We start from the raw sequence: 236,447 nt of genomic DNA, 5'->3' as shown, positions 1-236,447 counted from the left end.
AACTAACCCTAACTAACCCTAACTAACCCTAACTAACCCTAACTAACCCTAACTAACCCTAACTAACCCTAACTAACCCTAACTAACCCTAACTAACCCTAACTAACCCTAACTAACCCTAACTAACCCTAACTAACCCTAACTAACCCTAACTAACCCTAACTAACCCTAACTAACCCTAACTAACCCTAACTAACCCTAACCCTAACTAACCCTAACCCTAACTAACCCTAACTAACCCTAACTAACCCTTGTTTGGCCTGTCACCCCAGTTAACCCTATCTACCCCTAACTGGTTTACCCGAGCTAACACTCAACAGCCCCCACCCACTACCTCCGCTCCAGATATCACAATCATGTTGCCTTTTACCCACATACCTGACGATGCTGATAGATTCAATTCGTTTTGGCCAACGTATAGCAACGGAATCGGGAATTGTACGCCGACAGTTCTCGCCCAACCTCAGAATCCTCTCCCAAATTGCCCCATCAGAATGCGTCCTGTACAACCACCGATCGTTATGATCAAATGATAATGGCCAGAATCACTTCAAGTCTGAAAACTCCCACCGGTTCTTCTGGACAAAACCTGACCTCATTCAGCTTCAGACCCTGAGTAATTCTCCTTGGAGGAGACTATGGATCACACCTTCGGTAAGACAATAGACCGAAACCTAACTTTGAGACACGGCGATATCTTTTAGAAGAAAAGATGCTACATCCCAAATCACCGAGAGCTCAAACCAAAAATCATGAGCGCCCTACATGATTCGAAGCCCACAAGCCACTTGGGTCAATTCAAAACTGCAGAGCATCTTCGGGCACTGTTCTTTTGCCCAAAGATGGACAATAATATCAGAGAATACATATAGAATTACAATACATGTCAAAGCAATAAAAACTCCAGTCATGAAAAGTACAGGATGCTATCACATTTAGAGGTCCCCAATACTCCTTGCAACTCCATTTCTATGGACTTTTTCGTTAGTTTGCCAGAATCTGAAGCCTATACCCGTATCGCTTTTATTATTGAACGCTTTACAAAAATCACCTACTTCATACCGCTCAAGACCGAGACAACAATCAAGGAACTTTCACATATATTCCTTCAAGAAATATGGCGACTACATGGACTATCCGAAGTAATCATTTCTGATCGGGACTTCAGATTCGAAAGCAAGTTCTGGCATTCATTGATCAAGCTTCTCGGAGTCAACCTTTGTCTGTCTACGGCATATCGTCCTCAAGCTGACAGGTGAACTGAGAGGGTCAATCAAACGCTAGAGCAATATTTCAGAAACTTTTGGTCCTACAAGTAGGACGATTGCGCAGGGTTACTGCCGCTTGCACAGTATGACTACAAAACGGCAACCCAATAGTCCACTAAAGTATATCAGTTCTACGCGAACTATGGGTTCGAGCCTGATTCCGATTGGCATTTGCGCAGAAGGAAGCTGGACAATGCCAATGTTTCCAGCGCCGGACTAAAGTTCAAGTGGAAAGTTCTTTGGAAACTATGAGGACTGATATTTTTAAGGCACAGGCCCGGCAGAAGAAATGGTATGACCAGAAGCATATTAAAAGTCCAGAACCTGAAGATGGGGATAAGGTGATGATGGACCGACGCGATATGATTGCCGATCGACCCTCAAGCAAGCTTGACTACAAGAAACTATGTCTCTTTGAAGTTGATGAAAAACTTGTTGTTGCGTTCTACAGTCTGAAGCTTCCCTCTCAATGGAACATTCATGATGTCTTCCAAATATTTCTGCTGGAGTCCTATCAGGGACTGAGATACCCGCAAAGCACTGAAGTCCCTCCTACTCCAGATGAGGTCGAAGGAGAATACAGTTACACTCTTCAAAAAATAGCTAATAGCCGATGGCAATAGGCTGGGCATTAGAAAATGTTTGTAGAGTATCGCATTGTTTGAGAGGGTTATCGTTCGGAAGACTCCTGGGAACCATACGAAATTCTGCAAGGAAGTGCCGACGAGGACATGAAAGAATTTCATCAAAAATACCCGCAAAAACCTCGGAAAATACGGTGAAACTCTAGGGATCCTCAAAACACGGCGTAAGTAGCTCTGTATCCCAGAAGAAATCCAGGAACAAAAACCAACTCTCCTGTACCAGGTTTTTCATCGGTCTGACAGAGCTCCTACCTTTAGTGGTATAGAGGACAGTGATCTCAATGAGTAAGAAGTCTTACAAGTCAAAAATAGGGGGCTGAGCAAGCCTGGAACAGAATAACAAAGATGGCTGATAGCACAGGGAACCCCGGACGGCAGTTCCATACCTAGTCAGTCGAATCTTTCAGGTTTCATATATCTCTAACCGATGCTCAAAGCCCATGTTTTAGCACGACAGAAATGATTCTGGAGGTGTCCCGGAGCTAATGGAAAATCTAATTCCAAAAACACGTTTTAATCCCCAACACCAAACTCTGGAGTGTGAAAGTGCCGGAATGCTCCTGTTTTGCTCCGGAGCATCTTTGGGGAGTGGGAGTGCGACTCAAGCTACTAAAGCAAAACTTCGGTTTACAAATACTCAAATCGGTTCTAATAAAGTTAGAATAAACAATTATTATCTGGTCGGCTGTTTCCAATAGTTCTTAAGATTCCGACCACAGCTTTCAGCAAATTGCATGATTTGACTCGGACAGAAGTTCATTCAAGGTGTCGTAGTTACTCTCCTCTCCCTTCATAAAAATAGTTGCTGTACCCCCGACTATCAACAGGCAGATTGTCAGTCAGAAGAAGAATTTGAGCAAACGTGCTGTATTCCTATAAGGCACTCGGTGTTGACCCAGGTTGGCCTCTCATCATCAACGGATCTTTAATAGAGATGAGACCCCTTAAAGTTATAATTTCCTAGACTTGGAAACGTTCAAACATACAAACTCCCTTTTCTTCTTTCTCAACGAGTATCATCAAAACTCGCTCTCTTTATTTACACTATTCGAAAGCAAATCACGGTTGTGCCTCCTCATAGCACGTCAGTCACATGTTTTTATCGATGGTCACTGACATGGTCGCATATGCTTCCACCATATTGGGTCTGTCCGTTCGATAGGTCATGACGTCTCTAAAGTTGTCAGACAATCTTTCCGCCAATTCATCAATCTTGACCCCTTTATTGTAATGCAAGTGGGACACATTTCTGATGAACTGCGAGTAGTAGGTGGCAAAGTCTCCTTTGCCTTGCCTCACGGGGACAAGTTGGCGGTGGATGGTACTTTGGGTATTTAGGTCTCTAAATGAGCCTTTTATGTGGGCGACAAAGAAGATGACGGAGGAAAAGAAGTTAGCAGGATTGGCGTTAACAAATTGTATTACCTGATCAAGGGCTCTTCCCTCCAAACAGCTGACCGCATGGATAACCTTTGCTGTCCCATTGCGGAACCGATTATGGTTGACTTCGTGCTTCATTCGGAGTTGGGTAACGAATCCGGAGATTTTGGTCCGGATGCTATCAAACTTTTCGCGGAAAGTTTCAGACCCAAAGGTGGAGACAGTGGTTGGTGCAGTAACAGCGAAAATGGGGATAGGAACATTGGGGGGGAGGCGATGTGGTCAACATTGAGGTCAAGGTTCACCTGTATTACTTGCTCTTCCAGGTAGCCAATGGTTTTGTGGACGGCGGAGAGCAGTGTACGAGCAATATCCCTCTCATGTCGGATGCTTTAAAACATACTTGGGAGGTGAGCAAACAGGGCAGCAGTATTCTATTCGTACTGATGGTTAAACTGCTTGATTTTGTTAAATGAGATCCATGTAGGTCGGTTGGGGGTGGACATGGCGTATGTTGCGGATTACGACGCAACGTAATCCTAGGGTGTTGGGTAGCGAGTATTCCGCAGGGTACGGGAGATGGTCATAGGGGCTGGTAGGTTAATCAGCGAGAGGGGTTAGAGAAACTTACAGATGTTTAGGTCTAGCGGTGGGAAGGTCGGAGAAGTGAGATGGTCTCCTTATAAAGGAAGAGAAAATAGTACTTGAATAGCAATAGCCAGCGTAGATTACCTAAGCCTTTGCGTACCAAAAGAAAAAGAAGAAAAGAGAGGGAAAAAGAATAGAATCGAGGGCAAAGACCCTTAATATACATAAAGAAAGCTTAGCAATCACAAATCCCAAGTAAGTCATACCCTTAAAATCGACGGAATCTTCTAGAAAACCATAGAAGTTTTCTGATCAATTCGACCCTTTGTAACCTACTATATTATTCAATCGATCCATGAAATCGGACAAGGTTTTAGGATCTGAATTGGATTACACTGATTACGCTCAAGCCATTGAGTGTTATACTGACCGCCAGTAAGCTCAAATATGATATTCTCAATCAAAAGCATTCATAATCCTAATTCTAAAGGCTTGGGGGAATTTGGGCGCATACTGTTAATAGGTAGCTGAGGTGGAAGAGATGTTATCTTGCGGACATCGTTAAATTCCTACCCGTTTACAAAAATACAAAATATCAGGATACACGTTATGAAGACTGTTATCAATTAAAACAATGAGTTTTAGAGATAAGTGCTGAATATTATTCACTCTCAAGTTCAGAATATGAGCATAGATTGTATATATTTCCGAATGGATTGGAAAGCCGCAACCTCGTGTTTTGGGAGAAGATATTTTGCAAACCGTAGTGCAGTATTCAATCTATTCAATATTGATCCAGAACATGGTATACCAATCAAGCCATCAAATACATTGAGTATCAATTTCAGTATTTTACTGTGCCAATAAATATTCATAGCTTTCAAACCTTCATGAACGATTGTAACAAATGAGAATTTGAATTTCTGATACACTCGCTGTCCTGCTACATACCCATTAAAGGATTGTAAATAATACAAAAGGTTTTGTTTGTGAATAACTGTTAAATTTGCTGTTTTGATAAGAACTTATCTAATATGGACTGGAATATAATTCTTCTGAGATTGCTGCAATCTGATTGGTTGACAGCAACAGGGGTGTTTTGTAAGCACGACACATCAAATTCTTGTTTTTGGTGCAGTTACCCTACCCGATTTTGTTCTGTTACCCTGCCTATTTTGAGATGGTTACCCTACCCGATTAATACGGTTGCCCTGCCTGCTCTGAGCCGTTACCCTAACTTTTTTGAGCGTTACCCTACCTTTTTTAGGCGTTACCCTGCCTGCTCAGAGCCGTTACCCTGCCTATTTTCCTGCCAAGCCCACACCCTAACCCTGATCTTACCCATGAGACCAGCCCAACCAACGGAACCCTTTATGATTAAATAATAAATATAGCTATTTAGTAGTCAAATATGAGCAGAATAGGCGAGAGAGACGAACAGTAGTTGGCGGGGAGTGCGAAGAGGGAGAGGGAATACCAGTAAGAGGGGGAGAGGAGGTGCCAGTGCGGTGGAGGAACGGTGAAGGGAGCTGGAATATATCAGAGCTGGCACTGGAGCCGGTACTGGAGCTGGTATTAGAGCTGGCACCGGAGCTGGCATATAGTGGAGCGGGCACCGGAAGGGGCATTGGAGCCGGCATTGGAGCTGGCACAGGAGCTGGCATCGAGGCGAACGCCGGAGTAGTCACTCGAGCGGTCACCGGAGCACACACAAGAGCAGGAACACGAGCAGGAACACGAGCAGGAACAGGGGTGGGTACAAGAGCGGGCACAGAAGTGGGCGTTAGAGCTGGCACCGGAGCTGGCACCGGAGCGGGTACTGGAGTGGGTACCGGAGCTGCCACCGGAGCGGGCATCAGAGCTGGTACTAGAGCTGGAAGCGAAGCGGGCACTGGAGCTTGCAGAGAAGCGGGCACTGGAGCTTGCAGAGAAGCGGGCACTGGAGCTGGCATGTATCTGAGCTGTCACTGGAGCCGGCATCTAATGGAGCTGGCACTGGAGTGGGCATTAAAGATAGCATTCGGGCAGCTCCGGCTAGAGCTGGCATATATTTGAGCCGAGACCGAAGCTGACACTGGGCCTGACCTTGATTTTAGCTCGCACCGGAGCGGGCGTTAGAGCTTGCACTGGACCTGGCATTGAAAATCGGAAATAGATCTCCAGGGCAAGATTTAGGCATTTATGTGACATGGCCGGGAAAACAGAACATGAGACGGCAAAGACAAAATCAACTAATTACTGGAGGTGCCTAGATACTACACATAGGTGGGAGAGAAGGGGACCTCGCGGTCGTGAGGTGGCGCACCTCTAGTAAGTATGAACCAATTATTAATGATATTAACCAAGTTCACTGCTAATTACTGATTCGAATATTTTCCTGACAGGTATCGACTCCTATTTAGTATTCAACCATCATACAGAAAGCTTTTCTTATCGGTATACACTTTACTTGCCATTCCGATTTGTATGCATACGTATCAAGCGATTGCCAAAAATCCTCACAAATCGTATTTACTTTTCCTGATTTACATTCTGTCACAACAAGTGTGCATACAAATCGAATCATAGCAAACCATACCAACAAATCTCAATTGCAAACTCTGATGCACTTTCTGTTCCGATTGATATTTATACCTTTCAAGCTATCACAAATAGTAGTAACCAATTTCACCATTAGTGTTTGCTTTACATGCTGTTCTAGTAGACATGCATATCTATCTAGCGATTCAATATTGCTTAGTAGTATCTAGAACAATAATACGATACAGCTCGAAGACTGGTAATTGCAAGCTTCATGGTTACGTATCGGAATTAGAATGTAGGATGGCATACTGAAGTGACACTTTTCTATCTTTTTTTCTTCAGGTCGTTATATTATTCTATTGGTACAAAATTCAATTTTTGGTCAAAATGTAACAGATCAATGTGTATTTGTTGGTGGTTGAAACCTACTTGTCGGTAGTTAGGGTTACAAGGGTTCAAATCTGATTTGGTTACGTGTAAAAAATACAATGTTCGGTAAAAATGAAATACATCAATGTGTATTTGGTGGTGGTTGAAACCTGGTTATTGATAGTTACGGTTACGAGCATTCAGTACGATGCAGTCATCAATCGTTGTAACCGTCCGATCAGTGGCAGTGCCGGGAGTGAACCAAGACAGGCCGTCAAGACTCACAGTGAGTTACCCTATTCGACAGCCCTCAACCACCACCTCCACCACCGCAATCACGACCACGACCCCCTGTACATGCATACCTGATGATGGGAATGTACTCGAGTCGTCGTGTTCAACCCATAGCCATGGAGCCCAGAATTGTGGGGCGACAGTTCTCGGGCAACCTCAAAATCCTGTCCAATATTGCCCTACTAGAACACTAACTAAATATTGCCCTACTAGATGTCTAACTAACAAACCCTAGATTCCGCCAAATACTATGCTAGCTCTATGAGACACTGAAGGGATCTTTCCGAGTAACTAGGGAGTAACCTGAATGATTTCAACTCCTTTCTCAACTTTGGTTCAAAACTCTTTGGCCCGTACATGAGTGACGATGAAGACCCAGCAACAGTCCCACTAGCAACAGTCTCCAACACTTCCTGAGAACACACCAGTAATTCACCGCAACCCATTGTACAGATGACCGTACTTAGGGTTGGTACTACCCCATCAGCACCTTATAGGGCTCCAGGAAAGAACATTGGCCGGGAGATCTAGTCCTAGGTCAAGTTCTCACTCGGTCCAACTCTAGTATAGTCCGCTGAATAGGCCTAGCATCATTAGGCTCAGGAATAGGCACAGTAAGCTCTACTACTCCCAAACCAGCACCTGTCAGTGCTTCACTGAAGGCTCCTGGACCGGAAACCCTTACATTCAAGCCCGATGACCCTCTCAATTCTTTTCTAGTGCAAGCCTGTCTGAACTAATAGACCACTTCTCACCAGTATGACAGAGACAAATTATACGTGAGTTATTGCCGATTGTCCGGGAGACATCCCCGACTGTTCAAGAAATATCCTCGAGCTCGAGGGCATTTAAGATGACTCGAGCAAGCAGAGCGAAAATGACTTTCGGTCTACTCAACCTACCTAAAGTGTACACTACCATCCATAACAGCCTAAAGACAGAAATGTAAAATGTAGGTTGGGTCAATAAAAATACCTCCAGATTGGCTGCGTTTAATGCCCTATGCCTCTACTTAATGAACCTGCCATTCCTCAATAGTTTTCTGCCAGTTTGAACTGAGGGTGACTCCAATGCCAGTAGAGTACTAGCGAGTACTCTGAAGTAGATAATCGTGGATGTTGGTACTAAGAAGAAGTTGTCAAGGGGACAGAAAGACTGTCAGTTCAAAGAGGCTACCAGTGATAGTGATCATAATGATGATGGTGGTGGTCAGATAGTCGGAAGATGCTCTCACAAAGGAAAAGAGCTTGAAGTAGTCTCAGAACTCGTTCGATCTTCCATATTGATTACGCTGGTGGACCCCAATACTCTAGAGGCATTCTTTATTCTCATCCCACCAACTAATTATAACTGGAATTATCCTCCAAACGAACCTTCGTTCATCGGAATTTTGAACAAGATAACTTTCCCCGAGTTATACAACTTGATCCTGAAGCACATTGCACTTGACAGAACAGTTAGGACTATCTGGGGGACAATTGAGAATATCCCTCCAGCAGCTGTTCCTCCCGTTCTGTGGGAGGAGGTACAAATTACTAATTCAGAGGAGCTCGAAGGTTGTTTGAAGAACAGCAATGCCAGGCATCAGAGGATATTAGCGGTCCTCTACAGAGCAGGTGTAGATGCTAACCGGGGTGGTTCAGAACCCCCTCCTGTTGAACCCAGCTTTCTCTCACATTGAGGAAGATGATTGTAACATGATCGATATTCCTGCAGAGGATTCAAATTACGAGGAGTGAAAGCTCTGGATAAATCCAAAATGACTGAGGGTAAATATGCCTAGAATTGATGCCAGTACTTAAAGGCTACTCCAGACTCTTGTTAGGTATCGCGATAGACAGCAGGATGCTATCGACAATTAAAACCATAATACATGGGGAAGTATCCTTTCGGTGTCGGAGTTGCTGACCCAAACCTCTTACAGGGGATAATCTGGACACTTGCAGGATAGCAGCTATGAGAGCTGCTGATACACTTATGGCTGCTGATGCTGCAGGTGCTGGAGGTGGTGGTAGTAGTGGTGGTAGAGGTGGTGGTGGTGGTAGAAGTGATGGGCCAGCTGGAGGTGGTGGCAATAGTGTTGAGGTTGATAATGGCGGGCATCATTAGTTCCTTTTGGTATAATCTCTAACTTCCCTTCCTGCAGAATTGTCACTAACCTTTTAATAGTTATTAGGATTACTCTCTGCTCACTCGCGATAGCTGCTGAGGTGCGGTACGATTTCGTATTTTGGATTTCCCTTTGTATATCAATGGATGGGTTATATCGGATAAGTTTAGATTAAATTAGATTAGATTAGATTAGTCCAGGTAGTAATTGCATTGCTTTTGTTTCAAACTCGAATCAAACTCCTAGATTGATTTCAGAGCACTCGGTAACATTTCAGAAAGTGCAGTAAAAGGAGTGATGATAAATGATCCAGTTGAGTACGGAGATAACGGTAACAGCGGATGATCCCTACTGTATGAAGATCAGTGGTGCAAATTTTCTCGGCAAGAATTGATTTCTAATTGAAGATATCGCAAGTGCTCCTACAGCACTGCGGATATTCCTACCAGTCATCGGAATGGCTCTCAATAATCATTCCACCAGTACAGTACCTCCTGCACTAAAGTACCCATGACTCTCAGCATGATCTGAGGAAGAGAGAGAGACTGATGAGTTTGAGATGTTTTACCGAACATTGACTCTACCGCTAGCCCATACTCGGAGTAGTCAATCGGTCACCGCCATTCACATAACTTGGAAAGGTCTTCTCCATTCTTCCGAAGCCTCTAATGAGAGGGGCAGTCCTCAGAGGGTAGAATTTCATCTCTCCGAGGATCATGCTGACAATTTTGAAGCACAGGAGCAGTCCGAGACAATTGAGGTGCCTGAGGTGGAAGAAATAGTTGATACCCGTTACTCAAACTATGATGATGCTCCAGAGAAAGTCCAAGAGAACTCTAAGGGGTATGAGGATGAATCGAAGGATGAACCTCAAGCCCTCCCTACCTCCCATCTTCCACTCGGAGGTCCCAAACTGTCGGAAAGAGACCTTACACAGTTCAACTAACTACTGCCAGAGCATTGGGCAATGCACAGAGGAAACCAACTGATGCGGTAGTGGAGTTCATTGCTTCTTCCGATGTATCAGTGGACGTGGTATAGGTTTGACTCTATCTCGCTCATTGATGCTTTTGAACAGGTGAGTATTACTGGCTAACGATTCAGAGGGAAACTCGAGGGGGCGCGAAAGTAATACGTAAACAAAGGAGAGTAGCACCCACTCCAGCACCGAGCCAAAATGTATCCTAGGGAGTAATTCCTGTATCCCAGACAGTACCTCCAACACCCTCTTAGTCTAGGCCCTCTGCACCTGTTCATTCTCATGAGTATACATCCTCTACCCCCCATATAGAGTTTTCCTCGATGCGCTCTCGATACGGAGAGTCGTTCCCCGCTTACTGGACATATCATTCTTTACTGCCTAGCTAGGTAATTGGCGAACATTCTGTGAGAAGTCGTCAGATTCCTTCAAGCCGACTTCACGGTCAAGGTGAATCGCAAAGAGTGTACGAGATCGAGTACCTTCCCTCACATAGGGAGAAGGACGGGAGTACTCCAATGCTGTAAAGCAACCGTATTTTGATTCCGGGAAATGAGGTTAGTTGTTACAGGAAAACACGAACACTGCTCCCAAGTTAAGGAACAAGGATAATACGAGTGATGGGTTGTGATGCGAGTACGGTCGGGTAACGAGGGAATAAGCATAGAAAGGTACCGAGGGGTTGTGGGGGCACCGGGTGCAACCACACTAGTATTAGGCTGTTGTGAGGGCACGCTTACTATTGGGTGTCTCACCCGGAACGGAATAGAAGCGGGGCTTATGGCTGCAGGCCATTCTACTTAGGGAAGTAGCTCTAGGACAATAGCATGATACAGCTCGGTTACCGGCAATTGCGGGGTTTATGGTTACGTGTCAGAATTGGAATGGAGGAACGGAACTATGCGGGGGCGCTTTTCTACTGGGGTTATCTTCGGGTTGATTATCTTATTCTATTATCGTTATCTCTTTAGTATTAGAAAGCGGGCCTTGGCATAGGTTCCAATATGTATAAATAGGGAGGATTCTGCCTCGTCTTAGTGGCATCATCAGTCACTCAGCGAGCGGAATCCGGTTTACAATATTACAAGTTTAAAAGCTACAGAATTACCGCTTAGCATTGGCATTTCCCCAAACACTATATTGTACCTTATCCACTACGCTATTATTTTATCGATCGCATATTATCAACATCCCGATAAGACAACTACTCGCTTAGACCAATACTTGAGAGTATTTTGTTTGTGGCGGATAGTCACCGTGCGCTCAAGTAAAAGAATAAGAAAGTAGCCTATTAGAAGGACTCTTTGATACCGTATGCATCCCCGAGTAGCAACAGCAGCTATCAACAACTTTACTTGCACCACCTCTTTTGTCGTTCGCAGAGGCAGTGCCGAACACCTCTATTGCGGATACCTTGAGTACGCCGGGTTTTTTGCCGAAGCAGGTACTACTTGCACGTTCGAAGAACACGACCCGGAGATCCTCAACTATCCCGAACTGTTCCCCATTAAAGTCACCCTCAGTCAGCAATCCCACGGATTAGCTCACTCCGTCCCTTGGTTCGTCGTTCAACCCTGGTGCAGAAGACAGCCACAACTCAGAATCGAGCAACTTAGCGATGTCAAGGGGTCATCAGCAACAAATGGAGGAAGACTACAACATGGAGAGCTCGATCACCGTGAGAGATCGAGGTATAGTCGAGACCCAGGCGAGACAGCGCCACAGGAGGGATCTGGACATGCCGATCAGCGACCTCTTCAGATCGACTCAGCCGGCCGCATCCTATGGCCAACCCCGCTCCCGCAGGAAAGGGGACTATCGAGACTATTCCCCGTACAAAACGCCAATCAGAGAGAGGTCTTCTATTCCGAGGCCCTCGGTCCCCAGGGTAACGGACGAGGACGAGGATACGGATATGGACGTAGAGGAACGCCGTATCGAGCACCCCTTTGGAGAAATCATCGGGCAGGAAATCGAACGGAGAGGAGCCCCAGTGGTTCAGCAGCTCAGCCGCGGACTTGGAGACCTCACTGTGAGCGTCCAAGACCTCCCCGCAATCAGGGAAATTACTCGGCAGCACGCTGCGCAGCTTACCCAGCAGCACGAAGAGCAGACCAGCCTCATCCGTGAGTTGCAGATGAAGTTCAACCAGGACCAAGAAGAACGGAAGCGCCGCGACGGGTATATCCTCGCGCAAGTGCGGGCAGAGACAGCCGCAACCACTACGAACCTCGGTCAAGTCTTGGAACAGATCGTCACCACTACTAGGGCCCACCAACAGCGGCAGGAAGAGCAGGCCCAGCACATAACCATGCTGGCCGACTGGATTCAAAGACTGCCGAAAGATGGCCCAGCCCAAGTCCCAGAAGGCGTAGCAGCCACACTAGCACAATTGGAAAGGACCATGCAGCAGCAGGTCTCCTTGGTAGATGGGTTCTCTGGAACAAAGACGGCCTTAGAAGAAATAATGGAGCAGATGAAGGAAACAGCCCGTAAAGTGGCTGCGGAAAAACCACTGGCCCCAGAGACAGGTGGCGGCGGATCAGGCCCACCTCCCAAACCACCTCCCCAACAACCAGTCGCCCCTCCAGCCGGCTCCGAATCCAGTGAAGACCTCGAAGACCAAGGCCAACAAGGGAAGCAAGGAGGTCAAGGAGCACAAGGTGGAGGTAACGGGGATGGCAATAAGGGAGGAGGTCAAGGAGCACAAGGTGGAGGTAACGGGAATGGCAATAAGGGAGGTAACGCCCCGGAAGCACCCGGATCATCCCCATCGGATTCCTCAGATTCGGAAGGCGAACGCCGCAAGCGGCTGGAACGTAAGAAACGAAGACACGAAAGGAGGCGCCAACGAGAGCAAGAACTCTCGCACCCCCCTCGCGCCACCATAGGTGATGCGCCCAAAAAGGCCAACATCCCCTTCTCCGGAAGAGCCGATCAAGACGTGAGACTCTGCATCGACTAGATGGAGATTCTAATCAGTCTCCAGAAGAAGGTCTAATGGGATAACGGCACCAAGATTATGTGGGCATCCCTCGAGTTTACCGGTAGTGCGGCAAACTTTTGGCGGAATTTTACGGAGAGGTTAGCTGTGGATAGCAGTATCGGAACCTGGGAACGGTTCAAGCAAGAACTCCGTACTCAATATGGCAACCGCACGAGTCAGGAACAGGCCAAGCAGAAGATGGACAGACTCCGGCAAACTGGTCCAATCGATGACTACATCAACGAGATGCAGAACCTAGAATGGGACGCACGAGTTGGACCAGTTGTCATGAGATCCATGATCCTAACAGGAATAAACTCCTCGCTGGAACAACGGCTCTCTAATGCGATTGAGGAGCCTAATGATTTCGTGGACTGGTTAGCCTGGGTACGAAAAGTCGGACGCAAGGACCACGAGGTGAAGGCTCGGAAAGAAATCCTGCGAGGTAAAGACCCTGTGAAACCTCGCGAGGAAAAAACGGAACGGCGGAAATCGCGCAATAATGCAAATCCTCGGAAGACTTTCCCCGCATCAGCCAACAACTCCAAGACCTCGGATGACTTAGGTGTTACCAAGGAAGAGAAGGAGAAATGGCAGAAGGAAGGAAAGTGTTTCCGTTGTGGTAGAGATAACCACTTCGTGAAGGATTGCGTGGCGACAAGTAAGGTCAGGTTAACGAACCTGAAGAGAAAAGAGTATCCTTCCGGAAGAAAGGACCACGGAAGGGAGGGTGATAAGAAACGGAAATTGGGGCCACAAAATGAGGCATTTAGGGCAAGGATTACGAATTTGTAGGACTAAATTGATTGGGTATTTCTAGTTATGCGGTGTTTCATTCTATGTTTTGTTACGGTTTTTATTTTTTTGGGAAAAAGACTTTTCTAAGGGATCGGGTTATGTTATGCTCTATCGGTTTTGTTATTTCGCGCGAATTCAATTCTAGTACACACACTCTGAGGATGGGGTTACACCCCAAAATGTCTGGGGCGTAAGCGTGGTACCATGATCTTCATCAACGCTCGAATCTTCTATATAAACTCCCTCGCCCCGCGCTCAGAACAAGAACTATCAACATCGACCCACTCATACCCAAGAACAATCTACCTTACCTTACACTTTTTAAACATATGAACATGTCTTCACATCACCAAGAAACCCGCCTTGAGATTGAGATCTCTTGGAACCACCCCGCAACTAGTACCCAACATGCAGGAATAGTCAACGCACTCCTAGACAGTGGAACGGAGGACTGGGTTATGTCCTGGAACTGTGTCCACCGTCTCAAGATCCCAACTCAACCTCGACCCAAGCCCCTCATCATCAGACAGGCTGACGGTACCCCTATGCCTAACTCCGGTACTCACATCACCCAACCCCTTACCCTCCGCGTCGGCATCCATCTAGACAGAGACATCGTCTGTGAGGTTGGCTCATTCGCAGGAGAAGACCTCGTCATACCACATCGATGGCTCAAGGAGCATCAACCTACTATACATTGGGGACAGAACAAGGTCACCTTCGACAACATCAATTGTCAAGTGAAGGGATGCTTCAGGACCATGTATGATATATACGAAGAAGACCCAGAAGAGCTGGTCATCAGGCTGTTGAGGTCGTCACCCGAGACACAGATGATGATCGAGCAACACCCCTTCTGGGCAAGGGCATTGGTAGGCGAGACTCTCGCTAGTGCTATACCGATGGAGTACCAGGACTTCGTCGACGTCTTCTCTAAGGAGGGAGCCGATCGACTACCTGATCACTCTGAATGGGACCATACCATTCCCCTTATGGAAGGAAAGCAGCCTCCATGGGGACCGATTTATGCGCTCTCCCCAGTGGAACAAAAGGCACTCCGGGAGTCCTTAGACGAAATGCTAGCCTCTGGCAAAATAGCCCCCTCCACCAGTCCGGCAGCAGCACCGATCCTGTTCGTGAAGAAAGCCAATGGAAAACTGAGGTTATGCGTAGATTTTCGTGTCTTAAATGCTATCACAGTCAAGAATCGCTACCCCCTTCCCCTCATGACAGAGTTGGCCGATTCGACGAAAGGAGCAGAGTTCTTCACCAAGATAGACCTGAAAAATGGCTATAACTTGATTAGGATTGCTGCTGGCGAGGAATGGAAAACAGCTTTCAGAACGAAGTACGGCCACTTCGAATATAGGGTAATGCCTTTTGGCTTAACCAATGCACCGGCGTCGTTCCAGGTCATGGTCAATACCATATTCAAGGATCTTCTAGATCAAGGCGCAGTAGTCTACTTGGATGATATTCTAATATATTCAAAGACTAAGGAAGAGCATACGACTCCTGTGAGGAAGATATTGGAGCGACTGCAACAAAACCATCTATACGGGAACCTCGAGAAAACGGAATGGTACAAACAGGAGGTAGAATTCCTGGGATTTGTACTATCAGGGAAAGGGAACCAGGTCTCGCCTAAAAAGATGAAGGCAATCACGGAATGGTTACCACCCACCAAGGTCAAGGAACTACAATGTTTCCTCGGATTCGCCAACTTCCTACGACGGTTCATCCACAGGTACTCCGAAGTTTGCCGACCAATGACCGAGCTCTTGAAGAAAGGTTCCGTATGGCGATGGAGCAGTGAACAACAAAGCGCTTTCGACGAACTCAAGGAGAGGTTTACGTCTGCTTTAATACTACGACACTATGACGAACACCGTGAAGCGATCATAGAAACTGACACGAGTGACTGGGCTGAGGCCGCGGTACTCTCTCAGGTGTTCGAGGACGGTATTCTACACCCGGTAGCTTACCACTCTCGCAAGTTCAACGAGGCAGAGGTAAACTACGAGATCTATGACAAGGAGATGCTCGCTATAGTTTCTGCTCTCTTGACTTGGAGACATTGGCTGGAAGGAACGGATATTCCTATCCAGATACATTCGGATCATCAGAACCTACAGTATTTCACAACGACCAAGAAGTTGTCGAGAAGACAAGCCAGATGGGCCGAAAAGATAGCACCTTTTCGCTTCAGGATCCATTACCGCCCAGGCGAAAAGAACGGCAAGCCAGATGCACTCACAAGGCGCCCAGAGTTCGCTATGGAAGGGGGAGTAATGCGTGAACAACCCGTAAAACAGTTGCTCAGCGCAGAACAATTTGCCAGGAAATCACGGACCAGCGTAGAAACTGGCCCTGAAATCATTGGCAACCCCGAAGAAGGATGGACTCCGTTGGATCAGTGGTACGACATACCAGGTACTGAGCTGCCTCAGCCACTATAAGACTGGTATGAACAGGACAGACAATGGGTTCGGAGAGTGTTCCGGGATGAACCTCTCCCTGATGCAAACCTTGAAGTCTTCGGGACGGAGGAAGCTGATGCCGTAATAACGGAGCTTGCCACTGAATGGACCCCGGGATCGAATGAGGCCACCCACGATGGTCTTTGGGTAGTGCCGGGATATGCGGTCAGACAAGTCATTGAGGATCATCATGACAGACCCGTAGCGGGGCATCTAGGAAGGGATAAAACCCTCGAGTTGATCGATAGGAACTACTGGTGGCCAGGAATGTCCACGGATGTAGCCAACTTCGTCAAGACTTGGGATGTATGCCAGAGAGCCAAGCAACGTCGGAGACACTTGTCACTCCCTCAACCCCTAGAGTTAGCCACCACACCTTGGACTGATATCTCAATGGATTTCGTAGTAGAAATGCCAAAGGAGAAATCAGGGTTCCGTAACGTATTGGTAGTTGTGGACCGTTTTACGAAAATGGCTCACTTCATTCCAATGACGGGAATCAACGCGGAACAGACCGCTAACGCCTTTGTCAAGGACATTTGGCGCTTTCACGGACTTCCTAGGAGCATTGTCTCTGATAGGGGAACACAGTTCGTATCGGCATTCTGGGCTGCGGTCACAGAACGACTAGGGATTCGTAGAAGACTCTCGACCTCGTTCCACCCACAGACGGATGGACAAACAGAAAAGACCAACCAGCACCTCGAATCCTACATCCGGGCCTACACCGCCGGAACAGGAAAGAAATGGAAGGACCTACTACCGATTTGCGAGTATGAATATAATAATGCGAAACACTCGTCGACAGGACAATCGCCGTTCTACTGTAACTATGGTTTCCACCCACAAACAGATTGGCCAACGGATGCGAAAATCGGACAGCTGGATGCCAAGGGAAGCACCTACCTGGAAGACCTTCTCCTAGCCCATGAGTCAGCGAGAGATACGCTGCAGAAGACCTTTGACAGGATGGCGTCAAGGCCAGGGCCAGCAGTTCAGCGGTTCACGATCGGTCAAAAGGTTTTGCTGGATACTCGGAACCTCGGCGGTTACAATAAATGGTCGGATAAGTTTACAGGCCCTTTCGAGGTTGCCGCGGCTGTGGAAAATAGGGCTTATAGATTGAATCTTCCGGTAGAATGGAAGGTTCATGACGTATTCCACGAGATGTTGCTAAGACCTTATCGAGAGGATCCCAACCCGGGCAGGCAACAAAACACACGAAAACGACTCGCAACACCCGACCCTCAAGAGGCACTCTCAGATGAGAACTTCAAACCAACCAAGAATACTCGGCCCTATACACGGAGTCAAGGGCCAGTCATCGCCTCGAGTCGGCCTCCGAAACGACAACGGACTAGGGAAGACTAGCTCGATACCTTTCCTACTCTATGACTTTTCCCACAGGGTTTTTATCATAGAGAGGTTTTAACGGTCGAGGGCGACGTCTAGGAAGGGGGAGTAGTGTTACAGGAAAACACGAACACTGCTCCCAAGTTAAGGAACAAGGATAATACGAGTGATGGGTTGTGATGCGAGTATGGTCGGGTAACGAGGGAATAAGCATAGAAAGGTACCGAGGGATTGTGGGGGCACCGGGTGCAACCACACTAGTATTAGGCTGTTGTGAGGGCACGCTTACTATTGGGTGTCTCACCCGGAACGGAATAGAAGCGGGGCTTATGGCTGCAGGCCATTCTACTTAGGGAAGTAGCTCTAGGACAATAGCATGATACAGCTCGGTTACCGGCAATTGCGGGGTTTATGGTTACGTGTCAGAATTGGAATGGAGGAACGGAACTATGCGGGGGCGCTTTTCTACTGGGGTTATCTTCGGGTTGATTATCTTATTCTATTATCGTTATCTCTTTAGTATTAGAAAGCGGGCCTTGGCATAGGTTCCAATATGTATAAATAGGGAGGATTCTGCCTCGTCTTAGTGGCATCATCAGTCACTCAGCGAGCGGAATCCGGTTTACAATATTACAAGTTTAAAAGCTACAGAATTACCGCTTAGCATTGGCATTTCCCCAAACATTAGTATTCCGGAGGATACTCACGATGTTTTTGAGAACACTGGCGACATTCCTACGAGCCAATTGACTCAGACGTCTGTGGTCCCTAATTTCAGCAGTTCAAATGTGCTGTCAGTGCAGGTTCAGAGAATTGAGAAGCAGTATAGCGTGTTAATCGGGGAGAATACTCTTCTATATTAGCTCTTTCCACCTGCAGCAAGACTTCGGTACTGGTAGTGAGTATGTGGGTAACTGCAAGTCGCTGAGTAGGGTGTAGAGTAGCCCTTGATGAGGTCGTTATTAAATAGGTGAGTGGCCCCAAAGGGATTAAGAGTGCTCTGGAACTATAATTGAGAACAATAGGTCAGGAGTTTGCACTCCCATGTCCGTTCCCAATTGATGCACAAGGTGAAAGGGTACCTGTCAGATTCTAGACCTACTGACTATGCTTCTTGGCTCCGGAAATTATCGATACATTGTATTTTAAATACTTCGATGGGGTAAGAATGCGAGGGGTTACAGATCCCGAATTTCTAGAACGGATATCCCTACCCTTATTGGCCTGATACCGATGGTGATCTGGCATGGCATTCTGGTATAGTTAACAGGGAGTTATTTGAAGCCTGATAATTTTAAGTCGCAGAATGATCTGATGCCCTCATTGATAAGGCGAGTGCTTTGGAGGCAATGGCGGATGCTCCCAGGGCAATACAGGATTGCCGAGCTGACATTCAAACTCGAGTGGAAACGTTCAACAGGATGATCAACACTTGGAAGGGAAGAAGTAAACAGAACTAGGAGCCAACCTTGAAGGTAATCAAAGATGCACTTTGAGAAAAGGTATGATACTTCTAGCTGCCAGTAATACGAGTGGTATTCTAAATACTAACCCTAACATAAACGAGATTAAAAGGGGGTAACTATTGAGGTGATACCGGAGGAGGGTTTAGCGACTACGATGAAGCGCTGGCTGCGGATCTCGATGTATCCCGAGATTCTCAGAGTACACTAACGAGTACTCCAGGAGGTCATGTTGGTTCCGACAACACCCAGGACGAAGTGATTAATGCCCAACGTCGCGGCATTGATACTGAAGAGGAGGGGGAGGAGGAAGAAAAGGAGATGAAATTACCTGTAATGGGAGAATAAGAGAGGGGGGGTGGGGCAGGATTTGTAGAACAATCGCGAGTTCTGAGGAAAATAGTGAGGGATTTGTTCTTTTCCGTATATTGTATTAGGTTAGTTAGGGTGTTGAATAGCGTATTGTTTTAGTATTAGGCGGAGAATCACGGTGTTGAATACATCAATTCTAAAAGTGCAGTCGCGAGTGCTCTAGAGGCAGTAGAGATCGTCGTGCGAGTGATGTTTTGGTCATCTTATGGGGGAATTGTGAATACAAGAGGCCAGTATGGTGGCAAGGTGTATTCCTGGAGAGAATGAGGCACCGAAATGTAGGAATCGGTACATCGGGTGTGACCCAGGTTTCAAAGGACCTGATCCGGCAAAGTCAGGAGGGGTCAGGGCAATTATTCTATCTGAGGGCCTACTGGCGGAGTCAGGAGTGCTCCAGGAGCAGTCAGGATACACAAGTGAGCAACTGGCATTCTCTGGGGACCTGACTGATGTCCAGGTTGTGCTCGACGCTAGTATTAGGTGTCGGGGCATGTTGGGCATACTAGTGTGCACTGGGGCGGACTAGCGTGCGATGGGGCAGACAATTGTACACCAGAACTCAACAGGAGTGCTTGCCGTATCTATAGAGAGGTAGTTTACCTACCGAGCACCCTGGGCACCCTGAGCGCCTTGGGCATCTGGCGAAGGCTGCAGGTTTGCTGATGTTATTCGTAGTTCATCTTTCTACCGTTGATGTTTATCGCGGTGAGTGTCAATACAATAGTGGTTTCATAGGCTTTTCTGACAAGCGATAGGGACTCTTTGTGATAAATGTAAACGCCTTTAGCGATAACCCACCATGGCAATGGTATCCGATTATTGCGGGCGCTTTCTCAGCTCTTGTCATCATTACTTCGATATTATTCATATTCCTTCCAGTATGGCATCACTACATAAGGGGATTAGCGGGATAGTTTGGATGAAGAACTGTCATCATCCAGTTTGTGAAACTGATGAAGAAGATTGACAAAAGCCTAGCTTCAACATTCTTGAACGATATCTCAGAACCTCCAGCCACCGGTAATACGCAAGCTGATGCGCAGGTCCCTATGGAACGGAAGCCATCTGACGAGGCGGATAAGGGAACATCGGTCTATGTGAGACTCCGGGAAATAAGGCAGAATCACGAAAACGATCCGGAGAGTATTGTACATTCTACTAGAGGGAAAGGAGCTTAGATTCATATGCTGATGCGGCGATATAACTGCCATTCGATTCATCGCAGGTAATGGTTGGGAGGGGGGGAGGCGATATATGAGGCGTAGTCAGAGACTCGAAAACTTTGGATGAGGAACTCGTAAGGTGGAAGGAGGAAATTGATAGGTGGGGATGGGGATACGGTGAGCAATTGATCCAATTTCGCTCATTGGTAGAGCGATATATTTGGACGTGTTTGTGTCGTATATAGACAATTTATGAATATTTCGAGGGCGAAGGTTTGGAAAAAATGAAGATGAAAGCTACAATATTAATGCGTTTATGTGCTGATTGTGCCTAATTTCCTATTCGGTCTTTCTCAACGTCCGTATCAGGACTGTTGATCTTGATGCTGTAAGACTTTTGGATATGCATAGTTGCAAAACCTTTAATTAGTATTTAAATTCGGGAAAGAAAAATTGCTAAACGTGAGGTTAACTAGAACTAGAAGAACGTGGAGACTTCTCTACTAGTGATAGGGACAAGGTGAGGCAACTCGAGACTTCGTGTTGAGATCAAATCTCGAGACTTAATCTCGAGATGAAGCAATAATTGCAAAGGCAGCGGCGAGACAAGACCGGAAAGACTTCCACTTAGTCTAAAGAGCTCTCACAAGACACAAACTGAGTTTTACCTCGGAGCTTTCATTAAAATAGCTTGAAAGCTCAGCTAATTGATCAAGTTAAAAGAAAAGTCAGAATTAGTTTCAGATAACCCTAACCCTGACGACTTATTATTATGAGCTCGTGTACTGACCTTTTCCGTACAAATTCTCAGGACTCCGTGAGACCACCAGACCACAAGCAAGATCAGACATCCCCCCAAGAGTGGCAGTATCTGGCCATCACAATCCCAATCTGAACGAGGCTACCATCAATTCAGTCATGTCTCGTGCCCGTCACTATCCTGTATCCGCTGTTTGCGCGACTAAATTATAAAACCACAGTGTATACTACTATCGGTATGGCTATTGAGTGGGCATACGTTTGTCCCTTCATTTATGTACCAAGAGTGACGAGTCTAAGAGTGTTATGAGACAAGTTAATGTGTTTTCTGTAGGGGATGGAGTAAAATAATTTGCAAAGGTTTTTATTTGGCCGTTGACGGGAGAGTTTGATTGAAGGTGTCGATGCTCTCTGGCCCCGCTGTCCGCCTTTCTGGTCTGGAAACTGTACATAAGGCTCTACCAATGTTATCGCGATCCCAACTAATACCGCACGATACTAGCATCAGTACCCCTACCATAACCAATCAACTTTCCCTGCACCTATGTGATTATGAAATATCACTCGTACCAACTCACCGCCCATCATCGATTATCACTCGGTAAAACCTCCCTATATATGAACCGCTTTCGTAACCATGGGGCGACCCAGAAGCACAACTCCACTATTCACAACATACAAAGCTGCAGAGTCGACAGTTTTGCTAGAGATAGCTCGACCCCGAAACTTCACTATTGACACTTCAACCTACCTGAGGCGGACCCTCGACCTTGACTTTTACCGGTGAGATTTTACCAAGATTCTACTTTGCTGTTTTTTTTTGTTTTATTTTATTTTCATTTTCATTCTAGTTTTGGTATTTCAGATGTTACCATAGCCGCAAGGCTGTATGCAATTGATGAATTAAACAATAATAAAAAAAAAAGAATCCAGTAGGTGAAATAATGTATTATGACTTGGCCGGCGTCAACCCTCCACCACAAACACGACCCACCTTTAGAGACCTCGGCCACCGTACCGTATATATTGAAACTTTACCATGTATAGCTTAGATTGAATCTAAAAAGAACCTTTGCACGGAATATGGGCCCAGGAGATCTACGGTCAATACATATGATCAAATGCTTTACGATCGAGGTCGGGAAATGTCTCAGGGAAATGTGCTTTTCTTTTGCGTTGGTAATGTGTAGGGATCAATACCCAGTCAATGTCCTTTTGTTCCTGCCGACGTCTTCGTGTAGGGAAATGAATCAACAAACGTATCAGGAAAGCTAGTTGTCGGTAAAGTTGTAGTTAGGGAAAGATGATTCATTTCCATCCCATTAATTTCATCATTGTAACGGCAATTAGGTATTTCTGGCTAGGTGATAAACTGGAACGAGGGAAGGAGGTATTGTGCAGTGGAATTAGGATTTGTAATGGGGATTTCTATTATGTTCTTTTGGTTTCTGTTACGCGAAGGTATTAGTCATTGTTGGATTATGGATGGATATATAAGGGGGCGTTGTCTTGTATTTTTGTTTGTTTTCCTTCTTCTCTTCTTTCCTTACGCAACCTCTGTATTTATCCCACGAATATTATTCTTTGTCCGCACTACGTCATAGGGCTCCAACCGGTTTATTATACCAGGCAGAGCCACCCCATAGTCCATAGCCAAAGTATACCTTTACGTCTACGTCCACGTCTACGTTACTGCCTAGGTTGTATTCCTTGGCATCACAGTTTATCGCCTACAGTCCCCGTGATACGTAGGTTGCGTGCTCTATCGCCAACCAATACAACACCATAGTTTACAATGTCGGAACATGCATCTATTGATTATCAACAACTCAGCGATAGTCTCCAAGCCCTTTTTCAAGCGCATCCACAGGTCGATGATATTGTTGGAACTGAAGCCTATGCACTTCTCCAACAATGCCAACATGGTCTTGCTCAATACGCAACGGATTTACAAGAGGTAGAAGCGGAGGCCGAGAGGGCGAGGAGAAGGTTTGAGCAAGATCTTGTTGCTGCCCGAGCTCAACAGGCTCCTGTTGAGGCTGTCGCCCCTGTGCAAGCACCCAACGAAGACAATGTTCCACCTGCACCCCCAGTACCACCCGTTACAGATACTACCTATCGGTCGGAGAAGCTTCCAGACCCTGAGGTATTCAAGGGGGATCGTGATCGAGAAAGGTTACACCTGTTTAAGCAACAAATGAAGATTAAGCTATTGGGAAATGCCGATCGCTATCCTACACTACAGTCTAAACTATCCTATGCATTCAGCAGATTGGAAGGCATTGCCGCCAATCAGTTTTTACAATATGTTGGCGAAGAAGGTATTGCTTTACCCTCTATGCTACGATTTTATGAGGTTTTGGATACTGCTTTCGGAGATCCCGATCGGATGCGTACGGCTAGGAGGAATCTTAGGAACATCCGTCAACGAAATCGAACGTTCGCCGATTATTTCGCTGAGTTTCAACGGTATGCTGCTGAATCGGGTATGGATGAAGTCTCTCGGATTGAGGCTTTGATGGAAGGAATTAATGGGGAACTGGACGAATCGATGATACACCATGAGACTCCTGCAACGGTAAATGCTTGTGCGACACTTCTGCAACGGTTGGATAATCGTCGCCGAGCGGCCGAAGCTAAGCGAGGAAGTAAAAAACCTTGGACTACTACTACTCCGGCCCCTCGTCCTTCACCAGCAAGTCCTGTTTCTGCTCCCCGCGCTGCCGCCCCAGTCGCCAATGTACCTGTTACTGAAAGTCATCCCTCATCCCGCCCGGGAGGTGATGTACCAATGGATCTATCTGGAGGGCGTCGTCGCCCCTCCCCTACCGAAAGAAATGCCCGCTTAGTTGAGGGCCGATGTTTTTATTGCGGAGGTGTTGGACATATGGTTAGGGATTGCCCCCAAGCGAGGGCAACTGGAAATCAACCAAGAAGGCCTGTGATGAGAGGAGCAGCGTTGACAGTGGAAGAGAATGATGGAAGCGATAACGAGTCGGCAAAAGATTTGTCCCTGCACTAAGTGGCTTAGCCCAGGGACCGTTTAAGGATTTTTCTAGGATGTGTATTTCTGGTTTTTCGGTATCAGAGGAGGAAATGGATGGAAATCAACTTGTAGTAACTTGTTCGATTTCACAGAATAAAAATTCTTTTATACCTACCTACGCCCTTATTGATACCGGAGCATCAGGATATGCTTTTATTGATGAATCTTTTGCACGCCACAACAACCTTACAATGACCCTTCTCAAAATACCCCGCCATGTAGACGTTATAGATGGAAGGCCTATTAAATCAGGAAAAATTACCCATATTGTCGATGTCTCACTAGACATTCATGGTCATCGGGAAATTGCGCCATGTTTTGTAACGAAGTTAGGACATTATCCGATTGTGATGGGGATACCCTGGATGCGACGACATGATGTTACGATTCGACCAAAAGAAAATCTACTTGTTTTTGATTCTCAAAGCTGTTGTCGATGCTGTTCACTCAATGGAACTGCAGTTATTGTTCATGGCATCTCGATTCCTTTACCGGAATACCATACGGTCATCGTTTCAGCAACTGAAAAATCTACGATCAACATTGAACAATTAGTACCGAAAGAATTTCACCATCGTCTCCATATGTTTAAAGAATACGATGCTTCAATTCTTCCACCACATCGACCGTCCCATGACATCGAGATAATACTGGAAGAAGGTAAAAAACCACCATATGGACCTATATATGGATTGTCTCAAATTGAGTTGAAAGCACTACGGGAATACCTTGACGAAAATTTACCTAAAGGATTTATTCGAGCCAGTGAATCACCGGCGGGAGCACCTATATTGTTCGTAAAGAAAAACGATGGAACTCTTCGACTTTGTGTTGACTATCGAGGTCTAAATGCGATCACAATAAAAAATCGATACCCGTTACCATTGTTAAAGGAAACCCTAGCTAAGTTGTCAAGAGCAAAATACTATACAAAGTTGGATTTACGTTGGGGATATAATCAAATCAGGATAGCGGAGGGGGATGAATGGAAAACAGCATTCCGCACTCGATATGGACATTTCGAATATACGGTAATGCCGTTTGGATTAGCTAATGCTCCTGCCACATTTCAACATTGGATTAACGATATTCTACGTCCCCACCTCGATCAATTCGTAACAGCATACTTAGACGATATCCTTATCTATTCCGAAACCCTATCAGAACATAAAGAACATATTCAAAAGGTTCTAAAGGTACTTGATGAGAATCATGTTCACCTTAAACCTGAAAAATGTGAATTTATGGTTCAAGAAACAAAATACCTTGGTCTAATTCTTACTCCGAATGGGAATAGAATGGACCCAAAGAAAGTCGTTGATGTTTTAGAATGGACCACACCGACAAACCTCCGTGATGTTCAAGTATTTCTGGGATTTGCAAATTTCTATCGACGATTTATTCTAGGATATTCGAAAATTGTTGCTCCGCTTACAGCTTTGACAAAGAAAAACGTTAAATTTGAATGGACGGATGAAAGGGAGGAAGCATTTCAAACTTTAAAAAAGATGTTTACAACAGCACCGATACTAGCTCATTTCAACCCGGATCGAAAAATTGTGATAGAAACCGATGCATCCGACTATGTTTCAGCAGGAATCCTATCTCAACGAGATAACGAAGGAATCCTACATCCAGTCGCTTTCTTTTCCAAGAAACATTCTCCTGCAGAATGTAACTACGAAATCTATGATAAAGAACTTTTAGCAATTATACGATGTTTCGAAGAATGGCGACATCACCTGGAGGGAGCTCAATTTTCAATTGAAGTTCTTAGCGACCATCGGAATCTTGAATATTTTATGACAACAAAATTGTTAAATCGTCGACAAGCCCGTTGGTCTGAATTTCTTTCACGCTTCGATTTCGTTATACAATTTCGGCCAGGAAAGCAAGGAACAAAACCAGATGCATTGACTAGGAGGTCAGGTGACCTACCTAAAGAGGGGGATGAACGATTGACGCATCAGAGTCAAGTGATTCTGAAGCGAAAAAATTTGGATACTAAGCTAAGTTTGTTCGCGGGTTCTTTGTCAAATGAATCCGCCGAAGGAACGTCCACTGTAGAGGAGTTATTTTCGAAAGCTTATCAAGTAGATAGTTTTCCAAATAAGGTCCTCAATATGCTTCGGAATGGCATACGCCACTCAAACAAAATCTCGCTTGCCGAATGTACGGAAGATAACAACGGTCGGCTGCTTTATCGAGGCATGCTATATGTACCGGATGACGATGACCTTCGACTAAGGCTTTTAAAAGAATACCATGATAAACCATCTGCAGGACATCCGGGTAGAGCGAAGACTCTGGAGCTTCTAAGCCGAGAATATTATTGGCCACAGATGCGGAAGTTCGTCGATCAGTATATTAGGAATTGCAATATGTGCACCCGTAGTAAGGCATCACACAATGCACCTTATGGAGTACTTCGCCCCATGCCAATTCCCGATGGACCCTGGACAGACGTCTCGATGGATTTTGTGACTGATCTTCCTGAGAGTGATGGGTATAATGCGATTTTGGTCGTGGTGGACAGACTAACCAAAATGCGGCATCTAATACCAACGACCAAAGAGGCAGATTCAAAGGAAGTAGCGAAGCTATATATCGATTATGTTTGGAAGCTGCATGGACTACCAGATACTATTGTATCTGATCGAGGAACACAGTTCGTTGCAGAATTCTGGAAGTCGCTTTGTAATCGGTTGGAAATATCACCAAAATTCTCTACTGCATTTCACCCCCAAACAGATGGACAAACGGAAAGAATCAATGCCGTAATGGAACAGTACCTCCGAAGTTATGTTTCCTACCAACAAGATGATTGGGCTCGAATGCTACCAATGGCCGAATTTGCGACAAACAACCATGCTTCCGAAACAACAAAGGTCTCCCCGTTCTATGCCAATTCGGGAAGAAATCCAAGAATGACTTTTGGCCCTTTGGAACATGGTCGAACAACGGCTGAGGATCAAGCGAACCGTATTGCAAGAGAAATGAAGGATGTAGTAGATTTCCTAAGAGAAGAAATGTTTCGAGCGCAAAGGATACAAGAAGAATCAGCCAACAGAAATCGAACTCCAGCTCCTCGGTACCATTTAGGAGATAAAGTTTTCCTATCGACTCGTCATATTCTAACCAAACGACCTTCCAAGAAATTCGACTGGAAACGTATTGGACCTTATAGTGTTAAGCGCATTGTTAATCCCTACGCTTACGAGTTGGAACTTCCCCGGTCAATGAAAATTCACCCAGTATTTCATGTTTCACTACTGTCACCTGATGCGAATGATCCTTTACCGGGACAACAACAGTTACCACCACCTCCGGTTGAGATCGAAGGAGAAGAAGAATGGGAAGTCGAAAATATTTTGGATTCGAGGAAACAAAGAGGAAGGTTTGAGTATTTGGTACGATATAGAGGATATGATGAAGCCTCCTGGCAACCACTATCGGACCTTGAGCATTCACCTGATATTGTCAAACGATTCCATGAGCGTTATCCAGGGAAGCTTAAGCCTACCAGGAGGTAGGCCTTAGAGGGGGGCGTGGTCTGTAACGGCAATTAGGTATTTCTGGCTAGGTGATAAACTGGAACGAGGGAAGGAGGTATTGTGCAGTGGAATTAGGATTTGTAATGGGGATTTCTATTATGTTCTTTTGGTTTCTGTTACGCGAAGGTATTAGTCATTGTTGGATTATGGATGGATATATAAGGGGGCGTTGTCTTGTATTTTTGTTTGTTTTCCTTCTTCTCTTCTTTCCTTACGCAACCTCTGTATTTATCCCACGAATATTATTCTTTGTCCGCACTACGTCATAGGGCTCCAACCGGTTTATTATACCAGGCAGAGCCACCCCATAGTCCATAGCCAAAGTATACCTTTACGTCTACGTCCACGTCTACGTTACTGCCTAGGTTGTATTCCTTGGCATCACAGTTTATCGCCTACAGTCCCCGTGATAATCATTGTCCCTAGTTTAAGGGATGGGTAAACGGATCATAAAGACATTGTGGAGGCGCGTGAGGTGGAAATAGATTGGATAATATATATTGGATGACTTCCCGTAGGCGTTTAGAGGCGGTTGGGGTGGTATTTCGAGCAATAAAGGTTAGAAAGCAACTTTTCTGATTTTCAAAATCTAAAGACTTGAACAGAGAGAAAGGGGGAGTGGAGTGGTCCGTTCAGGTTTCTAAACACCAAAAAACACGTAAGCTCCAGCTGAGGGTTGGTTGCAACAACTAAAAACCGCAGGTTTCTACGGGAAGGCGTTCTCATCCAGATTGAAAATCTAGCTCCTGAATCTCTTCTAAATTACTTCTCTGGCCCGGAAAATCATCCATTATGGTTGTGAGGAGTGACGATGTATGTCTGGCATTGAACATACATATATAGCTCATGGCCGTAGAGTAACTACATGTACTTACTCCTGTAGCTACTACACTATCATTTATGCCGGCGGTGGTAATCTTAATTAATTATCGGTCGATCTATTTGACAAAATTGGAATGTAAAAGAAATAGAAAAAGGATAATGAAGGGATTGAGAAGGGACTCGAAACCTCTTTTTGTAGTAGGCACAATTAATGGATGGAAATGCGTCCGGAACATGCATCGTTTGTGAATTCGACACTGCAGGGGCCTTTGACTTTAAGCATATGAACAAGCACCAGATTACCGGCCATTATTTGTGTGCGCGATGCGACCACTGACTCATCTCCCGAGAGTGGTAGAGATTGGCATTCCAGAGAAGGAGAATAAGCAAAGCCTCTGAGTAGGAGACAAAGTACCTTGATGAATATATTCATGTCTTCCAAGAGAAAAACCAGGAAACAATTATATAAGGAAACAATTACATCAAGAGAAAGAGCTGGACGTAAGAATGCATGTACATTTTTAATCCAACAAAATCTCCAAAGCATCCATGCTGGTGTAACAGTTAAATAACATGTGGTCCTGAACTATAACAAAAATGAAGCGTACCTACCCAAACCTCTGGTTTACATACAAACACTCCGCAATTTCGAGAATTCTATTCTCTGTAGTATCTATCACCCACACTCTTCCATGAGGAACAAGCTTTTTGTGTGTCGCAAGGGAATGAAACTTGGCCACATGGGTGTTGTGATACACTTTGTTCATTGAAAGACTATCGATTATAGACCCTAGGTATAAGATGTTGTGCTTCGAATACAAGGCGAATGCCCTGAAATCTTGGAGCACTCCGTAACTAAGAGCTGGAATGATGCCGTTCTTGTTGACAAGGGAGAAAGTCATGGTATTTGTCTTCTGTCGCATTTGCTCGTTAAGGGAGGCCGCTGGCTCGAACCCATAACATTCGATTTTCCTTCCAGGAACCGTCTTCCTGTTGGTCAAGAAACTACCATTGGGGGCTGGCTTCACAAGGAGGGGAGCTACAAGACCAACGACCCCCCCTCCAAGTGAATGTTCTAACACTAGCAACTTGTGTTCTGGGTTCACCACTAGTGCCTCCATCAGCTGTGAAAGCGGTAATGGAAAATCGACTACCCCTTGAGCAGCTTCTCACATCCCCCCATGTACCTGAAAGGTTTGGCCCCACAGGTCAAGGTCGGTATAAAGGAACCGAACAATCCTTCAGTGTGGCCTCCAGAGTTCCGGTCCCTTCAATGCCAAAATCACTGACTTCTCACGGTCATCCACAGCCTTAAAGTGCTTCAGCAATGCTTTCCCGCGGACTACCTTCTGGTTGATGTATGGCTGTACCTTATCCCGCGGAATACCCATTGTCTGCTATGAATTCTTCGTCCGTCTTGATTAAGGGGGTGTTTGTCCCGTAGGCAGCGTGGGCATACTTCATGTAATGCTCGAAACGCTTCGAAATAGGACTGTCCTCAACACGAGAGATATTCCGTGTATTGTATACCGGCTTTTTGCTCATCTCTCGCATGATGGAAATCACTGACAGAGCAATATTGATATCGGCGAACATGAGCTCCCCAGAGAACTCCTGGTATACCATCTTTGCGATTTCGAGGATAGAATCTCTTATGTGGGGCGGAAGGAATTGTGCAAGTGTTTTTGCAGCAACTTTCTGTGCTAAGGGATCATTTACAACGGTATCAACAGCACCTGTCACTATGGTGGCACCACCGCAACCCAAAGATAGGACTTGGCGTGTAGCCATATGGGTTGTGGAAAACATTGCTGAACAAAGTGGAAATATTCGATAATTATCGGTTGTGACTTGCTTCCGAGGCGGCACTGTGAGGGTGACAGATGATGTTGTGGAAGAATTCTGATGTGGTATTGACTGGAAATATATATAGCGTAGAGATAGTGGTTTAATAAAGTTATGGAGTCTAACGATCTACTGTCAGGATCTCCCTGCCAGCGAGTTCATTGCCTAGCGAGCGCCGTGCCCAATCTCCAAACCAATACCTCTTAGCTGCGGCTTTAGTGGCCGAGTTCTGCGTGTGAAGGACTTCAAACCTGGTAGGTGGTGAGCACATTTGGTAGAGAATGAAGGTGTCATACATACTTCATACCGGATCAAGATTCGTAAGCACATTATTACCTTCTGGAGCCAATTATCATGAAAACAGAGAAGCTTGATGAGACGTGCTCAGAGTATGGTGCAGCGCAGTAACACAAACTTGGCAGTGACGTGATCATAGCACATGGCATCAATTGAACTGATTTCACTCCCCACGATTGCCACAATCGATGTCCCAACACAGCCAGCTGAAACTCACTGTGTTCGTGTAATAGTAGCAGTTCACTCAATGTGACATAACGTAACGTTCTGGTACGCGGGTTTGCTTATTCACATGTTGCTTTTAATGACGCTACATACGTATTACGCTGCAGGTCAATGCATCGGGAAGTAATTTTCTTTGTGTTTAACTCATTAATTGCATTCAACACTTCGCAGTTCGAAGAGTAGCATTCACATAGTTGTGGAGAGACTATCCCTTGGACGGATGAAACTCTCAAATTCGCTGCTCCCCTTATTCAGTTGATACTAGCTCTATCTCTTAACTCGTGCATTTTTTTGATTGTCTGTATTACGATTACCGTACACAAAAAGCAAGAAAATTACCTGATTTGGTGCATGCACGGTCCAGGTTGCGAATTTGAGAGTTTTATCCGTCCCAGGGATAGCTAGTGATTCGAAAACGTCGGATAACTTCGTTGCAAGTACGTCTAAGTGGAACCAATTCCGAGTGAATGGATTTAAGGGCGGAGTAGTTTGATTGATAATGCTCTACGCTAGACTAGTAATTCTTGATTCCCTGTTCTTGTTTCCGTATTAAGTATATACCGCAAAATCTCAGAATCAAACTGGATTTGAACATTGGGCTCCAGATTGGTTAAATGTTTTTTGAGCCTCGATCCGACGAATCTAAGACGTAACTTTGGTCGTATTGACAAATAAGCAAGTGGTATACCAGCTCAGTCCGATTCGTTATTCCTGAGATTCTAGACTGTGGTACATTTAGGAGCGAAATTTATATTTGAGGACGGTGCAATTTGGTGCCAAAGCGTACAGGAAAACACTATCCCCCGTTGATCTGTATAGAGTATGGTTCAATCATGCAGGCGCAGTCCAGCGTAAAATCAGCCATACGATTTTCTTCGATGCCGATCATGTAATATCACTGGGTGCATTTGCTTATGGTAGGTACTGCGCGTTTACTTTTTTCCTTTTTCTTTCTGGTTTAATTCATGTAGATACTGCGCGTCATTTAGTAATTTGAATGAACTGGTGCATCGCAAAATCTGAGAAGTTTCGTTACAATACTGAAGGGTTATCCTACACTGAAACCTGCATAATCGGTGCCACTAGTTAGCCTCACCCCGGCCCTAGTCAAATAAAACGATATATTGTCAATTCATGACAGAGCGTTAATGTGAAGAGTAACCCGTGGTATATAAATGTATATCCCGCAGAGCAGGAGAGATGAGCGGGAGTACGCGAAGTCGGTGTAAATCCCCTTTTTAATTCTTCTCTCATGAGCTTTCTTTATCAACCTACCTCTTGGATTTGCCGGGAAGTATTCTAGTGAAAAAGGCAAGCAGCCATGCAGCAGCGTGAACGCCAAAAGCTTGCCATCTGCTGTAACGGAGCCATTTCAACTGTTTGGTGTATGAGTACACACAGGGCCCGGTTACATGCTGAGAGTTATTGTTAGAAGCCAGTTGCACGGTGATATGCAAGTACCGGCAGTGTGGTTAGCTACTAGCTGTTAGAGTAACTACATTCCGGGCGCTAGGAAGGGGATCTATTCATGGAAGCAATGACTGACGAGTCTATTCCTCGCCAGTGACTAGAAGACCGGCCAGAGTGAAGCTCTGATTGCCCGGTGATCGTCTGTATCCTCGGTGCATTGTAAGTCCGCCGAAGTGCAGGGACTATGCTAGGGAAGTCTACAATCAGCGAAAGTTCTATAGCAATGATTAAGCTTACACCTGAGTGGCAGCTCATTCATGCAGGCCCTCGGTTGTGTGGCAACCAAGGCTGCAGGTGTTACAAAGGCTTTGACTAAAAGGTGGTTGCCTTGAGTATCGGAAACACCTGCTGACGCTTAGAGAAAAGTGGGGTAGCGGTGGTATTGCTTCCGGCACCGACGAAAGGCTCACCCGGAACTTTAGTAAGGAGTTAGGAGCAGAGAATAGAGGCCTTCGGAGTATAAGTACTCAGGTTCATTCTCGCCCTTTAGTCCTGTTCTCTCGAGTCTTCATCAGAAAGAAACTAGGTTCTTATCGGTAGCAGAGCCCTTAAAGATTATTGAGTTCTAGCGATAGTATCTTTGAATAATCTGCAACCTGATTGTCTATCTCCCATGGCCGTCTCTATTCTATCTCATTTTATTCCTCTTAGAAAAGACCCCCGTTACATCTGCGGGGGAAGGATTCACTAATTGTACAGGTGTTCAATATATATCACCTGCTTGATTTGATTCGCCCACATAACTATGCTGGTAAACGTATGATACAATTCGATATTTTGAATAGTATTTTGAACATATATGCCGATCAGCTGATCAGAGGAGCCATAAAGCTTCATGAGAGAATGGTTCAAACATAGACATATCACTGGAGATCAATCTCCGCTTCGTATTTAGGAAGTTTGGCGAGATTTCATGTATACATACTCCACTCAAGTGCAGCTCAATGTAACCTTAATCGCGCAAATAGTGTAAAAAGTATCTTGAAATCAATACAGAATTAGACGTTTTTAGTCGCTTGCAACATTATTTGCACATACAAATTTATCATATGTGGGTGCATCTTGGCGCATTTTTGTATGTGTAAATAATGAAAGTTGCAATCGAGTAAAAGCCTCTATTGGGTGGAGAATACCGAGACGAGGTATTGGTTCCGTACATATTATAACCTGCGATTCACTCTCTTGTAATAGAGAGGTTTTGCTGCGGCCGACACCGGGGTTTTCGCATAGTGAGACAATAATCCTCACATCTTCAAAACGGTAACCAATATCGATAGACCAGCAATGTGTGAGCAGGGTGTAGAGGGGGATGTTATTGTATTACTTTCTACTACAGTAGCGAGTGTTGCTGGAGTTCTTTGCCTACACCTTTACACTCGTGGTCATGATCAGGATGTTTCAGAGTACCGGGAACCATTGGAAATCCCGATTGGTATCCCGTTTGACCTAGACCTTTTGAGTGAAGACTACTGTTTAGCTTTTTTCCGGTAAGCATGTACTCAGGCTGGTCCGATTCAATTCCCACATAACAATGTCAAACAGATTTACTCATTACAATATTCATCATATGTTGCGGTTCTTCAGGTTGGAGCAAATGAACTTGAGGGTGAAATATACATGCACTCTAGAAACAGCAATGTATCTTGTTCTCTACAGACTCTCCGGACCCTGCCGGTATAAGGAAATAATGTATCTTTTCCAAAGGTCCCACTCCTGGCTGTCAGTTGTTTTTAACGACACCATTACATACCTACTCAATCGGGATTTGAATAGAATGGGTTGGGATCAACAGCGACTTACACTTGAAATAATTCGCAGATACGCCAATGTAATTCAACAAATGGCGGGACTCGGAGTAGGAAATTATTGGCATTTATTGATGGTACTATGTGAGCAATATGTCACCCTACGGAAAATCAGAGATTTTATTATTCTACATACAAAAAATGTCATTCAATCAAATTTCAAGCAGCAACGATCCCCGATGGTATTATCAGTCATTTTACGGGACCTTGGCCAGGAAGTCGTGGTGATTGGAACATGTATATAGAATCAGGATTACAACAACATTTACGAGAACTCCATATTGGTCAAAGAGCAGAGGACTGCTGTTATTTATATGGAGACCCTGCATATTCACTTTCATATGGCGTTAAGAGAGCCTACAGAGCTCTCCCCCATCGACCACTGAATCCAGTATTACAAGAGCTTAACGCACTAATGTCAGGTTTTCAGGTTAGTGTTGAGCATAGTTTTGGAAAAGTTTTGACATTATGGGGTTTTAACGGATAAAAAAGTAATGTCAAAATAGGTCTTTCCCCTGTCGCAGCATACTTTACTGTATCTGTTTTACTTGCAAATGTACATAGCTGTATATGCGGTAATCAAACAAGCCAACGATTTGATTGTCAACCACCGATATTGGAAGAGTATTTGGGTTAAAGATATTTATTTGTATATATTTCTAAAGTTTTTTGAGCTCATCAAGTTTCCCTAAAATATGAGAGAGGAAATCCGTACTCCGTGCTTCCTCCACCAATCTGTCTTCATTCCTTTGTCGCTCTATTGTTATCCTATCCTCTTCTCTTTCCCTTGCCAACTGCTCCCGTAATTCCTGGAACTTCCTATCAATCCGTTCATTCTGCTGAACTTGTGGTTGTCTAGAAGCCACAAGCTCACGAACAGCTGTAACCATACCGGAACCCAAACTCTCCACCGCACCAACAACAGCCAGTGTATCAGCAGAACGCTCACTACTTATCACAGGTCTCCTATTCTTTCTCATTTTTCTAACCTCTTTCGCAACAGTCTCATCACTTTCCTCCCTATCAGAATCTAATTCCCCGTCCCTGTTCCTTTTTTCACCTAAGCGGACCAACACATTGCGACGATGAACTGCGGCTTCCTCTGTTTCTTTAGCCAAAGCTGAATTTCCTTTAGCAGTGTCCGATACCATTCTCTCCAATTGGTCCTCATGTGCAATCCAAGCATCAATTTTTTGCGTCAGTTCATTTTCCCGTTGAACGGTACCTAAAAGATCAATTTATTAACTACTGACGATCCAAAAATCATAGGTATGAGATTAACCTACCACTTTCCCTTTCCTGCATACGCACTTCAGCTCTTCTTCGTGCGACTATCAAACTAACTGTCTTTTGCGGGTCCTTGAGCTTTACACCACCCGACTCCTGTTCCAACAGTTCAGAAATCAAGAGCCAAAAAGCACTCTTCTTTCCCTGTACATGCTTCACCTGGTAGTCAACATATAAGTGCATGAGCACTACCTTTTCACCCTCAGTAATTGTACAGCGTGGTCTCCTACTACTACTTTGAGTGTTGACAATCACTGGGGACTGATGGTGTTGCGGAGAACAGCTTGATACTGTGATTGATTCCCCGGTTTCAATACTCAAGTTTTGATTTATATCATCAACAGAGAGAGCTGCATAGGCAGAGCCAAAGACGCGCTGCACTGACTGTTGTAAGGGAGTAAGGTTCTGTTCCATATTGTTTCTCTTTGTCCGTCAGCTATGATGGTGATCGCGTTGTTGTTGTCTTTTTGGTTGCGACCATGAACGCGATTTATATGCAGTTAATGCTACTCAATTGACTATCAAAACCACTACTAGTACATTTAGTTATTTGAATCCCATTCTACTATTTTCTCCTCAAGCAATTTGTTTAACTTTTCCTCCGAAAACTCTCCCAAACGCTTCAAACTTCTCTCAATTTTCAGCTTTATTGCAAATTTAGCTGAAGCTCGCTTAGCTTTCTCTGTATTCCTAGATCTCCATCCCGCAGAACTAATTCTCTCTTGATGCTTTTTTTTCTCCACTTTTTGGTTGCCAGTTAGCAGATATAGCAGATATTAGTAATAGATATAGAGAGAGTACATACCCGAGGCCTTCTGATCCCTTATTTTCTTAAGTGCATCATGAACTTCTTGATGTTTTGGATCTTTGGTAGCAAAATGGAGGAGAGGTTGCCAAACAGCTATATGAGAATCAGGCCGGTGACTGAAGTCTTTAAAACATGCTGGGCATTCCTTGAACTTTGTACAGTTATCCCTCCATTTCTCATAAGGGTTTTGATTTTGAACTGGAAGTGGGACTGAGGATTTCAAAGGCTTCTTCCTGATTCTGCCTATAGCTGTATAGCTATAAGGGGCAGCCTGTGTATTTGGCTTTGGGGTCGGCATTGTGAGGTTGAGTTGAGATGAGTGAGTGAAAGCAAACATGAGCCACATACAAAAGTGGCGAACACCAACATGATTCGCGACAACAGCGCGACCACCAGTACCCCAACGCGACCAGGAGCACCCCAGCGTGACCAAACCAAAACGGTTTTTGGGTGCTCAGTGCAGGCTTCGGCGCATAAGCGGATACAGGCGCGCAAAATTTCTCTCATTCTCGACCTCATAGACAACTTACTTACAGCATGCAAACGTACTCGATATCGGACGGCCACAGCAAAACCTCTCTAATAGCACATTTCACAAAACATTTACCTCGCGTTTTCTTACTTGCAACTGTACATATGATGTCTCGTTTCTTGATCCCCAAGCCTGGAATAATTCTTAGGAACTCCGCTTCATTAAGGATCGAAGTTAGCTGGTAGAAACAGAATCTGCTTCAAAGTCGCTGTAATTACAAGTTGCGCAGTTGCATACTCACGGTGTGCATATGCGAAAAATGCGCATCAATTGGCAGGCGGTTTCCTTCAAGTAATACGTGTTAGAGAAGTTTTGCACTCTCCGGCCAGATATGAGGTGCTGCCCTCAAGCTGGATGTTCAATGCATGAACATATAAAGAGTAGTTTCGCTTCTTCTGTTTTTCCTCTACCGAGCTAACGGTGCGCGGAGACCACCGACATCAGCCGTGCGCAGTGAATTTCCTGGCCGATGGTTGGGCAAATGTACCTACGTATGAACGCGCGTCTTGATGCTTGGTATCTTTATTCACCATTTCTAGCTAGTACCTAGCATGTGCTTTTATTGTTTAATTCCATAAAGTGCAGCGATTTACAGGCATTTGACGAATACACCCATTTGGTGAATTTGTATGTAGCAACCAGCCAGCAACCAGTCAAACTGCGAGTTTGACTAAGATATCCTGATTCTTATTGGCCGTAACCTTTGTTCGTCAAATGGGTGTATTCGTCAAATGTCTGTGTATCGCTGTACCCCTCTGTCTAGATCTTTGGGTATGCTCGGGGCAGTCCACAAGCACCTGAATATGCAACCTGCAAGTAGGTCTCGACCGGGGGTAAGGACTGGGGTTGCTATTGGGTAGGTCTGACTTGGCGGGTATGGGGAATATCAAGAATAGAGTATCAACGGTTCGAAGGTTTGAATAGTTTGAGGAGTAGTAGATTAATAAAATATACAACTAGAAAACTAAAATTGCAAAGAGTATCTACCATCTAGTATGACCCCCGCCAGCCTCAATCACTGCTGCAATACGTTTGCCATACTATCTACATATTCTAGTATCTCATCCTCTGTGAGAGCATTCCACTCTGCTGTTATCGATTCCCTCATTCCTTGTACTCCTATAAGACAAGGGTCTATTTGATTTATCCTGTTCTTCAAAAGATTCCATACATTTTCTATAGGGTTTAAGTCAAGTGAACATGCGGGCCAGACAAGAGAAGGCATGTTGTAATAGTCGCGTTGAGTCCGTGTTAAACTGACTCTATGAGCAGAGACATTGTCTTCCATCACCTAGACAGTATGATCTGGATGGACTTGATTTTCCCAATACCAAAAGGGCCACAGGACGTGTTGTAGGACATTCTCAATATAGGTTACTGCTGAAATTGTACCCTAATTGTCGCGATCCCAAAGGACAAGAGGTGCTTTTTTCCCGCCAATAATTCTGCCCCAAATCATGACTGAATTCTACTTTTTGAAAGTAGACGCGATACATGATTCAAGGTAATCTTCACCAGGGCGACGCGTAATCCATACATTACCGCGTGCATCACCTGACCAAATGTATGACTCATCCATCTAAATAATGCGTCACCAATCGTGAACAGTCCAGTGGCGATGAGCTTCAGCAAAGGCCAGACACCTCTCTTTGTGTACACTCTTCAAAAAGACCTTTTTGCGTGCAATTCTTCGATGATAACCCTCGCGTTCAAAGGCGCGTCGTAATGTCTTTTCCGTAGCCGATATTATATAAATCTCGGCAATCTCATTGTATCGTTTTTAGCGATGCTCGGCATCAAGAGTAGCTGTAGTTACTAGCTGACGGCGGAGTGGTGTAGTAATTTTAAGAGGTCGTCCCTTCTTCTTTCTTGGAGTAACAGGACCATTGCAAATATTCCAAACAATGCCGATTCTCACTTGTTGATTGTCTGCTATCTTTTGCAAGGTCTAGCCTGCCTCGTTACGCAAACACTGGATGTAACAACGCTTCTTGTAGGAGCACTCAGCGGTTTTGACCGTGACCATGATTGATTGTTTGCAGGGATAAGAAATAGAGTAGGATATCGCTATGGTACAAGAACTCAACCTACGGATTACATTTTTATTAGCCCCTATTGATACGATACTTGTTGTCCCCTCCTCCAATAGTAACCCCAGTCATTATCCCCCAGCCGAGACCTGCTTGCAGGTTGCATTTTCAGGTTCTTATTACCTGCCCCAAGTAGACACAGCCTAACCCTTTAGCTCTACAGCATATGCATCTGTTCAATTCCGTGGGTTCAATCACTTCAAAGCTGAAACAATCACAGCTTGTGAGTATCTTAACTGCAAAATTTCAAGGAATTCAATTGGTCCTTGCAGGTCTTAGATATAGATGATCATAAAGAAACAAGAATTTGAGTAGTGGATATATATATGGCCATGCGCCAGAAACTAGTACTCTAAAGGAAATATATATGTGAGGCGTATATCTACCTCTTAGTCAATCATTCTAGTAGACAGCCCTGCAAGTACAGAGATAACCAAACTGGGGATTTTCTACTGTACTCATCCCCAAATATTGTTTGATGATGTCTGGAGCAGATAGTTAATAGTCATGCGCAGCTGCACAGTACTAGAAAGTAGGCTGTTGGACCTTGAGAGATCTAGAGCGCTTCAAGTGTTTACACCAACCAAATAATTAATTGGCTGTAGATTGCAGAAGTGATCCATTGCCCTACATACGCCCCCAAACTATCTGTAATAATTGCTTATGATGCTGTAATTAGCTATAATGTACGAGTCTTAGATATGCTCTAGCTATATTGATGCATATACATATCCATACAGATGAATTACTTAGGCCCTCAGCTCACTCGACTCTTATATTGGATACATATATATACGCGGGGTCATGCATCCTCTCAAGCAATCGAGAACCCCTTCTCAACTCCGCCAAAACTTGATGAAGTGCGGGGATCCTCTTTAAACAAGAGACATTTCGCATGATGGCTTGGTTAGCCTTTATCAACCTCAACCACTGGGCCTTCTCTTCACTGACGAAACCCACCCTCACTGGGGGTCCTTTCATACAGGGTCCCGTCGGATATCGAGCTCGAAGGTCACCTTCCAAATACCACCAGCACCTGCTCCTCCTTCTCCTCTTCCTCCAAGCCATCATTTCTAGGCCGGCAAACCTCTTTTACCCCCACCATCTGCCCTTCAAGGGGATGTGCGGTTGGTGGCATACCATAGTCACTATAGCTGGGGTTTTTGGGATACTAGTACTTTTTTTTCTTTGGTCATGCTATTTTCCTTTATGTTATCTTTATTTTTCTCCTTTTTTCTTAGGCGGGGGTTTCCTTAGTCATCAACCTTGTAAGAGGAGTGCGGTTGGTAGCATACCATAGTTACTATAACTGGGGGACTGGCATTGGGGATAGGTCTTTACGCCATAGTTTATACTGCATGCGATGGTTGTACCTAGAAACAATTCAAATGACTTCTTTCATGGATCGATTAGTGGATATACGGGGTTATGCAGAGTCGGATTAGTCAGAAAGGTTCTATTGGGTTCTATCGGATTCTGTCCATCGTTAATGTATGAGTCATGTTGGATTTGTCATCGCTGGGATTTCCTTGAGTATATTAAGGGGGGTTTTGTTTGTATTTCTCGTTCTTCTTCTTCTTTTTTCTTTACGCAACGTCTTCTGTACCTACGCTGCCTATTGCTATACAATATTATATTCCTCTTCTTTCTTTAAGAAGACCACCGCCTCGCCCTCTCCTTGTCCCGTCGAACCTTACCAACGCTAGCGTTCCGTAGTACCCCTATTGCGAGTTCCCATACCGTCCCCTATTACCCTCTTCGTACCCTGCGGAATACTCGCTACTCATCCCCTTGAGAACTTCACACACACACACATACGCGGGGTCATGCGGCTCATGCCCTCACCACCTACAGATCCAGAGTAAACCAATCGGCCATCTTTGCACGACTAGCGAGGAAATCCGCAATGATGGGCACTTAATACTATATAATCGCAAACAACGACATGTGCGTGATACCATATTCTAGAGTATGATATGTCGGTTAACTCCGTCGCAAGATTGGCTACATGTAGGTTAAGCCATTTAATTTAGTCATAGTACCTAAGCTAACAATAACTATTGTCAGGCGGACCGCAGATCGCGCCGAACAGCAGAGGTATTTTAAAAACCAATTCCAATCTGGACAAAGAAGACGCCGAACAATTTTTACACCATTCAGCCCGATCGGACACCTCGCATAAAGTGAAGTATGTACCACCCTGGGTCTGCATCGAAGGGTCCTGCGCCGTAATACTCTATTCTACTCGTAAATTCATGAGGTTTCCGAACACGACTGCTATTGCATACCATATAAAAAGCGCTAAATCCACCTTTTTGTATGTCATGCAATATTGGTCGTGTTCGGAAACGCTATGAACTTACAAGTACAGCACCTAGTGGGTTCTGACCGATTGATCATAAGGCGTCCTATCTAGGCCCAAATGAGATTAAAAATAGACTCTATTCAGAAAGAACGGTCAATATCAGTGCTCTGAAACGGTGAGATAGTGATATTGATATCAATGACTCCCCCACGAGTGGAAATCCATCCGAAAATGCATCAGACTAATTTTGTGTGGGGAACATCGTCGGGAAATGAAGCAAATAGTAAAACAATTGTTAAATCGAATGGAAAATGTATTAAATATTGTATATGAGGAGATAATTAAATTTGAATGGGTGAATTTATTAAATTCGTATTGAGGGCCGGGAAAAAGAAATTTGGTCCGTACTTTACTCAAGCGTTCGTTACATAAATGGTCGCAACCAAATCCCTACAAGAATTCCGAACGCATGAGTACTAGTACAACACCTCTGTAAATTGATTTTAAGTGTTCTATTACGACTTTATATCTATTAATTTCCCTATTTTCTCAACTGTATATATTTATTAAAAGAAAAACTTAAAAAAACATATGGATGCCTATTAGTGTCGTTAATACTGTCATGACTATAAAAATGTAGTGCCCCTAGTGCGCTGCCCAGCTCATGCTAATTAAGAGACTCTAGGGCCTAGATCTGGTAGAATTATTATGGAAACAGGGGGTTTCTGACCAATGCTATCGTTCAATTCAAATCTTCGCTGAGCACATGCACAGAGATCTCCCACGCCACATTTCCACAATAAGTCTACCAGAGGCTGTATCTTCATGTACGTCGCTATCGAAGTACACGTATCAAAGTAACATAACACATATCACAATCACCTAAATCCGCCAGTATATTTTCGGCTAATTCAAAAAATCTCAAACAATACGTATAGCTCTATATGTTAAATAACACTAAGAAAAGAAAGGACAACATCCAACCCTTCATAAAAACCTTTAGAATTTATATTGCATACTCGGTATATCTATATGCTAATAGGATAAGCGGGAATAAATGAATTGATATTTCGACAGTATACGTATACATTTCAAAACAGAGCGCAATATTATTTCCCAATACCTGTTGTACGCTCTTTATAGCCAGATATATAGCTTGTATCCACATCATCACATATGAGTATTTAATCAACATAAAGCATCTAGTCCCCCATAACGCTTGCTCAGTTTTGTTTCTCTCATCATCACCGCCCACCCCCGCGATATCTTCAATATCAACTCTACAGATCTAACCCATACCTAATCTCAGCTTAACCATGAGTGTCATTGGAGATTTATGCACGCTTCGCACGGATATTCACTCCTTGTTCGACAAGAGCGCAAACAGCGATGAAAATATCTACGCAAAGATTCTTGAGGATCTCCTCCAGGCTGGAGGTGATTTTGCAAAGAATTCCGCTCTTATCGTCGAGATTGTGAAGGAGAAGATCTCGGGGAAGCCCATGGATGACCGCACAATGATTGTTCGTATCCATTGTAATTGAGATATATATCTACGCTATGCATGCGCTTACGAAATTGTGAGCTAGATGGAAAGAATGATACAGCTTGTTGCTGGACTTCCGGAGAGCTCATTTGCCCGTAAGAAGGTGACGGAGGTGCTCGTAGGTCAGCTATGGAACTCACTGCAACATCCGCCAGTGTCCTATGTGGGTGAGCTCTATCAGAACCGTCAGCCGGATGGCTCCTACAATGTACCGTATCCCTCGTTCCATTTTCTCTTTAGTATCTATATATATATATATGCTGTTCCGTACTGACGATCGTGGCGGTGGTGGCTTATGCCAACAGAATACATTGCAACCAAATCTGGGTAAGGCTGGAACACCATACGCACGATCCCTACGCCCATGCGCAATCTCATCGGTGAAATCATGCGGGGCGAAACCAGATCCAGGATTGCTCTTTGATTGTTAGTCTTGACCTTTGTGCATATGTTTGAGCGTGGATTTGAGTGTATTTGGCTGACAAGAGACAGTGCTCATGTCTCGTGGGGATACCTACGATGAGAACCCTGGCGGCATTTCCAGCATGCTACTATACCACGCTTCAATCATCACCCACGACATCTTCCGTACCGACCGCAAAAACCAATCGATCAATGAAACCTCGAGCTACCTCGATCTATCCCCTCTCTATGGCTGTTCCCAGGCTGAACAGAACAAGGTTCGCAGTTTTCGGGATGGAGAGTTGAAGCCGGACACATTTAGTGACGCCAGACTGTTGGGGTTCCCACCTGGAGTGAGTATGATGTTGGTTATGTACTCCAGGTTCCACAATTATGCCGCAAGAATGTTGGCTGCCATCAACGATGGTGGGAGATTTACACCGCCGAGAAATTTGAGAGGAGCTGACGCCCTCAAGTGGAAAGACGAGAGGTTGTTTCAGGTGGCAAGATTGTAAGTATCATTTCTAAGTCGTTGGCTATGTGACGCCGTAAGAGGGCATGACTGAATATATTTTGTTCAATGAATTTTTCTCATGGATTTTGTCCCACTTACATGGCTTCTTTGGTAGGGTCACGAATGGGTTATACATCAATGTTAGTCTTCACGAGTAAGTACCTCACCACATGTTTCTCCCCCCCCCCCCAACCTTCTTCTCTCTCTATCACCTCACTCTTCGCAAAAGAGAAGAAGCGGTGAAGGCTTTCGTACGGAGAGAACCGGCGAGAGAGTCACTTATTGTTATATAGTTACCTTCGAGGGATCGCCAACGTAAACTCCACCGAATCCACTTGGACACTGGACCCACGTGTCGAGATCGACAGAGCCTTAGACGAAGAAGGGGTTCCACGAGGTGTGGGGAATCATGTTTCGTGTGAATTCAATCTTCTCTACCGCTTTCATTCCGCCATCTCCGATAGAGATGCCAAATGGACTCTAGACTTTTACCATCAGATCTTGGGAACGAATGAAGACCCTAAGCTGACATCATTACCAAAAATGCTCGAGGCGTTGGTAAAGTTTGAAGCTTCTATATCCGAAGATCCGTCAACAAGAGTGTTTGGAGGGTTGCTAAGGAAGCCGGATGGTACATTCAATGATGACGATCTGGTGAAGATATTGAAAGAGAGTATCGAAGATCCAGCTGGTATGCCTCTCCAAAACGCTCAGATTTGATCAACCCACAGATCATGTATAATCTCGTTCCCGGTCTGGCTGGCTGACCTGGCGGGGTGCGCGCTTGGTGTTGCAGGTCGTTTCGGGGCGAACCATGTCCCGGACATCATGAAACCTGTCGAGATTCTCGGGATCATGCAGGCCAGATCCTGGCAGGTGGCGCCCTTGAACGAGTTTAGAGACCTTTTCAAGCTTAAGCGGTACGAGACTTTCGAAGATATCAACCCTGACCCGTATGTCGCCACTACCTTGAAAAGGCTTTACGGTCATCCCGACAATGTCGAGCTCTATCCGGGCATGTTTCTGGAATCCTCGAAGCCGAGAATGGATCCAGGAATGGGACTATGTAAGATATTGAACATCTAATTTTCTGCATAGATCACTGAATACAGCCCGCTGATGGGGATGAATTAACTCTATCGATATGCAGGTGCACCATATACTGTTACAAGAGCAGTTTTCTCAGACGCCATTACTTTGGTGAGAGGTGACAGGTTCTTGACACTGGTGAGTTGAGTTTTTTCTCTACAAGTAGCACATCCTCCAAGAATATCATGTTAATGACCTGTACGGCATCAGGACTACACACCCTCCAATCTTACCAGCTGGGGAATCACCGAGGTTGCCCAAGATTCGAAAATTCTTGGGGGCCCTAAGATGTACCATTTGATTCTTAACGCTTTCCCCAATCACTTCAAATACAACAGCGTCTACGCTATGCAGCCTTTTTATACCCCCAGGGAGAGTCGTAAATTCTTCACAAAGTTCAGGAAGATGGATCTTTACTCCTTCGACCCACCTGCCACACAGCCAGCAATCATCCCCATTGTGAGCCACGCCGCGCTCAGAGAGGTTCTCGCAGACAAGAAGAACTTTCGCGTCCCATGGGGTGCCAAGATGGCCTCTCTAGAGAGCTATATGCTCGCCTCTGACAGTGATGCCAGCGCAGAACAGAGAGAGGTTGTTGGTAGGTTGCTGTATGGTGTAGATGGAGCGATGCAAAAGTTCGCAGCATATACGGAGGAAATAACACTGAAGTTGCTACGACGGGAATCGTATGAACTGGGTAGACATTCTGTGTACCAAGTTGATATTGTTAAACAGTAGGCCAACCAGTTCTGTTTAGAGTGATGGGAAAGATGGCTGACTCTTCCATCACAGCATTGCGAACTATGCTGCCCTCCACTTTGCGGCAAAGCTTTTCTATCTCCCCCTCCTTTTCCCGCTAGGTACATCCTATACGGAACCTGAACTTCTAAAGGTCCTCTGCGATCTGACAGCATACGTGTTTTCGGATGCCGACCCAACCAAGTCCTGGGCTCACCGACAGGCCTCACAAGCAGGGACCAAGAAACTTTGCTCGGAGATGGAGGATATTGTTCGCCGCCTGACACCGTTTACATCTGCGGCTGCCTGTCCCGTTACTGGAACAACGCCTACCCCCCCGAAATCACCCCCAAAGACATTAATTGGTGGTGCCATCCGCTTCGGCGCGGGCCGGATTGCACAGCGCGCTGAACAGGCAAGAGCGGTAGTGGGTGTGGCAGACGCTGTTGTTACTAGCATTCTGACTGGAGGCTCGAGAGGGGAGGACACTGGGCCTCTGGGCGACTATGGTATTACCTTTGCACGAAGGCTGCTCGGTGCTGGGAAAGCAGCGCGAGAGGTTGCGGAGATTCTCGTTGGAACAGCAGCTGCCTTTGTGGCTAATACTGCGACCGCTGTGAGTAGATAGATCATTGACCCCTGATGCCACTCACTAACAACAAAAAAACAATACCACCAGTTTACTCAACTCATCGACTTCTATCTTGAGGCAGAAAACTCTATTCATTGGTCCGAGATCCAGCGCTTGAGCTCCTTGAACACAGCCCTTGCGGACAAGACATTAACCCATTACGTTCTTGAGGGCATGCGTCTCTCGAACTCTTTGGGCATCTTCCGAGATGTGGAGCCTGTTGATGGTGTTTCAGCCACTATAACACAAAATAATAACACTATCACTGCGAAGAAGGGAGATCGCGTCTTTGTCAGCTTCGTGAGTGTCCCCATCCCTATACTCCCCCTTTCCTCACCTCTTCCCTTTTCCGGCCAGATATCTATGCACTTATCGTACCCACACAGCTCGAATTGTTGGCTCATCAGGCACTACTTAAATGTAATAATAGGTGGCTGCCTCCCGAGACCCCAGTGTCTTCCCCTCGCCTCTCGAGGTCCGCCTTGATCGCCCCCTCGATTCGTACATCACGTTCGGCGAAGGCCCACACCAATGCCTTGGAAAGGACCTCAACATCGTGCACAGTCTCACAATGCTGAAGGTGGTAGCTCGATTGAAGGGATTGCGTCGTACCCCCGGCGATGAGGGAAGATTGAAGTACATTAATAAGCCGGGCGGGATCAAGCTCTACATGACCCCCGACTGGAGCCAATTTACGCCGTACCCTACCAGTAAGCCTTTCAGACGTTACCTATACCTCTCAGATAATGGCTTGGCTAACATGATGCAGCGATGAAATTGATGTTTGATGGGCCACCTTGAGGAATATACAAGGGACTGGGATAGCGTCACGTTACAGGGCTTAGTTACTGAACTACTGTGTACTTTTGTTTACGTATCAATTCAATGGATTTCTTGTGTGTTAAGCTTCTCACACATAATCGATCATGACTTTCGGAGGTTCACGAGATCTGATAACTTGTCGCCAATTGGGACTACTCAACCCAGTGAGAATAAACTTGTATCGAATATCTAACTCCGAGTTGTTGGATATGTGGGAATGAGCATAAACCCAGAGGTGAGTAGTAGATGTTGAGGATTAGAAGCTATCGGATATGTCATGTTTTCATATGAATTATATCCCTTCGTGTGTTTCAATGGCCTAGCGCTGATAGGCCACCATTGTCCGCTATTGAGTGAGCTACGCCGGGAACCAAAAGTTTCCGACATAATCCGCCCCGTTGGGTCCGGGGGCAGGAAACCTCAACTTCAACCAACTCCAGCTAATAGTTCACAACCCCAGCCAATAGTTCACAACGCCAGTGGATAGTTCATGAAACTCATCAAATATTTCTTGAGTGAGTTTCTGTTAACCATGATTTTGGAATTGATCTAACTATTGTCTAGGAGTGCTAGATCCAGCCAACTGTTTGGATAAGGTACCTAGCAATACTGTCTCCTCCTAACCAGCCGGGATCAAAACGAAACGATTATTATTGTACGGCAGCAAACTCATGGAAAACATCCAACCATAACATCAAAAAACAATGCTCGGACATCTCGACTAGTAAGGAAACGTGTATACGCTATAATTGGGATCATTATCCCTCTTCCAGTTCTCATATCCTATATAAAAGTTCTCGAACCACCTCCGCGTTATCACTTGCAAAACTTCACTCTTCTTCATGGGACTTTCAGGGTGCATCCCACTTCCCAGCGAGTCCTCAAACAGCGGCTGTAGAACATATTGACAGAAATGGCAAAGCGCTTCGATCTGCTGAGGCAAAATAGGCTTGCGATCCTCACGAACAACGATGACACTTCCAGCCGGGCTCTGCCATTCCATTGGTGCCCATCCCCACTGGCTGCTGTTGGGGTCAGCAACTAGGTGCAGGAACGTCGCGGCCTGATTGGTTGCGTTGTATTCCTTCCTACTTGTGTTCTTCAGTGATGTTTCACCCGGCGGACACCTGCTGATCCTGATGGGGAGCTCGATGCGTTTCGATATACTTGATACTGGCGCTCTGAATACCGGATGGTCTATGGAGAGCTTGATAGGCTCAAATTTTGGTCTTCCACCGATATCCTGGTCGCTGCGACAGTTGATCCTGACACCAGTAAATTGTTCTTTGGGGCGAACGTTGGCCGCGGTCTTCTTGACCAGACTCATATCGCTCAAGTTGTGGTTAGGGTAGGAACAAAAGAAATCGACGACATCCCGGAAATCAACCGTGTCGATGTCTATGTAACACCGGGGATCAATACTGAGGCCCGGCAACTTCATTGCCAGCAAAGGTCCGCTCCATCCATGACCAGAGGTACCTCTGGTAACCGCGACGATACTTTGGTTCAACTTGGACCCATCGATCAAGAATGTGTCGCGGTAGTGAACCTGAAGCTGATTTTGGAGATCGCGTGAACGGAGATTATTCCCCGTAATCCGGGACGAGCGATCGATGCCACCGAACTTTTCGAATTCCGGATTCTCATACCCGGTGCCATCATCTTCGTCTACAATCCACTTAGTGGGGACCCAAACAAATCGGGGGGTATTCGAGTCATCGGGAAAGAGGATTCCGCGTTTGAAGGTCCCCCCCCCAGGTGGTTTGGAGAACTTTTGGAATTCGGCACAGAGGATTTTGTGGACCGGCCAGTCGGCTTTTTGGCAATCTTTCGAGCAATAGGCGCTGCAGGTGCAGCTCTTGCAGCGTTGCGATGTCTTGCTGCCGCACATTGTGCATTGCTGCTCTGATGTTTGTGTGGATTGCATTGTCGGTAGAACTATCAGGTTTGCTTCGTAGTACTAATATGATCAAATGAGTAGTACTATCTATAGGAATGGTGTACTTTCTCGTTAGCAGCTGCCACTAATGATGATATATATATATAGGTCGAACTCACAAGATGGCTAAGGAGTTTCCTATTCTTGGCGGATATTCTAATGCTCGCAAATAAATCAGGGGGATGGAGAGCTGAAGGAGACCGAGATTACCGGAATTTCTTATATAGTTCGAAATGTAGGAGGCCTGAATCCTGTTGTCGCCGAACCAGGCAAAGCAAACCGGAATGTCAGGTCTGATGCCATGGTGGCACCACTCCCACTCCACCAAGCCTCGCCTACACCCCTACTGATTGTGCATAGATTAGATAATGGAGAAGTCTAACGGTTTTGGTACGACGCCAAGGCTCGTTTAGGCCCGCAAAGCTTAGCTCAACGCCTTGCACGGTAGAGGTTGGAAAAACCACGAGGCTTGGCAAAGAATGCCATTGATCGGGCGTATCTAAAATTGGCCTGGTAATGGTAGTATTTTGATACCTACCCTGTGAACAGATACTCCTATGTGTTCTCAGCGACCAGGTTGGCTATGTTGGTTGTACATACATACAATCGCGGTATGTGAATTGTTACCTCCATACATGTATCTTCCGAACTGACTGGATCCGCTCGGTTCACTTTTGCACTTTTGTAGTCAAACAAAAACTTGCCAAGAAAAGAGACCGAGTGAGAGGATATATTTCAGCCGTTCGAAATGGATGGAGACGCGAAGGAAGAGCCGGGACGCATCCGAAGACACACAGCACTCGCAGGTGTAGTTGTTAAAGTAGGTCACCTGCAGACAGGAAGTAAATCGAGCTGTAGAGCTGGCGCGAGCGAGTGCCGTGGGGTAACAACGGCCGTAATCAAGACGCAGAGTCAAAGGTACCTGTAAAGGTCATTGTACAAGTAAAAGAACAAAGAACAGTAGATTCCCAGGGAAAAAGAGATTGTATTCTCCTACTTAAAAATAAAGTCGGATATTGGCCGAGCCACCTCTCATGATTGCGCCAACTACACAAGCTAGTCAGCAGAACATACATGTAGGCAGACAGGCAAGCATCAGCATAGGCCCAGTAGACTGCTCTAGATAGAACTGTCTATATGACTGCAAAGGCACAGCGCAGCGACGTGGACCAGTCGATCGAGCGCCCAAACCTATGCATGGCAGAGTACACAAATGAGTACTACGGTATGTATGTTTCCTGATACTTAAAATTTTTTGTTTGCCTAACTTTTACTGATGGAAACACATAAGATCATGATTCCTATATCCACAATTCAACAATGGACTACTGCACCCGTATGCTTTTGTAAGGAGATCTACCTGCCAATGGGGTACAGTATGAGGACAGCATACCTGATGGTAAAAAGACTCATTTTATTATTTATACCTCCCTTAAAGCCTATCTAGGAAAACGCATTCAGAAGGGAAATCAAAATCCCGTACTTTTATTGTTGTTAAAACCGCGGGAGGTGTCTTCTATCAGGGGACGGGGCGCAGCACACTTGGTTGCAGAATTCTCTGATGAAAATTTACCAGACATAACCGATAATGAACTAAGTCAAGAGGAAGATTCAGATTGGGAGTAATAATTTTTTATTTGTATTTAACTAAAGATATTTAATATGTCCACAATTGAATCACCGGCAGACTTTTTTTTTTTTTGTGTGGGCGGGTTGTTAGGTTATCGTTGTCTCGTTGCCACCGAAATCCTTAATTGCACTTTGGTAGTTATGAGCCGCTGTAGCCAAGTGATCAGGGTTGGCAGGGTTAGGGATGGCAGCCGATGTAGAGTATATGCGGTACATGTGGTACATGCAGTACTTTTAGAGTAGAGGAATCGGAGGGAGGGCTGCACACTGCACACTGCACACTGCACACTGCACACTGCGTGACATCGATCGATACATACATACTAGGGGTGCGCCACCTCGCGACCGCGAGGTCCCCTTCTCTCCCACCTATGTGTAGTATCTAGGCACCTCCAGTAATTAGTTGATTTTGTCTTAGCTGTCTCATGGTCTGTTTTCCCGGCCATGTCGCATAAATGCCTAAATCTTGCTCTGAAGATCTATTTCCGATTTTCAATGCCAGGTCCAGTGCCAGCTCTAATGCCTGCTCCGATGCGAGCTAAAATCAAGGTCAGCCCCAGTGTCAGCTTCGGTGTCAGCTCAAATATATGCCAGCTCTAACCGAGGCCGCCCGAATGCCATCTCTAATGCCCGCTCCAGTGTCAGCTCCATTAGATGCCGGTCCCAGTTGTAACGGGGGTCTCTTCTAAGAGAAATAGAATAGAGTAGAATAGAGACAGCCGTGCAAGATAGACAATCAGGTTGCAGATTATTCAAAGATACTATCGCTAGAACTCAATAATCTTTAAGGGCTCTGCTACCGATAAGAACTTGGTTTTTTCTTTCTGATGAAGACTGGAGAGAACAGGACTGAAGGGCGGGAATGAACCTGAGTACTTATACTCCGAAGGCTTCTATTCTCTGCTCCTAACTCCTTACTAAGTTCCGGTGGGCCTTCCCTCAGTACCGGAAACAATGCCACCGCTACCCCGCTTTCCTCTAAGCGTCAGCAGGTGTTTCCGATACCCAAGGCAACCACCCTTAGTCAAAGCCTTTGTAACACCTGCAGCCTTGATTGCCACACAACCGAGGACCTGCATGAATGAGCTGCCGCTCAGGTGTAAGCTTAATCATTGCTGTAGAGCTTTCGCTTATTGGAGACTTCCCTAGCATAGTCCCTGCCCTTCGGCGAACTTACAATGCTCAGAGGATCTAGAGGATCACCGGACAATCAGAGCTTCATTCTGGCCGGTCTTCTAGTCACTGGCGAGGCATAGACTCGTCAGTCATTGCTCCCATGAATAGATCCTCTTCCTAGCGCCCGGAATGTAGTTACTCTGACAGCTGGTAGCTAACCACACTGCCGGTACTTGCATATCACCGTGCAACTGGCTTCTAACAATAACTCTCAGCATGTAACCGGGCCCTGTGTGTACTCATACACCACACAGTTGAAATGGCTCCGTTACACCAGTGCCAGCTCAGATACATGCCAGCTCCAGTGCCCGCTTCTCTGCAAGCTCCAGTGCCCGCTTCTCTGCAAGCTCCAGTGCCCGCTTCGCTTCCAGCTCCAGTGCCAGCTCTGATACCCGCTCCGGTGGCAGCTCCAGTACCCGCTCCGGTGCCCGCTCTTGTGCCCACCCCTGTTCCCGCTCGTGTTCCTGCTCGTGTTCCCGCTCTTGAGTCCGCTCCGGTGACTGCTCGAATGACTACTCCAGCGTTCACCTCGATGCCAGCTCCTGTGCCAGCTCCAATGCCGGCTCCAATGCCCCTTCCGGTGCCCGCTCCACTATATGCCAGCTCCGATGCCAGCTCCATTGCCAGCTCCAGTACCGGCTCCAGTGCCAGCTCTGATATATTTCAGCTCCCTTCACCGTTCCTCCACCGCACTGGCACCTCCTCTCCCCCTCTTACTGGTCTTCCCTCTCCCTCTTCGTACCCCCCGCCAACTACTGTTCGTCTCACTCGCCTATTTTACTCACATTTGACTACTAAATAGCTATATTTATTATTTAATCATAAAGGGTTCCGTTGGTTGGGCTGGTCTCATGGGTAAGGTCAAGGTTAGGGTGTGGGCTTGGCAGGAAAATAGGCAGGGTACCGGCCCTGAGCAGGCAGGGTAACGCCCAAAAAAGGTAGGGTAATGCACAAAAAAGGTAGGGTAACGGCTCAGAGCAGGCAGGGTAACCGTACTAATCGGGTAGAGTAACCATCTCAAAATAGGCAGGGTAACTGAACAAAATCGGGCAGGGTAACTGCACCAAAGATATGAATTTGATGTGTCGTGCTTACTAAATATCCCTGTCACTATCAACCAATCAGATTGCAGCAATCTCAGAAGAATTATATTCCAGTACATATTAGAAGATATGCACGGTATAACATGCATGTATTGAGATCATGCATGTATATAACCCGCCCCACGGAACCCAGGGAGCTACATACATGCACGGTATAACATATACCTATTCTATCTCTCTTCCTTACTTTTGATCTTTCCCTCGCTTAAGTGCTATACTGCACTCTGATCTACCTCACATAATTACGTTACCCAAAACAATACCAGCGCCCACTCGCTCGCGTTCGAGATCTTTAACCTCCTCAAAGCACACTTTGGCCATCTCAGTAACCCCCCAGACGTAAATGTCGTACCCGTCGAGGACATTGTCCACTGCGTCTGGGAACCCCTCGTCGACTGCGCTGCCGAGCACTCAGAGACACAGAACAAGCTAGCCGAGTTTATCCCCTGCTTCCTGAGCGAGCTCACCAACAACGGCTACGAGGAGGCTGCCGCCCCGCAGATTGTGAACCTCATGTGGTTCATGATGGACGACGCTAGAGGTTTGTCCCCCCCCCCCCCCCACCACCCCCAAGCTGTAGAGTTCAAGATGCGTGATACTGACACCACCTCCACCAACCATATATAGGCGGCCCCTGCGAGCTCGACACTCCCTGCGACATGGCCGTGGAGGGACACATGTACTGCTTCCTAGCAGAGCCCAAGCCGTTCGACGGCACCCCCGCCCAGAAGCGCGCCTTCTGGGCAAGCTACTGCCGCTTCTGCGCGCTCCTCGAGAAGGCCGGGACCGTGGACCTCAGCAAGGTACTCACCCAGGTGTCCGAGGGCGTCCTCTGGGGCGAGTCGGGCCCGAGACACAACCCGGACGCGGGGATGCTTGCCTTTGAGCAGGTGTTTGCCGTCTGCGGCGAGCTGCTGTGGGAGAGGGGCGGCCAGTGGAACCCCGACGGGGACCACGAACACGGCCCGGCGTTGACAAAGCGCTGGAAGGAGTATGAGTGGACCGTCAGGAAGGTGATGAACGATGAGGGGAGGGATGCGGAGGTCAAGGCACCGGCAGGGAGGGTCCTGGAGATGATGAAGGCGGTCAGGTTGGCGAAGAGGAAGGAAGAGGAGGACCAAGTAGTAGGGGGTAGATGGAGAGGGTGTGAATTTGGTACAAAGGTTCGAGCTCACATTTATTATCCGCCGCTCCTTGTAGGCAGACATATTGTATCCTATTGATAATGACCATGTGCCTGTTGCGCAGTTCCTGGAGTTTAATATCACACTTTTGAGCACCTGTTCGAGTCACAGGAGACGTCTTGTCGTAAAGAGCCTGTATCTAGACAACTATCTGTAGAGTATGCGAAACGTCACTAGTATAAAGGCACCGCACCCATACCAACGCGCCAAACCATCTTTATCCACTTAGTGACAATTTCTCCCATACCTTTACCGCCAAATCTCAAGGGCCGCATGGGCATTTTTCCAAGCCATACCAAGCTCCTACTGAACGATCCTCAGATATGCAGCTTCCCCCGGCCTGGCCGGTATTTGGAAAAGGTCAACCACTCATATTTTCCCGACAGACTCATCTAGTTCTGGCGCTTGAGGGTTCAATTCATTACCGCGTCTTAACCCTCCCAACCCCCGACAATAAAAGTGTCAAGCTCTGGGTTGCGGATTAATCGATAACTGCAAGATACCAACACCCATTAGCATGAGGCGGGCCAGAATTTTCGCATAGCCAGCCCTAACCCCTAGCGGCTCTTGGCGGGGTAATGATCGGGTGGCATGTTTTACCTTCTTGGACCGTAATTCCTGAGCTTAGGTTCGAGTCAAAATCGTTACGCCTCCGGCAAGATCGGGCAGGAAACTAAGCTCAACAGAGCGGGTGTAAGGGAGTTTGGAATTCTGTAGACTTTGAAGAGGTTCGTTTAATCGATTGTTTCTGCAGGGTCAGGGTCAGGGTTAGGTGAACATTGACTGGGTTTAGGGGTTTCCTCAGCGTTCGTAGGATTTCATGATTACATGTAAGTACATGTAGTTGTCCCCACGCCGTTAGAGAGGTTTTGCAGCTGGAGTATGTAAACATTAAGACACCAAATTCAAATTCCTGTAAGAGGGAGGACACATGTATCCTTGTGGTCTTGGCGGCTACGAGTTTAAGGCTAAATATGTAATTACTTGTACCCGATAGGAAGTTGATCGCCAGAAGTCAGATTACCGCGGTTTGGCGTACATGTACCGGGTGTTCACCTTTAGTCTGAAGAACTCTGCTTCATTGGTTGAAAATGCAGGGATTTTATAGAGAGCAACCAATTATCATCAATCACACTGGCCTTAGCGCACCAAATTTGTATGGGGGGAAAAAAGTCTGAAGAACTTTCATATATATTCACTCAAAAATCTAAATATTTTGCTAAAAATACAAAAAAATAACTGCAGAATAGCGCTGGCTCCCAGCTTCCCCTAGACAATATTCTGAGCTCATAAGCCCTTGTGGGGAGTGTTTTCTGATGAAGCTGGGTGCAAACAGCACTCAAATTGCGGTCTCGGAGGTTGCGTTGCAAAAGATGGGGCGCAGCCTATTCAAGTACTTTTTCTGGCGCCAAGTATCACTTTCTGCAGCTTCAACCAATCATACGCCAAAAAAGGGTTCTTCAGACTAACCCATAACCCCCGTACATACATCGTACATGCAGCTTTGTGGCCCAGCACGAAGAGTGACTCAACGAACTACATCATATGTAGGTACATCGCTCCGCTATATAAATCAACAGACCTACAAGAGACCCCTCACTACATTGCCTGAACTGGTTTATAACAAGCAATTAAACGTAACTGCAAGACTTCAAGAGATATATCTTTCGTGATGCTTCTTCAGCTTCCTACAGAACTGGTTGAGAAATGTGTCGAATTCGTATGTGCTCCTACTGGGCGTTTTGCAATCTAGAACGCACCCCACGACCTGCAGAAATGTATCATGGATATTCTCTAAGCACTGATCTACCTGTCAACAACGTCTTAGGCCGTCTTCCCTATCAACCCGAACAATACCAAAACACTGCTATCTCTCCTCCTCACCTGCCGCGCACTCTACAAGCTCACCATCCCTTGTCTCTACGACTCCCATATCCTGTATATCAACCGGAACCTCTACACTAGGTCCGCCGAAAGCAGGGACTACCGCTCCAACCTCTACCCGCATCACCCGCCGCCCTCCTTCGTCCGCCCTACCGCACTCCACACCCTACTCGTACTCCCGCGCAATCAGGGCAGGAGCTCGAGCCCAACGCCGGAGGGTTATAACCCCTCGTTCCCTTCAAATGCACTCATTAGTATCTTCAACCAACTTACCGCACTGAAGACCCTTGTCTATACCCCCAAACCCTGCCCGTGGGGGCTCGTTGCGTCAATCAACGCCCTGCCGCTAACATCTCTAACATGCAAGTTCGACTGCAATCTACTGGGCGACATTTCTATCGAGCGCTCTAGCTGGAGGCTCCGAAGTCTTACGCTAAGTGAGGTCGACACCTGCCCCCCAAAACTCAGATCCTTTCTTGGAACATATGCGGCAACCTTAGTAGAGCTATCAATGAGCTTCAAGAAGAATGGGCTGCCGTATACATACACTGCAGCGCTACCAAAGCTACCAAAGCTGCGGTGCCTAAGATTGCTGTCGTATGATCCCTCGGTACTGAGGGCTTTGCAGGGCTCGGTGGATTTTGGGAGGTTAGAGATTCTGCAGCTGGTTGGTCGGAGGGTGACAAGCGTGGTGTCGGATTCACTGAAGGAAGGGGGGGGTTTGTCGATGTTGAGAAAACTGAGTGTTCAGATGCTTCCGGGGGTGCTAGTGGCAGTCCTGGAGATGTGTACGGTGGCGCTAGAGGAACTGCATGTGGTATGGATAGACGATGAGGAAAGTACAGGGATGACGGCAGCAGTGGCGGAGGTGATGGCGAGGAGGTGTAAGGGCCTCAAGGCGGTGAGCTTGGATCTGGGAGGTAGTTTTCAGAGGATGTGGGGGGGATGTGAGATGGCAATGAAGGGGGAGGACTTGGAGGTTGTGGCCCGGGGGTGTACCGGGATAGAAGATCTATACCTGTCTGTGGATATGCATGTTTTTGTAAGTGCACTACTTCGCAGCGAACAGATATGTGAGCTCTGTTCACGAGGACATTATATCCCTCAGCATCAACCAGACGAAAAGAATTCCCTACAGCTAATCCCCGCATCCTCACTGGACCATCCCATCGATAACAAACAGCACCATATCTGCCTACTCCAACCCCTGGCTATGTAAAACCCAAGCTAACCCCCCCCCCCCCCCCCAAACCTCCTAGGCCTCTACCATCGACTCCCTCCCCTTATTCTCAGCCCTCCGCCACCTTTACCTCAAACTCCACGACTCCCCCGAAAGCAGTGAGTACGACAGCATCTACCACCTCTTCCCCCTCGTCTCGCACCCATATCACTTCGACCCACCACTCGTCCAAGACATCCCGGAAGACAAGATCGCCGCGACAGCATGGGCGCTCGATCAAGTTGTGGCTAAGCAGCGCCTAGACTTTGTCTCGGTGGTCGTCCAGGAAGATCAGCAAGAGTGGATGAAAGCGGAGGTATGTTGCTCCTTATTTTTTTTTTTTTTTTCCTTTGCTCCATGCCGTGTGGGACTGTGATAGGGAGTGGTCGGTGGTTTGGTTGGTTAGATCTCTGCTGATGGAAGGGTAGTGGGTCAAGCCAGGACTCGAACTTAAGCTTGCGGGGAAGGATTTGCACCTGAGCGAGCTAAGGAGATGCATGCCCTGGTTTCCGGTCGCAGGGATCGGTAGGTGGAACACGGCGTTCGAGCCAGTATGTTTTGGACATTGCAGGGAGAGCACGGGGGTATTGATTTATGGGAATTTGATGGAGGGCGGTGCTTGACTACCACAGGACCTGTTGTTGTCCGATTTAGATAGCCAGAGAGCCTTTCGGGAGGTATCTTAGGGATAGTATTTTAAGGGGATGCCCCTAACAATGAATGTTCTTCTCTAAACGTTGGAGGTTTTATAAGGATGGATGATGGCCGGAGAGATGCATTGTTGTGTCAGAGATAGAGTACCACGGAGGGTGTAGTAGCATTTGTATCGTATGCCCAGGCAAGCCCACCAATTCTTCATAGGGTGACGGATATATCAATGATACAGACGAGATATAAAACCATTATACCAACTCTAATCCTGCAAGCTCCTTGAACATCTCAGAGCCATGAAGGCAAAAGGCATCTCTAACAGTGGCCAGCTATAATACTTGCTTGCCCCATGCAACAACCCAGCCGCATTAAAAATGGACAGTAGTTGTAATACCTACCACATCTTTGGCCGTCGGCAGGCATGAGTGGTGTACCCCATACTTCACTGCTCGTGAGTGGGGTTTCTCCTGCCTTAAACGTCCTTGAAGGGCGTGCACACATCGCTGTGGTAAAACTTGCTCATGAAACATCACCCGACTAGCTGGACTTAATTATGGGCTCCGTTGCTCCAATTCGACGGCCCTTTATACTGATCGCCTAAGAATTTAATGAAAAATCAACCAATAGCAGTTTTCCGAGATACGGCTATGATCACCATGAGGGTCGGGCTCTCAATGCCGAGATGTCTCAAAAACACTCCCCGTCACTTGTAGGCCGGATCTATAGATTCGGTGAGATGTGGGAATATCTAGGATCTTTCTAGTACTGCCGTTCACGGGGTATTGACGGACTGATCCTTATCGATAAGCTTACTTGATAGGACTAGAGTATGCCACCCGGACGGGCCGGACCGTAATATTACAGGTGCATAAATAACTACATACATGTATCGCCGCCTTGGCATGCAAGGACGACAGGCCGAGCGCTTTATGGGGAAACACCTACATGAATGGATGGATTTGATCTGGAGTCTCACAGAGCGTCCAGAAGTACAATATTCCACGTGACTGCTAGTGTGTGTGTATTGCTGGCGATACAGCAAGGCTGCCTAATTAATGTCGCCCTGCGCGCTATATATATAGCTATTCCTTCAATATTAATCAAGCTAAAGGAGTACGAGTTTAACCCCATAATATATCCTCAGCTGAGAATTACACGTGCCGCGCGCGCACCCAGGCCTTCAAAATTCGAGAAGTTAAAGAGAGAGGTCTGAGATGGATATAGCTGGCCTCACTATCGCAGTCTACCACGAGGTATTCAATGTCTGCGTCTTCATCACCCAAACCATCATCGACGCCAGGAACCACGAGCAGGACTTTGGCGAGCTCGAGATCAAGTTCACCTACCACCACACAATCCTCCAGACCTTCGGGAAGCGCTTCATCCAGGGCAAGATCATATATAAGCTTGAAGACAGTGTGGTCGTGCAGATCAGCCAGATCCTGCAGCAGCTGAAAAAGGTGGTGGTGGCCTACCAGGTCGTGTCCGAGAAATATAGCGAGAGTCACAGAAAGAGCAGAACCGGATCCCCCTGGTGGAAGCGTCATGGCGGAGCGGACCGAGAGAAGCTGCGAGCCGAGGCGACCACAGCTGTGCTGTTGCGGCCGGGGAACACTGGCGGGAGTGCGATTAGCTCAGCCATGGCTTCGAAAAATCGCAGAGGGTTTCGAAGCCGCTTCGCACGAAAGAGGACACAGCTCGAGTGGGCGCTTTTTGATCGCCAGAAGTTGGAAAGCATCGCCGACGAGCACAAGCAATGGACGGACAAGCTGGTGGACATTATGAAGATGGCATTTCTTTTCTACTTATCCGGTGACGTTGTACAGACCGACGAGCTCGTGGACAGCGGTGATGCCCAGGCCTTGGGCTTCTCGAGCCTCACCTCGCGGCGGTTGTTGATTCTGGACCCGAGTCGGGGACACCAAGCCAATATCATTGACCCCAAGGAGATCGTCCTGAGTCGCTCGAAATCGACACCATCGACAACGTCTACCTCTATCTCCGCTTCCTCCTCGCAAAAGGGACAAGCCAGATATGCCTGCGGTACACTGAACATGCAGAAATGCTTGGTCGAATACAAACAGTACCCGGAATTCGGCAATGCCAAGATGAATCTTGATATCACACAATCACGGATTAGCTTCTTATCCCAGCTCCTCGGCGTATCCACAGACGCGGATGATAACAGAGCTACCCCATACGCGCCGTCCAATCTTCCGACCAGCCTCCACTGTATAGGCTGGTTCCATGAGCCTGACAAGTCACGATACGGCCTCGCATTCCAGATCCCAACTGGCTACGACGAAACGCCCATGACCCTACAATCCGCAATCAGCTCACTTAAAGCTGAGGCCCGTCCGACCCTTGGACAACGGTTTGATATCGCCTATACGATTGGGTACGCGCTCCTGGAGTGGCACCTCGTCGATTGGGTTCACAAAGGGATCAGCAGTGACAATATTTATCTCCTTCGTCGCTCCAGCCAGACGCAGTGGGACTTCTCGCTGGCCCGTCTTGGGGGGTTCGAGTATGCAAGGCCCTCGAGGGATGGGTCAAATGAGGCCTATACCACTGTGGACTTCAACACGAAGGTCTACCGCCACCCCGCGCGGCAGGGCGATCCGTCAGAGGGCTTCAACAAGAACCATGACATCTATTCCTTCGGCGTTCTGCTCCTGCAGATTGGGCTGTGGTCGTTAGTGCGTGAGTGGTTCTCGGATGTGCGGCAGACGCCAGACGCGATTAGGGCGACGTTGATGAAGAATGCGCGCACAAGGCTGGGTCATTACATGGGTCAGAAATATATGGATGCCGTGTTGTTCTGCCTAGAGGGAGCTTCGAGGGTGGAAGGGGATGATGTGAAACAGACAAGGCTGATGACCGCGTTTAAGCAGAATGTGATTGATGTCTTGGAGAAAGGACGGGTGAACCTATGATTTATCTAGCCCAAGGGTGTGCTAAAGTGTGAAATGGGGTTCTGAGGTGGTTGGGGTTCGAGGTAGAATTAAATCCCCTGGAGATTGACAGGATCTATATGTTATCAGTGGTACTACATATACTGACATGTAAGAGCATGTTTTCCTTACTGCGGAATGTAACAAAAAAGTAGGTCTCAAACGATGGATTGAGCAACAATTCTTCTTTAAAAGTTAATTTGCAAAAATTTCTAATGCTCATGTGTCAAACTTAACCATACAATTAATGAGTTAAACAAAAAAATAAAAAATATCAAACTTAACCCGCCTTCCACCCTGGCTTATTGCTCATGTACTATCGGCACCATAAGACCACAAATATGAAAGATTGAAAGAAAAATGATAGGCTAGTCCCCACTCATATGCAACCCTAAAACTGATATGACCCCTATATAACTTTGATTTCATAATTTCACCTGAAACAACAAGTAAGAAGACCGCCTACTCTTCTCAGCACTCCCTTCCCTTCCTCCTTTTTGATCTGTCCCTTCCAATTTGAATTCTCCGTAGTTTCTGTTTCCATGCTATTCGGATCTGGCTTCTCTGTGATATCTTGTGTGGTCGGTGGCGACGGCTGGGCTGGTGCCGTGTCGTCATCTCCTTCGCTTTCGTTTTCTTCGACAGTCATAGACAATCTAGTTAAAGGTTAGTATACTCAAACGTTCCATATTCCATGACATCAGGAAGGCTTACTCCGGGATGGGGGTAGATTTGTCGTCATAATAGACGACCACCTGCGCAGAGTCGACGTATATAACATGTGAAGCGTCCTCTTTCGACTTCACATATATATCCAAGACATCTCCTGGCCTGAGGTTGCCGATAAGGTCAGAGACTGCCGGGATGGTGCTACTTGGGTCCCAGATAATGCACTTGGTGCGTTCAGTTAGGCGGCCACAGAACATCCCCGTGGCAGGTACTATATGATGAGGATGGGGGCCGAGAGAGCCTAAACCTTCAGATCGCACTCCAACTTCAAGCCATGGATATTTCCCTTCGTCGAGCTTCTCAGGATCCACCACCGGCAGCCACCAAGGCACGTTGTTGTGGGATTTGATTCTAAACACGACACGCTGGACCTTCATCTCCATTCCCGGCCAAGGCTCAATACCGACCTGAAGATAAGGAGACCCGGCTACCTTTCCTGATACCGGTGTTCTTTTGTGTTTCTCCGTGAGTGTTGCCGGCCAGTACTCTGCGTAATCTAGAATCTTGTTAACCATCTCAGCCAATGATTCGGCACCGGGTGGTCGATATCTCCTTGACATCTGAAATCGCTGTACCAAGAGCGACCGAGCATCCGTAAGGTTTGGATGAGAAACGTGAACAATCCTCGAATTCCATTGATCTAGCTCGGTGTTGTCTCGCTCACCCCAATCACGAAGCATCTGGCCGATCCTGCTTTGTTCCGTCGTGCCCGCAGAGTTTAGAGCGGTAACCCCACCACTATTGGCTTTACCCGAGTGTTCCTCAAGCTGGGGAAGGGCCCCTTTTCTCAATAATAGCTCGACCTGTTCTTCGTTCCCTTTCTTTACTGCTAAAGATAACGCACTTTGTTTTTGGCTGCCCGAATCTCCCGTGAAATTCGGGCTTGCTCCACGGTCTAGCAATAGTCGGATCATATCAAGATCATCATTCCATGCTACAGCTGCCTGTAGAGCGCTTCCGTGAGGCCCCCCACCAATGTTCACAGGAGCTCCAGCGTCGAGGAGACATTTAACCAGTGCAGTATCCATCGTGCAGGCCGCCGCCTGTAAGACACTACCGTATTCCCCACCGGACACAGTCACATCCGCTCCCTTCTCCAATAGGATTTGAACCGTCTTTCTTTGCCCTCTCCACATTCGGTGCATCTCGGGATCTATAGCTGCTTGAAGCGCCGTCAAATACGGCCCCTCTCGAATATTCGGATTTGCGCCGCTGGCCAGCAGGGACATGAGGATTTTCGTATTGGCGTAATGGGCAGCGTACATCAGCGAGTTTCCAACATGAAGCCTTTTCCCAGAGGTATTCGGATTTGCGCCCATTTTGAGGAACAAGTCAACAAACTCAGCAGCATTAGCATATACCGCAGCTTCGAGGCAGACCTCATGCCCCTCGACCTGTTTCAGAGGATTGGCCCCGTGTTCAACTAGCAACTTTGCTATCTCAAAGTGACCTTTTACCACTGCCTCGGCAAGGGCGATTCGGCGGCTTTCTTCACCCTCGCTCTCTGTATCCACGTCGGCCCCACCGTCGAGGAGGATTTTAACAATTCCTATATTTCCAGTCTTTACCGCGTAAAGCAAGGGCATGTCACCCCCAGAATCCCCTGGTAATTCAAGCCGAGCTCCACCGTCCAGGAGAATCTGGACGATGTCGGGATTGCGTTCGTCGATTGCGTTGATCAAAGGGCTTCCGTGGCGTTTCAAGACTTCATTGACGTCCGCACCCATCGCTATCAGCTTCTTCACGGCCTCGGGGTCGTTTTCTCTAACTGCGGCATGAAGGTGCCCTCCATGTACGCCTGATGAGGAGGAGATATCCTGTTCTCCGGCCCGCGGGGCTACAGCTCGCGTGGCTGGTAACCGCCCTAGCTGCTGTTGATATGAAGGACAGCTACTCTGAACCACGGGCGAACGATACTTCTCCATGGGAGAGTAAACCCACCCACTCCAAGTCTTTCTGTAGGCACTGTATAGCGCAGGCCCGGAAGGCCTTCCCCCATCATTTCTAGAAACTTGGCCTGGTCTGTAATCCATGCTCAACCAATCAGGGCGACCTGGGAAGAAGTCTTGGATCGATTCCAGTGTTGAACCGAGATCCAATAATACCTGTATTGCCTCTGTATTATTCGATAATACAGCCCATCCCAACGGTGTTCCCACTGGCCAGGCGAACGGATAGTGAAACGCTTCGACATTTGCGCCTGACAATTGGCCCAAAACCGATTTGTTTACTGCGAGGAGTGTAGCGGTATTTTGAATATGAGCTTTTTCGAATACGAATAGCCAGTGGAGGGGTACAGTTCCAAACCGTTCGCTCTTGATAGTTGGATCGGCCCCATGCTTGATCAGGCAACAAACAGCTTTATAGGCACCGGCCATACAGGCCATATGAAGAGCGGTATCACCAATTCCGGTGTTTGAATCGACTGGGTGGTCCTGAACTAGTAGACTTTCGATTTTGATAGCATCGTCCAGAATGGCGGCGTGATGCAGGGGATGATGCGCCGACAACCAAGCCAAAGGATCATCAAGAAGACCCGAGGAACTGTAGACTGCTCTCACCTTTCCATGAGAGTCAGGAGAGATGTAATGCGTGTTATACCCCCCAGAGCTTCGAAAATGCCGAAGCGCGGACTCGTGCTCATCGGGGCTCTCAGAAGCCAGTTTCCATGCGAGAAGATAGCCGGTAGACACCGCATTCCATTGCCACTTGCGATCGTTGATCCGTACCAACTTGAGCAACTTGCTACGCGTGCCATCTAGTATTGCTGAGGCCACCGCCTGAGCAGGAAGGTAACCTTTGACGGCGGCAATGGCCGCACATGACCCCCGTTTCCGACGCTGAAGTATTATCCTGTCGGTGAAGCATAGTCCCAAGAGCTGAGCCCCCGTCAAATCATCCCCCACGATTTCTCCCTTCAGGTGTTCTTCTTGACTGCGATTGTTGGTAAACTCATCGATTCTACCCATGTATAGTCCCACTATTCGGTCATAAGCGTGTCGTGGGCACTGGTTGAGAAATCTGTGGATTCGTTGCCAACCGGGGAAAATTGGATACTTCTCGTTTATTGGTTCGTACTGCGGCGGAAGTGCGAATCCATCTTGGGTAGAGGCACCTCCGAGCATCATGGTAAAGCCCCCCAACCCGTGTAGCTCTCCCCACGGGGTGTTATCGTTAAACCGACCATTTATCCTATATATCTCAATTAGTAAATATAACCTCCCTCCAAGACCTAGCCGTATCCAGAGTTATCAAAGGTATATATATACCAAAAGCCCCTCTTGTCGAAAACCGACTCCTCCACATGCCTCAGCAAGTCACAGATCTTCTCCAGATCTGACGGTCGATCCGACGGTTTTGATTGCAGTAAAGATTCCAAAACGACGGAGAAGCGATCGATTGCCGTTCTCGGGATTCTTGGCCGGGATAGTGAGCGTTTAGCCAGCTCAAAGGTGAATCTCCCATGAGGGCCTGGTCCTCTCGGTAGTACGCCAAAATTGAAGATCGTACTGAAAACCACCATACCCAGGGAGAAATAGTCACACTTGACCAGCATGTCGGCAGTGATGCCCTCGTCGCTCGGGAGCTCGGGGGCCTGCCATCCGGGGGTCCCGATATTGAATACCTTTTCCGTCCGATCCGTCACTGACAGCCCAAAGTCGGAGAGCTTTGCGATGCAGAAGAAAGGGCCAACATCGTCGGGGAATACGAGGATATTGTCAGGTTTAAGATCGCCATGGATCACGCTGGATGAATGAAGCGCCGAGAGCCCTCGAGTGATGTCGAGGGCAAGTTCCCGCAACACCTGCCATGGAATGGCCCCCTTAAGGTTATAGTTATCCTTTGCCAGAAAGTCGCTCAAGGAACAGTTCCCATGCTCCAAAACGAGAAAGATATTAAGCGGCTCCACATTCTCATAGTGATTCAAAGAATGTTCTATCCCCCACGCAAGCAGCCTGACGATATTACGGTGGTTACGTATGGACTCGTTGCAGAGAGTCAGAATCTCAAGCTCTAGAGCATAGAGCTGACTCGGCGTTCCGAAGCCGACCCTCCGCGCCTGCCCCTCCTGATCTGCATATGCATCCTTCCCCCAGCCCAGCTTGAACACCGGGCGCTTTATGGCCACAATGACCTGATTCCGGCTAGAAGACCGCTTATTCGCCGGTGCGCCCATGAACGGCTGATCAAACGGCGGGAAAGAGTCGAGGGTGCCGTGCTTGTGGCCATAGACGCTGAACTGCGCACCGGAGCCCAAGTGCCGTCCATTGAAATGGATACCGCGCTGCTGGTGCGGGCCATCAATCTTGTTCCGGACCATGTGCTCGATGAGGCGTGAAAGGGTGCTCTCCTGGTCGTCCGTGCTCCACGACACGGGGTGGGAAGTGGTACTCTTGCTCACTAGGGGGGCGCCTGAGCTGACATACTCCCGCCTTCTGCGCTCGATGGAGGGGTCGAGGGAGCTTGATTTCGTGTGGTCTGTTGCGGAAGATGCGATGGAAAAGTTACGTATAAGCGAATCCATCTGCGGTTTGCGCAAGCTTCATGGAACTATCTAGGAGGTTTGTAGCGGAGAGCGAGAGTGGTTGTTGATTGATGTAGACACTGCACTGCACTGTACTGATGATATGAGACGTGATGAGAGAGAGCTATGTGGCTAGCAGGTACATACGTCGAGTCAGCTATGTACATACGTATACAGCCGAAACCAGCCCAGTCCGGCGGCCAGTTAGATCTATGAGATTCCCATATGCATTGCGTCTATGCGTGGTTGGCGCTTTTGCCTTGGCCAGGGCCGGGAGTGAAGGCGGCAAGCAGGACCGATCCAATGAGTGGATATATTTGCAATTGGGGCTGAGACAAACTCAGTGCAACATACACATGCATGATCATTGTAACAGTAGTAATTCTGCGGAGTAAACACCGTCTCTAGCGCAGGTGGTAACAAACTCTTGTGTAGGGCTTGATTTTAGATACATGTACATATATATTCCCATCTATCATTGCAGCTGTCCCCCTCACTCCTCACTCTACTGCATTCCATACGAGGCAGCACTCTCACATATCATAGAAACCCTAACCTCACCACCAATCGACATCCCCCGCGCTTATTCATATCCCTGGTAGCCCTAACCCTGACATGATCAAAAACAGGCCCTTCGATCATTGCCTGTGTCAAGCCACTAAGGATTAGGGTTCGGCCCCACAATACATGTACTTGTATACATATACCACGCTACCAGTGGCAGGCCTGGTCCCATTAAGTGTACACAGCACAATAGATACATTGCAATCTCTGCTACTCCCTATTCGTTCATTCTCCCATCGAGTCTTCCCGCTCTTGCTAGCGACATCCACTCTGTCAACGACAAAACGGCTAACGTCAGCCAAAGACTTGCTGGCCAACTCAGCTGAAGGACGGAGCGAGATCTAGAACGGAAGAAAAAAACAACTGCTGTCTCCACAGCCACAACGGCCTAACGCCTCATCACTACGCCGGGGCACCCGCCTTCTACCTGATGAGCAAGCTCAGACATGGGCGGACCTGGATGGATGGGGATAAAACTTCTACTTGCGGGTGCTGACACCGTGGTCTCGAAGCATTGATCTGTATACTGTGAAGAATATACTTTCTACTACATACCTCGGCCGCCACGGCTCGTCCGGCAGGTATTCAAAGAGTGGGGCCATGTATGCGCATTGTAGCTATATACACACTCTGAAGGAAGACGGTGCACTCACCGGCCCGCGATCGGTGATGTGATGGCGGTGTATATATGTATATATGGCTGTATGTATGTAAACCCATATGGAGCAAGAGCATTCCATATACAAGTATGTGTGTATGTATGTGTAAACTTCCATGGCGTAAAATCACATTCCCACATATCCCCCGTACATGTAACATTCATCACGATAGTTGATATAATGCTCTGTGTGAAGCGAGCCAAAAATAATTCCCATCGGCCGCCCTTCCATCCGGCAAGCACTAAAACCATATCGTATTGGCCAACACGCATGAAGCCGTATATATTCTTATAGTAGATACATGAAGTAGATATCCATACTTACATGTATACTACCCCTAGAGTACTACGTGTCAGCCGGACGAGCGCACGTGTACCACAGTATCTACAAGCAGGGATACACCAAGAAGACGCAGCTTCGACCCAGCACCCATGTTTCACTGCGTTAGGCTGCTCCCTCCCGTACCGTTGTTCAGTATCCGATCTCGGTGCGTCGCAACATGGTACGCGCGCACATGATTAGATTAATTTTACATAGACCTATGTCCCCTGCAGCGTCTACCTCGACACCGATCGAAAGCTTGATCAAACGACGACACGCATCCGGCGCCTGTTGTGGTACATGTATGATGTGCATGTGGCTATTTTACATGTAGATTATCTATACGGTGGCTGATGAACGTTTAATTGGAGAGCTGAAGTAATATAATCCATATGCGTCCATACTATATGTGTATATATATATATATATACATACTCTCATAATGACTTGAAGGTTTCATAATAATTAAGGGCCCGATATTAATTCTCTGTGTCGCTCTTGTGCCTTTCTACACCATCTGCTACTCTCCGCCTGGCCGGGACGGCCACTAGGGCCATATATAGACATAGATGCACATTCATATCATTATCTACGCACGAGGGTGTATTCATATAAGCAATGGGTATATTGGTAAAGTCTCACGATACGCTCAATGTGATAGAAAAACAGCTACAAGTATGTACTACATCGATCATGCATAGATCTACGTATCTACGCATATGGTGTAGTTTATGTCCATTCTTAACCGTTCCCCAATTGATTCAATGCATTCAACTTGTATTTACATGTGGTTCTGCTTTGTGAAAACATCTAGCTTTCCTTGATTTTCCTAGACCTCATCTAATTATAATACCATGAAGCCCTTCTAATAAAACCGCATATATTCGTACGGTTAATGGTAACAGCACATGTACCTCCTTTCCGCGATTGATTCACCCAACTTATCCCCGGGATCCGGGAACTACATGGTGCATGTTTCAATCTTGTAATACTCGATCCGCCGTTTCAACTGATACTTCTCATTAACGGGATCGATGTTTTAAACTTCCCCCTTCTATATATATACATGCTAATACACTCCCTCATGCAGACATCCTCAGGTTTATACTACACGGCGAAGCTGTCGTAGTCCTCTTCAAAGCACAAAACGGCTGTAACCAATCCCCTCAGCCAGGTGGTGGCCATCATGTCAGGAGACAATCCGGCCGGACGTGCGCCAGGGACATCTGCATAGCGTATTTGCGCTGTGCTGGTGGAGGCTGAGAGCTTTTCGGGGGTCTTATGTGCTGGAACAGGATTCGGGAAGACTAAAAGCTGACTACACGTAATAAGTCTGTTTTCCCGTCAATGAAAAGTTCCATTGTTCATTTTCTTTCGGGAAATTCGTTATTTCCTTCCGGAAATTCTTTATGTATTTTATTTTTCTTTATTCCTTTATAAATTTCCTTTCATGCAGTTTGATTTTCCGGATATTTCGCAAAAGAGCTGCATAATTTCACTTTCCGGAACTCTCTCTAGTATTCTGATATGATGGAAAGGTTTCACAACTATAAATAGAGAGCCAAAGTGGAAAATAAAATAAAAATCATCCGCCATAATATTAATAAATACAAGTGCCTTGTCACGTCATCAAATTGCACCCACCTTGACATTTTGTACACCCTCAATCTCAATCATGATATATACCGCTCGACCATCCCTATTCCTCCATCTATTCTGCAGGCAGCTAAGTATTCTCTTCTCATTCATTATCATCATCAGCAGGCTCTGATATATACACTCTTTTTTTTTCTTTCTTTTTTCTACACACCTGATCACCACACATTCATTCCCTTATTTCATTATCAAGTACCGGTTACTATATCATTTTATCTTACCAACACTCATTTCCCAAGCCATGAAGTTCACCACATCCTCCTCCTCATTCCTCTCTCTCCTCCCCACCCTCCTCCTCCTCCTCGACCCCTCCAGCGCCCTCGTCCTCTCCAAACGCGCCAACACCCCCCTCCTCTCCAGCATCGGCTCCGCCAACACCAGGCCCCAAGACTCCTCCAGGTCTGCCCCCAAATACACCATCGAGGTCCCCCGAGTCTCGCAGGCATGGTGCGGCCACACTCCCCCCGCCGACAACTTCACCCCCCGCCCCATGGCACTGCCCACCGACGCCGTCAAGCACCCGGGCTCCCTCCACTTCACCGACGCCATGATTCGCAACACCCTCGAAAAGGCCGCAGCGGTGGCGGTTAATGGCCAGGCCTTACAGTTCGGTTTCAACAAGTACCCGCGCACGTTCAAGAACGAGAACCGCGCGGACTGGTTGCCGCGCGGGCCGATGATCGCCGGTGCGCCGGGCGAGCTGTACGAGTTTCCGATCATGCCGAGTGGGGATCCGCCGGCGGTGGTGAGTGTTTCTTCTTTTTTCTCCTTCCTCTCTGTTTTCCCCCGGCCGAGGTGTGACTTGGGTTGTGTACTGACGTGGTGTGCGGGGTGCGGCAGACCGCGGGGGTGCAGGCGCCGGCGGGGAAGCAGGGCCCGTTTAGGGTGATTTACTCTGTTTCGGGCGAGAACCCGAAGGTGTTTAAGTTCTACGGCGTGGTAGGTTATATCTGGCTCCTTTATTCTCCCTCCCTTTCCGAAAGCCCGCCACTCCCGCCACATGATGCTAACTTGACACCTCTAGACCGAGCACCCTCCGCACTCGCCCAGAGACACCATCCTCTGCCCAAGCAACAAGCAGCCTGTCCCCTCCAAAGGAAACCCAAGCCAGAAGCCCATGCCCAACAAGCAGCAGAACGACGCCGCAAAGAAAAGCGCCCAACGGATCGCCGCCCAGAAGGCAGAAGCATCCAATTGGAGCGTCAAGCGACAGGTGAAGCGCAGGCCCGGGCAGGCATTGGACTAGAGCGCGATCGAGGGGAAGACGAAGGTGGTGGTGGACGATCACCCGACTGATATTTGAAGCGGGGGGGGGGGGGGCGGGGGGAGGATGTGTGAGGTCGAGAAACAGACTGGGAAAGGAATCGATAGAGTGGTGGAGCTAGGATATGTTGTGGCTTGGTATAGGGCGGATATTCAGATATTTTAGCAATTTACTTCTTTTGGGTACTATGCACGATCGGGACGGAATCGTTTTGAGCGTTTCTCGAGTACTTGAGCTCACTCGCGAGACGTTAAGACTCTGCATAATAACCCTCTGCCATGCATGACGGATGAAGTGCAATTCGAATAACAGCTAACCATGCCCAAACTTGTGTTGATCAATCCCTTGTTTACCCCTCTAAGCTTAGTGTTGCAGCAGTGCTCGCCATTCTCTTGCACGAGACCCAGTTTCTTCACCTCAGCGTAGCTTCGATAAATCGGCAAGTTTAACATTCAGACAATTAGGGTCTGGTTCGAGACAACACTCCGCAGGAAGTCAGAACGCAGTCCGTTTCCCTCCCTCCCTCCCCCCCACAGCGCTGGCCTCGCTAGATGTGACATCACATACAAGTGCGAACTCATGAATTAAAGAAAAAAGAAAAAAGGTGCGAACTCATGACATGTGACGGTCGAGTGATATTCCATGATGCACCCCCCGCCTGACCCATACTATGCAGCTACCCTATTTGCTAACTGCCACCTATAGCTACCAAGTCTGTTACCACGTGCAGTCATAAGGCTGACACCCTTCCAACTGTGCGTATATATGCATGATCACCACTTGGTTTACTCTAATCCCTAAGCTTTCCTGGTTATCGGCTAATCTCACACCACTGTGCTAAATGTGGTAAGCGTGCATGAATCGGGTGATAATTCATGATGGGTAATCACCGAGTGATCAAGCATGAAGCGCTGTACACGCGCAATTAGAAGATTGAGAACAGGGAATCAGATCCGTTTGCGCCAATCAATATGGAGTTATGGTCACCACTCAAATGTAATAACAAGTCCGTGAGGGCGATCAATCTGGGAAATCTGTGCTTAATGCATATATAGGGAGGTATTTTACATCAGCGGATCCGGAGGTAAGGTATTAACGTCATGCAGCCAATATATATTTATATGCAAACGTGGTGAGAAAAACTCTCCCCGTAAGCATATGAGGCAAAAGAAAATTGTTTAGGGAGAATCAACACAACCATGTAAGTATAAAACAAAGACAGACGCAACAAGAGGAAAGAAAAGAAAAGAACATCAAAACAAGCCAAGTATATATCATGGTGTAGATATACAATACACAGATGCAAAAGTATATGTATATCTTGCCCCAGAGCAAACGATGTCCCTCATAAATTGAGATAGAGTGAAACAATGAACATGACAAAAGGTAGAATAAAATATAAAAAATGAGGCACCGGCAGCACCATCTGCGTATTAGAAATGGCTGGTGATGATTCTCCTACTTCTCCCTCCGCAATGGCAGTGGCAGAAGTATCTGTTCTATGGGGATTCCCTGTAAGGCTTTGCCAAGTTTTGGGTTCACCCACATCAGAGGAATAATCCGGCGTTATTTGGGCACTATCTCTGGCGTCTTTGGTGTTTTGGAATTTTCCATCGTCCGTTTCGAGGGCTGTTTGGGCGCCCTTGACTCCAACGTCGCTTTCGCAAGCTCCCGCATCAGTGGCTTCCAGGTGTTGGTCGATCGGGCGAGTTCCTTCGTCGGTAGGCGTAAGGCTGGTTTCACCGCTATTTACGGAAATAGTAGCACAGACTGTGGTGACTGTCATACAGTCCTCAGGAGGCCCAGAATCTGAAGTGATACAATGGTTAGATTTCATGTCGGCAAGATAAATAGGCTATAGGGCAATTGGGAGCGGCGCGCGGAGAGGGGGAGAGGGGAAGGCAAACTAGGGAGAGAAAGGGAGAATTAAACAAGTTACCCTCAACCTCAAGCTCACGTGTATATAAAGGTTAAGAACCTACCATGACCGGCGGGGGAAATTGAAGCAGTTTCGATCATTCCCATGATTTGCAATTGATCCGCCCTTATTGCCCCATGATCGATTAAAACTTTCTGCATTGTGCTTAGGTAGAGAGATCTAATGTCATTAGGTGCAGATGACATGAGGTACATGTAGTCCAGCGGTGTCCTCCCTTGGATGTCCACAGCATTCATATTCACATTGTTCCTTTTATGCAAGAACAACAACTTGAGGGCCTTCATGGGTACATGTAATAATAATTTCCTAGGCGCCATAAATCTCCAATCTCTGGCTAAAAAACCGTCCAACTGAGCAATAAAACCACTACAGAGTTTATGTATGACCGACCGACCCCAATTGTCGCGTGCGTTCAGATCAACGTCTTCTCTAAGTAGCAACTCTAACGGTTCTAACCACTGCCTCAACATCCGGGAACACACTATGTGCAGCGGCCTTTCTCCCCCTTTGTTTTTACAATTAACGTCAAATCCCCTTTTGAGTAATAAATCACTTATGCGATTACGGCATTGTCTTATTGTATAGTGTAGCGCTGTGTCCCCCTCATCGTTAAGAGGTCCAAACAGGTTCAGGCCTTCGTTCTCGAGTAACGCCTCAAGAGCAGAGTCACTGCCCCCACGACATGCCGTCGACAGCGGCATCCAGGGGTATCCATCAGCAGCCCAATTCACATCAAGATCCTTTCTTCTTTGAAGCAACGTGCGAACGGTTGCCGCATCTCCAAAGCCGGCTGCATACGCAAGCACCCTCTGAGGTGTTTTTCCATCCGGGAATAGGGATATACTGAGGTCGGGAAGGCTGAGCATGGCGGCCATCTCCGCCGGTGATAACGTCACGCCATCCACTATATCTTTAAGGGCATTCGGTACGTCCCATTGTCTCTTTTGCTTATCTTCCCATTTTTTAAACCAGGGTCCCAGGAAAAGGCTCTTCTGAAGGCGCAATCCCTGGGATCTGCTATCACCGGTCAACCGGTTGAAATGCACGGCCCAATTCGATCTGGCATATTCATGAAACGAACTATCGCCGAACTTCTCAAAGTTGGCACGCATGAACACGTAGGAAAGGCAAACTTCGTGAAGGATATCATCACCATTTCTGGGGCCGAAGATGTACGGAGTGTCGTGATTTCTTCCAGAAGGATTGCTGCGGTATAATGCCTCCGATCGCATCCGCTCTAGAAGATACTCTTTGACGGAGAAATGCACAAAGTGAACAGGGTCAGAACCCGATCCTCCGCGGACTTCGATTAGGGAACAGCAAGGTTTCACTATTAAAGTTTGGATATTCAAATTGTTTATCTCGTAGTCTTGAATAAAGCCCGGTCGCTCTTTTGAGCCCTGGTCTACTACGTCCTTCATGCGCAGAGCACACAATAACTCCATGACGGAAAGCGGCCGGGTTGCGAAAAGCAGGATTTGCAGGATATCAAGCGCCCTTTGACAATTCTTGGTGGTCGTCTTAAGAATTGCTTCGATATTTCGTTGATATGCTCGCTCTAGGCCATCTGGCACAGAGTTAAGTACATCCTGGACGTCTTTATCCAGCATCCCCGGCTCGAGCTGCTCGTCGACAAGCCTTAACCGAAGGAACATCCCATCACAGCCTTCCTTGAGTTGATCAGATACCGCTTTTCTTCGGGAATCATCTTTGATCTTTAACGACTCGGCAATGTAGTTCGAAACCAATGCAATGTCCAGTAGAGTGTCTTCTTTTTTTATGGGGTACTCGATTACCCGGTGCACCTTTGATTTGTCGATAGGTTCATAAAGACCTAGACCAGATCTGATAGTGTCCAAGTTCCTGCTCACAATCAAGATCTTGGCTTCTGTGGACTGTTGATGTACGAAGTTCTTTCATGAAGCTTTGCAGAGCTCCTTTGACGGAGCACCGTGAATCAGGGTCGAAGTCCCAACACTCATCGTATCCGTCTATAACCAAGTAACAAGGTCCTAGTTTTTGAAGAATGGCACGGAATATTTTCCATAATACAGTAGGAACCGCGGATCCGTTCTCGGGTTTTGCCTCCTGAGCGATCTGCAAGGCAGTCTTTGATTGTTGCATTAACTGATAGACCCATGATCGGAGGATGGAAGTAGTCTGTCTCTTCTCTTCATAGGAGTGGTTGGACATGAAGAACGCGGTAGGGTATGAGGGGGAGTATTCCTGGAGATATTTGATAATGCTTGAGGCGAGATGTGTTTTGCCAATTCCAGGACCGCCATGAAGCCAAAGAACAGGAGAAGATATACCGATGGCTACATCAGGTGGTCCGAACCAGTCCAAGAAAGTCTGCCTGGAGCGAATCCAGGTGCATGTGCCTGTACGTGTACCGCATGATGCGTCATCGAGCTCATAATCCGTTGAAACAGCGCCGACCCAATTCAAAAGCTTGTCACGATCTTCTTCTACAAGTCTCGGCCCTGTTAGCTACTATTCCACGTATATATCCCCGAGTTGAGAAAATACTTACTGTCGATATGTGTTGTGACCTTATCTTGAAACTTGCCAGTCTCTTTTCTATCCTTCTCGCTCTGAGATATGTTCCCTACCATCGTTTAGTTCAAGGTCATCTAACTTGATATTTAGGAATAATGTTGTAGTTGATGCATACCTTTGAGAATCGATTCAAGTTTCTTCAAGCTGACCTCCATCTCCATAATTTTGACCTCAGAATCAGTACTATTATTGGGAACCAGGTTATCCAGCTTCTGAACAAGCGTTCCAACGTCCGTGAGGAGGCTCATAAAATGCTTCTTATCTTTTATCGCCCAGATAAGTTTTCTCCCGATAGAAGTTTTTCCCCTGCAAACAGCGGCACCAGCATTAGTCGCACCCGGCTCCTCCACATTATACGTGTTGAAAAACTTCTCCGCCCCTTTCCATGCATTCTCAAGCTGTTTGAGAATACTGTAAATCAGAGGATATTCGACCGCATTCTTCTCCAGGCAAGGATGACGTTTCGATTCATCACTAATTCCTACTCTGTCGCCCCATCGGGTGAAGATGAGCTTCTCGGCTTCAAACAGTATACGAAGCTTTTCCGAGTCGTCGTTAAAGTTCCGTGCATCATCGACCTGCTCGATGATCTGGAGACACACACTATACAACCCCACCACACCTACAACAGTTCCGCAAATCTCCATGGCTACGCGTGCGCGATGTATGGAGATGAGTCTGAATGACAAAGTGGTAATCTATACCAGATCAGCGGTCTACGGCGGACTTTATTCACGAGAGAGGCTGTACGGAAAAGAAAAGGTAGAGAAGACAGTTTAGAATAAAGAAGTCTCTTCTTTAGCTGGGGAGGCCCTAGCCAGTGCACGGTTTGCTAGAATCGCGAGTTCGTCTCCAGGTAACGCTTTTTTCGTAGTGTTTATGGCCGAAGAGGTAGGAGACAACGTGAGTGTGATGTTGATTGAAGGCTCTGGTGTTAAAGTGGGAGGTATCGGTGCATGCGAAGCATCCCAATATGATTGGACAACGTGTTCGTTTGATTGCCGTGCTCAGGTAGAAGTTCGAGGGCATGTCGTCACAATGCAAAACATATCGCATACTTTTAAGATTCCAGAACCCTTTGGGCTCCTTCTCGAGATGGTTTCAAATGTTCGTGTAAGAGGTGGATTCTTTTGTCGAACTGTTGAGTGGTTGCTTGGGTAGTAAAATATTAGTACTAGTGGAATTCATCACCACTGTATGTAGCTATCCCTTCGTCTGTCAATGCTGCCACCCTATAATAGAGGAATTAAATTTGTATGGGAGATCTGTTATTTGATAAGAGAGATAACGAGATCTGTTAGGAAAGCCACACCAGATTTGCTTTTTCTTGGGGTGGCAGCATTTAACTGACAGACGAAGGGATAGTAGGGTAGTGGCGCAGGAATATACCTAGTATGTATACATAGAGTAAATCCATGCATCCTCTCAAGCAACCGACAACCCCTTCTCAACTCCGCCAAGACTTGACGAAGTGCGGGGATCCTCTTTAATAAAGACCTCTCTTTGGCTTCTTTTGCCAAGACTGGTCGCTTCGATCCTTTTCCTCCCATGACTCGGGTCATATGAAAACAAGAGACATTTCGCATGATGGCTTGGTTAGCCTTTATCAACCTCAACCACCGGGCCTTCTCTTCACTGACGAAACCCACCCTCACTGGGGGTCCTTTCATACAGGGCCCTTAACCCAACCCTCTACCCACTGTGGTTCCCCACGGGGGCCTCACCTATTCAATCCAGTCGCCACCTCAACCCCCTCTGTTAGGCGCGAGGATTCGGGTCTTTTCCTGGAGCGGTGCAATGTTAGCTTTTCTTTTGTTTTGTTTTTATGTTGATTGTCGTTATTTTCTTTTTTCATTTTTTCTTAGGCGGGGGTTTCCTTAGTCATCAACCTTGTAAGAGGAGTGCGGTTGGTAGCATACCATAGTTACTATAACTGGGGGAACTGGCATTGGGGATAGGTCTTTATGCCATAGTTTATACTGCATGCGATGGTTGTACCTAGAAACAATTCAAATGACTTCACACACACACATAGAGTAAATCCATGTGGCGGTAAAACATATTCTATTGGTTGTCATTCATCTCGACGATCTATGAGACGCCCAATCAGAAAGACAAACCTCCAAGGCTTTAAAGCCACACGAGATATGAGGATTCATTGACAAAGATGCTCCATTTTCAACCCTAGCTTAATAGGCGCCGTGGTTTCGAGGCTTTTGATCGTAGAAAACGCCAAGAGTTCATGAAGTGAAACCATCCCTGCCCTTATATCAAGGTCCTGGCGGGCGAGCTAGCTGAAAGTCAGCCTTCCCATTAGCTCATGCTCAGGAGTAACTGTATGTCCCAAAACCTTTCCGCTCGAAAAATCGAAATGCTATCTTTAAAACTGGCCATGGCCGGGGGCACCATATAAACCAATCAGGTCGTGGAGATTAGCATAGGAGGGCGCGGAATTGGATTGTTTTGATCAACATAACTGTTTGAAAGAACCGTGTGAAGGAATCTTGTTCCAAATAGAGACTTTTATTGACGTATCGCTGATCATGAATGGTGATTTAGATTGATGACCTGAACCGACAGGAAAAGTAGGAGAATTCAAGGGTCCGGAAAGTGGAAGGAAATACCCAGATTCCCGATTGACAGCCGGTAGATAGTGTTCCTCGATCGCGGTCGATTAAAAAGAGGGGATGTAGGCATCAGTGGTGCTGAACCGATCATGAGAAATCACTCGCCACTATGGCACTATAATGGGTGTTGATATATCTAGGTGGGCGGCCGGTTGCGAGACCTGTAGCTAGAGGCCTCTAGCTACGGGTTGATGGCGTACTGCTCCCCGCAAGCAACGAAGCATGATATATATATAGCCACACCGTCAAATAATAAGGCCGAGGAGTGAAGGTGAGCTTAAATACTTTATAGCAATGGGATCGATGATGCCGAGGCCCAGGGTTCCGACATCCATTTGGTACGAATTATCACCACCACCAACATGCTTGCAAGCTCACTACAATGCCCCCCGTCTTCTAGGCGTGGGTTCCATCACTATCCGAGGAGTAGAATGGTTCGCTCAACAGAAATGTGGTCGCGATATATTCGTCTACACACGTGAACCTAAACACCGTCACAGCAGCAGTATTTAAAGTTTCAATCAACGTTTTGACTTCTTCAGACATGCAGTCACTAGAATCCAGTGCCGATCAGAGGAAAACAGGCGCAGGTTTAGAGTACTACAGTCGCCCGCTGTTGTAACGAACGCTCCCATACCGAATATTTGCTGTATCGAACCACTTGGGCTGGCTTTTTTCCCACCCCCAGCAAAGAGTTTGGTCTGCTGTACCGAACAATCTGCTATACCGAGCGGAAAGGTGCTCAATATGCACGTTCGTTATAGCGGCGGGCAACTGTACATGTACAAGTATTTAGAGTAGAGTACAGCGCCGTTGATCACTCGCGGAATCAACCATGCAGGGAAACTCTTGCCTCTCCTGGACACCCACGTGACTGCATGATTATTGCATGTGGCACAGGCATATAAGGTGCTCACCTTTCACAGCGGTCGGAAGACATGAACCGAGCGATATAGTAGGTACTGTCGTTCACGGGGTATTGGCGGATGCTGGGTGATGGCGGACTGGGCAAAAAAGAGACAGCCAAGCCAACTTTTACCTGCAATTCGCCAATACCCAGTATCCGCCAATACCCCGTGAACGACAGTAGATCTAAGTATATCTGAGGGGAATGTATAACTGGGGAAGGTCCGTTTGCTGGCTGGTGCGGACATTGAATTCTGCCCGACGACGGCTAGCTACGGGGGTTATCGCGCGACGTGGGCGGGCTGAAGGGGAAACTGAAAAGGCGGAATAAATATATATGTACAGCCACTCAGCAAAAGTGTTTGTGATTTAGTTTTAATGTCAGTGCGCAGTGTGGCGCACCCATGACGTTGATGTTATTAATGTAGAGATTTAAAACAACGAAAAATATATAATATAGTTCGTGACTATATGCATATAAAAGAAGATAGGTCATTGATCTTATTCTTCATTGATTCCGGGCTCCATTGGTCACTGGGAAGGTTTTCTCTTGGGGGGTTTTTAATGGCCCGCCAGAGTTACATATATAGAGAAATGTCTCACTCCGAAATCGGAATCGCGAATACTTTTGTAGAGTGGCTGTACCTACACTCACTGCGGGTCTGTCGGTGTGGAGATGAAGGACGAGGCTGATCGGGATGGGGAGAGAGTGTGCCTTGCTTGAGTGGTTTTGAGCCTGCACGGGGGACACTAGCACTGTGACACAGAACATTGTGTAACTACATGTACCTACGTTTACGGCCAATAAGAATCAGGATATCTTAGTCAAACTCGCAGTTTGACTGGTTGCTGGCTGGTTGCTACATACAAATTCGCCAAATGGGTGTATTCGCCAAATGCCTGTGAATCGCTGTAGTACTTGTGTGTGTGTTTTTCCAGTTATCGGTCTGACAGGACACGCAATTCAATTAGCCTACATACAATTGAAGATCTCTATATACACGTCTTCTCTCCCGCTGGGGTGTCGCGGCGGAGGAAGACTCAAAGAACCCCCCCCACCTCCCCGCTTGAGTCCCTACCCATGTTAATCTTTGCTCTACCACGTCACTCGCAAACAAGTATTTTCCTGACGTTTGTGGACGCGACTGATATTGCATGCCATACAAAAATACGCCAAGCTCATGATTTTGGGTGTATGCAATAATGGCCCAGTTCAAAAACGTCAGGAAGATACTACAGTCGCAACTCGATATGCCGGAACTCAATACACCGGATCCCTTGCTGTCCCGTACGAGGTCCTCTGAGAATATTATTTTTCCTACTGCAAAATCAATTTGCTATCCCAGATTTTTTGCTATCCCGTACGAAATCCTTAGAATCTTGGCAATCCGGCATATCAAGTTACGACTGTAGTAGAGGAGAGTGCAGCCGCTACTCGAGCATCCCCGCCTCTCCTGTATTTTCCTATTTAGCGCTAGTGTGTGTGCAACGTGCACAGCGGTTGCACAGGCTGTACCTGGTCCCACAACAGGGCCCAGCCTGTCAGGATGCATGAACCTCGAGGGGAGGGAGAGTGAAGGGCACATCCCGGGTATAACAGAATCGGGTCTTTCTCTACCATACGAGCCTGCGGTTCCATAGAGTTTCGCGATATTTGATCAATTGAGGGTGTGTGTACAGACAGTTGATGTACATATATTCTGGGCTTTCTGCACAGCGAAGACTCCGAGTAGTGCAGGTCCAAAAGGAGAGTGAATATAGAGTACACCCCGCGGCTGTCTTCTGATATTCACTGCGTGACATTGCCAGTGTCGTGAACCCAGCCGCAGCGGCACATATATACGCCCGTTATTATCGAATTGAGCGATCTTGGACACACATGTATGCGCATGTTACACACACTGAGAATAATTTATGGGCCTGTGTTCGAATTGGGGTATAAGAGTACCGTGTCCCCCCCCCCCCCCCCAATCCCCTCCCCTCTATCCCCTTCCATTCACATTCACATTCACCACCTCTCAACCGTCGTGTACTGTTTCTCTATCTTCCCATCAAATCCCACCCCTCAATCTCCAATGATGGTCAGACTACCCGCTGCTGCTGCCTTTTTGGCCCTTTCGGTCCATGTGCTTCCCGCCATCGGATTTGCCTTTCCCTCGCCGCAGACATCGGCAAATATGTGTACCAGCGAGTGCAGCGGTCTCCTCGACACCGTCACCGAATGTAACATATCGACCACCGCAACTACCTATACAGCGACCCAAGAGAGGTGCATGTGCAATAGCTCCTCTTTTAAAAGCACCATCGATCAGTACTGCTCCCCTCTCACATAGTCTCTTTCTTGGGCCATATTTCTTCTCCCCTCCTCTTCTACCATGAATGCTAACATCCGCCTCGCATAGATGCTTCGCCTGCATGGGGGAAGTCCTCACTTACCAAGACATGTGCTCCGCATATCTCAGCAGCTCGACCTCCTCCGCCTCCAGGTCCGCAACTAAATCTGCCTCTGCTTCTTCTGCTTCCGCTTCTGCAACCCGCACAACCTCCGCGTCGTCATCACGCGCCACCCAGTCCGCCTCTGCCACATGCGGCCTGTCTGATGCCTGCGTGGCCTTTGTTGATACACTCAGCGGTTGCAACATCAACGTGGCTGATATCCAGAATTCTATGACTGACGCCCAAATGGGATGTCTTTGCAAAGACCCGGCCACCTTCGAAGCCAACACCGCAAAGTAAGCCCTGCTCCGCTCTATGTACCGGTATGATGATACTAATGTTTTTCCAAAGCTGTATAGCATGTACTGGTGAGACTGTCAGCGGCATAGACAAGATGTGCGATTCCTATGCCTCCAGCTCTGGTCTCGCATCTGGCACCGCTTCAAGAAGCACCACGAGGGCCACAAGCACTGCGAGGACCACCAACACTGGTAGCTCCGGTGCTACTACCACCGCCGCTATTGCTGCCAACCCGACCACCACCTCTACAGGCTCTACATCCACCTCCACGTCAACCTCCGGATCCACCGGTGGTACCGGAAATGCTCTATCTCAGAACGGTGGCTCTAGGGCCGTGGCTCTTGGAGTGCCCGGGCTTGCGGTGCCGGTGCTCATGATGGCGGCGGCGGCCTGGAGAGTGGTGTTTTAGATTAGCAGCTTAGCAAGGACGTTATCGGGGATATTTACCCCTCTGCGATAGATGTATTTCATGTGTAATGTTTGCTTTTTGTAATGTAGTATTGCGGCGAACGCTCTCGTAAAGAAACTATTAATGCAAGATACAATAATACAAAGTAATGTCTGGGCTCTGGATTAAGCGTTGTAACCATTCTACAGTTTAGTTCGCAGCTTGGCAGCCGTCTTGGCTACCGCCGCCTACAGAATTAACCGTGGGCCAGAGAGAGACCAGTGTAAGATCCTTATTTAGCCCAGCCCGCACACTCCCCGATTCCCCTTTCCCTTTCCCATATGGCCAACCAATCGTTCGTCTCGCCATGCCCACGGGCCCCATTCGCGTCGATCACAGTGACATGCGATGCATGCATGATCTGCTAGACACACAAACAAGCCTCCGGCAAACCCTGCAACGGCCCGGCTGCATGCAGTAGGAACTGGCGAGCGAGGTGCGTTGGGCTGAAGATGGAGTTCTGTCAACTTCCGTGCATGCGGCTGAAGAGAGAATGGCTTTCCAAGTTGGAGTGCGGTACCGTTAATTCTCGAGCAATCCACTATATCCGTAGAGGCAGATGGTAAATCCGGACCAAAGAGAGAAAGGCTCGGCGCATATGCAGATAGGTGTAGGACAAGGTATGCGTTGGAGAGTGATGAGCCCGCGGCCATGATACATAGGTAGATCTGTCCGTAGTTATTGTAGTTAGGAACAATCATGGCGAGACTTACTCAACTTTCAGCAAGTGAACAGAATGCCGTTAAACATCATCATGTCCGAGTCCGCCCAGGACCAAAACCTAAGTCAATCAAGGACCGGGTCCTCCAGTCAAATGGAATCCAACCAATCCGGAAACAAGAGCGTTCATGGAGCCAGAAGCAGAAGATACGGGCTTTGGTGTTCCTCTATCATCATCGCATACCTCTAGCTACTAGTGGTAAATTGCGTTCACCAACACAGGCAGAGGCATCACTTCTGTTCAGTGTTCCTCAACGTACGTTGAGTGACTGGGTGAGAAAGCAATACCAGATAGAATTGGTAGCTAAGGGTAGTTCAGCACACACTGTACACTTACAACATACGATCTGTAAATGGCCTGAGCTAGAACGACAATTGTACTGTTTGTTTTTGGAGTGCAGAGAAAAAGGTCAAGCTGTTCGTCGTGGTTGGTTTAGATTGCATTCAGATGAGATTTTTCGAGAGCTGTTCCCTTCCGTTGGTACTCAGCTATCACTTTTCCGCTTTTCCAATGGCTGGTTTGCTCGCTTTTTGGGACGGTACCGTATCAGTCTTCGGTGTATTACCAAAACTGCTCAGAAAATTCCCGAGGATTACCGTAACTTGATTATCAGCTGGCTACAATTTAATCGCCGCAATTCTCAATTTGATCCTTATGAGTTTTACTCACACCGCGTACCTGTTGGTGGAGGTTTTATTCGACGCCAAAACTGAGACGATCTCGCGAACATCTGCAATCTTGATGAAACACCAATCCCTTTCGAGTACTTATCCGGTAGAACTTATAATCTAATCGGAGACAAAACTATATGGATTAAAGAAACAAGAAGCGGCTGGGATAAGAGACAGGCAAGTCTCGTACTGTGTATCTTTGCGGATTGGGTCAATAGGATACCGCCTATGATTATATTCCATGGACAAGGCAAAAGATTGGGCAAAGAACAAGCCAAATACCACCCCGGTGTTCTTGTTGAGTTCAACGATACTGCATACATGACGGAGGTTCTGTTCATCAAATATATTGAAATGTATTTGATTCCAGCATTGAATGGCAAACCTTCACTATTTGCTATGGACCTCTGCACATCCCATAAGACTCCTGCCGTCCTCAAAATCCTGCGATCAAAACAAATTACACCAAGCCTGATTCCCGCTGGATGCACTAGCTTAGTGCAGCCTCTTGATGTCTCAATTAACAAACCTCTTAAAGAATATATACGTACATTGACGGAGGAAGCAATCAGGGACTGTGAGGGTGTGGAGAGGGTTGAAAAATGGACTGTTAGTGATAGGCGAATACTTACTACATGGAGTGTTGGGGACGCTTGGTATCTTTTTGCAGTTGAAAAGGATGAATTGATTAGAAGGGTCTTCCGTAAAGTGGGTCTTTCTCTCGCTGCAGATTGCAGCCAGGACGAAGAGTTGGATATTAAGGGGTTCAAAAGTATAGAAATTGGCGACTGGAAACTATCTGGATCACTACCCGCAACTCTAACAACTTTCGAAAACTTATACCAACCCGTTCCTCTTGATTTTGCAGATGTAGATATAGAACATGATGAGAACGAGTCTGTAGAATTTATAGCCTATGGAGAATAATTATATATGTACATGCATGCACCTATCTGCATATGCGCCGAGCCTTTCTCTCTTTGGTCCGGATTTACCATCTGCCTCTACGGATATAGTGGATTGCTCGAGAATTAACGGTATTGGGGGGGGGGGGGGTGTGTGTGGTTGGAAAGATAGGAGGTTGAACATAGAGTTGACTCAGTGGAGTGTCACTCGGTTTGTCACTTCTATCGGGTGCACGCTAAGTGCAAGTGCAAGTGCCGATAGAAGTGCAGATGCAACCGCACGTGCAAGTGCGGGCGGAGGGCTAAGTGCAAACCCCAGAGATGCGCTGCGGAAAGAAGATGAGCGACTTGCCGGTATGGCTATTGGCGTTGGTGGGGTTAGTACTAGTCATGGAATATCACTCGTCTATGTATCCCACTGAGTTTTGAATGGCGATGGGGCCTGATGGGCGGGGGTGGTGGTTGCGAGTTTCGTGGGCTTTTATCGTGCCCAGGGTTAACTGTGCTACCGTCTTTAGCACTGTCAGTATCCGTTCCTTATCATTAGTGCAATCATGAATAATCACTCGCTGGCTTAGTGCGTCATTGATGATGATTCGGAATTGAATCATGAGCTAGCACTTGGTACACAGATCATGTAATGTCACTTTGATCACTTTGCATCACATATCACCTGAGAAATCAATCGTTCTCCATCACTTGCTGGAACTGCCATTAACTTGGTTTTGTGTATCTTTGTGGGCTGGTATAGCAATCATGGCCTATCATCCGGTAAACTTGCTGTATGGCCTTTCACGCCGTGTGAAGGCTATTCACTCTCACTGTGGGTCCGACTTCAATCCTAGGCCTGTTGTTGCTATATCCCGTAGAGTACTCATCCTGCGAAAGAAATATGCATTGATAATCATAGGCGCGATATATGACATTTTGCGGCAGAGACCAGATGTGAGGTCAAAATGTGAGACTAGAAGAGCCTTCTTTGGTTCTCAAGGCTTATCGCTAGACTACATTTTGAATTGAACATGGAACTGGAAAAGAACTTTGAATTACTAGGACCACACAAGAAGTGCGCTTGTACTGCTAGCTTTGCCTTATAAGGTGAATTCGAGCTGGCTAATGGATAGACCTACTGCCACAACTGATATACAGACTCTATCAATTTGATCACAGTCTATCACTCATCAATCGACGCAGGCGTAGTCAGCCCTTTACCCATCCCGCGCAATAAATTGAACCCACGGGTAATATCACTCGATAGCACAGGTCCCTCGCGGTGATAAAGAGAGCGTTTAGACGTTTTGCGCACCACAGCCCGTCACTCGCACGAGAAGAGGATTACAAACAGGCTCAAACCTCGATCACACAACCTGAAGTGCTCCCAGTTTGCTTTAAGCGCGCCTTATGTTGCCATAGGCCGCTCACACATACTCGACGGGAGATTCTACTAGTGGTGCACAGAGTTCCCTTTCTTATCATCGTCTGGTTTGACTTTGAGTGCATGTAAACCGATGCAGATGAGGGGATGTAAGGTATTTGGGGAAGATATGAACGTACGGGAAATATATATATAGCTATACCGGTCGCGAAGAAATTAAAAGCAAGGTGTGTGTTAAGGAAACGTACTCCTTTCTCCGATTTCCTGCCCTTGACTTTCATCCTATCTTGTCCAAAGCCTCACAGCTTGGTCTGACGCTAGGTTAAGACAGCCTAAATGGTAGATGACGAGTGGTTCTTGTTCTCAATGGACCAAAAAACCGATCGAGCTTTCTTGATTTATGGACTGGTATAGCTATATGATATAAATCATCGCCCAGAAATTATTGATATTATGAGCTACTGAGCGAATGATGGGATACCGAACTCTGTGTTTCAGCTCTACAATTTGCTCTTCCTCTTTCTTAAGAAATACTTCTTTCCCGCCGGTGGAGACACATCTTCCAGGCCATTAGAAAGGATCAAATTATACAGGTCCATACACCATGTCGGTGATGATTAGTGCGGTACTGTAACTAACGCAGTAACTTTCAGGATAATGATTTCCGCTAGAGGTTTCCAGGTCAAGATATCATTTCCAGCGTTCTCTTTGAATAAATGTAGTTCTTATGTGCCTGGAATGCCTCGCGCAACTCGCGCTTGAGCACCAGAGTGACTTTCTCAAGCGGGAAAATGCATAGCTGCTAAGGCTCATACACTCAAAGTCCTCGGGTAAGTCCTTTTAGAAAACCACGATAACCGATTGCCATACAAGCACAGCTCGACAATAAGAAAGTAGACATTCTTGTACATGTGATGTACTTACCGATTACAGGTATACCTACTGCATACTTACCCCTCATTATTTCAAACCTCCGTCCTGTTAGGCATAATGTGGTGAATCAACCTACCTCTCTGAGAAATTCATTTTGCTTTGCTTGGTTCTTAGGGGCGGAGGTCGCGCAGATGATGAATGGCTTTGGGCCTTGAAGGTAGTGGATCCACCTTGATTCCACCTTGGGGGGATCATATAGGTACTCAATGGACGTTGCAGTTTATCGCCGAGTTTGTGCCGTTTTACGTGAACAGCCTATATATACAAGAACGCGACTGATAATATATTGTGCATGTGCGGGGCATCCAATCCATACTACAAATGTAGACTCTTGGCAGGACCCGGATCAACAGGGCGGATACCAAATTCATTTACTGTCTTTGATCTTCTCGGACTTTATCAATCCTCAAGATAAAACCCCGATATACGAAATATCGGAGATAACTGACGCCAGCAGTAGAGTGTTAACTAATTGTGTAGAGCCCTAACCCTACAGGTCCATACTTGGCAAAGGCCTATCAGGACCGATATTCCCCTAATAACAGCACCACGCCCGAACCAACAGAGTTTAACTACATACTTGTGAAGAAGGACTAACAACATGTTTTCTTTGGGAGGAACCGTCATAAATCGTGAAAATCATTAACTAATAATAGTGTCCATCCAGTCGCTCGCTAAGTACGCATAGCACAAATTACATGATCCATCAGTCCTCAAATTTAGAGGCCTATTTGCGCCAGCACTGCGAGGGCTGCTAGCACGATACTTGGAACGTTACCGCCCATTGCATCGTTTCCATTATCCACCGCGCTGGCCACTGCAACATGAGTCGTGGTACTCGCTGTTGTTGGCACCCTTGTTGTGCTGGTAGATGAACGCGTTGTGGTGGTCCTTGTTGTGGAGTTCGAAGAGCTGATCGAGTCCGTCATGGTAGTAGAGGTAGAGTTGTCACCCATGGCCGTCGCGGTGGTTTGGTAACCACTGCAAATTGCAGCATATGAATCCGCGTACCCGGTTAACTCTGGAGTCGCGCGGATACACGTGATACATCTATTTCGCCCTAGGTTAGCGGACCAAAAGCTTGATACTTTGACTTGTGGAGCGTGGACTGACTCGTTCAGTGGTGTGTCAATACCGTCGATGGAACAGACACAGGCAGTTTGAGCAGTCGTAGCGGTGGTGGAGCCCAGGAAGTCAAAGTCGCAGACACTAAGACCCTGTGTGCGGAGTGCTGCACAACAGTCCGGATAGGTTTCGCTCTGGGCGCTCACCAGAATAGCCAGGAAGGGAAAGACGATCGTGAGCTGGATCAAGAGCATTTTTGTCGCGTTGATCATGAGTGGCTGTCGAAAAGAAGTAAAGAGAAAAGTGCAGTAATTATGGGGAGAGACATCGGTAGAGGTAGGTGCGACAGTTGTGCTTCTGGGGGGAAGCGGGAGGTGTACGTATGTGTCGAATGCGGCTGAAGAGAAACTTTGCCAATGGGAATAGCTCACGATAATGGGAGAGGCGCAGTATGCCAAGAGTCGGACTAGTTATTCTCAGCGGGTAAGCCCTGAAGGAAAAGGTGGGACAGGCCCGGACAGCAACCGGAGGCTCAGTAACGTTAACGCCGTTAGAATGCCCCGGCTCCAATCATGAGAATGTTTTGCCCTACTTCTACTGTTGTACATGCATGGCACTAGGCTTAAATTTCAGCAAGTCTATATAATTTTTACAAAAAGCAAAGTAGGCTTAAAAGTCATCCTATGAGGAAGTTCGAGGAAGGTCAGTTCGAGTCAATATAAGGCTAACAATTATGCTGGGTGGTTGTTAAGCGGCTAAGTCAGCAAACTTCCTTACTGAGGTAATCCTAATATAATATTATTACTCGGTGTTCATTATTATACCCTATCATATGGCCGGTGATTACCATAGAAGTCTACACTAGCAGTAAAAGGTATCAACAAATCAACATCTCGGAGCTATCCCACGCAAGGCCCATCACTTATCGCGACCACTCGCTCGCCGTTTTGGTTCGTAATGATCATCCGAAATTGCCACTAGCTAAGTGTCAAGATTGTACATAGGATATGGGGGCTAACTAGATCAGTATGGGATTGATGGCCATCAATCAAAAAATTGGGGCGTACTGTTTATGGGATTTGAATATCGCATCTCTGATCTGCAATTACTGACGTCGAATGGTATATCTTCACGTAGTTTGCTCGAGATCACATCTATCCTTCAATCAGTGATGAACTTGCTGTATGTATGTACCATACAAAAAGCTGCATATATGTACTATTTATTTAACTATTTATTTAACTCCCCCATGATGAGCTTCGATCATTCTCTCTGCAGTGGCTCCTACCAAGCACAGACATGTACAACCGTTTAATACTCTAGTAGCAAACTATGAGTGACTTTGTCGTTTAGTAGAGCCGTTTAGTATAAGTGACGAAGTCAATTAGAGTAAATGACAAAGGTCATTTGGTCTAAATGAATATAGGCTCAAATATTCGTAGATTGAGTTTACGCATGAATTTCATCAGCGTTTAATCAATTAAAGAGGATTATATGCCATGTTTTTTTATTCAATCGGCACTCTGTTACTGGGTAGATGCCGAAGGTATGATCGCCGGGGGGGGGTGCGACGTGCGAGCATGGACCGACAGAGCCGGAGTGAATACCACTAATAGTAAACAAAAATCCGACGGAATGTTTTATCAGCGTATATATATAGCCCATACAATCCCAAGTAAAAAAAAGTAGAGTTTTGGACCTCATCACTTCTCTATATCAACAGATGTCAGGAAAGGCCGCAGCACAAACGAGCGGAGATGGCGTTTATCCCTATATTATTTCTTAGCCATATTATCATCAACTTCATTGGTTATACTTCCCTCGCTACAAAAGATATATACTCACTACGTTGCGGAGTGAGCTGGTCATCACTATTATACCTAAGGGAGAGTTAATTAAGAATAAGGAAGGTTTAAGATATATATGGCGAGCGAAGTATCGATCCTGGAGCCCGAAAGAGCCAAAATTGAGATTGGAATGGAGAACATTCATTAGAAAACGACGGATTTACTCGATGGGGAGAATATGACTGATATAGGGAATGAGTCAGGTATGGTGCTATCTAAACCACCTTGCTGCCGGCACTGCCCGTTAGAAATGAGGGACATCAGAACGGGATCAACTCGAATGTCCCGAAGAGAGATGCACATTTGAAGAAGCCGTCCACCATACGGAAGTCTAAAAGCGCCGCGTTAAAGGACTCAGTGGATAAGGGACCTGCGAAGATGAACGTCTTCCTAGGGAATGAGAGGGAAGAACCTATCCTGTCAATCGAGTCTTTGAGGCTGTATTATGAGCGAAACGCAGACTACGAGGATTCTTCCTAAATATAGAGGGATGACCACCTTAAGAAAACACTAGACGGGGAGTGCCGGAGGTTGATGGTGATATATCGATACTCGAGAGGGGAGTAGATGTGAACGAACAAGTGTGCTAAGCCCGGGGTCTAGGAAGATGTCCCTACTGTCTGCCCTAATGGGGTAGAAAGGAGATTGTATGATATAATACGCCAAGTGTTTGAAGAGGGCGCGGATGTGAAATACCCGCCTGATGACGTTAGTGAAATGACCACCCCCCGAGGCGCGGTGTAGGTGGGCTTCGACAAGGTAATTAAGGTACTCCTAGACAGCGGTGTAGATGCGAACGCAGCACTACTAGCGTATTCGTGCGGAGGCACAGCTCTATACGCAGCGACGGATAGAGGTCTCAGCTAAAGAAGGCCACGAGGAAGAGATTGAAATTCTTTTCGGAGCGGGTGCAGATGTGAATACACCCAAATCTTCACCTTTCTGGCTCGATAGCAACAACTAGGGTACTCTATATTCAGGATGAATATTGGCGCGTTGTCTTCATATCAGCTCTGGTGGTGGTATGAACCAATTTTTACTCATCAAGTATCACATTCTCACGAGCCTACAAATTGTTGCCAAAGGTAACTCCGAAAACGATTTCAACTACTACTACCATCTTCACTCGAATTGGGTCTCGACTAGTTTGATACCCTATTCTCCGTCATTCGGCTTTCAATGGGAACAGTGGACCGGGGATTGAAATCATACGTTATCACTCGTTCCTGTATCTTCCTGAAAACCTGCTAATACGAAGCCTGATTGATTGATTGATTACTTCATTAATTGTATGCTACTAATACGAAGCTTATCGGAGCGAAAGTTAGATTAATAATATTTTATTTTTTGTGACGAAATAGCATGATGTTATTTCACAATGCCCCCATTGTAGCCGTCAACATTCATCCGCATTCACAGTCCTCATTTCAGCTCATTATCAAATAGAAAGAAAGAAACAAAGCAAAAGAAAAGAAAACAACCGTGATCTGGTATAATGAGTCCCTTATTTTCGTCTCAGTCGAAAGGAAAAAAGGGGGAAAGCCTATCCATCCATTTAAACAACAATCGCAAACGCAAATACCATAGCAGCCCCAATGACTGCTCCAGTGACAACATTGCCCTTCAAAGTGCTTGCGGCATTCTCGTTTGGAGTAGCAGTGCTTGAACTGGACGGGGTAACCATTGAGGTACCAGTTGGAGTGGGAACACCGGAAGTGAATGGCACCTCGCTGACACGGGTCGCAGATTCGAAGGCAGGTGATTGTGATTCACCTGCATCGGTGTTGGGTTCATCATCCGTGTTGTTGGGGTTGAGAACACTGAATTGTCAGTACAAGCAGGTAACTTATGTGATGTATAAGGTCTTACCCGTCAATAACATGAACAACTCCGTTGCTGGTGATGACATCGGCAAGGATAACCTGAGCCCCATTGACATACAGCCTATCATCCTCGGTGCGAATTGTCAATTGACCACCTTGTAGTGTTGTCAGCTCTTGGTCGTCGCTCAAGCCACTTGAGAATTCCACAGATCCGACGACGTGATAACTAAAGAGATATTAGCTCAACACCTACAACTATGCCTAGGGGGAACTATAGACTCACGTGAGGATATCCATGAGAGCCTCATTACTGAGACTGGGCAATAGGTTTCCAATTGCCTGGAAAGCCTCGTTGTTTGGAACAAAAATTGTGACGGATTGAGCAGTATCAACAGTATCAACGAGACCAGCAGAGGTAAGGGCACCAGCAGCAGCTGTCAAGTTCGCAGCGATAGCAGTGGTGGAAACATTCATTGGTAGTGTAAGGACGGTATCGATCACGTGGATAACACCACCATCGAAAGTAACATCCTATTGGATGTTTGTGTTAGGGATAGCCAAATAAAATAAACTTGAGAAAATACTAAGAGGTCTTACAGCTGTAGAAACTGAGGAGTTCATCTTTGCTCCGGAGAACAAAGTTGGGTTCCTATTGATGTTGATGGCCTCAACGACTTGTTTACCTCCATTGGAGAAGTTGCCAAATCTCGGGTCATCCAACATTGTGGGCAGGAATTGAGGGGTGTCCCTAAATGCATCCGATCTGTAGACTCCCTCAAGCACATGGTAGGTTAACAGAGCAGTGATAGTAGAGTTGTCCATATCCATTCCGGAGGAGGCATTCATCAAGGCAGAGAATGCTTCATTACTGGGAGCGAGAATGGTGATGTTCCGGGCACTTGACAAGGATTGAGTGACATCAGGAAAGCTTTGAAGCACTGCAGCCAGACTGGAGACAGCATCGGTGGAGCCCAAAACCTGTGACAGACTCTGGGCGAGAGATGCAACCGGGAGAGAGAGGAGGAGAGGTAAAGACAAGAGCTTGTTGGAAATCATGATGGTGATGATGATTTACGTGATGTGGTCTAAATTCCTCTGGATAAAGAAGCGGCGTCAAGGTAGCTGAAGGATGTAAGGTAGAGATGGCTGGAGAGAAGGAGTCGAGGGGATAAAGGGAAAGAAGGAATTTATATGGGAGGCCAGGTCTCTGTGGAATTTTAAACCCTGGCTTCGGTACTTTGTGTTCCGTACATGTATTCACCAAGAGAAAGTAAAGTTTAGATACATGTATGTAGCAGGTACTGAAGGTACTGATACATGTAGCACACCAGCGAATAACCTCCTGCGTATCCCGCTGCTCGAGGATGTAGGTGACGTCTATTCAACAACGTCCAAGACAATCCAAGACTACCAACTGTCCATCAAGTTCGTATTTAGGCATAGAACTCGTAAGCCGCTCTGCCAATCCAGGACTATCGGGGCAGAACAGAGTAAGCACTGCCTCTGACAAGACGACGGTCTGAGACGCAAACGTTTTATCACCAGTAGAGTGAGTACATGTACTCTACGTATACACGCAGAGTAAATACTCCAGAATTTGAATCCAAGGCCACAAGATACATGTAGGTAGATGTACCCGTGCTCACTCTCTCACTCACAATTTATCCATCCATCCCTCAAAATCCCATCTACTCAAAGATCGGGTGCAAAGCCATCTAACTAGGGCCACATATGATGTCTTACCAAGACTCATCCCAGTTAGACTGTCAGAATCAGGCAGGAAAAATGTACCTACCGGGAACTCAAATGACAAATATCAACACGCGGGACAGCATCCCAAGCAACAATACACCTTGGCTCTTTCGTCATCAACCACCAAAACGGAATTTTTGCGATCGTTGTTCGGAACGATGATGAGGGTGGATCGTGACTTGGCGACTTGGCTTATTATGTTGTTGGTCTTTTATTCCTTCCCCGCATTTTCAGGGGATCTTCTCAGGGATGCTCAGGCTGTGTACCTTGCCGCTGCGGAACGATCATGGTACGGGCCTTAACCTAATTTGTGGGAGTGTATTTCCGTAAGGTAGGGCACTCCTCTGAATCGCTTTGCATGGGTGTACTACATGTACCTACAGCGATAGGAATGATCTATGGAAAAAACAGTTATATGGTGCACAGATATTTCGCTATACAATTTCACCCCCCCTGTTTTTCCATAGATCATTCCGGTCGCTGTACGTTTTTGTTCTACTTACATGTAGTTGATCTGATACCTGCTCTACCTATTGTGAAAACCTTCTTTTTTTTTTCTTTCTTTTCCTTTTTTCGTTCGGAGAGAGGCATGTAAAACTGACCCACTCGGAGACGTTTTCAGGCTGTTTCGTGATCTATGATTGTGGTGATGGATGATTATCTTGATTCTTGATAATGATGAAGGGATAAGCCCAGGGGAAAATCCCTTGTATACAATGCTATGCTAGTGCCAGATATGCTGTGACCTCAATTTGCTGACCCGTGTCTTAATCCGTGCTTCTGCCAAGACTGCGCCACAACGTTCCTGGTGTTTATTCCGGGTTTCTGTAGAGTCTTGGCAAATTTCATTGCAGTTGGCCTTACAGCAGGCAATAGGGTTCCCCTCGCTTGTAATCGGTCATGCATCAGAACTCTTTCATCACGTCATCTTGGATTCAGCATGGGCTTATGATTATCGACATAATAAGGTTAAGTGCGTCGTCGCACTCCATAAGAACCGCTCTTTTACTGCATGTACCATAATGTGTACTCGGGTTAAGCTTACTCTACATCTCATGATCATGTGTAGGTATGTACATCATACATGTACCTACATGCACTCTATTACAGCAGTTTTCGTATTGTCTGTCCGCACTGAATTAACACACATAAGGTGATTTCCGCGTTAGGAAACCGTAATTACTCTCTTAGGTAGGTATGGTTGGATGTAATCTAAGTGTTACCAGCAATAAGCCTAAACGGGCCGTCACTTAATGTGTATGCGATTCGGAGTCGGTAGACAATATGAAAACTGCTATAGGGTCATCATGTGTATTATGTGTATTACATGTATCTCTGAAAATAATGTGTATGTGGCCTGGCCCGCAAACGTCCATACATAGATAAAACGCCGATGAAAAAATCATCCATATACCTTCCTAAATAGCCTCCAAACTCCGGTCATATCATAAACTCATCAAGTCATCATAACGGTGTGAACGTCGAAAACTTCATTTCTCCAACCACCTGTAGCCTCATCGTCTACAATTTCACCTGCTCTCTCCCCCTCTTCTTCCCAAATCCCCACCAAACTACCCGGCGTCCTCTTGCCTTCGAAAACACCTTCTCGCCTCTGCGGCAACATACCCATGCGAATATCCACGTCTGGATTCTCCGCAGGTGTCAATCTTGTAATCACAGCACGGATAAACTTCCTCCAGTCATCGGGTTCGGAAATTCTGGTTGCCCGTAAGCGCTCTCGGGCGAACAACAATTCTCGGTTTGCAAACTTCAATGCGTTCTCAATGCTTGCTGCTATCTCCTGTTCAAGTGTTCTCCGTAACACTCGGCGTATGATAGGCTTGAATAGCCACGCTGTAAACGAAAAGTATGATTTTTGCAGCGTGTACGATAACTTATGAATTTTGACACGCACACCACGCAGACTCACAATCTGGTCGACGCGGTCCCTTCCAAATTCAACATCGAGATGGATGTCCATGCCTCTCTTATCCATTTGGATACCAGCCAAGCCACACTCGCTGAACCTCAAGAGTCCTTTGTGAAGGCGGAACCAGTATCCTACCTCATCTGCGCGCATTGTGATCCCTTCTATCTTGATCGTCGCAAAGGAGTCTAGACTTGCAGTGTTACGGTGAAGGCCTTTGCGAATCTCGACATTATTTTGGGCCTCGATTCTAAGGCGGAAGGGGAAAAATGATGAATCATTTATCGTGTCGCCCGGCTCGATGATTAGATTCTCGACCAACAGGTCAATCTCAGGTGCAGAAATTGTGAGGCGTGGAATCGGCACAAACTGAACCAACTTGAGAGCAAGCGGGAGAAGCACGTAGAACATATCCGATGTAAGATTGGGATTCATGATGTGATCAGAGGAAACTGGAAATAGGGTATGAAGGATTGTGCGGGATGTGGAGAGTATTCTAGCCACAGAGGCATCGTTAATGATTGAAAGGTATACAGCATGTACTTGTTCAAGCAACGCATCCACATCTCCTCTGACAGTCCCTTCAGTGCCAACACCGCGTATCTTCTCGCGGATTGCGGATAGTTTATCTTCTGCAGATGAGACGAAATCTGGATCTGTTAGGAAAGCTTGAACCGAACTGCCAAGATCGTCCATAACACTTTCAAATTCTGCATCGCGATGGATATGGCTCATTACTCTATCCCACCGTCTCGAAAGCTCATCCCACTCTCGTTTTTCTCCGAATGACTTGAAAATACTTGTAAAACATATGAGGGCTCTGTCCAGCTCTGGATTCGGTTGTAGGTCTTCTCCCAAAGCGGCGGCTGTGTTGTCTAGAGCTCGGGAGTATGTGTACGCGTAACGCTTGAGAAGAAGGGATAGAATCGAAACAGATTCTGTATAGTCTGTGTTTCTCCTCAGCCGGAGGACAGCCATTCGCATCCGGCCAAATAAGGCATCCTTTCTGTCGTCCTGGCCAAACTCTCTCCTTGCGCTGTCTATTGTTTCTCCAACAGTCTCAGCTACTCCCATCACCACTGCGTCCGCAACCTCCCGCGCCGGCACTTCCACAACATCCTCTCTAGGGATATCAGACGCGAAAACAGTGTCTTTTGATGTAATCGCCGCGAGTTCGTTTTTGTCGGGTGATATCGTTTCGGCGACTGTTTGCGCAGCGGTTGCGGATGCTGTAGCGGTGTCGGCAAGGACCTGACGGATGAGCGTAGTTACATCTGAGAATAGCTTTCGAAAGTCGCCGTTTGCCAGTAAGAGATCGAAGACGGTTTGAAGTGAGTCGTATGCTATACAAAAATCATGTCAGCGACAGTAAATGGGAAGGTAATCAATACTTATTACCAGCTCTTGCGTCCGCCCTGGCCTTCGAATTTGTGGCTGCTTGCACCAAGTCTTGGGCATCTAATCCAACTCTGGCCTTCCCAGCACACCACAAAAACTCTTGCAACTGATCTTGTCCATTTTTCTCCTGTAGTAGCTCAATGAACTCCGTGATAAATTTCCTGACGTGACGCACAAACTTCCGGCCATCAGCTGTCAACTGGGTATTGGTAGGGTTCAAGATATCTGCGGAAAGGAGCGTTCGAAGCTGGACTATGGTCTGCTCTGTTGAAGGGAAATAGCCCTTTGAGAGAGCACGTAGCATCTGGTATGTGTGCAGCTTTCCATGGGCTTTTCTTTGGAGTGCAGTGTTCTCATCATATTGGGCGAGAAGGGGCTCCGTGTCGGGGCGGTTTGAGCTTTTGCGAGAACCGAAGCAGGGCATTGTGTATGATTTTTTTGTTGATATGAGGGATCTCGAAGAGAATTGTGGATGGAGAACAGTCCATGGGAGGCAGGAGAGATATAAATTCAGATAGATACCTGAGCAGTACAAACCGGGATTTATAGACAACTACCAAGAAATGGTGATGTCATTGTGTCACCGCATGCATTATCACTCGGAAACGGAAGAAGCCGCAGATAAACAACCAAACAACATGCGTGTCGACATGCATGTAAATGCAAGAAATAAACATAGAGTAAACCAACCCACTACGCGATAAAATACACAGGAGATCATAAAGTATTCTAGACCTTTGATTCAACTTCTGCCTCCACCGCCCAGTGCAATTTCTTCTCTTCCGGTTTCTGCATGTATGCCTCAATGTGCTCTGGCACCACCACCAAGAGTCTAAAGTCCTCCGATATCTCCTTAGATTCCTATTTCGCCGGGAACGGCCGTTAGCAACGCTGGATCATGCACAAACGAAAAAGAATGAACTTGAAGGGCCACAAATAAGAACGCGCTCACTCACCCCAAAGCTCTCCCTGGATTTCGCATCTAGACCGTCATATATCTTCTGTAGCTCCTTCTCCCAGCTCCAGTTGTGATCGGATGTAGTGAGGTGCCTATCAAGCTCTTTTCGGCCGGCAGCTTCGAGTTCGCCTTTACCTCCAATCACAACGGCGTGACCGCGAATCCGCCATTGCGTTCCCGCAGGCGCGATCCAGAATACTGCTTCTACCTGATTGGAGAACGCTAGGTCTTTGAACTTTGTTTGCTGGGCGTTACCAGTGATGAAAAATACATCTGACCTTGTAGATGGATTGCGCGATTCTTCAGGTATTTCGCTCTTTTTGGAGTAGCTGTAAATGTGTTTATTATTAGTTGAACTGGGAAACAGATTGAAAATGCATGTATCATGCTTTTTCTCGAAGGTGGAAGAGCCAGATCAATCGACATACCTTGTCTCGCCTAGGAATCCCTTCAAGGTCAATGTCCTGACATGCGGTACCGACGCCTCCGCTACCGTTGCAAGCTGGAAGAAGTTCACCGGCTGTTTAACGAGCTGGTCCTGCAACAACACCTTCCACTCCGGATCTGCAGGGAAGTGGGAATGGACCATAGTGGTAGTCCTGGTGGTGTTGAAGCTTAGGAAAGATTGGAAAGCGAGTGGAAGTAAAGTAAAATAATTGCGCATTGGTTAAGATAGTTATCAGGAAGTTAGACAGCTTTCTTCCATCTAACAAGGAGATATTATATAGCCTTGCTTGTGAGCTGTGATCCGCTTCGGCGGCGTGCTTTCTCTTGCGAAAACAGGCCATATGATCAGGTGTTTGACATGGTACAGGATCAGCTCACATTACCTTGCATCAATGGGTCGAGGTCTGCAGATACATAATACGATAATCATTAGTAGAATGTAGTAAACATTCGAAAAAAATCATAAGTCGTAGAGATAGGACGCTTTTACCTCATCAACAGCAAATCTGTATATAGTTTACATGTAGCTCTACATGTATGTACATGTAGGTGTTGGTTTGTGTCACGCTGAGAGGTCCTGCCACACCTAGATCAGATAAGATTAGATAAGGTTATTGCCAGTAACGAGTCCCAAATGATGCAATTCTAGTCTACTTCTACTGATTTTAAAACCTTGCTCTGGGATATCAACTAACAAATACATATATACACATACCTGTATTTATCTAGGCTCGTGCTTTCAGGAAAGAACACGTTCAGTAATACCTATCGATCCACTAAACAAACGACAAGACAGCTTAAAGTAACTTTTAGTTCAAATTAAATTTCATAAACCTCCCGAGTACATAGATATGAAGTCAAGATCGACAACAAAAGAACATAATAAGGAACGTTTTCAAAAAACATATATAACTCCCTTGTACCACCTCTCGAGATTTTTCAAATTTCCCTTCAGACACTCAACGAAATTCCATGTATGCTTGAGCAGTTACTTCTTGCTCTATCCCTTAAACACACATACCAGATAAACATTTATCCCATATGCGCTACGTTCGCAATAGCCATACCCATCCCTAAACTCCACGCGCACCTTGGTTGATTTATTGATAAATTCAGATAATAGGGGGCGCAGGCATTTGGCGGTATCCTCCGTGGTCACTATCCCCATCACCTGGATGGTTACAGCACATAGCTGCTTCGACTCTCCTCATCACAACGCCAACCATCCATCCGATACTATTCGCGAGAATAGAGGCGTTTTTATTGCGTACGTATTCGCCGCAAGAAAAAAAAGGTGTTTGCCAAGGAGAAGGAGGTTTTTCCCATTCCTTGACAGCGCGTGTCCATGTGTTCCTATATCCTTTACCACGAAGTTTGATTCCCCTTTGGAGGCCGTCGAGTGAAACTGTATGTATATGACCAGAAGATCCTTTATCTCTACTGGGACGTGATCTCTTAATCATTGTTCCACGGTGATTCTCACTGCACCCACTACCACCGCTGTAGTCTCCCTCCTTCTCCAAGAGCATCTTTGCCATATTCTTTCGTCCCAAAGATGTAGCTTCGCCCAGTGCTGTCAGTCCGTCCTTGTCAGTGGCACAAATATCTGCACCTGCCTCCAACAGCAGATTGACAACCGCACAGTGCCCACTCGCCGCAGCAGAATGCAAAGGGGTCTGCCCGTCTTTCTTCCTATACATGATCTCGGCTCCCTCCTCCACCAGGATCCTCACAATATCTGTATAGCCTGCGGAGGCTGCACAATGCAGTGGGGTTTCTCCAAATCTACCAGTTGCGTTGATATCTGCACCTTCCTTCAAAAGGTACTGCACCAGCTTGACATGGCCCGCTGCGGCTGCGGAGTGGAGAGGGGTCCGTCCTTGCTTGTTTTTGAGTTTGACATTTGATCCTCTTCTTTCTGCGAGTAGGCGGACGACATTGAGGTTTCCGTGGTGTGCTGCACAGTGCATATCGGAGCAGCGGTGTGGTGCCCTTTTAGTAGATCGACCTATCGTTTAGTTAGCAAAAAGTCCGCCTCAGAGATATTCGCGTGTCCCTAACCACTAGTCCGCCCCTTTTTGCCCGTTGTCTCCAATTCCTCCCGAAACCACGGTTCTCTGAGCGCCGAATGAGCGGTCAACCTCGCCTCCGGCTCCGGCATCATTAGATTTGCAATGAAGGCTATAGCATCCTGACTCGCCTTTCGCTCCACCAGTTTCGACTCTGGAAACGGGATGAGACCTTCCACATAAGATATCAACTTTCTCGTGGCCGGGAACGGTGTTTCTTTTGTCAGAAGAGCAAATATAAGGCATCCGAGCGACCACATATCCACCGCACAGGTGTACACGGACGAATCGTTATCAAATAAATCCGAAACCTCTGGTGCGACGTAACCAAGTGTACCGACGGTGGTTCTCAATTTGGTCCCTTCCTGCAAACGCTTTGAGACTCCGAAATCACAAATCTTGACGATGATAGGTGATGGTGAAATGACTAGGATATTCTATTGATTGATGTGAGCCACATGCTCTGAGAATCATATGTTTACGTTCTAATTACCTCTGGCTTTAGGTCTCGGTGGCAGAAATTGTTGTCGTGCATGACTTTTAATCCATCGAGAATTTGTCGTGAGATACTCTTCACATCACTCTCCGCAATAGGTGCACTGCTCTTGTTAATGAGCTTACTGAGGTCACCATGCTTGACATACTCCATCGCGAAGTACATATCCTCCTCGCTCTCGAACCAGCCAAAGAACTGGACGAAATGTTTCGGATACTACAGAAAAGTTCAACTTCTTTAGCAAAGGCGTCATCCTACCCCGAAAGTGAAAGGGGTATTTACATACCACTGTCAGCTTTGTGAGGGTCAACAACTCCCTCAGATGTAGCGCGTTAGTGGTCTTTGCAATCCTTTTAACCGCTCTCAACTGCTGACCCTTCTCCTCAGATTCCAACCAAACCGTTCCAAATGCCCCTCTGGCCAAGAGCTTAACCCTCTTCCATGTCTCAAATCTTCCCATTGCCATTAGTGGGTTGGCTGGTATAGTATGCTGAAAGGTAGACCCATTATTGCTAAATATTGTGTTGAATTTATACCGTTCAGCCTCGCCGAGCAGCGTGCTCGGAGCCATCATTGAAGATTTCCCGCCGATGGGGGCGGCTGTCGTGAATGTAGTTCTGGCAGTTTATATGGTGTTGATGGTTTTTACCCAGTAGGACAATACAATATCAACTGAGAGACCCCCTAACGGACACAACAAGAGTTGTTGGTACGTTGATTTGATCTGGGGCTTAAAAGCTAGAGAATATGGTTCGAGATGATACCGCTACAGAAATAGTACATATGAGGGGCTTTATGCGTTCTTATACTCTCTTCACCCTCCCCCCTCTGTACCCTTGTCGATCGTAAAGACTAGCATTCGCTGCGCCTCCTACCCATTTTGATAGCCTGTCAAAACTTGCTGATCGCCCCTGTCAACTACGCAAACAAGACACAGACTAACAAGTCAGCCAGTAGGCTCGTAGAGAAATTCAATAAGCTTAAAGAAAGTATAGTAATAAAGGCTCCAGTAAGCCGCAGCCTAGGTATTCTGCAGAACTAGATTCCTCACATCACATTACATCAGCTATTTACGTGTCTTGGTCGTAGGCTTGGTCAAATGCTGTCTAAAATTGTCTCTCCTCTAGTTCGCTTCGCGCGCTCAGCCACCAACATATGTACCCGTTTCCGGGCCGCACATATATACATATTCCGCCTGAAGTCGACGGAGGGGACAATCTTTTCCCCTGGGCTTGAGCAGGTACTGTCGTTCACGGGGTATTGGCGGATACTGGGTGTTGGCGAATTGCAGGTAAAAGTTGGCTTGGCTGTCTCTTTTTTGCCCTGTCCGCCATCACCCAGTATCCGCCAATACCCCGTGAACGACAGTACTCTAGACCGTTGGGTTTAAGACGTTTCATCAAAGAAAGTAGCTAGTGGTGGCTCTAGGCAGCAGCGCGGTCGGGTGAAGAGTTCAGATAAGAAGATCCTGGTATTAGATACCTAGCTGTGTGTAGGTACGGCTGACTCCGCGTGGTTCTGGATGTCGCGCATATGTGCCAGATAAATCGAATACCATGTAGATCGGAAGGGTACTATTGCGACTAATTCTGAAAAAAAAAGACGCAGTATCATCGAGTTGGGTCATCCCCCAAAGTGCTTCTGATGCAGTCATTCCCCTGTGCAGCACAACGTACGAAAACCTGCAGTGGAAGAAAAGTCAGCATAAGAAGCAAAAAGCCTCCTCTCCGCAACAAAAAGAACAAGAAATATTATATACCGATAGGACTTGTGAGGTGAAAGAGAGACGAGAGGCGTACCACTTCTTAAATACAGGAGTTGGGGGTACATGGAAGAGTCATATCGCCAGAGCTCAGCCTTGATTACTCACTCAGCCACGACAAGTGTCGGTCAGGCACTATCACTCGGTGGATTTTTTACCACTTTATCGCTGTATACTGATTAGACTTTCAGTATCGCATTCCTTGCAAGGTCTCAGATGGAAAGAGGGGGGGGGGGGGGGGGGCACGGGCCGCTGTGGTGTTTCCCGGATGGTCGCTAAACACCAATGATAGTAGTCTAGTTTAGGCGCTCGGGAGTTGAAGGTGTATAGTTGAGTTTATACTACGTGATTGCACTGGAAAAATACATGTACTTCTAGCCGCTGCGATCACAGAAGTCAATATATTCTTTCTACTTGGACATGTGCCCCTGTGTTTGCTAGTGACTTCTTGTACTAATAGCAAGTTTAAAATCTTGACATAAACTCTTCCATCCCCTCTCTCTGGCCTTTTAGGATGTGGAAATCAATGCCCCTCCCGAGGGGCCCAGAAAACTCATCATCCCATTCTTCCCTTACTTCAGAGGCCCTCCCATCAGATTCCAGATATATTTCCAGATGGTCCCCTTGCCGACTCCCCCAACAGGAGGGGACCCGGTTAGATATACATATCTTGGGATCGAAGAGGAGCATACCTGCGCCTCATCAGCGATATGTGGCTCGTGCCAGAGCTGAAGTACAAGCACCAAGGCGGGCTTCTCAAAGCACATCTGCGCCTTGATAGGCGCATGCAACACTAACAAGCGATGCCCGGCCAATCCCCCGCTCTCTTCAAGCCCTTGCTCGGCACAGACAGCCCAAGGCCCAAGAACGAAAAAGAGGTCCTCAGAATCAAATCGTCCAGGAACATAAGAGGCGCGAAAAAAAAAAAAGCCTCTCCCCGTGAGGGAGAGGCCAGGGAAAAGCAGGAAAATAGCCTCCCGTAAAGGAGAAGCACCGAATTTCCCACTATGTAAGGCAGACGCACAAGTGATATCTTACCCCATGATAGGGCAGTTCGGTTGCCGTCTAAAACGCCGGAAAGGACGCAGAGAAAGATCTGTGGCTATGGAGGCAAGAGGTTAGAAGCACTAGTTGTGGCCCGTGAGGATCGAAGGTAGGAGGAGGGGTCCGGGAGGGAGGGAGCTGGGGGTGATGGGAAGCCTATCGAGAGGCTGTGATCCCGGATGGTGCACCCAGTTGCGATGCCTACAGTAGCGAATATTGATGAAGAAGGAAAACATGGGAAGCTTTCCTTTTATAAATACGCCGCAGATGCAAAGACTACATGTTCTGGGGACTTTGGCTGCTGAGGGGGGCGTACGGCGCGAGTCACAGTACATCACTCGAGCGCCAAGCCTCTCCATTTCCACGCCCGCCGTTGTTGGTAACTCCCTTGGCTGTATTACTTTACAACTCCACACACTAAGCTCAGTACATGCAGAAACGCTACAGATAGATGGCCTCCCTATCCCTGCGGACCCCCTCCTTACTCAGATAGCCAACGTATAAAAGAGAAAATCAACGTTGGAACCGGCTTCTATACCTCTTTCTTCTCCGCCAGCCACCATTAAGAATATCGATCTATCCGATCCGAGGGGCTAGGGAGGTTGTCTAAAACGTACATATGAACGTAGCTAGCGTATTTCTAGAAGTACAGCTTCAATCCAAGAGGGCGGGTGGGTGTCAACCCTCACATCATCACGGCGGGGAAATGGGACCCTACATACACACGAAGGGACCACTGTATACTACCATAATGGTTCGATCTCCTTTACCAGCTGCTTCCTTCCATTAGGAAGCAGCTTGGGGGTTACTCCTTTACATGTGGGTACCGCAGGGGGCACTGTGGTTCGGACGTCAGCTGCCGGGGTATATGTGGTCTGTTCCTTAGAATGTAAAACATTATATTGTCAAGCCAACGAATCAGGTGTCAGCATCAGCACGAATTGGACCTTGTCTCGTACAGGGAAGAGCGTCTGCAAGAGGCCTTATCTCAACTACAGTCCCCGTTACAGTACCACCGTTAGGAGAATCTTCTCCCACATATTCTACATGAGATTCTCGTCAAAGCTCGAGGAATTGATACGGAATACCTGGAAGACAGCTTTTTATACCGATGACTGTTCTTTACTCAAGAACCAGAGCCAGCTCTGGATTGGGGTTGCATAAACAGTTGCCTATATTCCAAATTAGCGATCTAGCCCTGCATGATTTTTATTACTATCTAAAAAGCTACGGCAAATGCTAAGCTGCATATTATCTACCTACAGATATCAAAACAAAAAAAAAAGCTAATAATACCCCCCCTTCCCCGCATACTCAACCTTCGCCGGCTCCTCTTCCTCACCACTATCCTCCTCCACGCCCTCCGCACCAATCCCCACCGCGCCCTCCATCCTCAACGCCCTCATCTCCTCCGCCCCCAACTTCGGCGCCTCCCACACCCCTACACTATGAATCTCCCTGCCCGTCGGCATCCTCGCCGCCACCGCTGCCGTCCCAGGAACAACCTGAAACATGACCGAGTCATTCACCTTCCTCCAGCGCTTCTCCAACGCCGCACACACCATCTCCTCCTCCGCCCTCCCCGCATCCATCCCCCACACGCCCTTCCCGCCACCACTCCCCCCCGCGCCCCCCAACACCTCCCTCGCCATGACCACCCACGCAATCCCCTCCCCGCACCGCCCCGCCCCCTCCGCATCAATCCCCAAAAACCGACACGCCTTCGCCCTCGCCACCCTCTGCAGCGCATCCACATACGCCCTAAACTCCCCGGCCACCGTCTCCGCCCTCAACAGCCCCAGCGCCCTCCCCGCATGGTCGCTCGCCGCCACACACAGCCGCGCCAGCAGCAGCGCACGCACGCTCGTCGGCGGCGCCGGCGGACTATACAGCCACTCCCTCGACGCCGCCGCCGCCGCCGCCTCGCCCTTCTTCCGCTTCTCCTTCTTGCCCGAGTCGCCGCCGGTGGTCGTCAGCGATACATACGTCGGGTACGGATCCTGCTTGATCACGGCGACCAGCGTCGCGTCCGCCAGGTTGACACTACTCAGCGCGGACAGCGACGGCGGCGTCAGCTCCACGGGCCATGTCTCCGCCGAGGGCGGCTGCGGCCGTGTCAGCAGGTGCGCATACACCGATGCCGCGGTCAGCAGGTTGGCTGACGCGAGGTTGAAGAGCTGCTGTGGGTCTGCCGGCGCTGGCGTCGCGGCGGTGGGCGCAAGGACTTGGTGCAGCTGCGTTAGCGCGAGGAGGGTGTGCGCGTAGGCAAGTGTGCTGAGGGTCCAGAAGATCTCGTAGCTGAGGCCGTTGCGTGCGAGGCGGGGGGGCTCCTTTGCGAGGCGGTGGTGGGGCGTGAGGGTTGCGCGCCAGGAGGTTGTGAATTGCGGGGCGGCGGGGAGGAGGAAGGCGTTGTTGTCTTCGAGGGCCGTGGTGAGCGTGAGGAGGTGCGTGGTGTACTTTGTGAGGAGGGTGATGATGTGCGGGATGTTGGCGGCCTGGGAGGCGGGGGGGAGGCGCTTGTGCGCTTTGAGGGCGTTGCGGAGCGTGCCGCGGTGGGAGGAGGCGAGGAGGGGGAGCGAGGGGTAGACGGGGGAGGTGAAGAAGGTGGGGTAGGAGATGGGGGAGGTTGTGGGGAGCGTGAAGGGGAATGGCATCGTTCTGGAGGTGTGGACGTAGTTAGATGGCTGGTAGTATGTTAGATGCTCTGTAGAGCTGCAGAGCTGTAGACAATGGACTGTAGAGCTAGAGCTGTCGAAGCTGCCAATTCCTTCCTCGTGAGCTGTGGTGGTTGATGCTGACTATCGTGATACTCGACGTCGATGGTGCTGCACAGAGGAGGTCTCGAACGGTCACTCGGCCTCAGACTCCAACTCCTCGCCCGTGGCACAATGCAGGTTCTCCGATCATTGACCACTGCGGGGGCACACACGCACCCCTGCACCGCGTGACATAAGCGCCAAGCCCCACCACAACGTCCGTCTCCCAATCCACCTCCATCATCACCCGTCAGTCAGTCAGTCAGTCAGCCCAGCCATTGAATTCACGCAGACCACATCCACCGTCCCATCACCTTGTCTACCAAGTACGTACGTACCCCTCATTCAATCCCCCCCCCCTTCCACCAACACCTCCCAGCAAAACCAACAATACCCGAAAAAAGATGCCCGTCCCCGAGTCCCCCGCCTTCCTCGCAAAGAAGCCCACCGTGCCGCCGACCTTCGAGGGCGTCGACTACGACGACAACAAGGCGCTCAAGGCCGCGCAGGACGCCGTGCTGCGCGAGCAGTGGGTCAGGAGCATGATGGCGCGCATAGTCCGCGACGAGCTCGGCAAGTGCTACTACCGCGAGGGGGTCAACCATCTGCAGAACTGCGGCAAGTTGAGGGGTGAGTTCTCTTTTCCTGTGGCTGGGTGATGTGGTAGTGGGGGATAATGTGGATGATGGATGGCTGATGGGGCGTGTTGTGCGGGCGGGCAGAGAGATACCTTGAGCTGTTGAAGGAGGCAAAGGTCCAGGGGTACATTTTCCAGATGCAGAACGTGCTGCCCGGACAGTCGAAATAGAGGGGTTAGTCTTGATTGGGCGAGTGGGGGAGTGGGGGAGTTTTTTCTTTCTTCGTGGGGCATATGTATGCATGGTGGATTGATATTCGTGTATCATACGTAAGAGCCTGGGGGGGGGGGGGGGGCATAGAGATGCTTGCTCGCAATGTCCCCTGCTTCTCCTCCTTTGATTGGCATAAACTTGATTCCTTGTAGAGCCCTGTTGTCCTGATTGGACGCTGCATATCAGGCAAGGTAATGGATGGTCATTGGGTTATGAGCACTTTCTTTGTCTTGCTAAGAGTTGCCTTACTGCTAGCGAAAGCTTAACCCGACCTCCCTCTGCTGGCTGTTCTACAAGTCAAAACTGTGTCCATTGGGCGGTCAAAGACAACCCTCTGCTGGCTGTTCTACAAGTCAAAACTGTGTCCATTGGGCGGTCAAAAGGCAACCCTCTGCTCCTTGCTCTCGCCCTGCCCACCCAAACCAAGATTAGATGAGACAAGATCCGCGCCATCCTTGGCATCTATCACTCCCCACGACGGTCCGTCACTCCATGCAGCATCACTCACACCCGTCTGTCTGCCTCTGCCTCTGCCTCTGCCTCTGCCTCTCTCTGGCTCATCCAGCCGTGGGAGCTGGATTCATGCCGCATATTCGGCTGGTTTCACACAAAGCAATATCGCACCTGACATCATAGTCCACCCACGCCGCAAGGCACTGGCACCTCGCCGTCTCAGGCATATAGCCGAGGACCCTATCCCACTCCAGCACCGACACCGGAAACCCCGGGCCTTGTGGTTCGCAGATGGTGTGTGAGACGAAACATCTCTTGACTGATAAGCCCCACGCAATCCGGGTTTTCCTTGGTTTTGGCTCGGCATACACCCGCTAGTTATAGAGTAATTGCATGTAGTAGCTACATGTAGTATGTAGTTGGCATTGTGCGACTCAGTCAACGAGCTTGGACTGTAAGCAAGCACTTGGGCACCTGCTTCATATGATCATCTGTAAAGAAAAAAAAGTGTTATATAAACCTCACATCAGTCCACCTGTCTGTCTGTCTGTCTGTCTGTCTGTCTGTCGGTCTGTCTGTCTGTCAGTAAGCTGCATCAACCCCGCCATCACTCTACTCTCCCCCGCATTCTCCTTATAATTCCCCCCCCCCCCCCCAAGGATGTTTCTCCTCCCACGAACCATGCGATTGAGCTCCACCTGCAGAAGCAGGGGACTCAGGAACCTGTAAGTACATCCAAGCTGTCCTTAAACACATATCCCATACATGTAGTTATATACAAACACCCGCCAACAGCCATCCACAGCTACTACCTCTCCAAAGGCAGCTCCGGCATGCCCGCCATGAGCCCCAACAGCGCCAACAGCACGCCCATAAACCCCTGGACGCACCCCCCCGCCACGCACGACTTCCGCTCCGACACCCTCACCACCCCCACGCCCACCATGCTCGCCTCGCTCCCCACCTGCTCCCTCGGCGACGACGTCTACGGCGAGTCCACCACCACCACCCACCTCGAAGCCCGCCTCGCCGCGCTCTTCCGCAAGCCCGCCGCGCTCTTCGTCCTCTCCGGCACCATGGGCAACCAGCTCTGCCTGCGCGCCCACCTCTCGCACCCGCCGCACTCGGTCCTCTGCGACGTCCGCGCCCACGTCAACGTGTTTGAGGCCGGCGGCCTCGCCTCGCTCAGCCAGGCCATGGTGCAGCCCGTGCGGCCCAGCAACGGGCTGTGGCTGACGCTCGAGGACGTGCAGTCCGCCGCGGTCGTCAGCGACGACATCCACTACGCGCCCACGCGCGTCGTGTCGCTCGAGAACACCATCAACGGCGTCGTCATGCCGCTGGGCGAGATGCGGCGCATCGGGGCGTGGGCGAGAGAGAACGGGGTCGGGGTGCATCTTGACGGCGCGCGGCTGTGGAATGCGTGTGCGGTTGAGGGCGCGCCGGAGCTGTGGGAGTATGCGGCGGAGGTGGATAGTCTGTCGGTGTCGATGTCCAAGGGGATGGGCGCGCCGACGGGGTCGGTGGTTATGGGGAGTGGGGAGGTGGTGGCGAGGGCGAAGCATATGAGGAAGGCGATTGGTGGGGGGATAAGGCAGGCGGGGGTGCTGACGGCGATGGCGAATGTGGCGATTGATGAGGTGTGGTTTGGGGGTAAGTACAAGGTGGGGGATGCGTGGGCCAAGAGGTTGGAGGGGAAGTGGAAGGCGCTGGGGGGGAAGGTCAGCTTGCCGGTGGAGACCAATATGGTGTGGGCTGATCTGAAGGGGAGGGGCGTGACGGAGGAGGTGTGGAGTGCGTGTGCGGAGAAGGAGGGTGTGAAGGTGGGCTCAGGGAGGGTTGTCTGCCATTTCCGCAAGTGCCCCTTGTAAGCTTTTTAAGTATCATGAGCTGCGCTGATCGTTATTTCCAGAGAATACTGTTGAGGCAGTCGAGGCATTGGAGAGGGCCATGGAAGCGGCGTGTAAGATTGCGGATGAGAAGAAGAACGAAGAGTAGTAGAGTGAATGGAGACCCTACTAATTCCTTAATAAACGACTTTTCTTTGCTCTAAGCCAGACCTATGTACATGTAACTACTTTCATAATCATATTATACCATTCACGATTTGGTTGGATAAACATATGGCAGCTGAATTTGTTAGTCTTTTAAAGCATACGATCCCAGAGGGAAGATGGGTTTATTTGGTGAATGTCACACTCAGTACCAGGTGGTCCACTCCAGTCCATAGACCAGAGTGGACCACATTGACACCATCGGAGCATCGGTGAACGAACCATTCACTCAGATGGCGGAGAGCCCCTTCAATTCTACGTCATTCACAGGGAAAAGGCTTCAAGACAGCAGAATAACAAACGTAGCAACTCCATCTCCCATACTTTATCTCGCGCCAAATGACGCCACAACCACCAGAACTGGTCAGCTGACCGAGTGACCGCCCATGAAGCACACCACCCACATTGCAACCCAGCTTACTTCACACCCAACCAACCTGGCCGTTTTTCAAAACCCACAAGTTATAACTGATACCTATATACCTATATTAGCACGCATATATGGCATATCCAACCTACGCGCGCAACTCCCCAAAGGCCCTATTTTGCCAGTTGATTGGAGACCGGCTACACGCACGATCGATTGGCTCCTGGCGATTGTGGAAATTACAGGGTGTTCTCAGGCCCCCAATGCAATTGCAGTTCTCGCGGGTGCCTACTTATGAATAAAACAAACCAAGAGATATCCGCCATAAAGCGCTATGTAGCTATTAATGCGTTCGATGCATGGCAAGCTGCCCAGTAATAACCCCCCAAAAAAAGGGTGTGGGTTCGATCGCTATGGTGTTCCCGTTAATGCGCTAGTATTAATGCGGCATGAAGAAAAGGATATTGGTACGGTATTCTTTTTTTTTTTTGATTCCGCACATATTCTTCGCCCGGTTTTTCGCACATGTAGTAATTATACGTCTTGCTATCTTGGCACCCACGGACTAAGCACCGTGTAGAGTAGGTACATACCGTTGATTCTCGAGAAATCCAGTATCTCTGCTTTGGTAGGTGGTAAGTCCGGTCCTAAGAGAATTGGTAGCATCTCAGGTATCAAACCTGACGGGTAGTGCAGGTACACGCCTTTTCTCTGCACTGGACATACCATTTACTCTTCCTAGCGGAGATAGTTGATTTCTCAAGATTGTATGAATGCAAATGACACTTGTCCTTAGAAACTGCATTTTCCGGTCCTTAATCCTATACCCGAGTACTCCGGGTAGAGACAGTGCTAGGAGGAAGCAAACAGAACTTTGTAGAAACAGCACTCGAGATCGAAGCAAACAGTCACGAAAGAGCCACATAAATATCCTTCCCCGACTCTCCAATTAATTGCAAAATACCACCCTCTTCCGAATTGAGTCCCTTTCCCCATCCTCATCCTCATACGCACCCCCCCCCCCCCCCCCCGATCGATCCAGCTCTCTCGGATCATGATGTCTCATCCCAACCAATTAGTACTTTCAATACCCTCATATACATGTATGCATGATCAGTCCCGGCGTTCACCTCCAAAAACATATTCAAACCTATCAAACAATCCCGAATCCGACTCCAAACCCACCCATTAGGCCGAGCACATTTCAAGAACGCCTCGATATATCGATCCACAACCCACGATTCAAGTCCAAGCCAGACGAGCTCCCAAGATCATTCCTGCCCCATAGTGCCCAATATAAGTCAGAAAGAGGGGGGGGAAAAAAAGGAACGGGGTCTAACAATATCCTACCCGGTCGACCTCCCTCGCCCAGTTATGTTCGATATCTTGAACACTTTCTCTCTCGACTCCTGCTACCGCGGTCTTATGTCATATTCTACGAGACGAGTCAGCACCACGACTGGAAGGACCGGCTCGTATCCAGCAGATTCTAGCCCACGATCACACGATCGGGCTGGATCTCTCTCTATCCATCTATCTCGGATACTACAGCACGAAGAAGATGGCCTCAGATCGTTGCTTTACGGCTGCGGCATTTTATGAAGCCAGATAGGATCTTAAGAGAGGCATGAAGGATACCGTACCACCGTACACTACTATCATATTTTTTGTTCCATTTCTTTCAACTTAACTAGAGTACCAATGTATCCTTTGTTTTATCACTGTACTCACTTCATCCCTTGAGAGAACAACACAGTAGTATAGTTTTAAGCGCAACAGTGTATGCATGTATTAAGGTAGTTAGCTGTTCATTATTAGAGTATAGTTATAGTAGTTACTGTTTTTTCTGTCATCTCCATCGACAATTTAGTTTTCCCATTAAGCCCGCCCCCCCCCCCCCCCCAATATCTGTATGTAATAATAATAGTCCCGGCCCAGCCCATAAAAAAACAAAAGAGACGAAAGACGAAAAAAAAAACCAAAAGCTACTCAAAAAACGCCCGAAAGTCCAAACCCAAAAACAAAAGGAAGAAACAAAAAGAAAACCCAAAATGTCCAAAAGAGCGTCCGTTATTTCATACCGCTAGTAAAAGCCCAAAAACAAAAGAAAAGAGAAAAAAAACTTTTATACAAACCGACCACCAGGGCCCATCCAACAAAAGAAACACCATACCCCATGTCCATCATAACCTCATCTCATGACCACCACTCAGTTCGCATCCTGCCAATTCCTCCACTCACAGAAGCACCCCCTCGGATCCGTCTCCTCCTCCTGAACAGTATTCTTCAGCTCACCCCCCTCCTGCATGTAATAGACCGGCCCCTTCTCGCCCATCCTATCCTCAAACACGCTCACCGCATACGGGAAAAACGTATCCGTGCTCCTCGGAGTAGTCGGGTACCTCAGTCCCTGCTCTCCAATCAGATCCTTGAGCCCGCTCGTCCTCTGCTTCGTCCAGATGACAACCCTCAACCTCGTGTTCTCCCACGTGACCTGCTTCGCGCCGCTGATCCCCGCACCAACACCGCTCGGGTCGTCAGACGCCTTAGTGAAATCCGTGACCTCCGCGGGCGTTGCGGCGAGGACGTTGATGGTCTTCTTGTAGTGGACAAAGAAGCCGTAGTGCTCAGTATCGAGACCGCGGTCAAAGAGGCGGAGCTGTTGGTTGCGGAGGATGGCCGGGAGCATCTGCGCAGTTGCCGAGCTGGGCGCCTGGCGCTTCTCGTTATTTGAGGAATCTTCGGAGGAGGATGATGTTGAGGTTGAGGCAATGGTGATGGGCTTGCTCTCATCCGTCTGCATGGACAGATAGAACTGAGTTAGCTCCCCGACCTTGTTATCGGCCACGATGCCGTCCTCGCCGGCCACTGCGGCATAGTCAGTGTCGTTTGGCACGAGCGCTGGAACAGGCGCCCAGGTGCCCATCTTGCTGTTTGTGCTGTTTCGCAGCGCAATCGTGAAGATGAACTCTGGCAGCCCCGAGCTGTTACTCGGGAACTTTGAGTCAGTCGGGAGCGCACAGCTCCACAGCGTTCGTGGCTGCACACATGTCGTTGACGGCGTCTCTGCCGGGCCCTGCGGTGATATCACAACCACGCCCGTGGGCAGCACGGGGAAGGCCGTTACATCGAACGGCGGCACGGATGACTCTGCCGCCTTATTGGCAGTATTGGAGTTCTTCATTGTCCCAAAGAGGACGCCGAGGACAATGATCGAGATCAGGACCGTCGCACCGATTATGCCAATGATCCATTTGGTGTTTTTTGATATTTTGCGTCTCTTCTCGCCTCCGCCGAGGGACTCCTCAGCACCAAATATCCTCCACGACGCCTTCCGCTGGCTCTGGCTCTGGCCGCGGGCGAGGTCCCCGCTGAGGGCCAGTGGGTATACCTGTCTCTGCCCACTGAAGCGTCTTGGCACATTAGCATTCGAGACGAATCGCTGCGGGTGCTGTCCGCGGGAGTGGGCGGCCGCGGGGATAGAGAGGTCCGTCGGGAGCTGGTGGGCGGCGATACTAGCTCTGCTTGCGCGGACACCGCCAATTGGCATGGAGCGGCGGTTGTAACGCTCATATGGCGGTGGTGCGGGCTCATTCGCTACAATATCTGTGTGTGCCTCTCTGTGCACGCCTCCCGGGAGTGCGTTGGACTGCACTATTGCCGGTGCGGCCTGTTGGGGTATTATTAGCGGTGGTGGCGGCGACGCACGCGGTGGGATTGGAGGCACTAGGCTAGCGGTTGAGGCGTTTGCCGGGTGTGCCTCGGCGCCCGCGGGTGAGGCCGGGGTGAAGTTGAAGTTGAAGGCGGTGAAGCCGGAGAGGCGGTATGGCTGGTTCTGGCCGACGGGGGAGGGCGTCAGCGGGGAGACGCTATCGGTATAGTCGCTGTCGCTGTTGTTTGGAGACTCTGGAGAGAGATGCGGTGAAAGGTGGAGGGGAGATGTCCGGGGGTCCAGGGTAAGGAATGGGGGTGACATTGTTTAAAGTGGTTGTTTTTGAGGACTTTTCTAATTAGTGTATCTAGTATTTTTTTTATCGAAATAACTCCCAAAGTATAGAACTGAAGAGATTTCTTCTGAAAAAAAAAAAAAAAAATAGAGAACAGAGAAAAGACAACCAGGTCTATCTAATAATAAAAAGTAAAAGCGCAAAGACCTAATAGAAGTGATAATATGGTCTACCTGAGACTTGAAAACAGCTGAAAACCCCCCAAAAAAAAGAAAAAGAAAAGAAACGAATAACCAGTCGTTGCTGTCGTCAACGACAAAGGGAGGAGGGGGAGGAGGGGAGGGAGAGGGAGAGATATCGAAATAAGACCATAAAAGTGTAAGGCAAAAACAAAACCACCACCTCGACAGAGGGCCAGAGGGCGTATCTTAATAGCAGTTGCACTCTCCCCGCCTCCTCAACACCTTGCCACAGCAAGGATGGTTTCTCAGGCGTCTAAGGGATTGGATACGTTACAGTTCCGCATGCGTCCGCTGATTGCCATAGGTCGCACTCACTGAGACTTTGCTTTCTCTCAGTCTTAGACATTTCGTTCCCTCCGACTTTGATGGCGGTTGTGTAACCCAGGTCGTTCGCCATAGCTGCTTGCTTGCATGCTGCGCGCTGTAACTACTCGTATTTTCCTGACGTTTGTAAAAGGAACCGCTATTGCATACCATACTAAATTGTGGACTTGGCGCGTATTTGTATGGTATGCAATAGTGGTTCCTTTTACAAACGTCAGGAAGATACGAGTACAAGAGTCGACTTGCACCCCCCGTCCCCTCCCATATCGGCTAGGTCGCCCCCTGCAGCGACAACTCGAACCGGGGGGAGAGGGGTGCACTCATGTTTAAGCGCTGGACAGCGTTTCAGGGGCAAGGGGATGATTGGCCAGCATCCAACGTTCTGTATGTAGCAGTGTTCCGAATGACTGATTCTGCTGCTGCTGCTGCTGCTTCTCTGGGATGATGTATTAAGGCACCGAAATAAACCAATGCGAGCGGATATTGGGTCTGAAATGGCACAACCTATCCTGGGAGGGAGGGGAGGTTGATGATGTGTGTGAGAGTAGTTAGAGCAGAGAGGGAAAAAGAGAGACAAGAGACTGACCCAGACAGAGGTAGCTGCTCTATTTCAGCCGCCAGTCAGTCGATTTTAGGTTTTTTAAGCTCGCAGCATGTGTAACAGGACAGGCATCTCACGGACCAGCCTTTCTTTTTAGCAACACACCCAAACCAGACACAACCACAGACATACACCACAGACATCACACAGCACTCTGCACACACACCACAGGCTGGCCAAGAGCTCGCCTATGTAGGTACGCAGGACGAGAGAAACTGTCATCCGGCCTGTTAATTACACAATCATGTGTTTCAGACCCACCATGAAGAAAAATCTTCTCCTCGAGAGCATGTATATACGGTATGGATGCGGAACCTTCGGGACTCCTCGATCAGGGAAGTCTACTCTACGGAATTGACAACAAGACAATATCTCAAAAACACCACTCACCGCTACATACTGTAGCCAGCCAGTCAGCCTCCGAAAAATCCCTACTATAGAATACTCACAGAGCGCGTAATTCCTGTAGCTTTCCTACCTACATTCACATACATCCAAGCCGCCTACTAAACCAACTACATGTACATCATGTAAGTTCTCACGCTACAAATAGTGCCTCTAGATCTTTGCTGCCTGCCCGCCTACCTACCTCCCCTCCAGACCCACGGCAATGCAAAAAAAAAAAAGCCGTTAAAAGGTCTCAAATCCACATTCCGCACCTCACTGCACCGCAGGCGTGCGTCCAAAGGCATTTCTACTCTTCCATGAATACCACTACCGGCGCTGCACCTCTGCGGCTAAGCAGAACAAATCCACATCAAGCGCCTGTCTCATTTCCAAAATCAGAATCTTTCCTCTACTAAATTTCCCATTTTTCCCCATTAAGAACAAGATCAAGGCCTAACTACATATAGCTGACGTGAGCTCTCTCTCCAACTACATACCCAGCCGACGATCCCCGTGCTCTGGTCCAAGATTTGTCTTTCGAGTGATCCATGGCTAAATAGCCCCCCCCCCCCCCAAAAAAAAAACACCACACCCCAGGGCGCGTACTACGCCGCACCTCTACACCCACCTATCTAGCTAGAACCACTCCCCATATAGTACAAGCATCACCCTACTACGTACCCATACCCCATATCCCTCCAAGCGCGAACCCAAACCGCCGCAGAGGCAGTGCGAGTGACAACGTATGACGCACGCTGATTGGCCACAGCCGATTGGGTGCCAATGCCAAGCGTGGTTGGTTTCATCTATCTGCAGCGCTCAAACAGGGCTGTCTACATGCTCTACCTACTCACTCTATGGTGGGTGGAGGTGGTGTAGGTAGGGCAGGGCAGGGCATGGCATACGCGTGGTGTATATGTGAAACTCTGATCTGGAGTAGAGGTGTTGATGTGTATGTGCGATGAAACGGTTGTACTTGTGGGTGCGGTGCGTGTGGTGGCCGGCCGTTACTTGACTTGCTTGCTTTGTTGCTTCACGTCGACGTCTTGCTTTTTTGGCTGGCAGTATTTGTCACTGAACATGCTAGCTAGGTACAGCCACTCTGCAAAAGTGTTCGTGATTCCGATTTCCGAGTGAGACATTTCTCTATATGTAACTCTGGCGGACCATTAAAAAAGCCCCAAGAGAAAACCTTCCCAGTCACCAATGGAGCCCGGAATCAATGAAGAATAAGATTAATGACCTATCTTCTTTTATATATAGTCAGTCTGGTACATATGCTACTGGGCATGTTCTAGAAGGTTTACTCTGCAGTCAACTCTAGATCGATATAAGGATACGGTCGGGACAGGAAATCAGTATCCTTGTAAGGCGAGTATCATTACAAGTAAGGAGGGATAGGTAAAACAGTATTTCGGGACCGCCAATTGCGTTCATTATAACAAGAGTATAACTATGCAGTATCACTATAAAGAGAGTCTACTTAGTACTGTAGTTTAACATATCTTAGCTTTTAACTGCATTTCGCTGCATGTACTTCTAGAAATCTTCAATCTTGATAGGAACACAATAAACGTTCACAGCCCAATGAAAACACAATAAACATTGACAGGCTGTAGACTACATTCTACTAAATGGAGCTCTTTATTTTTTACAACAAAACCACAAAACCACAAAGCCCCCCGCCCCCGCCCCCCAAACACACAAGCAGCAAATCCCTTACCACTTCCCCCCCTTCTTCTTCTTCTTCTTGTTCGCCCCCCCACCCGGCCCCCCACCGGCCTTCTTCAACAACTCCCCACCCAGCACCTCCGAGCTCTCACCCGCCGCCGTCGGCCCACCCTGCGTCGCCCCAGCCGCCTTCTTCTTATCCTTCCTGCCCTTCGGCCTATACGTACTCCTATCCCTCTCCGGCAGCCACCTCTCCGGATCCGCCGCCTTTCCCGGCTCTACATCCTTCGGCAGTCTCGTCTTCTTCTTCTTGACCTTCTTCGGCTTTACCTTCGGGCCCGCGTCCTCCTCCGCGGAGCGCTTCCTGCTCTGCTGCGCGACGCCGAGCGACTCAAGGGCCGCCGCATCAATGTCGGAGATGAGTGTCTGCACGGGCGTCAGCTTGGAGATGTGGGCGGGTGTGATCTGCGAGGGGTCGATGGTGGCGTATGAGGCGACCAGACCGGCGGTCGCGAACTTGTTCGTGGGATCGGCGGAGAGGAGGGAGGTGAAGAGTTCGCCGGCTGCGCGGAGGTCGGCGGAGTCGTCCGAGTCGAGCTGCGCTTTGCCGGAGGCTTGGAGGATTGTGGGGTTCTGCGGTTTGTTAGAATGATATATTCCATGGTTAGGGGATGTACTTACGGGGGTATCTGTGTTCTTCCAGAAGTCGCTGGCTTGTGATAGTAGGTCCTTCACATCCTTCTTTCGGGCCTGTGATTGGTACAGTGCTACCAAGAGCCCGACCAATCCAGGCTGGTACCGCTGTTCTGGTCCCAGCGCGGAAAGAAGCTTATCCATTGTCTGGATTGCACCAGTGATATTTTTGGATCTTATTCTGAGCTGGACCAGTGTCAAGGCCAGCCCTATATCTTTTGGATTTGCCGTCCACAAAGCCTCGACTTTGTTCTCTGCCGTTTTGCCCTTGACATTCCCGGCGTGTGCAGCTGCACTGATCACGCCATTTGCTGGATCGTTGGGGTAGGTCTGTGTGATTTTTGCAGCCTTCGCCTTGACGGAGGAGTGCTTGCCGACTTGGAAGTCGATCACGGCGTCGTTTCGCTCAATCGCGCGGGCTTGGAAGAGGAATGGGCGGGCGGTCGTGGTCTTTGCTGATGCGGTGGCAGTCTCTGCAGCGATGATGGATTTGTGGGGGTTGTAGTCGGGCAGACGGGAGGTTGCGGCGATCTCGTTGTAAGTTGCGATGAGCTTTAGGGCTGTGTCTGTAAGGCTATTGGAGGAGCTTAGCTTTGTGGGGCACCGGTATTATGTGTAAAAACTCACGTAGAAACTCCAAGCTCTTGGGAGCGGGCCATTGCGTCCTCGATTCGTCCAAGGTTGATGAGAGCGCATACTTCTTGGGCAATGATTGGGGTCAATTCCAGTTTCTTTTCCTCGTCCGACAAGTCTTCAAGAGCATTGCAAAGATCTATGATTACCCTAGTCAATACAATTCTCAATTGCGTCATACTTGAATACAACATACCCTTTGATCTTTTCAGCAATACCAAAGCTTGCCCATACTCTCCCCTCGCAAGACTGATGCACGCAGAATTGAACGCCGTCTCAAATGCATCCAAAGCGCCTCTATTAGGCTTCGTACTCTTGACCAAATGGCCCTGTCCCGCCCAAATAATCTGCGCATCCGCCGCAGTAGTATTCACACTCAGGTCATAATCCTCATTATCGACCTGCGTCATCCCATCCGCCAGCTCCTTGTATATCTTCGCCGCATGCACAAACCTCTCCGATCTATACGCCTACGCACCCAGTCAGCTCACCCACACCTTCCCCGCACCCAATGTGGGGAGGAAGAGACTAACAGCTTGAGCCTCAACATGTCTTAGCCCTCTCTTATTCCTATCCCCGCCGTCTGCAGCCTTCCTCGCGGCCTCCTCGGCCTCCTGCAGCCGACCAAGCTTATACAGACAATACGCCCTCTCGAGGGTAGCCGTCTCCGCCACCGCCTGGCCGTCCGCAGACTCAATGACCTTTATCGCATCGTCGTAGCGGTCGAGGCTGAGCAGGGCGACGATCTTCGTGTGCAGTGCGCGAGGATGGGCCTTGCTGGTGCTGAGCAGGCCGTCACAGTGGCGGAGGATCTCCTCGTGGTCTGCCTCGTCGTCGGTTAGGGTGAGGTTCTTGAGGAGGGATTCGAGCGATGCGGGGGTATAGTGGGCCATTGTGGTGTTGGGGGAGCGTGGTGGGGTAGGGTGGCCGGGCCTGGGGACGCGGGGATGGGACACGGTGGGCGTTGGTGGAGGGGTGTGTGTGTGTGGAGTGGTGGAGGTGTGCGGTGGCTTGGGTGGAGCTTGCGCCACAGCTCCGCGTGCGGTGCTTGTCACTCGGACTGTGGGGATTTGGGAATTGAGGTTTTCCCCTGGAGACGTAGCGTAACTATATGAATTATACTATGTTTTTGAGTATTTTAAAATATGTGTGCCCGCTCTTAGCCAGGAAGAGTAATAGATTAATTAATAGATGTCCAAATAAGTTATCACTTATTGCAACAAGCTTTCTCGATATTTGGTACGGCATATATGTTGCCACCAGTCGCGATAACTCGCGTTCTCGAGTCTCCCAAACGAGTCGAATATACTACAAACAATTCCTCTGGAATATTCAGACCAACATGAAGAATCTCCAGGTTACTTTCTTTTTAAGTATTCGAAATGACTTTCCTGCATGAGGACAGCCTTGCCAACATCTTATTATTCTGGACGGTTTAGTGAAAAATAAGGTCCAGGACTCGGTAAAATCTTCCAGCTGCAGGGTCGGCAGAGGATGCCTCCATGACTGACGTAGAGTACTCGCCGTGACCGGCACCCATACATGCAGTTATCTGGGACCTTACATACCCGCGATGAGGGTTTATGGCTTTCCAGCCAAACTATGTGTTTTTCAGACAGCTCAGAAATCTCATCGTCAGTGCCATTGATCACGACATATATATAACCCAATCACCACATCTCACCAGTCGCGACGAGTGATAAGTCATGCAGGACCACTCCGATTCGGACTATCCACCCACAAAGAGACGCAAACTAGAAGACTCCGATACTGCAGACACAGATACCACAGAGCCCACTGCTAGCACAGCTACCAATAGCAGCACAGCCACCGACAGCACAAGCACAGAAGCCACCGAACCCCCCACTGCACAATCCATCACTCGCACCCACCTCCTGCACCAAATCGAGTCCATCTTCCACTCCCTCACCACGACCCTCTCCTCTCCCACCGGCCCACATCCACTCACCCTCCTCCTCGCCCCCCGGCCCCGCCATCCCACCACCAGCATCACCCCCACCACCACCACCGCAATCTCCTTCCCCACCTCCGCCCACCGCTTCACCTCCATCCTCAAGATCCTCACCATCATCCACACCACCCTCACCACGCACCAGCCCCCCACCACAAAACGCGACATCTTCTACCAGCACCCCACCCTCTTCCGCACCCAGGCCGCCGTCGACCGCATCATCGACGACCTGACCGCCACGTTCCGCGTCCCCCGCCACGCGCTCGGCATCGTCGCCAGCGCCAAGGGCCTCGCCCACGGCGACTTCACCGCGAACGGCCGCACCTACAGTGCACCCGGCGGGGGCATCATCGTGCCGGGCGAGACGGGCGAGGTTGTCGTTGGCAGGGGCGTGGAGTATGTGCTGATTGTCGAGAAGGATGCAGTGTTCCGTACGCTTTGTAGCGGGGACGCATTGGGAGGGAAGGGGATTATAGTGACGGGGAAGGGGTATCCGGATGTTGCGACGCGGGAGCTAGTGAAGGAGTTGTCGGGGGCGTTGCCGGTGTTTGCGGTGGTGGATATGGACCCGTATGGGATTGAGATCATGGCCACGTATAAGTTTGGTAGTATTGCGCTGGCGCATGAGAGCCATAGGTTGGCGGTGGAGAGGGTTGAGTGGTTGGGGGTTAAGACTGGTGACCTTGAGGAGGTTATTAGGAGTGCTGAGGGGGAGGTGGAGGGGGTTATGGTGCTGACGGAGAGGGATAGGAGGAAGGCGGTGAAGATGCTGGGGAGGGAGTGGATGGAGAGGGTGCCGGAGTGGAGGTGAGTTCCATCCTTTGCTTATAGGAGCTATGGGTGGTTTTGGTTGACGGCGTGCGGTGTAGGAGTGAGATTCAGAAAATGTTGGTGCTGAATGTCAAAGTGGAGATTGAAATCCTGAGTAATAGCATACTGAAAGAGTGGATCAACAAGAGGATCTCTGAAATGATGAATTGCTAATGAAGGAGACAAATCTTTGTTAACTTGCTTTTAATTAATAGTTGCATTAGAAAACGCGTATATGCATGTAAGTATATACAATCTGACCCAAATTTGCATTCTAACCCCTCTGCACCAGGCCTGTGAGCGTGGTGAAAAGATAGGAAATTAGTACGGACTCATAGAGACTAGAATCCAGACCCAGGCAGGAGATATAATTTGTGCCCGAAGACATATGGGCATAGTTGCTCTAACAGAACATATCTTATAAATCCTAGAAGTTCGGGCAGAAAGAGTCTATTATATTGTCGACACGGCGTGAGGTATGTTTCGCTCTACCGATCATCTCCTTTCAACAGGACGTTGCGCATATATCAGTAGACTGTGGGCCGGAGAGATATCCAAGCCATCTTTATATACCTCAGTATTGCCTTTACTAGCTACTGGGTGTTTCTTTAGGGCAGATATTCAAAGCTCAAGTGCGCCGTCGCTCATGAAGATTGCGATCTCCTATAATTACTTCATAAGAAAGAGCCATATAATTGACAGTGTAAGAATACGATATTCAGTGTAGTAATACGATATTATATGATGATGCCGTATCCGTGGATTAAACCTAATACTCATGGGTCTTATTATGAATACCCCCTTTTTGTATTAGCAGTCGTTAGCCAGCTTCTAACTTTCCAAAAGCTTGGCTATATATCTGTAAATTGCTGTCAATTTATCCTGCTGGGCTACAATAAACCGGCACAACCCCCGTCATTGCCAATAATAATAATAGCGTAAATTATTTCTGATTATATGAAATTATAATTATAGCATAAGATTGACTTCTCGTGACCGAGTGAGCGTTCGTGAGTGAGTGGTATGGTATGCCAAATCCGATGGGTCGTTAACCTTAACCACTTGGACTCCCGTATTCCTTTTTTTCTTTCTTTTTTTTTACTTTTTTGCACGTCATTACCACCGTCCGGTACAAACTGCCGGTAATCACTGAATCCGCTTATCCACAATTTGCAAATTCCCAAAAGTAAAGTCTATTTGCCGATTGCCACGGAACGAAAGCTCCAGTACCCTCCTTTTTTCTGTTAGCTAGCTGGGAGCCCGCACTTGATGCCGAAAACCGCTACAGAAGGAAGGCGGGGTTGAATACGAAGGGGAAGGGAAGGAAGGAAAGGAATCTTCTATCGAGAAATTCCCTATCTTCCCTTCCCTCGCTCGCTTAGCAGCATCTGCCGAGGCCAATGTAATCAAGCTGCAGCCAAACCGCGACCTCCGGATCCCACTCTACCGATACATCTTTGGGTATAAATAGTTCCCATGGGGCATCTTAAGCTTTTTCCGAGGCCCTTTGAACCCCCCGACATTTGACAGCGGTGGTCGGGTTGTAGCCCGTGGGAATGGGATGGGATGGTTTAGAAAGGGTCTCGTATTTGGTTTTGGGAAACCTGGAAATTGGGCGAGCTTCTAATAATAGCGGTGCCACACTAAGGTCAGTAGAGTGGAGTGGAGTGGAGTGGAGTAAGCGATGGAAGGAGAGGAAGCAGAGGAAGAAGGATGGGCTGAAAAAACGTGGCGGCGCTGGGGTCAAACTGAGGCTGAAAGGTAGATAGCTAGGGTTAGGTCTTTCAGCTCCTTCTCCTCCTCCCCCAAGTTTTCCAGGAGCCGCTGCAAGATCAGATCTCATCAAAAAAAAGAAGGCAAAAAAGGAGGGAGGGAAAGCGAAGAAGGGTAAGGGGGGGGGGGGGGGGGGGGGTTGTTCCGGGAACTGGCTAGCCGCATGCAAACAAGCGTTGTTTGCGAAACGGCCCTGTCAGGTCCCTCCCTGGGCCCTGGAGAAGGTGTGAAACGGGAATTTACTTTGATTGATTGAAAGGGCTCAAAGGGGGTGCAAACCAGAGTGGGAGTGAGAGTGAAAAGTTGGATACCTAGATCTAGCCAATGCATCGGGATATGTTCTTACCTTGGGTTGTTTATTGGAGTCCTTCCTTAGCAATTGCATTCTATTGGGGTTAGTTAATAGGTTGGGTGATCTGGGAGTGCGTACGTACTACTCGAGGACAGATAGACGATTTTCGATTCCGTCCTTCCAAAGTGTAGTTTCTCACTGCGGTTATGTGCCTGGAAAAGCACTCGTTACGTAGATCTCGCACTCGATAAGGGCAGCTTGAGCCCGTAATCCTCATTTCGGTTTCCTAGGTCTATTCCCATTCCCAGTGCAGGAAGGAACAACGGAGGCCAAGAGATCAAAGAAGAAATATCTGATGTCTTCCCTCCCACCCTCATGGTCCAAGGGAGTGAGATTATTTGCACTTGGTTCTTTTCTTACATAACCTAACTAGTTGCCTCCTCTGTCAGTGCTCGTACTTACTCCTCCCCTTCGAATCTTAATTGTACTGTTTTCCCCTCTTCTCCTGCTTTGTCTTTGCTTTGCTTCGTCGAGGAGGATCATCATCATCATCACATTCCATCACATTCGTTTCTTCTGTTCATTACCGTTATTATCTACTCTACTTGTGAACTACATACTCTGCGTACTACATAATACCTATTGCGATCAAGCATTCAAGCAAGTACCCGTCATTTGGTAGCACTGCATACCAACAGCCAGGAGAGTCGAGTCGATATCAAGCTCCTCCTTACACCGGCAGAAACGTCAGTATCAGCGGTGAAGCCATTCTACATTACATTCCGGTCTCGCCCCCTTCTATCAAAAGTTTAACAACCTCACCCTTTCTTGGCTCCATATCTTTTCCCCCCCCCCTCGAAAGGAAAAAAAAAAATTCTTGGTTGTTGCCAGCTAGCATAGTTCGTAGTGCTAGAGAAGTTTCTCAAACAAAGCCTACATACATACAATAGCACCTACCCCCCAGTCCACCCCCCCAACCACCCACCGTGGCACCCACCAACAGACCACGTCGGCGCTCCACCGTCGGAAGCAGCACCGGCCCTCCAAACCTCGAAAGTATCGGCGTCAACTCTTCATCATCAGTCTCAATAAACAATTCCTTATCCACGCATCACTCCACACTCCCGCCAATTCCTCATACACCCCTTATGGGGGACTCCTCTGAAAGAGGCGGTGGAAGCTACTTCCCCGGCTCCCGGTCACCAACGCCGGGAATGTCAACGTCGAGAGCACACTCGCCTTCCCCGCGTGGGAATTCGCCTTCGTGGGGCAACAGCAACGGTAACAACAATAGCAGAATAAACGGCGGGGGTATAGGGGTTAATGGGGCGGCGAATGGGTATCCTTCGTTCGGCGCACGCAAGTTCCTGGGGAAGCATCTGCGGAAACTGTCGACATCGCTGCCTACGTACTCGCCAGTCTCGCCGGCCTTCTCGGCAACGCCTTCTACGCCTCACCGGTATTCGTCTGGCGCTTTTGGACGGGCGCGGGGATTGTTTCTGCGACGGTCGAGAGGCACGACTGTGATACTGCTGCTTGTGGCGGTAGTATTGTTCGTGTTTACGTATGTGCACCACAACCCAGTTAGCAGCAAAATCCGCAATGTTTCAGGAGGCAGTAAGGTTGTTATCATTTTAGCAGCCAATCAGGGCGGTGGAGTGATGACGTGGAAGGGCGCAAAGGAGTGGGCGGTAGAGAGGGACTCCATTGCGAACAAGAAGGCGTATGCGGAGCGCTGGGGATACCACTTGGAGATCAAGGACATGAGCACAAAAAAGAGGTATGCGCATGAATGGAGAGAGAGTTGGGAGAAGGTCGATGTCATCAAGCAGACGATGAGGCAGTATCCTAAGGCTGAGTGGTGAGTTCCCCCCCGCCCTTTTCCCGCCTATTCAACCGCTCAGAAGAATGTATTTTAATATTCCTGTAATGAATAGGTTCTGGTGGATGGATCTCCACACGTTCATCATGGAGCCCTCAATCTCACTACACTCGCATATCTTCAAGCACATGCAGAACGTCACCTACCGGGATATCAATGTCTACAACCCTCTCAAGATCACTCACCCACCGTCCAAGGAAGAATTCTTCTACCTCGATGAGGCCGCCCTCAGTCCGGTTGGCGACGACAAAGCTGAGAGCATCAATCTCATTGTCCCACAGGACTGTGGTGGCTTCAACCTAGGTAGCTTTCTCATCAAACGAAGCGAGTGGAGTGAGCGCCTACTCGATATATGGTGGGACCCGGTTGGCTATGAGCAGAAGCACATGGAGTGGGAACACAAAGAACAAGACGCTCTGGTATGCCGCCCCCATGGTCATTAACTGACTAATAGATATGGCGACAGAGATGCTAACATTTCCGGCAGGAGTACTTGTACACCAATCAGCCCTGGATCCGTACTGGAACAGCCTTCATCCCGCAGCGAATGATCAACTCTTTCCCTCCAGGTGCATGCGCAGACACCCCCAATGACCCGCGCATTTTCTACGACGAGAAAGACCGCGACTTTGTCGTCAACATGGCAGGATGCGAGTGGGGGCGGGACTGCTGGGGCGAGATGACGCACTACAGGCAGCTCAGCGAGAAGCTGAATAGCGGCTGGTGGAGGAAAAGCTTCGGCTAGGAGCGGGGCTAGTTTGTGCGCAAAAGATTGATACCAATTGTAATTTTCGTTTTTTCTTTTTTCTTTTTTGACTTAGTAATGTTGAACGCATCGGAGTAAAATAGAATGGAGGAGGAGAGGCCGGCCGGTTGGTGGGGGAGTGGAAAAATAGGGGAGCGGCGTGATTTTGCCAGTGGTGCGCGGGGACCTTCTTGAATATTTTTTTTTTCTTTCTATGATGGGTGTGTCTGTGTGGTTGTGGAATAGATGGGGACTGGAGTGAAGGGTTCCTTGCTTTGCACTGTTTTGTATTGTTTGAGGAAATGAAAGTTATGAATTTTTCCTTGAGCATGAGCTATGTAGTTAGAGCCAGCTAGAGCTATCTGGGTTGGCCGTAGCGATGTGTATTTATCGACCATTCTGAGTCTTGTTGATGGTTAAGACAGCTATGGTATGGTGCAGGCCTCGCATTTGGTGCCAGCAGATGGCAAAGTTGAATGGGAGATCAAATTTATTATTGTCCACTAGAAGCCCCCACAGCTATGGAAGGTCGGCCTAGTTCGTGGAAAGATATAAGGCACAAACCAACCAAGAACCTTCTACTACAGTTCCTTGGACCAAGTCTCAAAGCGTCTATGGAATGGATCATCAACTATCACTCGTCGATCTTTCACGACCACATGTCGAACCCGGCCCTCGAGCCTACGAGGCAGGACATATGTTATTTTCATTATGCATCATGGGGTACCCAGTGTGTCGAGAGTTATATGGGTATATAATATAGGCTTATTTATCGTATGGTTAGCCACTAAGTTGTATGCATGAATACATGTATTCCTGTACTGCCTGCAAACAATGGCACGCGTTTGCGTCGGGGGAGCCGGGTGGGATCATTGTTGGTTGTTAATGTAGCTTTATTGTAGTCTAGCTTGGTTTATGAGATGAGTCATGATCAACGATATGTTGTGGTAGTGAAGGTGGTTATCACACCAATTTGTAGTGCGATTGCTGTAAGAGAAGCGGTTCCTTTTTGAGCTTTTTTTTTCCTGCATGCTCTTTGTCCTACGAATTCTTGTGCAACTAATATATCGATATGCTGTAGGCGCAGGTTTATGTGTTCTTGGGCCATGATGATCTTAACAGGAAAGCCACTATGGTATATATATTTGGCACCGGAAACGTGGCCTCTGCCAGTGATACTGATCGATGCAAGCAGAGGGGCAGCCCCACCTTTAAAACCACCATACATATATATCTCAGAGGTGATGCATATATCTAAATACTTATGAGTGCTTTATTCTTATTGCTTAGCGGTGTTCCTCTTGGAGCTAAATCACGTTTCCAATAATCATTCCTTTGAGATATTAGAAAGCTTCGTGCAGCATATTACACGGTCCATGTACTCCGCCCCCGTACCGGATAAAACACATGTAGACTGAACTGGTCCAAGTCTTTTTCCAGCCCGGAACCGTCCATAACCACGCCTTGCAGCCGGTGAAGAATAAATATGACGTACTTATGCAGGCGTCAAAACGAGATATAATTTTTACAAAAGACGCGAGTGACAATCTGTGATCAACCACGACGCCAAGCTCCGCATCACAAACCCACATCTTGGCATGATTGGAGGTCCCATAGAATATTCATCCCATAGGTTGCTTGGCTTCGCAGTGCCGTTGTGTTTCTAACTTGCGCCTGCATAAAAACAATCCCTGCATCATGCAGAGTATGTAGCCAAGCCAAGAAATCAATTTTTATCTTCGTGGTACTCATTTTTTCAGCAACCATCACAGCACCGTTGGTGAAGGGGTATCATAGTTGCCTTCCATGAGAATAGATAGCAACTGGGAAGGGTTCGAGTCCCTTACGGCGCATTGTTTTTTTCTTTTTATTTTAACTTTTGAATAAGGTAAACACTTTCATGATAATTCTCACGATCTTATTCCTTTTCGCCTTTCCTATCATCTGGCTGACTGACTGACTGACCTGACAAATCCCATAAAAACCCAACCCGTTCATTTCATTTCACTCGAGCTCATTCCATCTCATCCCTCACGCATTTTTTTACCCCATCCCGGCCCAATACAGAAAAAGCCGACCAACAACAAGAAGTAGAGGAAGATAAGATACATACAACGGAAAATAAAAAGAAACGAAAATAAAGGGAAACAAAATGGGTATCCAGAACCAAAAAATCCAATCACCCTTTCCTTTTTTTCCTCCGTTCTTTGGACTCGAGATACCCTCCACCACCACCACCGCCTCCACCCTCACTATTGTACCGTATCCCTATCTCCCCACCCCCGGCAGCCATAACAATAGATTTAGTCAATCTAGAGTACAGAGAAAGAAGAAAAACTCCAGAACGAGATACCCCCGCTGTGCATATGTATAACGAAGGAGAAGAGAAACCCAATAAGAATAGTTGTGAAAAGAAAATCTGAAAAGCGGGGCAAGCAGAAAGAAGAAGAGATGATAGTATCAGTACATGTAGTAGTACATACCGGAAAATATAAGCTGCTACCTTTCACCGCATCGTTTTGTTAATATAAGGGACAAAAAAGAAGACCAGAAAAGAGTAAAATGGAGGTATCGTAACAACAGAGAATAATAATATAAACCTCGCAAAACGCAAAGGAAAAAAGAAAATCAAACCCTCCCTTGCCCCCCTAAACATCATCCCCAGCCTATGCATACTATTCATAACAGCGGGCCATAGCCGCTACCTACTCCTACCCTATTTCACTCGACATCCTCGCTAGATCGCTCACTAGACCCCTCGCTGGACCGCTCGCTAGACCGCTGAAGGCACGCCTCAAATGAGCTCTCAATCGGCATAGTAGTGGCCATGCTGGTAGCCATATGATTCCCGCGTTCCGCATTTACCGCCGCCTTCTCTCTGACGCCCGTGTCTTCGTCGCTTATCTCTGGCTCATACCTCGTGTGGCTGCCGATTGTGAACTCGCACCGAAAGGCGAGGAAATCATCTTTACTACTCGAATCCCAGTAGAGGTGGATTACATCCCCATTATATACCCTTGCGATACCGTTCGTCCTCTTCTTCCTACCGTTGAGGCGGCATCCGTTAGTTCCCCAGACCTTGATCCAAGCCTTCATATGTGTCTGCGGCCGCCAGTTGTTATCATCGGGTGGTTGGCAGGACACGCCTGGTATGGCCAGCATCAGTCCGAGGTGTGTCTTGGAGATCCGCGGGTCTGGGTGGGTGTAGGTGCAGCTCGAGGAGCGGCCGATGCGGATCGTCTGTCGGTTCAGGTATATGGTTTTATAGGGGACGGATCCTTCGATGGGCACAAGTTTTCCCCACGACATTTTAGGCTTGATAAAGTTCTTTGGCTCCAGCTGGACATTCCATGGCTGGGACAGCGGGAGATTGGGCTGGGATAACGGGAGGTTTGGCTGGGAGAATGGGTGATTTAGCTGTGAGAATGGAGGGTTTGGCTGAGATAGCGGGTAATCTCGTTGTGATAGCGGAAGGTTACATGGCTGGGATAGTGGAAGGTGGTTTTCATTATTAGCTGTGTTCTGAGATGATGGTGGTGCCTGAGAACTCTCAGGAGCCCTCAATAACGAATATGGTGTAGAATAGACTACGGCTGGGTCATCGAAGGACGAGAAGTTGGAAGCCTCTGCGGCGGGACTTTTCGCTGGAGGAACCTGGCTTTGCCCGTTTGTCTGCTGCTGCTGCGGTACATTAGGTCCTCGACTTGGCTCTCCTAGGGCAGGTGAATATACTCTCAGCTTATCTACCAAAGCTGCAGTACCGGCAACGGAATCTTCCACGGCGCGAACTTCTGATCCTGGTACTGCTTGGCTAGCAAACTCGGCCTGCCTATCATACACCGCCGGTGCCTCTTCGGATGTCGACACGTTGTTATTTGGAAGTCCCACGGAGGCGGTCAAGTACATCGAAGCATTGTCGTCGGGTGATTCACTAGAGCATCCCCTAATAGAAATATCTGGAGGAGGGTGAAACATCCTACTACCAACCTGAGACTCGGCATCGGCATTATCTACAGAGAGGAAAGAACCACCAATTGAATCATCCGCTTGGTCCTTTCTCAGCGAGTGCATTGCTTGAAAGCTCATTTTTCGAACAGCACCAGAGAGGGCATCGTCTTCCGGCTTGGGGGGAGGACTCTTTCCGTCAGATGCATCCTCATCTACTCCCACAGAGTCCACCCATTTACCTGGAATTAATGATGGTATTTTAGTCCATTCCTCACGCTGTTTCTCCACCATGTGATACCCACTATCACCTTCGTGGCATATTTCATCTTCTTGATCCTCCTCCATACTGGATGATGAGCGATCGCTCCCCATCTTCAACCACTCATGATCCAAGGCCTCTGCCTCCATCATTCGGTTAATGGGATCAACCTGCAGTAACCTCCCTAAAAAATCCTTGACAACATCGCATCCCCGACCCAGAACCCTATCGAGATGTGCGGTATTCCTAAAGCCTCTCAAAATGAGTTTCAGCATGTCGTCCTGGTTCTTGCCTTCAAATGCTGGTTTTCCGGTTAACAGCATATGGATGACACAGCCAAGACTCCACATGTCGACAGCCTCGCTGTATCGTCTTCTGCCTTTTGCGCCGAGAGCATCTTCGCGCCCGGCGTCTTCCCTAGGATTTCGTTTACGTTTGAAACTGCCCCCGCCGACCACCATTGCTGTTGCGTAGCCGGGGTAGACCTCTGGCGCAAGGTAGAGCATTGTACCACAGAAGGTTTTCAAGAATGTTTCCTCACTTTGAATCATTTTGGCAAGACCGAAATCGGAAATCTTGATCATCAATGGCTCTTCGGAGGCTATGAGGATGTTGTCTGGCTTAAGATCTCGGTGTGAAATACGCATCGAGTGAACGTACTTGATACCATTCAGGACTTGGCGCGAAACCTCCTGGACCATATCTTCCGGCATGTACTCATTCCTCTTGAGATACTGGTTAAGATCACCCCCTCCTACATACTCCATGACGATATAGATGTGCGCTGGGTCCTCAAAACAAGCGGAGCAGCTGACAATATTGGGCTAGTAAACAATCAGCATTGGCGCTACATAATCTTAACAGCATGAATGCTCACGTGGTTCAACTTCTGCAAGATCTCTACTTCTTTCCTCATACCGGAAGTTTTCCCACCGTTAGCCTGGTTTGCAAAAGCTCGTTTCTGAATCATCTTGACCGCGAAAACTTCACCAGTCTTCTTGATGACAGCCCTCTTTACAGTTGCAAATGCTCCGGCGCCAATGATTTCCATAATCTTGTATGTACCACCTCCATCCCATCCAGGATCGGTCGTGATGGCTACTGAGCTATGCTTCTCGTCATCTCGCAGTGGCGCCCCTCCACGTCGAATGGCCGCGAGATTTTTATTGTTGCCCGGTGACGGTGGATACTTTTTATTACCACGAAGATGGGGCAGTCTCGGCGTAGTTGGCAAAGGAGCTGGGCCGGGATCAATACCAAATGAGATGCCTGGCGTTCCCCCCGCAGAACAAATGCGGCTCCCGGATTGGCTCGGAATCTTAACTAGAAATCTCATGATCTCTTCCCCTGGCGCCATATATATTATACTCCCAGCAAATAATGCATGTGTGTTGCCGTTCCCATGCCCTCCGTCAGGGGGATTCTTTCCACCTAGCTTAACCCCATCCACCCACGTCCCATTCATCGAGAAATCCTCCAGCATCAGCACGCCCTTCGGGTTCTGAAAGATGCGGAAATGGGTGTTCGATATCCTCCGTGACATTTGCGTCTCCCCAATCACGATATCGCATCTATGTGGATTTCTACCAAACACAAATCCCAATGTCGGATCCTTAGGTCCCGGCGATAACCGTAGCGCAATATCTAGTCCCACATCACTCTGTACCTGGCCGGGCGTTGCTAGCTGCGTAGCCGGCTCGTCCTCGTCCTCTCCGTTCGCTTCTGGTATTGCTGTGTCGCTGCCGTCACCTTTTTTCTTTAACTCACCTGGGACTTTCAACACGTGTGTGGGTTGCTGACGTGATAGATGTTCCACAGCCGCACATGCCTGGGTAGACGCCGGATGGAGGAGACATAAAACGCCAGTGTAATCAGTTGCGTTCGATGGTGGCTCACCTTCGTGGCCGGGGAGCGGCTGGGTTGCTTGTTGTGTTGCTTCCTCCTCCTCCATGCTGATGTTGGTATATGTAGTGGGTTTATTATTTATAATGTAGAGTTCTGTGATGGGTACGTAGATTATTTGGGAAACACTGTGCTTATAACCTAGACGAGGCGCGACAATCGATAATCAGGCAGTAGCGATGATAGCAAGGTAGGCTGTGCGTGGGCGATGACGGCAGAAGGATATGTGGAGAGGAATTGGGAGTGTAGCCGCCTCCCCTTGGTATGTAGATTGTATGTATAAGACGTGTATGTAGTGTATCGTCTATCGTGCGTAGTGTAGCCTAGTGAGTGAGGTTGAGTCTAATATGTATTGAATAAATATGTACTTACGACCACCAACACTGCACCCTACAAGCTCAATGCCTGAATTCCAAAACGCAGAACCAAAAAGAAAGGCACCGTGTAACTCGTAAACATGGGATAAAGATTTGGAGCGCGCCGAGAAGCCCGTAGAAGGATTGCGTTGCGCAGAGTAACGTCGAGAATTCGGAGGGAAAGAAAGAAAAAGGTTGTGCACAACTCAAAGCTTCTTCTTCCTTGGTGGCGATTGTTGAGGATCCTCCTTTCTTCTACACATACACGTCCAGGCTCGAGTCTAGGAATCAACAAGGCACAATAAGCAACCAGCACACGGGCGGGGGGCGGAAGGAAAAAATACGCGTGTGCGTGTGGGTGGGTGAGTACTTTTCTACTTCCCACGAAGCTAACTCAATAACTAGGCAGCCGCGGGAGGAGCAGCGAAGATGTTGCCAAGTATACCAGCAGGGTCCGAAGCTAACGCGTGCAATTATTCTCCGTTATAGCGGGGGTGTGGAGGAGCTCGTATCTAGTGGGAATGAGGACTTGCCGGCCGTCGTTGAGATTTGGCAAGGGGGGAGGGGGGGGGGGGGGTGGAGGAGGAGGGGTGAGTTGGAGGTGTGGAGGGGGAGGAGAGACAGATAAGTAGACAGATATACAAGCGAGCCTCAGAGTGAGACTTGGGAAAAGAGACGTGCACACTCAAGCTTCCTCAAAGTCAAGTCTGTGCTCTGCTATATGTATAGCATACACTCGCTAATCCAAGCAAGAATGAGTGGCCCTCAAAACGCACGCAGCACAAACTTAAAAAAACTTTTTATCAACCACCACTCACCACCACCACACGCGAAATTGATAATCAATTCACGTGCCCGCGCGTAAAGTGGTTTCTCAGACAACCAGGAGATGAGGAGGAGGGAAGGGAAAGGGCGTGCGGACGGATCCGGGTTCCTATTCGTTTCCCCCTGCATTGTCGCGTAACTAATTCAGCAGTTGTGTAAAAGAGGCATGGTATTGGCAGGGCAGAGGGCGGGGTTAAGAAGGAAGGAAGGGGGGGGAGAGAAGGGAACGGGGCAGGAGCTCTATGACGGTGCTTGTACTAAAGAAGAGCCCATACCAACTTTAGAAGAAAAACCAACACGGCAGATATGATGCAAGCTTCCGGTAAAGCAGTGTTCCCAGGGACCAGGAACCCGTGCGAAACAAAAAAGCGAAAAACAAAAAAAGGTAGGGCTGTTGGGTGTGTGTGCGGTATGTGTGCGGTGAAACGATAGAAAGGAAAGTTGGGTTCTGGATATATATGTAGAGTGGTAATGTTATCTATCGATCGGTGTTGTACTCTAGGTGATGATGCTGAAGAATGAGAGCAGGATGAGATGAAAATGAGTCAAACCGTTTTATGAGTGTTTGTAGCAGTAACAGTTCAATGAGATTCATGATGTGGTTATCGTCGCCCGTTGTACTCATCTACCATCTCCAGCTCCGATGCAGATAAAAAAGAAAACAGAAAAACAAGTAAACCAGATAGGAAAGAAAAGGAATGCAAAATCCCCTCTAAAACCAGCCTGTTGGAAATGCCAATGCCAGACCAAAAGGTCAGCGGCGAGATCGAAAGCGGAAAACATCACGAAGTGCTAACGCGTGGGGTGCAGGGATGGGGTTGAGCAATAGGATATTCCTCATCGCGTTAGATCAGCTGCATCTCGTGACAGGGATGTTTCACAGGCGATCGAGTGGTCTCTGCACTTTGCGGCGCGCGCACCAGAGCAGAGATTTTAGTCAATACCGATCGAACAGTCTCGTCTCGGCCGCGGAGGAGAGAAAGGGTCTGTTCATTGATGCAAGTATTAACAAGTTGTAGTATGAGTCCCCTTATTCGATTAAACAAAGCCGAGAGGTTGGATTGGGACCTATTCCGCAAGTTGTGTCACCATGATGATATATACCCATTGACTAAATATCTAAGAACGCTCTCCGAATGATAAATGGTGATGTAAGCCAAACAGACAAACACTTTGTTTTTTCCCGCTCCCCTTCTCACCCACACCTGCGTTATCAGCCCATCCATTCCCACTCCTCTCCTTCCCTTCCACACCTTCCATGTTTCACGTCTCCCACCCTCCCGGGGGAGGCGAAGGGCAGAGTAAATGTTTTTTTTTTTTTGGGGGGGGGAGGGGAGGAGGAGCCGAAATTACATGTAGCGATCGAAGAATCAAATGTGTGCTTCTATTCTTCCTTCCCTTCCTCTCCCTACCTATTACGTCCTCGTGTATCTACTTCGACCTGACCGTGCATACATAGCTTTGTTTGTCGAAAAAAGAATTTTTGACGATCGACAGAACCTCGAATCGAACCCTTGTCGCAACCAGACAACAACCTGTTGCGGGAAAGGGAAGAAAAAACGCTCGGGACACGTGCCAAGGAAATATCTTGCAGTCGTCTCGCGTCATACCTAGCCTTATTCCAAGAGGTGGGAACGACAGCTCAACACATTTGCGGGCCCCCTCCTGCTGCTTGAACCACCATAGCAGGTTGTTGCAACCAGAGTTAACGCCTCCACAACGACCCCTCTAACACCAGCATAGTAAGTTACCACATATTTTGCCCACCTCTGCCACCAACAACCTCCCCCCCCCGCCCAAGTACCCCCCCCTTTCCTCCGTCTGTCTCCCCCTTAACCCCTCCACTACATGTACTTACAGCAACCTGCTTGGTTTTTTTAAAGTTTTCTTTTCGGTTGTCCTTCGGCTGTCTTCCCTCCGCCTCCGCTGTCACCCTGTCTGGTCGTAGTCTGCCCGTCCCCACCACTACCACTACCACTACCACTACCACTACAACCACCTACCACTACAACCACCTACATACCACTACTACATACCACCACCACTCTCTACCTGGCCCCACAACCACACCACTCCCGCATAGTAACAACTAAAAACTACTGCTGCCCTCCCAACTGCCGCCCTCCCAACTGCTGCCCTCCCAAAAGCACTTTTCTAAACCCCTCCATGCCGCCCTCGCACTCTACCACCTCAACCATCCCCGCCGCCACTGCATCGGGTCATCCTGCTACTACTACTACTCCTAGCCCATGTAGCTCTCTGCAACCACAACAACAACCACAACAACAACAACAAAAATCTAACACCGCTGCTACCGCGGTTCCAGCGACGTCCTCACATCTTCTAGGGACCTTCCAAACCCCAGCCCTACCAATGCATCCCCCGTCCCCCGCGCCCCCTCCCCCCGCCTTACAGACTCACACCCCACCCAGCAATTCCGATGACCTGGACCCATCTCCCGCATACTCTCCGCTGTCCACTCCAGCCCAGACACCAAGACCTCCACCATCGCCGCCCATGGCTCCTGTCGATGCACCACTCGCGCCTTCACGCCCTCATCATGTCGACATCGCCGGCGCCGGCGCCGGCGCCACACCAACGCGAGCCACAGCGCAGACCACAACGCCTGTGGCAACCCCCCCTACTGCGTCGTCCGCGTCCGCGTCCACGTCCGCGTCTACATCTGCTGCGGCAACATCGACAAACACGGACTCCATCGCGCTCAGGAGCACTCTCCGCCTGCTGATGCTACAGCGCGAGCGCGCGCGCAACGATATCCAGACGCTCGAAGAGCTGCGTCTGCAGGCGCTCGATAAGCCCGTCGAATTCATCGAGTATATCCAGGAGCTCGCCGCTGCTGGGCACCCCACATCCTCATCCTCGTCTTCAGACGAGGAATCCACTGGTAAATCCGCCAAGTCTACTAATTCCGGTACCACATCAGCGACCAGGAAGCGTAACGGAAAGCGCGCCGCCTTCGCAGCAACAAAGGACTTGCCAAAGCCGCAAGAGATCTACCGCTGCCCCACAATCGAGTGGCAGAATTACCACGTTCTAGGCGCGCCTCTCGAAAAACTCGTTGAGGAGCAGCAACGGCGACCCATGGTGGTTCCGCAGCAGATGCAGACCGGCGGGATCCTGGGCGTCGGCGCCGAGTTTGGCGAGAAGATCTCCGGCGATGGGGGCGTTATGAAGGGGCGCATGAGGCTCTTTGATGGCGTCTCACAGCGCGGTGGCGTTGTGGGAAGATAAAAAAGGATTATAAGAGAGAGAGAGACAGGGCCGAAATGGGGAGATGGAAAAGGGTCTTATAGAGGGGATATGTTTTTAGTAGGGAAGCCGGGGAAGAAGGGGGAAAGCTAGTTAGATGTTGGTCGTTGCAGGATGATGACGATTTTCTTTTTCTCTCTCTCCCGGATTTGCTGGCTTTTTTAAACTCTTTTCTTGCGAGTCGTTTCTGCTGGTTCTTATGCTTGCCTTCTTGCCGTCTTCTTCTCCTTTATGCCTTGCCTGCTTCTGTCTCGTCTCTTTCTCTCCCTCTCCCGATCAACTACTCATCCTTATCTTTCTGTTGCTGTTTTCATGTTTCCGTTTCTTTCAAATGGCAGAGATGGAAGAGAAGGATGAGGAGTGTTCGGGAGAGAAGAGTAGTACCTACGAGATTACAAGTGCAAAATCGAACGAACAAACAAATCATCAAAAATTACAATGCCCTTCATGTGCATTTTCCCCCTTCCCCCCCCCCCCCCCTTTCTCCTTTCATATCAATATTGCTGCGAACAAAAATATACCCAACTTAGAGAGATCAATGATATCCCCTAAACATAAGGGCTATGGATTTTTTGTTTTTTACACCTCTTCCCCGCACTTAGATACCCATACCCTAATGTACATACCATCACTAGCTATAATCAAGTCGAGCACCTACATAAGTTGTATGTACTCCCCTCCGGTCTTGCTGGCCTATCCACGTAGCTCCATACACACATCGCACCAAGCACCAAGAATCACCAAGCGTCAAGCGTCAAGAGTCAAGCCAAAAGAAAAGTGAAGTGGCACATCTAGCGCCGGGAACGAAAATCTGGGGTCGATACCCCGCTTGTCTTTTTTGCACCCCGCTTTCACATGGCGGGGGTGGGTGGGAGTGGAGAGAAAGAAAGGAGAAAAGAAAAAAAAAGAAAAAAAAGGCTTGTGTGCAAATCAGATCGATTGCCAGCCAGGATCGGTCGTGGGGCTTGGCAGGGAAAGGGGGGGGGGAGGTGCGCGGCGTCTAGAAGTCTTCCGTTTTTGGTGATGGCTCGACGGTGTGGACAGTTGTCTGCGGTGGGCCGTTTCGTCTGGTGTTTTATCGCCCTCGACCTCCCGTCGCAAAGCTTTGCTTGAGTACTGACTGATTCATCGGATGAAACTCAGGCTGCGAATGATTGCACCTGACGGAACACTGACCCTGCTCTTCATTTCATTCCTGAGGGCGCGCACACCTAGAGCTCCAGCGACCGGCGATCAACCAGCGTGAGCTTGGGAGCCATGACTTCGTTCTAGTGACCGGGATCCATGCATAGTCACAGTTAAGGTCACCATACCTGTGCGGGGATATGATTATGATGGCCAAGAACATGATTTGACGGTCTGCTGATAACCTCGTCACATGGTATCGGTGTCTGTTGGTCACCTTGATTAAGGACAGACTTGGGGGTCTAGCTACGGGAAAGAGAGGGGAGTGTCAAGCATTATGACATTTCTGATATAATTATTTGCCTAGCCTCTGCCTGTTTGGTGTATTACACACTATCACGTGCTGCAGTACTCAGACGAGTGCTTGGTGGTGACTCTGGAGAAGAGTGGGATTACGTGGTAGTGAGCCGTGGAAACGCTTTTTTCGTTTTAAAGTGGAATGGTTTGGTTCCAGACGGGTTAGATCCTGTGTTCGATCGATCTGTGTTGCTTGGCTCCAGCTACTCGTTGGCAAAACGAGGGCAGTGTTGACTATACCGGAGTAGCCAGTTGGTGGTACTAAAGGGCCATATGTTTTTGGCAGTCAGTAGGCATCCCTCTATATGTTTATCTGCGCGGTAATATTTTTGCACCTATAAGTAAGCTTATAAACTATGTATAGAACTTGATCGGCTCGGTTTTGCGGCTTTTAGCTTTTAAGGCTGGACCCCTTAACTGCCTGAGATAGACCAGTAAGCGTAAGTGTGGAGGCCGACCCAGAACTCTATTATGGATATGATGTCTTCAGCCATTGAGATATTCTCCTATATTGTATAGGGATGATTTCCGTACTTATTTAGTACGGAAAGCCAAGATCCGTTTCGTGTGTTATCAAAGAACAGGAGGCGTCTTGTTAAACAGTACAACAAAGAAATCCTCAGACTCATGCACAACCACATATTTAGATATAAAGTCTAGTCTACCCACTTGGTATCTTTCAGCACCTTTAGCTCTTCAAACCTGTTGTTCGCATATATCTCAAGGCATTTCGGGAGTCCGAACTTTCCGGTCGATATAATCATTGACTCTGGTAATCTAACATGCCTAATGATAACATTAATTCATCAAGCTCTTCAAGACCGAACCCGCCTCACAACGGCTTGGAAAAACCTAGAAACCCTACCCTCAACCTCACCGAGCTATTGAAGCAGGCATCTGCCATCCTCTCCAAGCAATGGACCCGCATCGAAAAGATTCCCGGCGGAACCAACCACGAGCTTTACACCCTCTTCTTCGAGGGCCCCTCCACACCCGGGAAGGGCCCACCCCCAGCCGAATGGAGCTGCATAGCCCGCTTCCCCCGACACGACACTGACAAGACGCTCGCCATGCTCAAAAGCGAGCTGACCACCATGCGCCACGTCACCGCAAAAACCGTAATCCCAATCCCAAAAATCTACCACTCGGACTTAGACCCAGCAAATAAGGTTGGCGCTCCCTACATGCTGCTCGAGCACCTTCCCGGGCGGAACTTACACGACGTCTGGCATGACCCCGCAACGACCTTCGCCCATAAACAGTCAATCGTCACACAGGTCACCGGCATCCTCGCACAACTCTCCATGCTCCAATTCCAGCAGATTGGAAGCCTTGTCTCATCTCCCGATACAAACGGGGGTGACATCACTGTCGGTCCCCTCCTCGACACATGCTACGCATCAAAGAGCTGTGGGCCCTTCGACAGCACGTTGGCATATCTGACGTCGTACATGCCGCCCGAGGCTGAGATCGGCGCTGACCCTATCCTCCAGTTCTTGTTCCGCCACATCCGACACCGTCTTGAGGACTATCTCTCGCGGCACGCTAACGAATCGCATATCGCTGCGCCGTTCCGCCTCATTCATGGGAATCTCACATCGCCGAACATACTCTTCGTACCGGGGACATCTCCCGGGTCGGCGCCGAAGTTGTCGGGAGTCATCGATTGGGAAGATGCGTATGTGGGCCCGCTGTACAACCTCTATGAGTATCCGCTCTTCCTGCACGACAGCGAGTCGTACCCCGAGCACCACGGGGAGAACGAGCGGCTGAGAGCGCATTTCGTGAGGGCGCTGGTGGAGCAGTGGGGGAAGGGTGGGGTAGACGCGGAGGTGGCGGAAAAGTGTATGAAGGAGAAATGCCATCTGCTGAATCGGTTTATGTGGGTGTTTATGTATGCGGGTGATAATGGGCTGGAGGAGGCGGAGAGGTACATGATGGACATGAGGAGGGGTAAGGGGAAGGCATATTCGTGGAGTAGTGCGGGGACTTGATGCGTGCGTGTACGGTTGGGGTTTTCTGTAGGAAGCTTTTTATTTTTATTAATGAAAATCGATTCATTAACTACTATTGCATCTTCATGAAAAGTCACTCGCAAATTTATAACCTCCCAACCCAAATTGCGCCCTGATCACGGGAAGAACATATCATAGCCACATGTTACTAGTTCAAAGAGATAACCTCTTCCACGATTTCCGAAAACATTGGCCCGGTACCTCCCATCTAGTACCATATCAATCCCATATGAGTATTTCCCCCTCGCAACACCTAGCCTATTCTCCACCATCCCACTAACCAGATCCGACTAGCCATCATGTAAACCACCCAATCAAAACATCCCATTTTACGTAAAACCGCCATGACGGCATTAATTACCGAGTGATAATCCATGGCCCCAATCCCACTTTGGGGCGTCGTTCAGCCACTAGACGCCTCCACGGGGTAGGACGCGAGGGTTCAAGTATGGCACCTTCTGCGATATTGTAAGAAATCGACGAAAGTAAGATAACAAAAGAGATTATGTTTTCTACAGGGAACCATACCTTACCGTATGTTGATTCCCCCCCCAAACATTCCGATGTCATAAACGCTACGAGTGAAGACTACTCCCTGACCTCTAGAATGTGGTTGGTAACCACCTCGAGAGAGGCGAATATAAGGAAAAAGTGGTAGCCATCTACAACATGGTTCATCCCTATCATCCGGCATACTTATCGTGTACCGCTACGCCACTGACGAAGATTAAACATCAAGCTACCACAGATCGTCACCAAAGGTACATGCCACGATTGATTAGTCTCTGATTAGTCTCTCGGTATATCTCGGAGGTAGAAATGAGATTTATATCCTTCATGAATGCGCACTTTTATATTTCAGACAAGACAGATCATGGTCATGAGATCGCACAAAAAGCCCAAGAAAAGCGGTTTATGATATAGCTTAAGATGGAAGGAGAAATAAAAAAAAAAAATAAGAATGTAGCCAGCCTTCTCCCACAACCCACAGCCCACCAGAATATAATGCATGATATAAAGAACAAAAACTGAAAAAGAAAAAGAAAAAGAAAAATCAATTTATCATTTATCAAGTATGCCTAGTAGAATAAACGGCATCTATCCACTAAGCCCACCTGTCCTCGAGGACGTCCAAGTTCAACATCTCTTTCGTGCCTAATTTCTTCCCGAACAACCACTCAGAAGTCGAAATCCTTCCTATAGCAACACACCAAGTTAGCTCTCTTCTTCCCCCATCATGCGATCTTGTAGAATCATCATACCTGAACACATCAATGTCCATTCCGTTCGTCACCAAATCCGCCAGGTCCCTCCTTCCCATCTGGCTAAATACTCTTCTAAGGGTATCAAATAGGTTTGTGCTCTGGTTCTGCACAATCCTTCCGGGGTCTAACCCAATGCTTCCGGCGTCTTGTCTTGCTTTCTCCTCGGCGACCTTGTGCATTGCCAGCGCGCCTAGCAGATGCTCAGCGGCTTGTTCGTAGCAGCCAATGTTTATACAGGAGACACCGAGATTATAACGGGCACGAACAAAGTTAGGGTTGATGGTCAGGGCACGCTCGTAGGCATTGATGGCCTCCTCCGAACGTCCACTATTTGCCAGGGTGGCACCGAGTCTGTTCCAAAGGAGATGCTCAGGGGACGACGAGCCGGTAGAGGTGGAGGTTAGTGCAGCAGAGAAACAGTCAACGGCTTTGTCGTATTCCTCAGCGCCATAGAACAAAACCCCGAGACCAACTTGGACATCAGAGTCCATTGCGGTGCCCTCTGGGGAAAGCTGGGCTGCTTGGATAAATAGGTCTGTGACACGGTCGTGGATAGCTTGTCTGTCGAGTGTCGAGTCAGGTGCTGGAGGAGCTTGTTCTGCGATTTTGGGATATTTAGTGGCAAGCCAACGTTCAAGGGTGGAGTAAGCCGTGGTGTCGTATCCTTCATTCGTGTATGAAACTGCCAAGCCCATAAGAGCACCAAGATTGCTATCATCGAGCTTCAATGCAGCTTCCAACGCACGAATCGCAGGAGTCTCCTTCTCGTTTGCAGCTTGACAACCACCGAGCTCAGTCCAAGCTTCCTTATGCTTGGGATCTTTTTGTACTGCGGCCTCGAAAGCAAGAGCTGCTAGTGATAGGTTGCCCCCGGCTTCCATCAGCCTCTTACCCTCCGCGAAGGGGTCCTCGTGAGTCAAGTACGGGTTATCAGGTTCAAAGAGGTATTCTCCCAGCCGGGGCATGGAATTTGTCGCCGAAGCCTCCGGAGACCAGGGTGTATTAGCATCAAACTCGGCCCATTCCAAGCCAGAGTCTACAGGCGCACCGCCCTCTGCCTGGATACCCTCCCATACTGACTGAAAATCGCCAAACATTGTCTCGGTTTGCGAATTCAATTCCGCATCAATGTCTTTATTTGCCTGCTCGTCCGTATCCAACGTCTTGTTTACGTTTTCCATCTCTTGGAACTGGGCCTCCCAGTTTTCATCCGTAAGCTCCACAATCTGCTTACCCTTCCCTTTCAAATCTTGTTGGTGGTGCATCTGGGGAGCCGGGGATGTGTGCTGTACGTAGCCGGTAAATGGCATACCATTGTTAAAGCGACTGTAGCCCTGGAACGTCTGTGGGCGATAGTACGTCTGTGGTTGTGCCTGCATCGGTGCCGGGGAAGCCATGCGGATATCTCCTTGCGGCGACTGCGACTGGAAATGAGCGAACTCGGCAGGATTAAACTCTGGAGACTTTTGACGATAGGCAGCCTCCATCAAAGCTTGATCCTGCGGGATCATCCCCTGTGGGCCGAACTCAGCCGCCCACGGTTGACCAGCAGCTTGGGGAGCATGCTGGAGGTTCTGGATTTCCTGTCGCATAGAGTCAAAAGCGAATGGAGAACCGCTCTGTTGCTGATTGTAGAATTCATCCATCATCTAAAAAGAGCGTCATTATTAGCATGCCTTACCATACTCGTGGGTGTTTCCATCCAATAATTGATTTTTTTTTTTTTTGAAAATCACGTAGCTGACAAATCGAAAACGAACCTGCTTGTCGGCCGCAGCTATCTCACCTCCCATAGTCCTCATACCACCCATTCCAGGAGCCGCCCGGCCATCAGCCAGGCGGTCTCGCTGGAGAGATTTGTCCTCGCCGACATGTTTCGTGAACTGAGCTAGGGGGTTGCGTCCAGTAGAGCACTCTGCCCCACCGAGGAAGGAAGACATATCTTGGTGTGTAGAGAGAGCTTCGTAGAATGTGCAATCCGGGGAAGGTGGTTTAATGAAGAGGGGTGAAATGTAGCGGGGGTGGGTGGTAACGCGAGGGGGGGGGAAAAGAAACTATGTAGAGAAAGAGGAGGAGGAGGAGGAGGAGGAGGAGGGTTGCCACGAGCTGTACATCACCGTGCGCTGTTCGGTGTTTATGTCTGCTTGACTGGCTGGCTGGCTAGTTGGGGGGTGGCTGCAGAGTGGGTGTGTTGGCCGAGGCCCGTTAGTAAGCCGACTAGAAATCTGATTGACTGACCCGAGGTCGCGCACGCGCGCCCGGGTTGTTGCTATGAGGGCGAAGACTCGCAGGGGAAAGAGTGTCCACTGGCTCAGCCTGGGAGAGAGAGAAGGTGCGTCCACTGTCCACGCTCCACTGAAGGTCAACTTGAGAGAGAACGTAACACACAGGGGATATCCAGGGAAAGGGGACACCCAATCGTACAATTCCACCCGTCCCGCCCCCCTTTCCCTCCCCGCCACTGCCCCGCTCTCTTTCAGCTGCTAAGGACAAAAATCACCACGTTTAGTATGTACCTACTCTACTGCCTCCCCAACCATGCATCACCAGTCACCAGCATAGATAGAGGAGCACTCAAACAAACGGGAAACATTCTGACGGTCCCAGGAGAAATCATGAGCACTGCAGACTCCCGTCTACTATTCCAGCCACTCACTTATCAACACCTTTCACCCACCATCAACTCAAAATAACCAGCTGTCTTTAATCTCACACCATTATCTTCGTCTACAAACTTCCAGTTAAAGTGAAGAATATACAGCACTGCGGATATCAGGGCATGCATAGTCGCGAACCATAATACGGATTATAGCATAACCATGCCCGCAAAAGCAGAAATCTCTTCAAATATACCCACTGAACGTAGTTAAATCGCTGTTTAGCACCCCAACCAATTCTACTCAAACGATATTAGCAGGACTCCGTTTGAGAAGAAGAAAAAAAAAGATCAAGACATTTAGGGCCCTTGAAAGTCTTAAAGAAAACGAATAGTGATAATGTTGATTTCCGCTCTTGTAGAAACCTTAAGAAGTTCCTACCTAGCTCGCATAAGTGCATGCATGCTGCTATGTACTACCAGTAAAATGACACCATACTATATTATACTACCGTTATTGGGTCTCGCCCTAAAACCAATCCTAATAACCAACATCATTTTCAGGGTTTCGCGTCAAAAGAAAATACAAGGTGCAGGATCCCGCTGTTAGAGCTTGCTGGGTCGGGTCGAGTGAGATCAAATGACCCGCAGGAGCTGGCGGGGTGGTGGGACGGCGAGGCGAGTTTATATATTTGGAGGATGAACTGGAATGTTCCGCCAGTTTCGTGTACACGCTATACCTTTTTAAACTTTTTAAAAGGGATCCTCTATTCAGGAGTGTATGGAAGTTTTCTTAATTACCTCGGGGTGTATAATGGAGGCCAACGACAGTATTAGTTATGAGTATGATTTATTGAGATTTCCAATATGTAGACTTCTGTTTGTAGTCAATGATCGTACCCTGACAAATTCCATCAGCCTCATCAACCTCAACAATGCTATCAAGCAGAAAAGCAGCCTAACGGGGAAGGCAAAGCTTATTTCTTCCTAGTCGCAGATGCCACTCAATTTATTTCAGTAGCGACATCCGGAATAAGCAACGTGCATTGGTATCGTTCATCTAAAAGCCGTATGGATATTCTTCAGTTTTATCTGATAGCTTTCTAAGTATCTAAATATCGCACCTTCACCTCGGTTCGGGTACTTTCACTTTCGCTCTTAACTACGGGTAGAAACCTCACCACTACCGCCGGTAATTAACAGTCAAACTATTCCCAGAGATTCCACAAGACCGGAGTTAGTAACCCGGGAACCTTCCTTTTCGTTCGTTCTTCGCAATCCAAAACAGGGGTTTGGATGTTCCACAAAGCGTAATCTCTGTAAGATGAGCACTAGGACCCGGGGGGTGGAAGTTGGCTTCAAGCTCCGACTCTCAGAGTAACAAGTAGTGTCAATGTTGGGATCACCGCCCACCACCATCTGGCAAACTTGTGATGTAGGTAGGAGAAGGAATTCTCGCCTAGATCTAGCGATTCTTCAGAGAGTAAATAGAGCATTCAAATATGAATGTGAGATACTATTTCGAGCTTCGAGCTCCAAACTTGTCTGATGGTTGAAGCGGCAACCCCGCCTTGGCAGGGCAAGAGCGAGCGTTCTAAAGTATGCTCTATGCCCATGCAGAACAGGGAAGCTGAGGGGGGGTCGGTGCCCCACCACCTGAGACAATTTCCCCTAAAGCTTCCCCAGAGCTCCCCTGTGTGAAAGTTTCCCCGTTATTTTGCTTCTTCTCCTTCCGGTTTCTTTTCTCTCCTCCTGTTCTTGCCCCCAGTTCTCCATCTCCTCTCCTTAAACCATCTATCCATCCACTACTATTGCTGCTGTACAAAGCATATACACATCCCACTCAACCTATCTTAAGTTCAGTGGTCAAAGTAAACAGTAAACAGTAAACAGTAAACAGTGATTAGCTATGGACGCAGGCCCTGACTCGACAAATCCTGTCCTCTTCTCGTCAGAGGACACAGAGACAATATACCTCCTCACATCGCTCACCGCCGGAAGTTCCACCATCATCACCGCGACGAGCAGATTAGAGCATCTACTAAAAAGCAACAAAGTCCCCTTCAAAGCCGTAGATCTGGCGACAGACGATAAGGCAAGAAGTCTATGGAGTCGACGAGGTGGGGGCAAAAGACTACCCGGGATTGTAAAAGATGGACTGGTTCTAGGGGTGAGTTTTATCTTTATCTGTTCCGCTAATGCAAGCCCCGCATAATTTTTCACATTGATAGAGAGAGTTCTGGGTTATCCTAGAAACTCTCCATTTATTTGTTTATTTACGATATACCCCTGTAGCATTCCTATAAACACCCTGCTTACATTTGTCCCGTTGCCATAGAACTACGAGGACTGCGAGGAATGGAACGAGTACGGGGAGCTCAAACAGAATCTTGGGATCAAGCCCAAGAAGAAGAAGAAGAAGGCTACTACTGAAGACCCTGCTTCTCCAACTGCTAAACGTGTAACCGACCTCTCCGGAGCCCCGTCTTCTGCGATACCTATGACCACTTCTTCGCCCAACATCGTGCCCGAGGAGCCAACACCCGTCATGGGCAATGTACAGGCTGCTGCTCTTGCTGCAGCGGCGGCTGCCGCGGTCAAGAATTTGAAGAAGACAGGAAGTATCAAGAGTGTTGCTAGTAAGAAGGAGGGGGGTGAGAGACCTGTTACTCCGATTGCTGCTGTGATAGGGGCTAAGGATGTCAAGGAGGAGGTGATTGTTGAAGCTCCTACTACTGAGACCCAGGCCGCCCCCGAGGAATTGGAAGAACAGAAACTGGGGAATAGTGGTGAAGAGAAGGCTGATGATAAGACTGAGGATAATACCGAGGAGAAAATCGGAGGCAAAACAGAAGAGGGTGTGGAAGCAAGGGTTGAAGAGACTGAAGAGAAGGCTGAATACAAAGCCGACGATAACATTGTAGCAAAGGTCGAAGAGCAAATCGAAGAGAAAGCTGAAGACAAAGCCGAAGTTATAGTCGATAAAATTGAATTAGCAGAAGAGAAAAAAGAACAGTCAACACCTGAAACCCCAGCAGTCACTACTATCACTCCCGAAAAGAGTGAGGAGCTCGAAGAAGAAATCGAAGACAGCTTAGAGATCGCAGTCCTCGCTGCAGCTACGGCTGCAGCCCTCGAAAGGGTTGAGAGAGAAGAGAATATCGAGGAGGAGGAGCATTCTACCGTTGAAGCCAATGTTGAGACTACCGCAGCTGCGGTCATAGACCCTGCCGAAGAGGAACCAGTTGTTGCCACCGCCGTTGCAGTCGAAGTGCTCGAACAAAGCGAGGTTGAAGAGGTGCAGGTGGTTGAGAAAAAGGAAGATGATGATAGAAAGAACGATGAGAAGACAGACTGTCAAAAGCAGCATGCTGAGATAGAAGATTATGAGAAGGATGAGGTCAAGGAGGACAAACAGCAGGTTGTGGGAAAGAAGGAAGCGGTAAAATCCGAAGTCCCAAATACTGATGCCGTCTCTCCAGGTTCTGAAGGGGCAGAAGAAAAGAAAGTTGATCAGGCAGTGAACGAAGATGACGATATGCTAGCCGCTGTACTTGGCGTCACCACTGCCACAACTGTCACTAAAATTGATAAAGAAGAAATCAAGAAGACCCATGAAGACGTCGTAGAGGAAAAGAATGATATCGAGAAGGCAGATGAGAAGTTTGTGGAGAAGACAGTGGAGAAACCAGTTGAGAATGCAGTTGAGAAGGCAGTCGAGAAGGCAGTCGAGAAGCCAGAGGTAGAATGCGTGACTGAGGAACAGAAGGAGGAGAAAGTTACGGAGAAGCCTAGCAAAGTAGTAGAGGATATCAAAGAAAAGAAGGAGGAAAAGGTTGAAGAGACCGGAGGAGCTATAATAACAATTGTTAACAAAGTTGAGAAGGTAACTCAATCAACCCCGCTGGAAAATATACATAAAACTTACTAACAAACTCAAAACATCAGAAGGAAACACCTTTACCTACCGTTATGATTGAGAAGGCAGACGATAAGGGCGCCGACGCAGAAAAGGAGCGCAAGGTAATATTTGAGGAGGCTCAAAAAAAACTGGAAGGAGGACCCAGCAAAGGAGACGAGAAACCCGAAAATGAAAAAGAAGATGAGGATGGTGAGAAATGACCCAAGGACAACTTACCCCGGCTGGATCCCAGGATATTAATATAAATAAATTTACTCGAATGCAGGCAAAGCAAACAAAAATCGACTGTTCACATGGTTCAAAGTGCGTCTTTCTTTCAAGAAGTCAACCGGTAACCTTAAAGATCCAAACGAACGTGATCGTCGCGCCGATTTGAGAAAATCAAGGTCAACAGATGAGCTGAGAAAATCAACATATGCTTTGTTTAAATCAAAATCTACCGACAAAGCATTGCAAATGCACTTAGAAAAGACCACCCCAGATGCTTCTGCAGTTCCAGCCATTCCGGCCATTCCGGCTATAACCAATACATCACCTGCTGTACCCGCTGCTGCGTCAGCTGCAGCTACAACCACTTCTCCCAACCCCAAAGCTTCATGATGGTAGAGTTTTATCGTATATGTTTGCATATGGGCAGTACAATTTCATTCTTGGAGTTCTTTTTCATAGTTTTCTGTTGGGATTTATAAAGTTTCTTGTTATATCGCCACTACCAGGAGGGTCGTAATGTAATACCTTTACTTGACCTCTATCCCCGGTTATATTTCTACTCACTCACTCACACTTAATTTTTTTCCTTATCTTATCTGGAGCTACGGAACACTACACGACAGCTAAACGGATCGGGAACTTACGGAATTGTATATCCCAGTCGAAAGACTGGTATATGCCATCTTTTCAATACCTATCCGCAGCTGGACTCTCGAGAATTTGTTTCGTTTCCTTAGATGTGTATTACTATGCGCTATTATCATGTACCACTACCCTACCCTAAATTTTTTCCTTTGCTATAGTGTGTCATTTATCTCTTAGCTATTATTTCCCTCTATCTACGTTTCCTTATGGCCTCTTTCTCTCTTCACATCAACCTTTGGGTGGGGAACACACGCATATCGCGATTCTACTTACCAGATCTTATGGCCAAAAGTTTTTTTATTGTATTACTAGAGTCAGTCATATGAGAGGAAATGGAAGCCTGGTTGCTCTTCACAGCCACTCACTCGATTGTTGTTCTTCACGTGCTGGTTCCCACTTAGGATACGGCTCTGATAGGATTATATCCAGCGAATTGGTCATTGAGCTCTCACGCTAGATATTAGGATAAATGTATTTCCGGGCCCTGTTTATATCGGATATAGGGTGCATGTACATACCTTGATAAATTAAGGAGTTTGTAGCTCTGGTTCATAGGCTCGGATAATACAAGAGATGCCGGCAGATCATTTAGCTAGCTAGTTTATCTATGGCCAGGAGCTTATCTGGCCCGCTAAATATAATTTGGCGTTACAGGTGGACCCAGATGATGTTTGATCTGATATCTCGTGATATCTTTGGGCAACTCAAACTGTCCAATGTAGCAACATACCATAATATTATACACATCTTATGTACCCATCCATGTTATAGAGTGCCCAATGAATACAAGGACTCTTTATTTGTTACATAAACCTAGTGCAATTCCCAACCTCATCGACAAACCCCACGTAAAAATCAATCATCGCAAAAAAAAAAAAAGTAACGAAAAAAGGGAGACAGAGAACCGCGCACGGGATGCCCAGGTGGGATCACATTGCAGTTTCAGCTATTATTATGCTCAAGAAGTGAGTCGAACACTCGATCTTCGCATTTCATACGAGTGCGACGCCTTACCAACTTGGCCACTTGAGCACTTCGGTTTTCATGGTACATGACTCCGGACAATTATTGGGTACATGCGCTACCGTCCAACCAACCCCAGATTATCCGGCCGCGGATGTATGTACATGTATTCTCATATGTATGCACTCCGTACTAGAACACTCTACTCTACTCGTAACTTCCTGACGTTTTTGAACGCGACTGATATTGCATACCATACAAAAATACGCCAAGATCCTGATTTTGGGTGTATGCAATAGTGGCCCAGTCCAAAAACGCCAGGAGACTACGAGTACACATGAGCAATGCAAGTAAGCTGATCCCGTGGATAGAGTACATGTATGTACATGGAGTACTCCATATAGAGATGTACAATGTATCTACTCCTTACTTGTTGAAGGATCCAAAGAGGGTTAGAGCCGTGTTGCGTGGAGTAAGAGACCGGCAGCCCGGACACCAATGAAAAGAAGAACTCTCTTGGCAATAAACGTGGTCAGTAGAGTGAGACAACACTGTGGTGGTGTTCGAAGCTAAACCAGAGTTCCGATCACTTGGCTAGACTCGGTCTAAAGGAACTACTGGCTATCTTCACTTCGGTATGTATTTAGTCTCGTGCCCACTTTGCATGGTGGTGGTGGTGGTGGTGGTGGTGGGTTGGATGCGTAACAACCTATGGTAGGTACTCTACGGTACTGTGGGTTAGAGTACTCTACATATGTACGGTACTGTATGTACCTACTCTACTCGACAGGTTTTTTTTGATGATGAGGCCGGCTTAACCCCATACAGTACTAGCTAGATCCATCCGTGCACGCAGCAGAGGAAAAAAATTCAAGAAAGAAGGGGATGGATGGGGGAAGAAAATTGTTAACACTTTCCTGAATGACAACTTCAACGTCAACTAGGCAAACAATAGTAGTTTCGATGCGAAATCCTATGGTCAGTGATCAGACTCTTAGAAATCCCCTGAAGCGATAGTGGCTATCAGCACGAGTGACATTGCATGAATGTAGTACAAGCATTTCGGAGAAATATCCGGAACACTAGTGTGCACGCGTGTAATTGATCTTCTTTGGGAGCTTCTAATTCTCAGCTTGAGCTGTCCTGATAGTTTGATTCTGATTCCTATCTTCCAATCCAAAACCGCCGCTACCTGATAGAAAAAAAAAAAAAATGAAAAAAAAAAAAATGAAAAAAACATCAATCGCTGATATTTTTAGCGTGCCTTCCAAGATCTGTGTGAAAGTAGAGTAGAGAAAACTAAATAAAATCAGAAGACTCCAGTCTGGTCCTCGGGAGTTAGTCGTCAAAATCGTAAAATCCTGCTTTTTTTTTGAACAAATGAAACCTCTGAAAACATGCGCTTCTCCTTCGCCCATCCATGAATAATGCCCAATAACGCCATAATAATGTACCCCAAATATTTACCAACGGGAAGGATAGTAAGAAAAAAATAAACAAAAAAAATCCAAATCGAATCCCCAAATGCATGCATGCATAAAATGTCTAAACTTATGGCAAAGAAAATTTCCCCCTTGTCGAAAAAAGCTTAATTTTCTTTGCCGGACTTCATGGCACCGCTGACTTTTTGCTTCAGCCCCTTGACCCTGTCCTTCAATCTGCCAAATAGCTTATTTTTCTTGGTTCCACGCTCTTCCACAGGTTTTGCTTCATCCTTGGTATCCTTGACAGCCGTGATTTTGATATCCTTAATGAATGTAGTTTTTCGGGTACCTTGTGGAAGTTTCCTAGCATCCTCACCCACTCCCGCAATTTCTTTTAATAATCCATGGGCGCTCTTTTTCCCGTCGCTGCTAGAAAACCCGGAGTCTGCTCTCACAGGCTCTTCTGGGATCATGCTCGTGGGAGCTGTTATAGCAAGGGGTAAATCCTCTGGCTCCTCAATTTGTGTAACCATATCCAGAACATCAGATGATTCCATCGGACCACTCTCGTCGCTAATGGAAATTTGCGGAATCTCTGTTTCAACTGGCGATAAAACTGTAGGAAGGCGAGATGCGGCAGGTGTGAATTTGGATAATGAAGAAGTGGAGCTAAAGCTTCGTTTCAAGCTCTCAGCGTGATATTCCTTTGGATTGTCGAGTGAAATTTCGCTGATTGAGCGACATTTCTTCGGTCTCAAGAAATGATTGATGTCAAATGCTGGTGCGGGGGAGGAAGACGAATACAAAGATTGAGTGTCATCTTCTTTGCGACTCTCAGAAGTTGGTTCTCTGCGCAGTGAGCGCAGTGAGCGCACAGATTGACTACGGAATGATTGGGTTGCTCGGGCGCTCCGCTCCTCCTCTGTAGTTTGCTTTCTTGATGTTCTACCTGATACCAAACACACGGATGGTCCAGATGGTGGTATCGTAATTCCGGTTTGCGAAGATCCCATCGAAAACCGAGATAGGGTAGATGATTGTTCCCATCGCTCCATGGAACCAGCCGTGGAGCTTGGTGAATCAGGTGCGGACTCGATGAATATGGCCTCTGAGATCTGAACATCAATCTGTGTACTAGAAGTGTTGATTGGCGATAAGATCAAATCACGGACTGAAGAGTTGCTGATAGCTCGCATTTTTTCGTTGGAACTTGTTGTAATGATAGATAAATGTTTAGGACGTTGAATACAGCTGATGTTTTCCGAGGATGTATTCCTTGACTTTGTAAACATGCTTTTAGGGCGCTGAAGACTGACATCATCCGAGGATCCATTCCTTGACCTCTTGTAAAGTCTCAATTCAGTCGAGGAGCCCTTGTTGCCAAATGTCCGTTTCAATGGTGTTCCGTGTGTTGTTGCCGTCGTATCGAATGCAAATTCACTGTCCTGGGAAGGTTGTGGCTTAAAAGCCTTTATTCTTCGTCGGACAGAATCCTTCAATGCATTAGGCCCAGATAAAGTTCCACGAATTGCCGGTGTTCCATCAGCGAAATCAACCGTAAACTTGATTGGCAAAGTTTGTTCGCTGTCCACAGGGACCTGAACCAATGCATTAGCATCAATGCTGTGTGTGGATGTTAAAGCGCGCAATTTGCGCAGATAATTGAATAAATAAAGAAGACGCACTTCTTCGATCCAGTGCTCAAATTCAATGCATTGTCCATTATCCTTTGTCAAACTTTCCAAAAACCTTCTCAAGTCATCCATCCTTGCAGATGCGTCGCCAAAACGGGTTATGGAGTTGTTTTGGGTGGATAACGATTGTCGAAGGCGAGCCACAACTGCATCATCGAGTGCTTGTAAAATTGCGCCAGGTTCAATAGTGTTTAAGAATATCGAATCTGTAAGGATGATTAGTTTCATGAAAATGCAAAGCGCTTCCAGAAGTCAATCGAACCTTTCCGCAACTCTTGCATAACTTCCCTGATAGATCGTGAGGACCCCGCAGCAGCAGTTTTAAAAACAGATTTTTTGACAAAGTGGTGAACATAATCTCGATACCGTGATTCAATGTGTATCTCCGGAAAATAACTATTCGGAATATCAAACCGATTGAAGGCACGATCAAAGCGAATAAGGGAACATTGTTGAAGTACCGGAGAATTGTTGGTTGTTGGCGGTGCAGGTGAGAATTGTGAATGAACCTTGACTGCCTCCTTTTGTAGTTTTTTTAGATACTGCGTAATGAGCGCTCGATATTGAAGATCCATTGGTACAGCCCCGAATTCTTCTTTTGGTGAGTGGACATCAAACCCCAAGCCTTTAGAGAGGCTTGGCGACGATTGTTTTGGGGATTTGTATGAAGTCTCGTCTCGGCAAGTATTCTGAGTATCAAGAGTTCTATATTGAGCTGAACCGGGGGGAGGTACTTGAATTACAGGTGAATAATATTGTACCAATGCCATATGCTCCTTTTGCCTTTCCTGTTTTTTTGTCTCCCGCACAACAATCGGACCATCACCAAGTGGCTCAATAGAAACTACTGAACGTTCTAACGGAAGGGAGGCCATGGCAGAAGCTGAAGTTGGGGCCGGAGTTGGAGCTGGGACTGGGACTGGAGTAGAAATGGCAACATCCTTTTGTGTAGCTGGTTTTGGCTTTGTTTCCTTCGCGAAATTTGCTGCCGTTCCAAGAAAATCACGAACCGAAGGACTTTTTTTCAGCGTAGAGAATGAGCTGGAGTTGCTGTGAGGAAGGGACGACCGAACATCTACCGGAGTGCTGGGACGGGTTGGAGTGCTGGAGCATGTTGGGGTACCGGGACGGGTTGGAGTACTGGGACGGGTGTTGAATGATGGGGTCGAAATCTTCTTCCGAATAGCAGGGATCTCAGATGTCAACGGTGTTTGCACACGAGGAATCTCAGCTGAAACAATGGCCCGTGGTGCTGGAATTGGTAGTTCGGAGTCTGAAGATGATACAACGACCTTTGGTACTGAAATCGATTCTAGTGGGAGTGAGGTCGAAATTGGTAGAGTCTGAAACACTTTTCTAGGTGGGAGAGTCCAGAACGGCCGTGGGAACATTTCACCCTTCTGATAAAGCCCGTACACACTTCCTGGCAAAAAGGTTTCCAAAAGGATTTCGGCATCCTGGATGATTACGCAAAAAAGTGATTGTTAGTTACTAGCCGTACGCCGGATCAATAGCATATATCAGGGTGGAAAGAAGTACATACAGGAGGCCCAGTACTCAAGGCCTCGGGATCCAATGGAAACAGTTCCAACATTGGTACCCATTGCTTCAAGTCTTGCAGCGGAAACCTTTGTTGAAAACTCGAAAACATCGTCAACGATGTAAAGAAAAACAACCCAAGAGATGGGATAGTTTTAGTATTCAAATAAAAGAACGCTAACACGAGGGAAGAACTGCTCAAGGAAGAGCATGGCAATGGATGGGGATTTTCAATATTATAGTATAAACCCTGGTCCGCCCAGCGGACCTCTAGTTCGTTCAAAATAGCAAATCTGCGACACCACATTCTCCGTAACGGCATTGCCACACATCAAACCGGAAAAACACTAATGCAGTAATGCAGCACGAAGCCTGGAGGGGTTACCTATACGAGATTAGAATTGACAAACCAGATCGCAGCGTGGATTTCGCCCAATTCGCGATTTCCACACGTTTGTGACCTCAATTGGCCGGGAGGTGCGGCAATTATCCGTTAGAGCCCGCAGAGGAAGTGATTTGATAACCAGGAATCCCATTTGTTCCAATGAATAGGGATGCTTTTTGGGAGCTGCGCACAGGCCATGCCCCGGGAAAGTTAAGCCGAAAGTCGGAGCATGAGACAACCTCGGGGCTGACTATCCTGAAAGTAGGAGTTTTTCTGGGCATGCAGATAGAAAAGGAAAGGAAAGAGAAAAGGAATGTTTTTTTTTTTTTTTTTTGGGATTTCACCCCCCTTCTGTCAAGCTTATGCCAATGATACAATAGAGATTGGGATGAGTTTTGTGTGCGCTGTTAGTAGCCCGATGTTTCGTCTTGTTTCCAGATTCCCCCTGCGATTCGATGCTGTAAACCAGGTACCTGCTGTACATGTAGTAATGCCTCAGCTCGATCATGAAGATGGGGGAAATCCCCTCATCTTCGGAGGGCTTCCAATCTTTCGATGGGCTTCAAAGCCCGAGTTTTGATGGCATACATAATACCTGAGTTATGGGACACTCGCACACGCGCAGAGTTAGTACAGTGTACAGAGTAGAATTAGTAGTTAGTACATGTAGTTACTTATCTGTACCATGTATGTTCCTGTCAACCACCTTAGCTGCAAAAATCGCTATCTAACCGGAAATATGTTCGCCCGCAGATGTACCTACTAGGCTAATATCAGTAATAAACGGTTATTGAAACATCTTCCGCTATCTTATGCACCAACCGGAAGTCCACCAGAAAGACATCCGACTCTCTTTCTCAGTTAGAAGTAGGTACTTCATGCCCGCCAAAGCACTCCTATGGCGTCCGTCCGTCCGTTTTCTGGGGTAAGGCTGTACTCTACTCATCGATGATTCAAGCTTGAATCAACGTGTGTTCAGTCCTCAGAATGGCGGCTATTCTTGACCGATCGATCCTCTTCTTTGTTCCAGGGGAGGATAGATGGATGACGATGATGGATCAGTTTAGCTTTTGATCCAACAGCGTGCCAGCTCACCTTCAGGGTTAGGGATGAATATATGGGGTAGAGTAACAAGGGTGTGACCAGCCAGTGTCCCGCGTCACGCCCTTAACCACTTTCTACTGTCACGTCGACGAATCGCAGTATCGCTGCATGAATTCAGCCGACGTGATGTAATGCACGAGCGCCCCCCCAAGAATCCAAGACCACCCCCTCCCATCCAGCCCAAGGCTCCCAGACCCCAATGAGCACCCTATCTTTCATCGTCAATCGCAATTGACCAAGCTGACTGACAATGCAGCCGATTTAGTGGACCATAGGAACACCTCAGCGCATGTACCTAAGTATGACAACTGTCTTTTCTTTTGGATGGTACTGGGTCCATATACCAACTTGGGCCCTCCCCCCATCAAGTCTCTGTTCTTGAAATCCAGCCTCTTTCACATGTCGTCACGTCCGGGGTTTCTAGTTCGTTGGATGCTTTCTTCTTTGCTCTGTAAGAAACACCGCAACCTGCCAATGATTGTGAGAAACAAATTGTTTCTTCCTTTCCCTCGCGTAAGTGGAGGAAAGAAAAGATATGTAGGTGGAAAAGAAGAAACTGATCAAGGATCCCGGGAGAAACAATGGAACAAAAAGAAATTCTTCCATATATTGCACCAATGTCGTGTTTCCAGTCGTCATCAAAGTCAGGCTTATTTTTGTTTCTTCCATACAAGAAAGAGGGAACAGCCACCTCCCCCACGACATCTATTACCAGTAAATGAAGTCACCACTTACTGAGAAATTTCTCACAGAAAGAAAGTTGATTACTCACATAAAGACCTCATAGAAGGGTGGCATGAATTACATGTGGTGTAGTAACAATCCGGTCGTTGAGATGAAAAAACAGGTACAGGTACAGATAAACGAAACATTGAGGCTGAGGAGGCACCCGACACTAACGCGGTTGTTTCCGGAACAAAGAACGAGAACTGTCTTTCAAGCATTTCGCACTGACAGACTACCTACTATCTATCGATGTCGGCACTTATTGACACCAATACTACTAACCGGTAGTACTTTCGCTGAACGGATTCGCCGTATGTACCCACTTTGATGCCTTTCGTGATTAGAGCGATCAGGAAGGAATGGCTGGATTCTGACAAAAATTGGGGGTTTGGATTATGAAAGTTTGGGGGCGCACTGATGAGTAGCCTTTCTGAATTGCGCTTCTCGAGCTCACATGAACTGATATATCCAAATCATGAGACCTGAATACGAAGAAATTTTCTTCCTCCAGCCTTGCGTGGTAACGAATCGTTCAACACATAAAAAAGGAATGAAAAATTTCCTGTCTGCTGCTGCTTTTGATCTCGGCGAATCTGCGATCCCGATACCATACCGGGGCAGCAACGAACCGCCGGGAGAGGTGGCTGCCAATGATCGAGATTTTTTCTCCTCTCCAGAACACAGGTTCCGATGGTATATGCAATAATTTCCAGGTCTGTACTGGAGCTCGGTCTACGGTTTTTTTCTTTTCTCTGAAAATTAAACAAACATACCTAGAGTAGCCCTCTGCATTTCGTTTAAGAATTAAGCGATGGAACGCCGCATTTCGACAGGATTCGATGGCCGACTGCATATCTCTTGTAACTCTCAAAAGGTACAGATCCGCCCGACAATCGAGATCCCAAACCTCAGTGTCGCATGGTATCCGCAGCTATCCGTGAGCTTACCATAACTATCCAGGAGCTAGCCAACAAAGAACCATTGTCAAAGGAACTAAACTAAGGAGCAGCAAGTACGCTACCCCATAAAACCCCATGAATATTCATTCAGACCTGATCAACGGTACAGCAATACTTTATGTACTTAGAGTACAATGTGTTGTAAACTGAGCTGGAGAAAAATCGGGTTACCCCATATCCAAAGTTGTAATGTCTCTGTTTTGCCCGGGCCCCTTATTTCGTAACTCGGCTCCGAGTTTAATAAAGTTTTTGAAAGAGGGGCCCCTGAGTTCTGAAGATTATTGGGACATGGATGCACTACGTAGAGTACCTACATGTACCTACTCTACATGTACTGCTACTCTAGAGTACCTACGGTGTACCTAGCGGGCAGACAACTTCGCAAGGCCTAGAACCCGCAGTGTCCAACCCTAACAAGTTAGGTATCCTTGTCAATGTCGCACCGACGAGCTATTCGGTAGGTTTTCCTAGGCTTGGAGAATCGATGTCTAACATGCCAGGATCGACACAGAAAGCATTCGATCGAACTTGACCAAGAGTACCAAGGTTTCGGTGTTTCCCGTGAGGATGATAGATTATGTTGCCATCTATCTCGAGGACCTCCAGTTCTCCAATAAATTCCTCAACCTCGGGTTTGGGAGAGGCTCTGTATCTTCAGGAGTTCAGCCAACTTTGCCCGTAGAGCAACAAGGCTAAAGTAACGGTCCTTATTTTGGAGGGCAGATAATGGTTTTGATAGTATGGTATCATTAATTGGCTTACTTTCTTACCCAGACTACCGCCCTATATTCACCTTCAGTCCCCGCCTCCCCTCATCTCGTGACGATTTCAAAATGTTGGTTTGACAGCTTTGTTTTGTAATCCCAGTGTAAATGAGCCGGTTTATCCAAAGGTCAAAACAGGAACGATGACTCGTTATCGCTTGCCCGCACTGGGCCGCACATACATGCAACACTCTGTGACTCCCAGGAGCTCAGGTAGAGTAACAGCTAGACGGGCGGGTGACATGTAGAGCATTTCTATGTGGTGTTGGGTTCAACATTGTACTTGGTCAAGCATCTGCAACAGAATGCGGCGTCAGGCGCTTATGATGACTTGTGGAACTTTGGAACTTTAAAGACTTTCGGCGCGGCCCGTTGGCAATTGGTCCTAACATAGATAGTCCAATCATCGTTGCTTCTGAATATGGGTCCCTGATGGCTGAAATAAAGCCGATCGTATATATGTCTACCAAGCATATCGTATTTGACTGGTTGTCGGCCCGAATGGAGAAGTCCTAAAAAGAAAAAATGTATGTTAAAACTTTAGACTTTCGACTCTCGTTTGAAGAGCCTAGCTACTAAGCTACACAGGCTCTGGAAGGAATAATTCAAGGGAAAAGAAAATACGGTATGATCAAAAGGGAGCATGACTCACTCACCACTGTCTAAGGTGCAGTCTGTACCGGTACTTATTCGATTCATTGACATTGTTGACAGGGCCCTTAACAGGGTCCTCTGTCTCTCTTAACCACTTGAAGGCTCGGAGATAACGGAGAAAAGATAGCTAGAGGTTAAACACTGTCTTGGCAACGGTAACCACCACTATCTAGAACTTGTAGAGTATGCATCCGTCCAAACAAAGCTCATATCCCTCCCACATGAACGTTTAGATGAGGAGTTTCATCATCGTCCCTATCCATCTCATCTAGCCCATCTCTTAAAATTCCCGCGAGCTTCAGTAAATATCTATTGTAACAACCAAACTGCTATTCTGACGGGATAGTTGCTGCGCCTCCCTCCTCTAAAACGGAAAGACTTGAGTTTCAAATCTGGTCGTAATAGTAGGTAGCAATCAATCATCGCGAGTCCTTTTTGTTCTGACCGACCTCAAGCTGTTAGAGTCTCCATCTCAACAGTGCCCCAATCCTTCACGAGCCCTGTCTAATTTGTTGTGCCGCCAGTCGACTGACGCGCGTAACAGGGACTTTTGAGGCACCCTGGCCTTTGGAACTGATTGAAAAAGATCGTATTCCGCACATCCCACATCGTTAAAGCTTTTTCGTATATCGGTACAAACCCTAACTAGAGGACTGAACTTGACAAACCTGGGCTGTCAAGTAGAAGCTATCGAACTTTTAAACTTGTTAAATCCCATTAGGAGCTTAAGAAGCGAAATCTACGGCTTAGCAAAAAAAAAAAAAAAAAAAGAATCACGGCAATAAAGGAAGCGGGGTAGCACCAATTTGCAACATAGTTTGCACTTCGACTAGCAGACCACGGTACAACGAAACAGTGAAGCAGCGCAACTTTGGATTTTATCATGACTCCATCGCCCACTTCCTCGTCAACTGGACATTCGCCACCAGAGCAAGCAACGCAGACTAATTCAAACTCTTACAGAGTTGTGAGAAAGCGCAACCGCGTACCTTTGTCGTGTGCTCCTTGCCGTAATAGAAAGTAAGATATTGCCCCTCCTAGGTTCAATATAGAAAGACAAGATATGGCTTAGAACCAATACTCATTCTTTAGACTGAAATGTAACCGTTCTCACCCATGTGAGAACTGTATTCGTCGGGCGGATCCGAATTCATGCACTTATGCAATGACCCCTCACAATACTCGTGCCCGAAAACAGTCATCCAGTTCAAATACCTCATCAGACGAGATGCAATCGCGTATCGACCGCTTGGAGGGACTTGTCCTAAGTTTGATGGGCTCGAATGGAAGTTCCGATTCATCACCACGAAACCGCCAAAGATCTGATAGCACAGAAGATGAGCTGAGGAGCAGGCAATACATTGATGACGAAGAAGAGGATATGGGAATCGAAAGCACGCATGAAGGTAGCAAAAGCCAGGATGGTGGTGGGATCGAGGAAGAAGTCGAGGAAGTGCGGAGCGCTCTAGGGATCATGAAGGTTGAACAAGGGAAGAGCTATTACAGGGGGGAAACTCATTGGGCGGCGATCTTATCGGAGGTTTGATTCCCAGTCTCTTTACTATTATCAGGATTGGCTCCTTGCGGAGAGTATATTTCAGACTTCATGACCCAGGTTCGCTTATTCTGATATACCCAAAAGGAGCCTCGTAAAGAGAAGCGGTGCGTTTGGGTTTCGATCTTTGGACGTCAATTGCTGACAAAGCTGGAACGTGGATAGATTTCGGAGGTCAAAAATTTCTTCAATGAGATGAAACAAACATATGAAGGTAGATTGGCCGATCTCCAGGCCAAGAATACGTGTTCGCGATTGGAGCGCACCGGTTTCCCTTTTTCAGCTAGTAGGCCTCCAAGCAAAGAAGAATTGCTGGCACTAGTGCCACGACAAGATCTGGTCGATCTTTTAGTGGATACTTATTTCAGAAATTATGATCCTATATTTCGTACGTTCATGGTTTATGAAACACCGAATTATGAAAGCTTCGACTAACGCAGTCCAGATGTGCTTCATCGACCTACCTTTTACAAGCAATATGAGGACTTTTGGCGGGATCCATCACAGGTTGACATGATCTGGTTGGGACTTCTAATGTCGATAATGTGTCTCTCTTTGCGAATCTACAATCGATCCGGGGAAGAACCACATGAGCTTGTTGGAAAAACCATCGAAATGTCGCACGCATTTAAGGCAGCCACCGAACAGTGTCTGATCGTGGGGGATTATTCAAAAAAGTTGTACATCCATACTATTCAAACCCTAATCCTGCTAGTGACCCAACATATAAACTCGAAGGATCGAGCGGAGGATAGTTGGCTATTACTTGGTTCACTTGTCAGGCTTGCCTTGTGCATGGGCCTCCACAGAGATCCTAAGAATTTCCCGCAGATTTCTCCAGGCGAGGGCGAGATAAGAAAAAGGCTATGGACCATAATATCCTGTATGGATATTCTGGAGTCTATCAAGATTGGGTTGCCTTCTATGATTCGGATGGATGAATGCGATACTGGCCTACCACTGAATCTACACGACGACGAGATCATCGAAACGTCCACTACTATCCCTCAAGAGCGAGGTCGTGAGGAGCTGACGGGGGTTTCGTATATGATCGCCAAAGCATCCTTATCAAGAGTATACGCAAAAATCGTCGCGCAAGCAAGCTCGCTGGTACCTCGACCGGCCTATGACCAAATTCTGAAGGCAGACGCAGAGCTCCGTGAGCTGTATGGAAAAGCACCTACCTTCTTACATCTGAAGACAAAGGAAGAGTCCAAAAATGACCCTGCATGGCTAGTTATCCAACGTTATAACCTGGACTTAATTGTGCAGAAGGCATTGGTTACACTACATCGACCGTACGCCGCAAGAGCACAAAGTAACTCTAGGTATCAGAACAGTCGACGGAAATGCGTCGATGCAGCCATGACCCTTCTGAAGCATCAGTCAGAAATCTTTCTCGAATCACAGAGCGCACTCCGACATGCAAGATGGTTTACTGAGAGTCTCGGTTGTCATGACTTCCTACATGCAGCAATGATTATATGTTTAGATCTAAGCACAAGCTGTAAAGAACGCGAAGACGATGCTACTAAAAAGGGCGTAGAAGTGGATTGCGAAACCTGGAAACTCGAAAGGACAGAACAATTTAGGGTACTCGAAAGTACCAAGATGATATATGAGAAAAAGGAAAGTAGTATGGACTGTGTGAAGGCTTATGGCGTGCTCTGTGTTATGTTGGATAAGCTTAGAGGCTCAAATTCCGCTGGGTACCTTGATTTACGTTCTAACGTCCCACCTGTGGGATCCCCGTCGGCAATTACACCTGGTACACAAATTTCGGCCACAGATTTGAAATCAAATTCTGCTCTGTCCCAAGGTACCCCATGTACTGCCTCTGCAGGTACACCGGCGACACAAACATTTACAGCCACCCCATCATCGACAAGTTCGGAAAGTGTTGATTCGCCAAATGACCCATTAAAGAGCGAACAAGCAGCTGCGATGACATTAGGAATGATGAGTGGCGGTGGAATGACGCCTGGTTCCGCAGCGGCCGGGATGATGCTCGATAGGGCGGTAACTCCTGGGGGTACTAATATTCTTATGGGGGATGCTAGTAATGGTGGCTATGGAAGTCCCGGATCAAATGGAAACCAAATGCCTTTTAACGGGAACTCTGCATTATGGACGCCGAATGGCCCGGATATGACAGCTAATCTAGACTGGGTATGTTCTTAACTCTCTAGTTGACTCCTACCTCCTGGTGATGTACTGCCCGCGCTAACAGGCTTTGAAGGATGATTGGGATTCTTTCATGCAAGGTATAAACATGGATACTAGCCAATCTTCTGCATGGCCAGTTCTACCAGGGCTCTCAACAAACATGCCCATGTCGACCTTTGGGGCACCTGGCTACGCAAGTCCTAGTAGTGGTGTAACAGGTACACATGGTGATGATGGAGGCGGTGGGGGGGGAGGACAGTCGCAGCAATCGTCGGCATCTGACACGACATCACCGAATACGATACCCAGTATGGCCGGGCTATATCAACCACTTTGAATGAACGGCCTATTCGATAATTTGGTGGGCGATCATATTTATTATATTCCCCGTGTTTCAAGAAACTGGCGTGCCTACTAGGGCCATTTTTCTCTCATAATGGAGGGCGTGGAAGCTGGGTGGAAGGGAGTTGGGGGGGGGGGGGGGGGGAAGACCTGTGGGACATTTCGTTGGCATGTCTGTATCACATTTTAAGAGAAAGAGATTTGATACTGTTCTTGACTTGACATGTATACATGTACTCTCTAGTACTCATACATCACAAATTACAATGATGAGATAACGCTCTCGTCATAAGTTAGTAGAAGCTACAGAATTGAACCAGTATCTTATGGCTTCGAGCCTCACAACCCTGATTCTATAGAGTGACGAAAGGGGTTGGGGCAGCTTTAGATTAAGTTTAAGAAATAAAATTCCTTCCTCAGCCCTTAGATACTGAGGGAGAATATTTCTTGCAATCTCAGAAGATTTTCGTCTGTCGAGAAATTAGCCCTTTTGATCCAAAATTGACTTTTCCCCTACGTATGAAGCTAGTAGTTTCCAAACCACCAGTAAATGGAGAGCAGCGTTTAGGATATCAAAAAGGGATTATTTCTACGGATTACTACTTGGTTCAGCACTTTGTATGGCATATAAGTATCTGTATTGATGTATTCCTGTTTTTGGTACTATAGCTTTAGCTAAACCTCACACCTCCTATTCACTTATGATTTTTAGAAAACTCAAATGTCAAGTAGAAATACAACAATTTTCGGACAATTAATAAATTAAACAAAGAAAAGAAAAGAAAAAAAAGAAAAGAAAAAAGAAAAAAAACCAATTTTCGCAATTTACAAAAACTAAAAGATATGGTCTACCAAGTTAGGAATAGCCTACAAAATCAGACGATCTGCAATCACTCCGTGTTTGGTGGTTGATCACCATATAGACAGAGTTTCCCAACGGATAATAATAAATTATAGTAATTACACGTAATTACACATTCAAGTTCTCAAGATGTACATATGTAGCTACATATGTAGCTACATTCAGCTAGTCAGAGAATCTCTGGAGACTAGAGATTAAAAAAGAGAGAAAACAAGTTATAGAAGATAACTCTATTGTTCCTTAACTATCATAAATTAATTCATTAGAATTTCGGGGTAGTTGTTTATTGAGTTTGAATCTGTCAGAGGGTTGATCTTTTTGTAATCGGCTTTGTAAATTTAGTGATTGATGTAAATTTGGTGGTAAATCCCTACGCACGTTTGCAGACATGTACATACGTGCACATTTAGCACTTTGATTGCAATCTTCTGATTTCTCGATGGACAACCGTTATAACACCAATACCAAGCATACATGTACTTATGTACTTAATACATGTAGTACCTTGATATCAAAAATATACTTATGTAATAACTGTATGGAAACGTACCGGTTGGTTTTACAGTGGTACCTATTAGTAGTACTTAAGCTTACGTATACTACACGAGAATACATGTAAGTGTTAATTCCGCGTAAAACTGAAATAAGCACCTTTATGTACATATACTTCCTAAATGTGATTATTTTTGCAGCAACGTACCGCCATTTTATTTGAACGGAAGCTGCAGCAGAGTCGTATGTCTGGAAATGCTGGAGTTATTATGTGAAATGATTTTTGAACTAACGTCAATGAGTCGATAAAACTAATTAAAGACTACATACATGTAGCTACATCCCAAGGGAGCGTGAAGATCACCCAAAAATACATACATGCACAGTTACATAAAGAATAAGGGGAATAGAGCGTATTTGCCAACCGTCAATTTCAACTATTGACACTTCAAACTTGACAGTTTCGGGAGGTAAAATTGACAGTTCCCCTCAGTGACCAAAATCGATCTGGTTAACGGTGTGACAGAATAAACCCTGAAAACCAGACAATCCATCACGCTACCTGTGAAATACGCTGTTGGAACTGAAAATTCATACCCATGATACTAGCTTCGGTAGTAACAAAACTGGGTACTTGTGATCCTCCTGGTATATCTCACAGCACGCCGCCCCACCGAAATTCAAAATTAACAGCCCCGGTTGCCATTTCGGAGCCCTACAATTTGTAAATTCTTGAATTGACGATTGGCAAATACGCTCTAATACATACAAAGTATGTACTTAGTGAGCTGTGTTTCTGAATTACAGGTAAGTACTCGGGGCAGGTAACAAGAACCTGAACATAAAAACGCGCTAGCAGGGGTCAAAGTGGTTGCTACCAGAAAAACGATGTTCAGGTTCTTCATGCCTACCGCGAGTAGATAGCGCAGATCTGATTACATACATGTACGCACATACTGGGCAGATAAGGGTTAGGGGATGGAATCTATTGTAAAGTCCGGGTAATTTCGGCTTTTTCACTCTAGGTTACTATCATCTTGATGATAAAAGTTTCTATTATAAAAGGTCAGAGAATAGATCAATCTAGTATTAATAGCTGTAGTAATGGCCTCCAAAATTATATGTATTCCATAAATGTTATGATGCATTTTTTGTATGAGCTCACGTGATTTAGCCTTGGTGGGGTTATCAAGGATTCCCGCGCTAAGGGAAAAAAAAATATTTGCCCAAGGTCCGCCTCCAACCATAAGCCCACATCTCAAACAAATATCTCGTCGTTCCTCTCTTCTCCTCCATCATTCTTCACTTCCATCATCTTTCTCAGCCAATCTCATATTACCATTTTCAATTGACCTTCACAATGTATGTTTGTATTCCTTATGCCGCTCCACGAATGATTATGTTAAGCGCATATCTAGGTTTTCTCTCCGCCGCCTCGCTCTTCGCGCTGCACGTCAGACTTCAATTGCAAGCAGCACTCGTCCTTTGTCGACAGTGTTCAAGCCTAGCACCTTCACTGTTTCAAGCAGTCGTCCAAAGAACCTCTCTGAACTCCGTTCATTCGAGTCGCTCTTGCAAATTCGCTACAACTCAACAGATGCCCCAATCGACACTCCAACCCAGTTCACTAACCCCGAACACAAGAGCGCTGATGGTGCTGATTTGACCCCAGCCAAGACTGTCTACATTGGAAACGTCCAGTTCGATGCCACTCCCGAGACTCTTGGTGAAGAGTTCAAGAGATTTGGAGAAGTCAGAGGAGCAAAGATTATCTATGATTCAAGAGGTCTGAGCAAAGGGTATGTCTTCTGTCCTTTGGAATGTTAACTTTCTTTTAAGGATTTCCGATTGACCACTGCTCATTTCTCGTAGATTTGGATATATTGAGTTCGCCGAAGTTGAGCAGGCTGCTGAAGCTATTGACAAGATGCACAACGAGATGTTTATGGGTCGTCGCTTGATCGTTCAATACGTTGTCAAGCAAGCGTCGCGTATTGCTGCTAGCCCAGAGTCCAGGACTTTGTTCATCGGAAACTTGAGCTTCGATGTGACTGATGATGATCTCAACAATCTTTTCAAGGACATTGAGAACTGCGTTGATGTGCGTGTCGCTATGGACCGGTAAGAATATCCACACTGATTCGTTTTGTCTGCGAGAGAGCCTACTGACTCTCGTTAAATTACAGTGCCACTGGTGAGCCTCGTGGGTTTGCCCATGCCGACTTCCTTGATGTCGAGTCTGCTGTCAAGGCTAAGGAGAAGCTTGCCGATGCTGAGGTGTACGGACGACGCCTTCGTATCGATTTCTCTGGCAACAGGCGAGAGGGGGGTAACAACCGTGGTCGTCGTGATGACCGTCAAGGAGGTCGCTCCGGATATCAATCACGTGATCGCCAACAGGGACAATTTTCCAACCACCGAACCTTCACTCCTAGATCAGAGGTCCCTGAATAAATCACACACCACCCTGTAACAAAAATGGATATGGAACACTAAAAAATTCGGGGTTTCTGGTTCATGGGGTTTTTGCTTTGATTAGGGATTTTCTTTTTTCATTTTCTTCTATAGGGAAAAATCAAGATAATGGGGATCGAGTAAGAGCAGCAGAAGAAGGGTATGGGAGAAGAGGAGTTTAAAATGTACATTTATACACATCCCTTTTTTGTCTATCGTATCCGTGTTTTGTCTTGATGTTTCTCTTTTATTGTATATTCATTGTATCATCTACTTTTGTGCGCTTTTTTGTCGATAGATTGCACAAAATCTCTTCTCAAGCGCTTTTGATAATTTCATGCAAGTATTGTCTACATATAGGGCCAAAGCCGTGAGCCGTGAGCCGTGACGTTCGATTGGCCTTGCCAAGCAATCCTGTCGCGTTAGCCTAGCCCGCTATCACAAAGTCTCTAGACGCGTTCGTTCACGCCTTCCTCGCAGCCCAAATGTCTACCAAAAGCCTGGCTAACTCCAGATCTAACAAACAGGCTCGCGAAGCCTCGCCTTTCTTCTCACTCCCTAATGAAGACGGTAGTAATCCCCACCAAAATTATGACTCGGACCAGTCCCAGCAATCTCAACAGCATCAACCCATAACACTATCATGTGCAAGCTGCGAACGAATTGTCGGAGATAGCTCGGCCTTTTTGTGTGCGACCCGGCAGATGGGCACTATCACGTTGGATCGGATGGTGTCCACAAATTTTGGTCCTGGAGGATTAAAGACAAGTATAGAAGGCACTTGGGACGAGTTTTGGTATGGATTCTTGGCGTCGTCCCTTTGTATACGCTGGAAGCTAATATGGAGTTGTTAATCGGGGAACAGTAATTACAAAGACATTATATGTGGGAAATGTTCTACTGCTTTGGGGAAGATGTACTTTGCAACTACTTCGAAGCTTTCGGCTCTGCAGTTTGTATACCCTCGAGATTTCCCCCCATGAATATCCATTAACCTGTATCGGCCTTCTAGGAATAAATACACACTCAATGTAACAGCCCTTTCGTTTTATCATCATGCATCCGATGCACCCTCACTTCCTATCGCTGCCACCTCAGAGATCTATACGCAAATTCATCCTTCCCCCGACGCTTTGGCGGAGAATATTGGTCATATTATGACGATTTGTGTTATGCTCCGTGAAGAACAAGGAGATATCATAAGGGAGCTAAAGAAGTTAGGGCAGTCTACGGGAGTAGAAATAGACCTGGAAGATGGTGGCACAAGCGGGGTAGAGCTCGAATCAAAACAAAGCTGGATAGGGAGGACAGAAACCCTTAACGAGATTGTGGAGAAGGTCAAAGTCCTGGAAGAAAGTATCGAGAAGATAGGGAAAAGGCTTGGAATTCATGGAAATGACCAAGAAAACGGCTCTCCGGTTGGGGAACCCCGGAAACGAACACAGCAGGATGATATAGCCATGAGTGAAGTTGGCCCGCAACTGGGATTCCGGAGACAAGAGAAGAAACCACAAAAGGCTCCTCTACCAGTAATGCACAAAAGAAAGCGAAAAGGAGCCGACGATGATATCGTCTCTGGTGTTCGTAAGCAGGATGATGGAGCTTCTCCAATTACACATCATCAAAGTAAGAGAGGGTCCAAAAAGGAAGTGCCGAACTCACAGAGTGCGGATGAAGTGGAAGAGATCGACAATAATGATGGTGGCGAAGAGTACCAGGAGACTGGAGGGGACTGGCGGGAGGAAGAAGGGGACGAAGACGAGAAGGAAACGGAGAATCAAATAAAATCGCCGGCTGAAAAGCGGAGAAAAGCTATGAGAGTTCCCATCATAGATAAGAGGAAACCTACTGGAAGGAGAGTTCTACAAGGGAAAGCGCATAAGTAAATCCTCAGTAAAGTTGAGCTTGTAATGGGTATTATTACCAACGAGTGAAGTTCATTCTTCTTTAATTGAATCATTTATCCTTCTGTTGATTTAACCTAGGAATCTACATCCCTTATGAACAAACTTGGCTCTGATTAGAAAAATATTGCGACACAATGTGGTCACCCGAGCTACGGGATATATCTCAACAAGCTCGGTCGATATGTTTTCGTTGAATACGGCTATCAATATAGCTACCCCACGCCTAAAGCAACCCGAGACGGCTCCTCAAAGTCTGGCCGACCCCACTCAAGTATATTTACATGGAAGGCTACATCTTGCTGGTTAGCTCGTATAACTAGTATCTAACAGCGTCCACCCAACCCAGATCCCTTGATTTCCATGCCGATTGGTGTATTGAAAAGACAATCAGTTTTATAAAGAAATCATTCTATATGAGCTGGATGACTTATATATTATGATACCCTTAATCGTCATCAATCACTAGCGCAAAGCGACAGGTATATAAACATTCTTCGGGGCGCTCTATTAATTTAGTTCTTTAGAAAATGCTTCCAGATCCGTAGTAGCACTTCAAATCTGAAAAGGATGGCACGAGTCAACCGCAAAAATGAGGCCCTGACCAAATAATGATCGAACTAATATACTACACGGAGGAATGACCAACGAATTCAAAACAACCTCTTACGAGAATTATGGACCATCAGCTGACTCCAGAGTATATAATGAATTATCAATTAACAATAGGACGAGATTTGGTTGGAGAATAAATTATCAATCAATCAATCAGACATGTTGATTGGGGACAGTGTGCGAGTGACCACTTGTGATGGGGCCAAATAGCGAAGGCCCAAAGACAAATAAGAATGCCAAGCCGTTACTGCTTTGGTCTAGGGCCGGGGTAAAAATCTTTTGGGGGTATATCGAGCCTTCCCCGGGGAAAGCTTGGGTACAGACCAGGGGGGGAAATATTCCTGTATAATGTGATTCCAACCGCTGTAGGTATTATTTCGCGGCTTCGACAGACTTATGGAAGCGAGCGTGAATCGAACTTGTTTCTCAAGCTCTATTACACCGTAGCGAGAAGGTCTATTGGTTTCCTTGAATTAATTCAACACATGGGAAAACCTTTTCCCGTAGCGCAATCATAATATATCACTCTCACAAGCGCCAGATTTTATTGTTGTTTTGCTTATTTCATTGCCTGTATGCAGCCCGTAAGAAAATAGTGCAGGGTTTCTCCCATTGGGCATGGAATACCCCGACTGACATCTATGTTCAGCACGTTCACATTATTGTTGAAATTATTGGGTGCGAGCATGGGAGCAATTTCTAACTGCCAGGGGACAATCATGCCCTGGGAAGTCTATGTAAGACCATGGTTATGTATGTCAAGATAGAGCCATATTCCGTCTCTTTGACATGAATCTATGAGCACAAAAGGGCCTTTTTTTGTTTTTGTTTTTGTTTTTGTTTAATTGCAAAAGGCCTTGATATGCGCCTCTATATGATAGATAACGAAGAAAGGCAACATCTTCCGTGCATACTCTTTTATATTACAATATTTATGCTAGCGGCGATTGTACCCCATAATCTTTGTCTTCATAACTAGAAATCTTATCAGAGTATATTAAAATGCATACATCTACATAACAGAAGTCTCTTCACCGCTTCAACAAGAGGTTTACAGCCAAATTTTTAAGAAAATCCCGCTCCGCCTTACGATCGCGACCTAAAGCTCTACTTAGCTGGGATACAATAATTGGTGGTCCAGAATATTCACCTACCTTTAAATTTCTTGATTGATCTTTTCCTATCTTGGATTGACTCTATACACCGATAAGTATACAAATCTCCCATACATAACACCAACTAGGGGCCACTTACTAATCTCGTGTAGGAAAGTGACAACATGTGATACCAGAGATCGATATGCCGGATCTATCTTTGACGGGAATTTCACCATCTCCGTATGGCTCCGTCCAATAGGTATTCTAAACTCATTAGGAAATCCCATCTGTGCAGACACTCTCGTCACCATTTCTACTTCTTCCCCAAAGCGCCCATACACGCCCGATTCAGACTAGAGGAGAAAAAGTCAGAGCTCTCTATTTGTGTATCCCACATAGGAGAAGATAATCAAGTCACCTTCGCAACAGTTGGTGTTGTCTCCGTCTCATAGAAGCTAACAATCCCGATATTCGCCCACACATCAGCAAGGTGATCACGCTGTTCCTCTAACCAGTGCGACTGTGAGCTCTCTTTTAGTTGCGAGAGAAGATGGAGTCGTGTCGAATCCGAGTTCTTCTCTATGTCTTGTATCATGTCTTCTAGCTGCGAGACCTTAAGACCCTTATGTGGGGTTCCAAAAAATATAACGGCGTGGGTTGCGTCAAGGATATGTCGGCTATGTTGGATATTCTTCGAATGTACCAACGCCTGCCAGGAAAAGCTTAGTACTTTCTCATATAGTCTCTGGCGAAATTTCTCGTCAAACCTGTGCTATCAGAATACCACCTAAGCTGTGTCCAATGAAGATGATTGGTCTCGATTTTTTCTACTACAGGGTTAGTTGATCATTCACCTAGACAATTTATCATAAAGTGGCTGGCACCTCAGGTGAATCTCTCGAATTGGTCAATTGCTGGATGAAATGCCGCCGGTAATCCACCATCCCATCATCTACTGTATTCTCGATAAGCTTGGTATTATACCCATAGGTCATTATCCTAACTCGTCGAATATCAGGCTCAATCGGAAGGAAGTCCTGAAGCCACATCTTCTGTGTCTTCCGGCTCTTCCAAGAGCCATATGCATGCCCTGCAAGGCCTGTCACAGCAACGATACTAAGCGTACAAAATATCAACTCAAAGCTTGGTCTAATTATTCTCCAGAGGGGATGTCTTACTCAACGATATCCTGTTCCTCCTCTGGGGTGTTCAAAGGCGTCAAATCGTAAAAATGTGTGTCAATCTCGAACTGCACGCCCTTTTCACCAGCTACATGTTCCGGCACATCCACAAATACTGATTCATTCCCATTCTCCACCACAGGCTTGACGAGCTCCGGCGGTGGACCCTGCAGCTTCAGGTTCAGAACCGCGGTTTGACTCACGTCAGCGCCGGAGCAGGAGGGATAGAGTGAGGCGGTAAAGTTCTGGGGGTCGATGCCTTGAGAAGCGAGGTAATGGGCGAATTTGTCTTCGGCCCAGGATTTAGGGATGCCTTGGACTCGAAAAGATTTTATCCCTACAAAGGGTTTTTTCTGGGGCGGCGGGGATGGAGGTGTCGGTGGAGAGATATGTGCCTCTACTTTAACCTCTAGGGGAGGCGGGTCCATGGGTTCGGGGGTTGGCTCTTGGATCTCCTGAGGAGGTGGGGTCACATCATCGATGGGTTGTTCTTCTGCATCCTTTTGAGGAGGTAGGTCTACAGTTGTGATGTTATGTTCTTCTTCTTTTTCTTCAACTGTTCGAGGAGGAGGGTCATCAGGTTTGATACTAGCGTCGCCATCTTGTACTACCGCCTCTGTATCGACTGTAGTAGTTGTAGAGATATTCTCGGTAGTTTCTGGCTCCGTGCGTATTGGCTGCTCGGTTGCAATTATGGTAGACTGCTCTGTACTGGACCAAGGATTCCAATACAGTTCTGAATTCGACAAAGTCGAGAAATCCATAGTGCAATGGTGAAAATGATAATTAACTAGTTAGCTATGGCCGGTAGATGTTGTTACATATATAATATTACTGTATGAAGGCGGGGTCGACCAAGGCTACCTTCAACTCATTCCGTGTTGGCGTGCATGGCTTGTGTGGTGACACGGCGATTCTATTTGATTAGCATTGGGTCTGATCAGCGTTTCGAGGGCTGTTTCCTATTCACTGGGTAGTAACCATGCATGGCGGCGGGTAGATAGCGGGAGGCTACGAGATCGTAACCATACAACCAACCAGCAACTAACAACCGTTCCCAATAGGAATCACTACTCTAGACGTCAATCGTGCTGAAAAATCTGCGCCCACATAAGGGCGAGCTTGAATACGTAATGTAATGATTAATCCTTTTGCTATGTCGTTATTAGAAACAGCAGGCTCCCAAACTGTTATGCTGCTTAGCCTCTACAGAGTTTCACTCCTACTAGCTAGGAGTCCGTAATTCGTCTTGACCCCATTCACACATGAAACTAATCTACGATTGGTTATAACGTCAATACATGTATGATAGCATACTAACTAAAACTTTCATTAAGGCGGAGCACTAAGATACAGAGTGATGGATAGAAAAATCTTGAGGCCTGTTCACAGAATAATTTTGGTAAGTAAAGTATATGCTTAGACAGAGTGATAAAGATTTGTTGGGAGCGGACCTTAATGAATCTTCTAGTCCAGTCATTTGTCGGGTTTATATAACATGTGGATGCCCTAGCTTACTTCATGATATCACCAAGCTTTAGAACTACCCCTAAATAAACGTTTACCAATTGATTTTACTGATTTGATGTCCAATATTTAAGTCTTATCTAGTCCAAATTCATAAAATTAAGTACCATGATTTCACTCATTTCTAATAATACAGATTTTAGCCCACCATATCAATTTTTCCCCACCTACTTCACATCCATAAACCCAATACCCCACCTCGCAACTCTCACCGCCTCTTTCAACTGCTGCTCCTCAACATCAGTCCACTGGACAGTCAGCTCATCCCACTTTTTCGTCTTATACTGCTCCTTGAACTCCTTCTGCATCTCCAGAAGCCTTCTCATCTCCAGCGGGTCCCCAGTACCGGAGTACACAATGAACGCCGTGCATTTTGGCAGGGCATCCCAAATTCTCTTGACACATGCCGCTGTCTCTTTGACTGCGTCGGTAAGTCTCTCCGTACTCGCGGCTGTCGACACTGTACCTGTCCAGCCGCGAGCGCCCTCTAATGCACGTAACCGACCCCATACTAGGTGAGCAGGTTTGTTCTGTGAGTCGCCAGATACGCACGCTGCGATGCCTTCCACGACATCGTCGTCTGTGTTTGCGCTGATCGCCCTAGCAACACCTGGCCACTTCCTCTCGAGCCCTGTGCCGCCGTCGACTATGGCCCCGACCTTGGTATACACTGGGTATCTCTCTATTCTCTTAAAGATACTTTCTGTCACCGGCTCGCTGCTGCCAAAGTCTACCCCACGTTCAAGCTTCATCTTAAGCAGGTCAAGGCACGCTCGAGCGTCCTCAATGCTATCATGGCCCGACGGGCCACCGGTCTGGATCTCACGCTTGAGGTGTCGGGACGCCAGGGACTTGAGAGATGCTTTGAGTGGCGGCCCGCGTGGGTGTGTATATATGATAGACGTATCGACGATATGCGGGTGGGTATAGCGCATTGCGATGAGATCGTTGTTGAGCCCCTGGCCGACAAGGATGGTATCGTTGTTGAGTACACTCTTGAGGTGCGCCTGGACGTCGGCGAGGGTCGTAGTGACGTTAGCCAGCTTTTCGGGGGTCATACCGGAGAAGCGAGTCAGGTAGTCGGTGATTGGGAGTTTAGGCTTCACGAGGGTGTCATAGACGACGTCGCCGTCCCAGTCGAGGATGGAGATGCGAGTGAGTTCAGCGCCGGCAGCGGTTATACACATCTCGCAGTCGATGGCGTAGATGGTGAGGCCCTCTGTTACGGACCCTTTTTGGTTCTCGCGGGGTGTGCCGCGCGGGGTGAGGTCTGTCTCAGCCCAGCCAGTTTCTGCGCGAGTGGCTAGTAGTGCGATCTCCTCTTCGCTAGGTGGGTTGGTGCCCCGGCGCTGGGCCAATTGTGAAGAGTGCAGCGGGTACTGTTCGTCGATGAGCTGGTCAAGGGACATGAGGAGGCTTGAGACGGCGATGCGTTTTGAGGTACGATTGCTAGGTGGGTTGAAGCCTTTGGGTAGCGGGCTGTTGAGGAAGGAATTGACGGGGGAAATGAGGCGACCGCTACGCTCGTCGCCGCCAGCCTTGATGGGCCAGACGTGGTTGAACATTGTCGGAAACTCGGAGAGGCATGAAGCGAGCTTGTCGGCGGAGAGTTCAGTGGGCCAGAAGGGCATATTGACGTCGGGGGAGGGCTTGGGCACGACCTTTGACGCTGATTTGGGGTCGATGGACTTGATGGCCTTAGTGTCGTCTCGGGGGATGGGTTCGCCGATGTCTTCTGCGACGGAAACAGCGGAGGCAGCGGCGGATGGGTGTAGTAGTGGCGTGGTGAACATGTCGAGTGTAAGGCCTGGGACCATCAGCACTACGGCTCTACGGATCTCTGGTTTATTCTGTGCTTCATTATTAGTACCTGCGATCTCCCTACAAGAGCTATAAGGGCAGAACGTACTCGAACCATCAACCACTGCGGCGCGATGCCATCTGCCACCAACCAGAGCGCCAGGTTCTGTATATCGCTGATCTTGACTGCGCTCTTCAGTTTTTGCGGGCTCAGTCCCATCTCCGGATAATGCCTTCCCTTTGGCTCCTTCTTCGCCTTCTTCTGTTTTTTTTTCGCAGGCTCCCACTCGGTACCTTCTTGTTCGCCTCCGTCCTTTTCGGGTTCTGTGTGCGTGGTGGTGGGGCCGCAATTTGACGTGAGCTTGAAGTCGCCAAACTTCACGGGTGGAAGCTCTGGTGGTTCCTCCATGGGCAAGGTGGGGCCGGATGAAGGGTTGCTGGGTTGCTTACGCTTTTTGTTGCCTCGTCCCATGATCGCGCGACTCAATAATAGTTGCCTAGATTTGGTAGGGAGGGGGGGAAAGAGCTGGCTGCAGCTTTGTGTTCCTTCTGGGTTGGTGCTGCCTGAACCTTTGACGTCGTTGACACTGACTGACCTGGTGCATGAGCCTCAAATTTCAGTTACAGGGTTAGGGCTGGTGCATGGACGGTCACTCGGGTGGTGGGACCCTGAACGAACGTCACGGGTAGCGTGATTGGTCATGATGATAGCGCGAGACTGGAATTCGAGTGTATTTATGTGCATGCAGTTGCTCTACCGGCAGAGGAAGTGCTGAAACATCCTTTGGTTCTTTCACATGCTCTTAATCCTCTTATCCTAGGTGTGCTCTTTACATGTAATCACGCGATAATTCCAAGATACCAGGCATCTTTCTCGAGGATCTAATTCGTTTCGTTTCCCTATCTGCAAGCAAACATAAAACTACAGGGTATCACACCAGCCAAGAAAATATCTAGACAGACCAAACCCACAAAAGGGCGAAAGCAGGCAGCTAGTCGCCCCCGCCCCCCCCCCCAATACCGAACTAGTTCTGCTTCTCCACACGGGAGATATCCCAATTGTTCAGCACTCCAACGCCGGCCGTGATGTAGGTCGCGAAGCTCAACCATGCCAGATACGGTACCATCAGGTATGCCGACGTCGTATCCCATTGACTCCACAGTGCCGCCAGCGTCCCCACATTCGCTGTCAGCGCCACGATATCGGCCAGCGCCAGAGCAGGCTTCCTCAGCCCAAAGAACAACGGCATCCACACGAGGTTCAGCCCGAGCTGTGTGGTGTAGGCTGTTGTTCCGGCGAGGGCCAGGCTGCGGATGGAAGGGTCGGGGTGCGCGAGCCCGATGGTCGTCGCGCGGTACGCTGCATAGCCCATGGTGCCGTAAAGCACCGTCCAGACGGGGCCAAAAACCCAGGCGGGTGGACGCAGGGGGGGCTGCCGGATGGCAGCATAGACCTGCTTGGTCGCCTTTGCTGGAGGGGTGTTAGTAGCTACTCTACGGACGAAAATGAGGTTTGGATTGAAGCCATACGTCGGGTTGCGTATCCAATGGCTGAGCCGAGGGTTACTGGGAGGAGAATTGCAACTGCAGGGGAGCTAAAGACCTGCGAGGGAATGGTAATGGAGGGGACGTATGGAAAGAACGACATGGTAGTTGTCGAGGTATTCACTTGCAGTGTAGTGAAACAGAGCAGTACTGGGAGAGAGGGGAATGAATGGATGGAGGAATTGATTTGGTTATATATATACTTGTAGACTCTATATGGGCTCTGGGACAAACAGGAAAACGAGAGAACGATCAAACCAGATGCGCACTCGGAATAATCAGACGTGGGGATCGGACATGAGTTTGCAGGGCCCTGGGGTGACGTGCTGCTTCTCAAGCCACAGTGCACAGCATGAGCTGACCCTGTCATACCGTTGAAACTTTTCTCCGAAATAGTAATAGGTACAGCATTAGCCACGTCCCACTGCCATGTACTGAGGCGGAATTAGAATTAGGTGGAAGAGCACGTCTGTTTGATGATCTTCTCGTTTGGGGGTTGTGTCACTTGTGTGGGCCCTTGGTACTCCGTGGTGCGTGCGCGAGCTTTGTCTGCAGTTCTCCACACGCAGCAGAAGATTCACAGGACAACCTGTCAGCTCACATTTGTTACGCACCAAGTCTCATTTTCCATCTTCTTTCCCCCTTCCCTGATATTCTTACCCACACCACACCCATCATCCATCCTCTCACCCTCTCATCACCACCACCACCACCACCACCACAACCACCACCACACTCTTTCAACGCTCATCACAACAACCATCGCAGCCACATCCACTGCGCTATTCAATCCATTTACAGAATAGCAATCCTCATCGTTAGCCTCCCAAAATCTCTCTTCTTTCTGTTCGCATTTCTATATCTTTTCTTCTTCTCTTCTTCTCGTGTGTTACCTTTTTTTTCCTGCTCTTCTTCCTCTGATCTTCCACACATCCTACTTCTTCGCTACTCCCCCCTGTTTCTTCTTCCCCCCCCTTACCCACCTATTATCTCACCTACCCTCTCTTGATTAATCTCTTATCCCCACTTCGCTCGCATTTCCCTTCGCATTTGTTCCTCTCTTTTTGATCTTTTTTAACGGTTTCGGTCATGTCTCGGCACGTACACAGATCAAAGTCTTCGACCACAGCATTGTCGCGTTTCTCGCGTCCTACGACAACTAAGAATCCTCACAACGGCTGACCGCCGGGAGCCCTTTTCGTGACTACTAAAAATGTCGTTTTTAACCAACGACCGCTATGCTGGCGGCGATAGGGATAGGGATAGGAGCCGTGGTAGTCGGGATCGCTCCGCCATGGAGAGTGACTACGGTCGGTTAGCCGAGAGACCGGAGAGGTTAGATGGTGACTGGCCATATGGCAGTGGGAGAGGCAGGGGCAGGAGTCCTGGTGGGTTTCTTATTTCTCAATTTTCTTGCTTTCGCCAGAGTGATCGCATGCTGTCGTCCTAGCAACAAACCTGGCCTTCTGGAAACGCGGGTTAGGCGGGAATTTATTTTGGGGGAAATTGCTAACGGAGTTTTGCATAGTGCCCCCTCGTAATCGCCGTCGCTCTCGATCACCACCCCCGATGTTGACTGGAAACATCGACCGTTATGTTCCCCGTTCTCCTCAGCCCCGCCGCTCGCGTTCTCCTTCGCGCCCACGATTTGATCCCTATCCACACCATCCACCTGGAATGCCTCCAATCCCGGGGACCAAGCCTGGTACTATTGATCGATACGTTCCACCCCAGAGTATTGCTGCGAACCCAATGCTATTTGACCCACACAAATTGGACTACCAAGTAGCTTTCAATTATTTCTCCGATTGGTACCACCAGGAGAACCCAAGTGAACCTGGTAGTAACAGAAAAGAAGAGGTTAAACAAAAGTACGAGGAGTACAAGGAAGAGCTACAGGCGCGCCTTGCCAGGAGCTTTGTAAGTTCCCACAAGAATGACGAATGGTTCAAGGAACGCTATGTTGCCGGTGAGAAAGAGACTGTCAAGGAAAAGATTATAGCCTACCGGAAAGGTGCCTGGAGAAGGTGGAATGTTCTCTTTGAGAATGGGGCATTAGATGGTATCGACAGAGAAAGCGGCAACCACGCCTCAAAACAGGGCGATAATTCTGGCGCCGATCCTGGCGAAGAGATCGAAGAAGTAAATAGAGGAATTGAGGATGATGGTTTAAAGCCCGTTCTGTTGATCAAGACAATCAGCCCCACAGTCAGCAGGAAGCAACTAGAAGAGGTTTGTTCCACTTGCACTTGAATATCCGGTGACAAGTGCTGATATGACGAATGAATTTAGCTTTCTGCCAACAATCTGCCTAATTTTCAATTCGTCTCTCTGTCCGACCCCAACCCCTTGAAAAAGTTTCACCGCATTGGCTTCATTCTACTATCCCCCACTGATCCCAATGATCCCACTTCTGAACCTGCGACTGTTGACGAGTCTACCGTTGAGCTTCTGAATGGTAAAAGTATCCATGATGATACTCATGGTGACTTTATGTGCCATGTGGGAATTCACAATGGTCCCCCAAATGCTAGGACGAGAAAGGTTTTAAATGAGGCCATGAGCATGCCTGAAAACATCAAAAAGGAGGCTGAATTGGTCGAAAAATGCATTATCAAGTTCGAATCCGAACTTCGTTGTGACGAAAATGATATGAGTGGGTATGAGGGGTGGGAAATGATCAAAGACAAGGTGGACGAATATGGCCGTGGGGAAAGGGAAAAACGAGAAGGTAGCGAAGAAGAAGGCGAAGAGGGCGCTGAGGGAGAAGTCCAGCTCAAAATCCAGAAAAAGACCATTGATCTGGGCGTTGAGTACCTCCGCCGCGTATTCTCTTTCTGTATCTACTGCGTGTCTTCATCCGACTCCATACATGAACTCACCAGAAAGTGTCCTGGTGGGCATACTAGACGCCCCACCCCGTCCAGTGAGTATGTGCCGGAAACAAGGACAATCAATTGGACCAAAACATGGCAGGAAAAGCTGGAAATGTTTGTTAGTCCTCCCCACCCAGATGACGAGGACTACAGGGAAAGGCTCAAGAAAGTAGGGGGAAAGCCAATTGATGAGGCCGTGGAAGAAGAGATCATGAAAAGTATGAAACAGGAAGACGAAGGCAAGTACAGATGTAAAGTCGCGGGCTGCACAAAGTTATTCAAAGCCGAAGAATTCTGGAGAAAGCATTTGGATAAGAAACATTCAGAGTGGCTTCAAGGTGTTGAGGCTGAGGCTTCCCTGGTCAACAGTTACGTTCTCGACCCATGCCGCGTCCACCCTCCAAAGTTGGAACAGAATAGTCAAGGTGGATTCACGACAGTGCAAGGTGGTAGAGGAGGCTTCCCTATGCTTCCAATAGGAGGGTTTGGAGGTCCTGCTGCAGGCGCTTTCCAGCCACCAGCAAGTTTCAACTTCAACCCAGCATTCTTCCAGGGCCATCACAGCGCAGGTGACAAATACATACCCGGCCACCTTAACGGGGGTCCTGGTGGTGCTGGTCTTCCCTCGGATCCCCGCCGCGATGGAAACGGTGTAGGCCCTATGAGGAGAAGAGATAACCGCTTACCGCTTGGAGCTGGCAGTACTATATTGCCTGTCGGTGGCCCTCCTGGCAGAGAAAGATATGCGCCATATGCTGGTAGACGTGGCGGACCCACTGATAGGAATGATAGGGAGAGGGAGAGGGACAGAAGAGACAGAGATATGCGTGAGGTCCGACAAGGCACTGGCGGTCCTAGTGGGAGGTCAGGTTCAATTGGTGGCTCCACTGGACCCGAAGCCGAACTTGCAGTCTTAGGTAGAAGCGTCAAAAGTTACATGGATCTCGATGCGGCTGGTGGAGGGGAGAAGAAGTCAGTCGAGGAGTTGGATTACTAGAGAGCGCCCATATATAAGATATAACCCTTATACAATTGGCAATAGTTCACGGGACACTTATCATTTCGTCCATGGGGGTTTACTCAAGGCTTTTTTATTATTATTATCGGTTCTTGACTTCTGGTTTTCGTTTTTCAATTTATCTGTTCACCCCCCATTTCCTTTCTTCCTTTCTTTCCTTCTTCCTTTGTCCAAAGGACAAATTCTTTTTATAAATACTCCAGTATTTGCTATTCATACAAAAAAATGTGTACGGGGTAACTGGCGCGGGAAGAGTGGCTGGTATGGGGCAAGGGGATAGGCACGGTTAATGATGGTGGTTATCTATTTGTTATTCTTTCTCTCTCTTCGTGTTACGTTTCTTTTGTTGCTCTACCTTCGCTCCTATGTGTCTCGAGTTTTGAAAAGCTGCTGCTGATTTGTATCCTAGTTTTACTACCTTTGCAATTGATTTTCCTTACAATTATTACTAGTGGGTCATGGGTGATCAATCGTGTCTTGGCGTGTGGTGCTGGGGTCCTTCTCCCGTCAACCTTCATCCACGATAATCCCAAATCCACTCCAACAAACAGCTTGATCAGGTGCGATTTTTCTTGCCTGTACCATTATAAAAAAAACGTATGTCCATATGCACCTTACATATACCGCTCTGTGGTGAACCAATGTAGCCCACGTAAGCCGCCACACTTCGTTCTACATGCACGAATGTGTCATCATCTACACACATCTGCTTGCAATTGGATGGGCCTTAGGTAAGATAGGGAAGGCTGACCTTGAGCGGCGAGCGGCGGGGGTATAGTATATCAGCCCCGACTGCTTCTAGTATCAATTCTGCTGGGGGCTACGTGTAGCAGTCGAATATTCGGTCTTTACCCACTGCCAGTGTAGCTAATGCTCTGGTCGGTGGTCCAAGCCTGTTGGATCAAGACATATTTTGTGGTGTCTCTCGAAATTATATCAACAGGGGGCTTGGAAACTTGTTTACTGACAGTGGCTACTTGCCAGACGATTTTAACCTACCGTGGATCAAAATTGCGACCTATCTAGTCTAGTCTAGTCTAATCCCGTACTGCTGCTTGTTGGCGCCTGAAATTGATCATCGGGCTTGGATGCTGATTACCTCAACCTGCACATACGACAAAAATTTGGCAGGAAAAGAAAAAGAGAGGAAACAGGTTGTAGAAATAAATAAAGATACACGAATTAAGCTCCACTGCCCACACTCCCATCATCGCCCATTCCATTGAGTCATTAATAAAAGTGCCAATGTATTCTATTAGAGGAAAGAAAGTCCAGCCTTCTAACCTAGCCAGCCAACACTTGCCTCAACTGCAACAAAAAGTGCTCCTTCAGCTTCGGAACCTCCGTAACAACCGGTTTTTCGGGTTCGCCTGCTCTCCGCCTGAGGTGGTCCTGCTTCTTCTTCCGTTTCCTTCGCTCGGCCTCAATTGGGTCTGCCTGGTCGTCGCTTTCATTTTCATCGCCGGATAGTTCGTCGTCGTCGATGTTATTGAGGTCATCGAGATCACCCTGCGTGAAAGCCAGTCAGTATAAAATTACCACAACGGGGAAAGGTATTCAGGTACACACATCAGCAATGCCAAAATCACCAACGCTAAACTGGTTTTCGGGCCCAGTGGATAACCAAGCAGATTGGTCTTCACCGGCGGTGGCCATCTTCTGTCTCGTCTTGTCCTCGTGCCACTTTCTCCTTCTCGCCTGCCATTTGATCAACTGGTCTATCTCATCTTTGGCCTTAACGCCATCAACTACACCAGTCTCTATGGCGTGCCTCATCAACTCGTTCATGTCAAGTGCACCTCCTGAGGGACCCTTCCTTAGAAAACCAAGAATACCCTCAAGCCATCCCATAAGATTCTCAAACAATCCATCATCATGTATATGCACTTCATGAACAAACTTATAGAAATTGTTTTCATGCCTTGCGCAGAGGTCTATAAATGATTGCACGGTCTGATTCGGATCGCTAGACATGTCCTGATTCTGTGCTTTCTCCACGACTTTGATCATGTCATCGATGAATATTGAAAAATCGGTGACAGAGTTGTAGACATTTGCAGACTTGTAAACGCGAATGAGGGGCTCATAGAAGATCGTGAACAAATCTCTAAACAGCTGCAATGTTACTGGTTCTCCGATCATTTCTAGCATCATATTCTTATCGCGCTGGCGGGTATACAATTTGAGTAGCTGCTTGAGATGCGCAAATAGTTGTGCGGATGCTCTCATGTCATCCTGGACGTTTTCGACGGCGTTGTTCCATGCAACATAAGCATTGAACACCGTTTCAATCTGCTTTGATTCTAGCTCGGGCTGAATGTACTCGCTCCTGAGGATGGCAACGATGATATCTACGCGATCTGCTTCTGCATCTTCTCTAATTTGCTGTTTAACCTCCTCATCTGCCTCTGTGAACCCTTTTAACTTGGTACAGAAGACCGGATCGGCGATATCCAAAGTTAGCGAATCGATGCTTTTCTGCAACTGCTTGATACCGTCTCCTATCGCCATACTCAAAACTCTCTGCATCAATGATCTTGATCCAAAAGGTGTGGCTAAGAATAGATCAAGAACACCAGACATGACGGCAGCAGGATTGGCGATACGGATAACGTTTTTGAGAACAGTATAAGGAATCAGTGAGTGTATTCTCTTCCCTTGGGCAAAGAGTTCGCTGGAGTTGTCTTCGGCGAGAAATAGATGATATATTGTCGCCGCCACTTCGATACGGAGCCATTCAGCGAATTTTTTGTATTGGATAGAGAGGTCTGCAAGTTTATCCTTCTGCCTGATCTCCGCAAAAAGTTTTGTGAGACCATCTTTATGAAAAAAGCTCCATTAGTATTGCACGATATTTATAGAGAGTTCTAGATGGTGAGTGGGTAATTACTTGATTCAACGATTTCCCGTCTGAAACTTTCCATATAAACGTCTAACTCCCTCGCTCTTTGTCTTGCAATCTCATAGAACCGCCTCTGTTCTTCGATTCGGATATTATCCATCGCTCTCCTTCTTTCTTCATCGATTCTCTCCTCCGCATTCAACGTGATCGGGTTTTCAAGCAAAAACTTTGTTATTGCTCTACTCTTAGCAATCTGCTCGTCTCCCAGTAAAGCTCTCAGGAAAGCTCTTAATGATATTCTCTGGTTTTCGCGCCAAAGCTCTACAGGAGGGTGATCAAGAGAGCTTCGTGATGCATTTCGACTTTTACTAAGGCCAAGCGATGATCCTAGAGATGATCCAAGGGAATGTGAACGGGCATGTGATTTTGAAACGTTCCCGTTATTAGGGTGAGACTCGCCTGACGAAGATGTCAAACTTGAGTTGGAAGATATTGAGGAGCGGTCATCGCCTGTAGACTGGGAAAGATACGCGGATGCAGAGGAGCTTTGGGATTTGCGGGGAAGGGGTGGGAGGACTTTTCCTGGGATTTCTTGTCGCAACTATAGATCGTTAGCATCTAGCAGCAACTTCTCAAGAAATTGTTTACCTACTTCTTTGTGCAGCCGTACAAAAGCGCCGTATCTGCGACCTACTACAACATCAGGTTGGTTCACTCTTTTCGTGCGAAGAAGGAATTCCTATATAGCATCAAAATTAGCAGAGTTTTTTTTTTTGACTCTGGCGCGGAATATCCTACGCACAGCATGTATGTGATATCGAACGGTCCTCTTAACACTTATTTGCCTCACAGAAGCAATATTCACGTCCCACCCGTTAATCCAGTTTCCTTCTGGTACATTTATCAATAGACCGCCTTCATGAGCTGCTCTATCTGCTCCACCGGCTGCCTCAATCTCTTCGAATCCTACTCGTTCTTCATATCCAGAAGCTGTTGGAATACCAGAGTTCATCATTAGTTCAACAAGCTTCTCACATTTCAGGGCGAGTTTGCGACGTTTGGTTTCTTCGAGTCGATCTTCGGATGAGGAGATGCGTTTGTTTGCAAACGACTCAAGGAACTATACCATCATTAATTTTGTCAAATTTTGACCACCAGCAGCTCAATTTTTACTCACCACTTGCAGTCGATCTTGCCAAAACTCCTTCTCCTTCGCTTGATTGAGAAACGGAAATTTTCGAACATGGTGTACAAAAATATATCTGAGAATCGGCAGCTCACTATCCACGGGAGCAACCTCTCCAAGTGGTGATCTAAATGGGGCGCCGAAGCGCTGAAGCGCAGTTGGTGAGTTGAGCTCTGCAATCTCGAATCTAACCTGGGTGCCAATAAGCTCTCGCTTCAAATCTATCTCAGGTCAGCTGCGATGCGAAAGCGGGGTAAATAAGTAGGAACTGGAAACAAACAGTGCTCTTGTTTCCCCGTCAAAATATTATTCTTATTCCCTCCATCATTAATCGAGAGGCTAGAGATCTCGGGGTGTGCCATGGTGAACAATGATGCAGTTCCTTAACGGATTGTTGATGATGATGCTTGACTATATTGTACGCAATGAGATGTCGAAGCTTTGTGCGGCTGAAAGCACAGAAAGACAAAGCCACTTTTCTTTCTCCTCAAGTTGAATGGGTGAAGCGCGTAGATCGATGAAGGGTAAAGTAGAGTAGAATGGTTAGAGCAAGATCCCTCGCCCTGTATATCAACCTGACCTCTGTATGCTGGTGTTGGTTCTTTGACGAGCTCTTTATTTATTATTCTAACTTTTTCTATCGGGGATAGGTCGCTTCGTATGACGTATAGAAGGGTCTCGCCCTCACACGAAAAGAGCAAGACTGACTGCGCCTCCCGTAAGACGCGCACGCAACGCAACTGTGCATACATACATGACGATCCACGTCCATCCATCTACCCCTGCTTGATGCACACAAACAACCAGATGGAAATGTACTCTAAGTGCACCAACATCCAACAACAGGGTCGTCCCGGTTGACGGCCTAGATAACCTGGTACCGTATCAGATTGGGAAATGGGTCATTGGCATACAAATTTGGTTGTAGGTCTGACACAGTACTGTAAGAAAATAACTTGACTCTATAGACCATAGTTTACGCTCCCTCCACTCGTTGTAGAGAGTGTGCTAATATAGGAGATTTAAAACCAAGCCCGTGGTTCTATCAGCAAGGAAACGAAAGAAGATACGGGATTTTCTCCGCCCAATTATTCTAAACATCCCGCAGTCATCTTTTTTTGGCCAAAATTAAGACAACAAGGCGGCTTAGTTACTTTTCTCTTCACAGTCCGATATCGGAGTTTAAACCATACCAAGAGATACATACGTACCCTATTTTTCATCATTGGCATTGGCACTCATCACCTCGGAGTCTCGGCGGAAACATGTACAAGACTCTACCATTTGCTAATACCCGGCTTTGGACAAGGTAATAAAGTGCATGTATGTAAGGTATGCTGGCGCATATGCACCCCAAACCATGGTGAGGCGCTCCGCCTCCAAGGTTAAGGTAAATAGAACAAATGACCAGTTTATAGGTACATTAAAGTAGATATAGATGTGTCTAGGTTAACCATCAGACAAGCTGCATTGATGCCATTCCGGACGTTACCCATAAGTCGGACAGATCCTCATGGAATTACTTACCAGGGTAGAATACAGTATCCTACAGCAACCGTGACAAGTAAAGAAAACCCCTTCGAATACCTGGGGCGGGTAGATCTTTGTCAGGCAAGGTGATGCCAGATAGCCATTTGCCCGTATTGGGCATATCGTAGAGCAATCAAAGCTTGGTATATCGGTAGTGAATCGAAACTGTCCATGAAAGAGTATTACTGATACTCTACTCCCCGCGCCGCCGAACTTCCGCCAATCAGTCAGTCAAGCACAAACTGGTCTGTGCCGGACCTCCGGGAACGCCGCGTAAGCATGTCTCGGCAACGCTTGTAGACATACTTGTGAGTACGTAGAGTGCTCTGCCACGAGGATGAATACGAAGACTTATGCTTATTAGGACGTCGTCCTAGGCGCTAGGGTTGAATGTCTGCCTTGAAGCTTTTCCACAGCTTAGCGCGAATTATCTCAGCACTAACTATGGCGCATGTCGCCCTACATATTCATACAATATCACTCGATTGTGTTGCTATCGTTACCAAACTAGTACAGATGTGGGCACTGGTACATGTGGTTGGTACAAATTCTACTACTCCGCCTTCTTCTGATTGAACCAAATCCTTAATACTTGTCTAGTAAGTCCTCAATTTGATTTTTTATGAGCTTTTCGTAGGCGCGTTTCGAGTCATGTACCTAGGCTGCTCAGTAGCTAGCTTATTAGGGCCTAACGTTCCTCTGCTTTCGGAACATATTTGTTGGTCTTTTCCTGTTACGGAGGCGTGTTTTTGTTCTCGGCGCAGTCATTCTGTTTTCGGATATTTGAGCGCTAGCATCCTGTCCACAACCAAAACCAAAGTACAACCGGATGGGAGTCGAGAACACGGGCCGGTCTACAGCTAAAGAATGAGAGCTTTTTGAAGGCTTACAACAGAGGAAAATAGATGCTTCATGTAGAGGGAATACATACATATACATACTTGCGGCGAGAATAAGTTTCCGCCAAATTTGTACGTGAAAATGCGGTTGCAACAAAAAGTAGTGGCGGAAACTTATTCTCGCAGCAAGTACGTGTATGCATGTATTTTCCCTTTCTAAGGGTTTGGCAACATCTAAATCTAAAGCTACATGTAACTAAGCTTCCGGGACCCTCGCTCCTTTAATTCAAAACTAGGCTCTCGGTTTCATCCCACGATCACCGGTAAAATCCGCAGCAGCGCTATGGCCTCTTGGCAGTCGTTGCGTGGAAATTGGACGTTGTCGCTCTACTGGTTTATCGTACTCTACATACTCTCTCACTCGTCACTGCATTTCGTACACCCCACGACCTGTATCTATCTCTCGCAAGAATACACCTTAGCTTCATTGTGGTTCTACAGAGCCTTCTTTCCATGTCACTATGTGCCATATCGTGGTGGTTAGAATCGATATCAAGATTCCAACCCCTTGTTTGAGGTAACAAATTCTGGGGTTCTCCCTCCTGTAAGCGAAGGGGTATATGTACATATGCACTCTGGATGTTGGGCTGCATCCCACATCGCACGAGTTTAGGCTTTAGACTCGGCTCTCAGGGGGAACGACAGAAACTAGTCCTGGATAGGTGTTTTTTTGTTTTATTATTTTGATTTGAGTAGGTCTCGGGAATTCCCTGACGGTCCTTCGAAACCAGGAAGGAAAGAAGAAAAAGGAAAGAAAAAAAAAATCCATTTTGTTTTTTGCTTCTGGACGCGGCATACACGAATGCTTGAGGTATGTATATGTGTGTATCTAAAAATTATTGCCCAACCATCTTACTTGAAATACTGTACGATGCATTGTTCAAGGAGAGCAAATAGGTGATGGATTAATAGAAGTAGACCTCAGAATACACATGCATGCATGATCTGTGTATGCAAGCGGGGTTGATGGTGGGAGATGGAAGAGTTGGAGTTGGTTCCTGTCGCAGTTGGTACCTGCATGTATCTTGGAGAAGTGCAGCTTGGCAATACATGGGGATCTCCTCCACACTTTATCCCTAACCCTTGCCTTGGACATCACGGCTTCCTTACATCCATCTCACCTCCTCCTTCCTACTTCTAATCCCTCCTTTCCAAATTCTTTTCATCCCTTCATCGCCCCTCCTTCTTTACCCATTTCCCCTGCTCTCTTCTCCAACTGTTCACTTCTTCACTGCTTTGTGTGCTTGATTCTATCGCACTCGCTCATCCCTTCAGCTGGTCTGTCTTGACAATCGCGGCTTTGCAGCTTATTATAAAAACAATTTTGCTGAAGCCCCTGTCTGGTTTCTCATCTCATCCTTTGATCACTTTCCAAGGCGTTGGAATACTTTATATTCTTAAGCAATAAACCAAAATCAGCTATCATTCAGTGAGAGTACTGTTTTCCAAAAGATTATCATCTCATCATGTCTCTCCAACAAGTCTACACGAGGTTTCTAGCCTCTCCTGACTCAAAGGCGCTGTTTGAGTCTCCATCGATGCATTTCATCACAACTCTCATCACTATCAATTCAACTGAAGAGATATTAAAATACCTCACTCGCGAGCCTACCTTTCTCAAGAAGCGCATCGAAAAGCCGCTCTCTGCTATCGAGAACAGTGATTCGCTAGTTTTGGAAATGGAGACGGAAATGGAATTCATCAGTAGTGGGGGTAACTATCTACCTGCGTTGGATGATAATTTCTTGGCCGACCAGGTCGTTATGGTGCCAATTGTACGTTGCCCCATGTTTCATAATGATTATTTAAGTGTGAGCCGATTGCGTAGATGTCTTGCGACTAGAGGTGTCAAAGCATCGTGCACTGACATGGGGGCTAATATCTGTGCTTTATGTTAGATCCACATCGTCAACTTTGAAGATGGGCTTATCAAGCAGATCCGTCTTTACTGGGATCAGTCATGCCTTCTAAAGCAGATTGGCGTTATTGGCCGTAACGGGCGCAACTGGCCCATCAAAGACGGTCGCGACCAGTGCAAGCTCGTGGGAACCTCAGTGGTCGGTACTACAAATGCTCCTGGCGCACCTAAACCTGCTCCTGTCGCTGTGCAGAACGGGAACGGCAATAGGACACGCGCCGGAACAAGGAAAAGTTCAGCTTCCTCCGTTGCAAGCAGCACAACCACAAACCCGACAAGAGATCCTCATCGTAGTTTGTCGCTTTTCACTCCTCAGGAGGACGATACAGAGAGAATTAAGGGCCCAGCAATTGCTCCTCGCGGCTCTGCGAAACCTCCAAGCCGTGATCTTGTCGAAATCATCGGCACCAACGAGAACGGCGAGCCGATCCAGAAACAGCCTGAAACATTTATCGCTCGTAAAGGAAATAATGGATTCGCCGCGCAGCGTACCTTTGAGATCGGTAGCGAAAACGATAAAACACCTAAGAATGTAGAACGCACCGTTAATCTCGACCCGAAAAAGTACCATCATTTTGAGTTCACCGATGAACCCGAAGAAAGAGCATTACCTGCTCAAGCCGCATTGACGAAGCAATCAAAACATTCGTCTACATGGGGCTTTGAGGATTTCACTACTCCCGAGAAAAGGCCGTTGAAGCATCGCAAGGACGACGAGAGGCACTTTGGATGGAGTGATGATGAAGAGAAGCCAGAGCCAACCAAACTCCCAAAAAAGATGGTTCCCCGCAAAGATTCCGAAACACATTTCTCGATCAAAGATACAGATACCCCCGAAACCGTCGCGAAAATGAAGCCAGCCGGAATCGGCCGTCCTGGTGTCAATTCCCATTTCGAGATCGCCGATGAGTCCCCAGCAGGGTCCCGCGTCAAGAGGCCAACCCAAGGGAAAGCCGCACTCAATAATATTTCGGGGCACTGGGGCGAGAATGATAGTCCCAGCGGCGGCTTCTTTGAAGCGTTTGGGAAAGAGCAGGCTACGGGGGGGATCAACATCGCTGGTGATGGTATTGGAACACGTAAATCCCAAGGTCGGGAGTGGAACTACGATGACGAAGTTCCCGACCAGCGGGTACAGGCGATCGATCTTCCAATCCGCACTACTAGAAGCCAAACTCAATCAGCGAATGATAATAATATCTGGGGTTATTAATGGGCCGCTCTGAGGAAGGTGTAAGGGGGATGCTTAACGTCTATTGAAATGCTATAATGCTATGGAGAGTAAATTACCCTTGTGGTTTTTGGTTGTCATAACGATACCTAAAGCCGGGGCTTTCTGGTGTTTTTGAGCTTGTATTTCTGTGTGCCGGCTGTATATGGTCTTTTCTTTTCTCCACTCTGAAAGATTGGGAGTCTTTTGGGGGATATTCTTGAATATTCCTGCAGCGCTGATATCACCAACCTATTCTTTTGTTCAAGTTTATTTTTATATTATACTTAGGCTTTGAAGCCAAAAGGTATCATCAGGGGTTGAGAACGGCATTTGGGATCCGGATAGGAGTTTTCTACAGCATTTTTTGTCATTTGGAGCGCCTGGTTGTGTCGATTTTATCTTAACAGTTTTATTCCTACCTTAACTATGCACTTACTCTTGTTTACATCCTTCCTTCACGGAACTATACAATGTTCTTCTTTGTTTTGTGAAGTGTAGCTAGCTGCCTATGTAGTTAGTCTCTCGAGGTGATTAGATTTGTTTGATTTGATATCAATAAGAAACTACGTGGTTTTTATGCTCCCGTTCCAAGCGAACTTGTAGCTTGAACTTGTGAACACGCCTTACAGTGACTCGATTTATGTAGTATACTACACTTCGAGATGAAGGAGTAGCCATGGTTTCATAATAGATATGCACTAAAGGCAGGGATGGTTTGAATCCTTTTGGAGGTCAACTGTCTGAGTAGAAATTTATGGATAATGATTTATGCTAGGTGTCTGGATACTCTTCTGATCTTGATTCGTACGGTATACCCGTAAATCCATCGACCGATGTTTATAGCGAAAGGCAAGCCATCAAGTAGGCCTGACCAATTGAAACTAAGTTTTTAGCTATTCGAGTGATACTTTATGATTAAGTTACAGAAGAATTGGGAGATTGTTGATTTAATGCTGTTTCGGGGGAAGATCGTATTTTAAAGGGGTTGAGAATTGTATTGGATGTAATTGTACTAGGCATATGCATTAACCTCTCAATAACCCCGACACCATAGAATAATTTACCTGCGATCATCCTGACCATGACCAGCCTTAATTAGCTTGAGGGTAAAGGGAATATCTCAACTCATAGCTATGAAACCATACAACTAAAGTCAAGGACCATAATATTCTAACGGGGAAATTAAGGTTATTGAAAACTGGTATTAAAGGGTTTAGGTAGGCCATGATAGTATCAGTAAATTATAAATGTGGGTTAGAGATTTAGGGGTCGGAAACGTTTTTATAAAATATCTCACATGGTCTGTATGTAATTTGTTCCCCAGATATGGCATTGGTCTAATAAAAATATGGGACCGATGATACCTCTAGCTTTCCCTTTGGAATCTTATATGTAGCAGATACCGAAATGCTTTCCTGTCGTTAGTTTGTTGTATCTTGTCCCATACACAAAGAAATATGGCCCCCTGGTCACGCTTATCTATCTGTATAGAAGACCTGTGAGCTTCTCGAAGTTGAAAACAAGAAAAAGAGGCTCGCCATATCTATGAGAAACACCAACAAGTGATAGTGTATGATTCACTCCACTTGGAAGCCTTTCCCAAACCCACGCTTCGATCGAGAAGGGTGCCAAAGCTGATTGTTCTTTCTAATTTATATATGAATCAGTTCCAAGAGGAAATGGTGTTTCGGAAATATAGGAGCCGGCGGGTATGTGTATTCTCATGAATTTAGTATTTACCTGTTAATTAACGTTCCCATCTTGGCACATAACTGCCCACTCGCGATCAATCTGTCTGACCCAAGACAATCAAGACGAAGGCGGGACAAAGCCAAGGCTCGACCTCATGAAGATCATTACATGCAATTGTATTATGTACGGGACACCAACTTCCATATTTGGATTGGATGGGTGCTAGCCCCTTTACTCGACATATATGTGTAAGCCCTCAGAAGATTTATAAGCCTTGCGCGTCAAGAAATGATTCGCATGATGAAGAATAACGGCCCGAGTTAGAATAGTGATCGCGCATGGAGTCCCAAATGCAATTTCCATGGATCTTTCCTTCCTTTGTTCCAACAGCGGCTAAAAGGATCTTTACCCTCACACTCTAGCTGCATTAGAATGTATTAAGGTTTATGGAAACAATTCTCTGCTACATGGTGTCCATAGCGTTTCATATATATACGTAAGTGCTTCGTGATAGGAGGAAATAGTTCAATGGAATTAATAGGCACTATGGCATACGCCACTTGAGTTGAGGGTAAAATGCATGTACGTGTATACATGTAGGCACCCATCATGTCTTTCGTCAGCGGTCGGGCCATAGAAGAGGTAGCTGGATCCACGATGCAGGGAGTCGATGCCACACACGCCTGATAGTAGCGTCTATCACGTCCTGACATGTGGTAAGAGCTAGAGAACTCAATTCCAACCACTATTATAGTTTGACCATTGTTAACATGTTGAAAACGTCATCAATCTCTATAGATCCAACTACATGTACCTTTCTGTAACGAGCCGCCTAAAATCTGCAATCTACATTTTCATCTTCACTCTCAGCTGCGGCGAGTTTATTTACCTCTAGGGTCTCATTCATATGACTACAAACTCTTGAGAACAGACACAATGTCAATATCGACCAGCCCCTAGAGGCAGACGTCTGGGGCTATGCATGTGATTGGGAAACTACAAATTGTTGTCAGTCAAAGCCCATATCACGTACTTATTAATCTTCGAAACCCTCAACCAGTGTTGTCTAGTCTGCCATCCCGGGAATTCAAGACACTCGATTAAAAATTCGCGATCGGGCATTGTAGCACCAAACAACTGGTTAACAGCTCCCGGGTTCTTTTTCGCCTATAGTATTTGTTTTATTTTTACCTCTTTCCCTCTACTTCTACCCAAAAATAGTACGCTGCTGCAACTGGTAACTAAGCCACACCTCGCCGGAATCAAGCCTGCATAGGTACTCTGGATAGGGCTGTAACTATGCATCGGCCAAACTAAATTCCCTGTATTCTTATTCGATACAAGCTCTCATACATGAGGAACAGCTACAGCTTTATGTAAGCACACATTCCTTCATGAAGATTGATGGACTTCATTCGTGCGGAATATCGGCACCTCGGGAAATACAGCGATCACACTTGAGCAAAGGAGTGAAAGGAATGAACATGCCTTATATCTATGTTTTCTCCAGGATTCAGGAACTGAATATCCGTGATTATTGCAATCGTCGTACTCTGAGCTCAATAACATACCCGCCAATCTTGTACCAATCGTTCGGGCTATCACGCGATCAGTTTGTTGTCCGAACGGACGAAAGTTTGCGGCAAAGCCGGTGAACCGGGTGTTGCATTTTGGTACCTACAGCGATGGGGAAAATTATTGTAGAAACAGGGGTCTAAAAACAGGGTTTAGGTGGCTGCCCTGGCCAATAGGACTCTTACCATACTTCTACAATAATTTTCCCCATCGCTGTACAAATGTGCCTCAGCGGACCATCCTTCTTCTAGCAGTGACTAGCACTGAGGAGGAAAATTCGGCTAAGTCAGTCCAATAAGCAGCGTGGGGTGTGTGCTTTTAGGATTAGGAACTAACTGTATACATATACCTATTTCTAAACGGTAGGGATTATCTAATTTATTTATCAATGGCTCTTTCTCTCTCTCTCTCTCATTTCTTGTCTCAATAATGAGACCCCCATGTTTGGTTTGGGGGTACCTATGGATCAATTAAGTTGGCCGAACCCTTAAGGGCACTTGCGTGCCACACACCTACATGAAGTTACCCACCGAAAAGATTCAGGCGATTAATTGGCGCCTGCGGGAAAGATTTTGGTGGCAAGTGCTAGGAAGTGGTACCTACGTACTGGTACATATGTGTATTTGCATAGCATGTATGTAGGTAAATACATTAAACTTTACTACGATCTCTTATAATTATGACTTGGCAAGATTTGCTGCTGATTTTATAACTTCAACCTTGTGCCTTATAGCGGGAGTAAACCGACTAGACATAAGCATCGTCGAACAGGAAATATCGGTACATGTAATTATCTATCGTGTTTAAACTTTTCGTGCTCAGCAGTCATCACTGCATAAACCCGTCCTAGACTAAGTGTGAGCATACCTAGACTTTCTATGCGGTCAATTCACCCCGCAGATGGAAAGCTAGGAGAATAGAGAATTTTCCTGCTTAGGCGCGTAGATGTGCCACGTTATGGTTCACTCCGCTGGACCAGCTTCGTGGCATTGAATATGTGCTCGAGGTAGAGCAGGTATGTGCTTTGAATCTCAATCCAGAAATCGGGAGTGTGGTCAACTTTAGACAAATTTGGGAACTGAACTAATGAATATGGGGGTCTATAGACATGATTCTCGGCAAGGTATTGTCGTTTGAGAAGAGAAAGGTGAGCTTCTCACAAGTACTCACATACACCTTGTAGCTGCATAATCAATTGCAATGTCACGAACAGATCTGCAGAGAACTGACAGTCTTAAGCGCATCGGTAACACTGCCAGTGGCATATATGCATAGCCGGTAACACTGCCATAGCTACATGTGCTCTAGGACCGACGTGCGGGGATAAATGCGTCGTCTCGAGGCCGGCTCTATCCGTCAAGAGACTTGATTTTCGGATTACATAATCAAATAACACACAACAAGCATACTGCACCTGAGCCGCTTCTAATTTGTGCATGTCTATTGGGTATCGTGAAACGGCCCTATTTAGAAACAGTCTTTTCGTCACGCTTACCTTAAGGGGGTTCCCCATACTTCTCGCTAATTGTTTGCGCCAAATCAAGCCATAGGGCAATAGGCTTAAAGGAATGAATTGAGAGAATTCTACCTTTAACATCAGGTACTACTTTAGGTGTACCTACATGTACATAGGTGCTCTGCTCTAGGTAACTACATGTAGGTACAGCTTTAAGTCAGATCGGTATGCACAATCGCATGTCATCTAACACATGAAACGGCGCTTAAGGATCTGTCGCTGACTCTATTGTCTTAGGTCTGTACCTACTGGTTGAGCACAAATGTCGATATCTACCTAGAAACTTGAGGCTTGAGGTTGTAGAAAAAGGAAATGTGCACATCCTGCACCTTTCAGCCCCCAACCCCCTATCACAACCGATGGAGCGTCCTACGGGCGGGACGGACTCAAACATACCTGACCAGGGGAAGCCACTCAGAATACTCTACAATGACCCGGGGACTGGAGTACCCAGTAGGTACTCTGCCTCCCTGCATGTTGATCCCTACCATAGCCTACTCTATATTACCCTTCCCTCCCCTCCCCAAGAGATAATATGACCCTTTTCCCTTTCTTCTTAATCACCACTTCCCCCCACTAACAAGTGTCTCTCTGTTTTGGACCTGGGCTTATTGATAGACAAAGATAATAATGGCGAACGTGATGGGATACAACCGCGTGTTTGCGCTACTGGTTTTGGTTCTCAGCAGTGTCTGTGTTTTGACCAATGCCGCAGCGACTCCTATACCTGCTACTGTATTGGAAAAGAGGGCCGGCGAGAAGATACAGGTCTTTGATCTCGAGAATATCTGTAGGATATCAGGGGCTACAAGTAAGTGGAATTGGTGGTTCTTTTTCTCCTCGCTTTTATTTCGTTGATATTATACACAACTTATTATAACAATTGATCGACACCGGGCTAATGATTGAATTTGTGCTTTTCTAGGTGTAATGATAAATAATACAATGTGGATCAACGGAGGAGACATAAACGTATGCTATTCGTCTACAAATTGCACCACCTGGACCGATATTAGTGAGTTTTCTTTGGTCCCCTCTTGTCACTACTATAATCATTACTAGTATCGGCTTTTTTTCCATCTTGTTTTTTTTTTTTTTTTCACAATTCCTAACCTATTTCACTTGACAGGCAACTACCTAATTGCAGTCTCCTTCGACAGAGCCTACACCAGTGTCCAGCTCCCTAATGTCGAATACAAAGCCTTCCTCAAGCCGCGCGATGTTCCCGTCTCTACCCGCGGCGTCCTCTGGCGTAACGGCGACGGCACCAAGCTCTACCAATTCGCCGGCCGCATCACAAACAACGGTACGTCCGCGATCCAGAACAAAACCGCCGACCCCAACCAGTTTTGGAGCTACGACATCGCATCGGACACCTGGCAATACCTTTCCCAGTCTCTGTCCCCCTCGTGGGATCTCTATCAAGTCAGCATTCCGGAGCAGGATACGGCCTTTTCGTTTGGGTCGTGGGGAGGGCTGCCGTATCAGTGGAGAAGTAGCATGATACAGTTGGATGGTGCGCAGAGTTTGGATGCGAGGTTGGAGACGACGGATATCCCGATGGATGATAACGATAGGGGCGCTATGATGCACCTGGATATTCCTGGGAAGGATAAGGGTCTGCTGCTGCTTACTGGGGGCCATCATGCTACGGAGGCTGGTGATCAACCTGATGTGAGTATTTACTTCCTCCTACCCCGGAACGGATCGGGACGGATTGTTGGTTTTCGGCAGCTAATTCAAAGTTTTATATAGACTTCATTAGAATTTGTGCGCCTGTACGATATTGAGACCAAAACATGGTATAACCAGAGCACAAGCACCGATGGCCCAGACGGAGCATACCCAAACCCACGGCACAACTACTGCGCCCAGGTTGTCTCCAAAAGCGACAGGTCCTGGGACATCTTCATGTACGGCGGCGACTACAGCGACGTCTACAACAAAAACACGCTGAACGGGCTCTGGATCCTCTCAATACCCACTTTCCGCTGGTTCTACTTTACAAACCCCAATTCGGCCGTCCCACAGTCCGGCACCACCTGCCAGGCCATCGGCTCCCACTTTATCGTCTTTGGAGGCTGGAACTACTGGAACGTGTCGCCCGTGTCGGGGCCAAACTGCACAGAATCCTTCAAGGTCTTTGACCTCAACAAGTGGCAATGGACAGACAGCTTCGACCCCAATGCAAACCTCTACGACGCTCCTACTAAAGTCGCCGAATGGAAGAACGCAAACAAGGCCCCAGTCAGCGGCTGGGACACGGGCGTGCAGGCGCTCTTTGCCGGCATGAACGCCTCATCAGTCACCACCGCGTCCGCCTCCACAACACCATCCGGATCCGCGTCAGCAGCACCGGCAGCCGAAGAATCACCGGGCTCAAAGCTCGGACCGATCCTGGGCGGCGTGCTGGGAGGCCTTGTGGGCGTTGGCGCGGTCCTTGTCGGAATCCTCTTCCTCATCAAGAGAAAGAAGCAAAAGGCCGCAGAGGATCGCCACGAGATTGGCGACGAGTCGAAGATTTATGTCGAGATGCCGGCGCCGTATATTCAGCAGGAGCCGCCGTCAGAATTGCCGGCGGGGGATATGGGCCATTATGCGCCGTCGGGGCCGCCGCCGGGTGAGATGCCGCCGAATCCGGCGAAGATTAGTGGAGATGCGGCGAGGTAGAGCGGCTACATAATATAGGTAGGATGCCTTCTTACCCGCGCTGGGGTCGAGGGGGGGGAGAGGGGCTAATGTACGATATGTTTGTGTCTGGGTCTGTTTTGAGGGAAGGGTGTTATATATCATGGTTTCAATGTACTGTACTTACACTTTATATTCTTTTCTTTTTCTTTTTTCGTCCTGGCTGTATGCGTATGTATGGTAGATATTGCATGAGCCGGAGTATAGGAGCCCTTAGTCTTGAGAGCTCTATTTTTTTTCCTTTCTTCATCTCTTGATTTACCGGGGATTAGTTTTGGGATGCTCTAGTACGTACAGTTAAATGTACTTGTTAATGAATTCAGCGAGTAGAAGAACCTGCTCCTGCCTGGCCTGTCATATCAATGCTTCTCTATGTCCATGCCTAGACCCATCCCAATGCCACCCCATCCCATCCCATGTTGAAACACACCCCAGAAACCCAGGCTCGGGAGCTAGCAGCAACCATGGTAACTACATGTAGCCCCCGCTCCCTCCCGGATGTCAAGAAACTTATTTTTTGCACATGCATGCAGGGGACAGCGGGATAAGCTTTTTGATAAGAGAGGCTTGGCGGAATCCGGTGAGATGGCGAGGGTGGAGGGTGGAGGGTGGTCCGGTGTTGGTTATTTTGGCGGGGGAGAGGTATCTGGGTGGGCGGGCTACGTGTACCTGATGGAAGAGATATAGAGGACGGGTGGCCTCTGCGTGTTACGGATAGGCCGGCGTTGGCCCGGGCCCGGGGCCGGGCGAGATCCACGCACTACTGCTCTCGTAGCTACATCTAGAAGCTAGAGAAGGCTATTTCACCGGCGTCAGCATCCGTGGCTATCCTATCCCCAAATACGAAGCCGGTTGGTATCTGTGGTAAGGTTCGAGGAATAGTTACATGTATGTAGCTATGTGGGTGATGCGGTGGCGGCGGTGGCGGTGGAGCTGAGCTAGAGTTTATGCTGCTGTATCTGGTATGTGAGTTGGACCTCTGAGCTCCGCAGTGTGTTTTGTAAGCCCATATCTCAGTGCTTACATGTAGTTAGAGGCATTGCATGGTGGAAATTATCACGGGAGTGCTAGTGTCGAAGTAAAGAGGAGAGATGATCATGAGGTGTATTAGAACCTTAATTGGGGAGGAGGGGAAGAATGGATGCGGAAGGTGGATCAAAGTGGGGGGGACTTTGTAAGTGTTATTTTCCTTACTAGGATGATCTTCTTAGAAGTGGATCCAGGCTTTAATTTCGATGATGAAGGAAAGGCTCCGTTTTCATAGCATCCTGCTTGACGTGTGGAAAGATGTTTGGTCAGTGTGGGTTTCATCATGGGTTATCACTCGCGCTAAAAAAAATCGTTGACGTCGCTGCTCTGGCTGTTGTGTGGTGTTTCCTGGGCGTGGACGTTGCAGCTGTCTCCTTGGTCTACATATTTCTACCTCAGGTTGAGATATCACTGGTGTTTCCCATGAGTGCGAGCGATGAGCTGCTGATGTTTGGTGAGTAACGAGGAGTCATTGAAACCTCTGGATAGCGGGGGCAAAAGCGTAGGGAACATTTTCTAGGGGGCCGCGCTCGCTGCGGGCAGATTTGTCTACCTGAGGCAGAGCGTACAAGTGTGGAGTGGGTTTGATGTCCTGAGGTTCTAGAGCTGGGAATGGCGAATCTTTACCCTTATAATTGGTCAATGAAGTCGCTAACAGACCTACTAATATTCCGCGCTTTGATTTTCACGTACAGATATTCTGCTTGTTAGACGGCCTCGACCCCGATTGTCGGGATCGCGTTCGGCGAATGAGCGGAAGAGATGTCGTGCGTGTATCAAACCTTTAGACAGTGGGGGGGCTATGGCTGGTGAGACTGTAGATTCGTGAGTTGGCCTGGTTTTTCGTCACTCGACGATATCGCAAATCCGCTCCTATCTTTGTTTGTGGAATTAGTGAGTCAATAGCAGTAAACTACATATATATATCACTTACCACTAGGTCTACGATTTTTCCACCCACAGCTCTACTGCTTGTTTAATGCCATGCTCTCGGTTAACTAACGGCGAGAGCAGGAGACTAAACAGGTTGGAGAGATGCCGTGTACCACATCCATCAAACCTTTGGAGGGGGCGGGGGATAAGTGTTGATGGTGAAAGGGAGAAGGAAGAAGATTAGACATGGGGCGGTGGGAGACTATGTATCAATGCTACATTGTGCCAAGATAATATTCCAAGGGCTGGCCCGCAGGGCGTAGGTACATGTAAATACATACAGGCTTATGGTCGTCCACATAGTATGGTCTCACTCATCATGAGACGTCACTCGCGCCAAGAAGTCACTGACTGCTGTGTCTGTCCTGACTGCTGTGTCTGTCCTGACTGCTGTGTCTGTCCTGACTGCTGTGTCTGTCCTGACTGTGTGCATTAGCTGCTGTAGTATTATCCCTGTAACCCTAGATTACGACAGTTGATGGTTTATGATCTAAATAATAACACTCCTCATCGGTTGATTTATTTCACCAGGACTGCACAAAGAACCACTCCCCAGTTCGGAAGGGATGCAACATATGTATAGTATCTTTGGATAAAGGAAGCCGGTTATCAAAATTTCTACTTATTAATTACATCCCTCTAAAAGATATTTTACTCTCTTATCAACTCTGATCAATCTTTGGGGAATATACAGATCTCTCTAGTGCGGAATGGGCAAACCCTCAACCGACCCAAAGTCAGAGTAAAAATAGGCGAGGAAATGCATCAGAACAGAACTGTGGTAAGCTCTGGAATTCATTTTACTCACTACATGCATATTTGCGGCCAGAGGCAGCACTCCACCTGTATGTATTCTTATAGCGAGATTATACTGCAGTACTAGTAGTAGACGCATGTGTAAATTTCAGCAAAAGTACTGTGCCCCGTACTGCACTACTCCCACCATCTATTTGAACCCAGGTCCTAGGGATCAAATACTCGGTGTCTTGCCTGACGAGCAGTCTCAATATACTACCCACTAGACCACTCGCCGATGCTTTGCAATCGTAGGAAATAATACTTGGGGGGGCGGCTGGTGCGGAGACTATTGGGGAGTACAGCCTTGGTGGTTATCAGTACAGTCGAATCTCCCTATAAGAGTATACTCATGGCTGGAAATAGTACCTTATATGGCCGGGGTATACGTATAGCTCTTTGTTGAGAAGTATCAAGCGAAGGATCCGCAGGCCCGCATCATGTACTTACCGCGTGCATTTAATACTAGCATGCGTGAACCACGAAAATTACGAAATTAAAAGCAAATAGAACAACCATAAGAGCTGACTGATATCATCCAGAGCTAAGCTAATACTGGACTACGTTGGTAACCGTAACTAACCAAGTTGTAGACCACAAAACATAAAGAATCGTTTTTGAAAATCAACGACGTGCATGTGCTCATACTGACGACAGGTACCTTGCTAAAAGCGCGGAAACAAAAAAATAAGTATAATAAGCGCATCACCATCGACGCATCTCGCCTAGCCAACGGGAAGAGAAGAAAAGGACCGGCCTCAACACCCCTCAATGAGTTTACCGTCCACCGGGATAGGCTTGAGAAATCGAGTGAGGAGCTGTGAATCAATATTTTACGAAAATTGAGTTCTCATCCCGGCCCTTGATCAAGTGATTGAGTATAATCCTCGCAGCAAACGTCTGTTTTGACTAGTTATGTAGTTAACTCTTTCGTTTAACCAGCCTTATATCTGTGTCCTAAAATGACTACCCGCCCGGGCCCCAGGGTTTCTTCACGAAGAAAAACTGATACCGAAAGTATTTGGTGTCAAGTTTCTCAATTGAGGCAAGAGTCTCAAGGTGACAATTGCTTCTATATATCTAGGTACCGCATAAAGTCTCGAGATCACAGGTCACGGGTTTCAACCACGCACCAAATAATTATATAATGAGGTCTTGCAACACCCAATCAAATTCAGGGCTACGGTTTGCATGTAAAATATTGAATTGACATAAGTACCTAAATTGAAAAATCTCAATTTTTGAATATCCCAGGCGGCGGCGTGGTAGTCATTGCCTGAAGTGTCAATGACTTATGGGCCACGATCTCGTCGTCTATTGAATCACAAATATGCCAGACCATATAATCCCCAACCTCAAACCTTTTCGGCTTCTGCTGGCTCATCTCCTGGCGAATCTTACGGATCTCCCTGATCTCTCGCTTCTTCATTATACGGAGACCGACGCATGTTCCGATAATCAGAACCAACTGGAACGCGACAATAGCCCAAAACACTATATATGCTTGCCCAGAGGGACTCTTGCCTAATGGCTAGTCAGTATATTTTGAAAGACGGGAATTAGGTCAACAGGGAGTTAGACTAACTGAGGGGAAGGTCGGTATAAGTATCGATGTGCCTCGCAGCAAGGGTATTGGGAGCGGCACCGCGATGCGAGCCCCATATGTCTGTAAGGAAACTGTGGGCAGATGCGAAGATGGAAGAGGCGTCTTCGGTGCGGACCAGAGCGAGGGGACGTAAAGGTGGAGCCATTTCTTTTAAATTTTGTAGTGAAGTGGGTAATTTTTTTTTCGGTAAAGAATGTGTATAATTTGATGGTGTTGAGGATTCAACCGGAATTTTTGGTGCGCGAAAGAGTGACTTTTTGTTTCGGGGGAAGGAAGGTTAGATGAAGGGTTGGGAGGGGAATGGAGGAATGAAGAGTATTTATCGATATCTCCTCGATAACGTTTGGTTTTGCTCATCTCTGGAAATAGAATCGACGAATTTTGACTGAGGTTATCTCGATAGGGAAACTACATGTAGTGACTTAATAGGTCTGTCATCACTAAGATAGTGTTGTGCAACGCGCGAGTGCGAGTCCATGATTACATGTACACCTAACGCCCAATTATAGATTCCTCAACGTCGTGGCGGGACTTACTCCAAAAACCGCTGATACAAGAATTTAAAGATGTATTCTCGGCAGGAGAATTTAATTCTTGTGAATGATTATGTAACTTATAGGTTTTATTTCAATCTGTTCAGCTTCTTACTCGCATCAGTTTACGGAAAACCGACATCAGACACTACATCTTTTTGAAGGGTTCGTTTGAGTTACCCTTTTACATACATTCTTACAAGAGGATACAGAAACTCTAAATATTCCGGTAGGATAAAAATCGTATCGAAATATACCCAAGCCAAGATTTCTACATTTTGGCACGTAACTCTTTAAACTTTGGCCTTATGCACACCGATAAATCTCACAGTTGATCATGACATGCATGTGGGTATTGGTCTTGCCAGATCGGAGCAAAAAATATCCATGGTGTGAGAGAGGGATATAGAATTGATAGAATTATGCCAGTAGCAACACACTATAATATCGACCCCAAATACTGAATCCAACGATATCTAGGGTGGGAGAGGACACCCACCATCCACCATCCAAGCCTTTTTTCTATAGCCGATTGCCCATCTTTTTTTGTTAGCTAAAGTCAGGGTTGGTTGCCTCTTCATGGGTGAACATATTCTTTGATAGGCCGACGTTTGCTGAGAAATATTCCTGGTAGAAAGCCCCCATGCGTATATCCATATCAAGCAATATTCCCAAACGTCATTCCAACCCAGTCTCCATATCACGCTCACAAAACCCCATGGCCTCATTAAAAAAAAAAAAAAAGCACTTATCCAAAAACCTTCGTCCTCCAATCATCACCTCGAAGTGTGTCGTCCCTCGCCCTCTTGCCCCTTCTACCCCTAACTACCTACCCCTCATCACGACTCTCACAAACCCCCAACGAGCCCACGTGCACATTCACGACCCATCACTCGTCCCACCACTCTTTTCTTTTTCCCCCGATCCAGCGCCTTGTTTGTCCCCGGCAAGCTGAGAAAGCAACTCCGCCAAGAAGTTTGTGCTCTCCACACACAATCACTCGTCTAGTGCGCGCCTATCCGCCTTGATCTCGCCTCTCTGCAAACGCTGTTCGCTCGCTCGTTCGCTCGATACGCCCCCCCTTTTCTTTTCTTTTCTTTCCCTTCTGGCCGGCAGCGCTATGACGTGATCTACCTCCTCGGGAGGCACGTATTGGGGAATTCGGCCAAGGGAGGGACATGGCATGTCGCGAGGGTTGATATGGTGTTTTCGATCGGTGTTTGTTTGGTGTTTGTTTCTGCCCTGGCTACATGTAGCTAGCATTACGTATGCTACGGCGGGCAGCTACAGAGATACCTCCAATCTTCACTCGGCGAATACGTATATCACTCATTGACGTACGACAAGAGGAATAGAAACAAAAAGAACCTCCAGATCTTGCAGCTTGTCATACCTGTAACCCCATTCGTCATGCAACTGGGAGTATTCGTCGAGAAAAAAGGTGAACTGCATACTGTATCACTCAGAACCCACGCATCAGGACCTGACAGCATCCGTCTCCATCCAGCCGGAATGAAACCTCCTCCCTGCCTCCGGGCCTCCAAACCCATTCTGCTCCCGTCCCCGCTGCCCTAGACACTCAACTCACTCCCTTACAGCACGACGTCGTGTAACAATGTGATCTCACATATACCGTCACATATAGGCTCGAGCATATATCATACATGTATTGTCTTGTCTTGAATTAAGCTCGGGGGGATCGATCAATCTCGGTGAGAAATTGCGATGGAAAGGGAAGCTTTCCTCCGTACCGCGATCTGGAGGGGTGCTGGGCGGTGGCTTGATCGGATGTGATGACGGTGGGTTGGGTTGGGCGGGCATGGTACGGTAGCGGGGAGGGAGGTGGGGTGTTTGGGAGTTGGGAGTTGGGAGTTGGAGAGAGTGTGGTCGGTAGCTATGTACCACCTATCTACAAGCGCAGTGGGGGTCCAAAGTCCTTCCAGACATACAGATCTCTGTATCGCCGAGCTCAAATTTTCGGACGTGGGGTGCTATCTAGAGTAGAGTATGTACATGTATGTACAGCTGGGTGTACTCTAGAGCAAGACGTCCCAATCCAATATGCCCGGGCCCCCGAGTGCTCTGAGACTTTTCGCGAGGTTCTAGAACCAAACACAGTTAAGCATGCATGGTATGTTTGTGGAGAGACGAACCCCAAGTCTGACTCTGAATATTTGGATTACTCGACAGGAGCTAGTACGGTTATGGCCTGCCTGCATGAACGGAGATGTCTTTGGTAGTCGGGGAGAAGGCGCGCCGGGTGGCCTATGTGAAGCTCTGGTACATGTAGTAGGCTTATTTATAATTATAATTATAGGGTTCTGTTGACAGTGACACTGACATATTGCGCTTGCGCTTGTTCTGGGTGCGAGTGATACATAATGACTGGCGGTGCCGGTGGCAGGTTCCGCCTACACGCTAGGATTCAGATCAGCTTACGCGCCCTTACTAACCCGGATGGGCGATTGGGCCTGGGTCAAAGGTTACTTGTGTAGCTCATGTCTAGGAAAGTAATTTCTTGTTCTTGCGGTGAGAGCTGGAATATTGGGTTATTTCAAATTATGTTGAGTACGTTAGGGGAAAACGTCAGGGTATTGAAAGCTGGTTTCATTGGAATACTAGCTACGTATACAGCTACGTATACGCAAGTATTTAGGGCTACATAAATGTATGCATAGTAGAGACTGTATCAGAGCAAATTCCAAATTAAACTCAGACCTAAATCCCACGACCGTATCCCAAAATGCACAGCATGCAGCATTCAGCTCTAAAACTTACATTAACAGCCAGACCGACAGCTCCAAAACCTACATCGCCACAGTACCAGCCAGGCCGACATCACAGTTAACACGCATCACACGTCCGGCACCACAACCTCCTTCACTGCACCATCCCGCCACCGCCCCGTCACCGTAAGCCCGACCGACCCCCATCCCGAACCCGAGGTCCGAGTCCCATCATGTCTCACGGCGACACCGGTGCGGCGTAGCCAACCAGCCTACAACCTACCTCTCATCCGACAGACAACAGACAATCCCGGATCCCTGGCAGCAGCACTGACGTTAACGTTAACTGTCAGTTAGGCTCATCCCTGGCCGCGACGTTAACTGTCTGTTGGCTATAATAGGGGTTATCCCTGGCGGTTGATAATATCGATCCCTGGTTGGCTACCATTCAAGTTTTGAGCTCGATGCTTCCAGGGACTTGTGAGTCCCGACTGCCAGGTGCGTGGTCGTGGATGCTACCTTGGTTTGATTGATTGATTTAGCACGTAGATTGGATTGGATATTTGGCTGGCCGTGGCTCGCTGCGCGGGTTCGGTGTGCTGGGAGACCAGAGATCTCGTGTCGTCCCATAGCATCATCATATCATATCATGGGGTGATATGAACTCTACTTGCTACTGCCTAGCTAGATTAGATTGGTTTTGATGCGCGGCCAATAATAACTCGGCCAATCAGAAACGGGCCTGCGTATATAATAATTCCCACGGACCACGGTCCTCCCCCATCTTTGCCATTTCTGGACGTGGACAGTAATTAGTAATTATTTGAATTGGTGATAAATAATAGCGAAATCTGGATTTTTGCCACTGTCAGATATTGGCTTGTGCACTGCCCCTGAAGGGCGGGTCAGCTATGTAGGCTGGTTAGCTGGTTAGCTTGGTGATGGGTTAGTAAGTAGAGATGCTCCGGACTTTGGACTCTGAGTAAAGCAGAGTAGGAAAATAGGGTAGAGGAGATTTGCATGTGGAGAACGCTAACCAAGCTACTCTGCGGAGCTGGTAGCTACTCCACTAGCTAACGCGGCCGAGGGAGGACCCTGGCCGAGGGCGCGGTAAAAGATACCTGGCAGCGCCGCCGCTGGAAAACACACCAGGGAACCGATGTTTAGGCATGGAGCCCGGAGGGAGCTAGAGTTAGTCGCGGCAAAACATGCCATAGGAACTTGGACCCTGAAAACGTGGGCAGGGAGGCTCTCTGGGGGAAAGCACTAGCTTTGGAGGGTGCCTGGGAAGTGCGGTAAAAGATGCCATCAGGAAACGTGGGAGGCCCCTTAGCTGGCGGTGGGGGAGCTTGGAAGTCGTTAACCATCAGATAGACCGTAGCTGTTAGAAACGGCCGAAAGTCCACCGCCGCCGGCGCGGTGGTTGGTCAATACATGTAGTTACCTACCTCTTCAGTGATCTTATCCTGAGCACCTTCTCCATCACGAGAAACCTCCGTCTTGACATGTACCAGCTACGTAGCGAGATACCAAGTTCCAACTGTACCGGCCGCCCAGGCGAATGACGAAACCAACTGTCACTCGCTCATCACGGACCAAGTCCCAGTCCCAGTCCTCGTCCCTCAAGGTACTTTACGTCCGGCTCGACTTGCACAAGCCTACATACCCGCGCAGTTGAGCGCAAAATCCGCCGCGGTAACGCGGCTTTCCAAGGATCACGATCACAAGCATACTTACTCCCAGTACTCTACATACAAGCGAGTGATCACACATGAACCCGATATCGCAAGAAATATGACCTGTCCATTCCAACCCAGTCCGTCTGCCCATCCCATCCGCTCGCCCAAATCGCCGACCTAAAAAAAAAAAAAAGAGAGCCTACTAATGCGGTAACTCGCCGACAGGGAGAAAAACGGAGAAGAGGTGGGCTATCCAGGTTGCTGGATACATATGCAACATCGGCGATTTGGGGTTTTTTAATTTACCTACATTCTAGCGGTGTGGAAGTGTACCCAACGTCCTGGTTGTGGAGGGTGGAGGGGTGTGGAAACGAACAATTTCATCTGCCTATACCTAGCTGCCCTATTTCGATTTCTACACCCAGACTAGGCTACTTGTGGAGGATTTATATTAGTGTCCAGGGTGCCGGTGTGGTGGTGAGGTGAATTAGAGAAAAGAACGGACTTGTTTCTTTTCTCGTTTCTGGTTCTTTCTTGACCGCTGCACACACACACACACACACACACACCACGGACGGAGATAGAGCCTCCTCGGCGGGGAAGAGGGTGAGGTGTGGTGAGGTGAGGTGAGGTGAGAGGTGCCGACATAAACGGTCGGCTAGAGAAGAGAGTGATGTCGTGTGCTTGCCGCAATTGTGCGCCAAGCGCCGGACGGTGGAACCGGCGGTTTGGGTGCGGACGGATTCAACGACGTGCTGCCTGCTTGCTGCTTCTGGGCAGACAGCGGGCAGATGGAAATAGAATGTGTGGATACACGTAGAGTGGAGACAGACTCACTTTACGGCATACCGACCATCTCCTCCCCCGAAACAATCCACCCTCCGCCTATTATCCCACCTCTCCATTCCCCTCCGTCCTCGCCTCCATCCGGGTGTCACCACACCACGGCGGCCCAGCAGAGGTACCAAGTATCGTAGAGTACATGTACCTACCACAGCACCTACATGCACCCGGTACTCTACCTACATGTACATATCCAGATCGATCCGGCGCCGGCGCATCCGGCACTTGCTAGCTTGCCAGCTTGGCCTCTTGTATCGCTGCACGGCATTTGTATATCACATCTACATATCTGGCCGGCGCCGGCGCCGATCTATCTCGTAAGGCTGGCTAAATGCCGCCGCCCCAAACTTACGTAGAGTCGCTTACATACATACATCCGGTGCCAATGATCATTGATACGTAGCGAGCGAGCGAGCGAGCTGTGTGGTGTCGTGTAGTATAGTTGGCACGGGGCAGCATGGGGCAGGCAAGTAAGGCAAGTAAGCTTGAACCCTGACGTGACTGACAGCTAGACATACCACTACCTAGTACGGTATTTACCTACTGGCTACTATCGAATCCCACGCCGAAGCCTATGCCCACGCGGAGGGGGTTATGGTTCCCTCCCCCCCAATGGGCGACTTCCCGTGGAGGTTTGGAAGGGGTTTAGAGGCAGTTTAGAGGAAGTTTAGAACAATAAAATCTGGATGGCAACGTTCCAGATTCAGAATCTGAATGGGGGGGGGAGGGGGGTGCGTTCAGATTTTCTAACAAGTAAAATTTGAAAGACTGCAATATGATTGGTTGAGAGAGATGCGGGGTGGGTCCTGAAGTAATGGGCTATAGTCAGGTTCGGTACCGTAGTAGTTTTTCAACCATCAACCTCTACTGGAGAATCAATCAAGATGTCTTCTCAGTTCATTCGGCGAAAAAAAATCATTGTACTTTCTTTGTTTTTGATTTTAATCTCGCTTGAGCGTAGAAGTAGAAGGAATCGCTACTACCTTACCCGTTCTGTTCTGCCACCATCACCTAGCGAGAACACCGCATGGCAGCATCTACTTCATTCCCGTGAAGACCGAGCTTTTATCTTGACAATGGGAGTTGGGGTGGAAGTATTTGAGCATATTTTATCAGCGGGGTTCACAAAAGAATGGGAAACAGCACCTATTCCACGCAACGATGTCGGTCTTATGTCGAAAACACGTCTATACAAACGCTCACTTGATGCACCTGGAGTGTTGGGTCTTGTATTACATCATATCAACTCCACAATGGCCGACTTCAGTCTACAACAGATATTTGGTTTGACACCAGCTGTATGCTCTCGATATCGAAATTGGGGGCTGTGTATCTTGCAAGCAACTTTAAGGGAGTTTCCAGCAGCCCGTATCTGCTGGCCCAAAACATTATCAGAATGCGAACGATATTCCAACTTAATTTCAAACCGTCACCACCATCTGACAAAAGCAATTGGGTTCGTCGATGGCTGTCATCTTCCAATCTTTACATCTTCCGATCTTGATCTCCAAAACGCATACTACAATGGTTGGTGTTCAGCACATTTCACCTCAAATATATTCGTGTTTGCTCCTGATGGGACAATTATTCACGCGACTATTAATGCACCTGGGAGTTGGCATGATGCAGCTGTCTCACGAGATTTATTTGCGCAACTACTTCTTGATACTCCGGCTGGCTATTGGATTATTGGCGATACAGCATTTCCGACCTCCAAAGAATTGAAGGACCGAATCAAAACTCCACCAAAGACAAGTTTCAATGCATACCCATCTGATATTGATGAGTGTCGCCGTTTCATTCAATTCAATGAGCAATTGGTTTCCGCCAGACAGGCAGCTGAATGGGGAATGAGATGCTTGCAAGGGTCATTTGGGCGACTTAAATTGCCTATGCCCGCAGAGGATGCTGCATACAGATACAGGCTTTTGGAGGTATGCAGTAGACTCCATAATGTACGGACATGTTTGGAAGGGATCAATCAAATCCGTACTGTGTATGAAGGTGTTTGGAAAAGTAACGGAGAATATTCAGAGTTTCAAGAACTTCTTTTTCGTGATATTAAGAAGAACGATAGAATCAGAAGATTCTATCATTTTGTACCTTAACGCTCCTATACATTCCTTGATTGACTAAAAAATCCTGTATTCCCTTGATCCGAACTATCAACACCATCAATTCAGTTGTGTTCTTTTTGAATCATACTGTAACGGCAGCTATGTATCTTTGATTAGGTGATAGACTGGAACGAGGAAAGGAGGTATTGTGTAATGGTATTATGATTTGTAATGGGGATTTCTGTTATGTTCTTTTAGTTTCTGTTACGCGGAGATATTAGTCATTATTGGACTATGGCTGGATATATAAGGGGGCGTTGTCTTGTGCTTTTATTTGTTTTCCTTCTCTTCTTTCTTCTTTATGCAACCTCTGTATTTATTCCACGAATACTATTCTTTGTCCGCACTACGTCATAGGGTTCCAACTGGTTTATCATACCAGGTAGAGCCACCCCATAGTCCATAGTCAAAGTATACCTTTACGTCTACGTCCACGTCTACGTCACTACCTAGGTTGTATTCCTTGGCACCACAGTCTATCGCCTACAGTCCCCGTGATACATACAGTTATGTGTACTCCAAATAGCAAGCTGTAACTTCAATTCGTGGTTTTCATCCTTCATTCGCTCAAGCTCTTCTTGCGTACGAACAAGTTTTTCCTCCAGCTTATCATAGCGTATTTCCAATTTCTCATAACGTATATCAGATCTTTCTAAAGCACGCTGTAGTACATCTTCGCTGCCTTTAGCTGCAGTTTCTTCCCGTTCAAAAGTACTCATAACTTTATTGAGAAGCTCAGAAGCTTGTGAAGTAATGCCCGGAGTTTGTCGCTTAGCTCTCTCAACTGTCATTTTCAATTTGGGTACTGATTTATCGAATAGAGTATGCTCGGGTAGTACCTAAATAGAATAAAAGTCAGGACTTCGTCAAGCAACTTGAATATCAAACTGAAACCTACCCGATCATCATTCAAAATAGTCAAGGATACATCCAACCCTTTGAAATTATCATCGATCAACTCATCATTTTTCCCCTCCTTATCAATAGCAATTCCACTTTCCGAATCATCAAGTTTCCCCATATGAAGAACTCCATCAATCTCATATTTGATTTCTCTCGCTTCCTGTATTTCCCAGTTCAAGTCCGGATCTCCAGTTGGTTTTGAATAACCATCCCGTATTCTGTCACTATAATATTTTTTGAGAAAATCTCCATCTCTATCCTTTCTATCTAGTTCTCTAGACAGTCTGTTATACTCCGTTGAAACTATATCCCATTTATTGGATCCAAATGGCTGAACCCGCCTGATAATCCCAAAAGCTCTCTTCTTATCCGCATCAGTGAAATTCTGTGATCCGGGTACTCTCCCACCCTTCTTGATTTTTTTCAGTAGAGGCTCAGCAGGTGAAGCTGGTTTAGCAAGAGCAACAGGCTCGGCGGTCTCGGCGGTCTCGGCGGTCTCGGCATCGGCAGCATTTGGTAAATAAGTGGGTAGAGTTGATTGAAATCCGGTACCAAACTGTTGACTACTAGCAGCGGCATTGGTAGACACCTATTACAGGAGTTAGAAAAAGAAATATATCTTAATTGAAGGCACTTACCGCTACTTTTCTCTTATTTGACATTCCTCAAATTTGGATTGTTGATGAGCAGGTGATAGTTGATGAACGGGTCTGGATGAACCGGTCTTGATGGACTGGTGATGGTTGATGAACAGGATGAGTTCACAGTTGCGACCACCTAAGCGGGTCCCTCAGGCTGCAACAGCCACTAGCACCAAAAAGAATGCTTAGAAATCTGGAATGTATGGTCGCCATGGGAAGGTGTTCACGCCCACTTCCAAAAATCTATTTTTCTAAACCTCCACGGGAAGTCCTCCAATTGCGCCCCCCTCCCCCAATTACAAGTGCCCCCAAGTGGGGGGATCCGGAGTGTTTGAAACCCCCCGTCCGTTTCGTGGCCTGTGCATCCTAGCTTTCTTTCTGCCTACCAGCTAGCTAGCTGCCTACTTTCCATGCTGACCTATCGATATCATGACTCTACTCTACTCTACACATGAGCACGGCTCCCTCTCCCCTCAGCTCAGGGCCTGCAGCCAATGATTCCCGCGGAGAACACACACGCACGGTACGGCCGGGTGAGATAAAGAAACAGACGGGGGCTGCGTGGGGAGAGTTTTGGTTTGGGTTTTGGATCCCACGGAGCTCATGATCAGCTCTGGTAGTTGGAATGATTTGCCCCCCCCCTCCCCCCCTCTCCGGCCCCGATACGATATCGATAGCACGGTACTTTCCTTTAGATATGAAATGGGTAGATGTGGATTTGGTGATAATCGTGCGGATTGCGAGACCGATGCCCCCCCCCCCCCCCACACGGGTATATACTTGATAGACAGCTAGAGGACCTAAGAGTAGGTAGGCCGGTAGTACTCAAAGTAAGAGCAGAGGCCGAAATAAGTGTTCTCGGGCTCTGATCATGATGCTCAATTGAGGCTCAGGATTACTATCATATTCATATCACATCAGTAGAGCCGCTCAAAAAATCAAATACCCATCTGTCCATATCTCTATCCAGATCCAAAGTGGTAACTAATTAATTGTAGCTACTATTTACGCCCCCTCCGTCCCCTGCCATGGCTCCGTACCTCCATCCAACATCACTTGCAATTGCAACTCTACTCTACTTTGCCATCACCATCCACGTGCACGTGGGGTTCGCAAGAGGAATATCGGAGCCATTGCCTCACCATTGGCTAAAATGCGGAGGAGGTCCCTCCCTGACCATGATTACTATCCCCCCCCCCCCTCTCCTCTCCTCTCCGCCACCCCCCCTCTCCCCTCCCCCCATGGCAATCTATACCTCATGACCACCATTTCTCGCTACCATATCTAGTCCACTCCTATCACATCCGGAACAAGGCAGGGTAGGTAGAATAGTAAAAAAAAAAAAAAAAAAATTTATTATAAAAATTATAAAAATAAAACCAGAAATAGAAACATGCCACCCCATCGGACCGGGCGTGGGAGGCTCTCTCCCGATCTCTCCTCTCCCTACATGCATACAGACAGCATAGGACAGGGCACCCCTCCCTAGCAAGAACGGGTCATTTTTTCCTACCTGCCTGCAGCGATGGCCCGCGGACGCGGGCGTGGTATGTCGAGTAGTCGGCGAGGTAGGGAATGTTGGGTAGCTTAGGGAAAGAAAGCATTTGTAGCGAGCAAAGGGGGGTGGAGGAGCATAGCATAGCATAGCATCATGTAGGTATGAAACGGCGCACTGGGTGGATAGTGAGTGTTGCGAAAGACAGGCAACCAGACAGCTAGCCAGACAGGATAGACAGGCAGGAAAGACAGCATGCAACGATCGACAGCCTCCATGCAAAGGGGTCATTTTTGTGCCTTTCGCTACCGGTTTCTTGTGCATGAGAGTGCTGTGGGTGGGTGGGTTCCGAATGTCCACCACAGGGAGGAGGGGTGGTGACCTTGCCTGCAGAGTATGTATGTATGTAGGTAGTTCCTGGTAGCTATACCCTACTACTCTAGAGGTGACTGGGCAGTAGACGACCCAACAACATTCCTCCTTCACGACTCCCGTCTCGCGACGTTCGGGATCCAATCGGTACTTGGACGTGGCGATGGCGGGCAAGCGAGAAGAGAAGAAGAGGAACCGAGAAAGAGAGACGGCTGGTCTGCACACATGACATGGAGGGATTGGATGGCTGTATCTGTATCTGTACCTGTACCTCCAGAACGGAAGATGCCTTGAGATGACAGTACTCAAGCCTCAAGGTACCGTGTATCTATCTTCATAGCTATGTATATACATCCGCAGATCAAGATCGCAACCCACTCCCACCACAGTCCACGATGCCCGCCCGCCCTGCCCATCCCCCATCTTGACATCCATTCTGACCACTAGTAGAGTACCAGTGTATGTATTTACAGCTAGCTAGCTCGGTGAAGTGGCCTGTGCCCGCAACCACCCCCCACCCCCCACCCCCTGTCTGTACCTTTTTTGGGTGTAGGCAGCTAGTTAGTGCACGTCCCCTCGCTTTTTTTTTTCTTTTTTTTTTTTTTTTTCCTTTTCGCTGCGCTGCTGTGTCACCTTTGCTTCTGCTTCCGTTACAGCACAGCACAAAACAGAGAATCGGGGCTTTTCTCGGCTGGTAACTAACGGTGTCCAAGTTCGAGTGCAGGTCCGGTTGTGATTGGATTGGATTGGATTTGGGGGAGAGGGGGGGGGGGGGAGCGTTCACCGTCGTTCACGTATTTGTACGAGATTTTCTTCTAACAACTTTGACATACGGCCCCCCATACTCTGTCCGCACGCACAAATTCTAAATTCTACTCTAGTGCCCCCCCCCCCCCCCCCCCCCGTTATTTAGCATTTAGCGAGGGCCCCCCCAACCCGGCCGGTACGTACTGTGTGTAGATCGGAGCCGGTAGGTTAGCCAAGGTTCAGGTTTTAAGTCTACATTTCGGTACCTGCACATCCAATGGCAATCCCGAGTGATGCGATTGTGATGTGGGATGTGTGCAATTGATCAGTCATGATCGGAGCATGTCATCTCATATCACATCTGACCTCCCTCGCTCTTCTCCGCCCAGGGTAGTAGTTGTGGTTATAGTATAATGCTGCTCTATAGTAGAAAATATATATAGTGCAGAGCAGTAGGTACTCTACATACTCCTGTCGATCTCCCAATCCCACTGCTCCGGGAGTGTAGAGTGTGTGTGGGTATGACAAAGACAAAGGGGGTGGTGCACTGCACTGCCGTCGTTGCAGTTATGTAGTTATTCCAGATCTGAAGATTTCTACATACGGGGGACAGAGGAGTGTTTGGAGACGTACTCCAGTGCAGTGTAGTTTAGGTCCTAGACAAGAGACAGACAAAGGGACAGCTAGAAACGTTTTACATACGCCCTCGAACATCCAAGAGGCAGCAAGACGGGTATCCCGCAGGCTCTTCGTTGCTAATTTTCTTTTTGGCCCTTTCCTCACCAGGCCTCCCTCACTCACTAGGGAGAAAGCATCCAGGGTACCGGGAAGCATCCGTGCGCCGGTTTCAAGGTTGTGGGTGGGCGGTGAGAAGGGGTGTGGGTGGGAGGTTAGGTTAGAGCAGAATTCGAAATGGCAGATGTAGCTCAGACCCCCCCCCCCCCCAGGGGGATTTGGGGAGGGGGGGGGGGGATGGGATGGGGATTGTGGATGTATGTAGGTGGGTTGATTATAATTAATACTTAGACGTCCGGCCTGCCCACACTCGATCGACTCGGCCAGGCACACACACACACACCACACACTGCATACACACACATACTCGAACTGCTCATATATACCTGCACACTCGACACGCCTGTTGGGTTGGACGGACGGGAATTTTTAGCTATAGGTATATAGGGTGTAGACTGGACTGACTGGCTGCTATATTACGGCTGTTATTTGTTGTTGACCCTGTGTTCTCTGCTGCCATTATTGCTGCCATTGATATCATAACTACTACTGCTACTACTACTACTACTGCTAGTACGGGCTGTTATATCACCAGCTGCCTGCTGCTGCTGCTGCTCCTCCAAACCCCACAAACTAACCACCTTTAATTCATCCGCCCATCACGACCATTCCTCCACCATACCCACCACCACCACCACCACCACCACCACCACCCACCCCCGCAAGACCACAATGGTCACCGGCGTAGTCTACGTGCACCCGCGCAGCGCCTTCTCCGACTCCACCACATCCCTCGCCTCCACAACGCCCCCCGACAAATCCTTCCTCAAGCGCCTCTTCAACCGGCACCGCCCGCGGGCCACGCCCTCGCCCACGTCATCCTCCACCTCCTCCTCCACCTCCACCTCTACCTCCTCCGCACTCACGACAACACAGCACACATCGATGGCGCCCTCGCCGCACACCCACCCGCTGCTGGCGAAGCCGTGCGCCCGCGACGAGCTCCGCCCCCGCACGCCGCTGGCAAAGTACTCGCACCTCGACGGGACCATCTCGGCGGGCGGCGAGGGGTTCGTGCATTCGCGCCGGGTGCTGGCGGGGCGGGAGAGGGCCGTGGAGGGGAGTGGTGTGGGGTTGGGGTTGGGGTCGGTGGGGCAGGGGCAGGGGCTGGGGCTGGGGCTGGGGCTGGGAGAGGGGCTGGGAGAGGGACGGTTCGTGCAGGAGTGGGGCTTCTTTATAAAGTGCTATGCGGAGGGACGGTTTAATCTGTCGAACCCGCCGGACCCGCCGCCGAGACGGGCGGGGTTCGAGTATCTTGTTGCGCCGACGCCGCCGGGGGAGAAGGCGAGGCTCGAGGTATGTCTATTCTCATATTCTCTGCTCAGTTGTTAGTTTTTTTTTTTTCATATGTGCTGGATATGTGCTGATTGGGAGAAAAAAACAGGCAGTCAAGGCCTGCAACGTCTCGCTGCCCGACAACGCAAACGACAAGTACCACCGCCTCGTGCAGCTGGCAAAGAAGGTGTTCCACACGCGCATGGCCGCCATCAGCTTCATTGACGGCGAGCACGAGCTGTTCAAGGCCGAGCACGCCCTGGGCCGGCGGTCCGTGGCGCGCGACGAGAGCATTGGCGCGCATGTGCTGCTGCTGTCGGGCGAGCCGATGGTCATTCTGGATGCGGCAAAGGTGCGTAGATCTTTTTCTTCGTCTATCTATCTATCCTGTGTGTGATCATCCCGCACCGTTGCTATGTACCGGTCGGAGAATAAACAAACACTCCTCAGTTGGTTGTCTGTCTGTGGTGGTGATTGGCTGTCTGTGGTGATTGGCTGTCTGTGGCGATTGGCTGTGTGGGGTCGGTCGTTGCAACATTATTGGTGGCAGAACCGGCGGCTAACACACCCCCAAACAGGACTGGCGCCTCTCCGGCAACCCGCTCGTCGCCTCCGCGCCGCACGTCCGCTTCTACGCCGGCGCGCCCATCGTCACCCACGACGGCCACACCATCGGCACCTTCTCCGTCTTCGACACCACGCCGCGCAACGCCTTCTCCGTCGCCTGCCGGAGAAAGCTCATGGACTTTGCGCGGCTGTCGATGACGGAGGTCGAGCTGGTCATGGAGGAGCACGGCATGATGCTGAGCCGGTGCACGTCCAACACCACGACGCTCGAGCGGCCCAGCAGCAGCAGCAGCAGCAGCAGCAGCTCGTTGATGACTGCCTCGCCGCCACCCACACCCACGCCCACGCCCGCAGCGGCAGCAGTGGCGGTGCTGAAGCGCGATGCGGCAGCACCGATAACCCGCCCGCTGCCCCTGCGCACACATGTGCCGCCGGCCATCAACATCCCGCGGGACACAAGCTGCGACCGGCAATCGCGCACGTCGACCCGCATCTCCACCATGCCCACCCCGCCACACACCCCCAGCCGGCCATTCTCAATCTCGACCGCCGCCTCCCTCGCCCTCAGCTACAGCCACACCTTCAGCCCCTCGCCCGTCGCATCACCGACAACGACAACAGCAGCAGCCGCGGACGGAGCAACAATAATCACCCACCACCCGCACCCGCACCCGCACCCCCGCGGACCACCGCCGCCCCCCGCGACGCCGGGACCCATCACGTCGATGGCCGAGGCGTCGTTCGCAACGTCCATCATCGCCCGCTCGCTCAACTACGACCTCGTGTACCTTTTGCGCGTCTCGCCCGTGCGCAGCCCTGAGCCGCAGCTGTACGACGACGCGACGGCGTGTGCGACGGACAACATGTACACCAAGATCCTGGTGGCGCACGGGGTGCCTGACCCGCTTCCGGTCTTCGACGCCGCGCTGCATCTGCGTGCGCTGCGCAGCGCGGGAGGCCTGGTTTACAGGAACCCCGCGAGGAGCAGCGAGGAGGATGACGTGGGCTATGGGCTGGGCATATTGCTGCCGCTGGTGCGGGACCAGAGGGGCGAGGTGGCGGACGAGGGGTATTGCTCCGGTGGGAGCGGGATGGTGGGTGGGGGGGGAGGCGGTGACGGGTGTGCGGGGGGGATTGTGCTGGCGGCGTTTACAAAGGAGGGGGGAAGGGAGGGGGCGCCGCTGTTTACGGCCGATGAGGTGCACTGTCTGCGGGAGTTTGGGGAGGCGATGAAGGATATCCTCGTCAGGGTCGATCGGAAGTTTTAGTTTTATTCTTTCTTGTGACCCGTTTTTTGACTGACCTTTTCTTTGGCTTCTTTTCTTTGGGTTCTTTTATAGCTTTTTTTTTTTATTTATTTATTTATTTATTTATTGGGGCTTGGTTTCTTTGGGTTTCTTTTCTGTTTTTTTTTTTTTTTGGGCGGGGGAGGGGGGGGTTCTTTTAACATATCACATTATATTCCCTTCTTTCTTTCTTATCTATTTTTTTATTCCTCACCGTCTTCTTCGTTGTCTATTTTCCTCTTATACCCATTATCATTACCAACCCCTTTTCCCTTTCTCCTTCTTTCTCTTTCTCTTTCGCAACCCCCCCCCCCCCCCTTCTTACCCGGCGTTCTGGTGGCTCTTTATTTTTATTTTTTTTTTGCTTTTACTCTACCTTTCGCTATCTCACGCACACACCGCAACTCTCCTTCTCCTACATCCTATCCATCCCCTGGCTGGGCCGGACGATAACCAACAACAACAACAACAACACACACGCATCGATTGATCTCTTATGTCCCCTTTTTGTCTTTTTAACGGTGTCTGGCTGGGAGTTTTATCTGTTTCTTTTGGGTTGGGGGCGAGGCACGAAAATTATTCTCTTAAGGGTGGGGGTATGAAGAAGAGTAGCTAGCTATGTTCGAATCAAGTAGAACAACTACAGAAGAATAAAAAAAAACATTTGAAATAATATCGAGGTGCCAACTTGATTCGTATTTGTGATGTGTATAACATTTGGGGGCTTTAGCTTTTACCAAAGAGTCCAGGGTTGATGGCGGTGGTCCTAAAGAAAAGGCTTTCCCGCGCTGCTATCAGTAGCGACCAATGATCGCAGCAACCGGAAATAGTGGGCAGTCACGTGGCGCCAGTTGTTATGTAGGCGCGGGGCATGGGTGATCACTCGCACCCCAAGCTAGTACGGTCTACACTCCCCCACCAAAACACAGCCAAGCCGCGGGATCTTTTGTCTCTTGGCCTAAACGATTATGTTTTTCATTCTCATTGACTGCGTTGCAAAGAAATGGTTCATATAAATCTCAGCAGGACAGACGCCAGGCCGGTAGGCAAATATAGTACGAACGGGGAACGGCGGGCGACTATCTATCAGCCTGAAAGCCACTATTTTTGCCGCCAAATACTTGCCTGCCTACCTGCCTTGGCTTGAGTCTCAGTGTTGACTCAAAAAATTACTGTAAACATACCTTCATCCGGCCTGTGCAAATGGAGAATTATGGGTGTTTCTGTCCGGCCGCTTAAAGTGTATATCGAAAGAACTAGTAGCTATGAATGTAATATATCGATGTAAGAGAGACAAGGTGTGTTATATTGATCCTGGCCAAGATACCTCTCGCCACTGATTCATATGTCGTCGTTTGGTTGCACTGACCTCTTCAAATGGGGATCACAACAACCTGCAAACCCCCTTCTCGATCTCACACATTGTCTCCCGGGACTACCCCAACCTCTGCTCCACCTGGATAATGATCTGTCTGAGTCAACACAAGCTTCTTGACCGGGGCCCGATCAAGTCACTGGGGTCTTATGCCGATGCTTTCAGGAAACTCCTCCACGGCCCCCAACCGTATCTTATTGCGCGGTTTGCGGTAAGAGAGGCCATTACGTAGCTACCACTAGTGTCAAAGCTGGCCGGTCCTATAATAAAGCTAACACATGTCTTCAATGTGACAGAAATGTGATGGAAATGTCGAAGAAGGGTTTAAGTAATGCATGTTTGGTATGCCGGCAGTGCGCTCTTCAGCGTGCTGTTGGAGTATTTTGGGTGTGTGTGGCCTTAATTGTACTCCACATGTGGTGAGTGTGATAGGTATAGGTTTTCGAATGGCGGGTAGATGGAAGTCGGGGGTATAGAAAGTTACCTATATTGCACAGGAGTGCGGGAGCGGCGACTAAGAGAGGACACCACTATTGTAGATATATTTAGATGCAGTCGACTCGTACCTCCTACTAAAACATATCATCCATCTTGATACCTCAACAGGACGGCGTAATTGATGCCGTTCTGTGCCATTCATGATCAGAATAGTATATTTCTGGTCTGAAAGCGGCTCTTTGCGGGTTGTATATTGGCTCATGTGGATCCGAGTTAGATACTATTTTCTATTCCGATTAGCGTCTAATATGCGCAAGAAAATGTTAGTTATAGTAATATTGTCCTCCTGGTGACTGGTCGATATTACCATAGAATAGCATCCATAACTGAAGCTGCATAGTGCTGAGAAAAGTCCTGAGGTGAATCGAAGTATCTACAGGCATAGATAGATGGAATGTATGTCTTAAATGCTCAAGGCTGGCCTAGCTACAAAGGAAATACCACACGGAGAGTACACGTAGAGTAAGGGAATCGAATCTGGCATGACTCGGGATTCCATATGTGTTCTCACGGGGTACGTCTGACAGCTCGAGACTACATGTACTCATAGAGTCTGACTCGGAACTAGGGTTAGGGGTCATTTATCATTCTCAACAACTTTTCGTTGTACCTACACGTGCTTATTACAAAAAGCCTTAGGACTCGCCGCAAAGTCGAATATCTAATTCTATAATCCATGGCAGTATAATGATGACCAAGCAATGTCGGGTTTTAATCCTCAGGCAAACAGGCATATTATATTCGTCTAGTAAGGCTATCAGCGGCCTCATAATATACCAGCAGATTTCCAGCCGACAGACACTACCGTATCGGGTCTTTCCTGGTTGGAATATTTGGTTCGATATGTCAGGTTGCTGGGCTTCGTGTAGAGCGTCGATCGGAATCTGATCGAGTGAAGGTAACCACGTGCTCACCCGAAAACTCAAGACGGCGGTGGAAATGAAGGAGTGAAAGAGCTAAGGCTAACCTAATTAGTGGTGATGTGGAAGCATTTCTTTTTTCCTGTGCTCTATTCTCCGAATATATATTATCAATCATCAGTGTCTATTCACGTCACAGGGCGTCACTCAGCCCAGACGCCTTACTCCGAAAAGAAACAGAACACACTACCCAGCGTACCTACATACTAGTATCTGCATTTTAGAAATTTATAAATATTATTAGTCTATAAATCGATACATATAGCCGATAATATAGTTGAAAGACATGCTCTTGCAGCATCGAAATGGCGAGTGCGACTTGATGATCGATAAAAGTCCAACCACAGCCGATGAAAACAAATAAAGTATGAATAAGCGTACTGTCATCCAATAGAGCATGTGCATCCGTGATGATGTTGGTAGGGGGTCTGATTGGGCTGTGCCCTTTTGAGACACAACAAGAGACAGACAGGGGGGGGTGTTCGTTATGAGTCCCAAAAGCTAGACCATATCGTCCTTCGGGACATTTGGTCAATTTGAAACGATACAGAGAAGATTAGCATGGCCCCTGCACTAAGGATGACACGCTTCACAAAGATGAGCTAAACAGTTTTTTTTTTTTTTTTTTGAAAATGTCCGGTCGAAGGTTCAAGTCCGAATTCACGCTCCTTCTAAGTAAGACATTCAATATTTGGTGGCCATGGCAACCCTACTGTAGACATTTTTGAATCTCACTGTGTATAAATTTTGTGTTATATATATCTTCACACATACATATATTTAACTAAATAAAGTTTATAACTTTACTAAGTTCTTAGGCTATCAACTTAAAAACAATATCAAAAGAGGAATCTGAATAGATGTGATCCGAAATCGCGAAAACAAATTTTCATCCAACACCGTATCCTGCCAGATAGGGAAGTAGTCATTTCACACACTTTCTAACTACTTTACCCTTGCTACGCCGGTTTAAACTTTCGCTGTTAGAATAATAAATAGTGGAAGGGCCGAGACAAACCCATACGATATCGTGGGCTACATATTCGCGCATAAATTAGTCATGATCACACATTCAAGTGTGGATTAGTGTGAAAAGAGAAGATCATGTCCTCGTGCCAGAACCCCTTGGAACAATTATTCTCGTGACGAATCAGTAAGATATCGTGAGTTCAGCTAGAGAAGATACATGTACGCGGGAACCATTCCTCATTCGCATCAGAAACTCTATTCTAGTTACAACTATTGTATTTATATAGACTTCGACTGAAGCTTTTCGGAAACCCCGAAACAAAAGGGAAACATTTCCCAAGGCCTCTCTAGATCTGTACACGTTCGACGTTGGTAATAAGTTTCACAGAATGCATGTAGTAACCGTCTTGTACACTCAAAATACTATTTCTCTATGGTGTGTGCTATGCTTGGTCTGTAGCAGATATGAGAATACCACCCACCACCAAGAAATCGACACCAACAAAATCATCGAGCAATCCCTCTATATATATTTTTATATGTCATGCGTACCTCAAGTACTAGCGTTAATAGGTTTTATGTAGTATTGCCACTTAACCTCATGATAGAGGCGAAAAGGCCTCGTATCCCCAATTTTCTCCCGCCAAAAAAAGTAGTCCGTATTGAAAGAAAAAAAAAAAATAAGGAAGAAGATTTGAAATTAAGTGAAATAACCCCCGCAATTTTTTTCAGAAATGTAAGAAAAGGGAGACTCGACAGATGATGATTCAATGCAGTGACGAAACGAGGAAAGAAAAGGAGGAAATGCTTTGAACCGGCATCCTCGATACTTTTAAACAAATTGTCTCAATTTTGTGATCTGCCGTAGAAAAACACGTCAGGTCCGAAAATTCCACTTTTAAGGAACCTTATTGTGAAAAGAAATGTGTTCAGAAGGTCAGGAGTTATCCATACCTCATTAAGTAATTCTTGTAGATCCTCATCCGAGATCTTATCCTGAAGACTCGGAATGAGGGTTTTCGCCTCCTCGGCAGAGTCACAGCATAGGGTACCTGGCAGAGAGTGATTTAGATGGTAAGATTGAAATGAAGGAGGTACAGAGAGAGGTAGGTACCTAGCTGTGACTTCTCAAAGGCAACAAGATCCGTTTGCTGTGCAAGGATCCGCTCTACGGCTTGGACACTCTCACGCTGCTTGAAGCGCGAGAAAACTTCAAGATAGGCCTGTGTTTTGGTGACGACGCTATTGAACGACGTCAGACCCCCACTCATCGCACATCTCCCTTGCTTGTGCAAGGAGAGAGAGGGAGAAGGGGGATATACTCATTGTCCGGCACCTTAAATTTCCCCTGCTCCCTTCTGTGATTGAACACAGCTGTAAGCACCTCCTTCGTCTCCGAAAGTGTCAGACTGGACACGTTCTGGAACTCCCCGAGCTTCAGCTCAGCGCCGGCCTCTTCGTCGCCGTGAATCACCTCTTTCGCACGGGTCATTGGGGGTGCTTTATCGCCGTTGGTCGCCATCTTTGTTATTATTACTATCAAATGATAGCTGCTGGCTCCAGGTCTGTGTGCGTGTTCGGCGGAGCTGAAGGGAAGAAAAACTTTGGTTCAATTTGTACCCCCAAGAAAAGAACTCGCTTAGGTGCGGCGAGTCGGATTCTATGCGTTGAGATTCCTGGTTTGAATTGGCAAGACGATGGGATAAGAGTGATGTTGTTAACTATGTTGTGGGTGTTGGTGGTTGAACGGTTGAACAAAGAGTGGGTGTCTGGACAGGCGATGGGGAGGTGTCTCTGTCTGGTGCCGCTGAATTTTAAGGAACGCACTGGTTGAAATTCGATCATTTTAACAAAAAATATAAAGAAAAATCATGACAAAATATTTGGTAGTTCATCTCGTTAGAAGCTAAATGAACAAAAAAATAGAAAAACGGGATAGAGTCGAAATTCAATGTTCCGTCGGCTGACCTGAGGGCTGTCAACATCGGGAATCGAGTTGTAGAGGGGTCCAGATCTAAAGCTAAGAGGCTTAAACCATCAACGTCTGCCAACCCTTTCCCTCCAGAACAAGCTCCCCCGCGCAACTCAAATCTAACCTCCCAATACCCCCACCCCACACTTCACAATGGGCATCCTCTCTATTCTAATCCTCAATAAGGCCGGCGGTTTAATCTACCAACGCGACTTCAATGAGGGTCTCAAAAAGCTCTCCTCAAACGACTACCTGGTCCTTGCCGGTACCTTCCACGGTGTCCATGCCATAACCTCCCGTATTTCTCCCGTACCTGGATCAGGAGGATTGGAGGTTATGGAGAGTGAGCATTTTAGGATGCAGTGTTTCCAAACCTTGACTGGTACTCCCCCATCTCGCCACCAGATGATGTGAGAGCTAATGAATGACGGTAGGCACGAAATTCTTAATATTCGCACAACCACATCAGCCGAATATAGATGTTATTGTGAAACGCGTCTACGAGTTGTATGCGGACTATGTCATGAAAAATCCATTCTATCAGATTGAAATGCCGATAAGATGTGAGGCTTTTGATAGGAATTTGCTGGCGTATATCCAGCCCAGGCAGTAGTTAATTCAGGGGTCAAATCGAGTGAGGATATTGGAGTTGAATAACATAGGCCTTAGTATCATAGATGTGAAGAGGATAAGAGAGAAGTGAGAGGAGTCAATGAGATACATACTGCTTTTTCTTTTTCTTTTTATTTCACTGGGAATAACGGGCGTTCTTTTTCGGGAAAGCGGGTCTTTTCATGTATATATTGCGGGTTTCTCTGGGGGCGGAGTTAAACTATAATTGTACCAGTCTCTACCTAGGTAAACCACCGGTTGTAGAGTGATATTTCATGCATGTGCTCCAAAGTCGCCAGTAGCTCACGCGTGGCTGGGGACGAGTATTAATTTCTTTTGTACAATCCAAACCAGCCCAGCTTCATATCCTTGGGCCTAAAAAATAAAAATCAAATAAAAAAAAAAGACCCCAGAAAGCAATGTGTTTCGCCTTTTTCCCAAACCCAAACCGCGCTCTCGCCAATTTTTTTTTTTGCCTTTTGCCAAATTTTGTCTTCCCTATTGACGGCCCCCAATCTTCGAAAACCAAGGGAATGCAATGAAAAAAGAAAAAAAAGAACAATAAGAAACAGACCCTATGAAAAAGATTGGTACAAATTTAACTTCCAAAGCTGAGAGGATTAAGCGCTGGTAACATGAAAAATAGAACGCCACTAAGTAGTAATCAGAGCTCAGTGATCAGATCAGAATGCGGCCGTTAAAAAAAGAAAAGAAAAAAAAAACGCTCGTGATTTTGAAATGTAAGGAAAGATCAGTGTAAGCCGTCCAGGAATGAGTATTGGGAAGAGTGAAAAAGAGATATCGTAACCTAGAATCGTGAATGCTAGAAAAACAACAAAAAACAACAAAACAAAGATTGCCAGCCACCAAACCCAGAGTAAAAAAAAAAAAAAAAAAAATAAATATTCACAACGCCGTTTCCCATCTGACCCTTACCAGAAAACCAGAAACAGAACCAGGCAATAGGTTAACCCCAGATTCAACTTAGAGAAAATCGCATCATAGTAAAACAGTTGTCCCCCCGAAATAAATCCAATACCTTCCCTAAATATCCATAAACTCCCCTTTATCACTCTTGCTTCTCTTCATCTCAGGAGGGCTTCTCCTCGCCCGACTGATGATCATCTCTCCAATGCTCCTGCTTTTGCTCGGCTTCTTTCCACCAGCTGCCGAGAGCTCGTCATCTGCATCTGCATCTTCGACTCGTAGACCTTCCTTGAGTTGTTTCTCTTGTTTCTCCTTCTTTTTCTCAAATGAAGACCTTTTGCTCTTTGTTTTAGACTCCGGTGAAGACGGCACCAATGTTGGGCTATTGCCTTTGGGAGGTGAGACATGAGCTGAAGAGGACCTTCTTCTTATAGGTGATTTCTTGACTCCGTCTTCTGATGGCGTGCGCGATCTTCTGGGGGGTGATCTCTTCGGGATTAGGGATTTAAACCTCTCAGTGGTAGTTTGTAGTGGTGGGGTTACTGAGGGCGTAGGAACCGCAGGTGGGGTCCTTGAAAAAGGGGACCTGGATGGAGACCTGGATGGAACGCCTGCTGTACTCCCAAATACCGGGGTTGCACTGAGTGAGGGTGGCAGCGACATTTCGGGAGGCGATGCCAAGGGCTCAGCTATATTACTGAAGGTGCTGACAGCATTGATTGCACTGACATGCGTTGATAGTGGTGAAGGCATACGCTCAATGGTGTGGGATTGGAGTCTTGAAGGTGCAGATTCCTGATGTGTCAGTGGCGCAAGAGGCGATGATACTACTGCAGGCGGTAAAATCTCCAACCCAAGGCTGGACGGCTTGCCGACATGAAGCTTTTCCCATTCGTTAGTTGTTGTGCGCGAAAGAACTACAGGCTCGCTAGTGCTGGTCACGGAGACCGCATCATCATCGTCCATTGAAGAAAATTGCTCTGACAGGCGCCCTCTCCTCGTGCCCATGCTCATAAATCGTTCTACTGTTGGTGAGATTCGACCAGATTCCTCGTAATTGACTGGTGGAAGTTTATGGCTATTGTATAACTCCCTCCTATCTGCTAGAGGTCGCTCAAGTCCAGCTGGCTTCCAATGACAATTGCGTTCCAGGACCTCTGTAAGTTTTGGTATTGTCGCTGGCTTCTCGATCAATTCAGTAAAGTGATGGGGCTCATTGAGGTCCTTGAGATAGCCAGTAACGGCCACGATAGGCGTGTTGGAATTGGGATTTCTGCTCGTGCGAATCATACGTGCCACATCTTCACCATTAATTTGTGGAAGCTTGAACTCCATGAGTATGATATCGACTGTTTTGCGTTAGCTTTTATTTAAAGTGATCACTTTAAGGGAACCGAGAACTTGCATTTAACTTCACCCATGGCACATCTCATTGCCTCCGCTCCGTTATTCACCACGATAGTCCTACATTTCAACCTCTCTAGTAGTCTTTCCATTACCAATTTTGATACAGGATGATCCTCACAAACTGCTTGAGATTAGCTAGATTCAAACGTATATAGCGAGGCTTCGTACCTAAAATATCTAGTGGCCTAAACACAGGACCAGTATCCCCAAGACTAATATTTGACATCCTCCTGGAGCTTTGTCGTCGTCTCTGTACCCGTAACAATGCACTACCCTTGACCTCCTCATTATCAGATGAAGAAGGCGACATATCAAACACCTGACTTCTCCTCTTCTGATGTTTGAAGCTCTCCAGCACTGCCGCATCGCTATCAGTGGACCCGATGGTAAGTGAGCGTACTCTAGGGTTGGGGTTGCGGTGATGATGTTGATGTATGTGGGTCTTTGAAGGTGAAGGCTGGGAAGACATAGACAATGTCAATTTATCGTGAGCTATCTTTGTAGGAGATGTGGAAGCAGAAGACATGATGAATGGCTTCGAATGCGTCTTTGTCGGAGAAGAGGATGTAGAAGATGGGGCAATTGGCGATTTAGCACTGTTGGAAATGACCGCAGGAAGGCGTGGAATGTCAACCAAGGGAATGGGTTGAAGAGGGCCCAGTGAGTGTTGGGACAAACTGGAGGATGCACTAGCATTAGAGGCCTTGCGTCTATCATTTAGCCCAGTCGCCGTAAATGACATTAAAAGTGGTGAAGATGGCTGTGAAGCACGCGCAGGGGAAGGATTTGAATGATGCAAATTAGATGGGGAAACTGGGCGCTTCCCGTGCTTGCTCGAAGGGTTTGACAAGGTCCTGGATAGGGACTTTGAGGAAAGAATGGGGCTCCCTTCAGAAGGAGATGCAGGGTTCGAAGTTGTCAAAGCTGGAGTTGATTTAAGGGCTTCTGTGCGGAGTTTCTGGATAACATCCTTATTTGCTTTATCTAGCACTGGTAAATTCTTGAAAGTGAAAGCCCCGAAGTCATCTTGCGCACTCGTCTCGCTCAAACGCCTATTCCTGCCCTCGCGAACATGGGGTGGGATAGAAAGAGGAATAAGTCCCCGCTTGCTTGAGTTGACCTCCTTCCTCACACGAGATACGGCATCATGTGGACGTTCTGGTAAATCTGCACCGGGTGTCAGGACTTGGGGTGAGTGCGTCTGATCTTCAAATTCTTCATTGAATGCCTGTAAAGTTGCCCCTCTTGAATCAAAGTACTCGGTATCTTCAGGATCCTGGGGTGTAGGCACGAACTGGGGAGTCTCCTCAAGTAATGTATCCCATTTGATTTCCGCAAACCATGGGTGCCGTTTGACTTCCTCAGCTCCACCCACACCGAGTCTCTTCGTGGGATCTGTGCACATAAGACGATTCATCAGGTCTTTAGCTGTGTCAGAGATACCCGCTTCATCCTCATCATCATCGTCCTCATCTTCCTCTGGCCAAGCAATCCTTCGATTCAAAATATTATCAAAAACCTGTTCGTGCGATTCCGCATTGAAAGGCGGATAACCATAAAGAAATTCGAACAAGATACACCCCAAAGACCACCAATCGCTCATTTCATCTTGTCCGCTACCATTGATAGTTTCCGGTGCCAAGTAATCGGGGGTACCAACAAACTTGCGATTGCTATCTTCAGGGTCAAAAAGTGCCATCTGAGGGGGCAGCATTGTATGGGCGTGCGGTTGGACATGGCTTTGGCTCATACTTGCATACGTGGCTACATGTTGAAGCCCAAGACCTGCGCTAAAGTCGCTCGAGGTGCTGCTTTCACTTTGGGCATCCTCATCTCCTGTGGGGGTTCGTCGAGTATATAAGGAACTTCCGTGGTTGTGGTCCAATGAAAAGCTACCGAGCATCGAGACTAGGTGATCACTCCCACCTGTTTCACCTCTCCCATTGGATGATCGTCTCAAAGAACTTTCGCGGCTTAAAGTACTCTCCCGATGATTTAAGTTGAAATAGGATGGGGTGACCAATTGGGCACTGCTATCTGGAGTGATGAGCGGTGTGCTTTGGGGTGAACCGCCTGGGGGGAAATCGTAAGAAGTAGATCGTGAAGAAGCAACGGATCTTGATCTGGCAAATGGACCTTGTTTCAATAGGTCAGGAGTAGATTCTGATGATGGATTCTGAGCTCTCTTCTGTCTGCCCAATAATCCCATTCTCGATAAACCAAAATCGGTAAGCTTCAAGTGACCCTTCTGATCAATCAGAAGATTATCAGGCTTCAAGTCTCGGTGCACGATACCCCTTGCGTGTAAATGCTCCACCCCAAGAACTACTTCCGCCAAATACTTCCGTGCCCATTCTTCCGGGATACCCCCCAAGCTTTTGATAAGAGCAGCACAATCGCCCCCATTGAGATATTCCATTACCAGGTAAAGATAATCTTTACTTGCAAACGTCCAAAACAGTTTCGCGACAAAATCACTTTCCCCTTGTACCATCATGATTGCTCTTTCCGCTCTGACATTTGTAACTTGATTTTTCGCTATCATATCTGCCTTCTTCAAGACCTTGATTGCAAAATAATCGCCTGTAGATTTCTTCTTCGACAGGTAAACACTCCCGAAAGCACCTTTACTGATTGGCTTGATGATCTCGAAATCCTTGATAGACGGTGGCACGGCACGGTTTTGCTGCTGTGTAGGGTTCGTACTGGGTAGTCTTGGGGAAACTGGCGGTTTACCTATGTCCCCAGATGAAGTCACTGAGGATTGCCGCCTATGGTGATGGTTGAAACCTTCAAGCGCGGGCGAAAAGTCTCCAGTGGATAAAAGAGGTGATGTGATTGGAGTGGGCATATTATTATCATATAGTACGTTGCGTGGTTTGTTTATCCTTAGAGGCGAGGATGAAGGCTGAGTTCTTGCAGGCGATGCTTGCCGTCTTGGGGAATTCAAACCCTGACCAATCTGAATGGCGTTGGTCCTTCGCTTGTCTCTAGCTGCAAACCTGGCTGCCGTCAGTTCGTGATCCGAGACTGGACTTTCTGTTTGTGGTCGACCCATAGCAGCAGCAAGTGAAGACCTGCCACTTGTATCACTATCTGCACCGTCGTTATCAAAATGAATGCTTCCACGATGAGTAGTAAATTTGTGCCGTCTACTAGCGCTCTTCGTCAGGCTCTGCTGAGATTTAGGGGTAGGACATTCCATCGGACTTGTAGAGCCAGAGTCTGCAGGTGATGAGTGCCTTCTGAGGCGTCCTCTAGGCTTATCCACGAGACTGCTGGTATTCAAAGGAGGACCAAATGACGCCGAGAAGAACGGAGTATCATCCTCAATGCCAGAGTCTTCACCGTCACTATTGCTATAACTATCATCTGGTTCGTCGGTTACCTGCTCAGAAGCCTTGCGTAAAGCCTCGTCAATGCAGTCCTGGACAAGCACAGCAAACTCTAACCGTATCCTTTCTGAATATTCGATAGTATTTCTGTGGCGGAATACCGCCTCAACCTTTGCCCTAGCAACGGCCTCTGTATCCTGACAAAGCTGTATTAATCCCTTCCCTTCTTCGTTTTGGTAGCTCGGCGATGTCCACTGCATGACCTGGTTGATACGTGCTTCTGATTGCGGGGATTGAGTTCGGAAAGATCCTAACTCGCCACCTGCATACGATTCTTTGATAGCCGGAGTGCTGATTTCGATGGCAGTATCACACAAGTCAAGCAGTAGCTCAACAATTCGGACAAGGGGTCGTCGAGCAGGAAATGAACGTGATCGACTGCCTGATGCAGAGGAATCACGTTGTTTCGGGGAAGAAGCTGCGGGAGAAGCGGTCCCTGAAGAAGATGAAGAGCCGGGACCAATGGGCAAACCACGGTACTCAATAGGGGTAGGAGGCACAGTAATCTCACCAGAAACCGGACGAGAAGAACGTCTCTCCATAGCATCCAGTATTTTGACAATTGCATGTCTATGCATTCCTAGGTTTTCTTGGCATAGCTGGACATCGCTCTCCGCCTTGTGTTCCAGCATACAAAGCTCGGAGTGCTTCTCAAACCACCATGGCTGAATTTGACGTTCACAAATTCGACAGAGTACTGGCATAGGTGGGGGATTATTGGCTGGATCTCCAGCACCTTGCTCTGCCAAGCTAGTCAGGTAACGAGCAAGCATTCCTGCACCAACACCAAGGGACTCGACCAAAACAGGAGGGAGGTCGATAGTAATCTCGTTAGGCTCAACAAATGGTCTAAGGACCCACATCGTCTTGATAATCAATGTCAGTTTTGCAGATACAGTAAACTGAGACACAAAGAGAACTGACATGACTCGGTTCACCATCTTGCTTGTCCTGAATGATTATTCCCTGTCCTTCTAGATGCAAAACGTGTGGCACTTCTTCTTGCACTTCTTCCATCGGGAATGCTTCTTCTTGGCCAGCTGTAGTCTCTTCTCCGGGCCAGGTTGATTTGGATCCCATGACTACCGAAAATCGAACTCGACAACTCCTAGTGTCGTCAATTCGCATTTGCTCAACTGCATTCTTGAAAATTTCTTTATCATCTAGTAAAAAGTCTGAGATGGGTTTATCATGAACTGTATCGCGGGAAGTCCTTGAAAGATTTAAGATTAGCGGTTTTCTGATGCTGAAAAACACTTTGTTCAACACTTACCCGATCACATCCTCCCAAGAAGGGCTAACCCATCGCACCTTTCCGTCGAGATTTAGGTCCATAATCACATTAAAACTGTCTTCTGCTGCTTCCTTCAGATCCTCCTTTTCAGCTCTAATAGACATACTAGGTGTTCTCTCCATAGGCCGTCGCATCGATAGGTCGTCATTTGGCGGCGGTGCCAGGCTTCCTCCCCGGGACTTTGGGGGTACAATCTCCGTCGACATTTTTAAGAACCCTCACAGAAAGCTGTCAGGGAGATAGTTTTTGGTTGGTGGGATGGGGGTGGGGGGCTGAGGGTGCACAAGTTTTGTTTGCAGGTTTAGTATCTCGATTCGTGATCACGGCGTCCTTATTGTTTTTTTTTTTTGTGAACGTAGAGAAATTTAGATATATAGCGTATTTGGAAGTCTTGTCTGATCCAGAGATCAATAAGTTGAGAGTTGTGTGGGTCCGGCTAGGACGAGTTTCGCATGACGCCCATTGCTGCACGGGTATTGGCCTCAGATATTTGCAAACCCTTCTGAACAATGTTTGAACAAAGCAGAAAGAATGTGCTGAATCTTGCGAAGGTGCAGAGTGGATAGGGTGAGTGAGTGAGGAAGGATGGTGGTGGAGGAGGGGAGGAGGTCTGGGGGGTAGAGGTGGGAACGAGTGTAGTCTCAAGAACGTATGCACAGTAGTCCTCTATGAATGGTTGGTGTATAATGGATATGTACGTACACTACGAGTCTAGCAAGGGAAATGAAATGAGTGGAGTGCAGCAGCAAGTGCGGTGGTGGTCGGGTACAGAACGCCGCGATGCTGTGGAGATAAAAATCGGTCAGCGTGGGTGAGGTGGTGATCTGCCGATTATTTGCTGTAACCAGTGGTCTGGCACAGCCGATAAGTAGAGTAGGTACAGCAGGAAATCTCAGTGTGTGGAGGCTGGGACACGCTCGAAAGGCAACCTGATATATTTTCTTATAATTACCCAAGAGACGAAGACGGCGTCTGGAAGGTGGGAAGAAAGGGAGAAGATGAGAATGTCACAAATTTGGCCTTCACGACGATGCAAGGAGGATTGAGCATGGATCACCAACTAGGTACAAGAGTAAAAAAAAATTATTGGACTTCCTCCAACGGTTTTTTCTTTTCCACTTCGGTTTCCCCAGTAACTTTTTTATTTTTTCTTTACTCTGTGCGTGTTTTTGTCTAGAAGCAACGCAACATCGTCAATGGCAAGATTTAAAGACCCGAGCGTATGTACTCTATTGGGGAGTACATGCTTTAGTGGATGTAAGCTAATTGTACCTCAAGACCAATTATTACTGTTACCACTTTATCACTTGTATGCTCTATGCGCCATGGAACTGCCCGACGACTGTTGCGTTTTTTTATGTGCTCTCCTATGCTATCTGGCCGAGCCGTCCATGCTGGAATATTCCTGGGATATGGTTTGACATATATATGCGGTTGGCGTAGTCTGGGACCTTAATACTGGAATCCTAAAGTGACTCCTTCACGTACTTTTGGGTCAAAATCAGCTGCATAGCTTTCTATCTGGAATTCCAGGGAGACTTTCGATCTGCGAGCCTTCCCGGAGTAAGCTTCTCCGTTCCTACTGGCGTGGTTTTACATCGGTAACAGACGATTCCTGTAAGGTATGGCACGAAGCGGCGTTCATGATCTCTCTGGCTCGATTCCTCAGAACTCCAGTCAAGCTCACTGGTCCTGAAAAATAGATTTTGTTTTTTTGCTTTTGTCTCCTAACAATTAAAAACTTTCTTTTTCTTCTTCCCTTTCCCTCTCCCCCTTAAGCTGACCTGCGTAACTTTCCATAAAAAGAATGTTCACTGTTGAACAGCCATTGTTTACAGGAACGGTTAACGGTGTCTGACCGACTGACTAGAGGTGATAGAGACAGTGCGACGAAAGCAACACGACACCCACAAAGCTGCATGGTCATGTGCGGTAGTTGTTAAAGCGAGGTCATGGTTGGTTGCCACATCGCTCATTCCATTTTTTAGTGCTCCCGGATTCCCGTTGGCATGTATTGGGGTTTCGGCTATCTAATGAAAATAACGACCGCCGGAAGGGGTACCTCGACAAGAGTTTTGGGACTTACACACTTACAGATATATTATCACTTACTGTCACCGTGAGCGTTTTTCACCAGCCATGGAAGCATACACGAAGTACGCAAAGCTAGGTCCTCCAGAATGATGCGAAATCCCGTCCATCATGGACACCCCTCTCTCCTCCGTGACTCGACGCCGTTGGTAGACCGCGGGGTAAAGATGTAGATAGGTAACAAGCGCCAAAGCGGTCTCCATCGACCCCACGAAACAACAGACAAAGAAAGAAACCTCCTAACGATTTTTTTTACGTATGTAGCCTCATGGAGAAGTAGATGGGCGGGAGATGCCCCCCGAAGTAGGAGAGTGAAAGAAGGTGCACGTCCTTCTGGACACCCTGTCGTCATGACCCTGGGGCTGATAGAGTAATCCTGTACCTAACTATCTGACACAACAGGACCCTTCTCCTTGCGGCACCTCTGGTTACTGGTAGCAAGCAATCCATGCTCTAAGCTCTGCCATAATTGAATATCACACATACCTGCACCCCACTCAAACTCGGCGTAGGTAGGTGTTCTACCTACTCAGAGATTCCCCACAACTCGAGGCAGCATCAAGGATATGCAAGGAACTGCAGAGAATCCCACTTCTGTATGCTTATTAGCATACATTCCTGTTTCTTCTCATTAATACTGCCCGAAGACAACAACTCCCATCTAAAATCTTTTCATTGCAACGTGCCGCTTTGAAATCCTGCGCGAAATCGATCGAAAAAGAGAATATTATGTTTATTGTTGTTTTGAAATGGTTGCAAATGATTAATTTTTCAGTTCCCATGCCAATGGATACCGTGTACCATGTACCAGGCCAGGGTCCCAATCACCCTCGTTTTCTTATCAATAATAATATTGGTTCTTCAGGGTTTAATGGCTGTTTGAATTAGAAACCCAAAGAATTTTTACTATTGATTGCTTTAGAACTGACGGTTAAAACCAACAGCTGCTGCAGGGAGTAGAAACCAGGCGGCATAAGAAGATTACGAAACACAGCAGTTGATACAAAAAGATGGCGCCTTTTCTATCCAGGGTGCGATTAGGTGTAACCTTACTGTCCTTGAGCATCGGGCGCGTGCGGTGCAACTTGAGAACATTGGGGGTAATAAACAAAAGCATCAGAAAGGCGGGGGTCGATATTGTTGACGATTTTCCAAACTAGGACTTGAGAAATGTGGTACAACCCTACAAACAGATAAAAAGACAAGGTTATAATCGGGTGTGACAGGGGTGGAATATTAATGGGAAGAGATGCGATGTCTCTGCTCTATCCTACAAAGAGGTTGGCCTCGTGATTGAAGAATATACTTCGTGTTCACCTTACACTTTATGGCAGTTCTCGAGAACATACTGTTTCGCCCCTAACGGTATGCCCTTCTCAACTCCAACGTTGCATTCCTCAAAAAAAGGCTTTTTTGCACGAAGTACCTACACACTAACATACTCTACCTCATTTTAGTTCGTTCCTCCGGATCCCCACAAAATGCTACGAATCATAAACAATCCCCAATCTTCCCACGTTCCGCTAATCGTCATGACCGGCGATCTTTCATTTCAATATGGCCCGGTTCGTCACCGCCAACGTAGAAGAGAATGAGCTTCTTGCACGGCCCTCAACTATCCCCACGATCTTCACTACTGGCAGCGAATTTTCCTTGTCACTGGGACTGGTCACTAGCGACCCCAACTGTGCGGCCTATTTCCTTGTGGTTTTCTTTTTTTCTTTTTTTTTGGCTTTGGCTTTGGAGGGCCGGCCATATCTGGTGGCTCCTCGTGAAAGCTCTCAAGATCTTGTTCATGTAAGTTGATACTCTATCGTCCGCTGCATGTAGAGGCCTCTCCAGGCTTTCCAATTACCCCGCAATATCGGCTTGCATGCTCCCGGCAACCAATAATAGAAAAAGATAGAGCTCGGCACTCTTTTGAGTTCTTTGTCTAAGTTCATTAACGCACATACACACATGTGAACATGCAATGCAAGCCCTTATCAAGCGTTGATAGACTAACAACTTTCAGGCTTACAGCGCCGAGCGACTACCGAGTACCTCTGGATTCGCGCACGCCTTTATATAACTCAAGGTTCTCCTATGTTCGACACACACCTCTAGCTAATTCTCACGATGCATCAGCTAGTATCTGGCCCGCAGCCTTACACGCTTGAGGTGTCCCCGCACCATGAAGTTCTTTTTTTTGAGCACCCGATCATGGCCCTGGATTTCTGAAGATACCTGGCAATGCGTTACCTTTCCACAGTCCACCGGCCATTACCCCAGATCGACAGTTTAGGGTCTTCGCTTGGTGGCAAATATCAAGATGAGATAGTGTTTTAGTGAGGTAGGGTGGTCTGGCCAGCTGGGGGAGTATGCGTGAGGAACGTTACTCGAGCGAGTTGCCTCTAGATGAGAGTTTGAATTTTGAGATTCAAGACACAAATGTGACCCCGAAAGCCTACTCTCTTCAGAGAGAGACTCTATTTAGTAATCATCGATCAATACCTATTGCAGAAGAAGAAGGAATGTTTAGACGACGTGTAGTTATATTTTAGAACACCTTGAAGATCTCACGATAAAAAACTGCATGAAACTGACTGTAAATATGGCGCTGGCCGTTGATATTGATTGGGCTTCAATTGCGGCGAAACGCATGTTGATCATTGAGAATATGGCTCAAGCCGGACGAACTATTCACAGCCATTGCTACTTCTGAAGGCTGACGTTAACCAGCGGCGGTATTAACAGCCTTGAGCTTGGGTATTTTTGTTTCTTCTAGAAACGCCGCAGAACAAATGGCATAATTTAAAACCTGAGCCCTAATATCCGTTGATAGTAATCCCGACCGTTTTATTTCTATGTCTCTTTCGATATTTGCAGCACCTTTATGTAGCCAAATCTACAATTGTAGACCTGTAGCCAAGTTTAATTGATTAGTGTAGATATCTCAATGCAGCTTAACTGCATACCGATACTATGTAGGCAAAGCCAACCTCCCGGAGCACAAGCAGCGCGAACGACTGTCAACCAGGCCTGCAGCTCATCCTTCTTATCAACCCACCCTGTCTTTTTTCTGCCCGCGGGAGGATATGAGATGTTCGGTATCAATGTACATACAAGCACGATATAGTGCTCTGCCGCACCGCACAGTGCACCGTGATTTCCAATGCTCGGATATCTGCACACGTCGAAAAATACCCGACTGGGTCCTTGGTAAATTAAACGACAAAAACAAAGCGCCTACCCGTGCGCTTCCCTGTTTGAATGTGGTTTCTTCTTCCTCTTCAGTTCTCATAAAACGGTGGTTATTGTGCTGGGCCTAACCATCTTGGGACACAGGTGCAGCGCGGATTACGCCGGGCGATTGGAACACAGAGTGGATTCCTCATCACTTCGGGCCACATCTCACGAAAGGCTGGCCAGGGAAATATTTTATTTTTCTTGCTTTCTCGGGCATCTCGGAAGATAGTGTCAAAAAAACTATCTCCGCACACAGAGGAAGGCTGAAAGATCTTTTGTGTTCATGGGTGCCTTCCGAAAGTGGTGCGCCGTATCATGGCGTATCACTCGCTGCCGTTGTAT

General features: G+C 47.5%; 57 protein-coding genes across 57 annotated transcripts; 31 read left to right on the top strand and 26 right to left on the bottom strand.

Moving 5' to 3' along the window:
- Positions 1-5,564: 5,564 nt before the first annotated feature.
- On the top strand, positions 5,565-5,840 carry H6S33_002369 (uncharacterized protein; the record flags this gene model as incomplete). The annotated part of the gene is made up of 1 exon (XM_044833749.1): positions 5,565-5,840. A coding segment is annotated over one exon (276 nt), but the record flags the coding sequence as incomplete, so codon positions are not given.
- Positions 5,841-8,990: 3,150 nt separating this feature from the next.
- H6S33_002368 (uncharacterized protein) lies at positions 8,991-9,151 on the top strand (the record flags this gene model as incomplete). The annotated part of the gene is made up of 1 exon (XM_044833748.1): positions 8,991-9,151. A coding segment is annotated over one exon (161 nt), but the record flags the coding sequence as incomplete, so codon positions are not given.
- A 764-nt stretch (positions 9,152-9,915) lies between these two features.
- H6S33_002367 (uncharacterized protein) lies at positions 9,916-10,081 on the top strand (the record flags this gene model as incomplete). The annotated part of the gene is made up of 1 exon (XM_044833747.1): positions 9,916-10,081. A coding segment is annotated over one exon (166 nt), but the record flags the coding sequence as incomplete, so codon positions are not given.
- Positions 10,082-20,300: 10,219 nt separating this feature from the next.
- On the top strand, positions 20,301-20,785 carry H6S33_002366 (uncharacterized protein; the record flags this gene model as incomplete). Its single annotated transcript, XM_044833746.1, has 3 exons — positions 20,301-20,312; positions 20,363-20,485; positions 20,549-20,785. 3 exons carry the CDS (start codon positions 20,301-20,303, stop codon positions 20,783-20,785), a joined length of 372 nt encoding a protein of 123 aa, XP_044693509.1.
- Positions 20,786-23,324: 2,539 nt separating this feature from the next.
- On the top strand, positions 23,325-24,551 carry H6S33_002365 (uncharacterized protein; the record flags this gene model as incomplete). The annotated part of the gene is made up of 1 exon (XM_044833745.1): positions 23,325-24,551. One exon carries the CDS (start codon positions 23,325-23,327, stop codon positions 24,549-24,551), a length of 1,227 nt encoding a protein of 408 aa, XP_044693508.1.
- A 74-nt stretch (positions 24,552-24,625) lies between these two features.
- H6S33_002364 (uncharacterized protein) lies at positions 24,626-28,108 on the top strand (the record flags this gene model as incomplete). Its single annotated transcript, XM_044833744.1, has 1 exon — positions 24,626-28,108. The coding sequence occupies one exon, from the start codon at positions 24,626-24,628 to the stop codon at positions 28,106-28,108; it is 3,483 nt and encodes a 1,160-aa protein (XP_044693507.1).
- A 2,214-nt stretch (positions 28,109-30,322) lies between these two features.
- H6S33_002363 (uncharacterized protein) lies at positions 30,323-30,760 on the bottom strand (the record flags this gene model as incomplete). Its single annotated transcript, XM_044833743.1, has 1 exon — positions 30,323-30,760. One exon carries the CDS (start codon positions 30,758-30,760, stop codon positions 30,323-30,325), a length of 438 nt encoding a protein of 145 aa, XP_044693506.1.
- Positions 30,761-35,252: 4,492 nt separating this feature from the next.
- Positions 35,253-36,294, bottom strand: H6S33_002362 (uncharacterized protein; the record flags this gene model as incomplete). The annotated part of the gene is made up of 2 exons (XM_044833742.1): positions 35,253-35,818; positions 35,880-36,294. The coding sequence occupies 2 exons, from the start codon at positions 36,292-36,294 to the stop codon at positions 35,253-35,255; spliced, it is 981 nt and encodes a 326-aa protein (XP_044693505.1).
- Positions 36,295-36,422: 128 nt separating this feature from the next.
- Positions 36,423-36,986, bottom strand: H6S33_002361 (uncharacterized protein; the record flags this gene model as incomplete). The annotated part of the gene is made up of 2 exons (XM_044833740.1): positions 36,423-36,622; positions 36,686-36,986. 2 exons carry the CDS (start codon positions 36,984-36,986, stop codon positions 36,423-36,425), a joined length of 501 nt encoding a protein of 166 aa, XP_044693504.1.
- A 5,945-nt stretch (positions 36,987-42,931) lies between these two features.
- On the top strand, positions 42,932-47,336 carry H6S33_002360 (uncharacterized protein; the record flags this gene model as incomplete). The annotated part of the gene is made up of 12 exons (XM_044833739.1): positions 42,932-43,138; positions 43,205-43,283; positions 43,654-44,074; positions 44,193-44,231; positions 44,371-44,768; positions 44,874-45,143; positions 45,228-45,304; positions 45,377-45,900; positions 45,959-46,520; positions 46,584-46,835; positions 46,966-47,245; positions 47,305-47,336. The coding sequence occupies 12 exons, from the start codon at positions 42,932-42,934 to the stop codon at positions 47,334-47,336; spliced, it is 3,141 nt and encodes a 1,046-aa protein (XP_044693503.1).
- A 742-nt stretch (positions 47,337-48,078) lies between these two features.
- Positions 48,079-49,284, bottom strand: H6S33_002359 (uncharacterized protein; the record flags this gene model as incomplete). The annotated part of the gene is made up of 1 exon (XM_044833738.1): positions 48,079-49,284. One exon carries the CDS (start codon positions 49,282-49,284, stop codon positions 48,079-48,081), a length of 1,206 nt encoding a protein of 401 aa, XP_044693502.1.
- Positions 49,285-52,360: 3,076 nt separating this feature from the next.
- Positions 52,361-55,202, top strand: H6S33_002358 (uncharacterized protein; the record flags this gene model as incomplete). The annotated part of the gene is made up of 7 exons (XM_044833737.1): positions 52,361-52,858; positions 52,929-53,023; positions 53,471-53,745; positions 53,832-54,367; positions 54,453-54,512; positions 55,075-55,116; positions 55,182-55,202. The coding sequence occupies 7 exons, from the start codon at positions 52,361-52,363 to the stop codon at positions 55,200-55,202; spliced, it is 1,527 nt and encodes a 508-aa protein (XP_044693501.1).
- An 858-nt stretch (positions 55,203-56,060) lies between these two features.
- Positions 56,061-58,114, top strand: H6S33_002357 (uncharacterized protein; the record flags this gene model as incomplete). The annotated part of the gene is made up of 4 exons (XM_044833736.1): positions 56,061-56,108; positions 56,217-57,314; positions 57,532-57,807; positions 57,920-58,114. 4 exons carry the CDS (start codon positions 56,061-56,063, stop codon positions 58,112-58,114), a joined length of 1,617 nt encoding a protein of 538 aa, XP_044693500.1.
- Positions 58,115-59,356: 1,242 nt separating this feature from the next.
- On the top strand, positions 59,357-61,078 carry H6S33_002356 (uncharacterized protein; the record flags this gene model as incomplete). Its single annotated transcript, XM_044833735.1, has 1 exon — positions 59,357-61,078. One exon carries the CDS (start codon positions 59,357-59,359, stop codon positions 61,076-61,078), a length of 1,722 nt encoding a protein of 573 aa, XP_044693499.1.
- A 451-nt stretch (positions 61,079-61,529) lies between these two features.
- H6S33_002355 (uncharacterized protein) lies at positions 61,530-66,350 on the bottom strand (the record flags this gene model as incomplete). The annotated part of the gene is made up of 4 exons (XM_044833734.1): positions 61,530-61,752; positions 61,811-64,805; positions 64,866-65,017; positions 65,095-66,350. The coding sequence occupies 4 exons, from the start codon at positions 66,348-66,350 to the stop codon at positions 61,530-61,532; spliced, it is 4,626 nt and encodes a 1,541-aa protein (XP_044693498.1).
- Positions 66,351-69,791: 3,441 nt separating this feature from the next.
- H6S33_002354 (uncharacterized protein) lies at positions 69,792-70,796 on the top strand (the record flags this gene model as incomplete). Its single annotated transcript, XM_044833733.1, has 3 exons — positions 69,792-70,295; positions 70,391-70,489; positions 70,575-70,796. 3 exons carry the CDS (start codon positions 69,792-69,794, stop codon positions 70,794-70,796), a joined length of 825 nt encoding a protein of 274 aa, XP_044693497.1.
- Positions 70,797-72,159: 1,363 nt separating this feature from the next.
- Positions 72,160-75,959, bottom strand: H6S33_002353 (uncharacterized protein; the record flags this gene model as incomplete). Its single annotated transcript, XM_044833732.1, has 5 exons — positions 72,160-72,623; positions 73,319-74,587; positions 74,661-75,221; positions 75,287-75,361; positions 75,428-75,959. 5 exons carry the CDS (start codon positions 75,957-75,959, stop codon positions 72,160-72,162), a joined length of 2,901 nt encoding a protein of 966 aa, XP_044693496.1.
- Positions 75,960-80,920: 4,961 nt separating this feature from the next.
- Positions 80,921-81,990, top strand: H6S33_002352 (uncharacterized protein; the record flags this gene model as incomplete). The annotated part of the gene is made up of 3 exons (XM_044833731.1): positions 80,921-81,156; positions 81,248-81,577; positions 81,633-81,990. The coding sequence occupies 3 exons, from the start codon at positions 80,921-80,923 to the stop codon at positions 81,988-81,990; spliced, it is 924 nt and encodes a 307-aa protein (XP_044693495.1).
- Positions 81,991-83,649: 1,659 nt separating this feature from the next.
- On the top strand, positions 83,650-84,348 carry H6S33_002351 (uncharacterized protein; the record flags this gene model as incomplete). Its single annotated transcript, XM_044833729.1, has 1 exon — positions 83,650-84,348. One exon carries the CDS (start codon positions 83,650-83,652, stop codon positions 84,346-84,348), a length of 699 nt encoding a protein of 232 aa, XP_044693494.1.
- Positions 84,349-87,353: 3,005 nt separating this feature from the next.
- H6S33_002350 (uncharacterized protein) lies at positions 87,354-87,953 on the bottom strand (the record flags this gene model as incomplete). Its single annotated transcript, XM_044833728.1, has 2 exons — positions 87,354-87,684; positions 87,748-87,953. 2 exons carry the CDS (start codon positions 87,951-87,953, stop codon positions 87,354-87,356), a joined length of 537 nt encoding a protein of 178 aa, XP_044693493.1.
- Positions 87,954-91,101: 3,148 nt separating this feature from the next.
- H6S33_002349 (uncharacterized protein) lies at positions 91,102-92,425 on the bottom strand (the record flags this gene model as incomplete). Its single annotated transcript, XM_044833727.1, has 4 exons — positions 91,102-91,366; positions 91,416-91,595; positions 91,653-91,900; positions 91,967-92,425. The coding sequence occupies 4 exons, from the start codon at positions 92,423-92,425 to the stop codon at positions 91,102-91,104; spliced, it is 1,152 nt and encodes a 383-aa protein (XP_044693492.1).
- A 2,152-nt stretch (positions 92,426-94,577) lies between these two features.
- On the bottom strand, positions 94,578-95,483 carry H6S33_002348 (uncharacterized protein; the record flags this gene model as incomplete). The annotated part of the gene is made up of 1 exon (XM_044833726.1): positions 94,578-95,483. One exon carries the CDS (start codon positions 95,481-95,483, stop codon positions 94,578-94,580), a length of 906 nt encoding a protein of 301 aa, XP_044693491.1.
- A 190-nt stretch (positions 95,484-95,673) lies between these two features.
- On the bottom strand, positions 95,674-96,870 carry H6S33_002347 (uncharacterized protein; the record flags this gene model as incomplete). The annotated part of the gene is made up of 4 exons (XM_044833725.1): positions 95,674-95,698; positions 95,787-95,799; positions 95,849-96,391; positions 96,447-96,870. 4 exons carry the CDS (start codon positions 96,868-96,870, stop codon positions 95,674-95,676), a joined length of 1,005 nt encoding a protein of 334 aa, XP_044693490.1.
- A 305-nt stretch (positions 96,871-97,175) lies between these two features.
- Positions 97,176-97,993, bottom strand: H6S33_002346 (uncharacterized protein; the record flags this gene model as incomplete). The annotated part of the gene is made up of 3 exons (XM_044833724.1): positions 97,176-97,307; positions 97,403-97,733; positions 97,833-97,993. The coding sequence occupies 3 exons, from the start codon at positions 97,991-97,993 to the stop codon at positions 97,176-97,178; spliced, it is 624 nt and encodes a 207-aa protein (XP_044693489.1).
- A 970-nt stretch (positions 97,994-98,963) lies between these two features.
- Positions 98,964-100,987, bottom strand: H6S33_002345 (uncharacterized protein; the record flags this gene model as incomplete). Its single annotated transcript, XM_044833723.1, has 4 exons — positions 98,964-99,859; positions 99,913-100,357; positions 100,414-100,632; positions 100,703-100,987. The coding sequence occupies 4 exons, from the start codon at positions 100,985-100,987 to the stop codon at positions 98,964-98,966; spliced, it is 1,845 nt and encodes a 614-aa protein (XP_044693488.1).
- A 3,521-nt stretch (positions 100,988-104,508) lies between these two features.
- H6S33_002344 (uncharacterized protein) lies at positions 104,509-105,876 on the bottom strand (the record flags this gene model as incomplete). The annotated part of the gene is made up of 1 exon (XM_044833722.1): positions 104,509-105,876. One exon carries the CDS (start codon positions 105,874-105,876, stop codon positions 104,509-104,511), a length of 1,368 nt encoding a protein of 455 aa, XP_044693487.1.
- A 506-nt stretch (positions 105,877-106,382) lies between these two features.
- H6S33_002343 (uncharacterized protein) lies at positions 106,383-106,786 on the top strand (the record flags this gene model as incomplete). Its single annotated transcript, XM_044833721.1, has 2 exons — positions 106,383-106,608; positions 106,701-106,786. The coding sequence occupies 2 exons, from the start codon at positions 106,383-106,385 to the stop codon at positions 106,784-106,786; spliced, it is 312 nt and encodes a 103-aa protein (XP_044693486.1).
- Positions 106,787-108,124: 1,338 nt separating this feature from the next.
- H6S33_002342 (uncharacterized protein) lies at positions 108,125-109,280 on the top strand (the record flags this gene model as incomplete). Its single annotated transcript, XM_044833720.1, has 2 exons — positions 108,125-109,136; positions 109,195-109,280. 2 exons carry the CDS (start codon positions 108,125-108,127, stop codon positions 109,278-109,280), a joined length of 1,098 nt encoding a protein of 365 aa, XP_044693485.1.
- Positions 109,281-111,912: 2,632 nt separating this feature from the next.
- Positions 111,913-113,679, bottom strand: H6S33_002341 (uncharacterized protein; the record flags this gene model as incomplete). The annotated part of the gene is made up of 1 exon (XM_044833718.1): positions 111,913-113,679. The coding sequence occupies one exon, from the start codon at positions 113,677-113,679 to the stop codon at positions 111,913-111,915; it is 1,767 nt and encodes a 588-aa protein (XP_044693484.1).
- Positions 113,680-116,923: 3,244 nt separating this feature from the next.
- Positions 116,924-119,094, bottom strand: H6S33_002340 (uncharacterized protein; the record flags this gene model as incomplete). The annotated part of the gene is made up of 5 exons (XM_044833717.1): positions 116,924-117,508; positions 117,557-118,142; positions 118,196-118,340; positions 118,398-118,671; positions 118,735-119,094. The coding sequence occupies 5 exons, from the start codon at positions 119,092-119,094 to the stop codon at positions 116,924-116,926; spliced, it is 1,950 nt and encodes a 649-aa protein (XP_044693483.1).
- An 813-nt stretch (positions 119,095-119,907) lies between these two features.
- Positions 119,908-121,157, top strand: H6S33_002339 (uncharacterized protein; the record flags this gene model as incomplete). Its single annotated transcript, XM_044833716.1, has 2 exons — positions 119,908-120,980; positions 121,043-121,157. The coding sequence occupies 2 exons, from the start codon at positions 119,908-119,910 to the stop codon at positions 121,155-121,157; spliced, it is 1,188 nt and encodes a 395-aa protein (XP_044693482.1).
- A 3,039-nt stretch (positions 121,158-124,196) lies between these two features.
- Positions 124,197-125,675, top strand: H6S33_002338 (uncharacterized protein; the record flags this gene model as incomplete). Its single annotated transcript, XM_044833715.1, has 3 exons — positions 124,197-124,909; positions 124,986-125,349; positions 125,418-125,675. The coding sequence occupies 3 exons, from the start codon at positions 124,197-124,199 to the stop codon at positions 125,673-125,675; spliced, it is 1,335 nt and encodes a 444-aa protein (XP_044693481.1).
- A 2,721-nt stretch (positions 125,676-128,396) lies between these two features.
- H6S33_002337 (uncharacterized protein) lies at positions 128,397-131,833 on the bottom strand (the record flags this gene model as incomplete). The annotated part of the gene is made up of 6 exons (XM_044833714.1): positions 128,397-129,050; positions 129,155-129,197; positions 129,244-129,356; positions 129,408-130,706; positions 130,760-131,631; positions 131,683-131,833. The coding sequence occupies 6 exons, from the start codon at positions 131,831-131,833 to the stop codon at positions 128,397-128,399; spliced, it is 3,132 nt and encodes a 1,043-aa protein (XP_044693480.1).
- Positions 131,834-135,131: 3,298 nt separating this feature from the next.
- On the top strand, positions 135,132-136,217 carry H6S33_002336 (uncharacterized protein; the record flags this gene model as incomplete). The annotated part of the gene is made up of 1 exon (XM_044833713.1): positions 135,132-136,217. The coding sequence occupies one exon, from the start codon at positions 135,132-135,134 to the stop codon at positions 136,215-136,217; it is 1,086 nt and encodes a 361-aa protein (XP_044693479.1).
- Positions 136,218-138,499: 2,282 nt separating this feature from the next.
- Positions 138,500-139,711, top strand: H6S33_002335 (uncharacterized protein; the record flags this gene model as incomplete). The annotated part of the gene is made up of 1 exon (XM_044833712.1): positions 138,500-139,711. The coding sequence occupies one exon, from the start codon at positions 138,500-138,502 to the stop codon at positions 139,709-139,711; it is 1,212 nt and encodes a 403-aa protein (XP_044693478.1).
- A 1,199-nt stretch (positions 139,712-140,910) lies between these two features.
- Positions 140,911-142,937, bottom strand: H6S33_002334 (uncharacterized protein; the record flags this gene model as incomplete). The annotated part of the gene is made up of 3 exons (XM_044833711.1): positions 140,911-140,929; positions 140,995-142,646; positions 142,758-142,937. 3 exons carry the CDS (start codon positions 142,935-142,937, stop codon positions 140,911-140,913), a joined length of 1,851 nt encoding a protein of 616 aa, XP_044693477.1.
- A 2,565-nt stretch (positions 142,938-145,502) lies between these two features.
- On the top strand, positions 145,503-148,115 carry H6S33_002333 (uncharacterized protein; the record flags this gene model as incomplete). Its single annotated transcript, XM_044833710.1, has 4 exons — positions 145,503-145,763; positions 145,932-147,479; positions 147,542-147,704; positions 147,781-148,115. 4 exons carry the CDS (start codon positions 145,503-145,505, stop codon positions 148,113-148,115), a joined length of 2,307 nt encoding a protein of 768 aa, XP_044693476.1.
- Positions 148,116-150,921: 2,806 nt separating this feature from the next.
- On the bottom strand, positions 150,922-154,102 carry H6S33_002332 (uncharacterized protein; the record flags this gene model as incomplete). Its single annotated transcript, XM_044833709.1, has 5 exons — positions 150,922-151,872; positions 151,930-152,355; positions 152,443-152,657; positions 152,714-153,908; positions 153,995-154,102. 5 exons carry the CDS (start codon positions 154,100-154,102, stop codon positions 150,922-150,924), a joined length of 2,895 nt encoding a protein of 964 aa, XP_044693475.1.
- Positions 154,103-159,747: 5,645 nt separating this feature from the next.
- H6S33_002331 (uncharacterized protein) lies at positions 159,748-162,640 on the top strand (the record flags this gene model as incomplete). Its single annotated transcript, XM_044833707.1, has 4 exons — positions 159,748-160,122; positions 160,303-160,525; positions 160,583-162,306; positions 162,377-162,640. The coding sequence occupies 4 exons, from the start codon at positions 159,748-159,750 to the stop codon at positions 162,638-162,640; spliced, it is 2,586 nt and encodes an 861-aa protein (XP_044693474.1).
- A 2,719-nt stretch (positions 162,641-165,359) lies between these two features.
- Positions 165,360-166,453, top strand: H6S33_002330 (uncharacterized protein; the record flags this gene model as incomplete). Its single annotated transcript, XM_044833706.1, has 4 exons — positions 165,360-165,452; positions 165,503-165,798; positions 165,872-166,120; positions 166,186-166,453. The coding sequence occupies 4 exons, from the start codon at positions 165,360-165,362 to the stop codon at positions 166,451-166,453; spliced, it is 906 nt and encodes a 301-aa protein (XP_044693473.1).
- Positions 166,454-166,938: 485 nt separating this feature from the next.
- H6S33_002329 (uncharacterized protein) lies at positions 166,939-168,339 on the top strand (the record flags this gene model as incomplete). Its single annotated transcript, XM_044833705.1, has 3 exons — positions 166,939-167,249; positions 167,319-167,405; positions 167,466-168,339. 3 exons carry the CDS (start codon positions 166,939-166,941, stop codon positions 168,337-168,339), a joined length of 1,272 nt encoding a protein of 423 aa, XP_044693472.1.
- Positions 168,340-170,003: 1,664 nt separating this feature from the next.
- H6S33_002328 (uncharacterized protein) lies at positions 170,004-172,014 on the bottom strand (the record flags this gene model as incomplete). The annotated part of the gene is made up of 7 exons (XM_044833704.1): positions 170,004-170,071; positions 170,127-170,168; positions 170,227-170,422; positions 170,488-170,778; positions 170,837-170,896; positions 170,954-171,185; positions 171,248-172,014. 7 exons carry the CDS (start codon positions 172,012-172,014, stop codon positions 170,004-170,006), a joined length of 1,656 nt encoding a protein of 551 aa, XP_044693471.1.
- A 930-nt stretch (positions 172,015-172,944) lies between these two features.
- H6S33_002327 (uncharacterized protein) lies at positions 172,945-175,049 on the bottom strand (the record flags this gene model as incomplete). Its single annotated transcript, XM_044833703.1, has 2 exons — positions 172,945-174,627; positions 174,687-175,049. 2 exons carry the CDS (start codon positions 175,047-175,049, stop codon positions 172,945-172,947), a joined length of 2,046 nt encoding a protein of 681 aa, XP_044693470.1.
- A 553-nt stretch (positions 175,050-175,602) lies between these two features.
- Positions 175,603-176,225, bottom strand: H6S33_002326 (uncharacterized protein; the record flags this gene model as incomplete). Its single annotated transcript, XM_044833702.1, has 2 exons — positions 175,603-176,048; positions 176,108-176,225. The coding sequence occupies 2 exons, from the start codon at positions 176,223-176,225 to the stop codon at positions 175,603-175,605; spliced, it is 564 nt and encodes a 187-aa protein (XP_044693469.1).
- A 1,110-nt stretch (positions 176,226-177,335) lies between these two features.
- H6S33_002325 (uncharacterized protein) lies at positions 177,336-179,995 on the top strand (the record flags this gene model as incomplete). The annotated part of the gene is made up of 5 exons (XM_044833701.1): positions 177,336-177,510; positions 177,651-178,354; positions 178,415-179,048; positions 179,099-179,116; positions 179,172-179,995. 5 exons carry the CDS (start codon positions 177,336-177,338, stop codon positions 179,993-179,995), a joined length of 2,355 nt encoding a protein of 784 aa, XP_044693468.1.
- Positions 179,996-181,300: 1,305 nt separating this feature from the next.
- Positions 181,301-184,406, bottom strand: H6S33_002324 (uncharacterized protein; the record flags this gene model as incomplete). Its single annotated transcript, XM_044833700.1, has 7 exons — positions 181,301-181,525; positions 181,586-182,835; positions 182,907-183,459; positions 183,511-183,597; positions 183,709-183,978; positions 184,036-184,265; positions 184,325-184,406. The coding sequence occupies 7 exons, from the start codon at positions 184,404-184,406 to the stop codon at positions 181,301-181,303; spliced, it is 2,697 nt and encodes an 898-aa protein (XP_044693467.1).
- Positions 184,407-187,939: 3,533 nt separating this feature from the next.
- On the top strand, positions 187,940-189,604 carry H6S33_002323 (uncharacterized protein; the record flags this gene model as incomplete). The annotated part of the gene is made up of 2 exons (XM_044833699.1): positions 187,940-188,248; positions 188,372-189,604. 2 exons carry the CDS (start codon positions 187,940-187,942, stop codon positions 189,602-189,604), a joined length of 1,542 nt encoding a protein of 513 aa, XP_044693466.1.
- Positions 189,605-193,387: 3,783 nt separating this feature from the next.
- On the top strand, positions 193,388-194,146 carry H6S33_002322 (uncharacterized protein; the record flags this gene model as incomplete). The annotated part of the gene is made up of 6 exons (XM_044833698.1): positions 193,388-193,509; positions 193,605-193,657; positions 193,743-193,754; positions 193,878-193,886; positions 193,978-194,018; positions 194,111-194,146. 6 exons carry the CDS (start codon positions 193,388-193,390, stop codon positions 194,144-194,146), a joined length of 273 nt encoding a protein of 90 aa, XP_044693465.1.
- Positions 194,147-195,017: 871 nt separating this feature from the next.
- H6S33_002321 (uncharacterized protein) lies at positions 195,018-197,057 on the top strand (the record flags this gene model as incomplete). The annotated part of the gene is made up of 4 exons (XM_044833696.1): positions 195,018-195,198; positions 195,313-195,402; positions 195,517-196,061; positions 196,143-197,057. 4 exons carry the CDS (start codon positions 195,018-195,020, stop codon positions 197,055-197,057), a joined length of 1,731 nt encoding a protein of 576 aa, XP_044693464.1.
- A 965-nt stretch (positions 197,058-198,022) lies between these two features.
- H6S33_002320 (uncharacterized protein) lies at positions 198,023-199,221 on the top strand (the record flags this gene model as incomplete). The annotated part of the gene is made up of 7 exons (XM_044833695.1): positions 198,023-198,037; positions 198,110-198,153; positions 198,212-198,249; positions 198,325-198,558; positions 198,800-198,929; positions 199,000-199,044; positions 199,119-199,221. The coding sequence occupies 7 exons, from the start codon at positions 198,023-198,025 to the stop codon at positions 199,219-199,221; spliced, it is 609 nt and encodes a 202-aa protein (XP_044693463.1).
- Positions 199,222-201,066: 1,845 nt separating this feature from the next.
- On the bottom strand, positions 201,067-201,583 carry H6S33_002319 (uncharacterized protein; the record flags this gene model as incomplete). The annotated part of the gene is made up of 2 exons (XM_044833694.1): positions 201,067-201,356; positions 201,418-201,583. The coding sequence occupies 2 exons, from the start codon at positions 201,581-201,583 to the stop codon at positions 201,067-201,069; spliced, it is 456 nt and encodes a 151-aa protein (XP_044693462.1).
- A 6,712-nt stretch (positions 201,584-208,295) lies between these two features.
- On the top strand, positions 208,296-209,327 carry H6S33_002318 (uncharacterized protein; the record flags this gene model as incomplete). Its single annotated transcript, XM_044833693.1, has 1 exon — positions 208,296-209,327. The coding sequence occupies one exon, from the start codon at positions 208,296-208,298 to the stop codon at positions 209,325-209,327; it is 1,032 nt and encodes a 343-aa protein (XP_044693461.1).
- A 360-nt stretch (positions 209,328-209,687) lies between these two features.
- Positions 209,688-210,901, bottom strand: H6S33_002317 (uncharacterized protein; the record flags this gene model as incomplete). The annotated part of the gene is made up of 4 exons (XM_044833692.1): positions 209,688-209,785; positions 209,842-210,175; positions 210,235-210,828; positions 210,878-210,901. The coding sequence occupies 4 exons, from the start codon at positions 210,899-210,901 to the stop codon at positions 209,688-209,690; spliced, it is 1,050 nt and encodes a 349-aa protein (XP_044693460.1).
- Positions 210,902-214,961: 4,060 nt separating this feature from the next.
- H6S33_002316 (uncharacterized protein) lies at positions 214,962-217,399 on the top strand (the record flags this gene model as incomplete). The annotated part of the gene is made up of 3 exons (XM_044833691.1): positions 214,962-215,585; positions 215,674-215,916; positions 216,143-217,399. 3 exons carry the CDS (start codon positions 214,962-214,964, stop codon positions 217,397-217,399), a joined length of 2,124 nt encoding a protein of 707 aa, XP_044693459.1.
- Positions 217,400-222,011: 4,612 nt separating this feature from the next.
- Positions 222,012-222,701, bottom strand: H6S33_002315 (uncharacterized protein; the record flags this gene model as incomplete). Its single annotated transcript, XM_044833690.1, has 4 exons — positions 222,012-222,038; positions 222,134-222,231; positions 222,294-222,421; positions 222,502-222,701. The coding sequence occupies 4 exons, from the start codon at positions 222,699-222,701 to the stop codon at positions 222,012-222,014; spliced, it is 453 nt and encodes a 150-aa protein (XP_044693458.1).
- Positions 222,702-223,304: 603 nt separating this feature from the next.
- H6S33_002314 (uncharacterized protein) lies at positions 223,305-223,764 on the top strand (the record flags this gene model as incomplete). The annotated part of the gene is made up of 2 exons (XM_044833689.1): positions 223,305-223,533; positions 223,586-223,764. 2 exons carry the CDS (start codon positions 223,305-223,307, stop codon positions 223,762-223,764), a joined length of 408 nt encoding a protein of 135 aa, XP_044693457.1.
- A 1,043-nt stretch (positions 223,765-224,807) lies between these two features.
- On the bottom strand, positions 224,808-230,992 carry H6S33_002313 (uncharacterized protein; the record flags this gene model as incomplete). Its single annotated transcript, XM_044833688.1, has 5 exons — positions 224,808-226,039; positions 226,096-226,218; positions 226,266-230,358; positions 230,417-230,705; positions 230,766-230,992. The coding sequence occupies 5 exons, from the start codon at positions 230,990-230,992 to the stop codon at positions 224,808-224,810; spliced, it is 5,964 nt and encodes a 1,987-aa protein (XP_044693456.1).
- Positions 230,993-236,447: the final 5,455 nt, after the last annotated feature.

This window comes from Morchella sextelata (assembly GCF_020137385.1).
Source record: "Morchella sextelata strain SCLS chromosome Unknown scls_12, whole genome shotgun sequence".
Taxonomy (NCBI): domain Eukaryota; kingdom Fungi; phylum Ascomycota; class Pezizomycetes; order Pezizales; family Morchellaceae; genus Morchella; species Morchella sextelata.
The sequence above is the reverse complement of the archived record's forward strand: the minus strand, read 5'-3'. Positions and strand labels throughout refer to the sequence as shown.